This window comes from Rhinoraja longicauda, chromosome 9 (assembly GCF_053455715.1).
Source record: "Rhinoraja longicauda isolate Sanriku21f chromosome 9, sRhiLon1.1, whole genome shotgun sequence".
Taxonomy (NCBI): domain Eukaryota; kingdom Metazoa; phylum Chordata; class Chondrichthyes; order Rajiformes; family Arhynchobatidae; genus Rhinoraja; species Rhinoraja longicauda.
In genome coordinates, this window is record NC_135961.1 from 5,649,003 (window position 1) to 5,929,836 (window position 280,834).

The 280,834-nt window shown below is 45.9% G+C and overlaps 5 protein-coding genes and 2 long non-coding RNA genes across 7 annotated transcripts; 2 read left to right on the top strand and 5 right to left on the bottom strand.

Moving 5' to 3' along the window:
- Positions 1–16,772: 16,772 nt before the first annotated feature.
- Positions 16,773–19,216, bottom strand: LOC144596890 (uncharacterized). Its single transcript, XR_013547657.1, has 3 exons — positions 19,186–19,216; positions 17,714–17,766; positions 16,773–16,808 (listed from the first exon to the last, which is right to left on the bottom strand). It is a non-coding gene; the product is annotated as an uncharacterized LOC144596890 (long non-coding RNA).
- Positions 19,217–22,217: 3,001 nt separating this feature from the next.
- On the bottom strand, positions 22,218–34,626 carry LOC144596874 (chitin synthase chs-2-like). The gene is given in 10 exon segments (XM_078405737.1): positions 22,218–22,228; positions 22,291–22,470; positions 22,586–22,870; positions 24,912–25,112; positions 27,261–27,591; positions 28,517–28,697; positions 28,955–29,140; positions 29,891–30,921; positions 32,289–32,446; positions 34,548–34,626. Coding segments are annotated over 10 exon segments (2,643 nt in total).
- Positions 34,627–38,843: 4,217 nt separating this feature from the next.
- Positions 38,844–125,656, top strand: LOC144596875 (uncharacterized). The gene is given in 18 exon segments (XM_078405738.1): positions 38,844–38,943; positions 39,367–39,434; positions 41,601–41,826; positions 45,845–46,010; positions 47,344–47,402; positions 49,933–50,003; positions 50,558–50,569; positions 72,240–72,326; positions 73,427–74,460; positions 75,212–75,397; positions 75,655–75,835; positions 79,911–80,241; positions 82,329–82,529; positions 102,350–102,634; positions 112,425–112,604; positions 118,162–118,281; positions 118,506–118,561; positions 125,525–125,656. Coding segments are annotated over 18 exon segments (3,495 nt in total).
- A 5,932-nt stretch (positions 125,657–131,588) lies between these two features.
- Positions 131,589–134,169, bottom strand: LOC144596891 (uncharacterized). Its single transcript, XR_013547658.1, has 3 exons — positions 134,061–134,169; positions 132,589–132,641; positions 131,589–131,634 (listed from the first exon to the last, which is right to left on the bottom strand). It is a non-coding gene; the product is annotated as an uncharacterized LOC144596891 (long non-coding RNA).
- A 357-nt stretch (positions 134,170–134,526) lies between these two features.
- Positions 134,527–184,544, bottom strand: LOC144596876 (chitin synthase-like). The gene is given in 17 exon segments (XM_078405740.1): positions 134,527–134,561; positions 135,302–135,481; positions 135,597–135,881; positions 137,923–138,123; positions 140,272–140,602; positions 141,528–141,708; positions 141,966–142,151; positions 142,893–143,926; positions 145,027–145,113; positions 166,124–166,135; positions 166,690–166,760; positions 169,291–169,382; positions 175,045–175,256; positions 176,614–176,724; positions 181,695–181,793; positions 183,954–184,021; positions 184,445–184,544. Coding segments are annotated over 17 exon segments (3,285 nt in total).
- A 2,528-nt stretch (positions 184,545–187,072) lies between these two features.
- LOC144596877 (uncharacterized) lies at positions 187,073–207,409 on the top strand. Its single transcript, XM_078405741.1, is given in 14 exon segments — positions 187,073–187,151; positions 189,238–189,395; positions 190,763–191,793; positions 192,008–192,094; positions 192,532–192,717; positions 192,975–193,155; positions 194,081–194,411; positions 196,574–196,774; positions 198,263–198,547; positions 198,663–198,842; positions 204,360–204,415; positions 204,470–205,297; positions 206,253–206,363; positions 207,347–207,409. Coding segments are annotated over 14 exon segments (3,777 nt in total).
- A 14,638-nt stretch (positions 207,410–222,047) lies between these two features.
- Positions 222,048–273,777, bottom strand: LOC144596878 (chitin synthase chs-2-like). Its single transcript, XM_078405742.1, has 17 exons — positions 273,606–273,777; positions 267,873–268,024; positions 266,035–267,068; positions 265,378–265,464; positions 262,104–262,289; positions 259,634–259,814; positions 256,298–256,359; positions 256,029–256,219; positions 253,894–254,094; positions 248,395–248,679; positions 234,456–234,635; positions 230,151–230,270; positions 229,871–229,926; positions 228,557–228,667; positions 224,549–224,760; positions 222,781–222,872; positions 222,048–222,148 (listed from the first exon to the last, which is right to left on the bottom strand). Exons 1-17 carry the CDS (start codon positions 273,775–273,777, stop codon positions 222,048–222,050), a joined length of 3,423 nt encoding a protein of 1,140 aa, XP_078261868.1.
- Positions 273,778–280,834: the final 7,057 nt, after the last annotated feature.

Here is a 280,834-nt window from a genome sequence, read left to right on the forward strand (position 1 = left end):
GGCACAATTAACTTAATTAACATATGGTTACAAACCAATGTGAGCTTTACAATGTGTCAGGAGCTGATAATGTTTCATGTTGTACGTGAACTCTTTAATGCAAGCACTAATTCAAGACAGGAGTATTATTTTGTCTGGTTGATATCTTGCTCATTCATTATCATTAACAGTTATAAGACCTGAGATGAGCAAGGATATTCTTGCTATTGAGGGCGTGCATGGTAGGTTTACTAGGTTAATTCCCGGAGTGGCAGGACTGTCATATGTTGAAAGACTGGAGCGGCTAGACTTGTTACACTGGAATTTGGAAGGATGAGAGGGGATTTTATCGAAACATATAGGTTTATTAAGGGGTTGGACACGTTAGAGGCAGGAAACATGTTCCCAATGTTGGGGGAGTCCAGAACCAGGGGCCACAGTTTAAGAATAAGGGGTAGGCCATTTAGAACGGAGATGAGGAAAAAAAAATTTCAGTCAGAGAGTTGTAAATCTGTGGAATTCACTGCCTCAGAAGGCAGTGGAGGCCAATTCTCTGAATGCATTCAAGAGAGAGCTAGATAGAGCTGTTAAGAATAGCGGAGTCAGGGGGTATGGGGAGAAGGCAGGAACGGGGTACTGATTGAGAATGATCAGCCATGATCACATTGAATGGTGGTGCTGGCTCGACGGGCCGAATAGCCTACTCCTGCACCTATTGTCTATTGTTAAACGTCAAGCGAACATAGTTTGTAATTTAAGGAACATGTAAGGTCACTGAAGCAAACTCCCTCTGAACTGTAAAATGCTGCAGTTTAGCCAACCTAAAACGACATCCATTGATCAAAATCGAATGGTAGAGATTGTTGTGTCAACTCTTATCCCGACTATTGGCTTCCAGAAATACAGTGACCACATAAATCACTCCATTCTGTTCCCAGTTGTGGGAGTCTCTTTCGGGATCATTGTCACATTAAGGTCCAATTGTATAGTGACTTGAATCCTGAATGAATGTGAGATCCAGAATTGAGATGAGTAATAAAATAAAACATGAATTGATCACTGATGTTCTTATCTGAGGATGAGTTTCTTGCAAAACGCAAAGAAACGAAATAAATCATGTGAAACACTAGGTATATTCTTCCTCTCTGTTCCTATTCAAATCCCGAGTAGACTTAATATGAAAAACTCCATTTAAGATTTTTTTGAAGTAAATTATCCTGACTGGTGGAATTGTTTCAATTAATTTGATTAATTAAGATGATACATCTCATCCTGAAAACCTTCTAAACGTTCTGATAAAAGGTTGTGAGAAATTCTTGCCAGATGAAGACTTTGGGAAGAGAATGATCATGGGAGAAAGACGTATAAGTTGGACAAAATGCAGACAAATGAGTAAGATAAACGCTCTCGCTATGATTATGGTAGCCAGATGCCATTAGCATTATTAAGTTTGCTTTTTGGTCTCCCCATAGTTGACTAATCTCAGTCACGGTAGCAAATGGTGCAGTTAATGATGGGGAGAGAGAATGGAAATTGACCAGGATTCCTGACCTGGATCCTTATCCATTGGACTCTGTGGATATGGCTTGCATTTGCACTGGATATTATAAGCTCTGGAGGAGCCACATTGTCGATCAGTCTTTCTGCAAGAGATGCTGCCGACTTGTTCCAAGTGACTGGTCAGTTGGCAGCATTTGACCACAAATCATAATGTCATAAGTGATAGGATCAGAATTCGGCCCATCGAGTCTACTCCGCCATTCAATCATGGCTGATCTATCTCTCCCTCCTAACCCCATTCTCCTGCCTTCTCCCCATAGTCCCCTGACTCCCGAAATGCTTTCAGGACTGGAGAGGTTGAATTATAAAGAGAGGCTGGATAGGCTAGGACTTCCATACGTGGAGCACAGGAGGAGGATGAGGGATTACTTTTACCAAGGCCCACGAGAATCAGAGAGAAGATGAATGGCAACTGTTTTTTTTCTCCAGGGCCGGGCAGACTAGAACTAAAAAGCATCGGTTTAAGGAGAGAGGGGTAAGATTTAAAAGAGACGTGTAGGACAATTTCTTCACACATGTGGTGGGTATATGGAATGAGCTGCCAGAGGATGGTGTAGAGTGGGGTACAACGGTGCCATTTTAAAGACATTTGCTCAGGTGTATGGATAGGAAAGGTTTAGATGGATTTGGCCCAAATGCAGGCAAGTGGGTCTAGCTTAGTTGTAAAACCTTTTTCCTTCCCTTTGGACAAGTTGGGTCAAAAGGCTGAAGTCCATGCTCTGACTCTCAAAACTGCACAGTAAGAACATCGATTTGGCCTGTCATCCTGTAGTGCAATGGATTATTGTATATAATCCCTGATATGGGGGTCATAGAGCAGGGAAATGGACCTTCGGCCCATGTCATCCATGCCAAACAAGATGCCACATCTAAGCTCGTTCCATTTACCCGAGCTTGGCCCATATCACTCTAAACCTTTCCTATTCACGTGCCTGTCTGGATGTCTTTTAAATGTTGCTATTGTACCTGTCTCAACTGCTATGGTGATGGCATGTGACAGAAAATAGGTCACAGGATAAAAGGAATTGGCGAGATTGCACTGAGGGCAACTCAATTGAATGGTTCCTTTCTATGTCTTAAGAAAATATAATATGCCTTGAAATGTTGAGGCCAATCATGCTTCTTTGGGTAGTTTAGAAAACCCAACAAAGACCCAAGACTAATTTTGGGATGCTTGTGGTCAGGGTTGCACCACCTTACTACCTAGTAAACCTGCCAGTGTATAGTTATAAGCGCATGGGAAGACTTTGCGAGAGTTAAAGTAACCCAAATTAAGAGCAGGCATGTGGGTATTTTGGACTAAATAGAAAACAGCTCCAGGTGAAAATAGGAATTGCTAACACTTGCCAATACAGTATTATTTAAAGGAGATTAAAATAACAACATGTTTAGTGCAGATAATTATTTAATTTAATTTAATTATTTTACAGAGAGCAGAAAATGTGATATTGAAGTAAAATTGAGAGTTTGCTTATGTTGTTTTCCTTCCCATTGGCCACTTTAATCAGCTAGTTTAGGAATGTACACCTTCAGGTTTCTGTTAAACTGATAATAATATATTCCTTTATTCGTCCCACATCGGGGAAATTTACAATACCCTCTGATTTAAACGTCAAACAATTAGCTTGCAGCTACTCCTGATGGAAGTCAATGCTTTATAAGAATTGAGTAAATGGTGGCATTGCATACAATTGCCAGAATGGCCCAGAATGCAACACTAATCACAACGCACCAGCAAGTTGTTTTTAATTAAACGGTTTGTCCCACTTAGGTGATTTTAAGGCGACTGCCGGTGACTAGGCTGTTGTTGAACGTTTGCCGGGGTGGCGCGGGCATGATCGTGAGGAGTCTTCAATGAATCGTAGCGGATCTCGGCGCGTCACTGAAAAATATTCCAGATAGAAATTTCTCGGCGACAGCTGGCTTGTCGCCAGGTATCGTAGCTTATTTCGGGCGCTGTCTGTCGCATGCTGTCCCCAGGTTTGCTAGGTTGTCGCAGATGCGTTTAGAAGCACGTAATATTAAATTAAGAAAAAGCATTTGAAGATAACAGAAGATAGTTTTATTTAACCAATTTATTTACCGTCAGGACATTTGACAGGTAGATTGGAGGCGACAGTTTGACGGTCAGGTGAGCGTGGGAATTTCGCGATGTTTCCGAAGACGGTGTGATCTCTTAGCCAGGTGCTAGTTTCACAAAAAAAGTAACTTGTATCGACCTGACTCGGCATTGTCGTGGTCATTGTCGTGGTCATTGTCGCGGTCATTGTCGTGGTCATTGCCGTGGTCATTGTCGGTCATTGTCGTGGTCATTGTCGTAGGGTAAAAGAAAAATTTTGGCGATCTGCTACGACTTTGACAGTCGCCGGCAGTCGCCTTAAAAATCGCGTAACTGGGACAGACCCTTCAGTCTGGTGTATTGCTGAGATCTAGAGAGCTGAACCAATGAACGGTAAACCTGGATTAGAAACTGGGGAATGAAATGTAATGACTATCAAGAGCACAACTCCCCTGTGTTTTACTCTAGGGAAGTGTGATGTTGTCTAATTATTTATTTTTTTCAGTTTTACCAGCACTTTTAATTTGCACTTATGGCAAAAAATGTATAATAAAGCATACTTATAACTTGTAATGTATTGTGTATTATAGAAACTGCTGCTGATAGGCTTATGTTTGGTACATGGCACTTTGTGCCTTGTTTGTGGGTGGAAATAAATTCCTTAAATTCCTTATTTAACTTACTTGAAAAACATTTTGTAATGAAAATGGGTTTTATGAAGTGTAATATTTTTATAGCACCATGTAACTATAGGATTTTGTATATTAAAAGGAACAGCTCCAAAAGATGAACTTGTGTGCTGGTTTTCCTTGATCTCGATGGTACTTCCTTATCATTTGATAAGTTAAGGTTACAAATTGCTTCAGTCATTGCTTTAAGTTGTCAAGAATGCACCTCAAAGATGGTCAGCAAGGTCTACTGCCCATCTATTGATCTTAGCTAGTCGGCATGCGTAAGAAGGAACTGCAGATGCTGGTTTATACTGAAGATAGACACAAAATGCTGGAGTAACTCAGCGGGACAGGCAGCATCTCTGGTTAGAAGGGACGGTTGGCATTTCGGTCAAGACCCTCTTCAGACTGAGAGTCAGGGGAGGGGAAGACACAGAGATGTGGAAGGGTAAGGTGTGAAAACGAGACATCACAGGGGACGAATGATCATGGAAAATGTAGAATGGATCATTGTTCGCTAGGAGAAGGTGACAAAGTATTCAAAGATAAAATGTAATCAGGGGTACAGTCAGGCAGTCAGAGAACTAGGGTGGGGGAGAGATGGAGAGAGAGGGAAAGCAAGGGTTATTGACTTCTCTAACTCCAAGTAACCCTTGCTTTGCCTTGCTCTACTCTACATTTTCCTTGATCCACATCTTCTTTGATGTCTCATTTTGACATCATGCCGTTCCATATCTCTGTGTCTCCCTATTTGTAATAGTACAAAGCGAATTTACAGAAAACTCTGCTTTAAGTGTCGAATAGGTCAGGAGGACACATTATTGGCACCAATGCTGAATACAAGATTCAACTGTCAGCTCCTTATGCCAGTTTACCCAGTCTACTCTCAGTCTGAAGAAGGGTCTCGACCCGAAACGTCACCCATTCCTTCTCTCCATAGATGCTGCCTGTCCCGCTGAGTTACTCCAGCATTTTGTGTGTACAGCTAGTCTGCTGATACTTAGGCTGCTTTGTTGGGATCCTTAAAAAGGCTGAATGATTACTTTGTTCTGATGTACACTCAGTTGTTATGAGCTGAGTTTTCCCCGCAGTGTAACAAAAATAATTTCTGGAGGTAGCACAATCCCCTTTTTTCCCTCCGAGTGTGTTTCTGCAGGAAGGGGGAAACATTGCCTCAGCATAATATATAGGTTTTTATTTGTACACCATCATGGCCTTGGATGCAAATTCACATGATATGTTAGTACAGATGAAATAAAGAATTTCGGAAAATTTCGGGTTGAGACTCTTTCTGTTGGTGGAGCATCTCTTTGCAACTGAGGCCTTACCAGAAAGGTAAGTAAGAGATTTCTGTCAGAAGGAACTGCTAGTTTAAACTGAAGATAGACACAAATGCTGGAGTGACAGGCAGCATCGCTGAGGAGAAGGAATTGATAACCTTTCAGATCGAGACCTTTCTTCACTCTCAAGAAGGGTCTCGACCTGAAACGTCACCCATTCCCTCTCTTCAGTAAGAGATTTTGGTAGAATAAGATGTACGAAGATCTGTGACGGATCCAACTAAATGTGTGACGGAAAATGGCCCTCAGCAGCTGACACCTTGAGTGAAATAGCTGCAAGTGGTACCAAGAAAGATTCAAGATTCAATTTATTGTCACACGTACCAATTAAGGTACAGAGAAATTTGAGTTACCATACAGCCATACTAAGTGAAAAGCAACAAGACACACAGCCGGATAAAATAAAATTTAACATAAACATCCACCACTGCGGATTCCACATTCCTCACTGTGATGGAAGGTAATAAAGTTCAATCAACTTCCTCTTTGTTCACCCGCGGTCGGGGCTGTTGAACCGTCCACAGTCGCCGCTGCCGACTGTCCGAGGCCCTCGCGTCGGGATGATCGAAACTCCGGCATCGGGGCAGATGAAACTCTCCGCGGCATGGAGCTCCCGAGTCGGCCTCTTCTTACCAGAGACCGCGGGCTTCACGGTGTTTGAGTCTACAGGCCCCGCGGTTGGAGCACTCCGCAGTCGATCCTCGGCATAGGATCACAGCTCCACGATGTTAAAGTCCGCGCCGCACCCGCGGCTTGGAGCGCCGGGCCGGTCTCCAGGAAAGGCCACCAACTCCTCGATGTTAGGCCGCAGTGTGGATGGAGATACGATACGGAGAAAAATCACATCTTCGAGGTAAGAGATTGAAAAAAAGTTTCCCCCATTTCCCCCCACCCCACATAAAACAAATCAAGAAATATTGAAACATACTTTAACGCATACTTAAAATAATTAAAAACAGTAGAAAGGACAGACAGTCTGTTGATGAGGCAGCCAGTGCTGGTGGCGCCACCTGGTGTTTGGAAAGCAACAAAGTAATAGGACCACAACCGTCATAAGATAGACAATAGACAATAGGTGCAGGAGGAGGCCATTCGGCGCTTCGAGCCAGCACCATCATTCAATGTGATCATGGATGATCATTCTCAATCAGTACCCCGTTCCTGCCTTCTCCCCATACCCCCTGACTCCGCTGAAAGATCTGAAAGAAAATCAGGGTGGACAGTCAATTTAACAGAATGTGAACAAGAGCTTGCAAAACAAACAGTGGAGTATCAGTGGCATCCCCTGTGGCATAAGTAAGAGTATTCTTACATAAAGCAGGACATTACAGCAAAATCCATCGATTGTTCAATGATGCTGTTATCCTTTTTTGTGCCCTCAATCTGCCAGTTTGGAAAGTGGACCTTAACAGACCTGTTCAATTAATGCACTTTGATTTTAAATAGATGATTAGCTTTTAGCTACTTTGGAAGGAAGTAAATATTTCACAGACGATCTTTACATAAGAAAATGCGAAAGAAGAGATGATGGAAAAGAGAAACCTGAGAGATGGATTAGAAACATAGACAATAGATGCAGGAGTAGGCCATGCAGCCCTTCAAGCCAGCACTGCCATTCAATATGATCATGGCTGATCATCCAAAATCAGTACCCCGCTCCTGCTTTTTCCCTATATCCCTTGATTCCGTGAGCCCTAAGAGCTAAATCTAATGTTTGCTTTTATTCATCTCAGGGATAAGTTCTTTACAGGCTGGGCCATTGTTTAATTACCGATCACCAATTGCCCTTGAGAAGGTGTGGTGAGCTGCCTTCATAAACCACTCCAGTCATGTTGTGTGGTTTACCCACAATGTTGTTAGTGAGCGAATGGCAATATATGTTTCGAGGGTGGCACGGTGGTGCAGCGGTAGAGTTGCTGCTTTACACTGCCAGAGACCCGGGTTCAATCCTGACCACGGGTGTTGTCTGTGCAGTGTTTGTATATTCACGCCATTTCCCATGACCTGTGTTGGATTTCTCCAGGATCGCCGGTTTCATCCCACATTCCAAATACGTACAGTTTTGTGGGTTAATTGGCTTGGTATAAATGTAAAATTGTACCCAGTGTGTTTAGGATACTGTTAATGTGCGGGGATCGATGGTTGGTGCGGATTCGGCGGGCCGAAGGGCCTGTTTCCGCACTGTATTTCTAAACTAAACAAAACTAAGTGAGGACAGACACAAAAAGCTGGAGTAACTCAGCGGGACAGGCAGCATCTCTGGAGAGAAGGAATGGGTGACGCTTCGGGTCGGGACCCTTCTAAACTAAGTCAGGGTGGTGTGTGGTTTGGTGGGCAACCTCCAGATGGTGGTGTTCCTATGCTTTTGGTATCCTTTTCCTTCTAGTAAAGACACTTCCTGAAAATGCTGCACTTCAAGAGACGAGAGCGTTTTATTGTCATATGTCCCAGATAGAAACATAGAAAATAGGTGCAGGAGTAGGCCATTGGGCCCTTCGAGCCTGCACCACCATTCAATATGATCATGGCTGATCATCCAGCTCAGTAACCTGTACCTGCCTTCTCTCCATACCCCCTGATCCCTTTAGCCACAAGGGCCACATCTAACTCCCTCTTAAATATAGCCAATGAACTGGCCTCAACTACCTTCTGTGACAGAGAATTCCACAGACTCACCACTCTCTGTGTGAAGAAATGTTTTCTCATCTTGGTCCTAAAAGACTTCCCCCTTATCCTTAAGCTGTGACCCCTAGTTCTGGACTCCCCCAACAACGGGAACAATCTTCCCGCATCTAGCCTCTCCAACCCCTTAAGAATTTTATATGTTTCTATAAGATCCCCCCCTCAGTCTTCTAAATTCCAGCGAGTACAAGCCTAGTCTATCCAGTCTTTCTTCATATGAAAGTCCCGCCATCCCAGGGACCAATCTGGTGAACCTTCTCTGTACTCCCTCTAAGGCAAGAACGTCTTTCCTCAGATTAGGAGACCAAAACTGCACACAATACTCCAGGTGCGGTCTCACCAATGCCCTGTACAACTGCAGTAGAACCTCCCTGCTCCTAAACTCAAATCCTCTTGCTATGAATGCCAACATACCATTCGCTTTCTTCACTGCCTGCTGCACCTGCACGCTTGCTTTCAATGACTGGTGTACCACGACACCCAGGTCACGTTGCATCTCCCCTTCTCCTAATCGGTCACCATTCAGGTAATACTCTGCTTTCCTGTTCTTGCCGCCAAAGTGGATAACCTCACATTTATCCACATTATATTGCATCTGCCATGCATTTGCCCACTCGCCTATCTATCCAAGTCACTGCAGCCTCCTAGCATCCTCCTCGCAGCTAACACTGCCACCCAGCTTCGTGTCATCCGCTAACTTAGAGATGTTGCATTCAATTCCCTCGTCCAAATCATTAATATAGATAGAACAATGAAACTGTTACTTGCTGCAGCACAACAGAATATGTAAACATAGTACACTGTAAACAATATAATAAATGAGAGAAATAGTTCAGTGTGTGTGTATATATTGATTAGCATTTTCCAGAAGATCGCAGCAGGGAAAACTGAGTTGAAGTGGAGTGGGGAATTAAAGGTGTGAGCCATGGGGAACTATGATAGATACATGTCCAGAGAAGGCATTGGGCTTAGCAATCACTTTGATTGGATTTGTCTCGCAGAAGTAGTGGAGACCACATGGTGAATGCAAGGTTACAAGAGACGTGCCTACATTTCTCACTAAACCTGAGCAATGGCAGGGCAGGTGTGCATGGACGGACCTTAGACTTTGTAGACTTTAGACCTTAGAGATGCAGTGCAGCATCAGGCCCTTCGGCCCATCGAGTCCACGTCGCCCAGCGATCTCCATACAGTAGCATTATCCTACACACTAGGGACAATGTATATCAACGGTAATTAACCTACACATCTGTACATCTATGGAGTGTGGGAGGAAACCGGACACCCGGAGAAAACCCACACGGTCTCAGGGAGAAAGTATAAACTTTGTACAGACAGCACCCGTAGTCAGGATCAAACATAGTTCTCTGGCGCTGTAAGGCACCAACTCTACCGCTGCGCCACTGTGTCGACTCTGCATCTACTGGTGTGAAGGTACCAGGTTGGTAGCTGATGCTGGAGATAGAAACAGAAAATAGGTGCATGAAGAGGCCATTCGGCCCTTCAAGCCAGCACCGCCATTCAATATGATCATGGCTCATCATCCAAAATCAGTACCCCATTCCTGCTTTCACCCCATATTGCTTTATTCCATTAGTCCTATTCCGTTAGTCCTAAGAGCTATATCTAACTCTGTGGATGGCGGAAGTAATGGTCCTTGGTGAAGGCTTCAATTTCTCTCCAGAGATGCTGACCTTTGAGCTGTTTGCCCCAACATATCCTGATTTTTGTTCCCCCTTCAGCGGCCAATTTTACTGCTGTTAGATCATCGTGTATGAGTGCACTAATTGTTTCCCATTGTTTCCCAAAGGCTCGGATTGTGAATCTTATCCTGAGAGACTTCAACAAAACTGAATACCCAATGAAACGCTGAGTGCAACAAAAAATTGATGTGATTCTGATTTCAATTCTAATTTAAACCAACAGGGGCCAAATGTTAATAATATGTTATTTCCAAAGCATTTAACTGAGTAATACTTGGATATATGTTCTGGATCATTTGCAAATAGAACAAATGACAAACAATTATATATTCTGCAATCCGTACAGCTACATTTACCTATGAATTGTGTAGTATATTCCAGCTACTCTATGACATATCAGCGGTATGAATATTGATTTCTCTAACTCCCAAGTTACCCTTGCTTTCCCTCTCTCTCCATCCCTCTCCCACCTTAGTTCTCCGACAAGTTTCACTGTCCTCCTGATTAAATATTACTGATTTTCTATTGTGTTGTCACCTTCCCCTCAGCTAACAATGAACCATTCTACATTTCCTGTCCAGCATCTGCTTTGATCTGTTGTTTTCACACCCTACCCTTCCATATCTCTAGATTCCCTCTCCCCTGCCTCGGTCTGAGGAAGGGCCTCGACCTGACACGTCTCCCGTACCTTCTATCCAGAGATGCAGCCTGTCATTTTGTGTCTTTCGTCAGTGTAAACCAGCATCTGCAGTTCCTTCCTACACTCTATGACATAATTGCAGTGGTCAGTTGGTGAGATTCCAATCATGTATCAGATCACCATGGATTATTAGCAAAATATAACTTGCCACATACGTCTAACGATAACAAAATGTTCCCAGATGGAAAGTAGCAGAACAAATGCAAAATGCAGGAATCCTTTCAAAGTCATCTCATTTATTTAATCAGTGCAGTTATTTATAAAGACAACATAACAAATATAACTTCATCATACCTGTAATTTCTTTTGTCTAGCCTTTAGGTACTTTAGGTGCAGGAGTAGGCCATTCGGCCCCTCGAGCCAGCACCACCATTCAATGTGATCATGGCTGATCATTCTCAATCAGTACCCCGTTCCTGCCTTCTCCCCATACCCCCTGACTCCGCTATCCTTAAGAGCTCTATCTAGCTCTCTCTTGTTCCTTTGGATCGATCAGCAACGTGGAGAGGGGGGACGTGCTGCATGGGCAACAGCTTGTGCTTCATATGACATCGCCCAGGCATGCATCCGACCACACATCGACAGTGATCTAGCCGAGGTTTGGAGCAAGCAGCCAACAACCAGGATGCATCATCCATGGCCAGCCATGACTGAGAGGGGCCTTAGATTAGACTAAGCGATGGCAGGTAGTGTCACGGATCTGTGCATTTTAAAAGGCATGCACTTAATGACACTTAATTTACAAGACGATAATTATAAAATATTTTTCATTATTGTGCTGGATCTGGATACTCAGCCATTATCAGAGCACAATTACCGGTGTGTTTTGATGGTTTCAAATCCTTCGTAGCAAAGCTTCTCTGTACTGACGCTTTGGTTAGAACCTCAGTTGATCTCAATCTCAACTTGGTTCGAACTGATTGTAAATGCAGTCTGTTTCTTAATGGCGTGTACCTGTTGGAATCCAACATTATTCTTCGAGTTGGTGTATCTAATGATAAAAACTGTCTTTCTAGATGATGGTTAATTCTTGAGCCAGTCTGAATCATAGGAGTGGCTGATGCTCCAGTTGCCATTACGACTAAACTTGATCTGTTTGCTGTTTTTCTTGGAGTCCTCACTCATTTCAGTTACACCTGGACTTATGGGCACAATCAAGTGTTTCTTCCACGTCAGATTACCTGATAAAAGAAAATATTACTTTCAACAATTTGTATTGGTACCAAAAAATCCATGTGCAGAGAATGAACATCCAATTACAGTAATATTAACATCTAGATCCCTACTCCTGTAATTATAGACTGTAAGGAAAAAATACTAAACTGTGGGGATTTTCCCCCCCCAATTATTTAGTTTTACCCCAATTTATTTTAATTTGTTATTTTAATTAATTCAACATTGCAAGCACAATTGCAAATTGCAAAAGGTGGCCAACACACATTATTCTTTTGGAGTTTATTTACAGCTATTCTTCTTGATACAAACATTTGTAAAGAGGACTGTGAATCACTGTAAATGTGTAAATATCTTACCGTCTTCTGTAACCCGAGTCCGAATATATTTGTTGTGTGACTGAGATACATTTGTTGAACTGTGTGATAACAAGTGGATGAAGGTGTAGATTCTGGAATTAAATGCATATTGTTCTGTTACAATAATGAATGCTATTGTAGACTTTTAAACAGCAGTGTTCACTACATTTTGACCAAGTACAATATTTGTAAATTGTCAGCGTTCATTTGATTTCAGTTTGAGAATAGGTTGAGATTGTTAATTTAACCTGGGAATTTAATGCACAAAACACATTTTGAAAATAAGTCTGGTAAGAATGGTAATAATATGTAAAGCCTGATGACTTGTTCAGATTCGTAAGTGATCTGCATTTAAGAGTCTTTCCGATACCTGCGTTGACGTTTGGTTTTGTTTAGTTTAGAGATACAGTACGGAAGCAGGCCCTTCCACCCACTGAGTCTGTGCCGACCAGCGATCACCCCGTATAGTAAAACTATCCGACGCACACTGGGAACAATTTACAATTTTTACCAAAACCAATTAACCTACAAAGCTGTACGTCTTTGGGGTGTGGGAGGAAACCGGAGGACCCGGAGAAAACCCACCCAGTCACATGGAGAACATACAAACTTTGTGCAGACAAGAGCCATTGTCAGGATAGAACTCGGGTCTCTGGTGCTGTAAGGCAACAACTCTACCTTAGCGCCACTGAACTGCCACTAAGGATGACTCCAGGACTCAGCTAGCTACACGGGTGACAAATTGTTCCACGTCTCGACAGGCACACTTAACTCGCAATGTTGCAGGTAACTGCTTGTTTTTTGCATGCTCCCACCAACAGTGTTCTGTTATATTTTGCAACCATTTTTTCTGTCCATTCTTCACCTTGTCCCTTAATTCTGTCCTTCGTCATGAGTTCATCTGGTAGTAATTCATCAAAAGTACACACAAAATGCTGGAGCGGGACAGGCAGCATCTATGGAGAGAAGGAATGGGTGACGTTTCGGGTTGAGACCCTTCTTCAGACTGGCCAGGCATTCAGTCTCACTCTGAAGAAGGGTCTCGACCCGAAGCGTCACCTATTCCTTCTCTCCAGTGATGCCGCCTGTCCTGCTGAGTTACTCCAGCATTTTTTGTCCATCTTCGGTGTAAACCAGCATCTGCAGTTCCTTACTACACATATCAAAGGCCTAGTGAAAACAATTCAGTGCATACAAGAGGTAACCAAAGGATTTTTCTCACTTCTATCAAGCAATCAGTGCAATCGTCTCCAAGAGCACTCAAACCTTCTCTTCTGAGAATAAGTAAAAGCTGACAAAGAACAACATTCTGCTGGTAGCAGCATTACATACCTGTGGTAGAGCATCGCCAAAAACTGAATGAAGATTAAAATTGCAAAGGTGGCTAGATATCCAAATAACACTGGTTGTATCTGGAAGATTGGAATCTCCACAACTGTTCCATTGATTCTGATTTTGGTCCTGACGATTCCATCACTAATCAATTGTAGGAAAGATGTTCCTCCCAGCCAGAGCACATTAATCATCAAATACATGAAGACACCCTGGGTGGACATGGAATGGAATGAAACAATTAAAGCATCATCATCATCACCACCACCAGCATCATCATCATCATCATCATCATCATCATCATCACCACCACCACCACCACCACCAGCTTCATCATCATCATCATCATCATCATCATCATCGCTGCCGTCGTCGTCGTCATCATCATCATCATCATCATCATCAATGGAAAAATAAACAGTTTAAATCCAAGCAACAAAGAGAACGAAAAACAAATTCATATCTGGCAATCTGGGGGCATTTTTACATTTTAGTTATCCGAAGAAGTGTCATTTTCAGACCAAAGAATGTATCTGAGAAAGCCACAGCCACTGGTTTGGTAACAGCTCCATCCAAGACTGCAAGAAATTGTGGTGAATAGTGGACATAGCCCAGACCGTCACACAAAACAAACTCTTTTCCATTGACTCCATTTACACCTCACGCTGCCTCGGGAAGGCCAGCAGCATAATCAAGGACGAGTCACATCCTGGCCCCTCCTCCCTTCTCCCATCAGGCAAAAAGGTGTGAAAGTGTGAAAACGCATACCTTCAGATTCAGGGACAGTGTTTTCCCAGCTGTTATCAGGCAACTGAACCATCCTACTACAATCAGAAAGCAGTCCTGAACTCTTTGGTGACCCTCGAACTATCCTTGCTTGGACTTTGCTGGTTTTACCTTGTACTAAACATTATTCCCTTCCAGCTCACAGATACTTTGCAATAAGGGAAATCTTCATTCATTTCAATGTCAGTTTGCTTAATGTAGCTTGACCAAAATTGCTAGCACCAGTGAGACGCAATGCAATGTTTAGCCCTGTGATAGTAGATCCCACAAATGGTTTGTCAGCTGCCACTGTGTCATAAGGTGATAAGGTCATGTGAAAGGAGCAGATAGTCCCATCAAGTCTACTCCGCCGTTCAATCATGGCTGATCTATCTCTGCCTCCTAACCCCATTCTCCTGCCTTCTCCCCATAACCTGTGACACCCATACTAATTAAGAATCTACCTATCTCTGCCTTAAAAATATCAATTGACTTGGCCTTCATAGCCGTCTGTGGCAAAAAATCCACATTATCACCATCCTCTGACTAAAGAAATCTCAACATCTAGAACTAGATTGACCAGAATATCCCCCAGAATAATTGCTAGAAAAATATCAGAAATTTCACCTCACAGTTTTGTTGGTTTCAGGTACATTATTCAGAAGATGCGTTTATGAAGCTGAGTCAATCAGGATAATTATATTGTGTTACCACAGTAGGTTGAAAGAGACAGGTAAGTGTGAAGACAACAACTTCCAGCAACAAGGTTCTTCACCTCTGTGAGCATAAAGATAAATATTTGCTCTACCAACCTTGTTCCTGAGAGTCAGGAGTTCATTCTTTATTCTTTTCGAGTAATATTTATCTTGAACGGCCGGTTTCAAATATTGCTCTATCAGTTGACTCCAAAATAATGTTTCATCCTGAAATGAGTGGAAAATACTATATCTTCCTGAGAACACATTTAACATTCACCAGCAAATGATTCACCTCAGTGTATTTTTGCAGGAACACTGTTTATGCTTTCCAGGTTGACTCCATTAGTCCAAAAGTTCCAGGAACAGAATTAGGCCATTCGGCCCATCAAGTCTATTCCACATATGGCTGATCAATCTTTCCCGCTCAACCCCTTCATCCTGCCCATAACCCCTGACACCCTTACCAATCAAGAATCTTTCAACCTCCGCCTTAAAAATATCCATAGACTTGGCCTCCACAGCTGTCCGTGGCAATTAATTCCACAGATTCACCACCCTCTGACTAAAGAAATTCATCCTCATCTTCTTTCTAGAGGACCATCCTTTTATTCTGAGGCTATGGCCTCTGATCTTAGACTCTCCCACTAGTGGAAACGTCCTTTCCACATCCACTCTATCCAACCCTTTCACTATTCAGTAAGGTCCAATGAGGTCCCCCATCATCCTTCTAAACTCCAGCCAACTGCAGTTGTGAAACATGTCAAGTATTTTAGAGATATTCATTTATATCTGAATTCAGCTGTAAATTGAATTGCAAATACTCAAACTACTATCTACCTCATTGGTGACCCTTGGACTATTCTTGATCGAACTTTGATGCATTTACCTTGCACTAAACATTATTCCCTTATCACATATCTGTACACTGTGAATGGCTCGATTGTAATCATGTATTGTCTTTCCGCTGACTGGTTAGCACGCAACAAAAGCTTTTCACTGTACCTCGGTACACGTGACAACGAACTGAACTGAAATAAAGAAGGGTCTCGACCCGAAACGTCACCCATTCCTTCTCTCCCGAGATGCTGCCTGACCTGCTGAGTTACTTCAGCATTTTGTGAATAAATCAATTTGTACCAGCATCTGCAGTTATTTTCTTATATATGAACTGAAATAAAACCGTAGGAGTTTGTAGAGCGGCGACGGTGGGAGCCTCAGTGGCGGCAGCCGGTGCCTCGACGGCAACAGGAGCCTCGGCGGCAACGGGGACCCTCGGCGGCAACGGGGAGCCTCGGCGGGATCGGTGAGCCTCGGCGGCAACGGGTAGCCTCGGCGGCAACGGGGAGCCTCGGCAGCAACGGGGAGCCTCGGCGGCAACGGGGAGCCTCGGCGGGATCGGGGAGCCTCGGCGGCAACGGGGAGCCTCGGCGGCAACGGGAGCCTCGGCGGCAACGGGAGCCTCGGCGGCAGTGGGGGGGGGGGGCTCAGCGGGATCGGGAGCCTCGGCAGCGGTAGGGCCTCGCGAACGACCCGCGATCAATGGTCGATGAGCGTGAGGGGGGGAGGGCAAGACAATGGGGACACGCCGTGTTGGGGGGGGGGGGGGGGCTCCAGTTTAGAATCCTCTGCCCAGGGGATAACTTTGTGCCCAAGTATGAAAGAGGAATGTCTAGTTCAGGCGAGGGTACAATTCATTGCTTAATGCTAGGAATCGTGCAAGTGTTATCTTACTTCTTCCAGGGAATCTTCGGTAAAGAATGTTGTTTCGTTCAGCTTGGAGACCCAGCCTTGAAAACACAAACACCACAGTTCAGATAATATTTATACTCCACAACATCTCAGAGTTAGACCAACAGTTACACTCGTGGAACACTGAATATAAAAACCTAAGGAAGAGGAGCAGGAGGAAGCCCTTTGGCCCTTGTATTGTTCTGCTCATCAATAAGATGATGATTCGCCCTTTACCTCAACATCCCGACTCACCCCATATCCCTTCAATTCCTTAATATCCAATCATTTGCTGCTGGACTGACAATATGTTTTTTGTGAGCATCATTATTGATGTGTTATTCAGATTTTGGTGGGAAAGGGTCACCTCATGGGTCATTGAGTACATCTACTCGAATATTAGCTTCATACATTGACAACTCATCCTTACTCTCTCTGTGATAATACATTTACATTTCAATTAATCCGTTCACAGGGGGCTGGGTATTGTGTGTTGATTGAGTAACTATCAAGCAATGGCACATTTTAATTCCACATTGTTGCTTTATCTCTCAAAAACAGAGAGTCATAGAGTCATGGAGAAAAGCACAGAAATGGTCCCTTTGGCCCACTCTGCCCATTTCCATCTTATTGCCCATCTATATTAACCGCATTAGGTGTGTATACTTCTGCACCTTGCCTATTTAATGTGCATCTCTTAAATGCAGTAACTCAGACTAAGTAAAGATGATGGATTTTGTTCTGTAAGCATATCTGTGAACTGGTTGGGTTCTGATAATAATCCAAATATTTCATGGTCTTCCTCACATTTTAAAAAAAACTCTCTTAAAGTTTTCTGTGCACCATGAAGAGGCTTGACTCAACTTCTCGGAGTACAGGTGTTGCTTCACAGTAAACATAATGACGTGATCAAGAGTTGGGTGGAAAGTTAAGAACAATAAAACATTAAAAGCTGTACACTCACAGTTTTCCACTGGCAAGTCCGGATCCACTGTGACTCCATTTGCTTCAGTCGTACTTGAAAGATAAGAATAGCAAACGATCAGAGCAGGTTACTTCATCACAGTCAAGAGGTCTAATCAGGAAAAACGAAAAGCAACTCTCCCATTTTTAAATTTTGATTTATTATCTTAATCCTTCTGCTTCCACTTTGAAGTAGCTGTGAATCCATTTATTTTATTAATATCAATATGTTTGTTAAAATAGAGGAGAGGTGTTTGATGTTAATGCGATATAAAGTAGTTTAAAGAATGGATGGCATTGTATCGTAGAAAGTTTGTAGGAAGGAACTGCAGAGGCTGGTTTAAATCGAAGATAGACACAAAATGCTTGTGTAACTCAACGGGACATGCAGCATCTCTAGAGAGAAGAAATGGGTGACGATTTGAGTCGAAGAAAGGGTCTCATAGAAAGTTGGCAGCTATAAAAATTAAACTGATAAACCAATGGAATATTATCATTAGCTTTTATAGCAATTGGATGGATTACAATCTTTCTGTTGCCAAATCTCTGATGAGAATGCATCTGGAACATTACATTCAGTTCTGGCACTGAATTGGAAAGGATATATTAGTCTTGGAGTCACGATCTCACAGACTGACATTGGAGAAAGAGGCAGGATGCATTAACTAGGTTTGATTTCTCTGAACTACTGAAGAATAAAGGGTGATCAATCTGAAAGGATTTGGTAGGCAGGGTGGGAGGAAGTCTTTTATATGGTGCGGCAGTCAATTTAACATCAGCTGAAATCTGAAAGAGTAGGCAGTGGGAATCTCAAAACATTTCTAAGATGATATCATTTGATGGAAAAAGAAACAGAAGACTACGGAAACAAAGCAATTAATTGAGTATTTTGTGAGAAAGTAGATTAATCGACAAATATTTGGGCTGATTTCCACACCTTAAGGCCCTTGATAAGATTATTTTCATTCCCAATAAAGGTAATGCAGCATGTTACATAGCATCTCATATTTCACTTGGGCAGCTTACACCAAGCAGTATTAAATATTGATTTCTCTAACTTCAAGTAACTCTTCCATCTCTCCTCTCTCCATCCCTCCCCCACCCAAGTCGTACCAGCTTCAAAGTCGTCTTGTTGAGCCTCATTTTCGGTAACTCGTTTTCAATTAGCCGCGAGCCAACAATGGCCTTTCCTTTATCATCATTACTTTTTTTGCATGTCTTTCATTCATTTGTTCTATATCTTTCTACACAGTCTATATCTCGTTTCCCTTTTCCCTGACTCTCAGTCTGAAGAAGAGTCGCAACCAGAAATGTCACCCATTCCTTCTCTCCAGAGATGCTGTCTGACCCACTGAGTTACTCCAGCTTTTTGTGTCTGTCTTCTCTTAATTACCACACTGACTAAAAACACAGTTTTGTCACAATTTGGTGATATTAATCAATTTAGCACACCATTTACAATATGATAATTACATTTCAAGCATCTCTTCAGTTGGATTCTGACCACGAATCAGATATTTAAAGTACCAGCGACCCATTTGGTATTTCAGGTGGCGATCCTTGGGTGCGCTTGTGTTTTGCCCCTTTGCCCTGGTCTCTCTCGTTCCCCAACATGTGATGTGCAGGTTTGCCAGTGAGTACATTGGTTGCAGCAGGGAGGCAGCAGGAATGCAAAGGAGATAGAGCAGTCCATATCGAAGAAGGGGCAGTTCAGTTGGGTGCAACAGTGCAGTGGTGAAGTAAAGGAGTAAAAGTACAGTCATGAAAATACCAATTGGTGACATGATGGTTCCATCAATGATTATTATGCCTAAAAAATAAAATAGATGGTTTTAGCACAAATTATGTTGACAATACAACACCCTTTAATTTAGGTACCAGCCCTTTATGAGATGTAACCTTTACTCTAGCCCAACACAACACACTTATTTTACTTACGTTATTTACACTCTTTTAATAAAATACAATCGGCTTCTGCGAAAAGCAATAATTTTATTGAATGACTGAGAGTTTGAAATAATAATGGACAGTTTTCCAGTAATACTCTCTATAGATTCACCTATTGACTCGTTAGACAATTTTATCCTTGGGTGGGAAATATTGGTAAAATTCATTGCCACAGAAGGCAGTGGAGGCCAAGTCAATGGATATTTCTAAGGCAGAGATAGACAGATTCTTGATTAGTGCGGGTGTCAGGGGTTATGGGGAGAAGGCAGGAGAAAGGGGTTAGGAAAGAGAGATAGATCAGCCATCATTGAATAGCGGAGTAGACATGATGGGCCGAATGGCCTAATTCGTCTCCTATGACTTATGACCTTATGAACAAACTATCCTATACAATGTTATGAAACAACTCCTCCCACTACCTGTGTAGGAAAATAACTGCAGATGCTGGGACAAATCGAAGGTATCACAAATTGCTGGAGTAACTCAGCAGGTCAGGAGAGAGGGAATGGGTGACGTTACGGGTCGAGACCCTTCTTCAGACTGATGTCAGGGGGGCGGGACAAAGGAAGGATATAGGTGGAGACAGGAAGATAGAGGGAGAACTGGGAAGGGGGAGGGGAAGAGAGGGACAGAGGAATTATCTGAAGTTGGAGAAGTCAATGTTCATACCGCTGGGCCGTAAGCTGCCCAAGCGAAATATGAGGTGCTGTTCCGCCAATTTCCGGTGGGCCTCACTATGGCATTGGAGGAGGCCCATGACAGAAAGGTCAGACTGGGAGTGGGAGTTGAAGTGCTCAGCCACCGGGAGATCAGGTTGGTTAAGGCAGACTGAGCGAAGGTGTTGAGCGAAATGATCGCCGAGCCTGCCTTTGGTCTCACCGATGTAGAGAAGTTGACATCTGGAGCAGCGGATGCAATAGATGAGGTTGGAGGAGGTGCAGGTGAAGCTCTGTCTCACCTGGAAAGACTGTTTGGGTCCTAGGATGGAGTCGAGTGGGGAGGTAAAGGGACAGGTATTGCATTTTCTGCAGTTGCAGGGGAAAGTGCCCGGGGAGAGGGTGGTTTGGGTAGGAAGAGACGAGTGGACCTGGGAGTTACGGAGGGAACGGTCTCTGCGGAACGCAGAAATGGGAGGAGGTGAGAAGATGTGGCCATTAGTGGGATCCCGTTGGAGGTGACGGAAATGTTGGAGGATGATTTGTTGGATACGCTGGCTGATGGGGTGGAAGGTGAGAACGAGGGGGATTCTGTCCTTATTACGAATGGGGGGAGGGGGAGCAAGAGCGGAGCTGCGGGATATAGAGGAGGCCCTAGTGAGAGTCTCATCTGTAATGGAAGAGGGGAAGCCCCGTTTCCTGAAGAATGAGGACATCTCTGATTCCCGAAGTGTGAAACACCTCATCCTGGGTGCAGATGCGGCGTGGACGGAGGAATTGGGAGTAGGGGATAGACTTTTTGCAGGAGACAGGGTGGGAAGAAGTGTAGTCCAGATAGCTGTGGAAATTAGTGGGTTTGTAGTAGATGTCAGTCACTAGTCTGTCTCCTGTGATGGAGATGGTGAGATCCAGAAACGATAGTGAGATGTCGGAGATGGTCCAAGTATATTTAAGAGCAGGATGGAAATTAGTGATGAAATGTATGAAGTCAGTGAGTTCTGCATGGATACAAGAGGCAGCACCAATACAGTCGTCAATGTAGCGGAGGTAGAGTTCGGGGATGGGGCCGGTGTACGTCTGGAACAGGGATTGTTCGACGTACCCGACAAAGAGGCAGGCATAGCTAAGGCCCATGCGAGTGCCCATAGCTACGCCTCTGGTTTGGAGGAAGTGGGAGGAGTCAAAGGAGAAGTTGTTAAGGGTAAGAACCAGCTCTGCTAGGCGGAGGAGAGTGTTGGTAGAAGGGGATTGGCTGGTTCTAAGGTCGAGGAAGATACGGAGGGCTAGATGCTGCTGAGTTACTCCAGCATTTTGTGATACCTCCCACTACCTGTGCTTTGCTGGGGTTTAAGTGCCCAGTTCCATCGATGACCGATTCTGAATATCTTCAGCTCCGCACATGTAAATTGAGTTTAAATGTGTAGATATGTGTCATTACCAACATTGGTAAAGTATTCACCAACTCATTGCAATGAGATAAGCCACATCTTGGAATTCAGGTGAAGCTACTGACAAAAGGCGAAAGGTAAGGTTGGTGCAGCGGTACAGCTACTGCCTTACAGCGCCGATGATCCGGGTTAGATCCTGACTACAGGGGCGGTCTGTACGGAGTTTGTACGTTCTCCCCATGACCTGCGTGGGGTTTTCTCCGAGATCTTCGGTATCCTCCATCATTCCAAAGTCGTGCAGGTTTGCAGATTAATTGGCTTGGTTGTAAATGTAAAATTGTCCCTAGTGTGTGAAGGATAGTGTTAATGTGCAGGGATCGCTGGTAGGTGAGGACTCAGTGGGCCAAAGGGCCTGTTTCCGCACTGTGTCTTGAAACTAAACTATGTACAATTCTTCTGTATTAATTTCTCCCTCCATTTCCACCTCCCTTCTCTTCTATAAGTGTTGAGTTGCTTATCTGTTGTCTGATGAAGCAAACGAACATGATGAAAATGAAAATAATGTGCAGACCAAAAGAAATACTCACTGAAAGTGGTGCAAACTCCTTCAATCATCACCAGGATATAAATAACAGTGAAGACTACTGTAACTGTGATCTGAGTGTCGGGTGATACCGTATGACAGATAATGAAGTAAATTAATGGAGAGATTATTGAAACGGCCAGGCACCAGTTGTAATCCCAGCCAGTGAAGAACGACAGAGCAGCTGTAAATGAATAAATAACAATTTGTTTGGTTTATTCAGAGGTCCATTAAAACATGCGCTGTTGTACAGAACAAAACTAATTGCAATGATCCTGTTTTTGTGACTGGTGTTTTACCTGTCATCAGAAAGCAGACGGTAGTTGGCCCCACAAGAGTTGCCATCGTGTAGAAGATCTGGTAGAGGAGAAATGGTTTTGAAATGGATGGGTTTTTCCTTGAAGTTTCAAATCCATTACCCAACAACTCAATGGTATTTGCTATTTTTGATGGATACCAGCGTCGACGTTGATTGAAGAACTCCTTGAAGTCCACAGGGGCTTTGGTATAGGAGTCAGATCCTGCACAGTATTCGATTCTCCAGCCTTGCTGTATTAGCAGGAGGGTAAGCCAACAGTCTTCACCTGCAAAGTATATTCCGATGTCACTTTATACTTAGTGAGCTATAGGCATTGTCAGGTCGAAACACAGGCCAACAAGGCATTAAGAAGCTCCACACTGACCAGCAATGCAAACAAAACAGTTAATTCTATTCAATAAGTAAACAGGGTGCGCTGCAAATACTTAGCAGATCAGGCAATATATGTGGAGGGAAAGATGAGATTCTTGTTTTAATTCAATCACTAGCAAAAAAAGAGAAATGGAAACAATTATAAAATGGAGAGGATGGGGCGGAGAGATGGAAAGAACTAAAAGACAGATCTGTAATAGATTGGAAGGGCATCAAAATTTACGAGTCCTGTTGTGAATGATAGTGAAAAAATGCCAGATGACAATTTTTGGTGTAAATTAGAGAAGTGATGATGCTGTTCAGAGTTAATATTATTTTTCTGTAAAGAAAAACAAAGTGCTGGAGTAACTCAGTGGGTCAGACAGCATCTGTGAAGAGAATGGATAAGTGACGTTTGGGGTCGGGACCCTTACATTCTGGACAGCGAACAGTAACTACGCTTTCTGACGAGGAGTTATTCTTCATTGGAGGTTTAATTTAGTTTAGAGGGTCAGTGCGGAAACAGGCCCTTCGGCCCACCGGGTCCGTGCCGCCCAGCGATCCCCACTTATTGACACTATCCTACACCCACTAGGGACAATTTTTATATTTACCAAGCCAATTAACCTACAAACCTGTACGTCTTTGGAGTGTGGGAGGAAACCGAAGATCTCGGAGAAAACCCACGCAGGTCACGGGGAGAACGTACAAACTCCGTACAGACAGCACCTGTAGTTAGGATGGAACCCGGGTCTCCGGCGCTGCATTCGCTGTAAGGCAGCAACTCTACCGCTGCACCACCGTGACCGTAGGTGTAGAGTTGGTCTGAACATCATCAATAATAGTCTTAGTAAGTGAAGTCTGGCTTGTGCACCAATTTTCCAGCAAAGGGAATTTCAAGAAGGCATGGCCAACCTTTGCAACATTTCAATTTAACTATCTTTGTTTTTGCATGTTAAAGTCATCAATCTATAACATTGCAATGAACAGTGAAGACCCATCATACAGTTTAATTTCCACCGTCAGTGGAGGAATCGCCATTGAAAGATTCATCTCCGCTGTAATGGCAACTTCCAGACTTATTCAATAAATTCTTTTCTAATTGTCATTACTACACAGGGAGTCGGAGTGAACATATGCAAACCTAACAGAACAGCTCTTCCAGTCTTTTTTCCTGTTTAATTCGTTGTTTATTGAAGTAGTTGTACAAACAAGGAGATGAACATACCAGGCTGTACTTTGCATACAAGTCGTAGCTGGCTGCTGTGACCCTGGTCTGGTCCCAGGTCTCCAGGTCTGTTCTCCCATCTGCTCACATGTCTGGTAAGAAGTGTATACTCTCCCTCCCTGTATCTGGCCATTTCTAGTCACTATACCCATACATATACACCACCCTGTTTGTCTAATGACCGTCCCCAAGTATTCAAAATAATACGGCAAGATATATCTGGACAAAACAATATAATATACTAACAGTAGCTAGTTTAAACATAAATGGCTTCAACACCCAGTTTAGAACAATATTGTCAAAGTTTGGCAAGTATTTGTAATTATACACTGATAGTAAGTGTCCCTCAGTTATACACCTCCAGTACTTTGAAAGAACAAAGCGGAAGACTTTGCCTGACTAAAGTCTTCAAGTTCCAATATTTGAAGTCTTCTCCCTTGTGCCTTCAGGCCTAGGTGTAGGACTGAACTGCAGATGCCAGTTTACATCAAAGATAGACACAAAATGCTGGAGTAACTCAGTGGGACAGGCAGCATCTCTGGATTGAAGGAATGGGTAACATTTCGGGTCGAGACTCTTATTCAGACATGTCTCGACCTGAAACGTCACCCATTCCTTCTATCCAGATTGCTGCCTGTCCCGCTGAGTTACTCCAGCATTTAGTGTCTACCCTCAAACTGATAGTTGTACAGCGTACACTGACTGTGGGTGGCCGACACACATTTACCTTGATCATACTGTAGAAGCTCCATTGCGTTTGTGGGCTTCATTGCATACTTTTTGATAACATTGTTGTCCATTAAAGCCGCCGCTCTGAACAAGCTGAAACAACCAGGACTGCACAGCACAGAGCCCAACACGTGCTCAGCTGTCTTGTGGAGCCAGTGGCTGATGGCATATTCAAACTTCTGATACCACACTATCGGACCTATGACGCAGAAAAAAGTATTTTAAAATAGAAGTAACCATATATATAGGATGGAGTCTGTGTGTGGCTTCATTAACCTATTGCTCAAACGTCATTCATTTTAAAACTGTCCACACTAGATCTCAGATTCCTGTGCTCTGAGAATCTCCAGCCACATGTTGACAGCAACACCTGTTTTCTACATCTATTCTACATTATCCTTGATCCCCATCCCCTTTGATGCCTCATGCTCACACCTTACACTTCCTTATCTCTGCGTCTCCCTCTCACCTAACTCTCAGCCTGAAGAAAGGTCTTGACCCAAAACGTCACCCATTCCTTCTCTCCAGAGATGCTGCCTGTCCCGCTGAGTTACTCCAGCATTTTATGTCTGTTTTCGGTGTAAACCAGCATCTGCCGTTCCTTCCTGCACACCTGTCATTATAACGGGACTTCTATTGTTAAAAGAGCTTATGATCACTTTGTCTTGTTTATGGTATTCTCAAAGTGGTAATATACAGTAGTCCTGTCATGTTGAATACATAAGATGGAATTTGTTTTATCTTCCATCCTAAATCAGGGATAAAATTGCAAAATATGACAGGTCATTAAAACTGAAATGAGAACAGAGAATGTTGGAAATGCTCAAAGGTGCCATGAATGCTGACCCCAGTTTCTGCGTCCGAACAGTCGATGCCCAAATACCTGAAAGAGGGCAGCTTCTTCCCTCTTGTCTCCTGTTTTCTCCACCCATTCTGAGAAAGGTCTGAACTCTGCCCCCTCCTGGCCACTGACTGCTGTGCGGCTGCTTTAATCCTGCTCCTAACATAGATCCGATGGAGTCAACATCTACAAGCTCATTTTCCCAATCCGATGACCATGATCTGTGCGACTGAATGTCCGTGAGACCATTAAATCAATCGTGATCCAGATGTTTCTGACTGGACTAGCTTATCTACTGGTTTAGTTGAGTTTAGAGATACAGCACGGAAACAGGCCCTTCATCCCACCGGGTCCGTGCTGACCAGCGATCCCCGCACATTAACACGGTGCTACACCCACTAGGGATAATATTTACATTTACCAAGCCAATTAACCTACAAACCTGTACGTCTTTGGAATGTGGGATGAAACCGAAGATCTCGGAGAAAACCCAGGCGGTCATGGAGAGAACGTACAAACTCCATACAGGCCGAACCCGTAGTCGGGATTGAACCCGGGTCTCCGGCGCTGCATTCGCTATAAGACAGCAACTCTACCACTGGGTCACCTTCAGGCAACATTGGGAGTGAGGTGTAGTTTAGTTTTGTCACCTGGAAGGGCTGCTGTGGACTCTGGACAGGTGGGAGATGAGTTGTAGTGACAGGTGTTACTTCTCCTGGGGTTGCAGGGGCAGGTACCAGGGCAGAGGGTGGTTCAGGTAGACGGGATGAGTGAACCAAAATGTCTTCCCCTTGCAACAGCAGGAGAAGCAATACCTAGTGGCATGTCCCTGTGCAAGGGCACTCACACAGAAAGGCTGTGGAGGCCGTCCATGGATATTTCTAACACCATTTTCATCCAATTTCCATTCAATAATGGCTGATCTATCTCTCCCTCCGAACCCCATTCTCCTGCCTTCTCCCCATAACCCCGGACACCTGTACTAAAATTTAAATTGAAGGTAGACACAAAATGCTGGAGTAACTCAGCGGGTCAGGCAGCATCTCAGGAGAGAAGGAATGGGTGACGTTTTGGGTCAAGACCCTTCTTCAGACTGATGTCAGGGGAGGGGGCGGCTCAAAAAAAGGATGTAGTTGGAGACAGGAAGACAGTGGGAGAACTGGGAAGGGGGAGAGGAGAGGGACAGAGGAGCTATCTAAATTAGAGAAATCAATGTTCATATCGCTGGGGTGTAAGCTGCCCAAGCGAAATATGAGTTGTTTGCAGTGGGCCTCACTATGACACTGGAGGAGGCCCATGACAGAAAGGTCCATTGACGGCCTCCACAGCCTTCTGTGGCAAAGAACTCCACAGATTCACCACCCTCTGACTAAAGAAATTCCTCCTCATCTCCTTCCGAAAGGAACGTCCTTTAATTCTGAGGCTATGATCTCTTGTCCTAGACTCTCCCACTAGTAAGGTGTGAGGCCTCATGCAATCTGTGGTCGTGTTAATGACGCCTCCTACCGATTCCAGTTGGGTGTACCCGTCCACAAACTGCTCCAACTCCAGGGTATCTCCTCAGTCTGTCGATCAGTAGAGTTATGGCAGACGGCTGGAATTCTGTGTCTCCATCCAGAGTCAGAATGTAAGTGTTCTTTTTCTCAGTCTGTGAAGTGGAAGAGAGTTGAGTTTTGCTCCGTGCGGAGTTCAGTCTCCTGTGTTCACCCGCCAGCATTCACACCCTACTCACCTCCAGCCTTGAATGGATTTTAGTTCCATCCTCTGGATGCAGCTGTTGGCAGACTAAGTGCTTCCTGTGCAGTCTCCAGCCCAGCAGATAGTACATGCACATCACCTGCACACAAAACATGCCGGTTAAAGATTTGGGATAAGGACAGATTGAACCAGAAAGATGAATAAGCTGCCACTATGACCGCCGTTACATGAAAGGCTTGTGAGATAAGAGGTTGCATTTAACATGAACGAAAGGTGGTGGGGTGAGAGTGAATAGTTTTTAACTAATAAGGAGATAACAAAACTATCAACGACTACTTCAACAAAGAATATGGTTTTCGATTGCATTTCAAGTCAAATTTCACCAGATTGAGCATTAGAAGATAACATTTAGGCATATTGTTTAACACCTATCCCTCAGAATATGTTTCATAGGGGACACTCAAAGGTGTGACTCGGCTGTTCACAATCAACAGCCTCAATTTATTGCTGATGACACAGACTCTGCCCCTTAAATCTGGAGAGTTTTGGCTGCCAGGTAGAAACTCTCTACTGTTTAAATTCCCACAATTGTGGTCCTCATTGGGGTTTGGAGTTGACATGTTGGCTAATTCATTGGTACTTGTTGGGCCTACCTAATGCTCAGACTGGGTTTGAGGTCTGTTCCTTAAAGGGATGCAAGCACTTTTCAAAAATATTCCCGAGTTTCCCTTTGAGGGCACTATCCAGAAGTTTTCAAAGTAAGTGCTCAGATCCCAGGCCACGGAGATAAATGCTGAGGGGAGTATAGGATGGAACTGTAGATGCTGGTTTACACCGAAGATAGACACAAAATGCTGGAGTAACTCAGCGGGACAGGCATTGTCTCTGGAGACAAGGAATGGGTGACATTTCAGGTGTGAAGAAGAGTCACGACCTGAAACGTATCCCATTTCTTCTCTCTAGAGGTGCTGCCTGTCCCGCTGAGTTACTCCAGCATTTTGGCTCTATCTTTGAGATAAATGTCTGATTGTTTCATGACAGCAAAGCAAAGTTTTACATCGAACCTGTGACCATCTTTTCCGGTTTAGGACAATCTGTGTGTCTTTCAGGTGGACGTGTAGATCATTTCCACAAGGTAAGGTGTAGCAAAGTTTCCCTCCGTAGGGAGTGGTAATCACTTTCCTTCCTGAAGCACAACTTTCACCTTCACCCAAAGAGTCGCTGTAAGTATATGTCTGAAATATTCTAAAGCACAGAGATGCTGTTAATCACAAGGGTAAATGGTATCTCTCCCGCTCCCATTTAGCCCATCAAGTCTACTCCGCCATTCAATCATGGCTGATCTATCTCTCCCTCCTAACCCCATTCGCATGCCTTCTCCCCATCACCCCTGACACCCATTACATTGCATTCATTTGCAACTCATTGGATTCTGGTTCTAAAGTCAAGTTTTCCGCAAGCTCTTGCAAATCTGAAGCAGAAGAGAAGCATTGTTTCCATACCTGTACGTTTCATCCATGGCACTGATAAATGTCTGGACATATTCATTGACAACTCTCTTCTTGGTGCCTGCCTCCCTGTCTGCAACATTCCTGAAGGCATCATCAAACATGACGTGGACTTCAAAGTCAAAGCTGTCATCACTTTTATCCAAAGTCTTCCAGCGCTTTTCCCTGAACCTGTCCAACCTGTTGGTGGGGAAAGAAATGGAGTCACGAACTGTCAGGCCCCTGAGAGAAGCAACAAGTGTGAAATGGGAGGAGAGCAGCTGTCCAAAGCCTGACTATGGGCAGTGCTGTGTGAACTAAGTCTGCAGCGTTTAAATGTGGCAATTGCATTCAACAACATCATTTAATTCCCATTTATGTACTGTACAAAATATAAGGACCGAACAAAGGTGGACCCGGCGTGGGGGGGCTGCAGTGCGTGGGGGGGGGGGGGGGGTGAGGGGAGAACGAAGGGGTACCTGGTGAGGAAACTTTGTAACTTTGTCAGCGCCCTTTACGTGGTGACTATTTGCATACCTTGGGTATGCAAGCAAAACATTTCACTGTGACTTGCCACATGTGACAATAAAGCATTAATTCATTCATTAACATATTAGATAAACAGATACCTCATCACGTACCTGAACAATGAAGATATTAAATGTAGCATTTCTTCCTCTGTTTCATGCCACAAGGTAGCACAAATGTAAATTGTCAGATTTTCTCTTCTACTTTTCCTGCTAAATAAAATAATTTCCCAATGAAACAGATGCAGGGGATTTTGACTTTGACCCGTCATCGTGGTGGGTCAACAAATCCACAGACCAGTACTGTTAAAAATGGTTTGATTTATCCCAAATATGTTTTGGTTAAACTTTTGAATAAAAAAGAACAAAAATTATGGCAATTTAGGATCCCCAACATTCTTGATGCAGCCCATGGTATCAGTACCTTGGATCGCTTTCCTCTGTGCATTGTGGACTGATGTGAAGTCTTTTGTTCAGCAGCATGGATTGTTCCAAGAAGGCAGCTTCGTACATTCTACGCACAAACGTCTCTGATGTCCGCTGTATTCTGTTGACGTTCTGGGTCCACACGTAGATTGTTGTGAGAATGAGTCCAACCCACCAGCATGCCCCGGCAGCTCCCACTAAACTCACACTGAGCAGATTGACGATATCTCCCTGGTTGCAGATGTTGCCAATGATTTCTGAATAAAGGATCTCTACATTAGGTGCATTACTTCCAACACCAATGGAATTGGCACAGAAATCTTTGAGATTCAAATTGTTGTTTGTCTGCAGAAACTCATTGTAATGAACTCTAAACACTGCCAGGAAAGCAGCCAGCACCACGGGAGTATTGAGGATCAAAGGAAGACCAAAGCTTCGCTTCACTGCGTGGATCTTACACGCAACGCCCCCAAGCCAGGAACACAGCACCGATGCCCCAGCCTGCACCCCCAGAAGGCCCAGGATTATTCTGAGTTCATGGGATGCAACGTCAGTGATACTTGCCCACTCCAGCCCCCGAAGAGGAATCAAAGCTCCCACAACACAGGCAGTAACAAGAATCCTCACTACACTTATGCACAGGCTCGACATGTTCCTGCATTTAACCACATCAAATCTCAGACGTCTAAATACTGGATGCTTACAGTTGGAGATGAAGTTTTCCCACCAGGTTAGGGAAGTTAAAACTGAGAATAAAACGACAAGACCCAAGTTCATCCCATCATGTTTCTTAAGGTAAAACATCTGGACAAAGAGAAAGAGACCATAGCCACCCAAGAGAATGAGGAGCCCAGCCAGGGGCGAAGAGGTCAACCGATGGCTGACGTTCAGAGAGATCACTTGTAGAATGGATGGGATGAGACAGACACTGTTGGAAATGAACACGATTGTCAGCATGTCATATTGGGGAAGGCTGATGACAACCAGCGATGCCGTACCAAACGATGCAACTGCTTCCAACAGGCACACCTGGAAGAAAAGCAAGGGGCTGTTAGACCTCAAATATATTTGAAGTGATCTGGTGGCAACAAAGCAAACGAATATCCTCCAAACTGCATCCTCACCAACCATTCGTTTTTTCATTCATTAATTTATACCAATGGTTATGCTGGCAATATTGTTCCAGTCAAACCCACAAGTTTGTTTGTGACTGGCACTATCATTTGTTATCATACACCGATCACCACACAGGGACGTCAGCTTAGTTCAGTTCTTATATCCAAAGGCTGCCATCCGATTGTGCCACTGTCCTTAGTGTAGTTTAGAGATACAGCACGGAATCAGGCCCTTCGGCCCACAGAGTCCATGCCGTCCAGCGATACCCGCCCAGAATCGTAGAATCTCATTAGATTCCAAAGACAGGATCTCCCACCCACCACAACATGCTGACTATCTCTAATCATCCCCTGTCTAATCAAATGCATATATCTTATCCTGCAAAATGCTCTCCAGTTACTTGCCTACTACAGATGTTAAAATCACAGGCCTATAGTTCCCAGGCATTTCTTTGCAGCCCTTCTTAAACAGAGGCAAAACATTAGCCACCCTTCGGTCTTCTGGAAACTCCCCCATGTCTAATGATGAATCATATATCTCAGCCAGGGCAACTGAAATTCCCTCTCTAACTTCCCACAGTGTCCTCGGATATATCTGACCAGCCCTGGGAGATTTATCTACCTTCATTTGCCTTAAGACGTCCAGCACCTCCTTGACCATGACATCTGCTTCTCCTCTTACAAGCTGGGTCATCATGTCACCAGCAAGCATCTCGTCACCTAAAAGCTACCAGTGAGTGAAATCTTGTACTTTTCTGAAGAGTAACTATCTGAAGCTCTCCAGGAATGAGAGCAGGACCAATTGTCTGCCATTTACTCACCAACAGGCACTCACCGATACTCAGTCCACCAAATCACTTATCTGCTTCCCTCAGCTACACAAATACTTCCCTACAGCCTTGACATCTCCAAAAATGAGTCCACTATCTTTATCACATTCCCAGGTGCATTGTTTTCATACAAACGCTGAATTATGTCACTTCGAAGATATTTATTTCACAAAATGCTGGAGTAACTCAGCAGGTCAGGCAGCATCTCAGGAGAGAAGGAATGGGTGACGTTTCGGGTCGAGACCCGTCTGAGATGCTGCCTGATCTGCTGAGTTACTCCAGCATTTTGTGAAATAAATACCTTCGATTTGTACCAGCATCTGCAGTTATTTTCTTACATTAATTATGTCACTTGTTCACTGGAGGCAAGAAGCTGTATCTTCCCACTAATGAAGGCAGTATAGTTCCATGTACATTTCTCATTCATCTCAGAAGTTCCAATCCTGCTTACTATTATCAGGCTTCTTGCTGGGAGCATTGATTCCGATTGGAATGAAATCTTCCACAGGCACTTTGCGGCAGTCAGGATGCTGGGAATTATCAGGATGCAGCCGAGAATCAGGTAGTTGAAGGGCTTGTTGGTAAAATAGGCCGAAACATCACTTGCAGCTGAAATTAGCAGGAGAAGAGAAACCTGGAGACAACACAAGTGTTACAAAGATGTAACAAAGGCTATTTAGAATGGACACACCAAAACAGGCGGGAATTTGTGCCACACGGAAGACTCTTTATGCGTTCCTTCCCCAAACCTCATGTATTTATACAGCTACCCCTGCAATGCACCTGTGCATGTTGTCATGGTTATATTCACGCCACTATGCTTCTCTTGAATAGCTTATTGGGTGTGTAGGAAGGAACTGCAGATGCTGGTTTAAAACGGAGATAGGCACAGTAACTCAGCGGGACAGGCAGCATCTCTGGAGAAGAGAAATAGGTGACGTTTCGGGTCGAGATCCTTCCTCAGATTTATTGGGTGTATTGTTGAATTTATTATTAATATACTCGCCACTTTTGACCTTCCCACTTAAATAGTTCTGCATTTCTAATACTTGCCCTCCAAATAGCCCACCAGCTCTCCTCAAGGATGGTGCATGAAATATTGCTATTTATTGGTAAGGATTTGGAGCACAAAAACAATGTGGCCTTTGTTGAAACTGCATAAGCCTTTGTTGGGCCAGGGTGCAGTGTTGGTCTACAGATTTAAAAGGTGTATTTGTAGTCAATCTGTCATATAGACATTAAATAGATTTCTGGTATAAAGGCGGTATCAAACCTTTGCCTGGAGGACTGTGGAGACTTTGTCATGGAGTGCATTGAAAACAGAGATTGATAGATTTCTGGATATTAAAAATATGGAGGCTTTGCAGGAAAAGAGTGCTGATGTACTGAAGAGTGCTGGGCTCGGTAGGTGATGGTGCAGAGGTAGAGTTACTGCCCTGCAGCATCAAAGACCCAGGTTCGATCCTAACCAGAGTGCTTGTCTATAAGGAGTTTGTATGCACCGACCCTGCTCACTAACACTATCCTGCACACACTAGGGACAATTTTACACTTATACCAAGCCAATTAACCTGCAAACCTTTACATTTTTGGATTGTGGGAGGAAACCGAAGATCTCGGAGAAAACCCATGCAGGTCACAGGGAGAACGTACAAACTCCATGCAGACAAGCACCCATGATCAGGATCGAACCTGGGTCTCTGGCGCTGTAAAGCAGCAACTCTACTGCTGCGCCACCGTGCCACCCTAAACAACCCTATATTTGAAATATTCAAGCAGGCTCCTAAAGGTGCAGAATGTTTGCGTACTGCCTCAGTAGAAATCTATTAATATTACACTACAATCATTGCACTTCTGTACTTACGTATGATTGGGCTTACGTCTAAGATGGTTTTACTGCATTGTATGTAAAACAAAGAATTTTACTGTACATGTGACAATCAAGTACTATTGTGCTATTGAACTAATTCTGGTAATCCGGAATAAAAAGACTAACTACTGGAAATGTCCAGCAAGCAAAATGTACAATTCAGGAAGAGACGGGCTAGGGTCATGGGCACAGCACTTCATCAAAGCTAAAGTACCCAAAGTGCTGGATAACTCAGCAGGTCAGGCAGCAGCTCTGGAAAACATGGATGGGTGATGTTTTGGGTTGAGACCCTTCTTCAGCAGATTGGGGTGATGGTGGAGTGTCTGAAGCAGGGTCCCGACCCGAAACAATTCCTATTCATGTTCTGCAGAGATGCTGCCTGGCCCGCTGAGTTACTCCAGCATTTTGTCTTTTTTTGCAAACCAGCGTCTGCGGGTCCTTTCATCTGCCTCGTTGGAGCACTTGTGAAAATTTAGACACCGTTGGCAGTTGTTAAAAATAAAAAGTGCTGGAAATATCTTTACTTGTCAACAGTTGTTAATCACATAAACAAACAAACCTACCTTGCTTAAGAGTGCAAGTGCAAGCATCATGGTGGCAAGAGCAATGCAGCAGAGGAATTGGAGTACAGCCACACATCTTGAGCTGACCTCTTCTTCAGTTTTCACTGTATTCAATTCAAATCGATCCCAGAGTTTTCTATTTAACAATAATAATATAAAACATAATAACGTTTATCGGCTTCAAATAATGAGAGTAAAGTTCACAATTTTTACATCCCCAGTGAGATCTTTGAGTTAAAATACAACTCAAAACTCCAGTCGCAGGGCCAGGACTTACCATCTCCGAGCTGGCCGACTCTCAGAGGCTGCAGCTTTACCTCCGGAGGCTCGGTCACGAGCCCTGTGGACTGCAACATCGGGAGCTCGCAGGTCCCTGGCTGGCGACCGGCTCAAGCCGTGGCAGCTTCCACCACCCTGTCGGAGGACTTGATCGACCCGCTTGCAGGATCGTGGCCCGGCGCGGCCGCGGGGCCTTCCATCGCCCAGCGCGGCTCAGCCGCGGGGCCTTCCATTGCCTGGCGCGGCCCGGCACGGCTCTGCTGCGGGACTTTTCATCGCCCAGCGCGGCTCTGCTACGGGACTTTTCATCACCCGGCGCGGCTCTGCAGCGGGTCTTTTCATCGCCCAGTGTGGCTCGGCCGCGGGACCTTCCATCGCTCGGCATGGCTCGGCCACAGGACTTTTCATGGCGCGGCTTGGCTGCTGGACTTTTCATCGCCCGGCGCAGCTCAGCCGCGGGCCCTTCCATCGCCCGGTGAGGCTCGGCCGCGCGACTTTTCATGGCGAGGCTCGGCCGCGGGACTTTTCATCGCCCGGCGCGGCTCGGCCACGGGACCTTCCATCTCCTTGCGCGAGTCGGGAGCCTCGGTCGCCTCGGCAGAAGTTGAACTATCTGTCCGTTGGAGAAGCATGAGGGAAGAGAGAAGAAATGTTCTTGTCTTCCATCACAGTGAAGGAGTATCTGGAGGAGTCACTGTGATGGATGTCTGTGTTAAAATTGTGTGTCTTGTGTCTTTTACTCTGTACTGTTGTGGCTGCGTGGCAAATGATTTTCGTTCAATTCATTTTGAATGACAATAAAGGTAATTCAGATTCAGATTCAGACCAAAACAAAGGATGATTTAACCTGGTACAGCCTTAGGAAAAAAAGCTATAATCTCAAATGTCTTAATAATAATTTTTTCAATGAACATACAGTATTTGCATGCGGTGATTTGTGTCCCTAGATGGCAGTGTTTACTGCTTAAAATATATTGTGCGTGGCACTTCTGAATTGATGCAGAATTCATTCATGCAATTCCCTGTGAACAACTTACTCTTGAAAATGACTTGGGGCGGCACGGAGGAGCAGCGGTTGAGTTTCTGCATTACAGCACTGTCTCAATGGTTCACAATACACATGCTCACAATACCACCAAACTGCTGAGATGACAACTCTTACATCATGACTATCGATCAAATCCCATTGACCTGTGAGAGTCTACACACTCCCTGACATCAACTTAACAACTAGTAGCAAACACTTTTAATAATATTCCTATCCAGTTCTTCCAGCAATATGGTGTTTCAACTCCGCTAAGAAAATGCCTGACTTATTCCACTAACATAATCCTAATGTGACACTCTATGAAGCTGTTTAGGACGGACTTGCTGGTTTACACCGAAGATAGACACAAAATGCTGAAGTAACTCAGCGGGATAGGCAGCATCTCTGGGTAGAAGGAACGAGTGAGGTTTCAGGTCGAGACCCTTCTTCAGACTGAGAGTCAGGGGAGAGGGATGTGGAAGTGTTAGGTGTGAAAACAAGACATCAAAGGAGATGGCGATCAGGGAAAATGGAGAATAGGTCAATGTAAGCTAGGAGAAAGTGAGAACAAAGTACACAGAGATAAAAATGTAACCAGGGGGACAGTCAGACTCTATGAAGCTTTATGAAGCTCTCTATCTGGCCTCTTTACCCCGTTCCTGGGTCTTAACCTTCTACTAGGCTTTCCCCAATTGCATCAGACTAACTAATTCTCTAATCCTCCCCTGACATCAGTCTGAAGAAGGGTCTCGACCCGAAACATCACCCATTCCTTCTCTCCTGAGATGCTGCCTGGCCTGCTGAGTTACTCCAGCATTTTGTGATACCTTCGATTTGTACCAGCATCTGCAGTTATTTTCCTACATAATTCTGATGGAAAGTCATTAATTTTAAATGCAAAATTTCTCATGCATGGGTTTTGCCTGATCTGCAGGACAGGTGAGCCGGCATGCAGGCAGGCAGGAATGTTTATAGCACTTTCTTCTTAGCATTGCTTCAGATTCCAACTATCTGCAGGTGCCTTTGGTTTTCATTCGTTTGTCTTCTCCACCTTTCCCCTTAAAGCTTTGTGTCCGAAAACAGCAAAACCGGATTCTTAGAGGCAATGACACACCACTTCTGTATGATCTCAATGCCTGTTAAACAGGCTTTGAAACGAAGAAGAATAACATAGATCAAGGAACATTGGCCACAGAACAATACAGCACAGGAAAAGGCCCTTTAACTCACATTGTCTGTACCAAACATAATGCAAGTTAAACTAACCTCCATGATCCATATCCCTTCTTTTTCCTGCATATCAAATGTTTCAAAGGTTTCAAAGGTCTTTTATTGTCACGTGTACCAATTAAGGTACAGTGATATGCAAATTACCATACAGCCATACGGGGGAAAAATCAACAAGACACACAATTACATAAAGTTAACATAAACATCCACCACAGCGGATTCCCCACATTCCTTGCCATGATGGAAGGATAAAAAAGTCCAATCTTCTTTCTCTTTATTTAGTCCGCGGTCGGGGCAGTCGAACCATCCGTCGGGGCGATCGAAGCACCCGCAGCCGGCGATCAAGGCCCCCGCGTCGGGGCGATCGAAACTCCCGTGTCGGGGCGATTGAATCTTCTGCGTCGAGGCAATCGAAACTCCCGTGTCGGGGCGATCGAAGCTCCTGCATTGGGGCGATCGAAACTCCCGTGTCGGGGCGATCGAAACTCCTGTGTCGGGGCGATCAAGGCCCCCGTGTTGGGGCGATCGAAGCTCCCACGTTGGGGCGATCGAAGCTGCTGCGTCGGGGCGATCGATACTCCCGCGTCGGGGCGATCGATACTCCCGCGTCGGGGCGATCGAAACTCCCGTGTTAGGGCGATCGATACTCCCGCGTCGGGGCGATCGATAGTCCCGCGTCGGGGCGATCGATACTCCCGCGTCGGGGCGATCGATACTCCCGCGTCGGGGCGATCGAAACTCCCGTGTTAGGGCGATCGATACTCCTGCGTCGGGGCGATCGATACTCCCGCGTCAGGGCGATCGAAACTCCTGCGACGGGACGATCGATACTCCCGCGTCAGGGCGATCGAAACTCCTGCGTCGGTCTGGTCGAAATTCCTGCTGCTTGGAGTTCCCGATGTCGGTCTCTGATCAGATGGTAAGTCCTCAGTCTCCCGATCTATGCCTATGATCATTTTATATGCCTCAACCTCCGACGCTCCTGAGAAACCTATCCAAGTCTGTCTAACCTCTCGTTTACCCTAGGCAGCACTCTAGTGAACCTCTACCCACACCCCCTCCAAAGCCTCTGCACCCTTTCTGTAATGGGGCGACCAGAAATTAACCCAATACTCCGAATACAGCCCAAGCAAATTCTTATACAGCCGCTACATGACTTCATGACTCTTATATTCAATATCCCGACCGACGAAAACAAGCAGACGCACAACAAAGAATTTCACTGGACCAACTACACACGACAATAAAGTATCAAGCAATCAATCATATTCCTTTGTGTAGGAAAATAACTGCAGATGCTGGTACAAATCGAAGGTATCACAAAATGTTGGAGTAACTCAGCGAATTAGGAATTCAGGAATTCCTGATACCTATATATCTCAGGAATTCCTTCTCTCCAGAGATGCTACCTGTGCCGCTGAGTTGCTCCAGCATTTTGTGCCGACCTTCGATGTAAACCAGTTAAATCTGCAGTTCCTTTCTACACTTTGAGAGCGTTCCTCATTGACTGCAACCCCACCAATTTTGGTGTCATCTGCAAAAGTACTAACCAACTCAGGTCACCTGTAACACACCTGCACAAGCCCCGACAATTCCGGCCAACCCGACGCTCTTTGAAACATCATCAAAGTATCTTCGAGGGTGAAACCATGCGAAGCGTCCAGCCCAGACTACCTACCTGGCCGAGTGTCAAAGACCGGGGCGGCACGGTGGTGCAGCGGTAGAGTTGCTGCCTTAAGGCGCTTACAGCGATGGAGACCAGGGTTTGATCCCGGCTACGGGTGCTGTCTGTGCGGAGTTTGTACATTCTCCCCGTGACCTGCGTGGGTTTTTTTCTGAGATGTGCCGTTTCCTCCCACACTCTGACGATGTATAGGTTAGTACAGGTTGCAGGTTGTTAGCTTGAAATGAATGTACAATTATTCCAAGTGTGTGCAGGATAGTGTTAATGTCCGGGGATTGCTGGTTGGCATGGACTCGGTGGGCCGAAGGGCCTGTTTCCATGCTGTATCTCTAAACTAAACCCCATCTGGACCAATGTCTGGAGAATCCCAGGACATCTGCAACCTTTCACCTCTGCAGTATGAGGTTCTCACTACTTTCAAAAGGACATCCTTCGTACAGGTGCCCAAGAACAGCAAGTGGACCTGCCCGCGATTGATCCAAATCCTTCCTAACTTGTCCTATCCATGTACCTGTCTAACTGTTTCTTAAACGTTGGGTTAGTCCCAGCCTCGACTACGTCATCTGGCAGTTTGCTCAGTAACACTACCTTCCACACACTAGGGACAATTTACACTTAGACCAAGCCAATTAATCTACAAACCCGTATGTATTTGGAGTGTGGGAGGAAACCAAAGACCTCGGGGAAAACTCACGCAGGTCACGGGGAGAACGTACAAACTCTGTATAGACAGCACCCATAGTCAGGATCGAACCCAGGTCTCTGGCGCTGTAAGGCAGTAGCTCTACCACTGCGCCACCATGCTGCCCATGTTGAATGCGGGACCTTGTTGTTTGACCGGTTGAGTTCTTACCGCTTTCCATTCTTTTCTTCCAGGTTTCGTCATCTGCAATCTCTCTTCGCCTCTGCTGAATACTCAGAACAGATCAGGCAGCTCAGAACAGGTGCCGTGTCCATCAGTACCAGATAAATGCATACCACTACAATCTGGCACTTTTGTTTTCCTCCCATTATTGTTAAACCAGCTGATCAACCTTGAATGCCACTGTAAGGGATGTGAATGGTAGGTTTGCAAGTGACACGAAGATTGGTAATGTTTGTCATCTTCATCTTAATCTTCATCTACGCAACCATATTGATTAGTTTCTAGGATGGACAGAGAAACGGCAAATGGAATTTAATTCTAAAAATGTGAAATGATACATTTTAGGTGGAGGAGTGAGATTAGGATATTTATAATGAATGACGGGATCCAAGAAAGTCCTGGGCAATATGATACTATACGACAGGGTCCGATTTTATTTATCCTAGGAGGGAAATTGGTCTGCCAACAGTCGTGAAACACAAGAAGATCCATGAAACATGAAATTAAAGTGACGTGGAAAGTCCAAGATTGGGGATGTGCAAAGATTGGGGTGGGGGGGGGGGGGGGGGGGTGGAGGGAAGGGGAGTCAGTCTACCCCACGACTAAAGGGGGAGGAGTTGTATAGTTTGATAGCCACATCCCTCCAAAACGACACAAAGTGCTGGAGTAGGTCAGGCAGCATCTCTGGAGAACATGGGCAGGTGACGTTTCACAGAGTGCTGGAGTAACTCAGCAGGTCAGGCAGCATCTCTGGAGGACATGGACAGGTGACGTTTCACAGAGTGCTGGAGTAACTCAGCAGGTCAGGCAGCATCTCTGGAGAACATGGACAGGTGACGTTTCACAGAGTGCTGGAGTAACTCAGGACAGGCAGCATCTCTGGAGAACATGGACAGGTGACGTTTCACAGTGCTGGAGTAACTCAGCAGGTCAAGCAGCATCTCTGGAGAACATGGATAGGAGACGTTTCGGGTCAAGACCATTAACCCGTATTAACCAGCATTTGCCGTTCTTTATATCTACATCAGTATATATCCTATCCCTGCACATCCATGTGCCTAATCTAAAAGTCTCTTAAACACCACTATCTTATCTGCCTGCACCACCACCCCTGGCACAATACTCCAGCCACCCGCCATCCTCTTTGTAAAAACTTTGCTGCATATCGCTGTTAAACTTTGCCGCTCTCACCTTCAAGCTATGCCCTCTGGTAGTTGATTTTTCCATCCTGGGAAGAAAGGTTCGGATTGTCTACCCCATCTATGCCTCTCAAAATGTTACATCCTTATATCAGATCTACCCTCAACCTCTGGCATTCCGCAGAAAATAATCCAAGTGGGTCCAATCTCTGCTCACAGCTGATACTAATCCAGACAGCATTCTGGTAAACCTGCACTCTCTTACACTCTCTCCAAAGCCTCCATTTCCTTCCTAAAATGGGGCAATGAGAATTGCCACTCTACTCCAAATGTGGCGTAATCAAAGTCTTTCTAGAGCTGCATCATGACTTGACTCTTGCCCTATTGAATGAAAGTGTCTTTGATATGCTCACCTTTATTGGTCAGGGCATGGGGTACACCATGCACCTTCATTCCCACTCTATTTATGCGCGTTGCCACTTTCAGGGCGCTCCTACCACACTCCAAAGACTTACAGGTTTGTAAGTTAATTGGCTTGGTATAAATATAAATTGTTCCTAGTCTCATGTGTGTAGGATGGTGTTAGTGTGCGGGATCACTGGTCGGTGCAGACTCGGTGGGTCGAAGGGCCTGTTTCCACACTGTATCTCTAAACTAAACGAAACTAAACTAAACCAGTGTCCTTCACCTTCACTCAAACAGTGAGAACACTGACTTGTACCAACCACTCTGTTCGTCATTACCTGCATAACTCTGCAACGGAACACAAACCACACACACAAAAGACAAGATTTTCATGATTATTATCCTGTTAAAATTAACGACTCGTTCATAAGTTAGTGACTTGCTACTCACGTTGCTTCTTCCTTAGTTTCATTGCCCATGCTTTCACTATCCAGAGTCAGAGTAGCTGCTCACAAGAAATTCTGGAGGTATGTTCCCTTTCTCAGTCGTGGCTGAATTTATCATCTCTTGTCTGTGGCACACCCTTCCTGATTCATGCAAATTCTTGCATATTGATCTACACCTGTTGCAAAGTGCCGACAAGGAGAGCATGCTGAAAGAACTCTCATTATGAGTTGATACCGTTAGTGCCCGGCTTACAGACGGAGACAACAACGACAGTCAACAACGAAGAGAGTAATATGGCGATTGTCTGCAGAGGCCAAGGGTCTACTTCAGGACTGCCCTTCGTGATGAAACCGGTGATGACTGAGATGCACACATTGAGGCTGGATGGGGTGGTCTTGAATACACTCCAATCTACCGGAGGACTGAAACATGTTCAAGAACACTTCATCCAGCCTTACCCTGAAAAACTAACTGAAGACAGTGCCTTTTTTCCCCCTGTTTTTAGACATAGAGCCAAGGAGTCCACACTGACCAGTGATCCCCGCACATTAACACAATCCTACACACACTAGGGACAATTTGCACATACGCCAAGCCAATTAACCTGTATACCTGTACGTCCTTAGTGTGGGATGAAACCGAAGATCTCGGAGAAAACCCACGCCGTCATGGGGAGAACGTACAAACTCTGCACAGACGGCACCAGTAGTCGGGATCGAACCCGGGTCTCTGGTGCTGCAAGCGCTGTAAAGCAGCAACTCTCCCCCTGCGCCACCGTGGCCGCCAGATCTCATATCCCCGTGATAATATTAAGCTCTAATCCTCCATTGTCTCATCTTGTTTTTTTTCCTTTCTAACATACTGATTTTGACCTGATCATTTTCATTTCTGATTATTTTCTGCCTTTTAACCATTTAGAAGGTAGACTGAAATTTCATCCTCAGGACTAGAACAGACAGAAGAAGGACATAAAAAGCTGGAGTAGCTCAGCGGGTCAGGCAGCTTCTCTGGAGAGAAGGACTTGGTGACGTTTTGAGTCGTGCCCCTTCTTCAGACAGGTTCACCCTTGGTTATGTTGGTCCATTTCTTTAGGCATTTCAATTGTTTGCTTGGTCTGCCAGCAAATTTCTTTTTCCTCTAGGTTTTTTTCCTGAGGCCTATCTATTGTTTGTCAGGAAAGTTCCTTCCTAAAAATCAATGAAAAACCAGTACAGATCCTCGAGAGCCACAGTCATAACACATCCTGTCATCTGAACCTCATTTCAGTATTTCATACGTCCTAACCAATTTTACATCCTTGCCAATAGATTGGCAGAGAGTTCTATGTTTGTTAATAGCTTCTTGCATGGAATTGTATGCAAGTGTGTAGAAATAACTTACATCGACAATCCGTTAACTACTTCTTCAAACATTTAGCAAAGTTACTTGCACATCTTAAAACTTTATGCCAGCTTTCTCTGAGGATATTCCTAATTATTGCTTGAAACATCCCTGTGGTGGCATGTAGGTATTTTATTGCCACCCTTCCCCAATTTCAACAAAGATACTGTTATTTAAAAGATAAATTTAGTTTAGTTTAGAGATACAGTGTGGAAACAGGCCCTTCGGCCCACCGAGTCCGTGCTGACCAGCGATCCACACACACTAACAGTATCCTGCACGCACTAGAGACAATTTACAATGTTACCAAGCCAATTAGCCCACAAACCTGTACGTCTCCTGGAGTGTGGGAGGAAACCCGAGTACCCGAAAACCCATGTAGATCACGGGGAGAACGTGCTTATTCCATACAGACAACGCCTATAGTCAAGATCGCACCCAGCTCTCTGGCGCTGTAAGGCAGCAACTCTACCACTGCACCACCATGCCGCCCTGATGACATATTTTTCAAAAATGCAAGGAGAGAAATATTTTAATAATTTTTAAAAATGTACTTAAAAATGAGAACGTTTCCATTTTCTTGACTAGACGTGTTGACTATAGTCAAACAACTTGCTCTGATTGTTTTCCACTGTTATTTTCCAAGTACTGGACTTACCAGTAGAAAACTGTGAGTGAACCACATTTCCAAATATTTATCAATCTTAAATGGCCACCCATTGCTATTGCTCTTTTGCACAAAGTAACCTTGAAATATTTGGATCCTGGTAAAAAAATCCCCCAGGACAATAGACAATAGGTGCAGGAGTAGGCCATTCAGCCCTTCGAGCCAGCACCGCCATTCAATGCGATCATGGCTGATCACTCTCAATCAGTACCCCGTTCCTGCCTTCTCCCCATACCCCCTCACTCCGCTATCCTTAAGAGCTCTATCCAGCTCTCTCTTGAAAGCATCCAACGAACTGGCCTCCACTGCCTTCTGAGGCAGAGAATTCCACACCTTCACCACTCTCTGACTGAAAAAGTTCTTCCTCATCTCCGTTCTAAATGGCCTACCCCTTATTCTTAAACTGTGGCCCCTTGTTCTGGACTCCCCCAACATTGGGAACATGTTTCCTGCCTCTAATGTGTCCAATCCCCTAATTATCTTATATGTTTCAATAAGATCCCCCCTCATCCTTCTAAATTCCAGTGTATACAAGCCTAATTGCTCCAGCCTTTCAACATACGACAGTCCCGCCATTCCGGGAATCAACCTAGTGAACCTACGCTGCACGCCCTCAATAGCAAGAATATCCTTCCTCAAATTTGGAGACCAAAACTGTACACAGTACTCCAGGTGCGGTCTCACCAGGGCCCGGTACAACTGTAGAAGGACCTCTTTGCTCCTATACTCAACTCCTCTTGTTACGAAGACCAACATTCCATTGGCTTTCTTCACTGCCTGCTGTACCTGCATGCTTCCTTTCATTGACTGATGCACTAGGACACCCAGATCTCGTTGAACATCCCCTCTTCCTAACTTGACACCATTCAGATAATAATCTGCCTTTCTATTCTTACTTCCAAAGTGAATAACCTCACACTTATCTACATTAAACTGGATCTGCCATGTATCCGCCCACTCACACAACCTGTCCAAGTCACCCTGCAGCCTTATTGCATCTTCCTCACAATTCACACTACCCCCCAGCTTAGTATCATCTGCAAATTTACTAATGGTACTTTTAATCCCTTCATCTAAGTCATTAATGTATATCGTAAATAGCTGGGGTCCCAGCACCGAACCTTGCGGTACCCCACTGGTCACTGCCTGCCATTCCGAAAGGGACCCATTTATCCCCACTCTTTGCTTTCTGTCTGTCAACCAATTTTCTATCCATGTCAGTACCCTACCCCCAATACCATGTGCTCTAATTTTGCCCACTAATCTCCTATGTGGGACCTTGTCGAAGGCTTTCTGAAAGTCGAGGTACAGCACATCCACTGACTCTCCCCTGACAATTTTCCTAGTTACATCCTCAAAAAATTCCAGTAGATTTGTCAAGCATGATTTCCCCTTCGTAAATCCATGCTGACTCGGAATGATCCTGTTACTGCTTTCCAAATGCTCAGCAATTTCGTCTTTTATAATTGACTCCAGCATCTTCCCCACCACTGATGTCAGAGTAACTGGTCTATAATTTCCTGCAATGATGCCAAAACTGAAGTTTTACATCCATCAAGAAAGTTATTGCAGCCTTTCCTCCAAAAAAAGGACTGGACAAGCTAGATGCAGGAAATAAATTCCCAATGTTGGGGGAGTCCAGAACCAGGGGCCACAGTCTTAGAATAAAGGGGAGGCCATTTAAAACTAAGGTGAGAAGGAACTTTTTCACCCAGTTGTGAATTTGTGAAATTCTCTGCCACAGAGGGCAGTGGAGGTCAAATCACTGGATGAATTTAAGAGAGAGTTAGATAGAGCTCTTGGGGCTAGTGGAATCAAGGGATATGAGGAGAAGTTGGGCACAGGTTACTGATTGTGGATGATCAGCCATGATCACAATGAATGGTGGTGCTGGCTCGATGGGCCGAATGGCCTCCTCCTGCACCTATTTTCTATGTTTCTAAAAAGAATAGAGGACCAATTGAATATCCTGGTAGAGTTATTTATTTATCAACAAATTGATGGATAAACAAAAGATCTTTCCAACAGTGTTAGGAGACATGGATATAAGAAAGACACTAATTAATCTGGGAGAAACTAGAGGATAAACTGCAGTGCCCAGAGGTTATAATATGGAACTCATCACCACGTGATGCAGGTGAAGTTAAAGGGTAGCTAGATAAGCACATGAGGGGAAAAAGGGACAGGCTGGAGAGGTCAAATGATGAAAGATGGGGGGAAGATAAGCAGATCATTGTACATGAGACCAAATGGGTCCAATGACCAGCTCTGTGCGATTGACTCTGTTACTATATCATTATCTCAACCAGAACAGTAGATAAAGAGTAGCACTTAAGAGAGGAAAATAAATTGGACTGTGTTCATCCTGTTAATCAAGTATGCCCTAAGATGGCTGAGGAATAGATCTAACTATGCTGTGCTGTGCCTGGTTTAACAACGTTCTCCAAGCAGGTTATCAGTTGAAGAAAGTTGATTTCGATAAAAGGTGCCAAGATAAAAGAAATCTTCTGCAAGTGAAGCTGACAAAGCTCTGCTCTTGCATGTTCGATGTGTGCTTTAGCTTCAGTGGAAGTCAGAAAGTGACAAAAATGGCTGGATTCATCAACAATGTGCAAAGGCTTGAATAGAGTGGATATGGAGAGGATGTTTCCACTTGTAGGAGAGTCTAGGACCAGAGGTCATCGTCTCAGAATTAAAGGACGTTACTTTAGGAAGGGGATGAGGAGGAACTTCTTTAGTCGGAGGGTGGTGAATCTGTGGAATTCATTGCCACAGAGGGCCTGGGAGGCCATCAGCAGATATTTTTTAGGAGAATGGGGTTAGGAGGGAGAGATGGACCAGCCATGATTGAAGTGGTGACGAAGACCTGATGGGCCGAATGGCCTAATTCTGCACCTATCACTTACGACACCTTATAATTGCAATTGCGGGAAGATTACTGGATCATTTACAAAATTCCAATTAATAGATTAGAAAATACCCCCATCTCCTCACAAAAATCTATCTGCCAATGCTAAAACATTTAATGAAAACATCTGATTAGTAAACAGAGTTAGGTCCTCACCGTCTGGTTTGAGTCAGATGAAAAATCCTGTGGATGTTCCTTGTTTTTGATGCTCTTACACAATGGGCTGCTGGTTGGCATCAAAATGCTCTTACACAAAAGATCTTACACAATGGACTGCGATGTCTTGCACATGAAATAAAAACAAGCAGTTACCTGGCACATTGGTGGTTTAGTTTAGTTTAGAGATACAGCGCGGAAACAGGCCCTTTGGCCCACCGGGTCCAAGCTGACCAGCGATTCCCGCACATTAACACTGTTCTACACCCATGAAGAACAATTTTACATTTACCAAGCCAATTAACCTACAAACATGTACGTCTTTGGAGTGTGGGAGGAAACCGAAGATCTCGGAGAAAACCCATGCAGTTCATGGGAGAACGTACAAACTCCGTACAGACAGAGCCCGTAGTCGGGACCGAACCCGGGTCTCCGGCGCTGCATTCAGACAGCAACTCTACTACTGCGCCACCGTGCTGGTTACACTGGTTAAGTGTGGCTGTTGTGATGTGGAACAATTTGTGAGCCCTTGCAGCAGAGCCTCTGGAGATCCTGGAGATATCCTTGCAGGTCTCACAAAGCCTCTTAAATGCAGATCTGCTACGAATCTGAACCAGTCATCAGGCTTTGCATATTGTTACCATTCTTACCAGACTTATTTTCAAAATGTGTTTTGTGCATTAAATTCCCAGGTCCAGTGGCTTTAACAATCTCAACCTCTTCTCAAACTGAAATCAAATGAACGCTGATAACTTACAAATATAGTGTTTGGTCAAAATGTAGTGAACACTGCAGTTTAAAAGTCTACAATAGCATTCATTATTATAACAGAACAATATGTATATAATTCCAGAATCTATACCTTCATCCACTTGTTATCACACAGTTCAACAAATGTGTCTCAGTTGCACAACAAAGATGTTCGGACTCAGGCTACGGAAGATGGTAAGATATTTAAACATTTACATTGATTCACAGTCCTCTTTACAATTATTTGTTTGAAGACTAACTTTAAATAAACTCCAAAATATAATAAGTGGACACAATTTAGAGATTGGACTGTTTCACAAATGCCTTTTGATTTGAACATTGCAAGCACAATTAAAAAATAGGCCAAGACAGACACAAAGTGCAGGAGTAACTCAGCGGGTCAGGCAGCATCTCTGGAGAACATGGATAGGTGAGGTTTCACAGAGTGCTGGAGTAACTCAGCGGGACAGGCAGCATCTCTGGGGAACATGGATAGGTTGCATTTTAGGTCTGGATCGTTCTTCAGACTGATAAAAAAATAGGCCAAGTGTTATTACTCTGCAGTGACCTTTATAAGCTGTCAGGTAGACAGTAAGTTTTACAATCGTTAGACCAGTTCATAGCTATGAGAGTATCATGTTATTTTTACTGTGACTATGTTCATTTTCTTTGTACATACATTTATGTTGAAGCAGCAAATGTTTCCTTTTATCAGGTAATCTGAAGTGGAAGAAAGACTTGATTATGCCCCTGAGCCCTGATGTTACTGAAATGAGTGAGGACTCCGAGAAACACAGCAAACAGATCAAGGATTGAGTTCAGTGGTAATGGCAACTGGAGCATCAGCAATGACAATGACCCAGACTGGCTCAGGAATTAACCATCACATCATCTGAAGGACAGTTTCATTATTAAATACACTAACCGATGGAATCTTGTTGGATACCAACAGGTACACCAATAAGAAACAATTTACATTTTCAATCAGATCAAATTAAATCAATGAAGATAGCCACAAAATGCTGGAGTAACTCAGCGGGACAGGCAGCAACAGGTGACATTTCGGATCGAGACCCTTCTTCAGACTGAGAAGGGACTCAACCTGAAACGTCCCCGTTCCTTCTCTCCAGAGTTGTTGCCTGACCCGCTGAGTTACTCCAGCATTTTATGTCTATCTTCGGTGTAAAACAGCATCTACAGTTCCTTCTTACAAATGAAGTCAATGGTGGCATCGACTGGTAGACCAACTGTTACATCAATCCAGAGAAGCATTGCTACAAAGGATGTTCAATGAAACAATTAAAACACACTTAAAATTGGGAACCGATGATGGTGGAGAACCCAGGTCCAGTACGTTAACTGAAAAACAACAACATGCAGGCAGATCTCATAAGGTCATAGGTGATAGGAGCAGAATTAGGCCATTCGGCCCATCAGGTCAACTCCGCCATCCAATCATGGCTGATCTATCTCTCGCCCCTAACCCCATTCTCCTGTCTTCTCCCCATAACCCCTAACACCCGTACTAATCAAGATAGAATCTATCTATCTCCACCTTAAAAATATCCATTGGCTTGGTCCCCCCAGCCTTCTGTGACAAAGAATTCCACAGATTCACCATCCTCTGACTAAAGAAATTTCATCTCATCTGCAGATCTAACTTACAAACTTGTAAATGAAGTCTCCACAGTAGTGTTAGTCTCTTGTAATGGGCAGAACCATGGCACCTCTTGCCTAAGTTAAACCTACATCTGACGTGCAGGCTCAAAGGGCCAAATGGCCTCCTCCTGCACCTATTTTCTATCTGGTATAGCTCAGGAAGAACTGTCAAAAATTACTTCATAAAAGCAAATTGTAGCGTTGCGTTTCGTAGGTTAAATAAACTATTGTCAAGACAGAAGTCAGATTTATTCCAGGTAATTAACTTGTCCCTAGTTAATTTATTTGTTTAATAATAATGGATATGAGAGAGACAATTCACAAGTGAAGGTTTTTGTTGATGAGAATCAATGAAGGATTATTTTAATTTATTTGATTTTGAAAACTTATTTATGTACATTTGCAATAAGGAGACTATCCCAATAGGAACAGAAAATGTTAGCAAAATTAACATTATCTCTCAGTTTTCTGTTGAAATTAAACACATTTTTCCTTTCATTGAAGTGATATATCTCAGGATGTTGCACACATTTTGTCCTCTTAGTCATAGAGTCAGAGGATCATACATCATGGAGATCATCCCTCATCCTCCCATGCTCCAAGGAATAGAGTCCCAGCCTACTCAACCTCCCCCTATAGCTCAGACCTCGAGTCCTGGTAACATCCTCGTAAATCTTCTCTGCACCCTTTCCAGCTTGACATCTTTCCTATAACATGGTGTCCAGAACTGAACACAATACTCTAAATGCAGCCTCAACAACGTCTTATACAACTGCAACATGACCTCCTAATTTCTCTACTCAATACTCTGACTGGTGAAGGCCAATGTACCCAAAGACCTTTTGACCACCATGCCTACCTGTGACTCCACCTCCATGGAGGTGCAAACTCTACTCGTATCCATTACAAACCATTCTATCTCGCATCTAGACACCCACGTTTAGAATTCCGCCACCAAACTTCTCCCCTTTAAGGATAACTTTGAAACCTTTCTCAATGACTATAGTACTGAAAGATGTTGCAGATGCAACTTTTCTCTTCACCTCTTTGTATTTCTTTTCCAAAGTTTCTCAGGACTTTTCCTTCATTGAAGCTTCAGTTGTGAAGCATGTTGTGGTTGCATTATCTCCAGAAAGGGTATTGCATCAGGTCGCTCACTTCAGTCCAAGATGGGTCTTCCAGCCTATCTTTTCGGTCCCAAAATTGTATGTAGGTCAGAATCCTTTACAGTGATGCTGCTCTGATAGTGATAACACACTATTTTTAGATGTGTTCAAAATATAATTTAAATATCAGCTCTTGTTGCAAATTTATTGTAAATAAAGCCCCAAGGCTGAAACTGTCAACAAGAATCAGAGCTCCGAGCTGTTGGAATGTAATTTGTTGCTGAAACTCTATTATAACTATTATAAGTATTATGAAACAGATGTGTAACTGCTTGTTATCACAAGCTGCTCTGGGCTCATGCAAGTGCTGGTTTCTGTGATAATTGTTTGATTGTTCAAAATTTATTATTGGTAGGTTTACAGGTTCTATATACTGCTTATAAATGATTTTCAATATAATAATTTCTTCAAAAATTGGAATAAAGTGATCAATGTTTCAACAAATGTTTACCATACAAAAGCAAGTTTGTGATTATTCTGATTCCAGTTTACTTCTTTTCTCAATGCTTGTTTTCTCTGTTCTAGTTTGGAAAGGAAGTAAGAGTGAACTGGGGTTAATCACTTTCTATTATTATTATTATTATCATTATCATTATCATTATCATTATCATTATCATTATTATTATTATTATTATTATTATTATTATTATTATTATTATTGATTTGCAGCATTTGCAGTGATTTACATTTTTTAGTTTAGCTTTAGTTTAGTTTAGGTTAGAGATACAGCGCGGAAACAGGCCCTTCGGCCCACCAAGTCCGCACCGACCAGTACTCCCCACACACTAGTGCTATCCTCACATGTTAGGGACAATTTACATTTATACCAAGCCAATTAATCAATAAACCTGTACGTCTTTGGAGTGTGGGAGGAAACCCAAGATCTTGGAGAAAACCTACACAGGTCACGGGGAGAACGAAAAAACTCCATACAGACAGCACCCATGGTCGGGATCGAACACAGATCTCTGCCGCTGTAAGGCAGCAACTCTACCGCTGTGCCACCTGCCTGTGAAAGTCTCAACATCTAAGGATGTTTGGGCAACCAAAGATTCATATCTTTACTTGTCCTTATACTTCCTCCCTCAACTCCATTCATGGATCCCAGCAGCCCTTCTTGGGAAGCAGAGGTTCACAATCATCTCTTCAAACCTCATCTACTGCATTTGGTGCACCTGATGTGGCCTCCTAAACATCATTGAGTCCAAGCATAGACTAGGAAATCGTTTTGCCGACCATTGCGCTCGATTGCCAAGCCTGCTGAATCTCCCAGCTCCTAACCACTTAAACTCTCCTTCCCATACTGACTATTCTATTGTCAGTATGGTCTGAAGAAGGGTCTTGACCCAAAACGTCACCCAGTCCTTCTCTCCAGAGATGCTGCCTGTCACGCTGAGTTACTCCAGCTTTGTGTGTCTATCTTCTGACTATTCTATCCTGGGCCTCCTCCATTGCCAGAGTGAAGCCATATGCAAATTGAAGGAACATCACCTCATAATCTACTTGGGTACCTTGCAGCTATTGGTTTCATCATTGATTTCTCAGATTTTAAGTAACATCCTTCCTTCCCACTCTCTCCTTTCTGTGCCACCATAACCCCACCCCCTCCCTGACCTTGCTACATTTTTCCACTTTTAGAGCCCTCATCCACTTCCAGCTATATCCCTCTCTCTCATATTTCTCACTCCTCCTTTCTCGTTTAGTGTAGTTTATTGTCACGTGTACCGAGGTACAGTGAAAAGCTTTTGTTGCGCGATAGCCAATCAGCAGGAACACAATACATGATTTGAATCGAGCCAGATACATGATAAGGGAATAAAGTTTAGTGCAAAGCAAAGCCAGGAAAGTCTGATCAAGGATAGTCCAAGGGTCACCAATGAGGTAGATAGTAGTTCAGGACTGCTCTCTGGTTGTGGTAGGATGATTCATTTGCCTGATAACAGCTGGGAAGAAACAGTCCCTGAATCTGGAGGTGTGCGTTTTCACACTTCTATCCCTTTTGCCCGATGGGAGAGGGGATAGAGGGAGGGCCAGGGCCAGTCCTTGATTATGTTGAGGCAGCGTGAGGTATAAATGGAGTCAATAGAAGAAAGGTTGGTTTGTGTGTTACCTTATCTGACACCCTTTTATCTCCAGTTAATTTTTAGCTTTATGCACTTACTCAACCACCTGCCACTTACTCCACCCTTGCCTAAATCCACCTAAGACTTGCTCGGCTTTATCCCACCCCTACCTCTCTCTCCCAGCTTTCTCTCCCCCCACGACAATCAGTCTGAAGAAGGGTCTTCCACCGGGTGGCGCCACCAGCACTGGCTGCCTCGCCAACAGTCTGTCCTTTCCACTGTTTTTTATTATTTAAGTGTGTGTTAAAGTATGTTTCAGTGTTTCTTGGTTTGTTTTATGTGGGGGGGTGGGGGAATTGGGGGAATTGGGGGAAACTTTTTTTCAATCTCTTACCTCAACGGAGATGTGATTTTTCTCCGTATCGTAACTCCGTCCCCACTGCGGCCTAACATCGTGGACTGATGCGGCCTTTCCTGGAAACCGGCCTGGCGCTTCAAGCCACTGGCGTGGCGTGGCGCGGACTTTAACATCGTGGAGCTGCGATCCTTTGCCGAGAATCGACTGTGGAGTTCCAACCGCGGGGCCTGTGGACTTTAAGATCGTGAAGCCCACGGTCTCTGGTAAGAAGAGGCCGACTCGGGAACTCCAATGCTACGAAGAGTGTTTCATCTGTCCCGACGCCGGAGGTTCAATCATCCCGACGCGAGAGCTCGGACATCGGACCGTCGGGAGCGGCGACTGCGGATGGTTCAACAGCCCCGAACGCGGATGAACAAAGAGAAAGATGATTGAACTTTATTACCTTCCATCACAGTGAGGAATGTGGAATCCGCTGTGGTGGATGTTTATGTAAAATTTTATTTGATGTGGCTGTGTGTCTTGTACATTTTACTTAATATGGCTGTATGGTAACTGAAATATCACTGTACCTTAATTAGTACATGTGACAATAAATTGAATCGAATCTTGAATCATGGTCCCGACCCTAAATGTCACCTATCCATTTCCTCTTGAAATACTACCTGACCCACTGAGTTAATCTACCACTTTGTCTTTTGCTCAAGATTCCAGCATCTACAGTTCCTTCTGTACTCACGTGTGTACTCCTATATACTCACGTCTCTGTTGCACCCCTGCGTGAACTAGTGAAGGCATCTTCAATACCTGCAAGCACGCAGCACCTTTTCTTGGCCAATGATCAATGCTGTCAGAGGTTCTTCACAGTTGGAACCTTCGTGCCAGTAAAGGTGAGTGGGTTTGGCGATCTGATATTGAGGATATAGGTTTTCCATATCAAAACCTGGCTCAGTCAAGCATACAATGGCTCCACCTGGTGAGACTATTGGTCCTCTGCAACACTGAGCATCAGTGCCGTTTTTTGGGGAGATGACTAAAGTAATCGATAACCATTTCATAAAAGCAAAGGAAGAGGTTTCTGTGTTGCTGTGTTTCATTATAAGTAAGATAATTGTGAAGCCAGAGGCCAGATTTATTCCAGGTAATTAACTTGCTTCTTATTTATTTCTACTTCTTGTAAACACATGCCAGTTCAAACAAAGTGAAGGTTTCTTTGGAAAATGTAATCTCTGCAGATGTTGGAAATCTGGAAAAATAACAATGGAAAGTGAGTTACCTGGGGGTGAGCGGCAGCAAATCAGGACACGCCGGTGACCAATCAGAGCGGGGAGCGCCAGCGCTCCCCCCACATGGGATCCGGACCAATCGGCCGTCGAGCGTGTGGTCGGAGCTGAACACAAAATGGCAACCCTCCCCAACTGCGCATGCGCCGGAGCTGAAGACGACATGGCAACTCTCCCCCAACTGAGCACTTGCCAGAGCTAAACACAAAATGGCAACCCACCCCCAACCTCGCACACGCGGATCCGGCGGCCATCCGTTGGGCCCAAAGCTCTCCTGCATTGGTGTAGCATCGTCCCCCACTACACCCCTTCCCCCCCCTCTCCATCCCCTTCCCCCCCCCCCACTCCATCCCCCCTCAACCCCCTCCACTCTTAGAGGCTCTCCGGCACTCCCCCCACTCCACCCCCCTCCATCTGCCCTCCCTCCCCCCACTCACATACTCCATCCCTTCCCCCCCCACTCGATCCCCTCTCCCTCACCCACTCCATCCCCCCCTCCCTCACCCACTCCAACCCCTCCTCCCCCTCCCCCTCCCTCACCCACTCCATCCCCCTCCCCCTTCTCACCCACTCCATCCCCCTTCTCACCCACTCCATCCCTCCCACTCCAAGCCCCCCTCCCTTTCACCTCCCCACCCCTCACCCACTCCATCCACCCACTCAATCCGCCCTCCCTCCCCCCACTCCACGCCCCCACCCTTCCTCCCCCTCCCCCCAACCCATGCCCCCTCCTCCCCCACTCCATTCGCCCCCCCTCCTCCTCCCCCACTCACCCACTCCATTCACGCTTCCCCCTCACATACTCCATCATCACCCCCCACTTCATCCCTCACCCTCCCTCCCCCTCTACCTCCTCCTCTCTCCCCCTCCCCTTCCCCCTCCTCCTCCCCCCTCTCTCTCCCCTCCTCCTCCCATTCCCCCCTCCTCCTCCCCTTCCCCCTCCTCTCCCTCCCTCCCCCCTCCCTCCCTCCCCCCCTCCCTCCCTCTCCCCCTCCCTCCTCCCCCCCTCCCTCCTCCCCCCCCTCCCCCCCTCCCTCCTCCCCCCCTCCCTCCTCCCCCCCTCCCTCCCCCCCTCCCTCCCCCCCTCCCTCCTCCCCCCCTCCCTCCCCCCCTCCCTCCTTCCCCCCCCTCCCTCCTTCCCCCCCATCCCTCCTTCCCCCCCTCCCTCCTTCCCCCCCTCCCTCCTTCCCCCCCTCCCTCCCTCCCTCCTCCACCTCTCCCTCCCTCCTCCACCTCTCCTCCTCCCCCCCTCCCCTCCTCCCCTGAAGCTCTCTTCACCCCGCTCTCATTGCCCCCCTCACCCTTGCCCCCCCCTCCCCATTGCCCCCCCCTCCCCCATTGCCCCCCCCTCCCCCATTGCCCCCCCCTCCCCCATTGCCCCCCTTGCTCCCCCTCCCCCATTGCCCCCCCACGCCCTCATTGCCCCCCTCCCCCATTGCCCCCCATGCCCTCATTGCTCCCCCTCCTCTTGCTCCCCCTCCTCTTGCTCCCCCTCCCCCATTGCCCCCTAATCACAGTTGAACAGGCAGTTTAAAAAGAGCGCCAAAAGGAAGTAGTAGTCAATTTGAAAAGTCCGGGAGCAGAGCAAGGACGCCCGTTGGCTGAGCAGTAAAGTAAGTGCTAATCACAGTTGAACAGGCAGTTTAAAAAGAGCGCCAAAAGGAAGTAGTAGTCAATTTGAAAAGTCCGGGAGCAGAGCAAGGACGCCCGTTGGCTGAGCAGTAAAGTAAGTGCTAATCACAGTTGAACAGGCAGTTTAAGTGAGAAGTCAGGTAAATTGGACAATCAGGCAATTTAAATTGGTGATATAAGCAAGGCTTACAAAAGGGTGCAGCCCTGTTCAGGTGCAGCCCAGTGAGAAAAGTGCGAGTCTTTGGCTGCGAGTCTTCGGCGAGGAGGCTGAGGTGAGGAGGATACGATTGTTTTAAGCCAGAGCTGGTTATAGGCACAAGGTGATGGCGGAAAAGTTGGTGCGGTGTGTTTCCTGCAGGATGTGGGAAGACGGGGACGTCGCTGGAGCTTCTGGGAGCTACACCTGCAAGAACTGTGTCCAGGTGCAGCTCCTGAAGGGACGTGTGGTGGAGTTGGAGAGGCAGTTGGATGACCTCAGGGCCATCCGGGAATGCGAGAGTTTCCTGGACAGGACCTATTGTGAGGCTGTCACGCCAAGGGTCCAGGTCGAGCGAAGGTGGGAGACTGTTTCAGGGGGGCGTGGACGTGGACTACAGGAGACCCCAGTGGCTGTGCCTATTGCAAATAGGTATACCCTCTTGGGAACTGTCGGGGCAGAAGACGTTTCCAGTCCGAGTGGCGGAAGTCCGAGTGGCGGACCTGTTGGCAAGGATACTCGACAGGGGAGACCGAAGTCTGGAAGAGCCGTAGTGGTCGGTGACTCCATAGTCCGAGGGACGGACAGAAGATTCTGTGGCAGCAGGAGGGACTTGAGGATGGTCTGTTGCCTCCCTGGTGCCAGGGTTCAACACATCACAGACCGGCTTCAGAAAATCCTAGCGAGGGAAGGCGATCAACCTGAAGTCGTTGTGCACGTGGGCACGAATGACGTCGGGCGGAAGAGGAAGGAGGTGCTACAGCGGGAGTTTAGAGAGTTGGGAAAAACGCTGAGAAGTAGGACGTCGAAGGTAGTTATCTCTGGACTGCTACCGGTACCTCGTGCTGGTGAGGCCAGGAACAGAGAGATAGAGGGTATGAATTTATGGCTGAGGGACTGGTGCAGAGAGCAGGGATTTAGATTTCTGGACCACTGGGATCTCTTCTGGGCTAGGGGTGACTTGTACAAAAGGGACGGGTTGCATCTTAACAGCAGGGGGACAAACATTCTGGCAGGCAGGTTTGCTAGTGTGACACCTGTGGCTTTAAACTAAGTAGTGGGGGGGAGGGGTTAACAAATTGTGAATATGAAGATGAGGTAAAAGGGAATACAGGAGATATTGCAAAAGACTCTCGGAAGAATGGGAACAGAAGTTCTAGAGCGGAAAAGAAATTAAGGGCAGGGCCAATTGTGAACGATGTGAGAGGGGAGGTAAATACAGAAGTTAAAGTGTTGTACTTAAATGCGCGTAGTATAAAAAATAAAGTGGATGAGCTTGAGGCTCAGTTAGTCATGGGCAAGTATGATGTTGTAGGGATCACTGAGACATGGCTACAAGAGGACCAGGGCTGGGAACTGAATATTCAGGGGTACACAACGTATAGAAAAGACAGACAGGTGGGCAGAGGGGGTGAGGTTGCTCTGATGGTAAGGAATGATATTCATTCCCTTGCAAGGGGTGACATAGAATCAGGAGATGTTGAATCAGTATGGATAGAAATGTGAAATTGTAAGGGTAAAAAGACCCTAATGGGAGTTATCTATAGGCCCCCAAACAGTAGCCTCGACTTAGGGTGCAAGTTAAATCAGGAGATAAAATTGGCGTGTCAAAAATGTAATGCTACGGTGGTTATGGGAGATTTCAACATGCAGGTAGACTGGGAAAATCAGGTTGGAAATGGACCCCAGGAAAGAGAGTTTGTAGAGTGCCTTCGAGATGGATTCTTAGAACAGCTTGTACTGGAGCCTACCAGGGAGAAGGCAATTCTGGATTTAGTGTTGTGTAATGATCCTGATCTGATAAGGGGACTAGAGGTAAAAGAGCCATTAGGAGGCAGTGATCACAACATGATAAGTTTTACTCTGCAAATGGAAAGGCAGAAGGGAAAATCGGAAGTGTCGGTATTACAGTATAGCAAAGGGGATTACAGAGGCATGAGGCGGGAGCTGGCCAAAATTGATTGGAAGGAGGCCCTAGCAGGGAAGACGGTAGAACAGCAATGGCAGGTATTCCTGGGAATAATGCAGAGGTTGCAGGATCAATTTATTCCAAAGAGGTGGAAAGACTCTAAGGGGAGTAAGAGACACCTGTGGCTGACAAGGGAAGTCAGGGACAGCATAAAAATTAAGGAGAGGAAGTATAACATAGCAAAGAAGAGTGGGAAGACAGAGGATTGGGACTCTTTTAAAGAGCAACAAAAGTTAACTAAAAAGGCAATACGAGGAGAAAAGATGAGGTACGAGGGTAAACTAGCCAATAATATAAAGGAGGATAGCAAAAGTTTTTTTAGGTACGTGAAGAGGAAAAAAATAGTCAAGGCAAATGTGGGTCCCTTGAAGACAGAAGCAGGGGAATTTATTATGGGGAACAAAGAAATGGCAGACGAGTTAAACCGTTACTTTGGATCTGTCTTCACTGAGGAAGATACACACAATCTCCCAAATGTTCTAGGGGCTGGAGAACCTAGGGTGATGGAGGAACTGAAGGAAATCCACATTAGGCAGGAAATGGTTTTGGGTAGACTGATGGGACTGAAGGCTGATAAATCCCCAGGGCCTGATGGTCTGCATCCCAGAGTACTTAAGGAGGTGGCTCTAGAAATAGTGGAAGCATTGGAGATCATTTTTCAATGTTCTATAGATTCAGGATCAGTTCCTGTGGATTGGAGAATAGCAAATGTTATCCCACTTTTTAAGAAAGGAGGGAGAGAGAAAACGGGTAATTATAGACCAGTTAGTCTGACATCAGTGGTGGGGAAAATGCTGGAGTCAATTATAAAAGACGAAATTGCTGAGCATTTGGATAGCAGTAACGGGATCGTTCCGAGTCAGCATGGATTTACGAAGGGGAAATCATGCTTGACAAATCTACTGGAATTTTTTGAGGATGTAACTAGGAAAATTGACAAGGGAGAGTCAGTGGATGTGGTGTACCTCGACTTTCAGAAAGCCTTCGACAAGGTCCCACATAGGAGATTAGTGGGCAAAATTAGGGCACATGGTATTGGGGGTAGGGTACTGACATGGATAGAAAATTGGTTAACAGACAGAAAGCAAAGAGTGGGGATAAATGGGTCCCTTTCGGAATGGCAGGCAGTCACCAGTGGGGTACCGCAAGGTTCGGTGCTGGGACCCCAGCTATTTACGATATACATTAATGACTTAGACGAAGGGATTAAAAGTACCATTAGCAAATTTGCAGATGATACTAAGTTGGGGGGTAGTGTGAATTGTGAGGAAGATGCAATAAGGCTGCAGGGTGACCTGGACAGGTTGTGTGAGTGGGCGGATACATGGCAGATGCAGTTTAATGTAGATAAGTGTGAGGTTATTCACTTTGGAAGTAAGAATAGAAAGGCAGATTATTATCTGAATGGTGTCAAGTTAGGAGGAGGGGGAGTTCAACGAGATCTGGGTGTCCTAGTGCATCAGTCAATGAAAGGAAGCATGCAGGTTCAGCAGGCAGTGAAGAAAGCCAATGGAATGTTGGCCTTCGTAACAAGAGGAGTTGAGTATAGGAGCAAAGAGGTCCTTCTACAGTTGTACCGGGCCCTGGTGAGACCGCACCTGGAGTACTGTGTGCAGTTTTGGTCTCCAAATTTGAGGAATGATATTCTTGCTATGGAGGGCGTGCAGCGTAGGTTCACTAGATTAATTCCCGGAATAGCGGGACTGTCGTATGTTGAAAGGCTGGAGCGATTGGGCTTGTATACACTGGAATTTAGAAGGATGAGGGGGGATCTTATTGAAACATATAAGATAATTAGGGGATTGGACACATTAGAGGCAGATAACATGTTCCCAATGTTGGGGGAGTCCAGAACAAGGGGCCACAGTTTGAGAATAAGGGGTAGGCCATTTAGAACGGAGATGAGGAAGAACTTTTTCAGTCAGAGGGTGGTGAAGGTGTGGAATTCTCTGCCTCAGAAGGCAGTGGAGGCCAGTTCGTTGGATGCTTTCAAGAGAGAGCTGGATAGAGCTCTTAAGGATAGCGGAGTGAGGGGGTATGGGGAGAAGGCAGGAACGGGGTACTGATTGATAGTGATCAGCCATGATCGCATTGAATGGCGGTGCTGGCTCGAAGGGCTGAATGGCCTACTCCTGCACCTATTGTCTATTGTCTATTGTCTATTGCCCCCCCCCCCATTCCAGGCGCGTCCCTCGTCCAACTGCGCACGGGACTTTTTAACGGTTTAAAAAAAATGGAAATGCCTTTTTTTACGGGTTTGTTAACTTTTTTAACGATTTTTTTTAAAAATCTACTCCGTGAAGCAAACGGGTGGAATTTTTTTCGGTTTTTTTTTAACGGTTTAAATTTTTTATTTCTTTTTCAAATCAAATAAATCTCAACTGTAAAATAACGCGACCGCTCTTTGAAACGGGCGGGATTTTTAAACGTTTTTTTTAAATGAAAGAGTTATTTTTTAGCGTTTTTTTTTATTTTTAAAGAAAATTAAAATCGAACAAAACTAATTCGTGAAAGAATTAGTTCTTTCTTTAAATCAGAACGCGTGTTTTCTTTTCGTTCGAAAGAAATGAGAAGCTGCTTATCTGTCGAGAGTTCTTCAGCAGCGACAGCACAAGTTGAGCGGGAGCAGGACGGTGAAGTGGACACAAAGATGCCGGAGCAACTCTCAGCGGGTCGGGCAGTATCTCTGGAGAGAAGGAATGGATGACGCCTCGGGTCCAGACCGAAGGTCCTAGAGGAGCGAGATGGACCACTCAGCCGCCATTTTAGTAAGCAAAAGGGCCGCCATTTTAGTAAGCAAAATGGTCGCCATTTTAGTAAGCAAAACCCGCCGCCCGCTCTGGGGGGAACCATGAACCATTGTGATGATAACCATTAAAATGCAGAATATATCTCACCCATCAACTCACACTTTTTGTTGTTGTTATTTTTACTTTTAAATGTTTCCCCCCCTGCTTAATTTCTCTGATTTTATTATTTCTTACTGTTTCTGCCCATTTCCCTCCCATCCTTCCTCCCCAGCCACCTCATAGATTATATAGATTATATATGTGTGTGTTTGTGTGTGAGAGGCAATATAGAGATAAATAGATCTCAAAGTTCCTTGTCATGGATCAGAAGCAACTTTGAAGGGAACAGTATGTGTGATGATAATTTAACTTATATATATATTCATATATATTTATATATATAGATCATGTGTGTGTGTGTGTGTGTGTATTTGTGTGTGAGAGGCAAGATAGAAATAAATAGATCTCAAAGTTCCTTGTCATGGATCAGAAGCAACTTTGAAGGGAACAGTATGTGTGATGATACCAGTAAAATGCAGAATATATCTCACCTATCAACTCACATTTTATTTTTGTTATTTTTACTTTTAAATGTTTTACCCCTGCTTAATTTCTCTCTGGTTTTATTATTTCTTACTAGATAGAGCTCTTAAGGATAGCGGAGTCAGGGGGTATGGGGAGAAGGCAGGGACGGGGTACTGATTGAGAATGATCAGCCATGATCACATTGAATGGTGGTGCTGGCTCGAAGGGCCGAATGGCCTCCTCCTGCACCTATTGTATATTACTGTTTCTGCCCATTCCTTGTCATGGATCAGAAGCAACTTTGAAGGGAACAGTATGTGTGATGATACCAGTAAAATGTAGAATATATCTCATCTACCAACTCACATTTTGTTGTTATTTTTACTTTTAAATGTTTTTTTCCCTCTACTTAATTTCTCTGATTTTATTATTTCTTACTGTTTCTGCCAATTTCCCTCCCATCCTTCCTCCCCAGCCCCCTCTTTTGTGCAGTTTTCCTGCCTTGTATTGCTCAAACACACACCCTGCACAAATTTAACTATATTCATAAATATTCATATATATTTATATATATATAGATTATGTGTGTATGTGTGTGTGTGTATTTGTGTGTGAGAGGCAAGATAGAGATAAATAGATCTCAAAGTTCCTTGTCATGGATCAGAAGCAACTTTGAAGGGAACAGTACGTGTGATGATACTGTAGCGACCATAGGGATTGGTCCTGAGAGTCGAACCCTCGGATTGGCCAGCTAGGTCAGGTGGTGGTTTTGGCGCCCAAAACCAGTCAGTGGGAAGAGAACTTCGAAGCGAACAGTTTGATTTAATGGTTGTCTGTAATTTCGTTTGTTATACTTTGTAATCGAATATTGTTGCCGCAATAAACTTCTTTAACAAAGAACAAGCATCCAGACTCGCCATATTGGTGACCCCGACGTGATCTAGCCGATCATCTACCATGGAGGGACAAGACGCCCCCTCTTCGGTTCCAACGCCCGGCGTACCGCAGCTAAACGCGATCAGCGTTCATCTTCCTCCGGTTTGGGCACATCAACCCCACCTTTGGTTTGCCCATACGGAAGCTCAGTTCCACCTAAGAAACATCTTGGTGGACAAGACAAAGTTTTATTACCTGGTCAGCATCCTACCCCCTGAGACGTCCGCGCGGGTGATGCAGTTCATCACCTCCCCTCCTGCAGACGGCAAGTACGAGGCGCTGAAGGTACTCATGCTTCGAACCTTCAGATTCAGTAGGCATGATCGAGCTGAGAGGCTTATACACCTACCGGATCTCGGAGATCGGCTGCCGTCCGCACTCATGGCTGAAATGTTGGCGCTGGCAGGTGAGCACAAGGATTGCCTCATGTTCGAGCAGGCATTCCGAGAGCAACTTCCAGAAGATGTTATGCTTATGCTCACGGATTGTTCTTTTAAGGACCCCGTGGCATACGCGGAGAAAGCCGATGCGCTCATGGCGTCCAAATCGAAAAAACATAGTTCGATCAACAGGGTCTCGGCTCCATCGGGCAGCCCGCAACGGCACCAAGATGGCGCCGCGACTCCCGCCATTTCTCCAAAACCCCGCCAAAAAGATCCGCACAAGCGCGGCTGGTGTTATTATCATCTGAGATGGGATGTAGAAGCCCGCAACTGCCGCTCACCTTGCACCTTCTCGGGAAATGCCTCGGCCGATCGTACATAGAGGCGGTTGCGATTGGCCAGAACCGACGCCTCTACGTCCGAGATCGATTCACGGACACAGAATTCTTGGTCGACACGGGAGCCATAGTCAGCATCGTACCACCGACCGACCTCGAAGCCCGATCGGGTAAGAGAGGGCCTACCCTCATCGCGGTTAACGGTAGCCCCATCCGCACGTATGGTACGCGGGCAATGTCTCTGTCTTTAGGCACCCGCACGTACGAATGGTCGTTTATCGTCGCGGAAGTCGGTCAAGCGATCCTGGGCGCAGATTTCCTCTGGGCCTTTTCGCTAGTTCCTGATTTCAGAGGTAAAGGCCTTCGACCCTCCGCTAGCAGCGATGAGCCCGCTGCTCCACCGCCGGCCACCCCGCCCAGACCGACTGTCCAGGCCGTTGTCGCGGCCTCCGACCCATATGCTGCGGTCCTGGCTGAGTTTCCGGAGCTGCTTGTTCAGCGTTTCGACGCCACTTCTACAAGGCACGGCATTGTCCATCACATTCCCACCGAGGGGCCCCCCGTTTTCGCTCGGGCCCGGAGGTTGCCGCCGGACAAACTCAAGGTAGCACGTGAAGAATTTCAGAAGATGGAACAAATGGGCATTGTCCGTCGGTCCGACAGCCCGTGGCCTCTCCGTTGCATATGGTCTCCAAAGCATCTGGGGGGTGGAGGCCATGTGGAGATTACCGGCGCCTTAACGCCGTCACCACGGCGGACTGCTATCCCATACCGCACATCCAGTATTTCTCGTCTGGGCTGGAAGGTGCCGTAGTATTCTCCAAAATTGATTTGGTGCGGGGCTACCACCAGAGTCCTGTGCATCCGGGAGACATACCAAAGACTGCCACGATCACTCCGTTCGGGTTGTTCGAATGGTTGCGTATGCCTTTCGGTTTGAAAAACGCGGCACAGGCGTTCCAGCGGCTTATGGACCGTGTAGGTCGGGATTTGTCTTTTGTTTTCATTTATTTGGATGATATCCTGGTCGCCAGTCGCTCGGAGCGAGAACACCTGGTCCATTTGCGGACCGTGTTCAAGCGTCTTCAAGACCATGGGCTCATCATACACCCCTCCAAGTGTCAATTTGGCCTTCCCTCTATTGATTTCTTAGGACACCGGATCACCTCAGCCGGCGCCACTCCTTTGCCTGACAAAGTGGAGGCGGTTCGTGCCTTCCCGCGACCCACCACAGTAAAGGGGTTGCAGGAGTTCGTGGGCATGGTGAATTTCTATCACAGGTTCGTGCCGGCAGCGGCACGGGTCATGCGTCCACTCTTCCAGTGCCTCGCAGGCAAACCTGTCGAGTTGGAGTGGTCCGTGGCCGCTGAGATGGCCTTTGAGGCAGCTAAAGTGGCTCTGGCAGACGTCACCATGCTTGTCCACCCAAGCACCTCCGCCCCCACGGCCCTGACAGTCGATGCGTCGGACGTGGCGGTGGGAGGGGTTTTGGAACAGCATGTAGATGGCAGTTGGCAGCCCTTGCCGTTTTTCAGCCGACAGCTCAACACGGCTGAACTGAAATATAGCGCCTTTGACCGAGAGCTTCTGGCTCTCTATTTAGCTGTCCGCCACTTTAGGTATTTTTTAGAAGGCCGCCCATTTGTGGCCTTTACGGACCACAAACCGTTGACTTTTGCTTTTTCGAAAGTGTCCGACCCATGGTCGGCCCGCCAGCAGCGGCACCTGACTGCCATCTCAGAGTTTACTACAGATGTTCGCCACGTCGCGGGTAAGCTGAATGCCATTGCTGATGCCCTGTCCCGGCCAGCCATTTCCCCAATTTCAGCGGTGGAATGCGAGGTGGATTTCCAAGAGCTTGCGGAGGCACAGCGCCTGGCAGACACTGCCTCAGCATACCAGTCCACCACTTCGGGGTTGAAGTTGGCCCAAGTGGCTTGCGGGCCTGCGGGTACAAAAGTCTGGTGTGATGTTTCCCTTCCCCGCCCTAGGCCGGTGGTGCCGGCCACCCTTCAGCGTCGGGTGTTTGATGCCATTCATGGGCTGGCACACCCGTCCATTCGCTCCACCTCTGCATTAGTAGCCGCTAGGTTTGTGTGGCATGGCCTGCGGAAGCAAGTAGCCGCTTGGGCCCGTTCCTGTGTTCCCTGCCAGACCGCTAAAGTTCACCGGCATGTCCAACCTCCAGTGCAGGAGTTTGCGGTCCCTGCGGTCCGTTTTTTCCATATTCACGTTAATTTAGTTGGGCCCTTGCCTTCCTCCAGGGGCTACACTCACCTACTCAAGGTGGTTGACCGATTTACCCGTTTGCCGGAGGCTTTCCCGTTGTCCGACACCTTCGCCGCCTCTTGTGCCCGGGTCCTGGCCCTCCATTGGGTGGCCCGCTTCGGTGTTCCGTCCATTATTACCACCGACCGGGGGCCCCAGTTCACCTCTACCCTTTGGGCTACGCTAGCGGAGCTGTACGGTTCCCGGTTGCAGCAGACCACGGCGTACCACCCACAGGCTAATGGGCTCGTGGAAAGGTTTCACCGGCAACTGAAGGCGGCCCTCAGTGCGCGGCTGGGCGGCCCTGACTGGGTAGACCAGCTCCCCTGGGTCCTTTTGGGCATCCGTACTGCTCCTAAGCAGGACCTCGGAACTTTGTCCGCGGAACTGGTATATGGCTCGCCACTCAGAGTGCCCGGGGACTTCCTTCCGGAGTCCTCTGGTCAGCAGCCCTCAGTTCCGTCGGTTTTAGCATCCCTCCGGGCGCGAGTGGGTTCCCTGGCTCCGGTCCCTACTTCACGTCACGGGTGTCCCATGGTGCATAAACCGCCTGCCTTGAAGGACTGTGAATTTGTGTTTCTGCGTAGAGATGCCCATCGTTCCCCGTTACAGAGGGTCTATGAAGGACCGTTCCGAGTATTGCGTAAAGGGACGGTCACCTTCACCTTAGATGTTGGGGGCAGGAGTGAGCTCGTCGCCGTGTCCAGGCTCAAACCTGCACACTTGGATCAGGACCGCCCTGTCCTGGTCGGTCAGCCGCCTCAGCGGGACCGCCCTCCTGCAATACCACCTGACTCGGGACCCCCTGATCCTGTGATTCCTGCAGCCCCTCTCCTTACTCGTTCTGGTCGCGAAATCCGGCTCCCTGCTAGATTCTGTACCTCGGGTTCTGGGGGGAGTCATGTAGCGACCATAGGGATTGGTCCTGAGAGTCGAACCCTCGGATTGGCCAGCAAGGTCACATGGTGGTGCGACCATAGGGATTGGTCCTGAGAGTCGAACCCTCGGATTGGCCAGCTAGGTCAGGTGGTGGTTTTGGCACCCAAAACCAGTCAGTGGGAAGAGAACTTCGAAGCGAACAGTTTGATTTAATGGTCGTCTGTAATTTCGTTTGTTATACTTTGTAATCGAATATTGCTGCCGCAATAAACTTCTTTAACAAAGAACAAGCCTCCAGACTCGCCATAATACCATTAAAATGCAGAATATATCTCATCCATCAACTCACATTTTTTTTGTTATTTTTACTTTTAAATGATTTCCCCCTGCTTAATTTCTCTGATTTTATTATTTCTTACTAGATAGAGCTCTTAAGGATAGTGGAGTCTGGGGATATGGGGAGAAGGCAGGAACGGGGTACTGATTGTGGATGATCAGCCATGATCACATTGAATGGTGGTGCTGGCTTGAAGGGCCGAATGGCCTCCTCCTGCACCTATTGTCTATTACTGTTTCTGCCCATTTCCCTCCCATCCTTCCTCCCCAGCCCCCTCTTTTGTGCAGTTTTCCTGCCTTGTATTGCTCAAACACACACCCTGCACAAATTTAACTATATTCATAAATATTCATATATATTTATATATATATAGATTATGTGTGTGTGTGTGTGTGTGTGTGTGTGTGTGTATTTGTGTGTGAGAGCCAAGATAGAGATAAATAGATCTCAAAGTTCCTTGTCATGGATCAGAAGCAACTTTGAAGGGAACAGTATGTGTGATGATACCGTTAAAATGCAGAATATATCTCATCTGCCAACTCACATTTTTGTTGTTATTTTTACTTTTAAATGTTTTCCCCCCCTGCTTAATTTCTCTGATTTTATTATTTCTTACTGTTTCTGCCCATTTCCCTCCCATCCTTCCTCCCCAGCCCCGTTTGTGCAGTTACCCTTGTATTGCTCAAACACACACCCTTCACAAATTTAACTTATTATATATATATATATTCATATATATTTATATATATAGATTATATGTGTGTGTGTGTATTTATGTGTGAGAGGCGAGATAGAGATAAATAAATCTCAAAGTTCCTTGTCATGGATCAGAAGCAACTTTGATTGAAAGCAACGCTCTCTCTCCATCTTATTTTTCACATGATATACATAAACCATAAAGGTGATTTGATTTTTATGGTTTACGAGACCAAGCGGACTCTAGTTTCTTTCTTGTGATTTCCGCTAATTATTTGTTTAGTAACCTTTTTCTTTCAATCTCTCTCTCTCTCTCTCTCTCTCTCTCTCTCTCTCTCTCTCTCTCTCTATATATATATATATATATATATATATATGTAATATGTCATGCACACACTTCTCAGCACATGGTTCTCCCTAACATGATCACTGTTCTCTCACATACATTTCATTAGGGATTATCCATACACGTGCGCAATCAGTGACATCAAACTTATTTCCAGAAATCTTAATATTGTGAATAAAATAACTATGAACACATGTCAAGATATTTTATCATTCTTTTCATTCTATATTAGTGTAATAAAATGTAATGCATACATAACTACACTGATACAGAAGTGCTAGCTTTAGACATGAATAATGTACATTACTACCATAGTTTAGTTTGGAATTTAACAAATAATTGATGCAATATAGTGCTAACCCTCACTTTTGTGAAAAATGAGTTACATGCATTAACACGATTCTTACCCACTACCCTGCAACCTGGAAACATTTCATATTTAAATTCAACCGATAAGTTGGTCAAATAACAGAAACACCTTATTTTTTTTGTGATTTATGGATTTTTCAAATGTGAATATCTCATAACGACACATTTGTGGGTTAGCAGTATATTGCACCAACCTCCTTCAATTTGACATAATTCAGAAATGAACTTCATAAACAAGGATAACACTTTTTATTTCTATCATTCACGGTAAGATTTACATCATTTTGTGTGCATGATAGACAGGGTTGCATTGTTTCGCATATCAGCTAAACAATGAAAAGATCACTGAGATTAAACTCTGCAGAATTTGAGAACGTAAGGGAATGGTGTGTGTCAAAATGTTGAGGAGAACTGGTAAAAACTATTTCAGCTGGGTGCTCACACTAGGGCTGGGGACATGGTCTACAAATTGGAGCCACCCTCGCTCGTCACGAGAGAAGTTAGGTTGTAGGACAGAAACAAGGAACTGCAGGTACTAGTTTAGAACAGAGGACACGTGCCTACAAGTGCTGCAGCAACTTAGTGGGTCAGGCAGCATCTCTGGAGAACATGGATAGATCACATTTAGGGCTGGACCCTTCTGATGATGGGTGGGTGGGGAATGGAAAGGAAGCTGGAAGAGAGGAGGTGGCACGATAAAGCCTGGTCGATACAGGTGGGGAGGGCATTTTAACAGGCAGGTGGTTGAACAAAGGCCAGGGCTGGAAAGACAGAGGGTGTGAGACAAAAGAGTTAAGAGTTGCACATTCCAGATGGGTGTATGTGGCAGCATTATGAGGCCTTACCGGAATAACAAATGTCACTGCTGTTCAAAACAACCACCTCTCTCCTGGATGTCTTCCAAGATTCCATCAGCTGCAACAATTATGTTGCAGACAAACTGCCAGAAAACCAGACATTTATTATTAGAAATGTCTGATCAGATGGGCAAATGGCTGGGTGATCAGAACAACAGCTGATGTGCTGAAACTGAAGGGTGTTGCAGGCAGTTTCGAAATAACTCGAGGAAACCCATGCAGAGAAAACAATTCCCGGGATAGTCACAGAACTGCAACGCCCTACAAAATGCACGTGACTTTATAATACATCTCAAACATGGTTCTGTTGATTATAGGGGCTTTGAGCGACACCAGATATACAGGCACATGAATATGGAGGGCAATTTAGGATCACATGCAGTGAAAGGAACTTGGCATCATAGAAACATAGAAATATAGAAAATAGGTGCAGGAGTAGACCATTCGGCTCGTCGAGCCATTACCGCCATTCAATATAATCATGGCCGATCATCCAAAATCAGTACCCTGTTCCTGCTTTCTCTCATATCCCATGATTCTGTTAGCCCTAAGACCTCTATCTAACTCCCAATATTTAACCATCATGTTCGCCACAGACATTGTGGACCAAAGGGCCTGCTTGCTCCTGTGCTGTATTGGTCTACGTTCTATGTTTAGACGCAAATAAAATAATTATTCTTTCGATAATATGGAATATATATGGACAATGACTCATTGTATTAATGAAGACTTCATCCCTGTAAATCCATTAGGACCTCTGTAAGCAAACGAAAAGTTTCCAAAACACAAACTCATACCCTGATCTTGCAACGCAACTAAGTTCCATTCGATTTGCAATATTGACCGAAAGGACGTTCCTTTAGGAAAGAGATGGGGGGGGGGATTTCTTTAATCAAAGGGTGGTGAATCTGTGGAATTCTATGCAACAGAAGGCTGTGGAGACTGTCATTGGATATTTTTAAGGCAGAGAAACTGTAGATGGATTCTTGATTAGTAAGGGGGTCAGAGGTTACGGGGAGAAGGCAGGAAATCGAGTTAGGAGGGAGAGATAGATCAGCCATAATCGAATGACGGGGTAGACCTGATGGGCCGAATGGCCTAATTCTGCACCAAGCACATGACCTTATATCACCACAGAATAGATGGACATGTGGTGCTTCCTCCATCATCCACTGAGCCCGGTCACCATCGAGAACGATCAGATTAGACTTTGTACTTCAGGCCTCAACATCAGCACCCGAGTCCTCCTGACTCCTGCATCCCCCGCCCACACAATAATCTGAATCCTCAGTAGCTACTTGTATTAGATGTATTGAAATACAACCATTAAAAGGAGAACTTTGTTTTTAAACAGGCCTACTTGGGACTCGTTTAAGCTGCATAAAGTCTGGGATGAAGAGGAAAGTCAAACGGCGTTGATGGGAGTAGTGAAGTTCCTTTGCTGGTTCAGCCTTGGACTCCTCGTTCTGGGTCTCGCCTTCCTTAGCAGGGCAAGTTGGCTGCTCTTTGAAATATTTCTCTTGTGATATTTTTCAAATAGAGTCTACTATCTACAAAGAAAAGGTAAATTTATTTTAGTTTAGTTTAGAGACACAGCACGGAAATAGGCCCTTTGGCCCACGGAGTCCGCACCGCCCAGCGATCCCCGGACATTAACACTACCCTACACATACCGGGGACAATTGTTTACACCCCAAGCCAAAGGATTTGGTGTAGAATGAGTGCGAATGTGCATTTGATGGTTGGCATGGACTTGTGGGCTGAAGGACATGTTTCTATGCTGAATCACCGAAATGGGTGATTCAGATCTCAAACGATGACAAGATGCAGTACAGGAAAGGATAGGGACTTAGTAGCACAGAGTCAGGATGACAAACATCCCCGCAATGTTAGGAAAACAAATTTGGGGCAAGCAGAGATGCACCCAGGCCTGTATCAATGATACTGAAGTGGAGATGGTTAAAGGGGCTGCTCCTTGCCTTCGAGCTGCTTTTCTCACCCACCATCCTCATCTTTGGACACCCTGTGGATAGAGGAGAGGGTAGGGCCGAAGATGTCCTGGTTGGGTTGCTCCTAGGCCTGGCCAAGCTGGCCAACCGCGAGATAGGGCGCCAGGCGGAAGAGAGCTCTGCCCGAGTCGGCTGCCTGCCCCTTTTCCGGGGCTACGTCCGCACCCGGGTGGTGTTGGAGAGGGACTACGCGCTGTCCAGGGGCACCCTGGGGGATTTCCAGGACCGGTGGACACCGCAGGGGGGGTTGAATGCATCCTTGACAAGGAGTGTAAGATAGTTGTATAATAGTTCATTTAGTATATTTGTTTGTCTTGTATTATGGCGGTGGGTTCTGTTTTGATTTGTTGTATTGTAAATATTATTTTTAATAATTGAATACATTTTTCGATGTAAAAAATGAGATGGTCGATAGCGTTGAGTTCCTACATGTAACTCGATGGCCCAACCACATTGATGCCTCTACTCTCTCAAAAGGCTACGGAAATTTGACATGCATCACCAATTTCTTACTTCGCTCACTCTGCCTTAACCAACCTGATCTCCCGGTGGCTGAGCACTTCAACTCCCCCTCCCACTCCCAGTCTGACCTTTCTGTCATGGGCCTCCTCCAGTGCCATAGCGAGGCCCACCGGAAATTGAAGGAACAGCACCTCATATATCGCTTGGGCAGCTTGCAGCCCAGCGGTATGAACATTGACTTCTCCAACTTTAGATAGTTCCGCTGTCTCTCTCTTTTCCCCCCCTCCCCCCCCCTCCCCATCCCAGTTCTCCCACTCTCTTCCAGTCTCCACCTATATCCTTTATTTGTCCTGCCCCCCCTGACATCAGTCTGAGGAAGGGTGTCGACCCGAAATGTCACCCATTCCCTCTCTCCTAGATGCTGCCTGACCTGCTGAGTTACTTCAGCATTTTGTGATACCACCAATTTCTTACATGTCTTACCAATTTCTACTGATGCACAGAGGAAAGCATTCTATTTGGGTGCATCACTCCACTGTATGGCATCTGCTCTGCCTAAGATTGCAAGAAATGACAGAGAACACAACCCAGTCCATCACACAAATGAACCATTGACTCAATCTATTTCACATTGCCTCATGAAACCAGCCAACATAATTAAGAACCGCTCACACTCCTATCATTCCCTCTTTTCTACCGTCTCTTGTCGGGCAGAAAGTTTGAAACCAGGTAGTACCTACTTCTTCCCTCCTGTTATCAGAGCAATGAACCGACCCCAAACAAACTGAGGATGAATTCCTGATCTTCCAATCTATCTCATTGCACTTTTCTTTACAAGCACTTTCTCTGGAGCTCTTTTTGCACTATCTGTTATACTCAAGTATGGTACGATTTGCCTGGACAGCGAAACCCATAGTTTTCAACCACATCTTGATGCATACGGCAATAATAAACCAATACAAATATTCAATATACATAAAATATGCCAATACTAATTCCAATATTTAGTTTAGATTTAGAGGTACAGCGCGTAAACAGGCCCTTCGGCCCACCGGGTCCGCGCCGACCAGCGATCCCCGCACATTAGCACTATCCTACACACTCTAGGGACATTTTTTACATTTACCCAGTCAATTAACCTACGAACCGGCACGTCTTTGGAGTGTGGGAGGAAACCGAAGATCTCGGAGAAAACCCACGCAGCTCACGGGGAGAATGTGCAAACTCCGTACAGACAGCACCCGTAGTCGGGATCGAACCCGGGTCTCTGGCGCTGCATTCGCTGTAAGGCAGCAACTCTACCGCTGCGCCACCGTGCCGCCCCTTCAATGGCTTCAATTCAATGTTTTTTTTGTGCTGCAGATGAAGAAGGTTGGGCCCAGACAGCGGCCATGGATTTCCTGCAGTGATGAGGTTTATATATATTCCTAGTGATAAGGGGTCTGATTAATATTGCTATAACTCCCATTTAATGCGGGTCTGCTGACGAATGCACTGTTGTGTTCTCTCCAGGCTTCTCTTTTGCTGCTGATTTCGGCCGCAGGTGACGGTTCTGTCCAGTTTTCCAACAAGCCCTTCAGTCACCTGATCCTTGGCTGCGTATTGATCATTCCCAGCATCTTGACAGCCGCAAAATGCCTGTGGAAACACTCACTCCGCCCAGAAGCGATGCTCTCTGCAAGCAGCCTGATCACGGATGCATTGGGCAACCTGTGGCAAGTTTTAGAAAAGAGGGGAAGGTGAGAGGAGCTGGTGAAGGCACGGCAAAGCGTGAGACTGGAGGCAGATGTTGGGACCAGGGGGAAATGAAGGGGATAGGGAGGGTGGAGGGCTGTTGAGGTCCAGCGCTTGTTGAATATTGCAAGCCTCAACACTTTAAAGGCAGAGAAGAAGTTGTTATTCTATGAAGTGAAATATAAATGGACACTTCTGCAGAGATATTTGTGCTCATAATCACACTTTATTAGCCAAGATTCACACAGAGAGTGGTGAATCTGTGGAATTCTCTGCCACAGAAGGTAGTTGAGGCCAGTTCATTGGCTATATTTAAGAGGGAGTTAGATGTGGCCCTTGTGGCTAAAGGGATCAGGGGGTATGGAGAGAAGGCAGGTACGGGATACTGAGTTGGATGATCAGCCTTGGTCATATTGAATGGCGGTGCAGGCTCGAAGGGCCGAATGGCCTACTCCTGCACATACTTTCTATGTTTCTATGTTTTGCAACATACGAGGAATTTCATTTGCCATACAGTCATACCAATAAAAAGCAACAGAACACACAAAATACATTTTAACACGAACATCCACCACAGTGACTCCTCCACATTCCTCACTGTGATGGAAGACGAAAAAAAGTTCAAACTTTGTCCCTTCTATGCTGTGGGAAGTTTGGGTAGAATTAGTTAGCTCAAAACACCAGGGAGGATTTCACTAACCGTTAGATAGTTGAGAGGACCGGGGTTTAATGATTCTGCACAACCGTGAAGTATTGGTCAGAATCACACATACACACAGATCTCTGGAGTGGGGCTCGACATGAAGATCTTCACATTCAGTGCACAAGCTCCCCCCCACCACCAAGCCAAGCCAAGCAAATGACAAGGCTGCAAACACATGTGCTTATCTGGACAGTCCAAGCGAGCTACTGATCATTATGATTCTCTTCATCGGACGTCTAACAGCCCCTTGCTTTTCTTCCAGGTGTGCCTGTTGGAAGCAGTTGCATCGTTTGGTACGGCATCACTGGTTGTCATCAGCCTTCCCCAATATGACATGCTGACAATCGTGTTCATTTCCAACAGTGTTTGTCTCATCCCATCCATTCTACAAGTGATCTCTCTGAACGTCAGCCATCGGTTCCAAGTTGCAGCACCTCTGGTCGGGCTCCTCATTCTCTTGGGTGGCTATGGTCTCTTTCTCTTTGTCCAGATGTTTTACCTTAAGAAACATGATGGGATGTACTTGGGTCTTGTCATTTTATTCTCAGTTTTAACTTCCCTAACCTGGTGGGAAAACTTCATCTCCAACTGGAAGCATCCAGTATTTAGACGTCTGAGATTTGATGTGGATAAATGCAGGAACGTGTCCAGCCTGTGCATGAGTGTAGTGAGGATTCTTGTTACTGCCTGTGTTGTGGGAGCTTTGATTCCTCTTCGGGGGCTGGAGTGGGCAAGTATCACTGATGTTGCATCTCATGAACTCAGAATAATCCTGGGCCTTCTGGGGGTGCAGGCTGGGGCATCGGTGCTGTGTTCCTGGCTTGGGGGCGTTGCGTGTAAGATCCATGCAGTGAAGCGAAGCTTTGGTCTTCCTTTGATCCTCAATACTCCCGTGGTGCTGGCTGCTTTCCTGGCAGTGTTTAGAGTTCATTACAATGAGTTTCTGCAGACAAACAACAATTTGAATCTCACAGCTTTCTGTGCCAATTCCATTGGTGTTGCAAGTAATGCACCTAATGTAGAGATCCTTTATTCAGAAATCATTGGCAACATCTGCAACCAGGGAGATATCGTCAATCTGCTCAGTGTGAGTTTAGTGGGAGCTGCCGGGGCATGCTGGTGGGTTGGACTCATTCTCACAACAATCTACGTGTGGACCCAGAACGTCAACAGAATACAGCGGACATCAGAGACGTTTGTGCGTAGAATGTACGAAGCTGCCTTCTTGGAACAATCCATGCTGCTGAACAAAAGACTTCACATCAGTCCACAATGCACAGAGGAAAGCGATCCAAGGTACTGATACCATGGGCTGCATCAAGAATGTTGGGGATCCTAAATTGCCATAATTTTTGTTCTTTTTTATTCAAAAGTTTAACCAAAACATATTTGGGATAAATCAAACCATTTTTAACAGTACTGGTCTGTGGATTTGTTGACCCACCACGATGACGGGGAAAAGTCAAAATCCCCTGCATCTGTTTCATTGGGAAATTATTTTATTTAGCAGGAAAAGTAGAAGAGAAAATCTGACAATTTACATTTGTGCTACCTTGTGGCATGAAACAGAGGAAGAAATGCTACATTTAATATCTTCATTGTTCAGGTACGTGATGAGGTATCTGTTTATCTAATATGTTAATGAATGAATGCTTTATTGTCACATGTTACAAGTCACAGTGAAATGTTTTGCTTGCATACCCAAGGTATGCAAATAGTCACCACGTAAAGGGCGCTGACAAAGTTACAAAGTTTCCTCACCAGGTACCCCTTCGTTCTCCCCTCACCCACCCCCCCCCCCCCCCCCACGCACTGCAGCCCCCCCACGCCGGGTCCACCTTTGTTCGGTCCTTATATTTTGTACAGTACATAAATGGGAATTAAATGATGTTGTTGAATGCAATTGCCACATTTAAACGCTGCAGACTTAGTTCACACAGCACTGCCCATAGTCAGGCTTTGGACAGCTGCTCTCCTCCCATTTCACACTTGTTGCTTCTCTCAGGGGCCTGACAGTTCGTGACTCCATTTCTTTCCCCACCAACAGGTTGGACAGATTCAGGGAAAAGCGCTGGAAGACTTTGGATAAAAGTGATGACAGCTTTGACTTTGAAGTCCACGTCATGTTTGATGATGCCTTCAGGAATGTTGCAGACAGGGAGGCGGGCACCAAGAAGAGAGTTGTCAATGATTATGTCCAGACATTTATCAGTGCCATGGATGAAACGTACAGGTATGGAAACAATGCTTCTCTTCTGCTTCAGATTTGCAAGAGCTTGCGGAAAACTTGACTTTAGAAACAGAATCCAATGAGTTGCAAATGAATGCAATGTAATGGGTGTCAGGGGTGATGGGGAGAAGGCATGAGAGTGGGGTTAGGAGGGAGAGATAGATCAGCCATGATTGAATGGCGGAGTAGACTTGATGGGCTAAATGGGAGCGGGAGAGATACCATTTACCCTTGTGATTAACAGCGTCTCTGTGCTTTAGAATATTTCAGACATATACTTACAGCGACTCTTTGGGTGAAGGTGAAAGTTGTGCTTCAGGAAGGAAAGTGATTACCACTCCCTATGGAGGGAAACTTTGCTACACCTTACCTTGTGGAAATGATCTACACGTCCACCTGAAAGACACACAGATTGTCCTAAACTGGAAAAGATGGTCACAGGTTCGATGTAAAACTTTACTTTGCTATCATGAAACAAAATGCTGGAGTAACTCAGCGGGACAGGCAGCATCTCTGGAGAGAAGAAATGGGTTATGTTTCAGGTCGAGACTCTTCTTCAGACCTGAAACGTCACCCATTCCTTGTCTCCAGAGACAATGCCTGTCCCGCTGAGTTACTCCAGCATTTTGTGTCTATCTTCGGTGTAAACCAGCATCTACAGTTCCATCCTACACTCCCCTCAGCATTTATCTCCGTGGCCTGGGATCTGAGCACTTACTTTGAAAACTTCTGGATAGTGCCCTCAAAGGGAAACTCGGGAATATTTTTGAAAAGTGCTTGCATCCCTTTAAGGAACAGACCTCAAACCCAGTCTGAGCATTAGGTAGGCCCAACAAGTACCAATGAATTAGCCAACATGTCAACTCCAAACCCCACTGAGGACCACGATTGTGGGAATTTAAACAGTAGAGAGTTTCTACCTGGCAGCCAAAACTCTCCAGATTTGAGGGGCAGAGTCTGTGTCATCAGCAATAAATTGAGGCTGTTGATTGTGAACAGCCGAGTCACACCTTTGAGTGTCCCCTATGAAACATATTCTGAGGGATAGGTGTTAAACAATATGCCTAAATGTTATCTTCTAATGCTCAATCTGGTGGAATTTGACTTGAAATGCAATCGAAAACCATATTCTTTGTTGAAGTAGTCGTTGAGTATGATGGCGCGGTCCAGTCCAGTCGCCGTCGTGGTAGCTCTGCGGGAACTGTGCGTTTTAAACTGGTATGTTTACTTTAAAATTATCCCTAAGTGCTCTAGCGTATGCTAGCACTTAGCATTAACCAATGTACGACCGGGAAACGCTCGTAAAATTAAACTCGAGCGCTACAGGAGCACTATTAAACAGAAGTCTACTCACCGATATATCGATAGAGATCATCAAAGGAGAGCACCGCGGCAGCAGCAATGGGAGCGCAGGTCAGTGGGAAAGTCGGAAAAAACACCGAGGGAAGCGAGGGGGGATTCGGAACAGGCTGAGAACCCAAGCCTTACGTCCACCTCTGCCCAGCATACTTCTGGCCAACGTCCAGTCCCTGGAGAACAAGCTGGATGACCTGAGGGCAAGGATCAGATTCCAGAGGGACATAAAGAACTGTAACATCCTTTGTCTGACCGAAACATGGCTGACCCCGCTGGTGCCTGACCAGGTGATCTGCCCATCCGAGTCCTTCAATGTTTTCCGGGCGGACAGAACGGAAGAATCCGGGAAATCCAAGGGCGGAGGAGTCTGCTTCTTGACCAATAATAACTGGTGTAATCCTGGGAATATTAAGACGCTTTCTCGTTCCTGCTCGCCGGACCTGGAACATCTAACTATCTCATGCCGACCATTCTACCTACCCCGGGAGTTCAGCTCGGTGATCATCACAGCCGCACCGCATGCGGACACCGACGTGGCACTGTCCACCCTTCACGATGTGTTGTGTCAACACCAAAACAAGAACCCTGATGCGGCTGTGCTGGTGGCTGGAGACTTTAATAGGGGAAATCTCAAAAAGGTCATGCCCAACTTCTACCAACACATCACGTGTGTCACCAGGGGGGAAAGAACTTTGGACCACTGCTACACGCCGTTCAGGAAAGGCTACAAGGCCGTTTCCCTCCTTTTGGGAAATCTGACCACGCTGCCATTTTCCTGCTGCCGGAGTACAAACAACGGATAGTACGGGAAGCGACAGTGACGAGGAACGTAAAGCGGTGGGCTGACCATTCAGAGGCCATGCTGCAAGATGCACTGAGCGAAGTCGACTGGAACATGTTCCAAGCAAGTTCCAGAGACGTAAATGAGTTTGCGGAAGCGGTTACGGACTTCATTGCCACAATAGCCGATACCATCATCCCCACGGTAAGGGTCAGTATCTTCCCTAACCAAAAACCCTGGGTGGACAGGTCTACTTGCGTGGCCTTGAATGCTCTCACCGCTGCTTACAACTCCGGCCTGGCATCCGGCAACATGGACGACTACAAGGGAGAGTGCTACCGACTGCGAAGGGCAGTGAAGGATGCAAAAAAGAGGTACCGGGACAAGATGGAGTCACAGATGGAGCAGCAGGACACCAGGCGCCTTTGGCAGGGGCTACGGACTATAACTAGCTACAGGTCCAGCACCCCCTCAACCGGAAGTGCCGGCTCCTCCTTAGCTGATGACCTGAACTCTTTTTACGCACGGTTTGAGACGGGTAACACCACCAGCTCGCCGTCTCAAAACAGCACCGAAGGGGCGCTGGCTTGCGAGGCTGGAGGGGGATCCACCGCCGGGGATGTGCATACATTCTCGGTGTCCGAGCATGAGGTGAGGTGGGCTCTGACGCGTGTGAACACGAGGAAAGCTGGAGGCCCAGATGGTATATCTGGGCGAGTACTAAAGTCTTGTGCTACTCCAAGCTTGCTCCAGTGCTCACCACAATATTCAACCTCTCCTTGGCAAAGTCCGTGGTCCCTGCATGCTTCAAAAGATCCATCATTGTACCGGTGCCAAAGAATGCCTCTCCAGCGTGTTTAAATGACTACCGACCGGTGGCCCTCACCTCGGTTGTCATGAAATGCTTTGAGCGGCTAGTCAAGAAGCACATCTGCGCCCTCCTTCCTCGCAACATGGACCCACTACAGTTCGCATACCGTCCGAACAGGTCCACGGATGATGCGGTCTCCCAGGTTCTACACACCGCTCTCTCTCATCTGGACAGCCAGGGGGGCTATGTGAGGATGCTGTTCATTGACTTTAGTTCAGCATTCAACACAATAGTCCCCAGCAGACTGGTTGAGAAGTTGCTGGAACTGGGGCTTAGCACCCCTCTGTGTGCCTGGGTCCTGGACTTTCTCACCGCCAGGCCCCATGGTCAGGATGGGAGAACACACATCTAGCTCCCTCACCCTGAACATAGGATCCCCCCAGGGCTGCGTCCTTAGCCCCTTACTGTACTCCCTGTACACACATGACTGTGGGGCCAGGATCAGCTCAAACTCCATCATCAAGTTTGCTGATGACACTGTGGTGGTGGGCCGGATCTCCAACAACGATGAGAAGGCCTACCGGGAGGAGGTGGCTGATCTGGCACTCTGGTGTCAGGACAATAGCCTCCTCTTGAATGTCACTAAAACAAAGGAGCTGATTGTGGACTTCAGAAGGGCTAAACATCCAAGGACGTACACGCCACTCGAGATAAATGGGTCTATTGTGGATAGGGTGAGCAGTTTCAAATACTTGGGAGTCCGCATCACAGAGGATCTGACGTGGGCAACGCACATTGCCGCACTGGTGGGTAAGGCTAAGCAGCGCCTTTACCACCTTAGACAACTGAGGAAATTCAGAGTGTCGCTGAGGATCCTTCATTGCTTCTACTCTGGGGCTGTAGAGAGCATCCTGTCCGGCAACATTACAATCTGGTTTGGGAACAGCTCTGCCCAGGACAGGATGGCCCTGCAGAGAGTAGTGCGTTCGGCAGAACGCACCATGGGAACTACACTCGTCCCCCTGCAGGACCTATACATCAGGAGGTGCAGATCCAGAGCAAGCAAGATCATGAGGGACCCCTGCCACCCCAGTAACGGACTGTTCCAGATGCTACGATCAGGCAAACGCCTCCGCTGTCACGCTGTGAAAACGGAGAGGATGAGACGGAGCTTCTTCCCACAGGCCATCAGGACTGTCAACTTTTATAACCCCAGATACTAAATTTTTGTCGACACTTTTTGTGCTATGTTTAGTAACTTATTAACTTTATTTATATGCTGTAACTGTAATTCTTTTTGTGCACAACCCGCAGGCATTGCCACTTTCATTTCACTGCACATCGAGTATGTGTATGTGACAAATAAATTTGACTTGACTTGATAGTTTTGAAATCTCCTTATTAGTTAAAAACTATTCACTCTCACCCCACCACCTTTCGTTCATGTTAAATGCAACCTCTTATCTCACAAGCCTTTCATGTAACGGCGGTCATAGTGGCAGCTTATTCATCTTTCTGGTTCAATCTGTCCTTATCCCAAATCTTTAACCGGCATGTTTTGTGTGCAGGTGATGTGCATGTACTATCTGCTGGGCTGGAGACTGCACAGGAAGCACTTTGGCTGCCAACAGCTGCATCCAGAGGATGGAACTAAAATCCATTCAAGGCTGGAGGTGAGTAGGGTGTGAATGCTGGCGGGTGAACACAGGAGACTGAACTCCGCACGGAGCAAAACTCAACTCTCTTCCACTTCACAGACTGAGAAAAAGAACACGTACATTCTGACTCTGGATGGAGACACAGAATTCCAGCCGTCTGCCATAACTCTACTGATCGACAGACTGAGGAGATACCCTGGAGTTGGAGCAGTTTGTGGACGGGTACACCCAACTGGAACCGGTAGGCCTTACCCCTGCTGATATGTGTTAGGCCTTACCCCTGATTGTATGTGTCATTGCATTTTTATTGATTATTCTTATTGGTCTTATTGTTGAACTGTGGGTAATTTTTCATTTCACTGCACATTTATGTGTATGTGACAAATATATTGACTATTGACTATTGACTATTGATTGACTAAAGAGTCGACTTGTTCACCAAAAGGGTTTTCTCCAAATCAAACCCCGCTCCCATTATCATTGCCATCATTATATAAAGGGCGGGCGGCACAGTGGCACAGCGGTAGAGTTGCTGCCTTGCAGCGCTTGCTGCACTGGAGACCCGGGTTCGATCCTGACTACGGGTACTGTCTGTATGGAGTTTGCACGTTCTCCCCGTGACTGCGTGGGTTTTCTCTACCTTCGGTTTCCTCCCACATTCCAAAGACGTACAGGTTTGTGGGTTAATTGGCTTGGTATAATTGTAAATTGTCCCTGGTGTGTGTAGGATAGTGTTAATGTGCGGGGATCGCTGGGCGGCGTGGACTTGGTGGGCCGAAGGGCCTGTTTCCGCGCTGTATCTCTAAACTAAACTAAACTAAACTAAAGTAAATGTTCGATCTGTAGTTAGGTGGATGGCAGGGAATTTAAAGTACAGATTCACAAAGATCTAATTGAATGGCACAAGAAACTGGAAGAGGATTGGGCTCCCTCCTGCCTCCATCTTGCTCACACCCTGTCTTTCCTGCAACAATTGTAGATTGATTGCACAGAAACATCTGATGAGAAGCGTTAACTTCATGATGTGGGATATTCCACTGGTCATTTGATAGGGTTGAAGATAGGGTCATCAGAACTATGTACGGGAACAGGATTTAACAAAGGACGGGTTAAAATTCAGGCCAGTCTCAGAAAGTGTGGAGAAGACAGCCTGCATTCACATTCTACTCACCTCGAACTTTGCAAACATTTTAGTTCCATCCTTTGGATGTAGCTGTTGCCATGGTAATGCGGCACAGAGGTAGAGTTGCAGCTTTATAGCGCCAGAGACTCGGGTTCGATCCTGACCACAGGTGCTGTCTGCACGGAGTTTGTACGTTCTTCCTGTGACCGCGTGGGTTTTCTCCGGGTGCTCCAGTTTTCTCCCACACGTCAAAGATGTACAGGTTTGCAGGTTGATTGGCTTCGGTAGAAATTGTGAATTGTCCCTTGTGTGTAGGATAGTGCTAGTGTATGGTGTGGTTATTGATCGGCGTGGACTTGTTGGGCCGAAGGGCCTGTTTCCACACTGTACCTCTGCAAGTACCTTCAAGTCTAAAGTCTAACAGTAGGACAGGAGGTTGCAGGGAATAACCTGAGCTAATCAACATGCTTTGGTGTCACCTGTTTAGACACAGGAACCTGTATATACTTTGCACCTTTATCATTGATTTAAGGTGGCGGCTAAAACATTTAGCATTCAATATTCCAGGACTATCTTATCACTTTGTGAAAACCATTAAAACGGCAAAATAAACATAAGCTCTTTTAAAAATGCAACGAGAAGTCCCGTTATAATTGCAGGTGTGTAGGGAGGAACTGCAGATGCTGGTTTACACCGAAGATAGACACCAAATGCTGGAGTAACTCAGCAGGACAGGAAGCATCTCTGTAGAGAAGGAATGGGTGATGTTGTGGGTCAAGAGCCTTCTTCAGACTGAGAGTCAGGAGACAAGGAGATACAGAGATAAGGAAGTGTAAGGTGTGAGCATGAGGCATCAAAGGGGATGGGATCAAGGATAATGTAGAATAGATGTAGAAAACAGGTGTTGCTGTCAACATGTGGCTGGTGATTCTCAGAGCAAAGGAATCTGAGATCCAGTGTGGACAGTTTTAAAATGAATGACGTTTGAGGGGGTATGGGGAGAAGGCAGGAACGGGGTACTGATTGAGAGTGATCAGCCATGATCGCATTGAATGGCTCGAAGGGCTGAATGGCCTACTCCTGCACCTATTGTCTATTGTCTATTGTCTATTGTCTATTGTGCAATAGGTTAATGAATCGACACACAGACTCCATCCTATCGATATGGTTACTGCTATTTTAAAATACTTTTTTCTGCATCCTAGGTCCAATGGTGTGGTATCAGAAGTTTGAATATGCCGTCAGCCACTGGCTCCAAAAGACGTCTGAGCACGTGTTGGGCTGTGTGCTGTGCAGTCCTGGTTGTTTCAGCTTGTTCAGAGCGGCAGCCTTAATGGATGAAAATGTTGTGAAAAAGTTTGCAATGAAGCCCACGACAGCAGTGGAGCATCTGCAGTATGATCAAGGTAAATGTGTGTCGGCCGCCCACAGTCACTGTACGCTGTACAACTATCAGTTTGAGGGTGCAGAGAAGATGACTTCAAATATTGGCAACAAGACTCAAACTTCGTGCAACTCCATCAAAAACTTTGGTGGTAGGAATAGGAAGGCAGATTATTATCTGAATGGTGTCAAGTTAGGAAAAGGGGATGTACAACGAGATCTAGTGCATCAATCACTGAAAGGAAGCATGCAGGTACAGCAGGCAGCGAAGAAAGCGAATAACAAGGGGAGTTGAGTATAGGAGCAAAGAGGTCCTTCTGCAGTTGTACAGGGCCCTAGTGAGACCGCACCTGGAGTACTGTGTGCAGTTTTGGTCTCCAAATTTGAGGAAGGATATTCTTGCTATTGAGGGCGTGCAGCGTAGGTTTACTAGGTTAATTCCCGGAATGGCGGGACTGTCATATGTTGAAAGACTGGAGCGACTAGGCTTGTATACGCTGGAATTTAGAAGGATGAGGGGATCATATCGAAACATATAACATTATTAAGGGGTTGGACACGTTAGAGGCAGGAAACATGTTCCCAATGTTGAGGGAGTCCAGAACCAGGGGCCACAGTTTAAGAATAAGGGGTAGGCCTGGAGATGAGGATAAACTTTCACGATTAGAACGGAGATGAGGAAAAACTTTTTCAGTCAGAAAGTTGTAACTCTGTGGAATTCTCTGCCTCAGAAGGCAGTGGAGGCCAGTTCTCTGAATGCATTCAAGAGAGAGCTAGATAGAGCTCTTAAGGATAGTGGAGTCAGGGGGTAAGGGGAGAAGGCAGGAGCGGGGTACTGATTAAGAATAACCAGCCATGATCACATTGAATGGTGGTGCTGGCTCGAAGGGAAGGTACTCCTGCACCTATTGTCTATTGTCTACTGTCCTGGAATTCCCTTGGCAGCAGCTCCCTTTTTCCTTTCATAGATATAAGGGAATCCTACAATTGGATGTTCACAAGTTTCCGAGGATGTTGCCAGGACTAGAGGGTTTGAGCTACAGGGAGAGGTTGAGTAGGCTGGGTCTCTATTCCTTGGAGCGCAGGAGGATGAGGGGTGATCTTATAGAGGTGTATAAAATCATGAGAGGAATAGATCGGGTAGATGCACAGAGTCTCTTGTCCAGAGTAGGTGAATCGAGGACCAGAGGACATAGCTTTAAGGTGATGGAGAAAAGATTTCAAAGGAATCTGAGGGGTAACTTTTTCACACAAAGGGCGGTGGGTGTATGGAACAAGCTGCCATAGGAGGTAGTTGAGGCAGGGACTACCCCAACGTTTAAGAAGCAGTTAGACAGGTAAATGGATAAGACAGGGTTGGAGGGAGTTGGACCAAACGCAGGCAGATGGGACTAGTGTAGCTGGAACATGAGGGCCGGTGTGGGCAAGTTGGCCCTGTTTCCACACTGTAACACTCTAAGTGGACTTGGGTGGATCTTGGGTGGGTGAATCGTGTATTGTCTTTCTGCTCACTGGTTAGCACGCTACAAAAGTATTTCTCTGTACCCCGCTCGGTACACGTGACAATAAACAATGCTGAAATTGAAACTGGGTGAATGTGTGATGTGATGCACTAAGTCCAGGGACCTCTATGATAAATCTGCATGGTGCTTCTTTAAAGAAAGGATGTCGTTTCCAAGACTGCTCATGCTTGTCCTCGTGTTGTTTAACCAGAGCTTTGTACAGATGTAGCACACCCTCTACCCTCTTATAGTCCCAACCTCCAGATATAGTAGCCATATACACCGATCAGCCAAAACATTATGATCACTGACAGGCGATGTGAATTACATTGATTATCTTGTTACAATGGCACCTGTCAAGGGGTGGGATATATTAGGCAGCAAGTGAACAGTCCGTTCTTGAAGTTGATGTGTTGGATGCAGGAGAAATGGGCAGGAGTAAAGTCCTGAGTGACTTTGACAAGGGCCAAATTGTTATGGCCAGATGACTGGGTCAGAGCATCTCTGAAATGGCAAGGCTTGTGGGGTTCTCCCGGGCAGCAGTGGTGAGTACCGACCGACAGTGGTCCGAGGAGGGACAAACCACAAACCGGCGACAGGCAGGGTGTTGGGCGTCCAAGGCTCATCGATGTGCGAGGGCAACGAAGGCTATCCCGTCTGGTCCGAATCGACAGAAGGTCGACTGTGGCACAAGTCACAGAAAACTTTAATGGTGGTCACGGGAGGAATGTGTCACAATACACAGTGCATCGCACCCTGCTGCGTATGGGGCTGCACACGGAGGACCAACAGCATATTAGGCAGGTGGTCATAATGTTTTGGCTTATCAGGTCATAATGTTTTGGCTGATCAGTGTATATCCACCTTTTCTGTTTTATTTCTGACAAATTAGCTTATAATTTAAATAAACTAATGACTAAAATTAAACATATTATTAAAATAATATACCTCCAAAAATGTATCAAACAATATGGGTCACGTTGCCAGTAAGTAATGACATTGATACTCACCGAAGGTATTTATTCACAAAATGCTGGAGTAACTCAGCAGGTCAGGCAGCATCTCGGGAGAGAAGGAATGGGTGACGTTTCGGGTCTGAAGAAGGGTCTCGACCCGAAACGTCGCCCATTCCTTCTCTCCTGAGATGCTGCCTGACCTGCTGAGTTACCCCAGTATTTTGTGAATAAATACCTTCGATTTGTACCAGCACCTGCAGTTATTTTCTTACACATTGATACTCACAGTCTTTGATATAACAGTTCATGTGACATTATAGGCTGCTGTACATTAAATAGTGATGTCCTAGTTGCTGTTAAGATGACCTATAAGCTGCTTAAGGGGCTGTAAGGGGCTGCTTAAGGCCCCTGTAAGGGGCTGATTGCCTAATATTTTGAGTTGAATTGAAAGATACAGCATAAAAACAGGCCCTTTGACCCACCTAGTCCACGCCGAACTGTTCACACTAGTTCCAAGTTTCACATCCACTCCCTATACACGACGAGCAATTTACCGAGGCCAATTAACTTACAAGCCCACACATCTTTGGAATGTGGGAGCCACCTGTAGGAAACCCAAGCAGTCACAGGGAGAATGGGGACATTCCACACAGACAGTACCTAGGGGTCAGGATTGAACCCAGGCCTCTAGCGCTGTGAGGCAACAGCCCTACCAGCCGTGTCACTGTGTTGCCCACTGTTTCATGTGCCTTAAGGCGTTCAGCACCACCTCAACCGTAATGTAGACTGTCCTCAAAATATCTCCACGATCTGTCCCAAGGTCTCGTAGTGTAAGAAAATAATTGCAGATGCTGGTACAAATCGAAGGTATTTATTCACAAAATGCTGGAGTAACTCAGCAGGTCAGGCAGCATCTCAGGAGAGAAGGAATGGGCGACGTTTCGGGTCGAGACGCTTCTTCAGACTGAAGAAGGGTCTCGACCTGAAACGTCGCCCATTCCTTCTCCCCTGAGATGCTGCCTGACCTGCTGAGTTACTCCAGCATTTTGTGAATATGTCCCAAGGTCTCGAATCTTCATGTCTTTCTCCACAGTAAAAACAGAGGGGAAATACTCATTGAGGGCCTTGCTTATCTCCTGCAGCTCCAGACAGAGATGACCGTTTGGTAAGCGGGAGGCCCTACTCTCTCTAGTTTAGTTTAGAGATACAGCGCAGAAACAAGCCCCTCAGCCCACGAGTCGGCACCGACCAGCGATCCCCGCACACTAACACTATCCCGCACACACTAGGGACAATTTACACTTACACCAAGCCAATTAACCTACATAGAAACACCAAGGGACATGAAGTATTAACACCAAGGGACATGAAGTTCACCACCATCTTGGTTTCAGCACCTTTGATGGTGTGTGGGGCACGTACTCCACCATGCTTCCTGAAGTCAATAACTAGCTCCTTTGGCTTGCTGACATTGATACTGAAATGTCTGCACGTTTTTACAAAAGCAGAAGACATAACATTTTGATTGATGGAAATAAAAAACAACCCATTTGGTGCCAAAGAGTTTTTAAACATCTTAATCATGATTGTGTAAGACTATTAATAGCTCACCTACCCCTCAGGCAACAAAGTATAAAATGCTCATGTTTTCTTTGCAGTGTTGATGTTTTGTTACCACCTGAAATTCCTGTCAGGCCACTGTTGTTGTGATGAAGGCAGGCGTGAAGGAATAGAAAAATCTGGCAGCAACTTCAGGATTTCCATGTTTCACCGCACGCACACACATCATTCCACTGCGGTCACGGTGGCGCAGCAGTAGAGTTGCTGCCTTACAGCGAATGCAGCGCCGGAGACTCAGGTTCCATCCTGACTACGGGCGCTGTCTGTACGGAGTTTGTACGGAGTTTGTACGTTCTCCCTGTGAGATGCAAATGTGAGTGCTCACAATCACGATGCTCGAGACAATCTAGAGAAACAAGTATAGTTTATTTGCAAGTCTGCAGAGTTGGGTGCCTCCCCTCTCGAGACACACCGAGGTCGGGAAAATCCCTTCTTTTTATTCACTTCACTTTACAATTGTCACACCTTAAATTCCTCCCCTCTGGACTCCTTCCAATCGGAGCACTGAGGTGCACAATCTAACGACACCGCCCCTGTTGCCTCCCACATCATACATCGCATGTGCATTTAAATGAGGCATCTTGTCATGCGGGGCGTTTTTGCAATATTCATTGATCTCATTAGGCAGGCGCAGTACAGAGTAGTTCATGCCCTCTCCCCTAGTGCTCTGGATATCTTGCCCTCTCTCCTAGTGCTCTGGTTATCTTGTGCTCTCTCTGCTAGTTCTTTGGATATCTTGCCCTTATCCTTGGAATGTCACCATTTGTTATTGCGGTTCTTATCTAGCCGAGCACAGTCGGGTCAGCTATTTCTCATGGTCCTTAGTTTAAATCAATTATCCCTTTTTACCTCTCTCTCACATCCCCGTGACCTGCGTGGGTTTTCTCCGAGATCTTCGGTTTCCCCCCACACTCTAAAGACGTACAGGTATGTAGGTTAATTGGCTGGGCAAATGTAAAAAAAATTGTCCCTAGTGGGTGTAGGATAGTGTTAGTGTGCGGGGATCGCTGGGCGGCACGGACCCGGTAGGGCCGAAGGGCCTGTTTCTGCGCTGTATCTCTAAAAAAAAAATAATAATTTTAGAAAATATCACAAGTTTCACTTTAGTTTAGAGATACAGCGTTGAAACAAGCCCTTTGGCCCACCAACCAGTGATACATAGAAACATAGACATAGAAAATAGGTGCAGGAGTAGGCCATTCGGCCCTTCGAGCCTGCACCGCCATTCAATATGATCATGGCTGATCATCCAACTCAGTAACCTGTACCTGCCTTCTCTCCATACCCCCTGATCCCTTTAGCCACAAGGGCCACATCTAACTCCCTCTTAAATATAGCCAATGAACTGGCCTCAACTACCTTCTGTGGCAGAGAATTCCACAGACTCACCACTCTCTGTGTGAAGAAATGTTTTCTCATCTCGGTCCTAAAAGACTTCCCCCTTATCCTTAAGCTGTGAACAATCTTCCCGCATCTAGCCTCTCCAACCCCTTAAGAATTTTATATGTTTCTATAAGATCCCCCCTCAGTCTTCTAAATTCCAGCGAGTACAAGTCCAGTCTATCCAGTCTTTCCTCATATGAAAGTCCCGCCATCCCAGGGATCAATCTGGTGAACCTTCTCTGTAATCCCTCTAAGGCAAGAACGTCTTTCCTCAGGTTAGGAGACCAAAACTGCACACAATACTCCAGGTGCGGTCTCACCAAGGCCCTGTACAACTGCAGCAGAACCTCCCTGCTCCTAAACTCAAATCCTCTTGCTATGAATGCCAACATACCATTCGCTTTCTTCACTGCCTGCTGCACCTGCATGCTTGCTTTCAATGACTGGTGCACCATGACACCCAGGTCACGTTGCATCTCCCCTTCTCCCAATCGGTCACCATTCAGGTAATACTCTGCTTTCCTGTTCTTGCCGCCAAAGTGGATAACCTCACATTTATCCACATTATATTGCATCTGCCATGCATTTGCCCACTCGCCTAATCTATCCAAGTCACTCTGCAGCCTCCTAGCATCCTCCTCGCAGCTAACACTGCCACCCAGCTTCGTGTCATCTGCAAACTTAGAGATGTTGCATTCAATTCCCTCGTCCAAATCATTAATATACACTGTAAATAACTGGGGTCCCAGCACTGAGCCTTGCAGTACCCCACTAGTCACTGCCTGCCATTCCGAAAATGACCCGTTTATTCCTACTCTTTGCTTCCTGTCTGCAACCAATTTTCTATCCACCTCAACACTGAACCCTCAATACCGTGTGCTTTAAGTTTGTACACCAATCTCCTATGTGGGACCTTGTCCAAACTTGTACTTGTCTTTGGAGTGTGGGAGGAAACTGAAGATCTTGGAAAAAGCCCACGCAGGTCACGGGGAGAACGTACAAACCCCTTACAGACAGCACCCGTAGTCAGGATTGAACCTGGGTCTCTGGCGCTGCAAGCGCTGTAAGGCAGCAACTCTTGATTGATCCCTGGGATGGAGGGACTGACATATGAGGAAAGGATTGAAAAGACTAGGCTTGTATTCACTGGAGTTCAGAAGGATGAGAGGGGGTCTTATAGAGACATATAAAATTATAACTGGACAAGCTAGATGCAGGAAAAATGTTCCCAGTGTTGGGCGAGTCCAGATTAGAATAAAGGGGAGGCCATTTAATACTGAGGTGAGAAAAAACTTTTTCACCCAGAGAGTTGTGAATTTGTGGAATTCTCTGCCACAGAGGGCAGTGGAAGCCAAATCACTGGATGGATTTAAGAGAGAGTTAGATAGAGCTTTAGGGGCTAGTGGAACCACGGGATATGGGGAGAAGGCGGGCACGGGGTATTGATTGGGGACGATCAGCCATGATCACAATGAATGGCGGTGCTGGCTCGATGGGCCGAATGGCCTCCTCCTGCACCTATGTTTCTATGTTTCTATGTTTCTACCACCGCCCACAGTTACCCTCTGTTCCCTAATGTGTATCACATCATTAATAATTGTTATTTTTTAAACTTTAGTTGTCTTTTTGTATTGAAACTGATCAATTAAAATTAAAGAGCATAAAAACGAAAATTCTAAAAATTGGAAAAACTAGTTTTTAACTTCTCAAAGGTACCAATACTACGCTGGCACATAGCATCATAGAAAAAACACTACATGTACCTGTAAATTACATTTTAATAATCCATGCATTTGAACCGTCAAGTCCCTTTGTTTCTAACTCTTTCTAACTTTAGAGGGTTTTCCTTCTTCCTAAGTAGTCGTTTGGGTCGAGAATGGCTTGAATCCACTCTATTCTTGTTGGTTTCGGTTTCGGTTTATTATTGCCATGTGCATCAAGGTTTAGGGGAAAAGCTTTGTTTTTATACTATTCAATCAAATCTGATAATTTTAGCTTTTTAGTTTAGAGATACAGCGTGGAAACAGGCCCTTCGGCCCACCGAGACCGCGCCGCCCAGCGCTCCCCGCACACTAACACTACCCGACACACACACACACCAGGGACAATTTACAATGATACCAAACCAATTAACCTGCAAACCTGTATGTCTTTGGAGTATGGGAAGAAACTCAAGATCTCGGGGAAAAGCACATGTGGTCACGGGGAGAACGTCCAAACTCCATACAGACAGCACGCGAAGTCAGGATCGATCCCAGGTCTCTGGCGCTGTAAGCGCTGTAAGGCAGCAACTCTACCGCTGTGCCACCGTGCCACCCTACACTATAGAATACTCTTGATTTTCCCCTTTGCTTTCACCGTCATCCTTTTTTCATTTAACCCTACCTGCCTTGCATTAAAAGATTGTCCTCTTTTCCTTTCATTTTCTTTTCTCCATATTCTGCAGTTTAAAATTGTCAGTGCAGAGCTTCTTAATGCCCCATTGGCTTTAGTTTAGTCCTGACAATGCCAATAGCTCGCTGTATAAACTGACATGGAATATACTTTGCAGGTGAAGACCGCTGGCTTTCCCTCCTGCTAATACAGCAAGGCTGGAGAATCGAATACTGTGCAGGATCTGACTCCTATACCAACGCCCCTCGGGACTTCAAGGAGTTCTTCAACCAACGGCGACGCTGGGATCCATCAAAAATAGCAAATGCCATTGAGTTGTTGGGTAATGGATTCGAAGCTTCAAGAAAAAACCCATCCATTTCAAAACCATTTCTCCTCTACCAGATCTTATACTTGATGGCTACTCTTGTGGGGCCATCTACCATTTGTTTTCTGATGGCAGGTAAAACACCAGTCACAAAAGCAGTATCATTGCACTAGTTTTGTTCTGTACAACACATGGGCTACTGGCTTACAACGCCAGAGACCCGGGTTCCATCCCGACTCCGGGTGCTGTCTGTACGGAGTTTGTACGTTCTCCCCGTGACCTGCGTGGGTTTTCTCCGAGATCTTCGGTTTCCTCCCATACTTCAAAGACGTACAGGTTTGTAGGTTAATTGGCTTGGTGTAAATGTAACAAAATTGTCCCTAGTGTGTGTAGGGTAGTATTAGTGTGCGGGGATCACTGGTCGGTGCGGAATCGGTGGGCCGAAGGGCCTGTTTCTGCGCTGTATCTCTAAACTAAACTAAACACATGTTTTAATGGACATCTGAATGAACAAACTGAGTTTTTAGAGAGTCCTGTGTGTCCGGGCACAGTACAGGAGTACGGGTGTCAGAGGTTATGGAGATAAGGCAGGAGAATGGGGTTAGGAGGGAGAGATCGATCAGCCGTGATTGAATGGTGGAGTAGACTTGATGGGCCGAATGACCTAATTCCGCTCATCTCACTTATGAGACACAGAAACTATGACTTGGGAGGAACCATTGCTCACCTATATTGCTCTTGACTACTACTTAATATTATGCCCGTTTTAGTTTAGTTTAGTTTAGAGATACAGCGCGGAAACAGGCCCTTTAGGCCCACCGGGTCCGCATCGACCAGCGATCCCCGCACATTAACACTGTCCTACACCCTCTTGGGACAATTGTTACATTTACCGAGCCAATTAACCAACAACCACGCACGTCTTTGGAGCGTGGGAGGAAACCGAAGATCTTGGAGAAAAACCCACGCAGGTCACGGGGAGAACAAACAAACTCCGTACAGACAGCACCCGTAGTCGGGATCGAACCTGGGTCTCCGGTGCTGCATTCGCTGTAAGGCAGCAACTCTACCGCTGCGCCACCATGCCACCCATTAATATGGGTGACATTTTATTTTTCCAACCGACTCCCACTCCCTACTCTGACCTCCATGTCCAGTCTGGATATGGTAGAGTTCTCCCTCTATCTTCCTGTCTCCACCTATATCCTTCCTTTGTCCCGGCCCCCCTGACATCAGTCTGAAGAAGGGTCTCGACCCGAAACGTCACCCATTCCTTCTCTCCCGAGATGCTGCCTGACCTGCTGAGTTACTCCAGCGTTTTGTGAATAAATTGATTTGTACCAGCATCTGCAGTTATTTTCTTATACTCCCCGTTCCTGCCTTCTCCCCATAACCCCTGACTCCGCTATCCTTAAGAGCTCTATCTTGCTCTCTCTTGAATGCATTCAGAGAATTGGCCTCCACTGCCTTCTGAGGCAGTGAATTCCACAGATTTACAACTCTCTGACTGAAAAAGTTTTTCCTCCTCTCAGTTCTAAATGGCCTACCCCTTATTCTTAAACTGTGGCCGCTGGTTCTGGACTCCCCCAACGTTGGGAGCATGTTTCCTGCCTCTAATGTGTCCAACCCCTTAATAATCTTATATGTTTCAATATGTTTCAATGCTGGTTTAAACTGAAGATAGACACAAAAAGCTGGAGTAACTCAGTGGGACAGGCAGCATCTCTGGAAAGAAGGAATGGGTGACGTTTCAGGTCGAGACCCTTCTCGAACGTCACCCATTCCTTATCTCCGGAGATGCTGTCTGTCCCGCTGAGTTACTCCAGCTTTTTGTGTCGTTGATGAATAAAATTATTCCCCCTACTAAGTTGCACCAAAGTGTGAATATCAAAAACTGCAGGAGCAGGAAGACTGAAATAAATACTTAATACAGCAATGCTGAAAGATTAAGCAGGTCAGGTAATATCTGCGGAAAGAGAAGCTTGAAGATCCTGGTTCCGAACTGTAAAGGACGGGAAATAAGTTATCTTTTAAGTTGCAGAGAAGGTGAGGGAGGAATGGGGGATTTACAAGGAACACTTCTAACAGGGTAAAGCCAGAGTTGCTCTGTGGGTAGGTGGTCGTGATCATCCAAGCTACAGTTTCATGGAGTCAGTTTGAGAGAGACAATTGGAACAAAAGCTACGAGATAAGGGACCCGAAACGTCACCCATTCCTTCTCTCCTGAGATGCTGCCTGACCTGCTGAGTTACTCCAGCATTTTGGGAATAAATATCCATGTCCAGTCTGGCTTCTTGTACGATAATAACAAGGTTTAAGGCTCAGACTCTTATCTGTCATCTGGACATATTGCAACCCTCTGGACTCTATATGGAACTCCACAATTTCAGGTAGATTGCTTTCTATGTCCGCATCAAAACTGGCCATTCCTGCTGAAACAGCTCACGTTTTCTCTCACTCTCAGTTGTCCCTTATCTCGTAGCTTTTGTTCCAATTGTCTGTCTCAAACTGACTCCATGAAACTGTAGCTTAGAAGTGTTCCTTGTAAACCCCCCATTCCTCCCTCACCTTCTCTGCAACTTAATAGATAACTTATTTCCCGTCCTTTACAGTTCGGAACCAGGATCTTCAAGCTTCTCTTTCCGCAGATATTACCTGACCTGCTTAATCTTTCAGCATTGCTGTATTAAGTATTTATTTCAGTCTTCCTGCTCCTGCAGTTTTTGATATTCACACTTTGGTGCAACTTAGTAGGGGGAATAATTTTATTCATCAACGCAACTAATAAGTCTAAAGCACTCCATGCATGAGAGATGAGGAAACAACCTTCGTAATTCGAGCAACTGATGCGAGGGAAGATAGACACAAAAAGCTGGAGTAACTCAGCGGGACAGGCAGCATCTCTGGAGAGAAGGAATGGGTAAAGTTCGAGAAGGGTCTCGACCTGAAACGTCACCCGTTCCTTCTTTCCAGAGATGCTGCCTGTCCCGCTGAGTTACTCCAGCTTTTTGTGTCTATCTTCAGTTTAAACCAGCATTGAAACATATTGAAACATATAAGATTATTAAGGGGTTGGACACATTAGAGGCAGAAAACATGCTCCCAATGTTGGGGGAGTCCAGAACCAGCGGCCACAGTTTAAGAATAAGGGGTAGGCCATTTAGAACTGAGAGGAGGAAAAACTTTTTCAGTCAGAGAGTTGTAAATCTGTGGAATTCACTGCCTCAGAAGGCAGTGGAGGCCAATTCTCTGAATGCATTCAAGAGAGAGCAAGATAGAGCTCTTAAGGATAGCGGAGTCAGGGGTTATGGGGAGAAGGTAGGAATGGGGAGTATAAGAAAATAACTGTAGATGCTGGTACAAATCGATTTATTCACAAAATGCTGGAGTAACTCAGCAGGTCAGGCAGCATCTCGGGAGAGAAGGAATGGGTGACGTTTCGGGTCGAGACCCTTCTTCAGACTGATGTCAGGGGGGCGGGACAAAGGAAGGATATAGGTGGAGACAGGAACATAGAGGGAGATCTGGGAAGGAGGAGGGGGAGGGAGGGACAGAGGAGCTATCTAAAGTTGGAGAAGTCGACGTTCATACCACCGGGCTGCAAACTGCCCAAGCGAAATATGAGGTGCTGTTCCTCCAATTTCCGGTGGGCCTCACTATGGCACTGGAGGAGGCCCATGACAGAAAGGTCAGACTGGGACTGGGAGGGGGAGTTAAAGTGCTGGGCCACCGGGAGATCAGTTTTGTTAATGCGGACCGAGCGCAGGTGTTCAGCGAAGCGATCGCCGAGCCTGCGCTTGGTTTCGCCGATGTAAATGAGTTGACATCTAGAGCAGCGGATGCAATAGATGAGGTTGGAGGAGGTGCAGGTGAACCTTTGTCTCACCTGGAAAGACTGTTTGGGTCCTTGGATGGAGTTGAGGGGGGAGGTAAAGGGACAGGTGTTGCATCTCGTGCGGTTGCAGGGGAAAGTGTCCAGGGTTGGGGTGGTTTGGGTAGGAAGGGACGAGTGGACCAGGGAGTTACGGAGGGAACGGTCTCTGCGGAATGCAGAGAGGGGAGGGGATGGGACGGGGTATTGATTGAGAATGATCAGCCATGATCACATTGAATGGCGGTGCTGGCTCGAAGGGCCGAATGGCCTACTCCTGCACCTATTGTCTATTGTCTATTGTCTACTCGATGCGTTGGAAGGTTTACAATGCAATCTGAATTCTGCAGTCAGCAGATTACATGGACAATCACCACTAACTGAAATTTCAGCTGAAACGGAATCATTTTTGAGAATCTTATTTTCTTTTCGTGAGGTCTTGTTTGTGAGGCTTGTTCTTTAAGCAAGCATAGCAGTTTAGATGGAAGATTGGGATAAAATAGCCCAGGGCAAGCCCTTCTCTGAACAGCACAGCAACTGTGACACAGCAAACAATCTTGGTCATGAAACGGATTTATCTTTAATAACCACAATTCCTCCAGACATTTCCATACAGGCAGAGGTGGACATATGAGCCCAGAGCATTTTTCTAATGCTAACACATCAGATAATGGATTCAGGCTGAGCCATCAGATAATGGATCTTAAAGAAACGTATGAAATTATAAAAGGACTGGACGAGCTAGATGCAGGAAAAATGTTCCCAATGTCGGGGAAGGTCAGAACCAGGGGCCACAGTCTAAGAATAAAGAGGAGACCATTTAAAACTGAGATGAGAAAAAACTTTTTCACCCAGAGAGTTATGAATTTGTGGAATTTGTGGAATTCTCTGCCACAGAGGACAATTCACCGGATGAATTTAAAAGAGAGTTAGATAGAGCTCTAGAGATATGGGGAGATGGCAGGCACGGGTTACTGATTGTGGATGATCAGCCATGATCACAATGAATGGCGGTGCTGGCTCGAAAGGCCGAATGGCCTCCTCCTGCACCTATTTTCTATGTTTCTATGTTTCCACTGAGACTGAAAATGACTGGTGGCAGTCCCTTCAGTGAATCGTAGAAGCTTCTTATTCAATAACTGTAGTTGAAGACATTACCCCTCATTGATTCCCCTCATTCTTCAACCAACAGCGACGCTGGGATCCATCAAAAATGGCAAATGCCATTGAGTTGTTGGGTGATGGATTTCAAGCTTGAAGCACCCATTTCTCCACTACCAGATTTTATCCAGATCATCAACTCTGGGTGCCATTACCTTAGAATACAACAGAGCTGCCCGTAATGTCCATGCACTCTTTGTGGAGTGGTTTTCAATATCTGATGCCCATTGCTCTTGGGTTCCAGAAGGTCTCGTGAGCCCAGAAACAGTGACAGCAGCAAACGGCCGAGTGAACAATCACTGGAAGAATTCTTGCCGATTTGGGGCTACTGACTATCCCGCAGTCTAGGCTTAAGCTCAGGGGTGACCGCGCTTTTGCGGTTGCAGCTCCTAGACTGTGGAACAGCATCCCTCTCCCCATCAGAACTGCCCCCTCCATCGACTCCTTTAAGTCCAGGCTCAAAACCTATTTCTACTCCCTAGCGTTTGAGGCCCTCTGAGGGGGCGCTGTGAACTGTTTATGTATGTGCTGTTATGTTTGTGTGCCATTGTATGTACGTTCTTAGTACCTGAACTGATGTACAGCACATTGTTTTTAAATGTGCTATACACACAAAATTGACTTGACTTAACTGGACTGCACTTGACTGGACTTGACTGGACTGGACTGGACTGGACTGGACTGGACTGGACTGGACTGGACTGGACTTGACTGGACTGGACTGGACTGGACTTGACTTGACAGTGCATCAGGGGTAAAAAAGCATCGACTTTAATTTAGTTAAACAGTGCAGAAACAGGCCCCTTGGCCCACCGAGTCCACACCGGCATGCAATCCCCACACATTAACACCATCCTGCACACACTGGGAACAATTTACACGTATACCAGGCCAATTAACCTACAAACCCGCACGTCTTTGGGGTGTGGGAGGAAACCGAAGATCTCGGGGAAAACCCACGCAGGTCACGGGGAGAACGTACAAACTCCGTACAGACAGCGCCCGTAGTCAGGATCGAACCTGGGTCACTGGTGCTGTAAGGCAGCAACTCTACCACTAAGCCAACTTGTATTTTAACATTTTACAGGGATTAAAATAAACAGTGAAGAACACAAAACAGATTAAAGTATATTTAGGTTTAGGTTCAGGTTTATTATTGTCACGTGTACTGTGGTACAGTGAAAAGCTTTGCTTTGCATGATATACAATAAGGTCAAATAATATTATACGTTAATACAATCAAGTCAAATTCAAATACAATGGGTAGAGCAAAAGGGAGGATACAGAGCACATAATATAATTCTCAGCATTGTAGCACATCAGATCCAGAGACAAAGTCCAACACCTGCAATGGGGTGAAGGTGAATCAGACAATATCGTAGCCTATAGAAGAACTGTTTAGGCTGATAACAGAGGGGAAGAAGCTGTTGCAGAGTCTGGTGGTGCGCGCTTTCAAGCTTCTGTACCTTCTGCCTGACAGGAACAGAGAGAAGAAGGAATGACCCGGGAGAGACAAGTCTTTGATTATGTTGGCTGCTTTCCTGAGGCAGCATGAAGTGTAGATGGCGCCAATGGCGATGGGTGAGGCTCCATCCACAACTCTTTGCAAATTCTTGCATTCTTGGGCAGGGCTGTCCCGAGTGAAGCGGTGATGCAAACCAATGGTATGCTTTCTATTGAGCATCTGTAGAAGTTTGTAAGAGTCATCTGTAGAAGTTTGTAAGAGTCACGGTGGCACAGCATGGCACAGGTTGACTATTAAGGGCGGCTCGGTGGCGCAGCGGTAGAGTTGTTACCTTGCAGCGAATGCAGCGCCGAAGACCCGGGTTCGATCCCGGCTACAGGTGCTGTCTGTACGGAGTTTGTACGTTCTCCCCGTGTCCTGCGTGGGTTTTCTCCGAGATCTTCGATTTCCTCCCACACTCCAAAGATGTACAGGTTTGAAGGTTAATTGGCTTGGTAAATGTTTAAAAAATGGTCCCCAGTGTGTGTAGGATAGTGTTAGTGTGCGGGGATCGCTGGTCGGCACGGACCCGGTGGGCCGAAAGGGCCTGTTTCCGCACTGTATCTCTAAACATGGCAGATTTCCTCAGTACCCTCTGGAAGTAGAGGTGTTGATGTGTTTTCCTGGCTGTTGCAACAATGTGGTCTGTCCACGACAGATCGTTGGTAATATTAACACCAAGGGACATGAAGTTCACCACCATCTTGGTTTCAGCACCTTTGATGGTGTGTGGGGCACGTACTCCACCATGCTTCCTGAAGTCAATAACTAGCTCCTTTGGCTTGCTGACATTGATACTGAAATGTCTGCACGTTTTTACAAAAGCAGAAGACATAACATTTTGATTGATGGAAATAAAAAACAACCCATTTGGTGCCAAAGAGTTTTTAAACATCTTAATCATGATTGTGTAAGACTATTAATAGCTCACCTACCCCTCAGGCAACAAAGTATAAAATGCTCATGTTTTCTTTGCAGTGTTGATGTTTTGTTACCACCTGAAATTCCTGTCAGGCCACTGTTGTTGTGATGAAGGCAGGCGTGAAGGAATAGAAAAATCTGGCAGCAACTTCAGGATTTCCATGTTTCACCGCACGCACACACATCATTCCACTGCGGTCACGGTGGCGCAGCAGTAGAGTTGCTGCCTTACAGCGAATGCAGCGCCGGAGACTCAGGTTCCATCCTGACTACGGGCGCTGTCTGTACGGAGTTTGTACGGAGTTTGTACGTTCTCCCTGTGAGATGCAAATGTGAGTGCTCACAATCACGATGCTCGAGACAATCTAGAGAAACAAGTATAGTTTATTTGCAAGTCTGCAGAGTTGGGTGCCTCCCCTCTCGAGACACACCGAGGTCGGGAAAATCCCTTCTTTTTATTCACTTCACTTTACAATTGTCACACCTTAAATTCCTCCCCTCTGGACTCCTTCCAATCGGAGCACTGAGGTGCACAATCTAACGACACCGCCCCTGTTGCCTCCCACATCATACATCGCATGTGCATTTAAATGAGGCATCTTGTCATGCGGGGCGTTTTTGCAATATTCATTGATCTCATTAGGCAGGCACAGTACAGAGTAGTTCATGCCCTCTCCCCTAGTGCTCTGGATATCTTGCCCTCTCTCCTAGTGCTCTGGTTATCTTGTGCTCTCTCTGCTAGTTCTTTGGATATCTTGCCCTTATCCTTGGAATGTCACCATTTGTTATTGCGGTTCTTATCTAGCCGAGCACAGTCGGGTCAGCTATTTCTCATGGTCCTTAGTTTAAATCAATTATCCCTTTTTACCTCTCTCTCACATCCCCGTGACCTGCGTGGGTTTTCTCCGAGATCTTCGGTTTCCCCCCACACTCTAAAGACGTACAGGTATGTAGGTTAATTGGCTGGGCAAATGTAAAAAAAATTGTCCCTAGTGGGTGTAGGATAGTGTTAGTGTGCGGGGATCGCTGGGCGGCACGGACCCGGTGGGGCCGAAGGGCCTGTTTCTGCGCTGTATCTCTAAAAAAATAATAATAATTTTAGAAAATATCACAAGTTTCACTTTAGTTTAGAGATACAGCGTTGAAACAAGCCCTTTGGCCCACCAACCAGTGATACATAGAAACATAGACATAGAAAATAGGTGCAGGAGTAGGCCATTCGGCCCTTCGAGCCTGCACCGCCATTCAATATGATCATGGCTGATCATCCAACTCAGTAACCTGTACCTGCCTTCTCTCCATACCCCCTGATCCCTTTAGCCGCAAGGGCCACATCTAACTCCCTCTTAAATATAGCCAATGAACTGGCCTCAACTACCTTCTGTGGCAGAGAATTCCACAGACTCACCACTCTCTGTGTGAAGAAATGTTTTCTCATCTCGGTCCTAAAAGACTTCCCCCTTATCCTTAAGCTGTGAACAATCTTCCCGCATCTAGCCTCTCCAACCCCTTAAGAATTTTATATGTTTCTATAAGATCCCCCCTCAGTCTTCTAAATTCCAGCGAGTACAAGTCCAGTCTATCCAGTCTTTCCTCATATGAAAGTCCCGCCATCCCAGGGATCAATCTGGTGAACCTTCTCTGTAATCCCTCTAAGGCAAGAACGTCTTTCCTCAGGTTAGGAGACCAAAACTGCACACAATACTCCAGGTGCGGTCTCACCAAGGCCCTGTACAACTGCAGCAGAACCTCCCTGCTCCTAAACTCAAATCCTCTTGCTATGAATGCCAACATACCATTCGCTTTCTTCACTGCCTGCTGCACCTGCATGCTTGCTTTCAATGACTGGTGCACCATGACACCCAGGTCACGTTGCATCTCCCCTTCTCCCAATCGGTCACCATTCAGGTAATACTCTGCTTTCCTGTTCTTGCCGCCAAAGTGGATAACCTCACATTTATCCACATTATATTGCATCTGCCATGCATTTGCCCACTCGCCTAATCTATCCAAGTCACTCTGCAGCCTCCTAGCATCCTCCTCGCAGCTAACACTGCCACCCAGCTTCGTGTCATCTGCAAACTTAGAGATGTTGCATTCAATTCCCTCGTCCAAATCATTAATATACACTGTAAATAACTGGGGTCCCAGCACTGAGCCTTGCAGTACCCCACTAGTCACTGCCTGCCATTCCGAAAAGGACCCGTTTATTCCTACTCTTTGCTTCCTGTCTGCAACCAATTTTCTATCCACCTCAACACTGAACCCTCAATACCGTGTGCTTTAAGTTTGTACACCAATCTCCTATGTGGGACCTTGTCCAAACTTGTATTTGTCTTTGGAGTGTGGGAGGAAACTGAAGATCTCGGAAAAAGCCCACGCAGGTCACGGGGAGAACGTACAAACCCCTTACAGACAGCACCCGTAGTCAGGATTGAACCTGGGTCTCTGGCGCTGCAAGCGCTGTAAGGCAGCAACTCTTGATTGATCCCTGGGATGGAGGGACTGACATATGAGGAAAGGATTGAAAAGACTAGGCTTGTATTCACTGGAGTTCAGAAGGATGAGAGGGGGTCTTATAGAGACATATAAAATTATAACTGGACAAGCTAGATGCAGGAAAAATGTTCCCAGTGTTGGGCGAGTCCAGATTAGAATAAAGGGGAGGCCATTTAATACTGAGGTGAGAAAAAACTTTTTCACCCAGAGAGTTGTGAATTTGTGGAATTCTCTGCCACAGAGGGCAGTGGAAGCCAAATCACTGGATGGATTTAAGAGAGAGTTAGATAGAGCTTTAGGGGCTAGTGGAACCACGGGATATGGAGAGAAGGCGGGCACGGGGTATTGATTGGGGACGATCAGCCATGATCACAATTAATGGCGGTGCTGGCTCGATGGGCCGAATGGCCTCCTCCTGCACCTATGTTTCTATGTTTCTATGTTTCTACCACCGCCCACAGTTACCCTCTGTTCCCTAATGTGTATCACATCATTAATAATTGTTATTTTTTAAACTTTAGTTGTCTTTTTGTATTGAAACTGATCAATTAAAATTAAAGAGCATAAAAACGAAAATTCTAAAAATTGGAAAAACTAGTTTTTAACTTCTCAAAGGTACCAATACTACGCTGGCACATAGCATCATAGAAAAAACACTACATGTACCTGTAAATTACATTTTAATAATCCATGCATTTGAACCGTCAAGTCCCTTTGTTTCTAACTCTTTCTAACTTTAGAGGGTTTTCCTTCTTCCTAAGTAGTCGTTTGGGTCGAGAATGGCTTGAATCCACTCTATTCTTGTTGGTTTCGGTTTCGGTTTATTATTGCCATGTGCATCAAGGTTTAGGGGAAAAGCTTTGTTTTTATACTATTCAATCAAATCTGATAATTTTAGCTTTTTAGTTTAGAGATACAGCGTGGAAACAGGCCCTTCGGCCCACCGAGACCGCACCGCCCAGCGCTCCCCGCACACTAACACTACCCGACACACACACACACCAGGGACAATTTACAATGATACCAAACCAATTAACCTGCAAACCTGTATGTCTTTGGAGTATGGGAAGAAACTCAAGATCTCATTTAGAACGGAGATGAGGAAGAACTTTTTCAGTCAGAGGGTGGTGAAGGTGTGGAATTCTCTGCCTCAGAAGGCAGTGGAGGCCAGTTCGTTGGATGCTTTCAAGAGAGAGCTGGATAGAGCTCTTAAGGATAGCGGAGTGAGGGGGTATGGGGAGAAGGCAGGAACGGGGTACTGATTGATAGTGATCAGCCATGATCGCATTGAATGGCGGTGCTGGCTCGAAGGGCTGAATGGCCTACTCCTGCACCTATTGTCTATTGTCTATTGTCTATAAAAGCACATGTGGTCACGGGGAGAACGTCCAAACTCCATACAGACAGCACGCGAAGTCAGGATCGATCCCAGGTCTCTGGCGCTGTAAGCGCTGTAAGGCAGCAACTCTACCGCTGTGCCACCGTGCCACCCTACACTATAGAATACTCTTGATTTTCCCCTTTGCTTTCACCGTCATCCTTTTTTCATTTAACCCTACCTGCCTTGCATTAAAAGATTGTCCTCTTTTCCTTTCATTTTCTTTTCTCCATATTCTGCAGTTTAAAATTGTCAGTGCAGAGCTTCTTAATGCCCCATTGGCTTTAGTTTAGTCCTGACAATGCCAATAGCTCGCTGTATAAACTGACATGGAATATACTTTGCAGGTGAAGACCGCTGGCTTTCCCTCCTGCTAATACAGCAAGGCTGGAGAATCGAATACTGTGCAGGATCTGACTCCTATACCAACGCCCCTCGGGACTTCAAGGAGTTCTTCAACCAACGGCGACGCTGGGATCCATCAAAAATAGCAAATGCCATTGAGTTGTTGGGTAATGGATTCGAAGCTTCAAGAAAAAACCCATCCATTTCAAAACCATTTCTCCTCTACCAGATCTTATACTTGATGGCTACTCTTGTGGGGCCATCTACCGTTTGTTTTCTGATGGCAGGTAAAACACCAGTCACAAAAGCAGTATCATTGCACTAGTTTTGTTCTGTACAACACATGGGCTACTGGCTTACAGCGCCAGAGACCCGGGTTCCATCCCGACTCCGGGTGCTGTCTGTACGGAGTTTGTACGTTCTCCCCGTGACCTGCGTGGGTTTTCTCCGAGATCTTCGGTTTCCTCCCATACTCCAAAGACGTACAGGTTTGTAGGTTAATTGGCTTGGTGTAAATGTAACAAAATTGTCCCTAGTGGGTGTAGGGTAGTATTAGTGTGCAGGGATCACTGGTCGGTGCGGAATCGGTGGGCCGAAGGGCCTGTTTCTGCGCTGTATCTCTAAACTAAACTAAACACATGTTTTAATGGACATCTGAATGAACAAACTGAGTTTTTAGAGAGTCCTGTGTGTCCGGGCACAGTACAGGAGTACGGGTGTCAGAGGTTAATGAGATAAGGCAGGAGAATGGGGTTAGGAGGGAGAGATCGATCAGCCGTGATTGAATGGTGGAGTAGACTTGATGGGCCGAATGACCTAATTCCGCTCATCTCACTTATGAGACACAGAAACTATGACTTAGGAGGAACCATTGCTCACCTATATTGCTCTTGACTACTACTTAATATTATGCCCGTTTTAGTTTAGTTTAGTTTAGAGATACAGCGCGGAAACAGGCCCTTTAGGCCCACCGGGTCCGCATCGACCAGCGATCCCCGCACATTAACACTGTCCTACACCCACTTGGGACAATTGTTACATTTACCGAGCCAATTAACCAACAACCACGCACGTCTTTGGAGCGTGGGAGGAAACCGAAGATCTTGGAGAAAAACCCACGCAGGTCACGGAGAGAACAAACAAACTCCGTACAGACGGCACCCGTAGTCGGGATCGAACCTGGGTCTCCGGTGCTGCATTCGCTGTAAGGCAGCAACTCTACCGCTGCGCCACCATGCCACCCATTAATATGGGTGACATTTTATTTTTCCAACCGACTCCCACTCCCTACTCTGACCTCCATGTCCAGTCTGGATATGGTAGAGTTCTCCCTCTATCTTCCTGTCTCCACCTATATCCTTCCTTTGTCCCGGCCCCCCTGACATCAGTCTGAAGAAGGGTCTCGACCCGAAACGTCACCCATTCCTTCTCTCCCGAGATGCTGCCTGACCTGCTGAGTTACTCCAGCGTTTTGTGAATAAATCGATTTGTACCAGCATCTGCAGTTATTTTCTTATACTCCCCGTTCCTGCCTTCTCCCCATACCCCCTGACTCCGCTATCCTTAAGAGCTCTATCTAGCTCTCTCTTGAATGCATTCAGAGAATTGGCCTCCACTGCCTTCTGAGGCAGTGAATTACACAGATTTACAACTCTCTGACTGAAAAAGTTTTTCCTCCTCTCAGTTCTAAATGGCCTACCCCTTATTCTTAAACTGTGGCTGCTGGTTCTGGACTCCCCCAACGTTGGGAGCATGTTTCCTGCCTCTAATGTGTCCAACCCCTTAATAATCTTATATGTTTCAATATGTTTCAATGCTGGTTTAAACTGAAGATAGACACAAAAAGCTGGAGTAACTCAGTGGGACAGGCAGCATCTCTGGAAAGAAGGAATGGGTGACGTTTCAGGTCGAGACCCTTCTCGAACGTCACCCATTCCTTATCTCCGGAGATGCTGTCTGTCCCGCTGAGTTACTCCAGCTTTTTGTGTCGTTGATGAATAAAATTATTCCCCCTACTAAGTTGCACCAAAGTGTGAATATCAAAAACTGCAGGAGCAGGAAGACTGAAATAAATACTTAATACAGCAATGCTGAAAGATTAAGCAGGTCAGGTAATATCTGCGGAAAGAGAAGCTTGAAGATCCTGGTTCCGAACTGTAAAGGACGGGAAATAAGTTATCTTTTAAGTTGCAGAGAAGGTGAGGGAGGAATGGGGGGTTTACAAGGAACACTTCTAACAGGGTAAAGCCAGAGTTGCTCTGTGGGTAGGTGGTCGTGATCATCCAAGCTACAGTTTCATGGAGTCAGTTTGAGAGAGACAATTGGAACAAAAGCTACGAGATAAGGGACAACTGAGAATGAGACTCAGCAGGCATGGCCAGTTTTGATGTGGACATAGAAAGCAATCTACCCGAAATTGTGGAGTTCCATATAGAGTCCAGAGGGTAGCAATATGTCCAGATGACAGATAAGAGTCTGAGCCTTAAACCTTGTTATTATCGTACAAGAAGCCAGACTGGACATGGATATAATAATAATAATAATAATTCATTTATTTTATATAGCGCCTTATCGGGTGCTCAAAGCGCTTTACAAAAACAATCAACATAAAAACAAACAGACAAACTATCCTAACGGAAAAGCGGCGAATAAACAACGCCAGCGTCCTCTCACGTCAGGGTCCGGCAGACAACAAAAAGCACAGGACACACAGATACAATTTTTACACAAACAGCCATCACAGTGATTGCTCTAGGCATACCCTCACTGTGATGGAAGGCAAAGTCTTATCTCCTCCTCATTCTTCTCCCGTGGTGCCACGAGGTGATCGAGGCTCCCAACTTTTTGAAGCCCCCACCGGGCGATGGAAAGTCCCAGGGCCGAGCCGAGCAGGCCGATGAAAGTCCTGAGCCCCCACCGGGCGATGGAAAGTGCTGCGGCCGGGCCACGCAGGGCGATGAAGGGCCTGCGGGCGGGTCGATCATACCTCGCACTTCGGGGCGGTTGAAGCTGCTACGGCTGGAGCTCCCAAAAACCGGTCGCCAGCCAGGGACCTGCGAACTCCCGATGTTGCGGTCTGCAGGGCCCACGGCCGAAGCCTCCGAGATGGTAAGTCCAGGCCCTGCAACGGGAGTCTTCAAGGTCGATCCCAGCTGGAGGCCGCCGACTCCACGATGTTAGGCCGTAGCGCGAACGGAGATACGACACGGTAAAGGTCGCATCTCCGTTGAGGAGGAGATTTGAAAAAAGGTTTCCCCCAACCCCCCCACCACCCCCCCACATACACAGAGTTAAAAATAAAACAAAACGTACATTAAACGATGACAGACAAAAAAAACAAAAAAAAGACAGAGAGACTGCCGGTGAGCCGCAGCTGCAGAACGCAGCCACGCCCACAGATATATAGGACAAAGGAAGGATATAGGTGGAGACAGGAAGATAGAGGGAGATCTGGGAAGGAGGAGGGGAAGGGAGGGACAGAGGAACTATCTAAAGTTGGAGAAGTCGACGTTCATACCACTGGGCTGCAAACTGCCCAGACGAAATATGATGTGCTGCTCCTCCAATTTCCGGCGGGCCTCACTATGGCACTGGAGGAGGCCCATGACAGAAAGGTCAGACTGGGAATGGGAGGGGGAGTTAAAGTGCTGGGCCACCGGGAGATCAGTTTTGTTAATGCGGACCGAGCGCAGGTGTTCAGCGAAACGATCGCCGAGCCTGCGCTTGGTTTCGCCGATGTAAATGAGTTGACATCTAGAGCAGCGGATGCAATAGATGAGGTTGGAGAAGGTGCAGGTGAACCTTTGTCTCACCTGGAAAGACTGTTTGGGTCCTTGGATGGAGTTGAGGGCGGAGGTAAAGGGACAGGTGTTGCATCTCGTGCGGTTGCAGGGGAAAGTGCCCGGGGTTGGGGTGGTTTGGGTAGAAAGGGATGAGTGGACCAGGGAGTTACGGAGGGAACGGTCTCTGCGGAATGCAGAGAGGGGAGGAGATGGGACGGGGTACTGATTGAGAATGATCAGCCATGATCACATTGAATGGCGGTGCTGGCTCGAAGGGCCGAATGGCCTACTCCTGCACCTATTGTCTATTGTCTACTCAATGCGTTGGAAGGTTTACAATGCAATCTGAATTCTGCAGTCAGCAGATTACATGGACAATCACCACTAACTGAAATTTCAGCTGAAACGGAATCATTTTTGAGAATCTTATTTTCTTTTCGTGAGGTCTTGTTTGTGAGGCTTGTTCTTTAAGCAAGCATAGCAGTTTAGATGGAAGTTTGGGATAAAATAGCCCAGGGCAAGCCCTTTTCTGAACTGCACAGCAACTGTGACACAGCAAACAATCTTGGTCATGAAACGGATTTATCTTTAATAACCACAATTCCTCCAGACATTTCCATACAGGCAGAGGTGGACATATGAGCCCAGAGCATTTTTCTAATGTTAACACTTCAGATAATGGATTCAGGCTGAGTCATCAGATAATGGATCTTAAAGAAACGTATGAAATTATAAAAGGACTGGACGAGCTAGATGCAGGAAAAATGTTCCCAATGTCGGGGAAGGTCAGAACCAGGGGCCACAGTCTAAGAATAAAGAGGAGACCATTTAAAACTGAGATGAGAAAAAACTTTTTCACCCAGAGAGTTATGAATTTGTGGAATTTGTGGAATTCTCTGCCACAGAGGACAATTCACCGGATGAATTTAAAAGAGAGTTAGATAGAGCTCTAGAGATTATGGGGAGATGGCAGGCATGGGTTACTGATTGTGGATGATCAGCCATGATCACAATGAATGGCGGTGCTGGCTCGAAAGGCCGAATGGCCTCCTCCTGCACCTATTTTCTATGTTTCCACTGAGACTGAAAATGACTGGTGGCAGTCCCTTCAGTGTAATCGTAGAAGCTTCTTATTCAATAACTGTAGTTGAAGACATTCCCCCTCATTGATTCCCCTCATTCTTCAACCAACAGCGACGCTGGGATCCATCAAAAATGGCAAATGCCATTGAGTTGTTGGGTGATGGATTTCAATCTTGAAGCACCCATTTCTCCACTACCAGATTTTATCCAGATCATCAACTCTGGGTGCCATTACCTTAGAATACAACAGAGCTGCCCGTAATGTCCATGCACTCTTTGTGAAGTGGTTTTCTGATGCCCATTGCTCTTGGGTTCCAGAAGGTCTCGTGAGCCCAGAAACAGTGACAGCAGCAAACGGCCGAGTGAACAATCATTGGAAGAATTCTTGCCGACTTCGGGCTACTGACTATCCCGCAGTCTAGGCTTAAGCTCAGGGGTGACCGCGCTTTTGCGGTTGCAGCTCCTAGACTGTGGAACAGCATCCCTCTCCCCATCAGAACTGCCCCCTCCATCGACTCCTTTAAGTCCAGGCTCAAAACCTATTTCTACTCCCTAGCGTTTGAGGCCCTCTGAGGGGGCGCTGTGAACTGTTTATGTATGTGCTGTTATGTTTGTGTGCCATTGTATGTTCGTTCTTAGTACCTGAACTGATGTACAGCACATTGTTTTTAAATGTGCTATACACACAAAATTGACTTGACTTAACTGGACTGCACTTGACTGGACTTGACTAGACTTGACTGGACAGGACTGGACTGGACTGGACTGGACTGGACTGGACTTGACTTGACAGTGCATCAGGGGTAAAAAAGCATCGACTTTAATTTAGTTAAACAGTGCAGAAACAGGCCCCTTGGCCCACCGAGTCCACACCGGCCTGCAATCCCCGCACATTAACACCATCCTGCACACACTGGGAACAATTTACACGTATACCAGGCCAATTAACCTACAAACCCGCACGTCTTTGGGGTGTGGGAGGAAACCGAAGATCTCGGGGAAAACCCACGCAGGTCACGGGGAGAACGTACAAACTCCGTACAGACAGCGCCCGTAGTCAGGATCGAACCTGGGTCACTGGTGCTGTAAGGCAGCAACTCTACCACTAAGCCAACTTGTATTTTAACATTTTACAGGGATTAAAATAAACAGTGAAGAACACAAAACAGATTAAAGTATATTTAGGTTTAGGTTCAGGTTTATTATTGTCACGTGTACTGTGGTACAGTGAAAAGCTTTGCTTTGCATGATATACGATAAGGTCAAATAATATTATACGTTAATACAATCAAGTCAAATTCAAATACAATGGGTAGAGCAAAGGGGAGGATACAGAGCACATAATATAATTCTCAGCATTGTAGCACATCAGATCCAGAGACAAAGTCCAACACCTGCAATGGGGTGAAGGTGAATCAGACAATATCGTAGCCTATAGAAGAACCATTTAGGCTGATAACAGAGGGGAAGAAGCTGTTGCAGAGTCTGGTGGTGCGCGCTTTCAAGCTTCTGTACCTTCTGCCTGACAGGAACAGAGAGAAGAAGGAATGACCCGGGAGAGACAAGTCTTTGATTATGTTGGCTGCTTTCCTGAGGCAGCATGAAGTGTAGATGGCGCCAATGGCGATGGGTGAGGCTCCATCCACAACTCTTTGCAAATTCTTGCATTCTTGGGCAGGGCTGTCCCGAGTGAAGCGGTGATGCAAACCAATGGTATGCTTTCTATTGAGCATCTGTAGAAGTTTGTAAGAGTCATCTGTAGAAGTTTGTAAGAGTCACGGTGGCACAGCATGGCACAGGTTGACTATTAAGGGCGGCTCGGTGGCGCAGCGGTAGAGTTGTTACCTTGCAGCGAATGCAGCGCCGAAGACCCGGGTTCGATCCCGGCTACAGGTGCTGTCTGTACGGAGTTTGTACGTTCTCCCCGTGTCCTGCGTGGGTTTTCTCCGAGATCTTCGATTTCCTCCCACACTCCAAAGATGTACAGGTTTGAAGGTTAATTGGCTTGGTAAATGTTAAAAAAATGGTCCCCAGTGTGTGTAGGATAGTGTTAGTGTGCGGGGATCGCTGGTCGGCACGGACCCGGTGGGCCGAAAGGGCCTGTTTCCGCACTGTATCTCTAAACATGGCAGATTTCCTCAGTACCCTCTGGAAGTAGAGGTGTTGATGTGTTTTCCTGGCTGTTGCAACAATGTGGTCTGTCCACGACAGATCGTTGGTAATATTAACACCAAGGGACATGAAGTTCACCACCATCTTGGTTTCAGCACCTTTGATGGTGTGTGGGGCACGTACTCCACCATGCTTCATGAAGTCAATAACTAGCTCCTTTGGCTTGCTGACATTGATACTGAAATGTCTGCACGTTTTTACAAAAGCAGAAGACATAACATTTTGATTGATGGAAATAAAAAACAACCCATTTGGTGCCAAAGAGTTTTTAAACATCTTAATCATGATTGTGTAAGACTATTAATAGCTCACCTACCCCTCAGGCAACAAAGTATAAAATGCTCATGTTTTCTTTGCAGTGTTGATGTTTTGTTACCACCTGAAATTCCTGTCAGGCCACTGTTGTTGTGATGAAGGCAGGCGTGAAGGAATAGAAAAATCTGGCAGCAACTTCAGGATTTCCATGTTTCACCGCACGCACACACATCATTCCACTGCGGTCACGGTGGCGCAGCAGTAGAGTTGCTGCCTTACAGCGAATGCAGCGCCGGAGACTCAGGTTCCATCCTGACTACGGGCGCTGTCTGTACGGAGTTTGTACGGAGTTTGTACGTTCTCCCTGTGAGATGCAAATGTGAGTGCTCACAATCACGATGCTCGAGACAATCTAGAGAAACAAGTATAGTTTATTTGCAAGTCTGCAGAGTTGGGTGCCTCCCCTCTCGAGACACACCGAGGTCGGGAAAATCCCTTCTTTTTATTCACTTCACTTTACAATTGTCACACCTTAAATTCCTCCCCTCTGGACTCCTTCCAATCGGAGCACTGAGGTGCACAATCTAACGACACTGCCCCTGTTGCCTCCCACATCATACATCGCATGTGCATTTAAATGAGGCATCTTGTCATGCGGGGCGTTTTTGCAATATTCATTGATCTCATTAGGCAGGCGCAGTACAGAGTAGTTCATGCCCTCTCCCCTAGTGCTCTGGATATCTTGCCCTCTCTCCTAGTGCTCTGGTTATCTTGTGCTCTCTCTGCTAGTTCTTTGGATATCTTGCCCTTATCCTTGGAATGTCACCATTTGTTATTGCGGTTCTTATCTAGCCGAGCACAGTCGGGTCAGCTATTTCTCATGGTCCTTAGTTTAAATCAATTATCCCTTTTTACCTCTCTCTCACATCCCCGTGACCTGCGTGGGTTTTCTCCGAGATCTTCGGTTTCCCCCCACACTCTAAAGACGTACAGGTATGTAGGTTAATTGGCTGGGCAAATGTAAAAAAAATTGTCCCTAGTGGGTGTAGGATAGTGTTAGTGTGCGGGGATCGCTGGGCGGCGCGGACCCGGTAGGGCCGAAGGGCCTGTTTCTGCGCTGTATCTCTAAAAAAAAAATGATAATTTTAGAAAATATCACAAGTTTCACTTTAGTTTAGAGATACAGCGTTGAAACAAGCCCTTTGGCCCACCAACCAGTGATACATAGAAACATAGACATAGAAAATAGGTGCAGGAGTAGGCCATTCGGCCCTTCGAGCCTGCACCACCATTCAATATGATCATGGCTGATCATCCAGCTCAGTAACCTGTACCTGCCTTCTCTCCATACCCCCTGATCCCTTTAGCCACAACGGCCACATCTACCTCCCTCTTAAATATAGCCAATGAACTGGCCTCAACTACCTTCTGTGGCAGAGAATTCCACAGACTCACCACTCTCTGTGTGAAGAAATGTTTTCTCATCGCGGTCCTAAAAGACTTCCCCCTTATCCCTAAGCTGTGACCCCTGGTTCTGGACTTCCCCAACATCGGGAACAATCTTCCCGCATCTAGCCTCTCCAACCCCTTAAGAATTTTATATGTTTCAATAAGATCCCCCCTCAGTCTTCTAAATTCCAGCGAGTATAAGCCTAGTCTATCCAGTCTTTCTTCATATGAAAGTCCTGCCAGCCCAGGGATCAATCTGGTGAACCTTTTCTGTACTCTAAGGCTAGAATGTCTTTCCTCAGATTAGGAGACCAAAACTGTACACAATACTCCAGGCGTGGTCTCACCAAGGCCCTGTACAACTGCAGCAGAACCTCCCTGCTCCTATACCGCATACAGTGTGCTGACCACTGGATACCCTATACACTTGCACTATCTTATACACTAGGGATGATTTGCAATTTTTACCTAAGCCATTTAAGCTAAAACCCACACGTCTTTGGAAAGTGGGAGGAAACTGGTGCTTATTTTCCTTTAGTTTAGAAATACAGCACGGAAACAGGCCCTTCGGCACACCAAGTCCTCACTACCCAGCGATCCCCGCGCATTAACACTATCCTACACACACTAGGGACAATGAACACTGTTGTTGTTGGTCCTTCGGGTTGGAAGATGACCATGACTTCACTTTCAGTTGGAGGATTGGTGACTGTGGGTCCGGAAGTGACTGGTGAGGCCGATCCAGGTCTGGAAGGCACGCCCACACGTTGGACACAAGTGGATGGGTGCTGCAGTGGGAGTGGAGGTAGCCCGGGCCTTGCGCGCGGTGCGTTTCCTCTGGGCCTCTGCAGTGCGTCTGTTCTCTGCTGCACGGGCTCCTGTGGTGAGGACACTAACTCCGATGTACACTAACACCAAGCCAATTAACCTACAAAACTGCACATCCTTGGAATGTGGGAGGAAACCGAAGATCTCGGTGAAAACGCACGAGGTCACGGTGAGAACGTACAAACTCTTTACAGACAGCACCCGTGGTCAGAATTGAACCTGGGTCTCTAGTGCTGTAAGCGCTGTAAGGCAGCAACTCTACTGCTGCTCCACTGTGCCACCTGGTAGAAAACCCATGTGGTCACAGGAAGAACGTACAAACACAGTTCAGACAGCGCCCATAGTCAGGATCCAACCTGGGTCTCTGGTGCTGCAGGGCAGCAACTCTACCGCAATGCCACCACACCGCACAAGTTGTGGAGAGATTTCCAGGCCATTGTGTGAAAATGCACCAGAAAAGGTTTCACTGGGGTCATTGGTAATAGTTGTGTTTTATTTTAATTTACAGCTGCTCTGTCATTCTTCACTGGCTGGAATTACAACTGGTGCCTGATAGTTTCAATGATCCCTCCAATAATTTACCTCATTATCTGTTACACGGTATCACCCGACACTCAGATCGCAGTGACAGCAGCCTTCACTGTCGTTTATACCCTGGCGATGATTGGTGGAGTTTGCACCGCTTTCAGTGAGTATTTCTTTTGGACTATATGTCTGCACATTATTTTCATTTTCATGATGTCCGTTTCCTTCATCAAAAGCAGATAAGCAACTCAAAGGATTTTATTCACAAAATGCTGGAGTAACTCAGCAGGTCAGGCAGCATCTCGGGAGAGAAGGAATGGGTGACGTTTCGGGTCGAGACCCTTCTTCAGACCCTTCTTCGACCCGAAACGTCTCCCATTCCTTCTCTCCCGAGATGCTGCCGGACCTGCTGAGTTACTCCAGCATTTTGTGAATAAAAATCTTCGATTTGTACCAGCATCTGCAGTTATCTTCTTATACAGATAAGCAACTCAATACATAGGAGAGAGGGGAGGTGGAAATGGAGGGAGAAATTGATACAGATGAATTTTACAATCCATTCGCCTTTTGTCAGTGGCTCCACCTAAATTCCAAGATGTGGCTTGTCTCATTGCAATGAGTTAGTGAATAATTTGCCGATGATGGTGATCTCATTTTACCGATTTAAACTCAATTGGTATTTGTGGTGGTGAAGATACTCAAAAAAGGTCACCGATGGAATTGGAGGCATGAGGTTTGGCAAATGGACATTCTTTCAGAAAGAAAACTTTTTTTGTCTTTTAAGTCCACAGATTCCAAAACAAACAGCGGGAGGGGCAGTTTCACAGCAACATATAAGTTACTTTGCCGATGGGTTTATCCCCAAGGTGAAACTGTTCAATATGTCATTGAGTGAGTCTATTATTAAAGGCTTGTACAACATGTTGAGCAGCTTTTTGGTTTCCAGACAGAAGTACTGTAAAATAAATATATCTTCTTTTTGGATATGTGAGTGACATTGAAATAGGTTTGCTCTTTTCGTTTATCAATGTTGCTAAGGTCAAAAAGTGATTCTAGTTGAAGGAATGAAACTTCTTTTTGAAAAACAATTTTTGATCAGTGTGGATCTCATAAGTTCATAAATTCATAAGTCATAGGAGCAGAATTAGGACATTCAGCCCATCAGGTCTACTCAAGCCATTCAATCGTGGCTGATCTATCTCTCCCCCTCAGCCCCGTTCTCCTGTCTTCTCCACATAATCCCTGATACCTGTACTAGTTAAGAACCTATCACACCTAACAAATATCTACTCACTTGGCCTCCACAGCCTTCTGTGGCAATGAATTCCACAGATTCATCACCCTCTGACTAAAGATATTCCTATTCATCTCTTTCTAAAGGCCCTTCCTTTTATTCTGAGACTGTGGCCTCTGGTCCCAGACTCTCTCACTAGTGGAAGCATCCTCTCCACATCCACTCTATCCAAGCCTTTCCTTATTCGGTAAGTTTCAATGAGGTCCCCCCTCATCCTTCTGAAATCCAGTGAGTACAGGCCCAGTGAGTACAGGCCCAGTGAGTACAGGCCCAGTGAGTACAGGCCCAGTGAGTACAGGCCCAGTGAGTACAGGCCCAGTGAGTACAGGCCCAGTGAGTACAGGCCCAGTGAGTACAGGCCCAGTGCCGACAAACACTCATCATATGTTAATGCATCATATCTCAGCAGATAACAGAGGGAGACATGGGTGTTCTGCGTGCTACACTGTAATTGTAAACTTTCAATCATAGCCATACATCTATTTCATAGGTATAGGTTTTGCAACTGATGGGGCAAGAGTAACGTTTATTCAATTCACAAAAGGGCTAATCCCTAATTAACAGGATGTTGCCATTGTGAACTGACTTAATTAGCTAAAACCATCTATTTTATTTTTTAGGCATAATAATCAGCGATGGAACCATCGTGTCACCAATTGGTATTTACATTACTGCACTTGTACTCCTTTACTTCATCACTGCACTGTTGCACCCAACTGAACTTCCTCTTGTTCTGTATGGACTGCTCTATCTCCTTTGAATTCCTGCTGCCTCCATGCTACAGCCAATGTACTGTAAGGGGTTTCTGCGCCGAGCTTTCGCCCGACCTAAGGTCCCCGTGCCTTGCTCTGATCCCTTGACCAGGCCGTGCACACTGGTTCCCCGTGAGTGGTTCGACCCACTCACCCCTTACGGTTCTAGACACTGGACTTAGGTGCAGGAGCTCTTATAGTGCAGAAAAAATTCAACCAGACCAGATTTTAAAACCAGGGTTTAAATGAAAAAGGCTTTTATTCAGCACTTGGGACTATTGTCCATGAATACTTATACAGTTCTATAATACATGTCTATGAAACACATACCGAATCACACGAATACTTATAACTATGAATCATAAAACACAGTTCTATAAGACATATACACGAATACCTTTTACTTATGAATTCTTAAACACAGTTCTGCAAGACACGACTGTAAGATGGGGAACGTACGACGCATCGCAACCTTGACCAACACATATTTTAGTACACACCCAACGTTTATTCACAACCACCCTCCCCTCTACACTAAACTATGTCCAGGATATGTAGGATTTGGAATGCATGCTCACCATGGGGCTATTACTGGGGTTACTGGCTGTTCGTTTGGCAGTATTTCTCCTCGAGTTGCGTGCCTGTTCCTCTCTCTTGCATCCGTTTTTCTTGCCTGTCTTTTCTTCCTCCTGCATTCGTTTTCTTGCCTGCTTGCGTTTCCTGCAGGTTTTCTTCTCGAGTTGACTTAACTTCTTCTTCCAGTATTTCTTCTTGAGTTTCAGTTGACTTCGAACCCGGTTTTCTCTGCGCTTCTTGCCTCCTGTCCGTCTTAACTTTTTCACCCAAAGTAGTGGCCAGTTATACTGTTTCTGACCCGTCATATCTCCCGCCAGATCTTGGAATCTCTTTGTTCAAAAGATATGTATGAGGTTTATCTTCTGATCTGCCTTATGTTCCGGGATACCGGGGATGGCCAGACGGTGTAAATTGGGATTTCATTGTGAGGTGATGGGTGTTAACTGGTTTCCCATCACCTACCAGGTAGTTTTCTATGGGCTATTGTGCCCCCTCACTGAGATGAACTGTTTAGGTCGGCTTGGGGCATTGTGAGTATGCTGATGTCAGTGCCCCAGTGTCTGGACTCCGACCTGGTTTCGTAGGTTTCTGCATGGCCAATACCCATCCTTTGTTCTGGCCATGGCTTTGCAGAAAACCTAGAGACTGGGATGTAAGGTTTTTTTACCTTTTGTGGCTGGTCACGAGGTCCTGCGGCCATTTTAGGACCCACGGATTGTGACATTCTTTGTTAATCTGACCGCAGCTTTTCTCCGCTATCAGCCCCAGTCTCCCGTTTAAAATGTCCAAACTGCAGCTCTTTGGTTTGCGTTGCTTTTCAAATGAGGGAAAACTTCTCAAATCTTACAGTACTCACTGGCAAACCTGCACATCACATCTTGGGGAACGAGAGAGACCAGGGCAAAGGGGCAAAATGGAAGCGCACCCAAGGATCGACTCCTGAAATACCAAATAGGTCGATGGTACTTTGAATGGGTCATTCATGGTCGGAAAACACAGCATCCCACTAAAAAGACGCTTGAAAGGTAAATATCATTTGTGTCCTTTGAAATCTGTCACAAGCGTGTGACAAAACTGTTTGGGTCACTGTGGTAATTGAGAGTCCGATTGCATCCTGCCCTTGGTGGGGAATGACAACAAACTTTTCACTGGTCTTATTGAGATCGTTTAAAGCTTCGTTTAGTTTAGAGATACAGCGCGGAAACAGGCCCTTCGGCCCACCGAGTCTGCACCGACCAGCGATCCCCGCACATTAACACCATCCTGCACACACGAGGGGCAATTTTACATTTAGACCAAGCCAGTTAACCAACAAACCTGTACGTCTTTGGAGTGTGGGAGGAAACCGAAGATCTCAGAGAAAACACACGCAGGTCATGGGGAGAACGTACAAACTCCGTACAGACAGCGCCCATAGTCAGGATCGAACCGGGGTCTCAGGCACTGTAAGGCAGCAACTCTACCGCTGCGCTACCGTAACCATGACGATTAAAACACTTAATCAAATACTATAAAAATCCTAGATAGGCACAAAATGCTGGATAGACACAAAACGAGCCTTTCAGATGAAGTTATATATTTGTTAACCAGGTTTAGTGATTTCTGTCCTACAACCTAGGCTGAAGAAGGGTCTCGACCCGAAACGTCACCCATTCCCTCTCTCCTAGATGCTGCCTGACCCGCTGAGTTACTCCAGCATTTTGTGATCCCTCTGTCCTTGGACCTGATCATGTTCATTTCTGATTATTTTCTGCCTTTTTACCGTTTAGAAAGTAGACTGAAATTTCATCCTCAGGACTAGAACAGACAGAAGAAGGACATAAAAAGCTGGAGAAGCTCAGCGGGTCAGGCAGCATCTCTGGAGAGAAGGAATGGGTGATGTTTTGCGTCAAGACCCTTCTTCAGACTGAGAGTCAGGAGAAAGGGGAACAAGAGATCTAGACAGTGATATGGAGAGATATAGAACAAATGAATGAAATATGCAAAAAAGAAACAATGATAAAAGGAACAGGCCATTGTGAGCTGTGGGCTAGGTGAAAATGAGTTACAGACAATGAAATTCACCAGGACAACATTGACAATAGATAAACACAAAAGGTTAGAGTGACTCAATAGCTTCTTGCATGGAATTGTATGCAAGTCTGTAGAAGTAACTTACATCGACAATCCCTTAACTACTTCTTCAAATATTTAGCAAAGTTACTTGCGCGTCTTAAAACTTTAAGCCAGCTTTCTCTGAGGATATTCCTAATTATTGCTTTAAACATCCCTGTGGTGGCATGTAGATTGATTAGTAGGACTGGATGTTACAATCTCTAAGGTTTGCACTACAATTAACTGGTGTTGTTCTTGGGGGTGACCACTAGGTGATGTTGCTACCATTCAGACACATCTTCAGTTGTGTACCTCAACGTCACTGGGTGTTTCGGCCTTTTATCACAAGACACCCTCAGTCGAGGCAGGCCCCCCATTGTAGGGTGATCAGACCTGGGTGTGTGTCTTATGGTTAGCCTCTAGATGGTCACGTGGCAGCCCAGACAGTATCTTTTCTTTTCAGCCACAGCCAGTGACTGTTCCGTTCGGCGGTATTTGCAAGTTCTTTGATTGCCCTCCTTTGGGCCTGCCCTCTGACTCCAACTTCCCTCAGGAGCCTTGCCACCAAATTTCAATAAAGGTACTGTTATTTAAAAGATGAATTTAGATTAGTTTAGAGAAACAATGTGGAAACAGGCCCTTCGGCCCACCGAGTCCGTGCTGACCAGCGATCCACACACATTAACAGTATCCTGCACGCACTAGAGACAATTTACAATGTTACCAAGCCAATTAGCCCACAAACCTGTACGTCTCTGGACTGTGGGAGGAAACCCGAGTACCCGAAAACCCATGTAGATCACGGGGAGAACGTGCTTATTCCATACAGACAACACCCACAGATAGGATCGCACCCGGCTCTCTGGCGCTGTAAGGCAGCAACTCTACCGCTGCACCACCATACCGCCCTGATGACATATTTTTCAAAAATGCAAGGAGAGAAATATTTTAATAATTTTTAAAAATGTACTTAAAAATGAGAATGTTTCCATTTTCTTGACTAGACCTGTTGACTATAGTGACTATAGTGAAACAACTTGCTCTGATTGTTTTCCACTGTTATTTTCCAAGTACAAATGAAACAGACAAAATCACGAAGGAACTGGACTTACCAGTAGAAAACTGTGAGTGAACCACATTTCCAAATATTTATCAATCTTAATTAGCCACCCATTGCATTTGCTCTTTTGCACAAAGTAACCTTGAAATATTTGGATCCCGGTAAAAATCCACCAAGACCATTGATGTTTTACAGGAAAGCAGATTTACCATCTATGCAAAGGACTTTGTCAATTTAGACGTTGTGGAGTATAAATATTATCTGAACTATGGTGTTTGTGTTTTCAAGGCTGGGTCTCCAAGCTGAACGAAACAACATTCTTTACCGAAGATTTCCTGGAAGAAGTAAGATAACACTTGGAGATTCCTTGCATTAAGCAATGAATTGTACCCTCGCCTGAACTAGACTGTCCTCTTTCACACTTGGGCACAGAGTCTTCCTGACAAGTGCACAGAGGAAACTTAGAGGCAGGAAACACACATCTGTAACGTCTGTTCTAAAGAGAGTTAACATAAGTTCAGGCCAGAATGTTCCAGTAAAGGTGAACAGCAAAGATGGCAAGATGAGGAAATCTTGGATGTTGAAGGATATGTAAGGAATCTATGGGCTTTATCTTACCTCCAGTTCCCTCCCCTCCACTTTCAGTCTGAAGAAGGGTCCCGACACGAAAGGTCACCCATACCTTTTCTCCAGAGATGCTGCCTGACCCGTTGAGTTACTCCAGCACTTTATGTGTATCTGAAGATCTGTAAGGTTTGATAAGGAAAACAAAGGAAGCAAATGGCATGTAGAGGTAACCACAATCAAGCGGGTCACTTGAGCAATGTACAAGTGTACTCAAGAAAGAAATTTGGGGAACAGAATGGGGACATGAAATACCCTTGACAGATTTTATTCAGTGGAAATCTAAGTCATTCTTTGTATATTAGGAGCATAATATCCCTGGCCACCGAAAGTGGTCAGGGAAAGTGTGGGATATTCCCCAGGTTGTGGACAAGATGCTAAACGAATATTGAAATGAAGATGAATTGGAGGGACCTTTTGGTTCATATCCATAGTTTTCTGAAAGTAGCAACACAGGATGATGGGAGGTGATGATGACCACTTTGCTGGCTTTCAAGGGGCAAGACACGAGTGTTTAATTTAAAACTTATTAAAAATGAATATTAATAGAGTGTTTACAGCAGCACATATTTCGCTGGTAGAAGTTCGGTGGTAGACTTTCGAACAGACTGTTGCAGGGGTGTGAAGAGTCTTTGTGGATGCTGGTGGCTTTTCTGAGGCATCGTGTGTTGTAGATGCTGGTAGCTGTGTTTCGATAGTCCTCTGAGCTCTATGGACTACCCACTGAAGAGCTTTCCTCTCTGCCTCCATGCAGGTTTGTAGGTTAATTGGCTTGGTATAAATGTAAATGATGTATAGTGTGTATAGGATAGTGTTAATGTGCAGGAATCACTGGTCGGTGTGGACTCGGTGGGCCGAAGGGCCTGTTTCTCCACGGTGTCTCTGAACTAAATACGTTCTCCTCTCATTTTAGGATGAGACCTTATTCTGGAGTCAGTTGATTGAGACGTATCTACAACCTGTCCATGGAGATACATGGCATTCGAAAAGAATACAGAGAGAACTCCGATCCCTCAAGGACAAGGTTGGAAAATAGAACTTTCTCAACAATGGCGCGAAGATGACATGGATAGATATTATAGAGTCATAGAGTGATACAGTGTGGAAATAGGCCCTTTGGCCCAACTTGCCCACACCGGCCAACAATGTCCCAGCTATACTCGTCCATATCCCTCCAAACATGTACCTGTCTAACTGCTTCTTAAATGTTGGGATAGTCCCAGCCTCTACTACCTCCTCTGGCAGCTCGTTTCATACACCCACCATGCTTTGTGTGAAAAAGTTACCCCTCAGATTCCTATTAAATCTTTTCCCCTTCATCTTAAACCGAGGTCCTCTGGTCCTCGATTCCCGTACTCTCGGCAAGAGACTGTGTGTGTCTATCAAATCTATTCCTCTCATAATTTTATACACATGATTTTATAGCTTTTGCATTTAGACCTCTGGACCAACTTGCTGTGGTGATACAGGATAATTTTCTTCTGTAGGCACATTTATGGTTGTGCATATGTTTGAATAAAATCTGACACACATGGACCTTAAAGTTCGACCATAAAAGCAGATGGTGTGTGAACAATCTGCAGTTTCCCAATATATTTGTTGGGAAATCTATCTCCTCAACGTACAATCGCTTGGTGTTTGAGCTTTTCATGAGTGTGAGAGTTTTGCTGAACTGATTGAGTTAATTAAGAAGAATTCTGAAGAAGGGTCTCGACCCGAAACGTCACCCATTCCTTCTATCCATGATGCTGCCTGACCTGCTGAGTTACTCCGGCATTTTGTGATACCTTCGATTTGTATCAGCGTCTGCAGTTATTTTCCTACACGAGTTAATTAAGATATATTTAATTATTTTAAGTCATTGCTACTGTTTTTAATATTTGAAAATATCTTACTTGTATCCTTGAATTCAATTTTTTTTACATGTTTGTAACTCTTGAATGTTGCAAACACCTATTGAAAATGTGAGCGAAACACATGCTAACATCTTTGCATGCTGTTTAATCTTCGTGCACACTGACATGAATAGTGATTTCCTTTATTGCAAAGTATCCAAATATTTTAATGTTTGAGGGTGCAGGATTACGAGTTGTAAGAAAACATCTCACTGTCTGTGAAGCAGCAGGCCCTTAAGCCTTTCACTAAGGTCATGACTAAACTCCATTCTTTTTCAAAGGTGTATCTTTTAGTTTAGTTTAGTTTAAGGTTAGAGGCCCTTTCAGCCCACCAGGTCCGCGCCGACCAGCGATCCCCACACATTAACACTATCCTACACACACTAGGGACAATTTTTAAATTTACACCAGCCAATTAACTTATATGTCTTTGAAGTGTGGGAGGAATGAAGATCTCGGAGAAAACCCGAGATGCAGGTCAAAGATGTATCCTTTGTTAGAAATTACACAACAAATTGGACAACATGAAATCAATTAATGCACCCAAATTGCCTGATCGAAACTGGTTTTCCATTCCCTTTGGTGGTTTGAATTAATCTGTTTTTCTATGAATTAATTTTAATACTCACAAATATTCAAGTGCTTTGACAACTTTCATCATCAGTACAGCCTAAGGAAAGGGCTCAACCAGTCATTAAAGCATTTATAGGATTCATAATCAGCAGGTCATTCACTGCACGGGGCCTCTATGATCAGGCTTTAATAGCTTCAGGGACCCGGCGTGAGGGGAATGTGTGGGCAAGCGGGCAAACAAAGCAGGGCCCAGCCTGGGGGGGCGCTGTGAAAGGGGGGGGGGAGGAGGACAAGGGTGGACCAGCCACGGAATTCAAGCTAAGGTTCAAGCAAAGAATCTCACTGTGACTTATTACATGTGACAATAACGTATTCAATTAATTCAGTTCACTTCAATTCAAGAGGCCAGTGGAAGGTTCAAAGTTAGAGCAGATTGGGCAGGAGGTCAGAATCACACCAAAGGTGAGCTCTGGGCTTCAATTCACCTGGGACGCCAGGTGTCGCTGTTGAGCCCTCTGGAGGTGTCGTGGGCCTATCAACGAAACGCCAAGGAAGGAGTGTGCCCACCTGATGACCCCAATTAAGTATTTACCCCTACCCCCACTCAAGATATTAAGAAGGTGCCAATTATAGTAGGGATTGTAATATCAAGTCCTATAAGCTCAACATACAATTGGTGAGTCACAGTAGGCTGAGAGAACCTGATGGTCACACTCACGGACTAAACACAACCCACTCCTTGAATATCTGTAGGAAAATAACTGCAGATGCTGGTACAAATCGAAGGTATTTACTTCACAAAATGCTGGAGTAACTCAGCAGGTCAGGCAGCATCTCAGGAGAGAAGGAATGGGTGACATTTCGGGTCGAGACCCTTCTTCAGACTGGTGTCGGGGGGGCGGGACCTTGAATATCTGAACAAGTTGAACATTGGGGTGTAAATTTGTGTGGAAGCTGTGTTTCTCTCACATTTTTAATAGGCGTTTGCAACAGAAGGCAGTGGAGGCCAATTCTCTGAATGCATTCAAGAGAGAACTAGATAGAGCTCTTAAGGATAGCGGAGTCAGGGGGTATGGGGAGAAGGCAGGAACGGGGTACAGATTGAGAATGATCAGCCATGATCACATTGAATGGCAGTGCTGGTTTGAAGGGCCGAATGGCCTCCTCCTGCACCTATTGTCTATTGTTTGCCTTTGCTCAAAATTCCTCCATTTACAGTTCCTTCTGTACTCACGTGTGTACTCCTACTAGGGGTTGCCAACTATCTCACTCCCAAATAAGGGACAAGGTGATGTCACCGCCCCGCGCGCCGTTACCTCACCCAGCCAGCGGCCACATGCTCCCGCTCCACCAATGGCGGCTGCCCGGGCCGGCAGGCGGGTTGCTACGCAATCTCCATTAGGCGGTGCCCGGGCCTCGTGGCCTACGCTGTCTGGCCCTACAGCGTCTGGACCTACAAAGTCCGGGCCTACAGCGTCCCCCCGGGCCTAATACGGGACAGTTGGCAACCCTAACTCCGACATACTCACATCTTTGTTTCACCCCCTGCATGAACTAGTGAAGGCATCTTCAACACGGCCTCTTGTGCAAACTCCGCTCTCATCGTTGGAAACCATTAAAAGACCCCAAAGATTAAAATTTCCAAACTTCTCGTCTCCTTTAAGAGTACCTATAAAACCTTTCTAAATTGCAATCTCTTTTAAAAATTTTACTCGTATCTGATTTCCAAAGTATCTGGCAACATTTCTTCCATTGAAGACATAAAGTGAGACACACTGTGGTTGAATGATCTCCAGAATGGAATATTGCATCAGCTCGACTTGTCCAGTCTGAAGTTCAGTCCCTTCAATTCCAGCTTCCATATGCTGCTCATGTTTGATTTCATCAGAAAATGAACTAAAATCATCAATGTTTCAACAAATACTTTGCATACCAAATGTGTAGGAAATATGATAAGTTTTACTCTACAAATTGAGAGGGAGAAGGGAAAATCGGAAGTGTCAGTATTACAGTATAGCAAAGGGGATTACAGAGGCATGAGGCAGGAGCTGGCCAGAATTGACTGGGAGGAGGCCCTAGCAGGGAAGATGGTGGAACAGCAATGGCAGGTATTCCTGGGAATAATGCAGAAGTTGCAGGATCAATTTATCCCAAAGAGGAGGAAAGATTCCAAGGGGAGTAAGAGGCACCCGTGGCTGACAAGGGAAGTCAAGGACAGCATAAAAATAAAAGAGAAGAAGTACAACAAAGCAAAGAAGAGTGGGAAACCAGAGGATTGGGACTCTTTTAAAGAGCAACAGAAGATGACTAAGAAGGCAATATGGGGAGAAAAGATGAGGTACGAGGGTAAACTAGCCAATAATATAAAGGAGTATAGTAAAAGCTTTTTTAGGTATGTAAAGAGGAAAAAAATAATCAAGGCAAATGTGGGTCCCTTGAAGACAGAAGTGGGGGAATTTATTATGGGAAACAAGGAAATGGCAGACGAGTTGAACCGGTACTTTGGATCTGTCTTCACTAAGGAAGATACAAACAATCTCCCAGATGTTCTAGTGGCCAGAGATCCTAAGGTGACGAAGGAACTGAAGGAAATTCACATTAGGCAGGAAATGGTGTTGGGTAGACTGATGGGACTGAAGGCTGATAAATCCCCAGGGCCTGATGGTCTGCATCCCAGAGTACTTAAGGAGGTGGCGCTAGAAATTGTGGACGCATTGGTGATCATTTTCCAATGTTCTATAGATTCAGGATCAGTTCCTGTGGATTGGAGGGTAGCTAATGTTGTCCCACTTTTTAAGAAAGGAGGGAGAAAACGGGAAATTATAGACAAGTTAGTCTGACATCAGTGGTGGGGAAGATGCTGGAGTCAATTATAAAAGACGAAATTGCGGAGCATTTGGATAGTAGTAACAGGATTGTTCCAAGTCAGCATGGATTTACGAAGGGGAAATCATGCTTGACTAATCTTCTGGAATTCTTTGAGGATGTAACTAGGAAAATTGACAGGGGAGAGCCGGTGGATGTGGTGTACCTTGACTTTCAGAATGCCTTTGACAAGGTTCCACATAGGAGATTAGTGGGCAAAATTAGAGCACATGGTATTGGAGGTAGGGTACTGACATGGATAGAAAATTGGTTGACAGACAGAAAGCAAAGAGTGGGGATAAATGGGTCCCTTTCAGAATGGCAGGCAGTAACTAGTGGGGTACCGCAAAGCTCGGTGCTTGGACCGCAGCTATTTACAATATACATTAATGACTTGGATGAAGGGATTAAAAGTACCATTAGCAAATTTGCAGATGATACAAAGCTGGGTGGTAGTGTGAACTGCGAGGAAGATGCTATGAGGTTGCAGGGTGACTTGGACAGGTTGTGTGAGTGGGCGGATGCATGGCAGATGCAGTTTAATGTGGATAAGTGTGAGAAGGCATTGGAGGCCAATTCTCTGAATGTATTCAAGAGAGAGCTAGATAGAGCTCTTAAGGATAGCGGAGTCAGGGGGTATGGGGAGAAGGCAGGAACGGGGTACTGATTGAGAATGATCAGCCATGATCACATTGAATGGCTCGAAGGGCCGAATGGCCCCCTCCTGCACCTATTGTCTATTGATTCATTCATTGATGTCTCGTTTTCACACCTTACCCTTCCATATCTCTGTGTCTTCCTCTCCCCTGACTCTCGGGTCTGAAGAAGGGTCTGAACACGAAATGTCACCCATTCCTTCCTTCGAGAGATACTGCTTGTCTCGCTGAGTTACTCCAGCATTTTGTGCCTATCTTTGGTGTAAACCAGCATCTGCAGTTCCTTCCTACACATCCTTCACCAACACATTCCTGGTGATTGAGATGGATTTAAAGGTGTCCTTAAAGGAGAAGAGAGGTTGGTGATGGAATGGTGGAGGTTCCACTAGAAGTCAGAATTTTGTTTTAAAGGTTGAGTGAGAAAGAAAGCAATTTACAGAGAAAGGAAGGTGGTTTTACTTCAATGGAAAGAAAATATGGCTGCAGTGGAAAAGTAAAACAATCACTAATTTTAGTTTTGCCAACATTTACTATTAACCTACCCACTGCCCCTCCTGCCCTCACCCCGGCTGGGATAGTTGTTACACAAGGTGTGACAAGTTTAGAGCTCGTAAAAAAATAAATCTTGACTAGTTAACAGGTCTGATTTTGCTCCTTGTTTGGGAAGATGTAACTGATGCTTTTTATCAAACAGAATGCTCATGCAAGTCAGAGCAGAGGATATGGAGTCTCCTTATTGCAAATGTACAGAAATAAGTTTCCAAAATTAAATAAGTTGAAAAAATCCGTCGTGGCTTCTGGTCAACAAGGCCCTCACGTTGTTTGAACTATTACTTGTATATTTTAGTAAAAATAAATAAATAAACAAGAAATAACGACCTGGAATACATCTTTTCGCTATCTTGACAATGGTTTATTTTTTAATCAATAGGAAAACCCTGTGCCAACACATCTTAGCCAGACACATAGGTCTTCCTTTGCTTTCATGAAATGGTTATTGATGGAGTTATTGAGCGATGGCAGGTAGTGTCACGAATCTGTGCATTTTAAAAGCATGCACTTAATGACACTCAATTTACAAGACGATAATTATAACATATTTTTCATTATTGTGCTGGATCTGGATACTCAGCCATTATCAGAGCACAATTACCGGTGTGTTTTGATGGTTTCAAATCCTTCGTAGCAAAGCTTCTCTGTACTGACGCTTTGGTTAGAACCTCAGTTGATCTCAATCTCAACTTGGTTCGAACTGATTGTAAATGCAGTCTGTTTCTTAATGGCGTGTACCTGTTGGAATCCAACATTATTCTTCGAGTTGGTGTATCTAATGATAAAAACTGTCTTTCTAGATGATGGTTAATTCTTGAGCCAGTCTGAATCATAGGAGTGGCTGATGCTCCAGTTGCCATTACGACTAAACTTGATCTGTTTGCTGTTTTTCTTGGAGTCCTCACTCATTTCAGTTACACCTGGACTTATGGGCACAATCAAGTGTTTCTTCCACGTCAGATTACCTGATAAAAGAAAATATTACTTTCAACAATTTGTATTGATACCAAAAAATCCATGTGCAGAGAATGAACATCCAATTACAGTAATATTAACATCTAGATCCCTACTCCTGTAATTATAGACTGTAAGGAAAAAATACTCAACTGTGGGGATTTTTCCCCCCCAATTATTTAGTTTTACCCCAATTTATTTTAATTTGTTATTTTAATTAATTCAACATTGCAAGCACAATTGCAAATTGCAATAGGTGGCCAACACACATTATTCTTTTGGAGTTTATTTACAGCTATTCTTCTTGATACAAACATTTGTAAAGAGGACTGTGAATCACTGTAAATGTGTAAATATCTTACCGTCTTCTGTAACCCGAGTCCGAATATCTTTGTTGTGTGACTGAGATACATTTGTTGAACTGTGTGATAACAAGTGGATGAAGGTGTAGATTCTGGAATTAAATGCATATTGTTCTGTTACAATAATGAATGCTATTGTAGACTTTTAAACAGCAGTGTTCACTACATTTTAACCAAGTACAATATTTGTAAGTTGTCAGCGTTCATTTGATTTCAGTTTGAGAATAGGTTGAGATTGTTAATTTAACCTGGGAATTTAATGCACAAAACACATTTTGAAAATAAGTCTGGTAAGAATGGTAATAATATGTAAAGCCTGATGACTTGTTCAGATTCGTAAGTGATCTGCATTTAAGAGTCTTTCCGATACCTGCGTTGACGTTTGGTTTTGTTTAGTTTAGAGATACAGTACGGAAGCAGGCCCTTCGACCCACTGAGTCTGTGCCGACCAGCGATCACCCCGTACACTAAAACTATCCGACGCACACTGGGAACAATTTACAATTTTTACCAAAACCAATTAACCTACAAAGCTGTACGTCATTGGGGTGTGGGAGGAAACCGGAGGACCTGGAGAAAACCCACGCAGTCACATGGAGAACATACAAACTTTGTGCAGACAAGAGCCATTGTCAGGATAGAACTCGGGTCTCTAGTGCTGTAAGGCAACAACTCTACCTTAGCGCCACTGAACTGCCACTAAGGATGACTCCAGGACTCAGCTAGCTACACGGGTGACAAATTGTTCCACGTCTCGACAGGCACACTTAACTCGCAATGTTGCAGGTAACTGCTTGTTTTTTGCATGCTCCCACCAACAGTGTTCTGTTATATTTTGCAACCATTTTTTCTGTCCATTCTTCACCTTGTCCCTTAATTCTGTCCTTCGTCATGAGTTAATCTGGTAGTACTTCATCAAAAGTACACACAAAATGCTGGAGCGGGACAGGCAGCATCTATGGAGAGAAGGAATGGGTGACGTTTCGGGTTGAGACCCTTCTTCAGACTGGCCAGGCATTCAGTCTCACTCTGAAGAAGGGTCTCAACCCGAAGCGTCACCCATTCCTTCTCTCCAGTGATGCCGCCTGCCCCGCTGAGTTACTCCAGCATTTTTTGTCCATCTTCGGTGTAAACCAGCATCTGCAGTTCCTTACTACACATATCAAAGGCCTAGTGAAAACAATTCAGTGCATACAAGAGGTAACCAAAGGATTTTTCTCACTTCTATCAAGCAATCAGTGCAATCGTCTTCAAGAGCACTCAAACCTTCTCTTCTGAGAATAAGTAAAAGCTGACAAAGAACAACATTCTGCTGGTAGCAGCATTACATACCTGTGGTAGAGCATCGCCAAAAACTGAATGAAGATTAAAATTGCAAAGGTGGCTAGAATCCGCAATGACAGCAGATGTATCTGGACGATTGAAATGTTAGTTCCAGTGATTATGATGTTGGTCTTGATGATTGCATCACTAATTAATTGAAGGAAAGATGTTCCTCCCAGCCAGAGCACATTAATCATCAAATACATGAAGACACCCTGGGTGGACATGGAATGGAATGAAACAATTAAAGCATCATCATCATCATCATCATCATCATCTTCATCATCATCACCACCACCACCACCACCACCACCACCAGCTTCATCATCATCATCATCATCATCATCGCTGCCGTCGTCGTCGTCATCATCATCATCATCATCATCATCATCAATGGAAAAATAAACAGTTTAAATCCAAGCAACAAAGAGAATGAAAAACAAATTCATATCTGGCAATCTGGGGGCATTTTTACATTTTAGTTATCTGAAGAAGTGTAATTTTCAGACCAAAGAATGTATCTGAGAAAGCCACAGCCACTGGTTTGGTAACAGCTCCATCCAAGACTGCAAGAAATTGTGGTGAATAGTGGACATAGCCCAGACCGTCACACAAAACAAACTCTTTTCCATTGACTCCATTTACACCTCACGCTGCCTCGGGAAGGCCAGCAGCATAATCAAGGACGAGTCACATCCTGGCCCTTCCTCCCTTCTCCCATCAGGCAAAAAGGTGTGAAAGTGTGAAAACGCATACCTTCAGATTCAGGGACAGTGTTTTCCCAGCTGTTATCAGGCAACTGAACCATCCTACTACAATCAGAGAGCAGTCCTGAACTCTTTGGTGACCCTCGAACTATCCTTGCTTGGACTTTGCTGGCTTTACCTTGTACTAAACATTATTCCCTTCCAGCTTACAGATACTTTGCAATAAGGGAAATCTTCATTCATTTCAATGTCAGTTTGCTTAATGTAGCTTGACCAAAATTGCTAGCACCAGTGAGACTCAATGCAATGTTTAGCCCTGTGATAGTAGATCCCACAAATGGTTTGTCAGCTGCCACTGTGTCATAAGGTGATAAGGTCATGTGAAAGGAGCAGATAGTCCCATCAAGTCTACTCCGCCGTTCAATCATGGCTGATCTATCTCTGCCTCCTAACCCCATTCTCCTGCCTTCTCCCCATAACCTGTGACACCCATACTATTAAAGAATCTACCTATCTCTGCCTTAAAAATATCAATTGACTTGGCCTTCATAGCCGTCTGTGGCAAAAAATCCACATTATCACCATCCTCTGACTAAAGAAATCTCAACATCTAGAACTAGACTGACCAGAATATCCCCCAGAATAATTGCTAGAAAAATGTCAGAAATTTCACCTCACAGTTTTGTTGGTTTCAGGTACATTATTCAGAAGATGCATTTATGAAGCTGAGTCAATCAGGATAATTATATTGTGTTACCACAGTAGGTTGAAAGAGACAGGTAAGTGTGAAGACAACAACTTCCAGCAACAAGGTTCTTCACCTCTGTGAGCATAAAGATAAATATTTGCTCTACCAACCTTGTTCCTGAGAGTCAGGAGTTCGTTCTTTATTCTTTTCGAGTAATATTTATCTTCAACGGCCGGTTTCAAATATTGCTCTATCAGTTGACTCCAAAATAAAGTTTCATCCTGAAATGAGTAGAAAATACTATAAGATTATCTTCCTGAGAACACATTTGACTTCAACAGCAAATGATTCACCTCAGTGTATTTTTGCAGGAACACTGTTTATGCTTTCCAGGTTGACTCCATTAGTCCAAAAGTTCCAGGAACAGAATTAGGCCATTCGGCCCATCAAGTCTATTCCACATATGGCTGATCAATCTTTCCCGCTCAACCCTTTCATCCTGCCCATAACCCCTGACACCCTTACCAATCAAGAATCTTTCAACCTCCGCCTTAAAAATATCCATAGACTTGGCCTCCACAGCTGTCCGTGGCAATGAATTCCACAGATTCACCACCCTCTGACTAAAGAAGTTCATCCTCATCGTCTTTCTAGAGGACCATCCTTTTATTCTGAGGCTATGGCCTCTGATCTTAGACTCTCCCACTAGTGGAAACGTCCTTTCCACATCCACTCTATCCAACCCTTTCACTATTCAGTAAGGTCCAATGAGGCCCCCCATCATCCTTCTAAACTTCAGCCAACTGCAGTTGTGAAACATGTCAAGTATTTTAGAGATATTCATTTATATCTGAATTCAGCTGTAAATTGAATTGCAAATACTCAAACTACTATCTACCTCATTGGTGACCCTTGGACTATTCTTGATCGAACTTTGATGCATTTACCTTGCACTAAACATTATTCCCTTATCACATATCTGTACACTGTGAATGGCTCGATTGTAATCATGTATTGTCTTTCCGCTGACTGGATAGCTCGCAACAAAAGCTTTTCACTGTACCTCGGTGCACGTGACAACGAACTGAACTGAAATAAAACTGTAGGAGTTTGTAGAGCGGCGACGGTGGGAGCCTCAGTGGCGGCAGCCGGTGCCTCGGCGGCAACAGGAGCCTCGGCGGCAACAGGGAGCCTCGGCGGGAGTGGGGGGCTGGGCGGGAGTGGGGGGGCTGGGCGGGAGTGGGGGGGCTGGGCGGGGTCGGGAGCCTCAGCGGCTGTGTGAGCGTCGCCGGCTGTGGAGGCCTCAGCGGCAGTGTAGGCGCCGGCGGCAGTGGGGGGCTCGGTGGGATCAGGAGTCTCGGCGGGAGTGGGGAGCCTCGGCGGCAGTGGGGGAGCTCGGTGAGATCGTGAGCCTCGGCGGCAGTGGCGGGGGGCTCGGCGGCAGTGTGAGCCTCGGCGGCAGTGGGGGGGGGGGGCTCAGCGGGATCGGGAGCCTCGGCGGCAGTGGGGGGGGGGGGGGGCTCGGCGGGATCGGGAGTCTCGGCGGCAGTGGGGGGGGGGGCTCGGCGGGATCGGGAGTCTCAGCGGCAGTGGGGGAGCTCGGCGGCAGTGGGGGGGGGGCTCGGCGGCAGTGGGGGGGGGCTCAGCGGGATCGGGAGCCTCGGCGGCGGTGGGGGGGGGGCTCGGCGGCAGTGGGGGGGGGCTCGGCGGGATCGGGAGTCTCGGCGGCAGTGGGGGGGGGGGCTCAGCGGGATCGGGAGCCTCGGCGGCGGTGGGGGGGGGCTCGGCGGCAGTGGGGGGGGGGGGCTCGGCGGCAGTGGGGGGGGGCTCGGCGGCAGTGGGGGGGGGGCTCGGCGGCAGTGGGGGGGGGGGGGGCTCGGCGGGATCGGGAGCCTCGGCGGCAGTTGGGGGGGGGGGCTCAGCGGGATCGGGAGCCTCGGCGGCGGTAGGGCCTCGCGAACGACCCGCGATCAATGGTCGATGAGCGTGAGGGGGGGAGGGCAAGACAATGGGGACACGCCGTGTTGGGGGGGTGGGGGCTCCAGTTTAGAATCCTCTGCCCAGGGGATAACTTTGTGCCCAAGTATGAAAGAGGAAAGTCTAGTTCAGGCGAGGGTACAATTCATTGCTTAAAGCTAGGAATCGTGCAAGTGTTATCTTACTTCTTCCAGGGAATCTTCGATAAAGAATGTTGTTTCGTTCAGCTTGGAGACCCAGCCTTGAAAACACAAACACCACAGTTCAGATAATATTTATACTCCACAACATCCAAATTGACAAAGTCCTTTGCAGTCAATTGTCTCTGCTGTCGGTACAGCTCAGAGTTAGACCAACAGTTACACTCGTGGAACACTGAATATAAAAACCTAAGGAAGAGGAGCAGGAGGAAGCCCTTTGGCCCTTGTATTGTTCTGCTCATCAATAAGATGATGATTCGCCCTTTACCTCAACATCCCGACTCACCCCATATCCCTTCAATTCCTTAATATCCAATCATTTGTTGCTGGACTGACAATATGTTTTTTGTGAGCATCATTATTGATGTGTTATTCAGATTTTGGTGGGAAAGGGTCACCTCATGGGTCATTGAGTACATCTACTCGAATATTAGCTTCATACATTGACAACTCATCCTTACTCTCTCTGTGATAATACATTTACATTTCAATTAATCCGTTCACAGGGGGCTGGGTATTGTGTGTTGATTGAGTAACTATCAAGCAATGGCACATTTTAATTCCACATTGTTGCTTTATCTCTCAAAAACAGAGAGTCATAGAGTCATGGAGAAAAGCACAGAAATGGTCCCTTTGGCCCACTCTGCCCATTTCCATCTTATTGCCCATCTATATTAACCGCATTAGGTGTGTATACTTCTGCACCTTGCCTATTTAATGTGCATCTCTTAAATGCAGTAACTCAGACTAAGTAAAGATGATGGATTTTGTTCTGTAAGCATATCTGTGAACTGGTTGGGTTCTGATAATAATCCAAATATTTCATGGTCTTCCTCACATTTAAAAAAAAACTCTCTTAAAGTTTTCTGTGCACCATGAAGAGGCTTGACTCAACTTCTCGGAGTACAGGTGTTGCTTCACAGTAAACATAATGACGTGATCAAGAGTTGGGTGGAAAGTTAAGAACAATAAAACATTAAAAGCTGTACACTCACAGTTTTCCACTGGCAAGTCCGGATCCACTGTGACTCCATTTGCTTCAGTCGTACTTGAAAGATAAGAATAGCAAACGATCAGAGCAGGTTACTTCATCACAGTCAAGAGGTCTAATCAGGAAAAACGAAAAGCAACTCTCCCATTTTTAAATTTTGATTTATTATCTTAATCCTTCTGCTTCCACTTTGAAGTAGCTGTGAATCCATTTATTTTATTAATATCAATATGTTTGTTAAAATAGAGGAGAGGTGTTTGATGTTAATGCGATATAAAGTAGTTTAAAGAATGGATGGCAATGTATCGTAGAAAGTTTGTAGGAAGGAACTGCAGAGGCTGGTTTAAATCGAAGATAGACACAAAATGCTTGTGTAACTCAACGGGACATGCAGCATCTCTAGAGAGAAGAAATGGGTGACGATTTGAGTCGAAGAAAGGGTCTCATAGAAAGTTGGCAGCTATAAAAATTAAACTGATAAACCAATGGAATATTATCATTAGCTTTTATAGCAATTGGATGGATTACAATCTTTCTGTTGCCAAATCTCTGATGAGAATGCATCTGGAACATTACATTCAGTTCTGGCACTGAATTGGAAAGGATATATTAGTCTTGGAGTCACGATCTCACAGACTGACATTGGAGAAAGAGGCAGGATGCATTAACTAGGTTTGATTTCTCTGAACTACTGAAGAATAAAGGGTGATCAATCTGAAAGGATTTGGTAGGCAGGGTGGGAGGAAGTCTTTTATATGGTGCGGCAGTCAATTTAACATCAGCTGAAATCTGAAAGAGTAGGCAGTGGGAATCTCAAAACATTTCTAAGATGATATCATTTGATGGAAAAAGAAACAGAAGACTACGGAAACAAAGCAATTAATTGAGTATTTTGTGAGAAAGTAGATTAATCGACAAATATTTGGGCTGATTTCCACACCTTAAGGCCCTTGATAAGATTATTTTCATTCCCAATAAAGGTAATGCAGCATGTTACATAGCATCTCATATTTCACTTGGGCAGCTTACACCAAGCAGTATTAAATATTGATTTCTCTAACTTCAAGTAACTCTTCCATCTCTCCTCTCTCCATCCCTCCCCCACCCAAGTCGTACCAACTTCAAAGTCGTCTTGTTGAGCCTCATTTTCGGTAACTCGTTTTCAATTAGCCGCGAGCCAACAATGGCCTTTCCTTTATCATCATTACTTTTTTTGCATGTCTTTCATTCATTTGTTCTATATCTTTCTACACAGTCTATATCTCGTTTCCCTTTTCCCTGACTCTCAGTCTGAAGAAGAGTCGCAACCAGAAATGTCACCCATTCCTTCTCTCCAGAGATGCTGTCTGACCCACTGAGTTACTCCAGCTTTTTGTGTCTGTCTTCTCTTAATTACCACACTGACTAAAAACACAGTTTTGTCACAATTTGGTGATATTAATCAATTTAGCACACCATTTACAATATGATAATTACATTTCAAGCATCTCTTCAGTTGGATTCTGACCACGAATCAGATATTTAAAGTACCAGCGGCCCATTTGGTATTTCAGGTGGCGATCCTTGGGTGCGCTTGTGTTTTGCCCCTTTGCCCTGGTCTCTCTCGTTCCCCAACATGTGATGTGCAGGTTTGCCAGTGAGTACATTGGTTGCAGCAGGGAGGCAGCAGGAATGCAAAGGAGATAGAGCAGTCCATATCGAAGAAGGGGCAGTTCAGTTGGGTGCAACAGTGCAGTGGTGAAGTAAAGGAGTAAAAGTACAGTCATGAAAATACCAATTGGTGACATGATGGTTCCATCAATGATTATTATGCCTAAAAAATAAAATAGATGGTTTTAGCACAAATTATGTTGACAATACAACACCCTTTAATTTAGGTACCAGCCCTTTATGAGATGTAACCTTTACTCTAGCCCAACACAACACACTTATTTTACTTACGTTATTTACACTCTTTTAATAAAATACAATCGGCTTCTGCGAAAAGCAATAATTTTATTGAATGACTGAGAGTTTGAAATAATAATGGACAGTTTTCCAGTAATACTCTCTATAGATTCACCTATTGACTCGTTAGACAATTTTATCCTTGGGTGGGAAATATTGGTAAAATTCATTGCCACAGAAGGCAGTGGAGGCCAAGTCAATGGATATTTCTAAGGCAGAGATAGACAGATTCTTGATTATCATATCATATCATATACATACAGCCGGAAACAGGCCTTTTCGGCCCTCCAAGTCCGTGCCGCCCAGTGATCCCCGTACATTAACACTATCCTACACCCACTAGGGACAATTTTTACATTTACCCAGCCAATTAACCTACATACCTGTACGTCTTTGGAGTGTGGGAGGAAACCGAAGATCTCGGAGTAAACCCACGCAGGTCACGGGGAGAACGTACAAACTCCTTACAGTGCAGCACCCGTAGTCAGGATCGAACCTGAGTCTCCGGCGCTGCATTCGCTGTAAAGCAGCAACTCTACCGCTGCGCTACCGTGCCGGGATCGCTGGTAGGTGAGGACTCAGTGGGCCAAAGGGCCTGTTTCCGCACTGTGTCTTGAAACTAAACTATGTACAATTCTTCTGTATTAATTTCTCCCTCCATTTCCACCTCCCTTCTCTTCTATAAGTGTTGAGTTGCTTATCTGTTGTCTGATGAAGCAAACGAACATGATGAAAATGAAAATAATGTGCAGACCAAAAGAAATACTCACTGAAAGTGGTGCAAACTCCTTCAATCATCACCAGGATATAAATAACAGTGAAGACTACTGTAACTGTGATCTGAGTGTCGGGTGATACCGTATGACAGATAATGAAGTAAATTAATGGAGAGATTATTGAAACGACCAGGCACCAGTTGTAATCCCAGCCAGTGAAGAACGACAGAGCAGCTGTAAATGAATAAATAACAATTTGTTTGGTTTATTCAGAGGTCCATTAAAACATGCGCTGTTGTACAGAACAAAACTAATTGCAATGATCCTGTTTTTGTGACTGGTGTTTTACCTGTCATCAGAAAGCAGACGGTAGTTGGCCCCACAAGAGTTGCCATCGTGTAGAAGATCTGGTAGAGGAGAAATGGTTTTGAAATGGATGGGTTTTTCCTTGAAGTTTCAAATCCATTACCCAACAACTCAATGGTATTTGCTATTTTTGATGGGTACCAGCGTCGACGTTGATTGAAGAACTCCTTGAAGTCCACAGGGGCTTTGGTGTAGGAGTCAGATCCTGCACAGTATTCGATTCTCCAGCCTTGCTGTATTAGCAGGAGGGTAAGCCAACAGTCTTCACCTGCAAAGTATATTCCGATGTCACTTTATACTTAGTGAGCTATAGGCATTGTCAGGTCGAAACACAGGCCAACAAGGCATTAAGAAGCTCCACACTGACCAGCACTGCAAACAAAACAGTTAATTCTATTCAATAAGTAAACAGGGTGCGCTGCAAATACTTAGCAGATCAGGCAATATATGTGGAGGGAAAGATGAGATTCTTGTTTTAATTCAATCACTAGCAAAAAAATAGAAATGGAAACAATTATAAAATGGAGAGGATGGGGCGGAGAGATGGAAAGAACTAAAAGACAGATCTGTAATAGATTGGAAGGGCATCAAAATTTACGAGTCCTGTTGTGAATGATAGTGAAAAAATGCCAGATGACAATTTTTGGTGTAAATTAGAGAAGTGATGATGCTGTTCAGAGTTAATATTATTTTTCTGTAAAGAAAAACAAAGTGCTGGAGTAACTCAGTGGGTCAGACAGCATCTGTGAAGGGAATGTATAAGTGACGTTTGGGGTCGGGACCCTTACATTCTGGACAGCGAACAGTAACTACGCTTTCTGACGAGGAGTTATTCTTCATTGGAGGTTTAATTTAGTTTAGAGGGTCAGTGCGGAAACAGGCCCTTCGGCCCACCGGGTCCGTGCCGCCCAGCGATCCCCACTTATTGACACTATCCTACACCCACTAGGGACAATTTTTATATTTACCAAGCCAATTAACCTACAAACCTGTACGTCTTTGGAGTGTGGGAGGAAACCGAAGATCTCGGAGAAAACCCACGCAGGTCACGGGGAGAACGTACAAACTCCGTACAGACAGCACCTGTAGTTAGGATGGAACCCGGGTCTCCGGCGCTGCATTCGCTGTAAGGCAGCAACTCTACCGCTGCACCACCGTGACCATAGGTGTAGAGTTGGTCTGAACATCATCAATAATAGTCTTAGTAAGTGAAGTCTGGCTTGTGCACCAATTTTCCAGCAAAGGGAATTTCAAGAAGGCATGGCCAACCTTTGCAACATTTCAATTTAACTATCGTTGTTTTTGCATGTTAAAGTCATCAATCTATAACATTGCAATGAACAGTGAAGACCCATCATACAGTTTAATTTCCACCGTCAGTGGAGGAATGGCCATTGAAAGATTCATCTCCGCTGTAATGGCAACTTCCAGACTTATTCAATAAATTCTTTTCTAATTGTCATTACTACACAGGGAGTCGGAGTGAACATATGCAAACCTAACAGAACAGCTCTTCCAGTCGTTTTTCCTGTTTAATTCGTTGTTTATTGAAGTAGTTGTACAAACAAGGAGATGAACATACCAGGCTGTACTTTGCATACAAGTCGTAGCTGGCTGCTGTGACCCTGGTCTGGTCCCAGGTCTCCAGGTCTGTTCTCCCATCTGCTCACATGTCTGGTAAGAAGTGTATACTCTCCCTCCCTGTATCTGGCCATTTCTAGTCACTATACCCATACATATACACCACCCTGTTTGTCTAATGACCGTCCCCAAGTATTCAAAATAATACGGCAAGATATATCTGGACAAAACAATATAATATGCTAACAGTAGCTAGTTTAAACATAAATGGCTTCAACACCCAGTTTAGAACAATATTGTCAGAGTTTGGCAAGTATTTGTAATTATACACTGATAGTAAGTGTCCCTCAGTTATACACCTCCAGTACTTTGAAAGAACAAAGCGGAAGACTTTGCCTGACTAAAGTCTTCAAGTTCCAATATTTGAAGTCTTCTCCCTTGTGCCTTCAGGCCTAGGTGTAGGACTGAACTGCAGATGCCAGTTTACATCAAAGATAGACACAAAATGCTGGAGTAACTCAGTGGGACAGGCAGCATCTCTGGATTGAAGGAATGGGTAACATTTCGGGTCGAGACTCTTATTCAGACATGTCTCGACCTGAAACGTCACCCATTCCTTCTATCCAGATTGCTGCCTGTCCCGCTGAGTTACTCCAGCATTTAGTGTCTACCCTCAAACTGATAGTTGTACAGCGTACACTGACTGTGGGTGGCCGACACACATTTACCTTGATCATACTGTAGAAGCTCCATTGCGTTTGTGGGCTTCATTGCATACTTTTTGATAACATTGTTGTCCATTAAAGCCGCCGCTCTGAACAAGCTGAAACAACCAGGACTGCACAGCACAGAGCCCAACACGTGCTCAGCTGTCTTGTGGAGCCAGTGGCTGATGGCATATTCAAACTTCTGATACCACACTATCGGACCTATGACGCAGAAAAAAGTATTTTAAAATAGAAGTAACCATATATATAGGATGGAGTCTGTGTGTGGCTTCATTAACCTATTGCTCAAACGTCATTCATTTTAAAACTGTCCACACTGGATCTCAGATTCCTGTGCTCTGAGAATCTCCAGCCACATGTTGACAGCAACACCTGTTTTTACATCTATTCTACATTATCCTTGATCCCCATCCCCTTTGATGCCTCATGCTCACACCTTACACTTCCTTATCTCTGCGTCTCCCTCTCACCTAACTCTCAGCCTGAAGAAAGGTCTTGACCCAAAACGTCACCCATTCCTTCTCTCCAGAGATGCTGCCTGTCTCGCTGAGTTACTCCAGCATTTTATGTCTGTTTTCGGTGTAAACCAGCATCTGCCGTTCCTTCCTGCACACCTGTCATTATAACGGGACTTCTATTGTTAAAAGAGCTTATGATCACTTTGTCTTGTTTATGGTATTCTCAAAGTGGTAATATACAGTAGTCCTGTCATGTTGAATACATAAGATGGAATTTGTTTTATCTTCCATCCTAAATCAGGGATAAAATTGCAAAATATGACAGGTCATTAAAACTGAAATGAGAACAGAGAATGTTGGAAATGCTCAAAGGTGCCATGAATGCTGACCCCAGTTTCTGCGTCCGAACAGTCGATGCCCAAATACCTGAAAGAGGGCAGCTTCTTCCCTCTTGTCTCCTGTTTTCTCCACCCATTCTGAGAAAGGTCTGAACTCTGCCCCCTCCTGGCCACTGACTGCTGTGCGGCTGCTTTAATCCTGCTCCTAACATAGATCCGATGGAGTCAACATCTACAAGCTCATTTTCCCAATCCGATGACCATGATCTGTGCGACTGAATGTCCGTGAGACCATTAAATCAATCGTGATCCAGATGTTTCTGACTGGACTAGCTTATCTACTGGTTTAGTTGAGTTTAGAGATACAGCACGGAAACAGGCCCTTCATCCCACCGGGTCCGTGCTGACCAGCGATCCCCGCACATTAACACGGTGCTACACCCACTAGGGATAATCTTTACATTTACCAAGCCAATTAACCTACAAACCTGTACGTCTTTGGAATGTGGGATGAAACCGAAGATCTCGGAGAAAACCCAGGCGGTCATGGAGAGAACGTACAAACTCCATACAGGCCGAACCCGTAGTCGGGATCGAACCCGGGTCTCCGGCGCTGCATTCGCTATAAGGCAGCAACTCTACCACTGGGTCACCTTCAGGCAACATTGGGAGTGAGGTGTAGTTTAGTTTTGTCACCTGGAAGGGCTGCTGTGGACTCTGGACAGGTGGGAGATGAGTTGTAGTGACAGGTGTTACTTCTCCTAGGGGTTGCAGGGGCAGGTACCAGGGCAGAGGGTGGTTCAGGTGGACGGGATGAGTGAACCAAAATGTCTTCCCCTTGCAACAGCAGGAGAAGCAATACCTAGTGGCATGTCCCTGTGCAAGGGCACTCACACAGAAAGGCTGTGGAGGCCGTCCATGGATATTTCTAACACCATTTTCATCCAATTTCCATTCAATCATGGCTGATCTATCTCTCCCTCCGAACCCCATTCTCCTGCCTTCTCCCCATTACCCCGGACACCTGTACTAAAATTTAAATTGAAGGTAGACACAAAATGCTGGAGTAACTCAGAGGGTCAGGCAGCATCTCAGGAGAGAAGGAATGGGTGACGTTTCGGGTCAAGACCCTTCTTCAGACTGATGTCAGGGGAGGGGACGGCTCAAAAAAAGGATGTAGTTGGAGACAGGAAGACAGTGGGAGAACTGGGAAGGGGGAGAGGAGAGGGACAGAGGAGCTATCTAAATTAGAGAAATCAATGTTCATATCGCTGGGGTGTAAGCTGCCCAAGCGAAATATGAGTTGTTTGCAGTGGGCCTCACTATGACACTGGAGGAGGCCCATGACAGAAAGGTCCATTGACGGCCTCCACAGCCTTCTGTGGCAAAGAACTCCACAGATTCACCACCCTCTGACTAAAGAAATTCCTCCTCATCTCCTTCCGAAAGGAACGTCCTATAATTCTGAGGCTATGATCTCTGGTCCTAGACTCTCCCACTAGTAAGGTGTGAGGCCTCATGCAATCTGTGGTCGTGTTAATGACGCCTCCTACCGATTCCAGTTGGGTGTACCCGTCCACAAACTGCTCCAACTCCAGGGTATCTCCTCAGTCTGTCGATCAGTAGAGTTATGGCAGACGGCTGGAATTCTGTGTCTCCATCCAGAGTCAGAATGTACGTGTTCTTTTTCTCAGTCTGTGAAGTGGAAGAGAGTTGAGTTTTGCTCCGTGCGGAGTTCAGTCTCCTGTGTTCACCCGCCAGCATTCACACCCTACTCACCTCCAGCCTTGAATGGATTTTGGTTCCATCTTCTGGATGCAGCTGTGGGCAGACTAAGTGCTTCCTGTGCAGTCTCCAGCCCAGCAGATAGTACATGCACATCACCTGCACACAAAACATGCCGGTTAAAGATTTGGGATAAGGACAGATTGAACCAGAAAGATGAATAAGCTGCCACTATGACCGCCGTTACATGAAAGGCTTGTGAGGTAAGAGGTTGCATTTAACATGAACGAAAGGTGGTGGGGTGAGAGTGAATAGTTTTTAACTAATAAGGAGATTTCAAAACTATCAACGACTACTTCAACAAAGAATATGGTTTTCGATTGCATTTCAAGTCAAATTTCACCAGATTGAGCATTAGAAGATAACATTTAGGCATATTGTTTAACACCTATCCCTCAAAATATGTTTCATAGGGGACACTCAAAGGTGTGACTCGGCTGTTCACAATCAACAGCCTCAATTTATTGCTGATGACACAGACTCTGCCCCTCAAATCTGGAGAGATTTGGCTGCCAGGTAGAAACTCTCTACTGTTTAAATTCCCACAATTGTGGTCCTCATTGGGGTTTGGAGTTGACATGTTGGCTAATTCATTGGTACTTGTTGGGCCTACCTAATGCTCAGACTGGGTTTGAGGTCTGTTCCTTAAAGGGATGCAAGCACTTTGCAAAAATATTCCCGAGTTTCCCTTTGAGGGCACTATCCAGAAATTTTCAAAGTAAGTGCTCAGATCCCAGGCCACGGAGATAAATGCTGAGGGGAGTGTAGGATGGAACTGTAGATGCTGGTTTACACCGAAGATAGACACAAAATGCTGGAGTAACTCAGCGGGACAGGCATTGTCTCTGGAGACAAGGAATGGGTGACGTTTCAGGTGTGAAGAAGAGTCTCGACCTGAAACGTAACCCATTTCTTCTCTCTAGAGGTGCTGCCTGTGCCGCTGAGTTACTCCAGCATTTTGGCTCTATCTTTGAGATAAATGTCTGATTGTTTCATGACAGCAAAGCAAAGTTTTACATCGAACCTGTGACCATCTTTTCCGGGTTAGGACAATCTGTGTGTCTTTCAGGTGGACGTGTAGATCATTTCCACAAGGTAAGGTGTAGCAAAGTTTCCCTCCGTAGGGAGTGGTAATCACTTTCCTTCCTGAAGCACAACTTTCACCTTCACCCAAAGAGTCGCTGTAAGTATATGTCTGAAATATTCTAAAGCACAGAGATGCTGTTAATCACAAGGGTAAATGGTATCTCTCCCGCTCCCATTTAGCCCATCAAGTCTACTCCGCCATTCAATCATGGCTGATCTATCTCTCCCTCCTATCCCCATTCTCCTGCCTTCTCCCCATCACCCCTGACACCCATTACATTGCATTCATTTGCAACTCATTGGATTCTGGTTCTAAAGTCAAGTTTTCCGCAAGCTCTTGCAAATCTGAAGCAGAAGAGAAGCATTGTTTCCATACCTGTACGTTTCATCCATGGCACTGATAAATGTCTGGACATAATCATTGACAACTCTCTTCTTGGTGCCTGCCTCCCTGTCTGCAACATTCCAGAAGGCATCATCAAACATGACGTGGACTTCAAAGTCAAAGCTGTCATCACTTTTATCCAAAGTCTTCCAGCGCTTTTCCCTGAACCTGTCCAACCTGTTGGTGGGGAAAGAAATGGAGTCACGAACTGTCAGGCCCCTGAGAGAAGCAACAAGTGTGAAATGGGAGGAGAGCAGCTGTCCAAAGCCTGACTATGGCTGTGCTGTGTGAACTAAGTCTGCAGCGTTTAAATGTGGCAATTGTATTCAACAACATCATTTAATTCCCATTTATGTACTGTACAAAATATAAGGACCGAACAAAGGTGGACCCGGCGTGGGGGGGCTGCAGTGCGTGGGGGGGGGGGGTGAGGGGAGAACGAAGGGGTACCTGGTGAGGAAACTTTGTAACTTTGTCAGCGCCCTTTACGTGGTGACTATTTGCATACCTTGGGTATGCAAGCAAAACATTTCACTGTGACTTGTAACATGTGACAATAAAGCATTCATTCATTAACATATTAGATAAACAGATACCTCATCACGTACCTGAACAATGAAGATATTAAATGTAGCATTTCTTCCTCTGTTTCATGCCACAAGGTAGCACAAATGTAAATTGTCAGATTTTCTCTTCTACTTTTCCTGCTAAATAAAATAATTTCCCAATGAAACAGATGCAGGGGATTTTGACTTTTCCCCGTCATCGTGGTGGGTCAACAAATCCACAGACCAGTACTGTTAAAAATGGTTTGATTTATCCCAAATATGTTTTGGTTAAACTTTTGAATAAAAAAGAACAAAAATTATGGCAATTTAGGATCCCCAACATTCTTGATGCAGCCCATGGTATCAGTACCTTGGATCGCTTTCCTCTGTGCATTGTGGACTGATGTGAAGTCTTTTGTTCAGCGGCATGGATTGTTCCAAGAAGGCAGCTTCGTACATTCTACGCACAAACGTCTCTGATGTCCGCTGTATTCTGTTGACGTTCTGGGTCCACACGTAGATTGTTGTGAGAATGAGTCCAACCCACCAGCATGCCCCGGCAGCTCCCACTAAACTCACACTGAGCAGATTGACGATATCTCCCTGGTTGCAGATGTTGCCAATGATTTCTGAATAAAGGATCTCTACATTAGGTGCATTACTTGCAACACCAATGGAATTGGCACAGAAAGCTGTGAGATTCAAATTGTTGTTTGTCTGCAGAAACTCATTGTAATGAACTCTAAACACTGCCAGGAAAGCAGCCAGCACCACGGGAGTATTGAGGATCAAAGGAAGACCAAAGCTTCGCTTCACTGCATGGATCTTACACGCAACGCCCCCAAGCCAGGAACACAGCACCGATGCCCCAGCCTGCACCCCCAGAAGGCCCAGGATTATTCTGAGTTCATGAGATGCAACATCAGTGATACTTGCCCACTCCAGCCCCCGAAGAGGAATCAAAGCTCCCACAACACAGGCAGTAACAAGAATCCTCACTACACTCATGCACAGGCTGGACACGTTCCTGCATTTATCCACATCAAATCTCAGACGTCTAAATACTGGATGCTTCCAGTTGGAGATGAAGTTTTCCCACCAGGTTAGGGAAGTTAAAACTGAGAATAAAATGACAAGACCCAAGTACATCCCATCATGTTTCTTAAGGTAAAACATCTGGACAAAGAGAAAGAGACCATAGCCACCCAAGAGAATGAGGAGCCCGACCAGAGGTGCTGCAACTTGGAACCGATGGCTGACGTTCAGAGAGATCACTTGTAGAATGGATGGGATGAGACAAACACTGTTGGAAATGAACACGATTGTCAGCATGTCATATTGGGGAAGGCTGATGACAACCAGTGATGCCGTACCAAACGATGCAACTGCTTCCAACAGGCACACCTGGAAGAAAAGCAAGGGGCTGTTAGACGTCCGATGAAGAGAATCATAATGATCAGTAGCTCGCTTGGACTGTCCAGATAAGCACATGTGTTTGCAGCCTTGTCATTTGCTTGGCTTGGCTTGGTGGTGGGGGGGAGCTTGTGCACTGAATGTGAAGATCTTCATGTCAAGCCCCACTCCAGAGATCTGTGTGTATGTGTGATTCTGACCAATACTTCACGGTTGTGCAGAATCATTAAACCCCGGTCCTCTCAACTATCTAACGGTTAGTGAAATCCTCCCTGGTGTTTTGAGCTAATTAATTCTACCCAAACTTCCCACAGCATAGAAGGGACAAAGTTTGAACTTTTTTTCGTCTTCCATCACAGTGAGGAATGTGGAGGAGTCACTGTGGTGGATGTTCGTGTTAAAATGTATTTTGTGTGTTCTGTTGCTTTTTATTGGTATGACTGTATGGCAAATGAAATTCCTCGTATGTTGCAAAACATAGAAACATAGAAAGTAGGTGCAGGAGTAGGCCATTCGGCCCTTCGAGCCTGCACCGCCATTCAATATGACCAAGGCTGATCATCCAACTCAGTATCCCGTACCTGCCTTCTCTCCATACCCCCTGATCCCTTTAGCCACAAGGGCCACATCTAACTCCCTCTTAAATATAGCCAATGAACTGGCCTCAACTACCTTCTGTGGCAGAGAATTCCACAGATTCACCACTCTCTGTGTGAATCTTGGCTAATAAAGTGTGATTATGAGCACAAATATCTCTGCAGAAGTGTCCATTTATATTTCACTTCATAGAATAACAACTTCTTCTCTGCCTTTAAAGTGTTGAGGCTTGCAATATTCAACAAGCGCTGGACCTCAACAGCCCTCCACCCTCCCTATCCCCTTCATTTCCCCCTGGTCCCAACATCTGCCTCCAGTCTCACGCTTTGCCGTGCCTTCACCAGCTCCTCTCACCTTCCCCTCTTTTCTAAAACTTGCCACAGGTTGCCCAATGCATCCGTGATCAGGCTGCTTGCAGAGAGCATCGCTTCTGGGCGGAGTGAGTGTTTCCACAGGCATTTTGCGGCTGTCAAGATGCTGGGAATGATCAATACGCAGCCAAGGATCAGGTGACTGAAGGGCTTGTTGGAAAACTGGACAGAACCGTCACCTGCGGCCGAAATCAGCAGCAAAAGAGAAGCCTGGAGAGAACACAACAGTGCATTCGTCAGCAGACCCGCATTAAATGGGAGTTATAGCAATATTAATCAGACCCCTTATCACTAGGAATATATATAAACCTCATCACTGCAGGAAATCCATGGCCGCTGTCTGGGCCCAACCTTCTTCATCTGCAGCACAAAAAAAACATTGAATTGAAGCCATTGAAGGGGCGGCACGGTGGCGCAGCGGTAGAGTTGCTGCCTTACAGCGAATGCAGCGCCAGAGACCCGGGTTCGATCCCGACTACGGGTGCTGTCTGTACGGAGTTTGCACATTCTCCCCGTGAGCTGCGTGGGTTTTCTCCGAGATCTTCGGTTTCCTCCCACACTCCAAAGACGTGCCGGTTCGTAGGTTAATTGACTGGGTAAATGTAAAAAATGTCCCTAGAGTGTGTAGGATAGTGCTAATGTGCGGGGATCGCTGGTCGGCGCGGACCCGGTGGGCCGAAGGGCCTGTTTACGCGCTGTACCTCTAAATCTAAACTAAATATTGGAATTAGTATTGGCATATTTTATGTATATTGAATATTTGTATTGGTTTATTATTGCCGTATGCATCAAGATGTGGTTGAAAACTATGGGTTTCGCTGTCCAGGCAAATCGTACCATACTTGAGTATAACAGATAGTGCAAAAAGAGCTCCAGAGAAAGTGCTTGTAAAGAAAAGTGCAATGAGATAGATTGGAAGATCAGGAATTCATCCTCAGTTTGTTTGGGGTCGGTTCATTGCTCTGATAACAGGAGGGAAGAAGTAGGTACTACCTGGTTTCAAACTTTCTGCCCGACAAGAGACGGTAGAAAAGAGGGAATGATAGGAGTGTGAGCGGTTCTTAATTATGTTGGCTGGTTTCATGAGGCAATGTGAAATAGATTGAGTCAATGGTTCATTTGTGTGATGGACTGGGTTGTGTTCTCTGTCATTTCTTGCAATCTTAGGCAGAGCAGATGCCATACAGTGGAGTGATGCACCCAAATAGAATGCTTTCCTCTGTGCATCAGTAGAAATTGGTAAGACATGTAAGAAATTGGTGGTATCACAAAATGCTGAAGTAACTCAGCAGGTCAGGCAGCATCTAGGAGAGAGGGAATGGGTGACATTTCGGGTCGAGACCCTTCCTCAGACTGATGTCAGGGGGGGCAGGACAAAGAAAGGATATAGGTGGAGACAGGAAGAGAGTGGGAGAACTGGGATGGGGAGGGGGGGGAGGGGGGGAAAAGAGAGAGACAGCGGAACTATCTAAAGTTGGAGAAGTCAATGTTCATACCGCTGGGCTGCAAGCTGCCCAAGCGATATATGAGGTGCTGTTCCTTCAATTTCCGGTGGGCCTCGCTATGGCACTGGAGGAGGCCCATGACAGAAAGGTCAGACTGGGAGTGGGAGGGGGAGTTGAAGTGCTCAGCCACCGGGAGATCAGGTTGGTTAAGGCAGAGTGAGCGAAGTAAGAAATTGGTGATGCATGTCAAATTTCCGTAGCCTTTTGAGAGAGTAGAGGCATCAATGTGGTTGGGCCATCGAGTTACATGTAGGAACTCAACGCTATCGACCATCTCATTTTTTACATCGAAAAATGTATTCAATTATTAAAAATAATATTTACAATACAACAAATCAAAACAGAACCCACCGCCATAATACAAGACAAACAAATATACTAAATGAACTACTATACAACTATCTTACACTCCTTGTCAAGGATGCATTCAACCCCCCCTGCGGTGTCCACCGGTCCTGGAAATCCCCCAGGGTGCCCCTGGACAGCGCGTAGTCCCTCTCCAACACCACCCGGGTGCGGACGTAGCCCCGGAAAAGGGGCAGGCAGCCGACTCGGGCAGAGCTCTCTTCCGCCTGGCGCCCTATCTCGCGGTTGGCCAGCTTGGCCAGGCCTAGGAGCAACCCAACCAGGACATCTTCGGCCCTACCCTCTCCTCTATCCACAGGGTGTCCAAAGATGAGGATGGTGGGTGAGAAAAGCAGCTCGAAGGCAAGGAGCAGCCCCTTTAACCATCTCCACTTCAGTATCATTGATACAGGCCTGGGTGCATCTCTGCTTGCCCCAAATTTGTTTTCCTAACATTGCGGGGATGTTTGTCATCCTGACTCTGTGCTACTAAGTCCCTATCCTTTCCTGTACTGCATCTTGTCATCGTTTGAGATCTGAATCACCCATTTCGGTGATTCAGCATAGAAACATGTCCTTCAGCCCACAAGTCCATGCCAACCATCAAATGCACATTCGCACTCATTCTACACCAAATCCTTTGGCTTGGGGTGTAAACAATTGTCCCCGGTATGTGTAGGGTAGTGTTAATGTCCGGGGATCGCTGGGCGGTGCGGACTCCGTGGGCCAAAGGGCCTATTTCCGTGCTGTGTCTCTAAACTAAACTAAAATAAATTTACCTTTTCTTTGTAGATAGTAGACTCTATTTGAAAAATATCACAAGAGAAATATTTCAAAGAGCAGCCAACTTGCCCTGCTAAGGAAGGCGAGACCCAGAACGAGGAGTCCAAGGCTGAACCAGCAAAGGAACTTCACTACTCCCATCAACGCCGTTTGACTTTCCTCTTCATCCCAGACTTTATGCAGCTTAAACGAGTCCCAAGTAGGCCTGTTTAAAAACAAAGTTCTCCTTTTAATGGTTGTATTTCAATACATCTAATACAAGTAGCTACTGAGGATTCAGATTATTGTGTGGGCGGGGGATGCAGGAGTCAGGAGGACTCGGGTGCTGATGTTGAGGCCTGAAGTACAAAGTCTAATCTGATCGTTCTCGATGGTGACCGGGCTCAGTGGACGATGGAGGAAGCACCACATGTCCATCTATTCTGTGGTGATATAAGGTCATGTGCTTGGTGCAGAATTAGGCCATTCGGCCCATCAGGTCTACCCCGTCATTCGATTATGGCTGATCTATCTCTCCCTCCTAACTCGATTTCCTGCCTTCTCCCCGTAACCTCTGACCCCCTTACTAATCAAGAATCCATCTACAGTTTCTCTGCCTTAAAAATATCCAATGACAGTCTCCACAGCCTTCTGTTGCATAGAATTCCACAGATTCACCACCCTTTGATTAAAGAAATCCCCCCCCCCATCTCTTTCCTAAAGGAACGTCCTTTCGGTCAATATTGCAAATCGAATGGAACTTAGTTGCGTTGCAAGATCAGGGTATGAGTTTGTGTTTTGGAAACTTTTCGTTTGCTTACAGAGGTCCTAATGGATTTACAGGGATGAAGTCTTCATTAATACAATGAGTCATTGTCCATATATATTCCATATTATCGAAAGAATAATTATTTTATTTGCGTCTAAACATAGAACGTAGACCAATACAGCACAGGAGCAAGCAGGCCCTTTGGTCCACAATGTCTGTGGCGAACATGATGGTTAAATATTGGGAGTTAGATAGAGGTCTTAGGGCTAACAGAATCATGGGATATGAGAGAAAGCAGGAACAGGGTACTGATTTTGGATGATCGGCCATGATTATATTGAATGGCGGTAATGGCTCGACGAGCCGAATGGTCTACTCCTGCACCTATTTTCTATATTTCTATGTTTCTATGATGCCAAGTTCCTTTCACTGCATGTGATCCTAAATTGCCCTCCATATTCATGTGCCTGTATATCTGGTGTCGCTCAAAGCCCCTATAATCAACAGAACCATGTTTGAGATGTATTATAAAGTCACGTGCATTTTGTAGGGCGTTGCAGTTCTGTGACTATCCCGGGAATTGTTTTCTCTGCGTGGGTTTCCTCGAGTTATTTCGAAACTGCCTGCAACACCCTTCAGTTTCAGCACATCAGCTGTTGTTCTGATCACCCAGCCATTTGCCCATCTGATCAGACATTTCTAATAATAAATGTCTGGTTTTCTGGCAGTTTGTCTGCAACATAATTGTTGCAGCTGATGGAATCTTGGAAGACATCCAGGAGAGAGGTGGTTGTTTTGAACAGCAGTGACATTTGTTATTCCGGTAAGGCCTCATAATGCTGCCACATACACCCATCTGGAATGTGCAACTCTTAACTCTTTTGTCTCACACCCTCTGTCTTTCCAGCCCTGGCCTTTGTTCAACCACCTGCCTGTTAAAATGCCCTCCCCACCTGTATCGACCAGGCTTTATCGTGCCACCTCCTCTCTTCCAGCTTCCTTTCCATTCCCCACCCACCCATCATCAGAAGGGTCCAGCCCTAAATGTGATCTATCCATGTTCTCCAGAGATGCTGCCTGACCCACTAAGTTGCTGCAGCACTTGTAGGCACGTGTCCTCTGTTCTAAACTAGTACCTGCAGTTCCTTGTTTCTGTCCTACAACCTAACTTCTCTCGTGACGAGCGAGGGTGGCTCCAATTTGTAGACCATGTCCCCAGCCCTAGTGTGAGCACCCAGCTGAAATAGTTTTTACCAGTTCTCCTCAACATTTTGACACACACCATTCCCTTACGTTCTCAAATTCTGCAGAGTTTAATCTCAGTGATCTTTTCATTGTTTAGCTGATATGCGAAACAATGCAACCCTGTCTATCATGCACACAAAATGATGTAAATCTTACCGTGAATGATAGAAATAAAAAGTGTTATCCTTGTTTATGAAGTTCATTTCTGAATTATGTCAAATTGAAGGAGGTTGGTGCAATATACTGCTAACCCACAAATGTGTCGTTATGAGATATTCACATTTGAAAAATCCATAAATCACAAAAAAAATAAGGTGTTTCTGTTATTTGACCAACTTATCGGTTGAATTTAAATATGAAATGTTTCCAGGTTGCAGGGTAGTGGGTAAGAATCGTGTTAATGCATGTAACTCATTTTTCACAAAAGTGAGGGTTAGCACTATATTGCATCAATTATTTGTTAAATTCCAAACTAAACTATGGTAGTAATGTACATTATTCATGTCTAAAGCTAGCACTTCTGTATCAGTGTAGTTATGTATGCATTACATTTTATTACACTAATATAGAATGAAAAGAATGATAAAATATCTTGACATGTGTTCATAGTTATTTTATTCACAATATTAAGATTTCTGGAAATAAGTTTGATGTCACTGATTGCGCACGTGTATGGATAATCCCTAATGAAATGTATGTGAGAGAACAGTGATCATGTTAGGGAGAACCATGTGCTGAGAAGTGTGTGCATGACATATTACATATATATATATATATATATATATATATATATATATAGAGAGAGAGAGAGAGAGAGAGAGAGAGAGAGAGAGAGAGAGAGAGAGAGAGAGAGAGAGAGAGAGAGAGAGAGATTGAAAGAAAAAGGTTACTAAACAAATAATTAGCGGAAATCACAAGAAAGAAACTAGAGTCCGCTTGGTCTCGTAAACCATAAAAATCAAATCACCTTTATGGTTTATGTACATCATGTGAAAAATAAGATGGAGAGAGAGCGTTGCTTTCAATCAAAGTTGCTTCTGATCCATGACAAGGAACTTTGAGATTTATTTATCTCTATCTCGCCTCTCACACATAAATACACACACACACATATAATCTTATATATATAAATATATATGAATATATATATATATAATAAGTTAAATTTGTGAAGGGTGTGTGTTTGAGCAATACAAGGAAAACTGCACAAACGGGGCTGGGGAGGAAGGATGGGAGGGAAATGGGCAGAAACAGTAAGAAATAATAAAATCAGAGAAATTAAGCAGGGGGAAAACATTTAAAAGTAAAAATAACAACAAAAATGTGAGTTGGCAGATGAGATATATTCTGCATTTTAACGGTATCATCACACATACTGTTCCCTTCAAAGTTGCTTCTGATCCATGACAAGGAACTTTGAGATCTATTTATCTCTATCTTGGCTCTCACACACAAATACACACACACACACACACACACACACACACATAATCTATATATATATAAATATATATGAATATTTATGAATATAGTTAAATTTGTGCAGGGTGTGTGTTTGAGCAATACAAGGCAGGAAAACTGCACAAAAGAGGGGGCTGGGGAGGAAGGATGGGAGGGAAATGGGCAGAAACAGTAATAGACAATAGGTGCAGGAGGAGGCCATTCGGCCCTTCAAGCCAGCACCACCATTCAATGTGATCATGGCTGATCATCCACAATCAGTACCCCGTTCCTGCCTTCTCCCCATATCCCCAGACTCCACTATCCTTAAGAGCTCTATCTAGTAAGAAATAATAAAATCAGAGAAATTAAGTAGGGGGAAATCATTTAAAAGTAAAAATAACAAAAAAAATGTGAGTTGATGGATGAGATATATTCTGCATTTTAATGGTATTATGGCGAGTCTGGAGGCTTGTTCTTTGTTAAAGAAGTTTATTGCGGCAGCAATATTCGATTACAAAGTATAACAAACGAAATTACAGACGACCATTAAATCAAACTGTTCGCTTCGAAGTTCTCTTCCCACTGACTGGTTTTGGGTGCCAAAACCACCACCTGACCTAGCTGGCCAATCCGAGGGTTCGACTCTCAGGACCAATCCCTATGGTCGCACCACCATGTGACCTTGCTGGCCAATCCGAGGGTTCGACTCTCAGGACCAATCCCTATGGTCGCTACATGACTCCCCCCAGAACCCGAGGTACAGAATCTAGCAGGGAGCCGGATTTCGCGACCAGAACGAGTAAGGAGAGGGGCTGCAGGAATCACAGGATCAGGGGGTCCCGAGTCAGGTGGTATTGCAGGAGGGCGGTCCCGCTGAGGCGGCTGACCGACCAGGACAGGGCGGTCCTGATCCAAGTGTGCAGGTTTGAGCCTGGACATGGCGACGAGCTCACTCCTGCCCCCAACATCTAAGGTGAAGGTGACCGTCCCTTTACGCAATACTCGGAACGGTCCTTCATAGACCCTCTGTAACGGGGAACGATGGGCATCTCTACGCAGAAACACAAATTCACAGTCCTTCAAGGCAGGCGGTTTATGCACCATGGGACACCCGTGACGTGAAGTAGGGACCGGAGCCAGGGAACCCACTCGCGCCCGGAGGGATGCTAAAACCGACGGAACTGAGGGCTGCTGACCAGAGGACTCCGGAAGGAAGTCCCCGGGCACTCTGAGTGGCGAGCCATATACCAGTTCCGCGGACAAAGTTCCGAGGTCCTGCTTAGGAGCAGTACGGATGCCCAAAAGGACCCAGGGGAGCTGGTCTACCCAGTCAGGGCCGCCCAGCCGCGCACTGAGGGCCGCCTTCAGTTGCCGGTGAAACCTTTCCACGAGCCCATTAGCCTGTGGGTGGTACGCCGTGGTCTGCTGCAACCGGGAACCGTACAGCTCCGCTAGCGTAGCCCAAAGGGTAGAGGTGAACTGGGGCCCCCGGTCGGTGGTAATAATGGACGGAACACCGAAGCGGGCCACCCAATGGAGGGCCAGGACCCGGGCACAAGAGGCGGCGAAGGTGTCGGACAACGGGAAAGCCTCCGGCAAACGGGTAAATCGGTCAACCACCTTGAGTAGGTGAGTGTAGCCCCTGGAGGAAGGCAAGGGCCCAACTAAATTAACGTGAATATGGAAAAAACGGACCGCAGGGACCGCAAACTCCTGCACTGGAGGTTGGACATGCCGGTGAACTTTAGCGGTCTGGCAGGGAACACAGGAACGGGCCCAAGCGGCTACTTGCTTCCGCAGGCCATGCCACACAAACCTAGCGGCTACTAATGCAGAGGTGGAGCGAATGGACGGGTGTGCCAGCCCATGAATGGCATCAAACACCCGACGCTGAAGGGCAGCCGGCACCACCGGCCTAGGGCGGGGAAGGGAAACATCACACCAGACTTTTGTACCCGAAGGCCCGCAAGCCACTTGGGCCAACTTCAACCCCGAAGTGGTGGACTGGTATGCTGAGGCAGTGTCTGCCAGGCGCTGTGCCTCCGCAAGCTCTTGGAAATCCACCTCGCATTCCACCGCTGAAATTGGGGAAATGGCTGGCCGGGACAGGGCATCAGCAATGGCATTCAGCTTACCCGCGACGTGGCGAACATCTGTAGTAAACTCTGAGATGGCAGTCAGGTGCCGCTGCTGGCGGGCCGACCATGGGTCGGACACTTTCGAAAAAGCAAAAGTCAACGGTTTGTGGTCCGTAAAGGCCACAAATGGGCGGCCTTCTAAAAAATACCTAAAGTGGCGGACAGCTAAATAGAGAGCCAGAAGCTCTCGGTCAAAGGCGCTATATTTCAGTTCAGCCGTGTTGAGCTGTCGGCTGAAAAACGGCAAGGGCTGCCAACTGCCATCTACATGCTGTTCCAAAACCCCTCCCACCGCCACGTCCGACGCATCGACTGTCAGGGCCGTGGGGGCGGAGGCGCTTGGGTGGACAAGCATGGTGACGTCTGCCAGAGCCACTTTAGCTGCCTCAAAGGCCATCTCAGCGGCCACGGACCACTCCAACTCGACAGGTTTGCCTGCGAGGCACTGGAAGAGTGGACGCATGACCCGTGCCGCTGCCGGCACGAACCTGTGATAGAAATTCACCATGCCCACGAACTCCTGCAACCCCTTTACTGTGGTGGGTCGCGGGAAGGCACGAACCGCCTCCACTTTGTCAGGCAAAGGAGTGGCGCCGGCTGAGGTGATCCGGTGTCCTAAGAAATCAATAGAGGGAAGGCCAAATTGACACTTGGAGGGGTGTATGATGAGCCCATGGTCTTGAAGACGCTTGAACACGGTCCGCAAATGGACCAGGTGTTCTCGCTCCGAGCGACTGGCGACCAGGATATCATCCAAATAAATGAAAACAAAAGACAAATCCCGACCTACACGGTCCATAAGCCGCTGGAACGCCTGTGCCGCGTTTTTCAAACCGAAAGGCATACGCAACCATTCGAACAACCCGAACGGAGTGATCGTGGCAGTCTTTGGTATGTCTCCCGGATGCACAGGACTCTGGTGGTAGCCCCGCACCAAATCAATTTTGGAGAATACTACGGCACCTTCCAGCCCAGACGAGAAATACTGGATGTGCGGTATGGGATAGCAGTCCGCCGTGGTGACGGCGTTAAGGCGCCGGTAATCTCCACATGGCCTCCACCCCCCAGATGCTTTGGAGACCATATGCAACGGAGAGGCCACGGGCTGTCGGACCGACGGACAATGCCCATTTGTTCCATCTTCTGAAATTCTTCACGTGCTACCTTGAGTTTGTCCGGCGGCAACCTCCGGGCCCGAGCGAAAACGGGGGGCCCCTCGGTGGGAATGTGATGGACAATGCCGTGCCTTGTAGAAGTGGCGTCGAAACGCTGAACAAGCAGCTCCGGAAACTCAGCCAGGACCGCAGCATATGGGTCGGAGGCCGCGACAACGGCCTGGACAGTCGGTCTGGGCGGGGTGGCCGGCGGTGGAGCAGCGGGCTCATCGCTGCTAGCGGAGGGTCGAAGGCCTTTACCTCTGAAATCAGGAACTAGCGAAAAGGCCCAGAGGAAATCTGCGCCCAGGATCGCTTGACCGACTTCCGCGACGATAAACGACCATTCGTACGTGCGGGTGCCTAAAGACAGAGACATTGCCCGCGTACCATACGTGCGGATGGGGCTACCGTTAACCGCGATGAGGGTAGGCCCTCTCTTACCCGATCGGGCTTCGAGGTCGGTCGGCGGTACGATGCTGACTATGGCTCCCGTGTCGACCAAGAATTCTGTGTCCGTGAATCGATCTCGGACGTAGAGGCGTCGGTTCTGGCCAATCGCAACCGCCTCTATGTACGATCGGCCGAGGCATTTCCCGAGAAGGTGCAAGGTGAGCGGCAGTTGCGGGCTTCTACATCCCATCTCAGATGATAATAACACCAGCCGCGCTTGTGCGGATCTTTTTGGCGGGGTTTTGGAGAAATGGCGGGAGTCGCGGCGCCATCTTGGTGCCGTTGCGGGCGGCCCGATGGAGCCGAGACCCTGTTGATCGAACTATGTTTTTTCGATTTGGACGCCATGAGCGCATCGGCTTTCTCCGCGTATGCCACGGGGTCCTTAAAAGAACAATCCGTGAGCATAAGCATAACATCTTCTGGAAGTTGCTCTCGGAATGCCTGCTCGAACATGAGGCAATCCTTGTGCTCACCTGCCAGCGCCAACATTTCAGCCATGAGGGCGGACGGCAGCCGATCTCCGAGATCCGGTAGGTGTATAAGCCTCTCAGCTCGATCATGCCTACTGAATCCGAAGGTTCGAAGCATGAGTACCTTCAGCGCCTCGTACTTGCCGTCTGCAGGAGGGGAGGTGATGAACTGCATCACCCGCGCGGACGTCTCAGGCGGTAGGACGCTGACCAGGTAATAAAACTTTGTCTTGTCCACCGAGATGTTTCTTAGGTGGAACTGAGCTTCCGTATGGGCAAACCAAAGGTGGGGTTGATGTGCCCAAACCGGAGGAAGATGAACGCTGACCGCGTTTAGCTGCGGTACGCCGGGCGTTGGAACCGAAGAGGGGGCGTCTTGTCCCTCCATGGTAGATGATCGACTAGATCACGTCGGGGTCACCAATATGGCGAGTCTGGAGGCTTGTTCTTTGTTAAAGAAGTTTATTGCGGCAACAATATTCGATTACAAAGTATAACAAACGAAATTACAGACAACCATTAAATCAAACTGTTCGCTTCGAAGTTCTCTTCCCACTGACTGGTTTTGGGCGCCAAAACCACCACCTGACCTAGCTGGCCAATCCGAGGGTTCGACTCTCAGGACCAATCCCTATGGTCGCTACAGTATCATCACACGTACTGTTCCCTTCAAAGTTGCTTCTGATCCATGACAAGGAACTTTGAGATCTATTTATCTCTATCTTGCCTCTCACACACAAATACACACACACACGCACATAATCTATATATATAAATATATATGAATATTTATGAATATAGTTAAATTTGTGCAGGGTGTGTGTTTGAGCAATACAAGGCAGGAAAACTGCACAAAAGAGGGGGCTGGGGAGGAAGGATGGGAGGGAAATTGGCAGAAACAGTAAGAAATAATAAAATCAGAGAAATTAAGTAGAGGGAAAAAAACATTTAAAAGTAAAAATAACAACAAAATGTGAGTTGGTAGATGAGATATATTCTACATTTTACTGGTATCATCACACATACTGTTCCCTTCAAAGTTGCTTCTGATCCATGACAAGGAATGGGCAGAAACAGTAATATACAATAGGTGCAGGAGGAGGCCATTCGGCCCTTCGAGCCAGCACCACCATTCAATGTGATCATGGCTGATCATTCTCAATCAGTACCCCGTCCCTGCCTTCTCCCCATACCCCCTGACTCCGCTATCCTTAAGAGCTCTATCTAGTAAGAAATAATAAAACCAGAGAGAAATTAAGCAGGGGTAAAACATTTAAAAGTAAAAATAACAAAAATAAAATGTGAGTTGATAGGTGAGATATATTCTGCATTTTACTGGTATCACACATACTGTTCCCTTCAAAGTTGCTTCTGATCCATGACAAGGAACTTTGAGATCTATTTATTTCTATCTTGCCTCTCACACACAAATACACACACACACACACACACACACACACACACACACACACACATGATCTATATATATAAATATATATGAATATATATACAAGTTAAATTATCATCACACATACTGTTCCCTTCAAAGTTGCTTCTGATCCATGACAAGGAACTTTGAGATCTATTTATCTCTATATTGCCTCTCACACACAAACACACACATATATAATCTATATAATCTATGAGGTGGCTGGGGAGGAAGGATGGGAGGGAAATGGGCAGAAACAGTAAGAAATAATAAAATCAGAGAAATTAAGCAGGGGGGGAAACATTTAAAAGTAAAAATAACAACAACAAAAAGTGTGAGTTGATGGGTGAGATATATTCTGCATTTTAATGGTTATCATCACAATGGTTCATGGTTCCCCCCAGAGCGGGCGGCGGGTTTTGCTTACTAAAATGGCGACCATTTTGCTTACTAAAATGGCAGCCCTTTTGCTTACTAAAATGGCGGCTGAGTGGTCCATCTCGCTCCTCTAGGACCTTCGGTCTGGACCCGAGGCGTCATCCATTCCTTCTCTCCAGAGATACTGCCCGACCCGCTGAGAGTTGCTCCGGCATCTTTGTGTCCACTTCACCGTCCTGCTCCCGCTCAACTTGTGCTGTCGCTGCTGAAGAACTCTCGACAGATAAGCAGCTTCTCATTTCTTTCGAACGAAAAGAAAACACGCGTTCTGATTTAAAGAAAGAACTAATTCTTTCACGAATTAGTTTTGTTCGATTTTAATTTTCTTTAAAAATAAAAAAAAACGCTAAAAAATAACTCTTTCATTTAAAAAAAACGTTTAAAAATCCCGCCCGTTTCAAAGAGCGGTCGCGTTATTTTACAGTTGAGATTTATTTGATTTGAAAAAGAAATAAAAAATTTAAACCGTTAAAAAAAAACCGAAAAAAATTCCACCCGTTTGCTTCACGGAGTAGATTTTTTTTAAAAATCGTTAAAAAAGTTAACAAACCCGTAAAAAAAGGCATTTCCATTTTTTTTAAACCGTTAAAAAGTCCCGTGCGCAGTTGGACGAGGGACGCGCCTGGAATGGGGGGGGGGCAATAGACAATAGACAATAGACAATAGGTGCAGGAGTAGGCCATTCAGCCCTTCGAGCCAGCACCGCCATTCAATGCGATCATGGCTGATCACTATCAATCAGTACCCCGTTCCTGCCTTCTCCCCATACCCCCTCACTCCGCTATCCTTAAGAGCTCTATCCAGCTCTCTCTTGAAAGCATCCAACGAACTGGCCTCCACTGCCTTCTGAGGCAGAGAATTCCACACCTTCACCACCCACTGACTGAAAAAGTTCTTCCTCATCTCCGTTCTAAATGGCCTACCCCTTATTCTCAAACTGTGGCCCCTTGTTCTGGACTCCCCCAACATTGGGAACATGTTATCTGCCTCTAATGTGTCCAATCCCCTAATTATCTTATATGTTTCAATAAGATCCCCCCTCATCCTTCTAAATTCCAGTGTATACAAGCCCAATCGCTCCAGCCTTTCAACATACGACAGTCCCGCCATTCCGGGAATTAATCTAGTGAACCTACGCTGCACGCCCTCCATAGCAAGAATATCATTCCTCAAATTTGGAGACCAAAACTGCACACAGTACTCCAGGTGCGGTCTCACCAGGGCCCGGTACAACTGTAGAAGGACCTCTTTGCTCCTATACTCAACTCCTCTTGTTACGAAGGCCAACATTCCATTGGCTTTCTTCACTGCCTGCTGAACCTGCATGCTTCCTTTCATTGACTGATGCACTAGGACACCCAGATCTCGTTGAACTCCCCCTCCTCCTAACTTGACACCATTCAGATAATAATCTGCCTTTCTATTCTTACTTCCAAAGTGAATAACCTCACACTTATCTACATTAAACTGCATCTGCCATGTATCCGCCCACTCACACAACCTGTCCAGGTCACCCTGCAGCCTTATTGCATCTTCCTCACAATTCACACTACCCCCCAACTTAGTATCATCTGCAAATTTGCTAATGGTACTTTTAATCCCTTCGTCTAAGTCATTAATGTATATCGTAAATAGCTGGGGTCCCAGCACCGAACCTTGCGGTACCCCACTGGTCACTGCCTGCCATTCCGAAAGGGACCCATTTATCCCTACTCTTTGCTTTCTGTCTGTTAACCAATTTTCTATCCATGTCAGTACCCTACCCCCAATACCATGTGCCCTAATTTTGCCCACTAATCTCCTATGTGGGACCTTGTCGAAGGCTTTCTGAAAGTCGAGGTACACCACATCCACTGACTCTCCCTTGTCAATTTTCCTAGTTACATCCTCAAAAAATTCCAGTAGATTTGTCAAGCATGATTTCCCCTTCGTAAATCCATGCTGACTCGGAACGATCCCGTTACTGCTATCCAAATGCTCAGCAATTTCGTCTTTTATAATTGACTCCAGCATTTTCCCCACCACTGATGTCAGACTAACTGGTCTATAATTACCCGTTTTCTCTCTCCCTCCTTTCTTAAAAAGTGGGATAACATTTGCTATTCTCCAATCCACAGGAACTGATCCTGAATCTATAGAACATTGAAAAATGATCTCCAATGCTTCCACTATTTCTAGAGCCACCTCCTTAAGTACTCTGGGATGCAGACCATCAGGCCCTGGGGATTTATCAGCCTTCAGTCCCATCAGTCTACCCAAAACCATTTCCTGCCTAACGTGGATTTCCTTCAGTTCCTCCATCACCCTAGGTTCTCCAGCCCCTAGAACATTTGGGAGATTGTGTGTATCTTCCTCAGTGAAGACAGATCCAAAGTAACGGTTTAACTCGTCTGCCATTTCTTTGTTCCCCATAATAAATTCCCCTGCTTCTGTCTTCAAGGGACCCACATTTGCCTTGACTATTTTTTTCCTCTTCACGTACCTAAAAAAACTTTTGCTATCCTCCTTTATATTATTGGCTAGTTTACCCTCGTACCTCATCTTTTCTCCTCGTATTGCCTTTTTAGTTAACTTTTGTTGCTCTTTAAAAGAGTCCCAATCCTCTGTCTTCCCACTCTTCTTTGCTATGTTATACTTCCTCTCCTTAATTTTTATGCTGTCCCTGACTTCCCTTGTCAGCCACAGGTGTCTCTTACTCCCCTTAGAGTCTTTCCACCTCTTTGGAATAAATTGATCCTGCAACCTCTGCATTATTCCCAGGAATACCTGCCATTGCTGTTCTACCGTCTTCCCTGCTAGGGCCTCCTTCCAATCAATTTTGGCCAGCTCCCGCCTCATGCCTCTGTAATCCCCTTTGCTATACTGTAATCCCCTTTGCTATACTGTAATACCGACACTTCCGATTTTCCCTTCTGCCTTTCCATTTGCAGAGTAAAACTTATCATGTTGTGATCACTGCCTCCTAATGGCTCTTTTACCTCTAGTCCCCTTATCAGATCAGGATCATTACACAACACTAAATCCAGAATTGCCTTCTCCCTGGTAGGCTCCAGTACAAGCTGTTCTAAGAATCCATCTCGAAGGCACTCTACAAACTCTCTTTCCTGGGGTCCATTTCCAACCTGATTTTCCCAGTCTACCTGCATGTTGAAATCTCCCATAACCACCGTAGCATTACATTTTTGACACGCCAATTTTATCTCCTGATTTAACTTGCACCCTAAGTCGAGGCTACTGTTTGGGGGCCTATAGATAACTCCCATTAGGGTCTTTTTACCCTTACAATTTCTCATTTCTATCCATACTGATTCAACATCTCCTGATTCTATGTCACCCCTTGCAAGGGAATGAATATCATTCCTTACCATCAGAGCAACCCCACCCCCTCTGCCCACCTGTCTGTCTTTTCTATACGTTGTGTACCCCTGAATATTCAGTTCCCAGCCCTGGTCCTCTTGTAGCCATGTCTCAGTGATCCCTACAACATCATACTTGCCCATGACTAACTGAGCCTCAAGCTCATCCACTTTATTTTTTATACTACGCGCATTTAAGTACAACACTTTAACTTCTGTATTTACCTCCCCTCTCACATCGTTCACAATTGGCCCTGCCCTTAATTTCTTTTCCGCTCTAGAACTTCTGTTCCCATTCTTCCGAGAGTCTTTTGCAATATCTCCTGTATTCCCTTTTACCTCATCTTCATATTCACAATTTGTTAACCCCTCCCCCCCACTACTTAGTTTAAAGCCACAGGTGTCACACTAGCAAACCTGCCTGCCAGAATGTTTGTCCCCCTGCTGTTAAGATGCAACCCGTCCCTTTTGTACAAGTCACCCCTAGCCCAGAAGAGATCCCAGTGGTCCAGAAATCTAAATCCCTGCTCTCTGCACCAGTCCCTCAGCCATAAATTCATACCCTCTATCTCTCTGTTCCTGGCCTCACCAGCACGAGGTACCGGTAGCAGTCCAGAGATAACTACCTTCGACGTCCTACTTCTCAGCGTTTTTCCCAACTCTCTAAACTCCCGCTGTAGCACCTCCTTCCTCTTCCGCCCGACGTCATTCGTGCCCACGTGCACAACGACTTCAGGTTGATCGCCTTCCCTCGCTAGGATTTTCTGAAGCCGGTCTGTGATGTGTTGAACCCTGGCACCAGGGAGGCAACAGACCATCCTCAAGTCCCTCCTGCTGCCACAGAATCTTCTGTCCGTCCCTCGGACTATGGAGTCACCGACCACTACGGCTCTTCCAGACTTCGGTCTCCCCTGTCGAGTATCCTTGCCAACAGGTCCGCCACTCGGACTTCCGCCACTCGGACTGGAAACGTCTTCTGCCCCGACAGTTCCCAAGAGGGTATACCTATTTGCAATAGGCACAGCCACTGGGGTCTCCTGTAGTCCACGTCCACGCCCCCCCTGAAACAGTCTCCCACCTTCGCTCGACCTGGACCCTTGGCGTGACAGCCTCACAATAGGTCCTGTCCAGGAAACTCTCGCATTCCCGGATGGCCCTGAGGTCATCCAACTGCCTCTCCAACTCCACCACACGTCCCTTCAGGAGCTGCACCTGGACACAGTTCTTGCAGGTGTAGCTCCCAGAAGCTCCAGCGACGTCCCCGTCTTCCCACATCCTGCAGGAAACACACCGCACCAACTTTTCCGCCATCACCTTGTGCCTATAACCAGCTCTGGCTTAAAACAATCGTATCCTCCTCACCTCAGCCGAAGACTCGCAGCCAAAGACTCGCACTTTTCTCACTGGGCTGCACCTGAACAGGGCTGCACCCTTTTGTAAGCCTTGCTTATATCACCAATTTAAATTGCCTGATTGTCCAATTTACCTGACTTCTCACTTAAACTGCCTGTTCAACTGTGATTAGCACTTACTTTACTGCTCAGCCAACGGGCGTCCTTGCTCTGCTCCCGGACTTTTCAAATTGACTACTACTTCCTTTTGGCGCTCTTTTTAAACTGCCTGTTCAACTGTGATTAGGGGGCAATGGGGGAGGGGGAGCAAGAGGAGGGGGAGCAAGAGGAGGGGGAGCAAGAGGAGGGGGAGCAATGAGGGCATGGGGGGCAATGGGGGAGGGGGGCAATGAGGGCGTGGGGGGGCAATGGGGGAGGGGGAGCAAGGGGGGCAATGGGGGAGGGGGGGGCAATGGGGAGGGGGGGGCAAGGGTGAGGGGGGGCAATGAGAGCGGGGTGAAGAGAGCTTCAGGGGAGGAGGGGAGGGGGGGAGGAGGAGAGGTGGAGGAGGGAGGGAGGGAGGGGGGGAAGGAGGGAGGGAGGGGGGGAAGGAGGGAGGGGGGGAAGGAGGGAGGGGGGGAAGGAGGGAGGGGGGGAGGGAGGGAGGGGGGGAGGGAGGGGGGGAGGAGGGAGGGGGGGAGGGAGGGGGGGGAGGGGGGGAGGAGGGAGGGGGGGAGGGGGGGGAGGAGGGAGGGGGAGAGGGGGGGAGAGGGAGGGAGGGGGGGAGGGAGGGAGGGGGGAGGGAGGGAGAGGAGGGGGAAGGGGAGGAGGAGGGGGGAATGGGAGGAGGAGGGGAGAGAGAGGGGGGGAGGAGGAGGGGGAAGGGGAGGGGGAGAGAGGAGGAGGTAGAGGGGGAGGGAGGGTGAGGGATGAAGTGGGGGGTGATGATGGAGTATGTGAGGGGGAAGCGTGAATGGAGTGGGTGAGTGGGGGAGGAGGAGGGGGGCGAATGGAGTGGGGGAGGAGGGGGCATGGGTTGGGGGGAGGGAAGGGGGAGGGGGAGGAAGGGTGGGGGCGTGGAGTGGGGGGAGGGAGGGCGGATTGAGTGGGTGGATGGAGTGGGTGAGGGGTGGGGAGGTGAAAGGGAGGGGGGCTTGGAGTGGGAGGGATGGAGTGGGTGAGAAGGGGGATGGAGTGGGTGAGAAGGGGGAGGGGGATGGAGTGGGTGAGGGAGGGGGAGGGGGAGGAGGGGTTGGAGTGGGTGAGGGAGGGGGGGATGGAGTGGGTGAGGGAGAGGGGATCGAGTGGGGGGGGAAGGGATGGAGTATGTGAGTGGGGGGAGGGAGGGCAGATGGAGGGGGGTGGAGTGGGGGGAGTGCCGGAGAGCCTCTAAGAGTGGAGGGGGTTGAGGGGGGATGGAGTGGGGGGGGGGGAAGGGGATGGAGAGGGGGGGGAAGGGGTGTAGTGGGGGACGATGCTACACCAATGCAGGAGAGCTTTGGGCCCAACGGATGGCCGCCGGATCCGCGTGTGCGAGGTTGGGGGTGGGTTGCCATTTTGTGTTTAGCTCTGGCAAGTGCTCAGTTGGGGGAGAGTTGCCATGTCGTCTTCAGCTCCGGCGCATGCGCAGTTGGGGAGGGTTGCCATTTTGTGTTCAGCTCCGACCACACGCTCGACGGCCGATTGGTCCGGATCCCATGTGGGGGGAGCGCTGGCGCTCCCCGCTCTGATTGGTCGCCGGCGTGTCCTGATTTGCTGCCGCTCACCCCCAGGTAACTCACTTTCCATTGTTATTTTTCCAGATTTCCAACATCTGCAGAGATTAAATTTTCCAAAGAAACCTTCACTTTGTTTGAACTGGCATGTGTTTACAAGAAGTAGAAATAAATAAGAAGCAAGTTAATTACCTGGAATAAATCTGGCCTCTGGCTTCACAATTATCTTACTTATAATGAAACACAGCAACACAGAAACCTCTTCCTTTGCTTTTATGAAATGGTTATCGATTACTTTAGTCATCTCCCCAAAAAACGGCACTGATGCTCAGTGTTGCAGAGGACCAATAGTCTCACCAGGTGGAGCCATTGTATGCTTGACTGAGCCAGGTTTTGATATGGAAAACCTATATCCTCAATATCAGATCGCCAAACCCACTCACCTTTACTGGCACGAAGGTTCCAACTGTGAAGAACCTCTGACAGCATTGATCATTGGCCAAGAAAAGGTGCTGCGTGCTTGCAGGTATTGAAGATGCCTTCACTAGTTCACGCAGGGGTGCAACAGAGACGTGAGTATATAGGAGTACACACGTGAGTACAGAAGGAACTGTAGATGCTGGAATCTTGAGCAAAAGACAAAGTGGTAGATTAACTCAGTGGGTCAGGTAGTATTTCAAGAGGAAATGGATAGGTGACATTTAGGGTCGGGACCATGATTCAAGATTCGATTCAATTTATTGTCACATGTACTAATTAAGGTACAGTGATATTTCAGTTACCATACAGCCATATTAAGTAAAATGTACAAGACACACAGCCACATCAAATAAAATTTTACATAAACATGCACCACAGCGGTTTCCACATTCCTCACTGTGATGGAAGGTAATAAAGTTCAATCATCTTTCTCTTGGTTCATCCGCGTTCGGGGCTGTTGAACCATCCGCAGTCGCCGCTCCCGACGGTCCGATGTCCGAGCTCTCGCGTCGGGATGATTGAACCTCCGGCGTCGGGACAGATGAAACACTCTTCGTAGCATTGGAGTTCCCGAGTCGGCCTCTTCTTACCAGAGACCGTGGGCTTCACGATCTTAAAGTGTCAGATAAGGTAACACACAAACCAACCTTTCTTCTATTGACTCCATTTATACCTCACGCTGCCTCAACATAATCAAGGACTGGCCCTGGCCCTCCCTCTATCCCCTCTCCCATCGGGCAAAAGGGATAGAAGTGTGAAAACGCACACCTCCAGATTCAGGGACTGTTTCTTCCCAGCTGTTATCAGGCAAATGAATCATCCTACCACAACCAGAGAGCAGTCCTGAACTACTATCTACCTCATTGGTGACCCTTGGACTATCCTTGATCAGACTTTCCTGGCTTTGCTTTGCACTAAACTTTATTCCCTTATCATGTATCTGGCTCGATTCAAATCATGTATTGTGTTCCTGCTGATTGGTTAGCGCGCAACAAAAGCTTTTCACTGTACCTCGGTACACGTGACAATAAACTACACTAAACGAGAAAGGAGGAGTGAGAAATATGAGAGAGAGGGATATAGCTGGAAGTGGATGAGGGCTCTAAAAGTGGAAAAATGTAGCAAGGTCAGGGAGGGGGTGGGGTTATGGTGGCACAGAAAGGAGAGAGTGGGAAGGAAGGATGTTACTTAAAATCTGAGAAATTAATGATGAAACCAATAGCTGCAAGGTACCCAAGTAGATTATGAGGTGATGTTCCTTCAATTTGCATATGGCTTCACTCTGGCAATGGAGGAGGCCCAGGATAGAATAGTCAGAAGATAGACACACAAAGCTGGAGTAACTCAGCGTGACAGGCAGCATCTCTGGAGAGAAGGACTGGGTGACGTTTTGGGTCAAGACCCTTCTTCAGACCATACTGACAATAGAATAGTCAGTATGGGAAGGAGAGTTTAAGTGGTAAGGAGCTGGGAGATTCAGTAGGCTTGGCAATCCGAGCGCAATGGTCGGCAAAACGATTTCCTAGTCTATGCTTGGACTCAATGATGTTTAGGAGGCCACATCAGGTGCACCAAATGCAGTAGATGAGGTTTGAAGAGATGATTGTGAACCTCTGCTTCCGAAGAAGGGCTGCTGGGATCCACGAATGGAGTTGAGGGAGGAAGTATAAGGACAAGTAAAGATATGAATCTTTGGTTGCCCAAACATCCTTAGATGTTGAGACTTTCACAGGCAGGTGGTACAGCGGTAGAGTTGCTGCCTTACAGCGGCAGAGATCTGTGTTCGATCCCGACCAAGGGTGCTGTCTATGGATTTTTTTCGTTCTCCCCGTGACCTGTGTAGGTTTTCTCCAAGATCTTGGGTTTCCTCCCACACTCCAAAGACATACAGGTTTATTGGTTAATTGGCTTGGTATAAATGTAAATTGTCCCTAACATGTGAGGATAGCACTAGTGTGTGGGGAGTACTGGTCGGTGCGGACTTGGTGGGCCGAAGGGCCTGTTTCCGCGCTGTATCTCTAACCTAAACTAAACTAAAGCTAAACTAAAAAAAGTAAATCACTGCAAATGCTGCAAATCAATAATAATAATAATAATAATAATAATAATAATGATAATGATAATGATAATGATAATGATAATAATAATAATAATAGAAAGTGATTAACCCCAGTTCACTCTTACTTCCTTTCCAAACTAGAACAGAGAAAACAAGCATTGAGAAAAGAAGTAAACTGGAATCAGAATAATCACAAACTTGCTTTTGTATGGTAAACATTTGTTGAAACATTGATCACTTTATTCCAATTTTTGAAGAAATTATTATATTGAAAATCATTTATAAGCAGTATATAGAACCTGTAAACCTACCAATAATAAATTTTGAACAATCAAACAATTATCACAGAAACCAGCACTTGCATGAGCCCAGAGCAGCTTGTGATAACAAGCAGTTACACATCTGTTTCATAATACTTATAATAGTTGTAATAGAGTTTCAGCAACAAATTACATTCCAACAGCTCGGAGCTCTGATTCTTGTTGACAGTTTCAGCCTTGGGGCTTTATTTACAATAAATTTGCAACAAGAGCTGATATTTAAATTATATTTTGAACACATCTAAAAATAGTGTGTTATCACTATCAGAGCAGCATCACTGTAAAGGATTCTGACCTACATACAATTTTGGGACTGAAAAGATAGGCTGGAAGACACATCTTGGACTGAAGTGAGCGACCTGATGCAATACCCTTTCTGGAGATAATGCAACCACAACATGCTTCACAACTGAAGCTTCAATGAAGGAAAAGTCCTGAGAAACTTTGGAAAAGAAATACAAAGAGGTGAAGAGAAAAGTTGCATCTGCAACATCTTTCAGTACTATAGTCATTGAGAAAGGTTTCAAAGTTATCCTTAAAGGGGAGAAGTTTGGTGGCGGAATTCTAAACGTGGGTGTCTAGATGCGAGATAGAATGGTTTGTAATGGATACGAGTAGAGTTTGCACCTCCATGAAGGTGGAGTCACAGGTAGGCATGGTGGTCAAAAGGTCTTTGGGTACATTGGCCTTCGCCAGTCAGAGTATTGAGTAGAGAAATTAGGAGGTCATGTTGCAGTTGTATAAGACGTTGTTGAGGCTGCATTTAGAGTATTGTGTTCAGTTCTGGACACCATGTTATAGGAAAGATGTCAAGCTGGAAAGGGTGCAGAGAAGATTTACGAGGATGTTACCAGGACTCGAGGTCTGAGCTATAGGGGGAGGTTGAGTAGGCTGGGACTCTATTCCTTGGAGCATGGGAGGATGAGGGATGATCTCCATGATGTATGATCCTCTGACTCTATGACTAAGAGGACAAAATGTGTGCAACATCCTGAGATATATCACTTCAATGAAAGGAAAAATGTGTTTAATTTCAACAGAAAACTGAGAGATAATGTTAATTTTGCTAACATTTTCTGTTCCTATTGGGATAGTCTCCTTATTGCAAATGTACATAAATAAATTTTCAAAATCAAATAAATTAAAATAATCCTTCATTGATTCTCATCAACAAAAACCTTCACTTGTGAATTGTCTCTCTCATATCCATTATTATTAAACAAATAAATTAACGAGGGACAAGTTAATTACCTGGAATAAATCTGACTTCTGTCTTGACAATAGTTTATTTAACCTACGAAACCAACGCTACAATTTGCTTTTATGAAGTAATTTTTGACAGTTCTTCCTGAGCTATACCAGATAGAAAATAGGTGCAGGAGGAGGCCATTTGGCCCTTTGAGCCTGCACGTCAGATGTAGGTTTAACTTAGGCAAGAGGTGCCATGGTTCTGCCCATTACAAGAGACTAACACTACTGTGGAGACTTCATTTACAAGTTTGTAAGTTAGATCTGCAGATGAGATGAAATTTCTTTAGTCAGAGGATGGTGAATCTGTGGAATTCTTTGTCACAGAAGGCTGGGGGGACCAAGCCAATGGATATTTTTAAGGTGGAGATAGATAGATTCTTTCTTGATTAGTACGGGTGTTAGGGGTTATGGGGAGAAGACAGGAGAATGGGGTTAGGGGCGAGAGATAGATCAGCCATGATTGGATGGCGGAGTTGACCTGATGGGCCGAATGGCCTAATTCTGCTCCTATCACCTATGACCTTATGAGATCTGCCTGCATGTTGTTGTTTTTCAGTTAACGTACTGGACCTGGGTATTCCACCATCATCGGTTCCCAATTTTAAGTGTGTTTTAATTGTTTCATTGAACATCCTTTGTAGCAATGCTTCTCTGGATTGATGTAACAGTTGGTCTACCAGTTGATGCCACCATTGACTTCATTTGTAAGAAGGAACTGTAGATGCTGTTTTACACCGAAGTTAGACATAAAATGCTGGAGTAACTCAGCGGGTCAGGCAACAACTCTGGAGAGAAAGAACGGGGGACGTTTCAGGTTGAGTCCGTTCTCAGTCTGAAGAAGGGTCTCGATCCGAAATGTCACCTATTGCTGCATGTCCCGCTGAGTTACTCCAGCATTTTGTGGCTATCTTCGTTGATTTAATTTGATCTGATTGAAAATGTAAATTGTTTCTTATTGGTGTACCTGTTGGTATCCAACAAGATTCCATCGGTTAGTGTATCTAATAATGAAACTGTCCTTCAGATGATGTGATGGTTAATTCCTGAGCCAGTCTGGGTCATTGTCATTGCTGATGCTCCAGTTGCCATTACCACTGAACTCAATCCTTGATCTGTTTGCTGTGTTTCTCGGAGTCCTCACTCATTTCAGTAACATCAGGGCTCAGGGGCATAATCAAGTCTTTCTTCCACTTCAGATTACCTGATAAAAGGAAACATTTGCTGCTTCAACATAAATGTATGTACAAAGAAAATGAACATAGTCACAGTAACAATAACATGATACTCTCATAGCTATGAACTGGTCTAACGATTGTAAAACTTACTGTCTACCTGACAGCTTATAAAGGTCACTGCAGAGTAATAACACTTGGCCTATTTTTTTATCAGTCTGAAGAACGATCCAGACCTAAAACGCAACCTATCCATGTTCTCCAGAGATGCTGCCTGTCCCGCTGAGTTACTCCAGCACTCTGTGAAACATCACCTATCCATGTTCTCCAGAGATGCTGCCTGACCCGCTGAGTTACTCCTGCACTTTGTGTCTGTCTTGGCCTATTTTTTAATTGTGCTTGCAATGTTCAAATCAAAAGGCATTTGTGAAACAGTCCAATCTCTAAATTGTGTCCACTTATTATATTTTGGAGTTTATTTAAAGTTAGTCTTCAAACAAATAATTGTAAAGAGGACTGTGAATCAATGTAAATGTTTAAATATCTTACCATCTTCCGTAGCCTGAGTCCGAACATCTTTGTTGTGCAACTGAGACACATTTGTTGAACTGTGTGATAACAAGTGGATGAAGGTATAGATTCTGGAATTAAATACATATTGTTCTGTTATAATAATGAATGCTATTGTAGACTTTTAAACTGCAGTGTTCACTACATTTTGACCAAACACTATATTTGTAAGTTATCAGCGTTCATTTGATTTCAGTTTGAGAAGAGGTTGAGATTGTTAAAGCCACTGGACCTGGGAATTTAATGCACAAAACACATTTTGAAAATAAGTCTGGTAAGAATGGTAACAATATGCAAAGCCTGATGACTGGTTCAGATTCGTAGGAGATCTGCATTTAAGAGGCTTTGTGAGACCTGCAGGGATATCTCCAGGATCTCCAGAGGCTCTGCTGCAAGGGCTGACAAATTGTTCCACATCACAACAGCCACACTTAACCAGTGTAACCAGCACGGTGGCGCAGTAGTAGAGTTGCTGTCTGAATGCAGCGCCGGAGACCCGGGTTCGGTCCCGACTACGGGCTCTGTCTGTACGGAGTTTGTACGTTCTCCCATGAACTGCATGGGTTTTCTCCGAGATCTTCGGTTTCCTCCCACACTGCAAAGACGTACAGGTTTGTAGGTTAATTGGCTTGGTAAATGTAAAATTGTTCCTGATGGGTGTAAAACAGTGTTAATGTGCGGGAATCGCTGGTCAGCTTGGACCCGGTGGGCCAAAGGGCCTGTTTCCGCGCTGTATCTCTAAACTAAACTAAACCACCAATGTGCCAGGTAACTGCTTGTTTTTATTTCATGTGCAAGACATCGCAGTCCATTGTGTAAGATCTTTTGTGTAAGAGCATTTTGATGCCAACCAGCAGCCCATTGTGTAAGAGCATCAAAAACAAGGAACATCCACAGGATTTTTCATCTGACTCAAACCAGACGGTGAGGACCTAACTCTGTTTACTAATCAGATGTTTTCATTAAATGTTTTAGCATTGGCAGATAGATTTTTGTGAGGAGATGGGGGTATCTTCTAATCTATTAATTGGAATTTTGTAAATGATCCAGTAATCTTCCCGCAATTGCAATTATAAGGTGTCGTAAGTGATAGGTGCAGAATTAGGCCATTCGGCCCATCAGGCCTTCGTCACCACTTCAATCATGGCTGATCCATCTCTCCCTCCTAACCCCATTCTCCTAAAAAATATCTGCTGATGGCCTCCCAGGCCCTCTGTGGCAATGAATTCCACAGATTCACCACCCTCCGACTAAAGAAGTTCCTCCTCATCCCCTTCCTAAAGTAACGTCCTTTAATTCTGAGACGATGACCTCTGGTCCTAGACTCTCCTACAAGTGGAAACATCCTCTCCATATCCACTCTATTCAAGCCTTTGCACATTGTTGATGAATCCAGCCATTTTTGTCACTTTCTGACTTCCACTGAAGCTAAAGCACACATCGAACATGCAAGAGCAGAGCTTTGTCAGCTTCACTTGCAGAAGATTTCTTTTATCTTGGCACCTTTTATCTAAATCAACTTTCTTCAACTGATAACCTGCTTGGAGAACGTTGTTAAACCAGGCACAGCATAGTTAGATCTATTCCTCAGCCATCTTAGGGCACACTTGATTAACAGGATGAACACAGTCCAATTTATTTTCCTCTCTTAAGTGCTACTCTTTATCTACTGTTCTGGTTGAGATAATGATATAGTAACAGTCAATCGCACAGAGCTGGTCATTGGACCCATTTGGTCTCATGTACAATGATCTGCTTATCTTCCCCCCATCTTTCATCATTTGACCTCTCCAGCCTGTCCCTTTTTCCCCTCATGTGCTTATCTAGCTACCCTTTAACTTCACCTGCATCACGTGGTGATGAGTTCCATATTATAACCTCTGGGCACTGCAGTTTATCCTCTAGTCTCTCCCAGATTAATTAGTGTCTTTCTTATATCCATGTCTCCTAACACTGTTGGAAAGATCTTTTGTTTATCCATCAATTTGTTGATAAATAAATAACTCTACCAGGATATTCAATTGGTCTTCTATTCTTTTTAGAAACATAGAAAATAGGTGCAGGAGGAGGCCATTCGGCCCATCGAGCCAGCACCACCATTCATTGTGATCATGGCTGATCATCCACAATCAGTAACCTGTGCCCAACTTCTCCTCATATCCCGTGATTCCACTAGCCCCAAGAGCTCTATCTAACACTCTCTTAAATTCATCCAGTGATTTGACCTCCACTGCCCTCTGTGGCAGAGAATTTGACAAATTCACAACTGGGTGAAAAAGTTCCTTCTCACCTCAGTTTTAAATGGCCTCCCCTTTATTCTAAGATTGTGGCCCCTGGTTCTGGACTTCCCCAACATTGGGAAAAAATTCCTGCATCTAGCTTGTCCAGTCCTTTTATTGGAGGAAAGGCTGCAATAACTTTCTTGATGGATGTAAAACTTCAGTTTTGGCATCATTTCAGTCAACCTTTCTACAGTTTAAGCTGACTTTGAATCTTATTTAGTTTGCTTTAGTTTCTTATTGTCATGTGTACCGAAGTACAGTGAAAAGCTTTTGTTGTGTGTTATCCAGTCAGTGGAAAGACAATACATGATTACAATCAAACCATTTATAGTGTACAGATACATAGGAAGTAACGTTTAGTGCAAAGGTAAAGCCAGCAAAGACCGATCAAGGATAGTCCGAGGGTCACCAAAGAGGTAGATAGGCGGCGCTGCCCTTGCAGTTGCGGCTTACCTGCGGTCCGTTTGTCTTTGTGTTTTTGTTTTTCTTGTCTTAATTGTAGATGTGATGTCGTGTTTTTTTGTGGTTGTGTACTATGTGTGTGGGGGGGGGGTACTGTAAAATTGTAAATTTGTCCCTTCCGAACGGAGACCCGACCTTTGTTTTCTGGGTGGTGTCTCCGTTCCCGCTGCGGCCTACCATCGGCCAAACCCCTGGAGCTGGCGGCCTACAGGGCTCTGGTTCACAGAGCCCGCGGACCAGACTTACCATCTGCGGAGCCGGCTGTCTTTGGAGGCTCGGGCTGCGTGGATGCCGACATCGGGAGCTCCAGCAGCGGCAGCGTGTTCGCCCGCCCCGGATCGCGGGGCTTGGGTCGGCCCGCCGCGGACATTTCACCGTCCGGCGTGGCCTGAAATAGGCCGCGGGATTTTTTCTGCTCGGCGGGGGCTTCAATGTCGGGAGCCACGACCGCCCCGACGTGCAGTGGCAGCGGCAGTGTCTTTGCCCGCACCGGATCGCGGGGCTTGGGTCGGCCCGCTGCGGACCTTTCACCGTCCGGCGCGGCCTGGAACGTGGCGACCTCAACAGCCTGACCGCGGGAGAAGACGGCAGGGGAAGAGAAAAAACATTTTGGCCTTCCATCACAGTGAGGAGGGGACTGGAGGAGACTCACTGTGATGGATGTTTCTTTTTTTTGTGCTTTGTGTTGGTTAGGGTTGTGTAATTTGCTTATTTTATTACTCTATTGTTGGACTGTGGGTGACAAAATCTCGTCCAAAAGACTTGTTTTTTGGATGACAAATAAAGATATCCTGAATTCTAGCACTGCTCTCTGGTTGTAGTAGGATGGCTCAGTTGCCTGAGAACAGCTGGGATGAATCTGTCCCTGAATTTGGAGGTGTACATTTTCACACTTTTATACCTTTTGCCTGATGAGAGAGGGGAGAAGAGGGCGTGGCCAGGGTGCGACTCGTCCTTGATTATGCTGCTGGCCTTGCCGAGGCAGCGTGAGGTATTAATGGCAATACAATCTGGTATTAAGTGGTCTCCCTTAGTTCCTACAGCCTCCCAGATACAAAGTCTTTGTGCAGTGTACCAACTCCTTGGTGGTCGTGGTCCAAGTGCTGCATAGCTTGTTCGAGATCGGTTCAGGACCTGAATAACATTGCACAGTTTCCTTTGCCTGCTGACAGAGGAGAGGGGAGGGGGTGGAGTTGCTGACTCAGGATCAAGCGTCTAGTCAGCAATGAGGAGCAAGATTAGCGGTGACTGCCTGGAGATGAGTGCCGTAAGGTGAAAGGGTGAGGGGCAAGGGGGAAGAGGGCACTCGATTCAGGAGATGGTTGATTCAGGATCAGTACCAATCTGGGAGGAACAATTGGATGGAGTTTAGGGAGAGCAGTGCTGAACTACTATCTACCTCATTGGTGAGCCTTGGACTATCCTTGATCGGACTTTGCTGGCTTTACCTTGCATTAAACACTATTCCTTTACCATGTAACTATACACTGTGAATGGCTCGATTGCAATCATGTATTGTCTTTCCGCTGACTGGATAGCAGGCAACATAAGCTTTTCACCCTTTTCACCGCACCTCGGTACAGGTGACAGTAAACTGAACTAAAGGGAGGGACTTAAAGAGATAAGTGACGGGAATTGTGTGAATAGAAACCTAGTCTGAATTACTTTTTGAAAACATGATTGTTCCCAGGTTGACAGCATGAATTTATTTCCTTGGCAAGGATCCAAGGCAGACTTTACGTAACGACTTCAACTGACGCACACCCAGTGCAGAAAGTGTGTTTGATCCACACGACCAAAATTCCTGCCACTTATCTCATTCTGTAATAATCTATCTTCCATATCCCTCAAGGGTAGAGCATTCTATTGATTCAACACACTGTGAGAACAAGGTGGTACAGCGGTAGAGTTGCTGCCTAAAGGGCCTGTCCCAGTTACGTGATTTTTAAGGCGACTGCCGGCGACTGTCAAAGTCGTAGCAGATCGCCAAAATTTTATTTTACCCTACGACAATGACCACGACAATGCCGAGTCAGGTCGATACAAGTAACTTTTTTTGTGAAACTAGCACATGAGTAAGAGATTACACCGTCTTCGGAAACATCGCGAAATTCCCACACTTTCCTGACAGTCAAACTGTCGCCTCCAGTCTACCTGTCAAATGTCCTGACGGTAAATAAATTGGTTAAACAAAACTATCTTCTGGTATCTTCAAATGCCTTTTCTTAATTTAATATTACGTGCTTCTTAATGCATCTGCGACAACCTAGCAAACCTGGGGACAGCGCCCGCAATAAGCTACGATAACTGGCGACAAGCCAGCTGTCACCGAGAAATTTCAAACCGTTTTGATTTCTCGGCGACGCTACGATTCATTGAAGACTCCTCACGATCATGCCCGCGACACCCCGGCTAACAGCCTAGTCACCGGCAGTCGCCTTAAAATCACCTAAGTGGGACAGACCCTTTACAGTGAATGCAGCGCCGGAGACCCGGGTTCGATCCTGACTACGGGCGCCGTCTGTACGGAGTTTGTACGTTCTACCCGTGACCTGCGTGGGTTTTCTCGGAGATCTTCGGTTTCCTCCCACACTCCAAAGACACAGATATGTAGGTTAATTGGCTTGGTAAATGTAACAATTGTCTCTAGTGGGTAAAGGATAGTGTTAATGTGCAGGGATCGCAGGTCGGCACGGACCCGGTGGGCTGTATCTCTAAAACTAAAAACGAAACAAAATTCTCAATTTTTAATTATCGTATTGTTCTCGTTTCCCTCACTTCTCACTTGCACGACACAGTTTATGCAACGGGGCATCGAGTAAACCTATTTACCAGAACGTTTTAAAACAAAATTCACATGTAATAATTTAAAAATCCCACCCATGTATCTCATGAATTTCATCAGGCCACAACATTCAAGAGTGTGCAAGCCTTCTTTTCTGGGAATATACAAACAGTGACAAAGAATGGTGGAAGCTGCATCACTTACCTGTGGTAGAGCATCGCCACAAACTGAATGAAGATTAAAACTGCAAAGGTCGCCAGAAAGGCAAATGACACCGGTTGTATCTTGAGAAATTCATCCTCCACAACTGTCCCATTGGTTATGATTTTGGGGCTGACGATTCCATCACTAATTAATTGTAGGAGAAATGTTCCTCCCAGCCAGAGCACATTAATCATCAAATACAAGAAGATAGCCTGGGAGGAATTGGAATAGAAAAAAAATCATTTGTTAATAAATAGAATTTATTAGTAGAAATTAATTGAAATGTATTAAAATTAATTAATGGCGTCCCAGGTGAATTGAAGCCCAGAGCTCACCTTTGGTGTGATTCTGGCCTCCTGCCCAATCTGCTCTAACTTTGAGCCTTCCACTGGCCTCTTGAATTGAAGTGAACTGAATTAATTGAATACGTTATTGTCACATGTAATAAGTCACTGTGAAATTCTTTGCTTGAACCTTAGCTTGAATTCCGTGCCAGGTCCACCCTTGTCCTCCTTCCGCCCATCCCCCCCCCCCCCCTTTCACAGCGGCCCCCCAGGTTGGGCCCTGCTTTGTTTGCCCGCTTGCCCACACATTCCCCTCACGCCGGGATTAAAGCCTGCCCCGTGCAGTGTTGGACCTGCTGATTATGAATCCTATAAATGCTTTAATGACTGGTTGAGCCCTTTCCTTAGGCTGTACTGATGATGAAAATTGTGAAACCACTTGAATATTTGTGAGTATCTCTGTCGTTCACAAACATGTTAAAAAAAATTGAATTCAAGGATACAAGTAAGAAATATTAAAAACAGGAGCAATGACTTAAATTAATTAAATATATCTTAATTAACTTGTGTAGGACAATAACTGCAGACGCTGATACAAATCGAAGGTATTTATTCACAAAATGCCGGAGTAACTCAGCAGGTCAGGCAGCATCATGGAGAGAAGGAATGGGTGACGTTTCGGGTCGAGACCCTTCTTCAGAATTCTTTTTAATTAACTCAATCAGTTCAGCAAAACTCTCACACTCATGAAAAGCTCAAACACCAAGCGACTGTACGTTGAGGAGATAGATTTCCCAACAAATATATTGGGGAAACTGCAGATTGTTCACACACCATCTGCTTTTATGGTCGAACTTTAAGGTCCATGTGTGTCAGATTTTATTCAAACATATGCACAACCATAAATGTGCCTACAGAAGAGAATTATCCTGTATCACCACAGCAAGTTGGTCCAGAGGTCTAAATGTAAAAGCCATAAAATTACGTGTATAAAATTATGAGAGGAATAGATTTGGTAGACACACAGTCTCTTGCCCAGAGTACGGGAATCGAGGACCAGAGGACCTCGGTTTAAGATGAAGGGGAAAAGATTTAATAGGAATCTGAGGGGTAAATTTTTCACACAAAGCATGGTGGGTGTATGAAACGAGCTGCCAGAGGAGGTAGTAGAGGCTGGGACTATCCCAACATTTAAGAAGCAGTTAGACAGGTACATGTTTGGAGGGATATGGACATCTATCCATGTCATCTTCGCGCCATTGTTGAGAAAGTCCTATTTTCCAACCTTGTCCTTGAGGGATCGGAGTTCTCTCTGTATTCTTTTCGAATGCCATGTATCTTCATGGACAGGTTGTAGATACGTCTCAATCAGCTGACTCCAGAATAAGGTCTCATCCTAAAATGAGAGGAGAACGTATTTAGTTCAGAGACACCGCGGAGAAACAGGCCCTTCGGCCCACCGAGTCCACACCGACCAGTGATTCCTGCACATTAACATTATCCTATACACACTATACATCATTTACATTTATACCAAGCCAATTAACCTACAAACCTGAACGTCTTTGGAGTGTGGGAGGAAACACTCGTGCAAACTCCGTACAGACAGCACCCGTAGTCAGGATTGAACCTAGGTCCTTGGCGCTGTAAGGCAGTAGCTCGACCACTACACCATGCTGATAGTAGCTATATGTGAGAGCCTTATGATAATTACTTGGGTGAATCTGGATTTAATTGCCACAAGGCTGTGGAGGCAAAGTCAGTGGATATATTTAAGTCAGTGATAGATAGATTCTTGATTAGTACAGGTGCCGGAGGCTATGGGGAGAATGCAGGAGAATGGGGTTAGGAGGGAGAGATAGATCAGCCATGATTGAATGGCGGGGTAGACATGATGGGCCGAATGGCCGAATTTATTCCTATCACTTATGATCTTATGGTATTTATTGCTTACCTCTCGATTATGTACGTGAGATTTATTTACTGTAATTTGGATCATGCTAATGTTGGGAACCTTTACTTACTAAATCTGGAATAAAATTAACTTGCATTTCCACTGGTCAGTGAACCGCAGCCACACAATAATTAACACTTAATCGATAGCTAACTACAAATGCTAGTTGTATAAGAAAATAACTGCAGATGCTGGTACAAATCGAAGGTATTTATTCACAAAATGCTGGAGTAACTCAGCAGGTCAGGCAGCATCTCAGGAGAGAAGGAATGGGTGACGTTTCGGGTCGAGATCCTTCTTCAGACTGATGTCAGGGGGGCGGGACAAAGGAAGGATATAGGTGGAGACAGGAAGATAGAGGGAGATCTGGAAAGGAGGAGGGGAAGAGAGGGACAGAGGAACTATCTAAAGTTGGAGAAGTCGATGTTCATACCACTGAGCTGCAAGCTGCCCAGGCGAAATATGAGGTGCTGTTTCTCCAATTTCCGGTGGGCCTCACTAGTTAACAGCTAACTAACGTTCAGATTTAACATTTAATCAACACTTAATCAATAGCTAAATACAAATGCTAGTTAACAGCTAACTAACGTTCAGATTTAACATTTTGAAAATGAAGTTAAATATCGGTTTGATTATCTGTGTAGCTCCACATTCACCAATAATTTAATTACTCCATTGTCGGTACATATGGCAATTAAACACCGAAGATAGACGCAAAATGCTGGAGTAACTCAGCGGGACAGGCAGCATCTCTAGAGAGAAGGAATAGATGATGTTTCGGGTCGAGACCCTTCTCCAGACAGAGTTAGGGGAGAGGGAGTCTAGAGAAATGGAAGGGTAAGGTGTGAAAACGACAGATCAAAACAGATGGTGTTAAGGAGATGTAGAATGGTTCATTGTTGGCTGAGGAGAAGGTGACAATGAGGCATACAGACAATAATATTTAATCAGGAGGACAGTAGAACCAGTCGGAGATGGGTTACTTGAAGTTGGAGAAATCAGTGTTCATACCGCTGGGTTGTAAGCTGCCCAAGCAAAATATGTGCTGCTGTAAACACTCTTTTAATATTAATTTTTAATACATTTTAAATTAAACACTCGTGTCTTGCCCCTTGAAAGTAAGCAAAGTGGTCATCTTCACCTCCCATCATCCTGTGTTGCTACTTTCAGAAAACTATGGACTTGAACCAAAAGGTCCCTCCAATTCATCTTCATTTCAGTATTCATTTAGCATCTTGTCCACAACCTGTGGAATATCCCACACTTTCCCTGACCACCATCCTGCTCCTAATATATAAAGAATGACTTAGATTTCCACTGAATAAAATCTGTCAAGGATATTTCATGTCCCTATTCTGTTCTCCTAATTTCTTTCTTGAGTACACTTGTACATTGCTCAAGTGACCGCTTGATTGTGGTTACCTCTACATGCCATTTGCTTCCTTTGTTTTCCTTATCAAACCTTACAGATCTTCAGATACACATAAAGTGCTGGAGTAACTCAACGGGTCAGGCAGCATCTCTGGAGAAAAGGTATGGGTGACTTTTCGTGTCGGGACCCTTCTTCAGACTGAAAGTGGAGGGGAGGGAACTGGAGGTAAGATAAAGCCCATAGATTCCTTACATATCCTTCAACATCCAAGATTTCCTCATCTTGCCATCTTTGCTGTTCACCTTTACTGGAACATGCTGGCCTGAACTTATGTTAACTCTCTTTAGAACAGACGTTACAGATGTGTGTTTCCTGCCTATAAGGTTTCCTCTGTGCGCTTGTCCGAAAGACTTTGTGTCCAAGTGTGAAAGGGGAAAGTCTAGTTCAGGCGAGGGTACAATTCATTGCTTAAGTGTTATCTTATTTCTTCCAGGAAATCTTCGGTAAAGAATGTTGTTTCGTTCAGCTTGGAGACCCAGCCTTGAAAACACAAACACCATAGTTCAGATAATATTTATACTCCACAACATCTAAATTGACAAAGTCCTTTGCAGTCAATTGTCTTTGCTGTCGGTACAGCTCAGAGTTATACCAACAGTTACACTCGTGGAACACTGAATATAAAAACCTAAGGAAGAGGAGCAGGAGGAAGCCCTTTGGTCCTTGTATTGTTCTGCTCATCAATAAGATGATGATTCGCCCTTTACCTCAACATCCCGACTCACCCCATATCCCTTCATTTCCTTAATATCCAATCATTTGCTGCTGAACTAATATGAACATCGTTACTGATGTGTAAATCATGCATCAGGTTTCAGCAGGAAAGGGACACTTCGTTGGATTATGAATCACTTCATCCAGTGATTATGAAGCTAATATTAGCTTCAGAAAATGTCAACTCATCCTGCCCCTCCCCAGTAATTGCACGATAATACGTTTGCATTTGAAATGCCAATTAATCCTTCCACGGTAGGTGACGTCTGGTACTTGATAGTGTCGGCAATTATCGATGAGAACATTGTGCTTTGACAATATTTATTCACAAAATGCTGGAGTAACTCAGCAGGTCAGGCGGCACCTCAGGAGAGAAGGAGATATTGTGTTTCAACAATATCACTCAATCTGTCCATGCATAGATGGTAAATCTGCTTTCCTGTAAAACATCAATGGTCCTGGGGGATTTTTACCAGGATCCAAATATTTGCAAAAGAGCAAATGCAATGGGTGGCCAATTAGGATTGATAAATATTTGGAAATGTGGTTCACTCACAGTTTTCTACTGGTAAGTCCAGTACTTGGAAAATAACAGTGGAAAACAATCAGAGCAAGTTGTTTCACTATAGTCACTATAGTCAACACGTCTAGTCAAGAAAATGGAAACGTTCTCATTTTTAAGTACATTTTTAAAAATTATTAAAATATTTCTCTCCTTGCATTTTTGAAAAATATGTCATCAGGGCGGCATGGTGGTGCAGTGGTAGAGTTGCTGCCTTACAGCGCCAGAGAGCTGGGTGCGATCTTGACCATAGGCGTTGTCTGTATGGAATAAGCACGTTCTCCCCGTGATCTACATGGGTTTTCGGGTACTCGGATTTCCTCCCACACTCCAGGAGACGTACAGGTTTGTGGGCTAATTGGCTTGGTAACATTGTAAATTGTCTCTAGTGCGTGCAGGATACTGTTAGTGTGTGTGGATCGCTGGTCAGCATGGACTCGGTGGGCCGAAGGGCCTGTTTCCACACTGTATCTCTAAACTAAACTAAATTTATCTTTTAAATAACAGTATCTTTGTTGAAATTGGGGAAGGGTGGCAATAAAATACCTACATGCCACCACAGGGATGTTTCAAGCAATAATTAGGAATATCCTCAGAGAAAGCTGGCATAAAGTTTTAAGATGTGCAAGTAACTTTGCTAAATGTTTGAAGAAGTAGTTAACGGATTGTCGATGTAAGTTATTTCTACACACTTGCATACAATTCCATGCAAGAAGCTATTAACAAACATAGAACTCTCTGCCAATCTATTGGCAAGGATGTAAAATTGGTTAGGACGTATGAAATACTGAAATGAGGTTCAGATAACAGGATGTGTTATGACTGTGGCTCTCGAGGATCTGTACTGGTTTTTCATTGATTTTTAGGAAGGAACTTTCCTGACAAACAATAGATAGGCCTCAGGAAAAAAACCTAGAGGAAAAAGAAATTTGCTGGCAGACCAAGCAAACAATTGAAATGCCTAAAGAAATGGACCAACATAACCAAGGGTGAACCTGTCTGAAGAAGGGGCACGACTCAAAACGTCACCAAGTCCTTCTCTCCAGAGAAGCTGCCTGACCCGCTGAGCTACTCCAGCTTTTTATGTCCTTCTTCTGTCTGTTCTAGTCCTGAGGATGAAATTTCAGTCTACCTTCTAAATGGTTAAAAGGCAGAAAATAATCAGAAATGAAAATGATCAGGTCAAAATCAGTATGTTAGAAAGGAAAAAAAGCAAGATGAGACAATGGAGGATTAGAGCTTAATATTATCACGGGGATATGAGATCTGGCGGCCACGGTGGCGCAGCGGGAGAGTTGCTGCTTTACAGCGCTTGCAGCACCAGAGACCCGGGTTCGATCCCGACTACTGGTGCCGTCTGTGCAGAGTTTGTACGTTCTCCCCATGACGGCGTGGGTTTTCTCCAAGATCTTCGGTTTCATCCCACACTGTAAGGACGTACAGGTATACAGGTTAATTGGCTTGGCGTATGTGCAAATTGTCCCTAGTGTGTGTAGGATTGTGTTAATGTGCGGGGATCACTGGTCAGTGTGGACTCCTTGGCTCTATGTCTAAAAACAGGGAAAAAAAAGGCACTGTGTCTTCAGTTAGTTTTTCAGGGTAAGGCTGGATGAAGTGTTCTTGAACATGTTCCAGTCCTCCGGTAGATTGGAGTGTATTCAAGACCACCCCATCCAGCCTCAATGTGTGCATCTCAGTCATCACCGGTTTCATCACGAAGGGCAGTCCTGAAGTAGACCCTTGGCCTCTGCAGACAATCGCCATATTACTCTCTTCGTTGTTGACTGTCGTTGTTGTCTCCGTCTGTAAGCCGGGCACTAACGGTATCAACTCATAATGAGAGTTCTTTCAGCATGCTCTCCTTGTCGGCACTTTGCAACAGGTGTAGATCAATATGCAAGAATTTGCATGAATCAGGAAGGGTGTGCCACAGACAAGAGATGATAAATTTAGCCACGACTGAGAAAGGGAACATACCTCCAGAATTTCTTGTGAGCAGCTTCTCTGACTCTGGATAGTGAAAGCATGGGCAATGAAACTAAGGAAGAAGCAACGTGAGTAGCAAGTCACTAACTTATGAACGAGTCGTTAATTTTAACAGGATAATCATGAAAATCTTGTCTTTTGTGTGTGTGGTTTGTGTTCCGTTGCAGAGTTATGCAGGTAATGACGAACAGAGTGGTTGGTACAAGTCAGTGTTCTCACTGTTTGAGTGAAGGTGAAGGACACTGGTTTAGTTTAGTTTCGTTTAGTTTAGAGATACAGTGTGGAAACAGGCCCTTCGACCCACCGAGTCTGCACCGACCAGTGATCCCGCACACTAACACCATCCTACACACATGAGACTAGGGACAATTTATATTTATACCAAGCCAATTAACTTACAAACCTGTCAGTCTTTGGAGTGTGGTAGGAGCGCCTTGAAAGTGGCAACGCGCATAAATAGAGTGGGAAAGAAGGTGCATGGTGTACCCCATGCCCTGACCAATAAAGGTGAGCATATCAAAGACACTTTCATTCAATAGGGCAAGAGTTAAGTCATGATGCAGCTCTAGAAAGACTTTGATTACGCCACATTTGGAGTAGAGTGGCAATTCTCATTGCCCCATTTTAGGAAGGAAATGGAGGCTTTGGAGAGAGTGTAAGAGAGTGCAGGTTTACCAGAATGCTGTCTGGATTAGTATCAGCTGTGAGCAGAGATTGGACCCACTTGGATTATTTTCTGCGGAATGCCAGAGGTTGAGGGTAGATCTGATATAAGGATGTAACATTTTGAGAGGCATAGATGGGGTAGACAATCCGAACCTTTCTTCCCAGGATGGAAAAATCAACTACCAGAGGGCATAGCTTGAAGGTGAGAGCGGCAAAGTTTAACAGCGATATGCAGCAAAGTTTTTACAAAGAGGATGGCGGGTGGCTGGAGTATTGTGCCAGGGGTGGTGGTGCAGGCAGATAAGATAGTGGTGTTTAAGAGACTTTTAGATTAGGCACATGGATGTGCAGGGATAGGATATATACCGATGTAGATATAAAGAACGGCAAATGCTGGTTAATACGGGTTAATGGTCTTGACCCGAAACGTCTCCTATCCATGTTCTCCAGAGATGCTGCTTGACCTGCTGAGTTACTCCAGCACTGTGAAACGTCACCTGTCCATGTTCTCCAGAGATGCTGCCTGTCCTGCTGAGTTACTCCAGCACTCTGTGAAATGTCACCTGCCCATGTTCTCCAGAGATGCTGCCTGACCCGCTGAGTTACTCCAGCACTCTGTGAAACGTCACCTGCCCATGTTCTCCAGAGATGCTGCCTGACCCGCTGAGTTACTCCAGCACTCTGTGAAACGTCACCTGCCCATGTTCTCCAGAGATGCTGCCTGACCTACTCCAGCACTTTGTGTCGTTTTGGAGGGATGTGGCTATCAAACTATACAACTCCTCCCCCTTTAGTCGTGGGGTAGACTGACTCCCCTTCCCTCCACCCCCCCCCCCCCCCCCCAATCTTTGCACATCCCCAATCTTGGACTTTCCACGTCACTTTAATTTCATGTTTCATGGATCTTCTTGTGTTTCACGACTGTTGGCAGACCAATTTCCCTCCTAGGATAAATAAAATCGGACCCTGTCGTATAGTATCATATTGCCCAGGACTTTCTTGGATCCCGTCATTCATTATAAATATCCTAGTCTCACTCCTCCACCTAAAATGTATCACTTCATATTTTTAGAATTAAATTCCATCTGCCGTTTCTCTGTCCATCCTAGAAACTAATCAATATGGTTGCGTAGATGAAGATTAAGATGAAGATCACAAACATTACCAATCTTCGTGTCACTTGCAAACCTACCATTCACATCCCTTACAGTGGCATTCAAGGTTGATCAGCTGGTTTAACAATAATGGGAGGAAAACAAAAGTGCCAGATTGTAGTGGTATGCATTTATCTGGTACTGATGGACACGGCACCTGTTCTGAGCTGCCTGATCTGTTCTGAGTATTCAGCAGAGGCGAAGAGAGATTGCAGATGACGAAACCTGGAAGAAAAGAATGGAAAGCGGTAAGAACTCAACCGGTCAAACAACAAGGTCCCACATTCAACATGGGCAGCATGGTGGCGCAGTGGTAGAGCTACTGCCTTACAGCGCCAGAGACCTGGGTTCGATCCTGACTATGGGTGCTGTCTATACAGAGTTTGTACGTTCTCCCCGTGACCTGCGTGAGTTTTCCCCGAGGTCTTTGGTTTCCTCCCACACTCCAAATACATACGGGTTTGTAGATTAATTGGCTTGGTCTAAGTGTAAATTGTCCCTAGTGTGTGGAAGGTAGTGTTACTGAGCAAACTGCCAGATGACGTAGTCGAGGCTGGGACTAACCCAACGTTTAAGAAACAGTTAGACAGGTACATGGATAGGACAAGTTAGGAAGGATTTGGATCAATCGCGGGCAGGTCCACTTGCTGTTCTTGGGCACCTGTACGAAGGATGTCCTTTTGAAAGTAGTGAGAACCTCATACTGCAGAGGTGAAAGGTTGCAGATGTCCTGGGATTCTCCAGACATTGGTCCAGATGGGGTTTAGTTTAGAGATACAGCATGGAAACAGGCCCTTCGGCCCACCGAGTCCATGCCAACCAGCAATCCCCGGACATTAACACTATCCTGCACACACTTGGAATAATTGTACATTCATTTCAAGCTAACAACCTGCAACCTGTACTAACCTATACATCGTCAGAGTGTGGGAGGAAATGGCACATCTCAGAAAAAAACCCACGCAGGTCACGGGGAGAATGTACAAACTCCGCACAGACAGCACCCGTAGCCGGGATCAAACCCTGGTCTCCATCGCTGTAAGCGCCTTAAGGCAGCAACTCTACCGCTGCACCACCGTGCCGCCTCGGTCTTTGACACTCAGCCAGGTAGGTAGTCTGGGCTGGACGCTTCGCATGGTTTCACCCTCGAAGAAACTTTGATGATGTTTCAAAGAGCGTCGGGTTGGCCGGAATTGTCGGGGCTTTTGCAGGTGTGTTACAGGTGACCTGAGTTGGTTAGTACATTTGCAGATGACACCAAAATTGGTGGGGTTGCAGTCAATGAGGAACGCTCTCAAAGTGTGTAGGAAGGAACTGCAGATTTAACTGGTTTACATCGAAGGTCGGCACAAAATGCTGGAGCAACAGGGGCACAGGTAGCATCTCTGGAGAGAAGGAATTCCTGAGATATATAGGTATCAGGAATTCCTGAATTCCTAATTCGCTGAGTTACTCCAGCATTTTGTGATACCTTCGATTTGTACCAGCATCTGCAGTTATTTTCCTACACAAAGGAATATGATTGATTGCTTGATACTTTATTGTCGTGTGTAGTTGGTCCAGTGAAATTCTTTGTTGTGCGTCTGCTTGTTTTCGTCGGTCGGGATATTGAATATAAGAGTCATGAAGTCATGTAGCGGCTGTATAAGACTTTGCTTGGGCTGTATTCGGAGTATTGGGTTAATTTCTGGTCGCCCCATTACAGAAAGGGTGCGGAGGCTTTGGAGGGGGTGGCTGTATGATAATTTGCATATCACTGTACCTTAATTGGTACACGTGACAATAAAAGACCTTTGAAACCTTTGAAACATTTGATATGCAGGAAAAAGAAGGGATATGGATCATGGAGGTTAGTTTAACTTGCATTATGTTTGGTACAGACAATGTGAGGTAAAGGGCCTTTTCCTGTGCTGTATTGTTCTGTGGCCAATGTTCCTTGATCTATGTTATTCTTCTTCGTTTCAAAGCCCGTTTAACAGGCATTGAGATCATACAGAAGTGGTGTGTCATTGCCTCTAAGAATCCGGTTTTGCTGTTTTCGGACACAAAGCTTTAAGGGGAAAGGTGGAGAAGACAAAGGAATGAAAACCAAAGGCACCTGCAGATAGTTGGAATCTGAAACAATATATTTTAAGCAGTAAACACTGCCATCTAGGGACACAAATCACCGCATGCAAATACTGTATGTTCATTGAAAAAATTATTATTAAGACATTTGAGATTATAGCTTTTTTTCCTAAGGCTGTACCAGGTTAAATCATCCTTTGTTTTGGTCTGAATCTGAATCTGAATTACCTTTATTGTCATTCAAAATGAATTGAACGAAAATCATTTGCCACGCAGCCACAACAGTACAGAGTAAAAGACACAAGACACTCAATTTTAACACAGGGACTCCTCCAGACACTCCTTCACTGTGATGGAAGACAAGAACATTTCGTCTCTCTTCCCTCATGCTTCTCCCACAGACAGATAGTTCAACTTCTACCGAGGCGACCGAGGCTCCCGACTCGCGCAGCCCCCGCAAGGAGATGGAAGGTCCCGCAGACGAGCCGCGCCGGGCGATGAAAAGTCCCGCGGCCGAGCCTCGCCATGAAAAGTCGCGCGGCCGAGCCTCACCGGGCGACGGAAGGGCCCGCGGCCGAGCTGCGCCGGGCGATGAAAAGTCCAGCAGCCAAGCCGCGCCATGAAAAGTCCCGTGGCCGAGCCACGCCGGGCGAAGGAAGGTCCCGCGGCCAAGCCGTGCCGGGTGATGAAAAGTCCCGCGGCCGAGCTGTGCCGGGCGATGAAAAGTCCCGCGGCAGAGCCGTGGCGGATGATGGAAAGTCCCGCGGTCGAGCCACGCCATGAAAAGTCCCGCGGTCAAGCCACGCCGGGTGATGAAAAGACCCGCGGCCGAGCTGTGCCGGGCGATGAAAAGTCCCGCAGCAGAGCCGCGCCGGGCAATGGAAGGTCCCGCGGCCGAGCCACACTGTGCGATGAAAAGTACCGTAGCAGAGCCGCGCCGGGTGATGAAAAGTCCCGTAGCAGAGCCGCGCTGGGCGATGAAAAGTCCCGTAGCAGAGCCGCGCTGGGCGATGAAAAGTCCCGCAGCAGAGCCCTGCCGGGCCGCGCCAGGCAATGGAAGGCCCCGCGGCCGAGCCGCGCTGGGCGATGGAAGGCCCCGCGGCCGCGCCGGGCCACGATCCTGCAAGCAGGTCGATCAAGTCCTCCGACAGGGTGGTGGAAGCTGCCACGGCTGGAGCCGGTCGCCAGCCAGGGACCTGCGAGCTCCCGATGTTGCAGTCCACAGGGCTCGTGACCGAGCCTCCGGAGGTAAAGCTGCAGCCTCTGAGAGTCGGCCAGCTCGGAGATGGTAAGTCCTGGCCCTGCGACTGGAGTTTTGAGTTGTATTTTAACTCAAAGATCTCACTGGAGATGTAAAAGTTCTGAACTTTACTCTCATTATTTGAAGCCGATAAACGTTATTATGTTTTATATTATTATTGTTAAATAGAAAACTCTGGGATCGATTTGAATTGAATACAGTGAAAACTAAAGAAGAGGTCAGCTCAAGATGTGTGGCTGTACTCCAATTCCTCTGCTGCATTGCTCTTGCCACCTTGATGCTTGCACTTGCACTCTTAAGCAAGGTAGGTTTGTTTGTTTATGTGATTAACAACTGTTGACAAGTAAAGATATTTCCAGCACTTTTTATTTTTAACAACTGCCAACGGTGTCTAAATTTTCACAAGTGCTCCAACGAGGCAGATGAAAGGACTCGCAGACGCTGGTTTGCAAAAAAAGACAAAGTGCTGGAGTAACTCAGCGGGCCAGGCAGCATCTCTGCAGAACATGGATAGGAATTGTTTCGGGTCGGGACCCTGCTTCAGACACTCCACCATCACCCCAATCTGCTGAAGAAGGGTCTCAACCCAAAACATCACCCATCCATGTTTTCCAGAGCTGCTGCCTGACCTGCTGAGTTATCCAGCACTTTGGGTACTTTAGCTTTGATGAAGTGCTGTGCCCATGACCCTAGCCCGTCTCTTCCTGAATTGTACATTTTGCTTGCTGGACATTTCCAGTAGTTAGTCTTTTTATTCCGGATTACCAGAATTAGTTCAATAGCACAATAGTACTTGATTGTCACATGTACAGTAAAATTCTTTGTTTTACATACAATGCAGTAAAACCATCTTAGACGTAAGCCCAATCATACGTAAGTACAGAAGTGCAATGATTGTAGTGTAATATTAATAGATTTCTACTGAGGCAGTACGCAAACATTCTGCACCTTTAGGAGCCTGCTTGAATATTTCAAATATAGGGTTGTTTAGGGTGGCACGGTGGCGCAGCAGTAGAGTTGCTGCTTTACAGCGCCAGAGACCCAGGTTCGATCCTGATCATGGGTGCTTGTCTGCATGGAGTTTGTACGTTCTCCCTGTGACCTGCATGGGTTTTCTCCGAGATCTTCGGTTTCCTCCCACAATCCAAAAATGTAAAGGTTTGCAGGTTAATTGGCTTGGTATAAGTGTAAAATTGTCCCTAGTGTGTGCAGGATAATGTTAGTGAGCAGGGTCGGTGCATACAAACTCCTTATAGACAAGCACTCTGGTTAGGATCGAACCTGGGTCTTTGATGCTGCAGGGCAGTAACTCTACCTCTGCACCATCACCTACTGAGCCCAGCACTCTTCAGTACATCAGCACTCTTTTCCTGCAAAGCCTCCATATTTTTAATATCCAGAAATCTATCAATCTCTGTTTTCAATGCACTCCGTGACAAAGTCTCCCCAGTCCTCCACCTCCTTTATACCAGAAATCTATTTAATGTCTATATGACAGATTGACTACAAATACACCTTTTAAATCTGTAGACCAACACTGCACCCTGGCCCAACAAAGGCTTATGCAGTTTCAACAAAGGCCACATTGTTTTTGTGCTCCAAATCCTTACCAATAAATAGCAATATTTCATGCACCATCCTTGAGGATAGCTGGTGGGCTATTTGGAGGGCAAGTATTAGAAATGCAGAACTATTTAAGTGGGAAGGTCAAAAGTGGCGAGTATATTAATAATAAATTCAACAATACACCCAATAAATCTGAGGAAGGATCTCGACCCGAAACGTCACCTATTTCTCTTCTCCAGAGATGCTGCCTGTCCCGCTGAGTTACTGTGCCTATCTCCGTTTTAAACCAGCATCTGCAGTTCCTTCCTACACACCCAATAAGCTATTCAGGAGAAGCATAGTGGCGTGAATATAACCATGACAACATGCACAGGTGCATTGCAGGGGTAGCTGTATAAATACATGAGGTTTGGGGAAGGAACGCATAAAGAGTCTTCCGTGTGGCACAAATTCCCGCCTGTTTTGGTGTGTCCATTCTAAATAGCCTTTGTTACATCTTTGTAACACTTGTGTTGTCTCCAGGTTTCTCTTCTCCTGCTAATTTCAGCTGCAAGTGATGTTTCGGCCTATTTTACCAACAAGCCCTTCAACTACCTGATTCTCGGCTGCATCCTGATAATTCCCAGCATCCTGACTGCCGCAAAGTGCCTGTGGAAGATTTCATTCCAATCGGAATCAATGCTCCCAGCAAGAAGCCTGATAATAGTAAGCAGGATTGGAACTTCTGAGATGAATGAGAAATGTACATGGAACTATACTGCCTTCATTAGTGGGAAGATACAGCTTCTTGCCTCCAGTGAACAAGTGACATAATTAATGTAAGAAAATAACTGCAGATGCTGGTACAAATCGAAGGTATTTATTTCACAAAATGCTGGAGTAACTCAGCAGATCAGGCAGCATCTCAGACGGGTCTCGACCCGAAACGTCACCCATTCCTTCTCTCCTGAGATGCTGCCTGACCTGCTGAGTTACTCCAGCATTTTGTGAAATAAATATCTTCGAAGTGACATAATTCAGCGTTTGTATGAAAACAATGCACCTGGGAATGTGATAAAGATAGTGGACTCATTTTTGGAGATGTCAAGGCTGTAGGGAAGTATTTGTGTAGCTGAGGGAAGCAGATAAGTGATTTGGTGGACTGAGTATCGGTGAGTGCCTGTTGGTGAGTAAATGGCAGACAATTGGTCCTGCTCTCATTCCTGGAGAGCTTCAGATAGTTACTCTTCAGAAAAGTACAAGATTTCACTCACTGGTAGCTTTTAGGTGACGAGATGCTTGCTGGTGACATGATGACCCAGCTTGTAAGAGGAGAAGCAGATGTCATGGTCAAGGAGGTGCTGGGCGTCTTAAGGCAAATGAAGGTAGATAAATCTCCCAGGGCTGGTCAGATATATCCGAGGACACTGTGGGAAGTTAGAAAGGGAATCTCAGTTGCCCTGGCTGAGATATATGATTCATCATTAGACATGGGGGAGTTTCCAGAAGACCGAAGGGTGGCTAATGTTTTGCCTCTGTTTAAGAAGGGCTGCAAAGAAATGCCTGGGAACTATAGGCCTGTGATTTTAACATCTGTAGTAGGCAAGTAACTGGAGAGCATTTTGCAGGATAAGATATATGCATTTGATTAGACAGGGGATGATTAGAGATAGTCAGCATGTTGTGGTGGGTGGGAGATCCTGTCTTTGGAATCTAATGAGATTCTACGATTCTGGGCGGGTATCGCTGGACGGCATGGACTCTGTGGGCCGAAGGGCCTGATTCCGTGCTGTATCTCTAAACTACACTAAGGACAGTGGCACAATCTGATGGCAGCCTTTGGATATAAGAACTGAACTAAGCTGACGTCCCTGTGTGGTGATCGGTGTATGATAACAAATGATAGTGCCAGCCACAAACAAACTTGTGGGTTTGACTGGAACAATATTGCCAGCATAACCATTGGTATAAATTAATGAATGAAAAAACGAATGGTTGGTGAGGATGCAGTTTGGAGGATATTCGTTTGCTTTGTTGCCACCAGATCACTTCAAATATATTTGAGGTCTAACAGCCCCTTGCTTTTCTTCCAGGTGTGCCTGTTGGAAGCAGTTGCATCGTTTGGTACGGCATCGCTGGTTGTCATCAGCCTTCCCCAATATGACATGCTGACAATCGTGTTCATTTCCAACAGTGTCTGTCTTATCCCATCCATTCTACAAGTGATCTCTCTGAACGTCAGCCATCGGTTGACCTCTTCGCCCCTGGCTGGGCTCCTCCTTCTCTTGGGTGGCTATGGTCTCTTTCTCTTTGTCCAGATGTTTTACCTTAAGAAACATGATGGGATGAACTTGGGTCTTGTCGTTTTATTCTCAGTTTTAACTTCCCTAACCTGGTGGGAAAACTTCATCTCCAACTGGAAGCATCCAGTATTTAGACGTCTGAGATTTGATGTGGTTAAATGCAGGAACATGTCGAGCCTGTGCATAAGTGTAGTGAGGATTCTTGTTACTGCCTGTGTTGTGGGAGCTTTGATTCCTCTTCGGGGGCTGGAGTGGGCAAGTATCACTGACGTTGCATCCCATGAACTCAGAATAATCCTGGGCCTTCTGGGGGTGCAGGCTGGGGCATCGGTGCTGTGTTCCTGGCTTGGGGGCGTTGCGTGTAAGATCCACGCAGTGAAGCGAAGCTTTGGTCTTCCTTTGATCCTCAATACTCCCGTGGTGCTGGCTGCTTTCCTGGCAGTGTTTAGAGTTCATTACAATGAGTTTCTGCAGACAAACAACAATTTGAATCTCAAAGATTTCTGTGCCAATTCCATTGGTGTTGCAAGTAATGCACCTAATGTAGAGATCCTTTATTCAGAAATCATTGGCAGCATCTGCAACCAGGGAGATATCGTCAATCTGCTCAGTGTGAGTTTAGTGGGAGCTGCCGGGGCGTGCTGGTGGGTTGGACTCATTCTCACAACAATCTACGTGTGGACCCAGAACGTCAACAGAATACAGCGGACATCAGAGACGTTTGTGCGTAGAATGTACGAAGCTGCCTTCTTGGAACAATCCATGCTGCTGAACAAAAGACTTCACATCAGTCCACAACGCACAGAGGAAAGCGATCCAAGGTACTGATACCATGGGCTGCATCAAGAATGTTGGGGATCCTAAATTGCCATAATTTTTGTTCTTTTTTATTCAAAAGTTTAACCAAAACATATTTGGGATAAATCAAACCATTTTTAACAGTACTGGTCTGTGGATTTGTTGACCCACCACGATGACGGGGAAAAGTCAAAATCCCCTGCATCTGTTTCATTGGGAAATTATTTTATTTAGCAGAAGAGAAAATCTGACAATTTACATTTGTGCTACGTTGTGGCATGAAACAGAGGAAGAAATGCTACATTTAATATCTTCATTGTTCAGGTACGTGATGAGGTATCTGTTTATCTAATATGTTAATGAATGAATGCTTTATTGTCACATGTTACAAGTCACAGTGAAATGTTTTGCTTGCATACCCAAGGTATGCAAATAGTCACCACGTAAAGGGCGCTGACAAAGTTACAAAGTTTCCTCACCAGGTACCCCTTCGTTCTCCCCTCACCCCCCCCCCCCCCCCCCACGCACTGCACCCCCCCACGCCGGGTCCACCTTTGTTCGGTCCTTATATTTTGTACAGTACATAAATGGGAATTAAATGATGTTGTTGAATACAATTGCCACATTTAAACGCTGCAGACTTCGTTCACACAGCACTGCCCATAGTCAGGCTTTGGACAGCTGCTCTCCTCCCATTTCACACTTGTTGCTTCTCTCAGGGGCCTGACAGTTCGTGACTCCATTTCTTTCCCCACCAACAGGTTGGACAGGTTCAGGGAAAAGCGCTGGAAGACTTTGGATAAAAGTGATGACAGCTTTGACTTTGAAGTCCACGTCATGTTTGATGATGCCTTCAGGAATGTTGCAGACAGGGAGGCAGGCACCAAGAAGAGAGTTGTCAATGATTATGTCCAGACATTTATCAGTGCCATGGATGAAACGTACAGGTATGGAAACAATGCTTCTCTTCTGCTTCAGATTTGCAAGAGCTTGCGGAAAACTTGACTTTAGAAACAGAATCCAATGAGTTGCAAATGAATGCAATGTAATGGGTGTCAGGGGTGATGGGGAGAAGGCAGGAGAATGGGGATAGGAGGGAGAGATAGATCAGCCATGATTGAATGGCGGAGTAGACTTGATGGGCTAAATGGGAGCGGGAGAGATACCATTTACCCTTGTGATTAACAGCATCTCTGTGCTTTAGAATATTTCAGACATATACTTACAGCGACTCTTTGGGTGAAGGTGAAAGTTGTGCTTCAGGAAGGAAAGTGATTACCACTCCCTACGGAGGGAAACTTTGCTACACCTTACCTTGTGGAAATGATCTACACGTCCACCTGAAAGACACACAGATTGTCCTAAACCGGAAAAGATGGTCACAGGTTCGATGTAAAACTTTGCTTTGCTGTCATGAAACAATCAGACATTTATCTCAAAGATAGAGCCAAAATGCTGGAGTAACTCAGCGGGACATGCAGCATCTCTAGAGAGAAGAAATGGGATACGTTTCAGGTCGAGACTCTTCTTCACACCTGAAACGTCACCCATTCCTTGTCTCCAGAGACAATGCCTGTCCCGCTGAGTTACTCCAGCATTTTGTGTCTATCTTCGGTGTAAACCAGCATCTACAGTTCCATCCTATACTCCCCTCAGCATTTATCTCCGTGGCCTGGGATCTGAGCACTTACTTTGAAAACGTCTGGATAGTGCCCTCAAAGGGAAACTCGGGAATATTTTTGAAAAGTGCTTGCATCCCTTTAAGGAACAGACCTCAAACCCAGTCTGAGCATTAGGTAGGCCCAACAAGTACCAATGAATTAGCCAACATGTCAACTCCAAACCCCAATGAGGACTACAATTGTGGGAATTTAAACAGTAGATAGTTTCTACCTGGCAGCCAAAACTCTCCAGATTTGAGGGGCAGAGTCTGTGTCATCAGCAATAAATTGAGGCTGTTGATTGTGAACAGCCGAGTCATACCTTTGAGTGTCCCCTATGAAACATATTCTGAGGGATAGGTGTTAAACAATATGCCTAAATGTTATCTTCTAATGCTCAATCTGGTGAAATTTGACTTGAAATGCAATCGAAAACCATATTCTTTGTTGAAGTAGTCGTTGATAGTTTTGAAATCTCCTTATTAGTTAAAAACTATTCACTCTCACCCCACCACCTTTCGTTCATGTTAAATGCAACCTCTTATCTCACAAGCCTTTCATGTAACGGCGGTCATAGTGGCAGCTTATTCATCTTTCTGGTTCAATCTGTCCTTATCACAAATCTTTAACCGGCATGTTTTGTGTGCAGGTGATGTGCATGTACTATCTGCTGGGCTGGAGACTGCACAGGAAGCACTTTGTCTGCCCACAGCTGCATCCAGAGGATGGAACTAAAATCCATTCAAGGCTGGAGGTGAGTAGGGTGTGAATGCTGGCGGGTGAACACAGGAGACTGAACTCCGCACGGAGCAAAACTCAACTCTCTTCCACTTCACAGACTGAGAAAAAGAACACGTACATTCTGACTCTCGATGGAGACACAGAATTCCAGCCGTCTGCCATAACTCTACTGATCGACAGACTGAGGAGATACCCTGGAGTTGGAGCAGTTTGTGGACGGGTACATCCAACTGGAATCGGTAGGAGGCGTCATTAACACGACCACAGATTGCATGAGGCCTCACACCTTACTAGTGGGAGAGTCTAGGACCAGAGGTCATAGCCTCAGAATTAAAGGACGTTCCTTTCGGAAGGAGATGAGGAGGAATTTCTTTAGTCAGAGGGTGGTGAATCTGTGGAGTTCTTTGCCGCAGAAGGCTGTGGAGGCCGTCAATGGACCTTTCGGTCATGGGCCTCCTCCAGTGTTATAGTGAGGCACACCGCAAATTGGAGCAACATCTCATATTTCGCTTGGGCAGCTTACACCCCAGCGGTATGAACATTGATTTCTCTAATTTAGATAGCTCCTCTGTCCCTCTCTTTCCTCTCCCCTTCCCAGTTCTCCCACTGTCTTCCTGTCTCCAACTACGTCCTTTCTTTGAGCCGCCCCCTCCCCTGACATCAGTCGGAAGAAGGGTCTCGACCCGAAACGTCACCCATTCCTTCTCTCCTGAGATGCTGCCTGACCCGCTGAGTTACTCCAGCATTTTGTGTCTACCTTCAATTTAAATTTTAGTACAGGTGTCCGGGGTTATGGGGAGAAGGCAGGAGAATGGGGTTCGGAGGGAGAGATAGATCAGCCATGATTGAATGGAAATTGGATGAAAATGTTGTTAAAAATATCCATGGACTTGGCCTCCACAGCCTTTCTGTGTGAGTGCCCTTGCACAGGGACATGCCACTAGGTATTGCTTCTCCTGCTGTTACAAGGGGAAGACACTTTGGTTCACTCATCCTGTCCACCCGAACCATGCTCTGCCCCGGTACCTGCCCCTGCAACCCCAGGAGAAGCAACGCCTGTCACTACAACTCATTTCCCACCTGTCCAGAGTCCACAACAGCCCTTCCAGGTGACAAAACTAAACTACACCTCACTCCCAATGTTGCCTGAAGGTGACCCAGTGGTAGAGTTGCTGCCTTATAGCAAATGCAGCGACGGAGACCCGGGTTCGATCCCGACTACGGGTTCGGCCTGTATGGAGTTTGTATGTTCTCTCCATGACCGCTTGGGTTTTCTCCGAGATCTTCGGTTTCATCCTACATTCCAAAGACGTACAGGTTTGTAGGTTAATTGGCTTGGTAAATGTAAATATTATCCCTAGTGGGTGTAGCACCGTGTTAATGTGCGGGGATCGCTGGTCAGCACGGACCCGGTGGGATGAAGGGCCTGTTTCCGTGCTGTATCTCTAAACTCAACTAAACCAGTAGATAAGCTAGTCCAGTCAGAAACATCTGGATCACGATTGATTTAATGGTCTCACGGACATTCAGTCGCACAGATCATGGTCATCGGATTGGGAAAATGAGCTTGTAGATGTTGACTCCATCGGATCTATGTTAGGAGCAGGATTAAAGCAGCCGCACAGCAGTCAGTGGCCAGGAGGGGGCAGAGTTCAGACCTTTCTCAGAATGGGTGGAGAAAACAGGAGACAAGAGGGAAGAAGCTGCCCTCTTTCAGGTATTTGGGCATCGACTGTTCGGACGCAGAAACTGGGGTCAGCATTCATGGCACCTTTGAGCATTTCCAACATTCTCTGTTCTCATTTCAGTTTTAATGACCTGTCATATTTTGCAATTTTATCCCTGATTTAGGATGGAAGATAAAACAAATTCCATCTTATGTATTCAACATGACAGGACTACTGTATATTACCACTTTGAGAATACCATAAACAAGACAAAGTGATCATAAGCTCTTTTAACAATAGAAGTCCCGTTATAATTACAGGTGTGCAGGAAGGAACGGCAGATGCTGGTTTACACCGAAAACAGACATAAAATGCTGGAGTAACTCAGCGGGACAGGCAGCATCTCTGGAGAGAAGGAATGGGTGACGTTTTGGGTCAAGACCTTTCTTCAGGCTGAGAGTTAGGTGAGAGGGAGACTCAGAGATAAGGAAGTGTAAGGTGTGAGCACGAGGCATCAAAGGGGATGGGGATCAAGGATAATGTAGAATAGATGTAGAAAACAGGTGTTGCTGTCAACATGTGGCTGGAGATTCTCAGAGCACAGGAATCTGAGATCTAGTGTGGACAGTTTTAAAATGAATGACGTTTGAGCAATAGGTTAATGAAGCCACACACAGACTCCATCCTATATATATGGTTACTTCTATTTTAAAATACTTTTTTCTGCGTCGTAGGTCCGATAGTGTGGTATCAGAAGTTTGAATATGCCATCAGCCACTGGCTCCACAAGACAGCTGAGCACGTGTTGGGCTCTGTGCTGTGCAGTCCTGGTTGTTTCAGCTTGTTCAGAGCGGCGGCTTTAATGGACAACAATGTTATCAAAAAGTATGCAATGAAGCCCACAAACGCAATGGAGCTTCTACAGTATGATCAAGGTAAATGTGTGTCGGCCACCCACAGTCAGTGTACGCTGTACAACTATCAGTTTGAGGGTAGACACTAAATGCTGGAGTAACTCAGCGGGACAGGCAGCAATCTGGATAGAAGGAATGGGTGACGTTTCAGGTCGAGACATGTCTGAATAAGAGTCTCGACCCGAAATGTTACCCATTCCTTCAATCCAGAGATGCTGCCTGTCCCACTGAGTTACTCCAGCATTTTGTGTCTATCTTTGATGTAAACTGGCATCTGCAGTTCAGTCCTACACCTAGGCCTGAAGGCACAAGGGAGAAGACTTCAAATATTGGAACTTGAAGACTTTAGTCAGGCAAAGTCTTCCGCTTTGTTCTTTCAAAGTACTGGAGGTGTATAACTGAGGGACACTTACTATCAGTGTATAATTACAAATACTTGCCAAACTCTGACAATATTGTTCTAAACTGGGTGTTGAAGCCATTTATGTTTAAACTAGCTACTGTTAGCATATTATATTGTTTTGTCCAGATATATCTTGCCGTACTATTTTGAATACTTGGGGACGGTCATTAGACAAACAGGGTGGTGTATATGTATAAGAAAATAACTGCAGATGCTGGTACAAATTGATTTATTAACAAAATGCTGGAGTAACTCAGCAGGTCAGGCAGCATCTCGGGAGAGGAGGATTGGGTGACGTTTCGGGTCGAGACCCTTCTTCAGACTGATGTCGGGGGTGGGACAAAGGAAGGATATTGGTGGAGACAGGAAGATAGAGGGAGACCTGGGAAGGAGGAGGGGAAGGGAGGGACAGAGGAGCTATCTGAAGTTGGAGAAGTCGACGTTCATACCACCGGGTATATATGTATGGGTATAGTGACTAGAAATGGCCAGATACAGGGAGGGAGAGTATACACTTCTTACCAGACATGTGAGCAGATGGGAGAACAGACCTGGAGGCCTGGGACCAGACCAGGGTCACAGCAGCCAGCTACGACTTGTATGCAAAGTAAGTACAGCCTGGTATGTTCATCTCCTTGTTTGTACAACTACTTCAATAAACAACGAATTAAACAGGAAAAACGACTGGAAGAGCTGTTCTGTTAGGTTTGCATTTGTTCACTCCGACTCCCTGTGTAGTAATGACAATTAGAAAAGAATTTATTGAATAAGTCTGGAAGTTGCCATTACAGCGGAGATGAATCTTTCAATGGCCATTCCTCCACTTTCCATCTCTCCGCCCCATTCTCTCCATTTTATAATTGTTTCCATTTCTATTTTTTTGCTAGTGATTGAATTAAAACAAGAATCTCATCTTTCCCTCCACATATATTGCCTGATCTGCTAAGTATTTGCAGCGCACCCTGTTTACTTATTGAATAGAATTAACTGTTTTGTTTGCAGTGCTGGTCAGTGTGGAGCTTCTTAATGCCTTGTTGGCCTGTGTTTCGACCTGACAATGCCTATAGCTCACTAAGTATAAAGTGACATCGGAATATACTTTGCAGGTGAAGACTGTTGGCTTACCCTCCTGCTAATACAGCAAGGCTGGAGAATCGAATACTGTGCAGGATCTGACTCCTACACCAAAGCCCCTGTGGACTTCAAGGAGTTCTTCAATCAACGTCGACGCTGGTACCCATCAAAAATAGCAAATACCATTGAGTTGTTGGGTAATGGATTTGAAACTTCAAGGAAAAACCCATCCATTTCAAAACAATTTCTCCTCTACCAGATCTTCTACACGATGGCAACTCTTGTGGGGCCAACTACCGTCTGCTTTCTGATGGCAGGTAAAACACCAGTCACAAAAACAGGATCATTGCAATTAGTTTTGTTCTGTACAACAGCGCATGATTTAATGGACCTCTGAATAAACCAAACAAATTGTTATTTATTCATTTACAGCTGCTCTGTCGTTCTTCACTGGCTGGGATTACAACTGGTGCCTGGTCGTTTCAATAATCTCTCCATTAATTTACTTCATTATCTGTCATACGGTATCACCCGACACTCAGATCACAGTTACAGTAGTCTTCACTGTTATTTATATCCTGGTGATGATTGAAGGAGTTTGCACCACTTTCAGTGAGTATTTCTTTTGGTCTGCACATTATTTTCATTTTCATCATGTTCGTTTGCTTCAGATAAGCAACTCAACACTTATAGAAGAGAAGGGAGGTGGAAATGGAGGGAGAAATTAATACAGAAGAATTGTACATAGTTTAGTTTCAAGACACAGTGCGGAAACAGGCCCTTTGGCCCACTGAGTCCTCACCTACCAGCGATCCCTGCACATTAACACTATCCTTCACACACTAGGGACAATTTTACATTTACAACCAAGCCAATTAATCTGCAAACCTGCACGACTTTGGAATGTTGGAGGATACCGAAGATCTCGGAGAAAACCCCACGCAGGTCATGGGGAGAACGTACAAACTCCGTACAGACCGCACCTGTAGTCAGGATCTAACCCGGATCATTGGCGCTGTAAGGCAGTAGCTGTACCGCTGCACCAACCTTACCTTTCGCCTTTTGTCAGTAGCTTCACCTGAATTCCAAGATGTGGCTTATCTCATTGCAATGAGTTGGTGAATACTTTACCCATGTTGGTAATGACACATATCTACACATTTAAACTCAATTTACATGTGCGGAGCTGAAGATATTCAGAATCGGTCATCGATGGAACTGGGCACTTAAACCCCAGCAAAGCACAGGTAGTGGGAGGTATCACAAAATGCTGGAGTAACTCAGCAGCATCTAGCCCTCCGTATCTTCCTCGACCTTAGAACCAGCAAATCTCCTTCTACCAACACTCTCCTCCGCCTAGCAGAGCTGGTTCTTACCCTTAACAACTTCTCCTTTGACTCCTCCCACTTACTCAATACCAGAGGTGTAGCTATGGGCACTCGCATGGGCCTTAGCTATGCCTGCCTCTTTGTCGGGTACGTCGAACAATCCCTGTTCCAGACGTACACCGGCCCCATCCCCGAACTCTACCTCCGCTACATTGACGACTGTATTGGTGCTGCCTCTTGTATCCATGCAGAACTCACTGACTTCATACATTTCATCACTAATTTCCATCCTGCTCTTAAATATACTTGGACCATCTCCGACATCTCACTATCGTTTCTGGATCTCACCATCTCCATCACAGGAGACAGACTAGTGACTGACATCTACTACAAATCCACTTATTTCCACAGCTATCTGGACTACACTTCTTCCCGCCCTGTCTCCTGCAAAAAGTCTATCCCCTACTCCCAATTCCTCCGTCCACGCCGCATCTGCGCCCAGGATGAGGTGTTTCACACTTCGGGAATCAGAGATGTCCTCATTCTTCAGGAAACGGGGCTTCCCCTCTTCCATTACAGATGAGGCTATCACTAGGGCCTCCTCTATATCCCACAGCTCCGCTCTTGCTCCCCCTCCCCCCATTCGTAACAAGGACAGAATCCCCCTCGTTCTCACCTTCCACCCCATCAGCCAGCGTATCCAACAAATCATCCTCCAACATTTCCGTCACCTCCAACGGGATCCCACTAATGGCCACATCTTCTCATCTCCTCCCCTTTCTGCGTTCCGCAGAGACCGTTCCCTCCGTAACTCCCAGGTCCACTCGTCTCTTCCTACCCAAACCACCCTCTCCCCGGGCACTTTCCCCTGCAACTGCAGAAGATGCAATACCTGTCCCTTTACCTCCCCACTCGACTCCATCCTAGGACCCAAACAGTCTTTCCAGGTGAGACAGAGCTTCACCTGCACCTCCTCCAACCTCATCTATTGCATCCGCTGCTCCAGATGTCAACTTCTCTACATCGGTGAGACCAAACGCAGGCTCGGCGATCATTTCGCTCAACACCTTCGCTCAGTCTGCCTTAACCAACCTGATCTCCCGGTGGCTGAGCACTTCAACTCCCACTCCCAGTCTGACCTTTCTGTCATGGGCCTCCTCCAATGCCATAGTGAGGCCCACCGGAAATTGGAGGAACAGCACCTCATATTTCGCTTGGGCAGCTTACGGCCCAGCGGTATGAACATTGACTTCTCCAACTTCAGATAATTCCTCTGTCCCTCTCTTCCCCTCCCCCTTCCCAGTTCTCCCTCTATCTTCCTGTCTCCGCCTATATCCTTCCTTTGTCCCGCCCCCCTGACATCAGTCTGAAGAAGGGTCTCGACCCGTAACGTCACCCATTCCCTCTCTCCTGACCTGCTGAGTTACTCCAGCAATTTGTGATACCTTCGATTTGTCCCAGCATCTGCAGTTATTTTCCTACACAGGTAGTGGGAGGAGTTGTTTCATAACATTGTATAGGATAGTTTGTTCATAAGGTCATAAGTCATAGGAGACGAATTAGGCCATTCGGCCCATCATGTCTACTCCGCTATTCAATTATGGCTGATCTATCTCTCTTTCCTAACCCCATTCCCCTGCCTTCTCCCCATAACCCCTGACACCCACACTAATCAAGAATCTGTCTATCTCTGCCTTAGAAATATCCATTGACTTGGCCTCCACTGCCTTCTGTGGCAATGAATTTTACCAATATTTCCCACCCAAGGATAAAATTGTCTAACGAGTCAATAGGTGAATCTTTAGAGAGTATTACTGGAAAACTGTCCATTATTATTTCAAACTCTTAGTCACTCAATAAAATTATTGCTTTTCGCAGAAGCCGATTGTATTTTATTAAAAGAGTGTAAATAACGTAAGTAAAATAAGTGTGTTGTGTTGGGCTAGAGTAAAGGTTACATCTCATAAAGGGCTGGTACCTAAATTAAAGGGTGTTGTATTGTCAACATAATTTGTGCTAAAACCATCTATTTTATTTTTTAGGCATAATAATCATTGATGGAACCATCATGTCACCAATTGGTATTTTCATGACTGTACTTTTACTCCTTTACTTCACCACTGCACTGTTGCACCCAACTGAACTGCCCCTTCTTCGATATGGACTGCTCTATCTCCTTTGCATTCCTGCTGCCTCCCTGCTGCAACCAATGTACTCACTGGCAAACCTGCACATCACATGTTGGGGAACGAGAGAGACCAGGGCAAAGGGGCAAAACACAAGCGCACCCAAGGATCGCCACCTGAAATACCAAATGGGTCGCTGGTACTTTAAATATCTGATTCGTGGTCAGAATCCAACTGAAGAGATGCTTGAAATGTAATTATCATATTGTAAATGGTGTGCTAAATTGATTAATATCACCAAATTGTGACAAAACTGTGTTTTTAGTCAGTGTGGTAATTAAGAGAAGACAGACACAAAAAGCTGGAGTAACTCAGTGGGTCAGACAGCATCTCTGGAGAGAAGGAATGGGTGACATTTCTGGTTGCGACTCTTCTTCAGACTGAGAGTCAGGGAAAAGGGAAACGAGATATAGACTGTGTAAAGATATAGAACAAATGAATGAAAGACATGCAAAAAAAGTAATGATGATAAAGGAAAGGCCATTGTTGGCTCGCGGCTAATTGAAAACGAGTTACCGAAAATGAGGCTCAACAAGACGACTTTGAAGCTGGTACGACTTGGGTGGGGGAGGGATGGAGAGAGGAGAGATGGAAGAGTTACTTGAAGTTAGAGAAATCAATATTTAATACTGCTTGGTGTAAGCTGCCCAAGTGAAATATGAGATGCTATGTAACATGCTGCATTACCTTTATTGGGAATGAAAATAATCTTATCAAGGGCCTTAAGGTGTGGAAATCAGCCCAAATATTTGTCGATTAATCTACTTTCTCACAAAATACTCAATTAATTGCTTTGTTTCCGTAGTCTTCTGTTTCTTTTTCCATCAAATGATATCATCTTAGAAATGTTTTGAGATTCCCACTGCCTACTCTTTCAGATTTCAGCTGATGTTAAATTGACTGCCGCACCATATAAAAGACTTCCTCCCACCCTGCCTACCAAATCCTTTCAGATTGATCACCCTTTATTCTTCAGTAGTTCAGATAAATCAAACCTAGTTAATGCATCCTGCCTCTTTCTCCAATGTCAGTCTGTGAGATCGTGACTCCAAGACTAATATATCCTTTCCAATTCAGTGCCAGAACCGAATGTAATGTTCCAGATGCATTCTCATCAGAGATTTGGCAACAGAAAGATTGTAATCCATCCAATTGCTATAAAAGCTAATGATAATATTCCATTGGTTTATCAGTTTAATTGTTATAGCTGCCAACTTTCTATGAGACCCTTTCTTCGACTCAAATCGACACCCATTTCTTCTCTCTAGAGATGCTGCATGTCCCGTTGAGTTACACAAGTATTTTGTGTCTATCTTCGATTTAAACCAGCCTCTGCAGTTCCTTCCTACAAACTTTCTACGATACATTGCCATCCATTCTTTAAACTACTTTATATCGCATTAACATCAAACACCTCTCCTCTATTTTAACAAACATATTGATATTAATAAAATAAATGGATTCACAGCTACTTCAAAGTGGAAGCAGAAGAATTAAGATAATAAATCAAAATTTAAAAATGGGAGAGTTGCTTTTCGTTTTTCCTGATTAGACCTCTTGACTGTGATGAAGTAACCTGCTCTGATCGTTTACTATTCTTATCTTTCAAGTAGGACTGAAGCAAATGGAGTCACAGTGGATCCGGACTTGCCAGTGGAAAACTGTGAGTGTACAGCTTTTAATGTTTTATTGTTCTTAACTTTCCACCCAACTCTCGATCACGTCATTATGTTTACTGTGAAGCAACACCTGTACTCCGAGAAGTTGAGTCAAGCCTCTTCATGGTGCACAGAAAACTTTAAGAGAGTTTTTTTTTAAATGTGAGGAAGACCATGAAATATTTGGATTATTATCAGAACCCAACCAGTTCACAGATATGCTTACAGAACAAAATCCATCATCTTTACTTAGTCTGAGTTACTGCATTTAAGAGATGCACATTAAATAGGCAAGGTGCAGAAGTATACACACCTAATGCGGTTAATATAGATGGGCAATAAGATGGAAATGGGCAGAGTGGGCCAAAGGGACCATTTCTGTGCTTTTCTCCATGACTCTATGACTCTCTGTTTTTGAGAGATAAAGCAACAATGTGGAATTAAAATGTGCCATTGCTTGATAGTTACTCAATCAACACACAATACCCAGCCCCCTGTGAACGGATTAATTGAAATGTAAATGTATTATCACAGAGAGTAAGGATGAGTTGTCAATGTATGAAGCTAATATTCGAGTAGATGTACTCAATGACCCATGAGGTGACCCTTTCCCACCAAAATCTGAATAACACATCAATAATGATGCTCACAAAAAACATATTGTCAGTCCAGCAGCAAATGATTGGATATTAAGGAATTGAAGGGATATGGGGTGAGTCGGGATGTTGAGGTAAAGGGCGAATCATCATCTTATTGATGAGCAGAACAATACAAGGGCCAAAGGGCTTCCTCCTGCTCCTCTTCCTTAGGTTTTTATATTCAGTGTTCCACGAGTGTAACTGTTGGTCTAACTCTGAGCTGTACCGACAGCAGAGACAATTGACTGCAAAGGACTTTGTCAATTTGGATGTTGTGGAGTATAAATATTATCTGAACTGTGGTGTTTGTGTTTTCAAGGCTGGGTCTCCAAGCTGAACGAAACAACATTCTTTACCGAAGATTCCCTGGAAGAAGTAAGATAACACTTGCACGAACTAGACATTCCTCTTTCATACTTGGGCACAAAGTTATCCCCTGGGCAGAGGATTCTAAACTGGAGCCCCCACCCACCAACACGGCGTGTCCCCATTGTCTTGCCCTCCCCCCCTCACGCTCATCGACCATTGATCGCGGGTCGTTCGCGAGGCCCTACCGCCGCCGAGGCTCCCGATCCCGCCGAGCCCCCCCCCACTGCCGCCGAGCCCCCCCCCACTCCCGCCGAGGCTCACGATCCCACCGAGCCCCCCACTGCCGCCGAGGCTCACGATCCCACCGAGCCCCCCACTGCCGCCGAGACTCCTGATCCCACCGAGCCCCCCACTGCCGCCGAGGCTCACGATCCCGCTGAGGCCCCCCACTGCCGCCGAGGCTCACACTGCCACCGAGCCCCCCACTGCCGCCGAGGCTCACGATCCCACCGAGCCCCCCACTGCCGCCGAGGCTCCCGATCCCACCGAGCTCCCGCCGGGGCTCCCCACTGCCGCCGAGGCTCCCGATCCCGCCGAGGCTCCCCTACTGCCGCCGAGGCTCACGATCCCACCGAGCCTCCCATTGCCGCCGGTGCCTACACTGCCGCCGAGCCCCCCACTGCCACCGATGCTCACATTGCCGCTGAGGCTCCCGACCCCGCCCAACCCCCCACTGCCGCCGAGCCCCCCACTGCCGCCGATGCTCACATTGCCGCTGAGGCCCCACAGCCGGCGACGCTCACACTGCTGCTGAGGCTCCCGACCCCTCCCAGCCCCCCACTGCCGCCGAGGCTCCCCACTCCCGCCGAGGCTCCCGATCCCACCGAGCCCCCCACTGCCGCCGAGGCTTCTGTTGCCGCCAAGGCTCCTGTTGCCGCCGAGGCTCCTGTTGCCGCCGAGGCTTACACTGCCGCCGAGGCTCCCGATCCCGCCGAGGCTCCCCACTGCCGCCGAGGCTCCTGTTGCCGCCGAGGCACCGGCTGCCGCCACTGAGGCTCCCACCGTCGCCGCTCTACAAACTCCTACAGTTTTATTTCAGTTCAGTTCGTTGTCACGTGCACCGAGGTACAGTGAAAAGCTTTTGTTGCGAGCTATCCAGTCAGCGGAAAGACAATACATGATTACAATCGAGCCATTCACAGTGTACAGATATGTGATAAGGGAATAATGTTTAGTGCAAGGTAAATGCATCAAAGTTCGATCAAGAATAGTCCAAGGGTCACCAATGAGGTAGATAGTAGTTTGAGTATTTGCAATTCAATTTACAGCTGAATTCAGATATAAATGAATATCTCTAAAATACTTGACATGTTTCACAACTGCAGTTGGCTGAAGTTTAGAAGGATGATGGGGGACCTCATTGGACCTTACTGAATAGTGAAAGGGTTGGATAGAGTGGATGTGGAAAGGACGTTTCCACTAGTGGGAGAGTCTAAGATCAGAGGCCATAGCCTCAGAATAAAAGGATGGTCCTCTAGAAAGAAGATGAGGATGAATTTCTTTAGTCAGAGGGTGGTGAATCTGTGGAATTAATTGCCACGGACAGCTGTGGAGGCCAAGTCTATGGATATTTTGTAAGGCGGAGGTTGAAAGATTCTTGATTGGTAAGGGTGTCAGGGGTTATGGGCAGGATGAAGGGGTTGAGCGGGAAAGATTGATCAGCCATATGTGGAATAGACTTGATGGGCCGAATGGCCTAATTCTGTTCCTGGAACTTTTGGACTAATGGAGTCAACCTGGAAAGCATAAACAGTGTTCCTGCAAAAATACACTGAGGTGAATCATTTGCTGGTGAATGTCAAATGTGTTCTCAGGAAGATATAGTATTTTCCACTCATTTCAGGATGAAACTTTATTTTGGAGTCAACTGATAGAGCAATATTTGAAACCGGCCGTTGAAGATAAATATTACTCGAAAAGAATAAAGAACGAACTCCTGACTCTCAGGAACAAGGTTGGTAGAGCAAATATTTCTCTTTATGCTCACAGAGGTGAAGAACCTTGTTGCTGGAAGTTGTTGTCTTCACACTTACCTGTCTCAACCTACTGTGGTAACACAATATAATTATCCTGATTGACTCAGCTTCATAAACGCATCTTCTGAATAATGTACCTGAAACCAACAAAACTGAGGTGACATTTCTGACATTTTTCTAGCAATTATTCTGGGGGATATTCTGGTCAGTCTAGTTCTAGATGTTGAGATTTCTTTAGTCAGAGGATGGTGATAATGTGGATTTTTTTGCCACAGACGGCTATGAAGGCCAAGTCAATTGATATTTTTAAGGCAGAGATAGGTAGATTCTTTAATAGTATGGGTGTCACAGGTTATGGGGAGAAGGCAGGAGAATGGGGTTAGGAGGCAGAGATTGATCAGCCATGATTGAACGGCGGAGTAGACTTGATGGGACTATCTGCTCCTTTCACATGACCTTATCACCTTATGACACAGTGGCAGCTGACAAACCATTTGTGGGATCTACTATCACAGGGCTAAACATTGCATTGAGTCTCACTGGTGCTAGCAATTTTGGTCAAGCTACATTAAGCAAACTGACATTGAAATGAATAAAGATTTCCCTTATTGCAAAGTATCTGTAAGCTGGAAGGGAATAATGTTTAGTACAAGGTTAAACCAGCAAAGTCCAAGCAAGGATAGTTCGAGGGTCACCAAAGAGTTCAGGACTGCTCTCTGATTGTAGTAGGATGGTTCAGTTGCCTGATAACAGCTGGGAAAACACTGTCCCTGAATCGGAAGGTATGCGTCTTCACACTTTCACACCTTTTTGCCTGATGGAGGGGCCAGGATGTGACTCGTCCTTGATTATGCTGCTGGCCTTCCCGAGGCAGCGTGAGGTGTAAATGGAGTCAATGGAAAAGAGTTTGTTTTGTGTGACGGTCTGGGCTATGTCCACTATTCACCACAATTTCTTGCAGTCTTGGATGGAGCTGTTACCAAACCAGTGGCTGTGGCTTTCTCAGATACATTCTTTGGTCTGAAAATTACACTTCTTCGGATAACTAAAATGTAAAAATGCCCCCAGATTGCCAGATATGAATTTGTTTTTCATTCTCTTTGTTGCTTGGATTTAAACTGTTTATTTTTCCATTGATGATGATGATGATGATGACGACGACGACGGCAGCGATGATGATGATGATGATGCTGGTGGTGATGATGATGATGCTGGTGGTGGTGGTGGTGGTGGTGATGATGATGATGATGCTGGTGGTGGTGGTGGTGGTGATGATGATGATGATGATGCTGCTTTAATTGTTTCATTCCATTCCATGTCCACCCAGGGTGTCTTCATGTATTTGATGATTAATGTGCTCTGGCTGGGAGGAACATCTTTCCTACAATTGATTAGTGATGGAATCGTCAGGACCAAAATCAGAATCAATGGAACAGTTGTGGAGATTCCAATCTTCCAGATACATCTGCTGTCATTTGGATATCTAGCCACCTTTGCAATTTTAATCTTCATTCAGTTTTTGGCGATGCTCTACCACAGGTATGTAATGCTGCTACCAGCAGAAAGTTGTTCTTTGTCAGCTTTTACTTATTCTCAGAAGAGAAGGTTTGAGTGCTCTTGAAGACGATTGCACTGATTGCTTGATAGAAGTGAGAAAAATCCTTTGGTTACCTCTTGTATGCACTGAATTGTTTTCACTAGGCCTTTGATATATGTAGTAAGGAACTGCAGATGCTGGTTTACACCGAAGATGGACAAAAAATGCTGGAGTAACTCAGCGGGACAGGCGGCATCACTGGAGAGAAGGAATAGGTGACGCTTCGGGTCGAGACCCTTCTTCAGAGTGAGACTGAATGCCTGGCCAGTCTGAAGAACGGTCTCAACCCGAAACGTCACCCATTCCTTCTCTCCATAGATGCTGCCTGTCCCGCTCCAGCATTTTGTGTACTTTTGATGAATTACTACCAGATTAACTCATGACGAAGGACAGAATTAAGGGACAAGGTGAAGAATGGACAGAAAAAATGGTTGCAAAATATAACAGAACACTGTTGGAGGGAGCATGCAAAAAACAAGCAGTTACCTGCAACATTGCGAGTTAAGTGTGCCTGTCGAGACGTGGAACAATTTGTCACCCGTGTAGGTAGCTGAGTCCTGGAGTCATCCTTAGTGGCAGTTCAGTGGCGCTAAGGTAGAGTTGTTGCCTTACAGCACCAGAGACCCGAGTTCTATCCTGACAATGGCTCTTGTCTGCACAAAGTTTGTATGTTCTCCATGTGACTGCGTGGGTTTTCTCCGGGTCCTCCGGTTTCCTCCCACACCCCAAAGACGTACAGCTTTGTAGGTTAATTGGTTTTGGTAAAAATTGTAAATTGTTCCCAATGTGCGTCGGATAGTTTTAGTGTACGGGGTGATCGCTGGTCGGCACAGACTCAGTGGGTCGAAGGGCCTGCTTCCGTACTGTATCTCTAAACTAAACAAAACCAAACGTCAACGCAGGTATCGGAAAGACTCTTAAATGCAGATCACTTACGAATCTGAACAAGTCATCAGGCTTTACATATTATTACCATTCTTACCAGACTTATTTTCAAAATGTGTTTTGTGCATTAAATTCCCAGGTTAAATTAACAATCTCAACCTATTCTCAAACTGAAATCAAATGAACGCTGACAACTTACAAATATTGTACTTGGTCAAAATGTAGTGAACACTGCTGTTTAAAAGTCCACAATAGCATTCATTATTGTAACAGAACAATATGCATTTAATTCCAGAATCTACACCTTCATCCACTTGTTATCACACAGTTCAACAAATGTATCTCAGTCACACAACAAAGATATTCGGACTCGGGTTACAGAAGACGGTAAGATATTTACACATTTACAGTGATTCACAGTCCTCTTTACAAATGTTTGTATCAAGAAGAATAGCTGTAAATAAACTCCAAAAGAATAATGTGTGTTGGCCACCTATTGCAATTTGCAATTGTGCTTGCAATGTTGAATTAATTAAAATAACAAATTAAAATAAATTGGGGTAAAACTAAATAATTGGGGGGGGGGGGGAAATCCCCACAGTTGAGAATTTTTTCCTTACAGTCTATAATTACAGGAGTAGGGATCTAGATGTTAATATTACTGTAATTGGATGTTCATTCTCTGCACATGGATTTTTTGGTACCAATACAAATTGTTGAAAGTAATATTTTCTTTTATCAGGTAATCTGACGTGGAAGAAACACTTGATTGTGCCCATAAGTCCAGGTGTAACTGAAATGAGTGAGGACTCCAAGAAAAACAGCAAACAGATCAAGTTTAGTCGTAATGGCAACTGGAGCATCAGCCACTCCTATGATTCAGACTGGCTCAAGAATTAACCATCATCTAGAAAGACAGTTTTTATCATTAGATACACCAACTCGAAGAATAATGTTGGATTCCAACAGGTACACGCCATTAAGAAACAGACTGCATTTACAATCAGTTCGAACCAAGTTGAGATTGAGATCAACTGAGGTTCTAACCAAAGCGTCAGTACAGAGAAGCTTTGCTACGAAGGATTTGAAACCATCAAAACACACCGGTAATTGTGCTCTGATAATGGCTGAGTATCCAGATCCAGCACAATAATGAAAAATATGTTATAATTATCGTCTTGTAAATTGAGTCTCATTAAGTGCATGCCTTTTATAATGCACAGATTCGTGACACTACCTGCCATCGCTCAGTAACTCCATCAATAACCATTTCATGAAAGCAAAGGAAGAGCTATGTGTCTGGCTAAGATGTGTTGGCACAGGGTTTTCCTATTGATTAAAAAATAAACCATTGTCAAGATAGCGAAAAGATGTATTCCAGGTCGTTATTTCTTGTTTATTTATTTATTTTTACTAAAATATACAAGTAATAGTTCAAACAACGTGAGGGCCTTGTTGACCAGAAGCCACGACGGATTTTTTCAACTTATTTAATTTTGGAAACTTATTTCTGTACATTTGCAATAAGGAGACTCCATATCCTCTGCTCTGACTTGCATGAGCATTCTGCTTGATAAAAAGCATCAGTTACATCTTCCCAAACTTTTTTTTTTTTTTTTTTTTATCAAAAAATACTTTATTCAAGTAATAAATATCATTTACAAAACATCTTTTTTAAACAAACCCATCCGACATTTCCGGAGGTTACATATTCAATACAGGCATTTACTTAGACATTTACATACATTTACATACATATCCCTTATTTGGAGGGGCGTCTCTCTCCACCACACCCTGCCCCCCATGTCCAGCAGCGGAAGGACCCTAGACTGTGGTCCTCCCCCACAGGGCCTTGGCGTTGGCTGCACCGAGCTTCAGAGCGTCCCTCAGCACGTACTCCTGCAGTCTGCAGTGGGCCAGTCGGCAACATTCCTTGACGGACAGCTCGCTCCGCTGGGAGGTCAACAAGGATCGGGCAGACCAAAGAGCGTCTTTCACCGAGTTGATGACCTTCCAGCAGCACTCGATGTCAGTCTCGGAATGCGTCCCTGGGAACAGTCCGTAGAGCACAGAGTCCTCTGTGACGGAGCTGCTCGGAATGAATCGTGACAGGGACCCCTGCAGACCTCTCCAGACTCTCCTGGCAAATCCACACTCTTTGAAGAGGTGGGCCACCGTTTCCTCTCCGTAGCAGCCGTCCCGAGGGCAGCGTGCGCTGGTAGTGAGGTTCGGGCGGTGCAGGAAGGATCTGACTGGGAGGGCTCCCCTCACCGCCAGCCAAACTAGGTCTTGGTGCTTGTTGGTGAGTACTGGCGATGAGGCATTTTGCCAGACAAGCTGGGCTGTCTGTTCTGGGAACCACGCCACAGGATCCATGGAGTCATTCCCCTGCAGTGCCTGCAGGACGTTCCGTGCTGACCACTGCCCGATGGACTTGTGGTCAAAGGTGTTGGTCCGGAAGAACCTGTCCACAAACGACAGATGGTTCGGCAATGTCCAGCTGACTGGCACATTGCGTGGCATCTGCGCCAGGCCCATCTTTCGCAACACCGGGGACAGGTAGAACCTCAGCAGGTAGTGGCATTTGGTGCCCACGTGCCTTGGCTCTATGCTCCGCCTGATGCAGCCACACACGAAAGTGGCCATCAGAATGAGGGCGACGTTGGGCACGTCTTTACCCCCGTTGTCTGCCGACTTGTGCATTGTGGCTCGTCGCACCCGGTCCATCACCGACCCCCAGATGAAGCGGAAGACGGCCCGGGTGATCCCCGTGGCGTGGGAGAGAGGGACGGGCCACACTTGCGCCAAGTACAGCAGCCCCGAGAGCACCTCACACCTGATGACCAGGTTTTTCCCCGTGATGGAGAGGGAGCGCTGCTTCCACAGCTCCAGCTTCTTCCCCACCTTGGCTATCCACTCCAGCCAATTTTTGTTACACGCCTCAGCCTTCCCGAACCAGATCCCCAGCACCTTCAGGAAGTCAGGCTTGATGGTGAAGGGGATGGAAGATCGGTCGGGCCAGTTGCCAAAGAGCATGGCCTCGCTCTTCCTGCGGTTTACCCTGGCCCCCGTGGCCAACTCAAACTGGTCGCAGACGCTGATCAGTCTGCGGACCGACCCTATGTCCGAGCAGAAGACGGCGACATCGTCCATGTACAGGGAGGCCTTGACCTGAGTGCCCCCACTGCCTGGCAGTGTCACTCCTCTTATGCTCGCATCCTTCCTGATGGATTCGGCAAAGGGTTCAATGCAACAGACGAACAAGACAGGGGAAAGAGGGCAACCCTGCCTGACTCCAGACCTGACGGGGAAGCTGTCTGATTCCCACCCATTAATTTGGACTGCACTACAGATATCGGAGTAGAGCAGTTGTATCCACTTCCTGATTCCCTCCCCAAAGCCCATTTTGGAGAGCACGTCCCTCATGTACGTGTGCGATATCCTGTCGAAGGCCTTCTCCTGGTCCAAGCTGACCAGGCAGGCATCCACCCGTCTGTCCTGCACGTAGGCAATGGTATCTCTCAGCAGCACCAGGCTGTCTGAGATTTTCCTGCCAGGTACAGCACAGGTTTGGTCCGGGTGGATCACCTGTCCCAGAGCAGACTTGACCCGGTTGGCGATGGCCTTAGACAGGATCTTGTAGTCTACATTCAACAATGTGATGGGTCTCCAATTCCTTAAGTCATTCATCTCCCCCTTCTGCTTGTAGATCAGGGTGATGTTGCCCTTCCTCATAGAGTCTGACATGCTGCCGGCTAGAAGTATATCGTTGTACACTTCCAGCAGGTCCGGGCCCACCCAGTCCCACAGAGCCGAGTACAACTCTGCCGGTAAGCCATCGCCTCCGGGAGTTTTACTCGAGTCAAAGGAACGGATGGAGCCAGTCAGCTCCTCCAGGGTCAGTGGTTGGTCCAGACTCTCCCGCTTGCTGTCGTCCAAGACTTCCGTGATGGAGGACAGGAAGTTCTGGGAGGCGGTGCTGTCTGTGGTCTTTACATCGTACAGATCCTTATAAAAGGATCTGCAGATCTTGAGCATGTCTGTCTGCGAGGATGTTACCGAGCCGTCCTCCTCCCTAAGGCTTTTGATCACAGAGCTCCCCCTGTGAACCTTATGGAAGAAGTAACGTGAGCACGTCTCATCCTGCTCAACATGGCGGACCCTGGACCGGAAGATGATCTTGGAGGATTCAGAGGTAAAGAGCCGAGCTTGCCGGCCCTTCAACTCTCTCAGTTCCTCCCTCACATCCACCCCTCTCCTCTGCAGAAGGAGTAGCTGCTGCAAATCTGTCTGGAGTTGACACAGTTCCCTCTTACCCTGTCTTGCTCTCTGAACACCTTTGGAGACGAAGAACTTCTTGATGTTCTCCTTTGTTGCCTCCCACCAGAGTGTCTGGGAGTCAAAGAGGGGCCTCACAGTTCTCCAACATGCGTAGTCCCTCTTTAGCTCCTCAACGTTCTCCGGGGTCAACAGCTCCACATTTAGCTTCCACGTCCCTCTGCCCGCCTTCCGGTCCTCCTGTAGGTGACAGGTGGCCTGAAGGAGGCAGTGGTCAGAGAAGAACACCGGCGCGAGGTCGGTGTGTCTGACCGTGACGGCCCTCGATGTGAAGAGGAAGTCTATCCGGGACTGGGCTGAACCGTTTGGTCCTGACCAGGTGAACCGTGGCTGGACTCCGCCTGCAGGGTCACTGAAGGCGTCGCGCAGCTTTGCATCTTTGACCGTTTCCACCAGGAGTTTGGAGGTGCCGTCCAGTCTGTGGTTGGCACTGCCGGATCGTCCAGCCGCATCGATGATGCAGTTGAAGTCACCGGCCAGAACGAGCGGTCTAGACGTGGCCAGCAGCGGTGGGAGCTGCTGGAGGACGGCCACCCGCTCGCTCCACCTGGGTGAGGCATACACATTAATCAGCCGGAGCGGAGAACCACGGTACATTACATCCACCACCAAGAGACGACCCCCCACCACCTCCCTTACCTCAGTGATGGTGAAGCCCCCTCCCCGCAGCAAGATCCCCAGACCGGACGCACGACAATCATTTCCCCCCGACCATACCGACAGTCCGTGGGGCCACCATCGCGACCACCTCCGATAACAGCGAAGGTGTGGCAGCCCGCACTCCTGTAAAAAAGTCACATCCGCCTTTACCTTGGCCAGGTACTGCAAGGCGGTTACACATCGCGCAGTGCTCTTCACACTGCGCACGTTTAAGGATGCCAGTTTCAGCTCCATTGTCCTTTAGTGTCCCAGGCGATCCTCCCGCATGCCAATCATCTGGCTGAGTTCCTGCACATTTTTGTCGCACAGGTAGTGGTACAGGTTGGTGGCTTCCTCAGCACAGGGTGTATTTTCTGGCGAGGCCACTGCGCTGCTCCCAGTGTCCTGGAGCTGGGGCCCATTGGCCACTGCACTGCTCCCGGTCTACCGGAGCTGGGGCCCATTGGCCACTGCACTGCTCCCGGTCTCCCGGAGCTGGGGCCCATTGGCCATTGTGCCGCTCCCGGTCTCCCGGAGCAGGGGCCCATTGGCCGTTGTGCCGCTCACGGTCTCCTGGGGCTGTGGCCCATTGGTACTGCTCCCAGTCTCCTGGGGCTGGGGGGCAACAGACACGTTCTTTCTCTTACCTTCCTCCTCCCCCGTTTTCTTCCTCTGCCTCTGCCTCCGTTGTTGGCTCTTCCTGGTCGTCTCATCCTCCGAGCAAAATCAGACCTGTTAACTAGTCAAGATTTATTTTTTTACGAGCTCTAAACTTGTCACACCTTGTGTAACAACTATCCCAGCCGGGGTGAGGGCAGGAGGGGCAGTGGGTAGGTTAATAGTAAATGTTGGCAAAACTAAAATTAGTGATTGTTTTACTTTTCCACTGCAGCCATATTTTCTTTCCATTGAAGTAAAACCACCTTCCTTTCTCTGTAAATTGCTTTCTTTCTCACTCAACCTTTAAAACAAAATTCTGACTTCTAGTGGAACCTCCACCATTCCATCACCAACCTCTCTTCTCCTTTAAGGACACCTTTAAATCCATCTCAATCACCAGGAATGTGTTGGTGAAGGATGTGTAGGAAGGAACTGCAGATGCTGGTTTACACCAAAGATAGGCACAAAATGCTGGAGTAACTCAGCGAGACAAGCAGTATCTCTCGAAGGAAGGAATGGGTGACATTTCGTGTTCAGACCCGAGAGTCAGGGGAGAGAAAGACACAGAGATATGGAAGGGTAAGGTGTGAAAACGAGACATCAATGAATGAATCAATAGACAATAGGTGCAGGAGGGGGCCATTCGGCCCTTCGAGCCATTCAATGTGATCATGGCTGATCATTCTCAATCAGTACCCCGTTCCTGCCTTCTCCCCATACCCCCTGACTCCGCTATCCTTAAGAGCTCTATCTAGCTCTCTCTTGAATACATTCAGAGAATTGGCCTCCAAAGCCTTCTGAGGCAGTGAATTCCATAGATTTACAGCTCTCTGACTGAAAAAGTTTTTCCTCGTCTCCGTTCTAAATGGCCTACCCCTTATTCTTAAACTGTGGCCCCTTGTTCTGGACTCCCCCAACATTGGGAACATGTTTCCTGCCTCTAACGTGTCCAACCCCTTAATAATCTTATATGTTTCGATAAGATCTCCTCTCATCCTTCTAAATTCCAGTGTATACAAGCCTAGTCGCTCCAGTCTTTCAACATATGACAGTCCCGCCATTCCGGGAATTAACCTAGTAAACATACGCTGCACACTATCAATAGCAAGAATATCCTTCCACAAATTTGGAGACCAAAACTGCACACAGTACTCCAGGTGCGGTCTCACTAGGGCCCTGTACAACTGCAGAAGGACCTCTTTGCTCTTATACTCAACTGCTCTTGTTATGAAGGCCAACATTCTATTGGCTTTCTTCACTGCCTGCTGTACCTGCATGCTTCCTTTCAGTGACTGATGCACTAGGACACCCAGATATCGTTGTACGTCCCCTGTTCCTAACTTGACACCATTCAGATAATACTCTGCCTTCCTATTCTTACCACCAAAGTGGATAACCTCACACTTATCCACATTAAACTGCATCTGCCATGCATCCGCCCACTCACACAACCTGTCCAAGTCACCCTGCAACCTCATAGCATCTTCCTCGCAGTTCACACTACCACCCAGCTTTGTATCATCTGCAAATTTGCTAATGGTACTTTTAATCCCTTCATCCAAGTCATTAATGTATATTGTAAATAGCTGCGGTCCCAGCACCGAGCTTTGCGGTACCCCACTAGTTACTGCCTGCCATTCTGAAAGGGACCCATTTATCCCCACTCTTTGCTTTCTGTCTGTCAACCAATTTTCTATCCATGTCAGTACCCTACCTCCAATACCATGTGCTCTAATTTTGCCCACTAATCTCCTATGTGGAACCTTGTCAAAGGCTTTCTGAAAGTCAAGGTACACCACATCCACCGGCTCTCCCCTGTCAATTTTCCTAGTTACATCCTCAAAGAATTCCAGAAGATTAGTCAAGCATGATTTCCCCTTCGTAAATCCATGCTGACTTGGAACAATCCTGTTACTACTATCCAAATGCTCCACAATTTCGTCTTTTATAATTGACTCCAGCATCTTCCCCACCACTGATGTCAGACTAACTGGTCTATAATTTCCCGTTTTCTCTCTCCCTCCTTTCTTAAAAAGTGGGACAACATTAGCTACCCTCCAATCCACAGGAACTGATCCTGAATCTATAGAACATTGGAAAATGATCACCAATGCATCCACAATTTCTAGCGCCACCTCCTTAAGTACTCTGGGATGCAGACCATCAGGCCCTGGGGATTTATCAGCCTTCAGTCCCATCAGTCTACCCAACACCATTTCCTGCCTAATGTGAATTTCCTTCAGTTCCTCCGTCACCCTAGGATCTCTGCCCACTAGAACATCTGGGAGATTGTTTGTATCTTCCTTAGTGAAGACAGATCCAAAGTACCGGTTCAACTCGTCTGCCATTTCCTTGTTCCCCATAATAAATTCCCCCACTTCTGTCTTCAATGGACCCACATTTGCCTTGACTATTTTTTTCCTCTTTACATACCTAAAAAAGCTTTTACTATACTCCTTTATATTATTGGCTAGTTTACCCTCGTACCTCATCTTTTCTCCCCATATTGCCTTCTTAGTCATCTTCTGTTGCTCTTTAAAAGAGTCCCAATCCTCTGGTTTCCCACTCTTCTTTGCTTTGTTGTACTTCTTCTCTTTTATTTTTATGCTGTCCTTGACTTCCCTTGTCAGCCACGGGTGCCTCTTACTCCCCTTGGAATCTTTCCTCCTCTTTGGGATAAATTGATCCTGCAACTTCTGCATTATTCCTAGGAATACCTGCCATTGCTGTTCCATCGTCTTCCCTGCTAGGGCCTCCCAGTCAATTCTGGCCAGCTCCTGCCTCATGCCTCTGTAATCCCCTTTGCTATACTGTAATACTGACACTTCCGAATTTCCCTTCTCCCTCTCAATTTGTAGAGTAAAACTTATCATATTTCCTACACATTTGGTATGCAAAGTATTTGTTGAAACATTGATGATTTTAGTTCATTTTCTGATGAAATCAAACATGAGCAGCATATGGAAGCTGGAATTGAAGGGACTGAACTTCAGACTGGACAAGTCGAGCTGATGCAATATTCCATTCTGGAGATCATTCAACCACAGTGTGTCTCACTTTATTTCTTCAATGGAAGAAATGTTGCCAGACACTTTGGAAATCAGATACGAGTAAAATTTTTAAAAGAGATTGCAATTTAGAAAGGTTTTATAGGTACTCTTAAAGGAGACGAGAAGTTTGGAAATTATAATCTTTGGGGTCTTTTAATGGTTTCCAACGATGAGACCGGAGTTTGCACAAGAGGCCGTGTTGAAGATGCCTTCACTAGTTCATGCAGGGGGTGAAACAAAGATGTGAGTATGTCGGAGTTAGGGTTGCCAACTGTCCCGTATTAGCGGATATCTCATCATTTGGGCTAAATTGGTTTGTCCCACACGGGACCGCCCTTGTCCCGTATTAGGCCCGGGGGGGGGACGCTGTAGGCCCGGACTTTGTAGGTCCAGACGCTGTAGGGCCAGACAGCGTAGGCCACGAGGCCCGGGCACCGCCTAATGGAGATTGCGTAGCAACCCGCCTGCCGGCCCGGGCAGCTGCCATTGGTGGAGTGGGAGCATGTGGCCGCTGGCTGGGTGAGGTAACGGCGCGCGGGGCGGTGACATCACCTTGTCCCTTATTTGGGAGTGAGATAGTTGGCAACCCCTAGTAGGAGTACACACGTGAGTACAGAAGGAACTGTAAATGGAGGAATTTTGAGCAAAGGCAAACAATAGACAATAGGTGCAGGAGGAGGCCGTTCGGCCCTTCAAACCAGCACTGCCATTCAATGTGATCATGGCTGATCATTCTCAATCTGTACCCCGTTCCTGCCTTCTCCCCATACCCCCTGACTCCGCTATCCTTAAGAGCTCTATCTAGTTCTCTCTTGAATGCATTCAGAGAATTGGCCTCCACTGCCTTCTGAGGCAGAGAATTCCACAGATTCACAACTCTGTGACTGAACAAGTTTTTCCTCATCTCAGTTCTAAATGGCCTTCCCCTTATTCTTAAACTGTGGCCCCTTGTTCTGGACTCCCCCAACATTGGGAACATGTTTCCTGCCTCTAACGTGTCCAACCCCTTAATAATCTTATACGTTTCGATAAGATCTCCTCTCATCCTCAAAGATTTCCAGAAGATTAGTCAAGCATGATTTCCCCTTCGTAAATCCATGCTGACTCGGAACGATCCTGTTACTACTATCCAAATGCTCCACAATTTTGTCTTTTATAATTGACTCTAGATTAACTCAGTGGGTCAGGCAGTATCTCAAGAGGAAATGGATAGGTGATGTTGTGGGTCAGGTGCCTTCTTCAGACTGATTGTCATGGGGGGAGAGAAAGCTGGGAGAGAGAGGTAGGGGTGGGATAAAGCCGAGCAAGCCTTCGATGGATTTAGGCAAGGGTGGAGTAAGTGGCAGGTGGTTGAGTAAGTGCCTAAAGCTAAAAATTAACTGAAGATAAAAGGGTGTCAGATAAGATAACACACTTCCTTCTATTGACTCCATTTCTACCTCACGCTGCCTCAGCATAATCAAGGACCAGTTGCACCCTGGCCCTCTCTCTTCTCCCCTCTGCCATCGGGCAAAATGTGTAGAAGTGTGAAAACGCACACCCCCAGACTCAGGGACAGTTTCTTCCCAGCTGTTATCAGGCAACTGAATCATCCTCCCACAACCAGAGAGCAGTGCTGAACAACTATCTACCTCATTGGTGACCTTCGGACTATCCTTGATCGTACTTTGCTGGCTTTGCCTTGCACTAAACGTTATTCCCTTATGTATCTATACTGCAAATGGCTCAATTCAAATCATGTTTTGTCTTCCTGCTGACTGGTAATATCTGGGTTCGATCCCGACTACGGGTGCTGTCTGTATGGAATTGAGTTTTTTCGTTCTCCCCGTGACCTGCGTGGTTTTCTCCAAGGTCTTGGTTTCCTCCCACACTTCAAAGACGTACAGGTTTTTAGATTAATTGGCTTGGTATAAATGTAAATTGTCCCCAATATGTGCAATACAGCGCTGGTGTGCGGGGATTCCTGGTCGGTGCGGACTCGGTGGGCCGAAGGGCCTGTTTCCGCGCTGTATCTCTAACCTAAACTAAACTAAAACATCAAAAAAGCAAGTCACTGCAAATGCCGCAAATCTGAAATAATAATAAATAATAATAATAAATAATAATAAATAATAATAATAAATAATAATAATAATAATAATAATAATAATAATAACAATAACAATAACAATAACAACAACAACAACAACAACAACAACAACAACAACAACAACAACAACAACAACAACAACAACAACAACAACAACAACAACAACAACAACAACAACAACAACAACAACAACAACAACAACAACAACAACAATAATAATAATAATAATAATAATAATAATAATAATAATAATAATAATAATAATAATAATAATAATAATAATAATAATAATAATAATAATAATAATAATAATAATAATAATAATAATAATAATAATAATAATAATAATAATAATAATAATAGTAGTAGTGAAAAGTGATTAACCCCAGTTCACTCTTACCTCCTTTCCAAAATTGAACAGAGAAAACAAGTATTGGGAAAAGAAGTAAACTGGCATCAGAATAATCACAAACTTAGTAAACATTTGTTGAAACATTGATCTTTATTCCAATATTTGAAGAAATTATTACATTGAAAATCATTTATAAGCAGTATATAGAACCTGAAACTTACCAATAATAAAATTTGAACAATCAAACAATTATTACAGAAACCAGCGCTTGCATGAGGCCAGGAAGTGAGCGGGCAAGATCATCTCTGACCCCTCTCATCCTGGCCACAAACTCTTTGAAGCACTTCCTTCTGGAAGGCGACTCCGGACTGTCAAAGCAGCCACAGCCAGACATAAAAACAGCTTTTTCTACGAGTGATAGTTCTACTCAATAACCAAAGTGCGTAGTCTCTTTTTTGCTCTGGTTTATATTGACCCATATGTTTAGACCGTAATGTTGTATCCTTATTGTTTTGATGTGGTTATGCTTTATTCTTAATTGTTAACTGTATGTTTGTGTTGTCATTTGTGAGCGGAGCACCAAGGCACATTCCTTGTATATGCACATACTTGGCCAATAAACGTATTCATTCATTCATTCATTCATGAGCCGAGAGCAGCTTCTGATAACAAGCAGTTACACATAATGCTTCACAATAATTATAATAGAGCTTCAGCAACAAATTACATTTCAACAGTTCGGAGCTCTGATTCTTGTTGACAGTTTCAGCCTTGGGGTTTTATTTACAATAAATTTGCAACAAGAGCTGATATTTAAATGGTATTTTTAACACATCTCAAATACATCACAGCACATTTAAGCAGCATCACTGTAAAGGATTCTGACCTACATACAATTTTGGGACTGAAAAGATAGGCTGGAAGACCCATCTTGGACTGAAGTGAGCGAGCTGATACAATACCCTTTCTGGAGATAATGCAACCACAACATGCTTCACAACTGAAGCTTCAATGAAGGAAAAGTCCTGAGAAACTTTGGAAAAGAAATACAAAGAGGTGAAGAGAAAAGTTGCATCTGCAACATCTTTCAGTACTATAGTCATTTAGAAAGGTTTCAAAGTGAATCTGTGGAATTCTTTGTCACAGAAGGCTGGGGGGACCAAGCCAATGGATATTTTTAAGGTGGAGATAGATAGATTTTTTCTTGATTAGTACGGGTGTTAGGGGTTATGGGGGGAAGACAGGAGAATGGGGTTAGGGGCGAGAGATAGATCAGCCATGATTGGATGGCGGAGTTGGCCTGATGGGCCGAATGGCCTAATTCTGCTCCTATCACCTATGACCTTATGAGATCTGCCTGCATGTTGTTGTTTTTCAGTTAACGTACTGGACCTGGGTACTCCACCATTATCGGTTCCCAATTTTAAGTGTGTTTTAATTGTTTCATTGAACATCCTTTGTAGCAATGCTTCTCTGGATTGATGTAACAGTTGGTCTACCAGTCGATGCCACCATTGACTTCATTTGTTCAGTACTGCCTTCAACCACTGAAGGTCACCTCACCTTCTGTCTCCTTTCTCTGTTCGTTTATTTATTTACTTATTTATCTATTTATTAATTTCCCTATGTTCTCTAAATCTCTGTAAAGCATCTTTGAGTATATGAAAAGCGCTATATAAATAAAATACATTATTATTATTATTATTATTTGTGGGAAGCAACTGCAGATGCTGTTTTACAGCGAAGATAGACATAAAATTCTAGAGTAACTCAGCGAAAGGCCTCAGAAGAAGGGTCTCGATCCGAAATGTCACCTGTTGCTGCCTGTCCCGCTGAGTTACTCCAGCATTTTGTGTCTATCTTCGTTGATTTAATTTGATCTGATTGAAAGTGTAAATTGTTTCTTATTGGTGTACCTGTTGGTATCCAACAAGATTCCATCGGTTAGTGTATCTAATAATGAAACTGTCCTTCAGATGATGTGATGGTTAATTCCTGAGCCAGTCTGGGTCATTGTCATTGCTGTTGCTCCAGTTGCCATTACCACTGAACTCAATCCTTGATCTGTTTGCTGTGTTTCTCGGAGTCCTCACTCATTTCAGTAACATCAGGGCTCAGGGGCATAATCAAGTCTTTCTTCCACTTCAGATTACCTGATAAAAGGAAACATTTGCTGCTTCAACATAAATGTATGTACAAAGAAAATGAACATAGTCACAGTAACAATAACATGATACTCTCATAGCTATGAACTGGTCTAACGATTGTAAAACTTACTGTCTACCTGACAGCTTATAAAGGTCACTGCAGAGTAATAACACTTGGCCTATTTTTTTTATCAGTCAGAAATATCAGCCTGAAGAAGGATCCTGACCTAAAACGCCACCTATCGATGTTCCAGCACTCTGTGAAACATCGCCTACCCATGTTCTCCAGAGATGCTGCCTGTCCCGCTGAGTTACTCCAGCACTCTGTGAAACATCACCTATCCATGTTCTCCAGAGATGCTGCCTGTCCCGCTGAGTAACTCCAGCACTCTGTGAAACATCACCTATCCATGTTCTCCAGAGATGCTGCCTGTCCCGCTGAGTTACTCCAGCACTTTGTGTCTGTCTTGGCCTATTTTTTAATTGTGCTTGCAATGTTCGATCAAAAGGCATTTGTGAAACAGTCCAATCTCTAAATTGTGTCCGTTTATTATAGTTTGAAGTTTATTTAAAGTTTGTCTTCAAACAAATAATTGTAAAGAGGACTGTGAATCAATGTAAATGTTTAAATATCTTACCATCTTCCTTAGCCTGAGTCCGAACATCTTTGTTGTGTGACTGAGACACATTTGTTGAACTGTGTGATAACAAGTGGATGAAGGTGTAGATTCTGGAATTAAATACATATTGTTCTGTTATAATAATGAATGCTATTGTAGACTTTTAAACAGCAGTGTTCACTACATTTTGACCAAGCACTATATTTGTAAGTTATCAGTGGTCTTTTGATTTCAGTTTGAGAACAGGTTGAGATTGTTAAAGTCACTGGACCTGGGAATTTAATGCACAAAACACATTTTGGAAATAGGTCTGGTAAGAATGGTAACAATATGCAAAGCCTGATGACTGGTTCAGATTCGTAGGTGATCTGCATTTAAGAGGCTTCGTGAGACCAGCAAGGATGTCTCCAGGACCTCCAGAGGCTCTGCTGCAAGGGCTGACAAATTGTTCCACATCACAACAGCCACACTGAACCAGCAATGTGCCAGGCAACTGCTTGTTTTTATTTGCAACAGTGTTCTGTTATACCAGTCCCAAAGCCTCAGACATTTGAACGTGAACAAAGGTTGTTCTGCCATTGGCCTGGTAATAAATGTGAGGCTGGAGGGTAGGTGGATGAATGTTAAGGAGAGGTGGCAGTAAAGATGTGGGAGATGCTTGCACCTCATGTTTCGCTTGGGCAGCTTACAAGCCAGTGGTATCAATATTGATTTCTCTAACTTCAAGTAACCCTTGCATTCCCTCTCTCTCCGTCCCTCCCCCACCCAAGTCATACCAGCTTCAAAGTCGTCTCATTGTCTGTAACTCGTTTTAACCTAGCACACAGCTCACAATGGCCTGTTTCCTTTATCATCGTTACTTTTTTTTGCATATCTTTCATTAATCTGTTCTATATCTCTCTACATCACCGTCTTTCTCTCTTGTTTCCCTCTCCCCTGACTCTCAGTCTGAAGAAGGGTCCCAACCCGAAACGTCACCTATCCCTTCTCGCCATTCGGCCCATCAAGTCTACTCTGCCATTCAATCATGGATGATCTATCTCTCCCTCCTAACCCCGTGGTTCTGCCTTCTCCCCGTAACCCCTGACACCCGTACTAAACAAAAATCTATCTCTGCCTTCAAAATATCTATTGACCTGGACTCCACAGTCTTCTGTGGCAAAGAATTCCACAGATTCACCACCCTCTGACTAAAGAAATTCTTCCTCATCTCCTTCCTGACGGGCGGCACGGTGGCGCTGCGGTTTAGTTGCTGCCTTACAGCGAATTCAGCGCCCGAGACCCGGGTTCGATCCCGACTACGGGTGCTGTCTGTATGGAGTTTATACGTTCTCCCAGTGACCCATGTGGGTTTTTTCCGAGATCTTCAGTTTCCTCCCACACTCCCAAAAACGTACAGGTATGGAGGTTAATTGACTTGGTAAATGTAAAAATTGTCCCCAGTATGTATAGGAGATTGTTAATGTGTGGGGATCGCTGGTCAGCCGAAAGGGCCTGTTTCCACACTGTATCTCTAAAACTAAAAACTAAACAAAATTCCCCATTTTAAATGATGGGATTGGTCGTTTCCCTCACTTCTCACTTGCACGACACAGTTTATGCAACGGGGCATCGAGTAAACCTATTTACCAGAACGTTTTAAAACAAAATTCACATGTAGTAATTTGAAAATCCCACCCCTGTATCTCATGAATTTCATTAGGCCACAACATTCAAGAGCGTGCAAGCCTTCTTTTCTGGGAATATACAAACAATGACAAAGAATGGTGGAAGCTGCATCACTTACCTGTGGTAGAGCATCGCCACAAACTGAATGAAGATTAAAACTGCAAAGGACGCCAGAAAGGCAAATGACACCGGTTGTATCTTGAGAAATTCATCCTCCACAACTGTCCCATTGGTTATGATTTTGGGGCTGATGATTCCATCACTAATTAATTGTAGGAGAAATGTTCCTCCCAGCCAGAGCACATTAATCATCAAATACAAGAAGATAGCCTGGGAGGAATTGGAATAGAAAAAAAATCATTTGTTAATAAATAGAATTTATTAGTAGAATTTAATTGAAATGTATTAAAATTAATTAATAGAAAAACAGATTAATTCAAAGTCCAAAGGGAATGGAAAACCAGTGTCGATCAGGCAATTTGGGTGCATTAATTGATATCTTGTCGTCCAATTTGTTGTGCGATTTCTAACAAAGGATACATCTTTGACCTGCGTGGGTTTTCTCCGAGATCTTCAGTTTCCTCCCACACTCCAAAGACGTACAAGTTTGTAGGTTAATTGGCTGGGTAAATGTAAAAATTGTCCCTAGTGTGTGTAGGGTGGTGTTAATGTGTGGGGATCGCTGGTCGGCGCGGACCTGGTGGGCTGAAAGGACCTGTTTCCACACTGTATCTCTAAACTAAACTAAACTAAACTGAAAGATACACCATTGAAAAAGAATGGAGTTTAGTCATGACCTCAGTGAAAGGCTTAAGGGTCTGCTGCTTCACAGACAGTGAGATGTTTTCTTACAACTCGTCCTCTTGCACTGCCAAACATTAAAATATTTGGATACTTTGCAATAACGGAAATCAGTATTCATGTCAGTGTGCACGAAGATTAAACAGCATGCAAAGATGTTAGCAATATTTAGCAACACATTTAAAAATGTATGCCAAATTTCCTCAGTGCAAACTCTTGAATATTGCAAACGCCTATTAAAAATGTGAGAGAAACACAGCTTCCACACAAATTTACACCCCAATGTTCAACTTGTTCAGATATTCAAGGTCCCGCCCCCCCGACACCAGTCTGAAGAAGGGTCTCGACCCGAAATGTCACCCATTCCTTCTCTCCTGAGATGCTGCCTGACCTGCTGAGTTACTCCAGCATTTTGTGAAGTAAATACCTTCGATTTGTACCAGCATCTGCAGTTATTTTCCTACAGATAATCAAGGAGTGGGTTGTGTTTAGTCCGTGAGTGTGAGCATCAGGTTCTCTCAGCCTACTGTGACTCACCAATTGTATGTTGAGCTTGAGTGGGGGTAGGGGTAAATACTTAATTGGGGTCATCAGGTGGGCACCCTCCTTCCTTGGCGTTTCGTTGATAGGCCCACGACACCTCCAGAGGGCTCAACAGCGACACCTGGCGTCCCAGGTGAATTGAAGCCCAGAGCTCACCTTTGGTGTGATTCTGACCTCCTGCCCAATCTGCTCTAACTTTGAACCTTCCACTGGCCTCTTGAATTGAAGTGAACTGAATTAATTGAATTAATTGAATACGTTAATGTAATAAGTCACAGTGACATTCTTTGCTTGAACCTTAGCTTGAATTCCGTGGCTGGTCCACCCTTGTCCTCCTCCACCCCCCCCCTTTCACAGCGCCCCCCCAGGCTGGGCCCTGCTTTGTTTGCCCGCTTGCCCACACATTCCCCTCACGCCGGGTCCCTGAAGCTATTAAAGCCTGATCATAGAGGCCCCGTGCAGTGAATGACCTGCTGATTATAACATATAACATATAACATAACAACTACAGCATGGAAACAGGCCTGTCCGGCCCTACCAGTCCACGCCGACCATTCTCCCTGACCTAGTCTCATCTACCTGCACTCAGACCATAACCCTCCAATCCCCTCCTATCCATATACCTATCCAATTTACTCTTAAATAATAAAATCGAGCCAGCCTCCACCACTTCCACCGGAAGCCCATTCCATACAGCCACAACCCTCTGAGTAAAGAAGTTCCCCCTCATGTTACCCCTAAACCTTTGTCCCTCAATTCTGAAGCTATGTCCCCTTGTTGGAATCTTCCCCACTCTCAAAGGGAAAAGCCTACCCACGTCAACTCTGTCCGTCCCTCTCAAAATTTTAAAAACCTCTATCAAGTCGCCCCTCAACCTTCTACGCTCCAAAGAATAAAGACCCAACCTGTTCAACCTCACTCTGTAGCCTAAGTGCTGAAACCCAGGCAACATTCTAGTAAATCTCCTCTGTACCCTCTCCATTTTGTCGACATCCTTCCTATAATTTGGCGACCAGAACTGCACACCATACTCCAGATTTGGCCTCACCAATGCCCTGTACAATTTCAACATTACATCCCAACTTCTATACTCGATGCTCTGATTTATAAAGGCAAGCATACCAAACGCCTTTTTCACCACCCTATCCACATGAGATTCCACCTTCAGGGAACAATGCACAGTTGTTCACCCTCAATGAATCCTATAAATGCTTTAATGACTGGTTGAGCCCTTTCCTTAGGCTGTACTGATGATGAAAGTTGTCAAAGCACTTGAATATTTGTGAGTATTAAAATTAATTCATAGAAAAACAGATTAATTCAAAGCACCAAAGCGAATGGAAAACCAGTTTCGATCAGGCAATTTGGGTGCATTAATTGATTTCATGTTGTCCAATTTGTTGTGTAATTTCTAACAAAGGATACATCTTTGACCTGCATTTCGGGTTTTCTCCGAGATCTTCAGTTTCCTCCCACACTTCAAAGACATATAAGTTAATTGGCTGGTGTAAATTTAAAAATTGTCCCTAGTGTGTGTAGGATAGTGTTAATGTGTGGGGATCGCTGGTCGGCGCGGACCTGGTGGGCTGAAAGGGCCTCTAACCTTAAACTAAACTAAACTAAAAGATACACCTTTGAAAAAGAATGGAGTTTAGTCATGACCTTAGTGAAAGGCTTAAGGGCCTGCTGCTTCACAGACAGTGAGATGTTTTCTTACAACTCGTAATCCTGCACCCTCAAACATTAAAATATTTGGATACTTTGCAATAAAGGAAATCACTATTCATGTCAGTGTGCACGAAGATTAAACAGCATGCAAAGATGTTAGCATGTGTTTCGCTCACATTTTCAATAGGTGTTTGCAACATTCAAGAGTTACAAACATGTACAAAAAAATTGAATTCAAGGATACAAGTAAGATATTTTCAAATATTAAAAACAGTAGCAATGATTTAAAATAATTAAATATATCTTAATTAACTCGTGTAGGAAAATAACTGCAGACGCTGATACAAATCGAAGGTATCACAAAATGCCGGAGTAACTCAGCAGGTCAGGCAGCATCATGGATAGAAGGAATGGTGATGTTTTGGGTCGAGACCCTTCTTCAGAATTCTTCTTAATTAACTCAATCAGTTCAGCAAAACTCTCACACTCATGAAAAGCTCAAACACCAAGCGATTGTACGTTGAGGAGATAGATTTCCCAACAAATATATTGGGGAAACTGCAGATTGTTCACATTCCATCTGCTTTTATGTAGAACTTTAAGGTCCATGTGTGTCAGATTTTATTCAAACATATGCACATCCATTAATGTGCCTGCAGAAGAAAATTATCCTGTATCACCACAGCAAGTTGGCCCAGAGGTCTAAATGCAAAAGCTATAAAATCATGTGTATAAAATTATGAGAGGAATAGATTTGGTAGACACACAGTCTCTTGCCCAGAGTATGGGAATCGAGGACCAAAGGACCTCGGTTTAAGATGAAGGGGAAAAGATTTAATAGGAATCTGAGGGGTAACTTTTTCACACAAAGCATGGTGGGTGTATGAAACGAGCTGCCAGAGGAGGTAGTAGAGGCTGGGACTATCCCAACATTTAAGAAGCAGTTAGACAGGTACATGTTTGGAGGGATATGGACGAGTATAGCTGGGACATTGTTGGCCGGTGTGGGCAAGTTGGGCCAAAGGGCCTGTTTCCACACTGTATCACTCTATGACTCTATAACATCTATCCATGTCAACTTCGCGCCATTGTTGAGAAAGTTCTATTTTCCAACCTTGTCCTTGAGGGATCGGAGTTCTCTCTGTATTCTTTTCGAATGCCATGTATCTCCATGGACAGGTTGTAGATACGTCTCAATCAGCTGACTCCAGAATAAGGTCTCATCCTAAAATGAGAGGAGAACGTATTTAGTTCAGAGACACCGTGGATAAACAGGCCCTTCGGCCCACCGAGTCCACACCGACCAGTGATTCCTGCACATTAACACTATCCTATACACACTATACATCATTTACATTTATACCAAGCCAATTAACCTACAAACCTGCATGGAGGCAGAGAGGAAAGCTCTTCGGCGGGTAGTCCATAGAGCTCAGAGGACTATCGAAACACAGCTACCAGCCTTGGAGGGCATCTACAACACACGATGCCTCAGAAAAGCCACCAGCATCCACAAAGACTCTTCACACCCATGCAACAGTCTGTTCGAACTTCTACCACCGAACTTCTACCAGCGAAATATGTGCTGCTGTAAACACTCTATTAATATTCATTTTTAATAAGTTTTAAATTAAACACTCGTGTCTTGCCCCTTGAAAGCCAGCAAAGTGGTCATCATCACCTCCCATCATCCTGTGTTGCTACTTTCAGAAAACTATGGATATGAACCAAAAGGTCCCTCCAATTCATCTTCATTTCAATATTCGTTTAGGATCTTGTCCACAACCTGGGGAATATCCCACACTTTCCCTGACCACTTTCGGTGGCCAGGGATATTATGCTCCTAATATACAAAGAATGACTTAGATTTCCACTGAATAAAATCTGTCAAGGGTATTTCATGTCACTATTCTGTTCTCCTAATTTCTTTCTTGAGTACACTTGTACATTGCTCAAGTGACCCGCTTGATTGTGGTTACCTCTACATGCCATTTGCTTCCTTTGTTTTCCTTATCAAACCTTACAGATCTTCAGATACACATAAAGTGCTGGAGTAACTCAACGGGTCAGGCAGCATCTCTGGAGAAAAGGTATGGGTGACCTTTCGTGTCGGGACCCTTCTTCAGACTGAAAGTGGAGTGGAGGGAACTGGAGGTAAGATAAAGCCAACATATTCCTTACATATCCTTCGTCATCCAAGATTTCCTCATCTTGCCATCTTTGCTGTTCACCTTTACTGGAACATTCTGGCCTGAACTTATGTTAACTCTCTTTAGAACAGACGTTACAGATGTGTGTTTCCTGCCTCTAAGTTTCCTCTGTGCACTTGTCAGGAAGACTCTGTGCCCAAGTGTAAAAGAGGACAGTCTAGTTCAGGCGAGGGTACAATTCATTGCTTAATGCAAGGAATCTCCAAGTGTTATCTTACTTCTTCCAGGAAATCTTCGGTAAAGAATGTTGTTTCGTTCAGCTTGGAGACCCAGCCTTGAAAACACAAACACCATAGTTCAGATAATATTTATACTCCACAACGTCTAAATTGACAAAGTCCTTTGCATAGATGGTAAATCTGCTTTCCTGTAAAACATCAATGGTCTTGGTGGATTTTTACCGGGATCCAAATATTTCAAGGTTACTTTGTGCAAAAGAGCAAATGCAATGGGTGGCTAATTAAGATTGATAAATATTTGGAAATGCGGTTCACTCACAGTTTTCTACTGGTAAGTCCAGTTCCTTCGTGATTTTGTCTGTTTCATTTGTACTTGGAAAATAACAGTGGAAAACAATCAGAGCAAGTTGTTTCACTATAGTCACTATAGTCAACACGTCTAGTCAAGAAAATGGAAACGTTCTCATTTTTAAGTACATTTAAAAAAATTATTAAAATATTTCTCTCCTTGCATTTTTGAAAAATATGTCATCAGGGCGGTATGGTGGTGCAGCGGTAGAGTTGCTGCCTTACAGCGCCAGAGAGCCGGGTGCGATCCTATCTATGGGCGTTGTCTGTATGGAATAAGCACGTTCTCCCCGTGATTTACATGGGTTTTCGGGTACTCGGGTTTCCTCCCACAGTCCAGAGACGTACAGGTTTGTGGGCTAATTGGCTTGGTAACATTGTAAATTGTCTCTAGTGCGTGCAAGGATACTGTTAGTGTGTGTGGATCGCTGGTCAGCACGGACTCGGTGGGCCGAAGGGCCTGTTTCCACATTGTTTCTCTAAACTAATCTAAATTCATCTTTTAAATAACAGTACCTTTATTGAAATTGGGTGGCAAGGCTCCTGAGGGAAGTTGGAGTCAGAGGGCAGGCCCAAAGGAGGGCAATCAAAGAACTTGCAAATGCCGCCGAACGGAGCAGTCACTGGCTGTGGCTGAAAAGAAAAGATACTGTCTGGGCTGCCACGTGACCATCTAGAGGCTAACCATAAGACACACACCCAGGTCTGATCACCCTGCAATGGTGGGCATGCCTCGACTGAGGGTGTCTTGTGATAAAAGGCCGAAACACCCAGTGACGTTGAGGTACACAACTGGAGATGTGTCTGAATGGTGGCAACATCACCTAGTGGTCACCCCCAAGAACAACACCAGTTAATTGTAGTGCAAACCTTAGGGATTGTAACATCCAGTCCTACTAATCAATCTACATGCCACCACAGGGATGTTTAAAGCAATAATTAGGAATATCCTCAGAGAAAGCTGGCTTAAAGTTTTAAGACGCGCAAGTAACTTTGCTAAATATTTGAAGAAGTAGTTAAGGGATTGTCGATGTAAGTTACTTCTACAGACTTGCATACAATTCCATGCAAGAAGCTATTTCGTTGAGTCACTCTAACCTTTTGTGTTTATCTATTGTCAATGTTGTCCTGGTGAATTTCATTGTCTGTAACTCATTTTCACCTAGCCCACAGCTCACAATGGCCTGTTCCTTTTATCATTGTTTCTTTTTTGCATATTTCATTCATTTGTTCTATATCTCTCCATATCACTGTCTAGATCTCTTGTTCCCCTTTCTCCTGACTCTCAGTCTGAAGAAGGGTCTTGACGCAAAACGTCACCCATTCCTTCTCTCCAGAGATGCTGCCTGACCCGCTGAGCTACTCCAGCTTTTTATGTTCTTCTTCTGTCTGTTCTAGTCCTGAGGATGAAATTTCAGTCTACCTTCTAAACGGTAAAAAGGCAGAAAATAATCAGAAATGAACATGATCAGGTCCAAGGACAGAGGGATCACAAAATGCTGGAGTAACTCAGCAGGTCAGGCAGCATCTAGGAGAGAGGGAATGGGTGACGTTTCGGGTCGAGACCCTTCTTCAGCCTAGGTTGTAGGACAGAAATCACTAAACCTGGTTAACAAATATATAACTTCATCTGAAAGGCTCGTTTTGTGTCTATCCAGCATTTTGTGCCTATCTAGGATTTTTATAGTATTTGATTAAGTGTTTTAATCGTCATGGTTACGGTAGCGCAGCGGTAGAGTTGCTGCCTTACAGTGCCTGAGACCCCGGTTCGATCCTGACTATGGGCGCTGTCTGTACAGAGTTTGTACGTTCTCCCCATGACCTGCGTGGGTTTTCTCTGAGATCTTCGGTTTCCTCCCACACTCCAAAGACGTACAGGTTTGTTGGTTAATTGGCTTGGTCTAAATGTAAAATTGCCCCTCGTGTGTGCAGGATGGTGTTAATCTGCGGGGATCGCTGGTCGGTGCAGACTCGGTGGGCCGAAGGGCCTGTTTCCGCGCTGTATCTCTAAACTAAACGAAGCTTTAAACGATCTCAATAAGACCAGTGAAAAGTTTGTTGTCATTCCCCACCAAGGGCAGGATGCAATCGGACTCTCAATTACCACAGTGACCCAAACAGTTTTGTCACACGCTTGTGACAGATTTCAAAGGACACAAATGATATTTACCTTTCAAGCGTCTTTTTAGTGGGATGCTGTGTTTTCCGACCATGAATGACCCATTCAAAGTACCATCGACCTATTTGGTATTTCAGGAGTCGATCCTTGGGTGCGCTTCCATTTTGCCCCTTTGCCCTGGTCTCTCTCGTTCCCCAAGATGTGATGTGCAGGTTTGCCAGTGAGTACATTGGCTGTAGCATGGAGGCAGCAGGAATGCAAAGGAGATAGAGCAGTCCATACAGAACAAGAGGAAGTTCAGTTGGGTGCAACAGTGCAGTGATGAAGTAAAGGAGTACAAGTGCAGTAATGTAAATACCAATTGGTGACACGATGGTTCCATCGCTGATTATTATGCCTAAAAAATAAAATAGATGGTTTTAGCTAATTAAGTTAGTTCACAATGGCAACATCCTGTTAATTAGGGATTAGCCCTTTTGTGAATTGAATAAACGTTACTCTTGCCCCATCAGTTGCAAAACCTATACCTATGAAATAAAATGCAATCAGCTCCCTCAAAAGAGGTAGATGTATGGCTATGATTGAAAGTTTACAATTACAGTGTAGCACGCAGAACACCCATGTCTCCCTCTGTTATCTGCTGAGATATGATGCATTAACATGAGCGTTTGTCGGCACTGGGCCTGTACTCACTGGGCCTGTACTCACTGGGCCTGTACTCACTGGGCCTGTACTCACTGGGCCTGTACTCACTGGGCCTGTACTCACTGGGCCTGTACTCACTGGGCCTGTACTCACTGGATTTCAGAAGGATGAGGGGGGACCTCATTGAAACTTACCGAATAAGGAAAGGCTTGGATAGAGTGGATGTGGAGAGGATGCTTCCACTAGTGAGAGAGTCTGGGACCAGAGGACACAGTCTCAGAATAAAAGGAAGGGCCTTTAGAAAGAGATGAATAGGAATATCTTTAGTCAGAGGGTGATGAATCTGTGGAATTCATTGCCACAGAAGGCTGTGGAGGCCAAGTGAGTAGATATTTGTTAGGTGTGATAGGTTCTTAACTAGTACAGGTATCAGGGATTATGTGGAGAAGACTGGAGAACGGGGCTGAGGGGGAGAGATAGATCAGCCACGATTGAATGGCTTGAGTAGACCTGATTGGCCGAATGTCCTAATTCTGCTCCTATGACTTATGAATTTATGAACTTATGAGATCCACACTGATCAAAAATTGTTTTTCAAAAAGAAGTTTCATTCCTTCAACTAGAATCACTTTTTGACCTTAGCAACATTGATAAACGAAAAGAGCAAACCTATTTCAATGTCACTCACATATCCAAAAAGAAGATATATTTATTTTACAGTACTTCTGTCTGGAAACCAAAAAGCTGCTCAACACGTTGTACAAGCCTTTAATAATAGACTCACTCAATGACATATTGAACAGTTTCACCTTGGGGATAAACCCATCGGCAAAGTAACTTATATGTTGCTATGAAACTGCCCCTCCCGCTGTTTGTTTTGGAATCTGTGGACTTAAAAGACAAAAAAAGTTTTCTTTCTGAAAGAATGTCCATTTGCCAAACCTCATGCCTCCAATTCCATCGGTGACCTTTTTTGAGTATCTTCACCACCACAAATACCAATTGAGTTTAAATCGGTAAAATGAGATCACCATCATCGGCAAATTATTCACTAACTCATTGCAATGAGACAAGCCACATCTTGAAATTTAGGTGGAGCCACTGACAAAAGGCGAATGGATTGTAAAATTCATCTGTATCAATTTCTCCCTCCATTTCCACCTCCCCTCTCTCCTATGTATTGAGTTGCTTATCTGTATAAGAAGATAACTGCAGATGCTGGTACAAATCGAAGGATTTTATTCACAAAATGCTGGAGTAACTCAGCAGGTCAGGCAGCATCTCGGGAGAGAAGGAATGGGCGACGTTTCGGGTCGAAGAAGGGTCTGAAGAAGGGTCTCGACCCGAAACGTCACCCATTCCTTCTCTCCCGAGATGCTGCCTGACCTGCTGAGTTACTCCAGCATTTTGTGAATAAAAACCTTCGAGTTGCTTATCTGCTTTTGATGAAGGAAACGGACATCATGAAAATGAAAATAATGTGCAGACATATAGTCCAAAAGAAATACTCACTGAAAGCGGTGCAAACTCCACCAATCATCGCCAGGGTATAAACGACAGTGAAGGCTGCTGTCACTGCGATCTGAGTGTCGGGTGATACCGTGTAACAGATAATGAGGTAAATTATTGGAGGGATCATTGAAACTATCAGGCACCAGTTGTAATTCCAGCCAGTGAAGAATGACAGAGCGGCTGTAAATTAAAATAAAACACAACTATTACCAATGACCCCAGTGAAACCTTTTCTGGTGCATTTTCACACAATGGCCTGGAAATCTCTCCACAACTTGTGCGGTGTGGTGGCATTGCGGTAGAGTTGCTGCCCTGCAGCACCAGAGACCCAGGTTGGATCCTGACTATGGGCGCTGTCTGAACTGTGTTTGTACGTTCTTCCTGTGACCACATGGGTTTTCTACCAGGTGGCACAGTGGAGCAGCAGTAGAGTTGCTGCCTTACAGCGCTTACAGCACTAGAGACCCAGGTTCAATTCTGACCACGGGTGCTGTCTGTAAAGAGTTTGTACGTTCTCACCGTGACCTCGTGCGTTTTCACCGAGATCTTCGGTTTCCTCCCACATTCCAAGGATGTGCAGTATTGTAGGTTAATTGGCTTGGTGTTAGTGTACATCGGAGTTAGTGTCCTCACCACAGGAGCCCGTGCAGCAGAGAACAGACGCACTGCAGAGGCCCAGAGGAAATGCACCGCGCGCAAGGCCCGGGCTATCTCCACTCCCACTGCAGCACCCATCCACTTGTGTCCAACGTGTGGGCGTGCCTTCCAGACCTGGATCGGCCTCACCAGTCACTTCCGGACCCACAGTCACCAATCCTCCAACTGAAAGTGAAGTCATGGTCATCTTCCAACCCGAAGGACCAACAACAACAGTGTTCATTGTCCCTAGTGTGTGTAGGATAGTGTTAATGCGCGGGGATCGCTGGGTAGTGAGGACTTGGTGTGCCGAAGGGCCTGTTTCCGTGCTGTATTTCTAAACTAAAGGAAAATAAGCACCAGTTTCCTCCCACTTTCCAAAGACGTGTGGGTTTTAGCTTAAATGGCTTAGGTAAAAATTGCAAATCATCCCTAGTGTGTAAGATAGTGCAGGTGTATAGGGTATCCAGTGGTCAGCACACTGTATGCGGTATAGGAGCAGGGAGGTTCTGCTGCAGTTGTACAGGGCCTTGGTGAGACCACACCTGGAGTATTGTGTACAGTTTTGGTCTCCTAACCTGAGGAAAGACATTCTAGCCTTAGAGTACAGAGAAGGTTCACCAGATTGATCCCTGGGATGGCAGGACTTTCATATGAAGAAAGACTGGATAGACTAGGCTTATACTCGCTGGAATTTAGAAGACTGAGCGGGGATCTTATTGAAACATATAAAATTCTTAAGGGGTTGGAGAGGCTAGATGCGGGAAGATTGTTCCCGATGTTGGGGAAGTCCAGAACCAGGGGTCACAGCTTAGGGATAAGGGGGAAGTCTTTTAGGACCGAGATGAGAAAACATTTCTTCACACAGAGAGTGGTGAGTCTGTGGAATTCTCTGCCACAGAAGGTAGTTGAGGCCAGTTCATTGGCTATATTTAAGAGGGAGGTAGATGTGGCCGTTGTGGCTAAAGGGATCAGGGGGTATGGAGAGAAGGCAGGTACAGGTTACTGAGCTGGATGATCAGCCATGATCATATTGAATGGTGGTGCAGGCTCGAAGGGCCGAATGGCCTACTCCTGCACCTATTTTCTATGTCTATGTTTCTATGTATCACTGGTTGGTGGGCCAAAGGGCTTGTTTCAACGCTGTATCTCTAAACTAAAGTGAAACTTGTGATATTTTCTAAAATTATTATTTTTTTTTTAGAGATACAGCGCAGAAACAGGCCCTTCGGCCCTACCGGGTCCGTGCCGCCCAGCGATCCCCGCACACTAACACTATCCTACACCCACTAGGGACAATTTTTTTTACATTTGCCCAGCCAATTAACCTACATACCTCTACGTCTTTAGAGTGTGGGGGGAAACCTGAAGATCTCGGAGAAAACCCACGCAGGTCACGGGGATGTGAGAGAGAGGTAAAAAGGGATAATTGATTTAAACTAAGGACCATGAGAAATAGCTGACCCGACTGTGCTCGGCTAGATAAGAACCGCAATAACAAATGGTGACATTCCAAGGATAAGGGCAAGATATCCAAAGAACTAGCAGAGAGAGCACAAGATAACCAGAGCACTAGGAGAGAGGGCAAGATATCCAGAGCACTAGGGGAGAGGGCATGAACTACTCTGTACTGCGCCTGCCTAATGAGATCAATGAATATTGCAAAAACGCCCCGCATGACAAGATGCCTCATTTAAATGCACATGCGATGTATGATGTGGGAGGCAACAGGGGCGGTGTCGTTAGATTGTGCACCTCAGTGCTCCGATTGGAAGGAGTCCAGAGGGGAGGAATTTAAGGTGTGACAATTGTAAAGTGAAGTGAATAAAAAGAAGGGATTTTCCCGACCTCGGTGTGTCTCAAGAGGGGAGGCACCCAACTCTGCAGACTTGCAAATAAACTATACTTGTTTCTCTGGATTGTCTCGAGCATCGTGATTGTGAGCACTCACATTTGCATCTCACAGGGAGAACGTACAAACTCCGTACAGACAGCGCCCGTAGTCAGGATGGAACCTGAGTCTCCGGCGCTGCATTCGCTGTAAGGCAGCAACTCTACTGCTGCGCCACCGTGACCGCAGTGGAATGATGTGTGTGCGTGCGGTGAAACATGGAAATCCTGAAGTTGCTGCCAGATTTTTCTATTCCTTCACGCCTGCCTTCATCACAACAACAGTGGCCTGACAGGAATTTCAGGTGGTAACAAAACATCAACACTGCAAAGAAAACATGAGCATTTTATACTTTGTTGCCTGAGGGGTAGGTGAGCTATTAATAGTCTTACACAATCATGATTAAGATGTTTAAAAACTCTTTGGCACCAAATGGGTTGTTTTTTATTTCCATCAATCAAAATGTTATGTCTTCTGCTTTTGTAAAAACGTGCAGACATTTCAGTATCAATGTCAGCAAGCCAAAGGAGCTAGTTATTGACTTCAGGAAGCATGGTGGAGTACGTGCCCCACACACCATCAAAGGTGCTGAAACCAAGATGGTGGTGAACTTCATGTCCCTTGGTGTTAATATTACCAACGATCTGTCGTGGACAGACCACATTGTTGCAACAGCCAGGAAAACACATCAACACCTCTACTTCCAGAGGGTACTGAGGAAATCTGCCATGTTTAGAGATACAGTGCGGAAACAGGCCCTTTCGGCCCACCGGGTCCGCGCCGACCAGCGATCCCCGCACACTAACACTATCCTACACACACTGGGGACCATTTTTTTAACATTTACCAAGCCAATTAACCTTCAAACCTGTACGTCTTTGGAGTGTGGGAGGAAATCGAAGATCTCGGAGAAAACCCACGCAGGACACGGGGAGAACGTACAAACTCCGTACAGACAGCACCTGTAGCCGGGATCGAACCCGGGTCTTCGGCGCTGCATTCGCTGCAAGGTAACAACTCTACCGCTGCGCCACCGAGCCGCCCTTAATAGTCAACCTGTGCCATGCTGTGCCACCGTGACTCTTACAAACTTCTACAGATGACTCTTACAAACTTCTACAGATGCTCAATAGAAAGCATACCATTGGTTTGCATCACCGCTTCACTCGGGACAGCCCTGCCCAAGAATGCAAGAATTTGCAAAGAGTTGTGGATGGAGCCTCACCCATCGCCATTGGCGCCATCTACACTTCATGCTGCCTCAGGAAAGCAGCCAACATAATCAAAGACTTGTCTCTCCCGGGTCATTCCTTCTTCTCTCTGTTCCTGTCAGGCAGAAGGTACAGAAGCTTGAAAGCGCGCACCACCAGACTCTGGAACAGCTTCTTCCCCTCTGTTATCAGCCTAAACGGTTCTTCTATAGGCTACGATATTGTCTGATTCACCTTCACCCCATTGCAGGTGTTGGACTTTGTCTCTGGATCTGATGTGCTGCAATGCTGAGAATTATATTATGTGCTCTGTATCCTCCCCTTTGCTCTACCCATTGTATTTGAATTTGACTTGATTGTATTAACGTATAATATTATTTGACCTTATCGTATATCATGCAAAGCAAAGCTTTTCACTGTACCACAGTACACGTGACAATAATAAACCTGAACCTAAACCTAAATATACTTTAATCTGTTTTGTGTTCTTCACTGTTTATTTTAATCCCTGTAAAATGTTAAAATACAAGTTGGCTTAGTGGTAGAGTTGCTGCCTTACAGCACCAGTGACCCAGGTTCGATCCTGACTACGGGCGCTGTCTGTACGGAGTTTGTACGTTCTCCCCGTGACCTGCGTGGGTTTTCCCCGAGATCTTCGGTTTCCTCCCACACCCCAAAGACGTGCGGGTTTGTAGGTTAATTGGCCTGGTATACGTGTAAATTGTTCCCAGTGTGTGCAGGATGGTGTTAATGTGTGGGGATTGCATGCCGGTGTGGACTCGGTGGGCCAAGGGGCCTGTTTCTGCACTGTTTAACTAAATTAAAGTCGATGCTTTTTTACCCCTGATGCACAGTCAAGTCAAGTCCAGTCCAGTCCAGTCAAGTCCAGTCCAGTCCAGTCCAGTCCAGTCCAGTCCTGTCCAGTCCTGTCCAGTCTAGTCAAGTCCAGTCAAGTGCAGTCCAGTTAAGTCAAGTCAATTTTGTGTGTATAGCACATTTAAAAACAATGTGCTGTACATCAGTTCAGGTACTAAGAACGAACATACAATGGCACACAAACATAACAGCACATACATAAACAGTTCACAGCGCCCCCTCAGAGGGCCTCAAACGCTAGGGAGTAGAAATAGGTTTTGAGCCTGGACTTAAAGGAGTCGATGGAGGGGGCAGTTCTGATGGGGAGAGGGATGCTGTTCCACAGTCTAGGAGCTGCAACCGCAAAAGCGCGGTCACCCCTGAGCTTAAGCCTAGACTGCGGGATAGTCAGTAGCCCCAAGTCGGCAAGAATTCTTCCAGTGATTGTTCACTCGGCCGTTTGCTGCTGTCACAGTTTCTGGGCTCACGAGACCTTCTGGAACCCAAGAGCAATGGGCATCAGATATTGAAAACCACTCCACAAAGAGTGCATGGACATTACGGGCAGCTCTGTTGTATTCTAAGGTAATGGCACCCAGAGTTGATGATCTGGATAAAATCTGGTAGTGGAGAAATGGGTGCTTCAAGCTTGAAATCCATCACCCAACAACTCAATGGCATTTGCCATTTTTGAGGGATCCCAGCGTCGCTGTTGGTTGAAGAATGAGGGGAATCAATAAGGGGGAATGTCTTCAACTACAGTTATTGAATAAGAAGCTTCTATGATTACACTGAAGGGACTGCCACCAGTCATTTTCAGTCTCAGTGGAAACATAGAAACATAGAAAATAGGTGCAGGAGGAGGCCATTCGGCCTTTCGAGCCAACACCGCCATTCATTGTGATCATGGCTGGTCATCCACAATCAGTAACCCGTGCCTGCCATCTCCCCATATCTCTAGAGCTCTATCTAACTCTCTTTTAAATTCATCCGGTGAATTGTCCTCTGTGGCAGAGAATTCCACAAATTCCACAAATTCATAACTCTCTGGGTGAAAAAGTTTTTTCTCATCTCAGTTTTAAATGGTCTTATGGCGAGTCCGAGACTTGTAGTTGTAGATGAAGTTTATTGCAACCGCAATACACGAATACAGAATCAAAACAACAAGTCGCAGGACAACCAATATAAACTTACTGTCTTCCTTGAAGACTCAGACGAACTAACTAAATCGGGCGCCAAACGCACCCATGACATCGCTGACCAATCAGCGATGTCCTTCCCTGGACCAATCCCCATGGTCGCGTTCCCACGTGACCTCGCTGGCCAATCCGAGGGTTCGACGACCTAGACCATTCTCCATGGTCGCTACATGACCCCCCCCAGAACCCGAGGTGCGGAACCTAGCTGGGAGCCTGATTTCGCGACCACAACGAGTACGGAGAGGGACAGCCTGAACCACAGGAGCCGGAGGTTCCGGACTTGGTGGAACAGCCGGAACGAGAGGTTCTGGAGGAACTACCGGCACGGGGGGCTCTGGAGGAACTGCCGAAACGGGAGGTCCTGAAGGAACTGTCAGAACGGGGGTTTCTGGACTGGGCGGAACTAACGGAGGTCGGCCTCTCCGAGGGGTTTGACCGACCAAAACTGGTTGATCCGGGTCCAAATGGGCAGGTTTGAGCCGGGACACCGAGACGAGTTCGCTCTTGCCGCCCATGTCTAAGGTGAAAGTAGCCGTTCCCTTACGTAACACCCGGAACGGCCCTTGATAGACCCTCTGCAACGGGGCGCGATGGGCATCCTTACGCAGAAAAACAAAATCACAGTCTTTCAGGGCAGCCGGTTCATGCACCATGGAACACCCATGGCGTGAAGTCGGCACTGGAGCCAGGGAGCCCACCCGTTCCCGGAGAGATGCTAACGCTGATGGGACCGAAGGGAGCAGGGCTGAAGGGTCCGAAAAAAGGTCTCCGGGTACTCGAAGTGTCGAGCCATATACTAGCTCTGCAGACGACGCACCGAGATCTGGCTTAGGAGCAGTCCGGATGCCCAAAAGAACCCAAGGGAGTTGGTCCACCCAGTCCGGGCCTTCAAGCCTTGCACTGAGGGACGCCTTAAGTTGGCGGTGGAACCTTTCTACGAGTCCATTTGCCTGGGGGTGATATGCAGTTGTGGGTTGTAACTTGGACCCGTACAGTTCCGCCAGCGCGGCCCAGAGGGACGAAGTGAACTGTGGCCCTCTGTCAGTGGTAATAACTGCCGGGACCCCAAAACGAGCTACCCAATGGAGGGCCAAAGTCCTAGCACAAGACGCTGACGAGATATCAAACAATGGGAAAGCCTCTGGCCACCGGGTGAACCGATCCACCACCGTGAGGAGGTGGGTGTAGCCCCGGGAGGAAGGCAAAGGTCCGACCAAATCCACGTGGATGTGAAAAAAACGAAAGGGCGGGACCTCGAAATCCTGTACGGGGGGCTGGACGTGGCGCTGGACTTTAGCGGTCTGACAGGGCACGCAGGAACGTGCCCACCCCGCTACCTGTTTTCTCAGGCCATGCCAGACAAACCTCGCTGCTACCAAGGCAGAGGTGGAGCGGATGGACGGGTGCGCCAACCCATGAATGGCATCGAAAACTCGGCGCTGAAGGGAAGGCGGCACTACCGGCCTTGGACGAGGAAGAGAAATATCGCACCAGACTTTCGTGCCCTCCGACCCACAAGCCACCTGGGCCAACTTTAATCCCGAAGTGGTGGACCGGTAAGCCGAAACGGTATCCGCCAGAAGCTGCGCCTCCGCGAGCTCCTGGGGATCCACCTCGCAGTCCACCGCCGAAATAGGGGGAAAAGCAGGTCTAGACAGGGCGTCAGCAACGGCATTAAGCTTACCCGCGATATGACGGACATCTGTTGTAAATTCGGAGATAGCAGTCAGGTGCCGCTGCTGGCGGGCCGACCATGGGTCAGACAATTTCAAAAACGCAAATGTTAATGGCTTGTGGTCCGTAAATGCCACAAATGGGCGGCCCTCGAGGAAATACCTAAAATGACGGACAGCTAAATAGAGAGCTAGAAGCTCTCGGTCAAATGCACTATATTTCAGCTCGGCCGAATTTAGTTGCCGGCTGAAAAAGGCTAAAGGCTGCCAATGGCCACCAACCTGCTGCTCCAGAACCCCACCCACCGCCACGTCAGAGGCGTCAACCGTCAGGGCCGTGGGGGCGGAGGGGCTCGGATGGACCAACATGGTGGCGTCTGCCAGGGCTGCCTTAGCTGCCGTAAAAGCCGACTCTGCGGCCGGGGACCACAACAACTCTACCGGGTTCCCTGCAAGGCATTGGAAAAGCGGGCGCAGGACTCGCGCCGCTGCCGGAACGAATCTATGGTAGAAATTAACCATACCGACAAACTCCTGCAGCCCTTTTACAGTGGTGGGCCTGGGAAAAGCCCGGATAGCTTCCACCTTCTCGGGTAAAGGGGCGGCACCGGCAGGAGTAATTCTGTGCCCTAGAAAATCAAGGGCAGGCAGGCCGAATTGACATTTGGAGGGTTGGATAATGAGCCCGTGGTCTTGGAGCCGCTGGAACACGGTCCGCAAATGGGCCTGGTGTTCCTGCACTGAGGGGCTGGCTACTAGGATGTCGTCTAGATAGATAAACAAAAAGGGTAAACCCCGGCCCACGCGGTCCATCAGTCGCTGGAAAGCCTGTGCCGCGTTCTTTAAACCGAAAGGCATACGCAACCATTCAAACAACCCGAACGGAGTTATAGTTGCAGTTTTTTGTATGTCCTCCGGTCGCACCGGAATCTGATGATATCCTCGCACCAAATCGATTTTGGAAAACACTACCGCACCTTCCAGCCCAGATGAAAAGTCCTGTAGGTGCGGTATGGGGTAGCGATCAGCCGTGGTGACAGCATTGAGACGCCGATAATCGCCACATGGCCTCCACCCCCCAGATGCCTTGGAGACCATGTGTAACGGCGAGGCCCACGGGCTGTCAGACTGACGGACAATTCCCATTTCCTCCATCTTCCTGAACTCCTCCTTTGCCACCACCAGTTTGTCTGGCGGCAGTCTCCTGGCCCGAGCGAAAACGGGAGGGCCTTCGGTGCGGATGTGATGGACCACACCGTGTTTAGCCGAAGGTGCGTCGAAACGTTGAACGAGCAGCTCTGGGAACTCGGCCAGAATCGCAGCATACGAGTCGGGGGCCGCGACGACGGCCTGGACAGTAGGGCTGAGCGAGGAGGCGATTGTCGGAGCGACGTGCTCGTCTTCGGCTGAAGGTCGGAGGTCGTTACCGCGGACATCAGGAACCAGTGAAAAAGCCCAGAGAAAATCTGCGCCCAGGATCGCTTGTTTGACGTCGGCTATGATGAATGGCCATTCGTACGTGCGGAGGCCTAAACCCAGGGACATTTTCCGTGTACCGAAAGTGCGAATTGGGCTGCCGTTCACCGCGATGAGGGTGGGACCTGTCTTACCCGATCTGGTTTCGAGGTCGGTCGGCGGCACTATGCTGACGATGGCTCCCGTGTCTACCAAAAATTCTGTGTCCGTGAATCGATCATGGACATAGAGGCGCCGGTTCTGGCCAATCGTAACTGCCCCTATGTACGATCGGCCGAGGCATTTCCCGCGAAGGTACAAGGCAAGCGGCAGTTGCGGGATTCGTTACCCCATCGTAGGTGATAATAGCACCAGCCGCGCTTGTGCGGATCTTTTTGGCGGGCTTTCGGAGAATTGGCGGGAGACGTGGCGCCATCTTGCCGTCGCTGTGGCGTGGTCACCGATGTCGAGACTTTGTTGATGGAATCCCCTGCCTTGTTTTTTCCCGCTATGAGCGCGTCCGCTTTCGCTGCATATGCTTCGGGGTCCTTAAAAGAACAATCCGTAAGCAGCAATCGGACATCCTCGGGGAGTTTTTCGCGGAATGCCTGCTCAAACATCGGGCAATCCGTATGCTCACCGGCTAGCACCATCATTTCGGCCATGAGGACGGAAGGCAGTTTGTCTCCAAGCTCCGGTAGGTGCAGAAGTTTTGCCGCACCACCATGCTTTTTTAACCCGAAGGTCCGCAGTAATACCTTCTTCATGGTTTCATACTTGTCTTCCGCAGGTGAATTTATTATGAACCGCATCACGCGCTTGGTTGTGTCCGGCGATAGCGCGCTGACGAGGTAGAAGTACTTCGTGGAATCATCCGACACCTTCTTTATATGGAATTGGGCCTCGGCGTGGATAAACCAAGCTTGCGGTGCGTACGTCCAAAATAACGGAAGATGAACGTCCGCCGCGCTTGACTCCGGTGTGCCCTGCTCAGTCATCGTCAACGAGGCGTCGGGTTTTTCTCAGTCGGTGATCGTCCAGATCACGTTCGGGGTCACCAATATGGCGAGTCCGAGACTTGTAGTTGTAGATGAAGTTTATTGCAACCGCAATACACGAATACAGAATCAAAACAACAAGTCGCAGGACAACCAATATAAACTTACTGTCTTCCTTGAAGACTCAGACGAACTAACTAAATCGGGCGCCAAACGCACCCATGACATCGCTGACCAATCAGCGATGTCCTTCCCTGGACCAATCCCCATGGTCGCGTTCCCACGTGACCTCGCTGGCCAATCCGAGGGTTCGACGACCTAGACCATTCTCCATGGTCGCTACAGTCTCCTCTTTATTCTTAGACTGTGGCCCCTGGTTCTGACCTTCCCCAACATTGGGAAAAAATTTCCTGCATCTAGCTCGTCCAGTCCTTTTATAATTTCATACGTTTCTTTAAGATCCATTATCTGATGGCTCAGCCTGAATCCATTATCTGATGTGTTAGCATTAGAAAAATGCTCTGGGCTCATATGTCCACCTCTGCCTGTATGGAAATGTCTGGAGGAATTGTGGTTATTAAAGATAAATCCGTTTCATGACCAAGATTGTTTGCTGTGTCACAGTTGCTGTGCTGTTCAGAAAAGGGCTTGCCCTGGGCTGTTTTATCCCAATCTTCCATCTAAACTGCTATGCTTGCTTAAAGAACAAGCCTCACAAACAAGACCTCACGAAAAGAAAATAAGATTCTCAAAAATGATTCCGTTTCAGCTGAAATTTCAGTTAGTGGTGATTGTCCATGTAATCTGCTGACTGCAGAATTCAGATTGCATTGTAAACCTTCCAACGCATCGAGTAGACAATAGACAATAGACAATAGACAATAGGTGGAGGAGTAGGCCATTCGGCCCTTCGAGCCAGCACCGCCATTCAATGTGATCATGGCTGATCATTCTCAATCAGTACCCCGTCCCATCCCCTCCCCTCTCTGCATTCCGCAGAGACCGTTCCCTCCGTAACTCCCTGGTCCACTCGTCCCTTCCTACCCAAACCACCCCAACCCCGGGCACTTTCCCCTGCAACCGCACGAGATGCAACACCTGTCCCTTTACCTCCCCCCTCAACTCCATCCAAGGACCCAAACAGTCTTTCCAGGTGAGACAAAGGTTCACCTGCACCTTCTCCAACCTCATCTATTGCATCCGCTGCTCTAGATGTCAACTCATTTACATCGGCGAAACCAAGCGCAGGCTCGGCGATCGCTTCGCTGAACACCTGCGCTCGGTCCGCATTAACAAAACTGATCTCCCGGTGGCCGAGCACTTTAACTCCCCCTCCCAGTCCCAGTCTGACCTTTCTGTCATAGGCCTCCTCCAGTGCCATAGTGAGGCCCACCGGAAATTGGAGGAACAGCACCTCATATTTCGCCTGGGCAGTTTGCAGCCCAGTGGTATGAACGTCGACTTCTCCAACTTTAGATAGTTCCTCTGTCCCTCCCTTCCCCTCCTCCTTCCCAGACCTCCCTCTATCTTCCTGTCTCCACCTATATCCTTCCTTTGTCCCGCCCCCCTGACATCAGTCTGAAGAAGGGTCTCGACCCGAAACGTCACCCATTCCTTCTCTCCCGAGATGCTGCCTGACTTGCTGAGTTACTCCAGCATTTTGTGAATAAATCGATTTGTACCAGCATCTGCAGTTATTTTCTTATACTCCCCGTTCCTGCCTTCTCCCCATAACCCCTGACTCCGCTATCCTTAAGAGCTCTATCTTGCTCTCTCTTGAATGCATTCAGAGAATTGGCCTCCACTGCCTTCTGAGGCAGTGAATTCCACAGATTTACAACTCTCTGACTGAAAAAGTTTTTCCTCCTCTCAGTTCTAAATGGCCTACCCCTTATTCTTAAACTGTGGCCGCTGGTTCTGGACTCCCCCAACGTTGGGAACATGTTTCCTGCCTCTAATGTGTCCAACCCCTTAATAATCTTATATGTTTCAATATGTTTCAATGCTGGTTTATACTGAAGATAGACACAAAAAGCTGGAGTAACTCAGTGGGACAGGCAGCATCTCTGGAGAGAAGGAATGGGTGACGTTTCTGGTCGAGACCCTTCTCGAACTTTACCCATTCCTTATCTCCAGAGATGCTGCCTGTCCCGCTGAGTTACTCCAGCTTTTTGTGTCTATCTTCCCTCGCATCAGTTGCTCGAATTACGAAGGTTGTTTCCTCATCTCTCAGGCATGGAGTGCTTTAGACTTATTAGTTGCGTTGATGAATAAAATTATTCCCCCTACTAAGTTGCACCAAAGTGTGAATATCAAAAACTGCAGGAGCAGGAAGACTGAAACAAATACTTAATACAGCAATGCTGAAAGATTAAGCACATCAGGTAATATCTGCGGAAAGAGAAACGGTTTCAGCTTGAAGATCCTGGTTCCGAACTGTAAAGGACGGGAAATAAGTTATCTTTTAAGTTGCAGAGAAGGTGAGGGAGGAATGGGGGGTTTACAAGGAACACTTCTAACAGGGTGAAGCCAGAGTTGCTCTGTGGGTAGGTGGTCGTGATCATCCAAGCTACAGTTTCATGGAGTCAGTTTGAGAGAGACAATTGGAACAAAAGTTACGAGATAAGGGACAACTGAGAGTGAGAGAAAATGTGAGCTGTTTCAGCAGGCATGGCCAGTTTTGATGCGGACATAGAAAGCAATCTACCTGAAATTGTGGAGTTCCATATAGAGCCCAGAGGGTTGCAATATGTCCAGATGACAGATAAGAGTCTGAGCCTTAAACCTTGTTATTATCATACAAGAAGGCAGACTGGACATGGATATTTATTCCCAAAATGCTGGAGTAACTCAGCAGGTCAGGCAGCAGCTCAGGAGAGAAGGAATGGGTGACGTTTCGGGTGGAGACCCTTCTTCAGACTGATGTCAGGGGGGCCGGGACAAAGGAAGGATATAGGTGGAGACAGGAAGATGGAGGGAGAACTCTACCATATCCAGACTGGACATGGAGGTCAGAGTAGGGAGTGGGAGTCGGTTGGAAAAATAAAATGTCACCCATATTTAATGGGTGGCATGGTGGCGCAGCGGTAGAGTTGCTGCCTTACAGCGAATGCAGCACCGGAGACCCAGGTTCGATCCCGACTACGGGTGCTGTCTGTACGGAGTTTGTTTGTTCTCCCCGTGACCTGCGTGGGTCTTTCTCCAAGATCTTCGGTTTCCTCCAACACTCCAAAGACGTGCGTGGTTGTAGGTTAATTGGCTCGGTAAATGTAACAATTGTCCCAAGTGGGTGTAGGACAGTGTTAATGTGCGGGGATCGCTGGTCGATGCGGACCCGGTGGGCCGAAAGGGCCTGTTTCCGCGCTGTATCTCTAAACTAAACTAAACTAAAATGGGCATAACATTAAGTAGTAGTCAAGAGCAATATAGGTGAGCAATGTTTCCTCCTAAGTCATAGTTTCTGTGTCTCATAAGTGAGATGAGCGGAATTAGGTCATTCGGCCCATCAAGTCTACTCCACCATTCAATCACGGCTGATCGATCTCTCCCTCCTAACCCCATTCTCCTGCCTTATCTCCATAACCTCTGACACCCGTACTCCTGTACTGTGCCCGGACACACAGGACTCTCTAAAAACTCAGTTTGTTCATTCAGATGTCCATTAAAACATGTGTTTAGTTTAGTTTAGAGATACAGCGCAGAAACAGGCCCTTCGGCCCACCGATTCCGCACCGACCAGTGATCCCCGCACACTAATACTACCCTACACCCACTAGGGACAATTTTGTTACATTTACACCAAGCCAATTAACCTACAAACCTGTACGTCTTTGGAGTATGGGAGGAAACCGAAGATCTCGGAGAAAACCCACGCAGGTCACGGGGAGAACGTACAAACTCCGAACAGACAGCACCCGGAGTCGGGATGGAACCCGGGTCTCTGGCGTTGTAAGCCAGTAGCCCATGTGTTGTACAGAACAAAACTAGTGCAATGATACTGCTTTTGTGACTGATGTTTTACCTGCCATCAGAAAACAAACGGTAGATGGCCCCACAAGAGTAGCCATCAAGTATAAGATCTGGTAGAGGAGAAATGGTTTTGAAATGGATGGGTTTTTTCTTGAAGCTTCGAATCCATTACCCAACAACTCAATGGCATTTGCTATTTTTGATGGATCCCAGCGTCGCCGTTGGTTGAAGAACTCCTTGAAGTCCCGAGGGGCGTTGGTATAGGAGTCAGATCCTGCACAGTATTCGATTCTCCAGCCTTGCTGTATTAGCAGGAGGGAAAGCCAGCGGTCTTCACCTGCAAAGTATATTCCATGTCAGTTTATACAGCGAGCTATTGGCATTGTCAGGACTAAACTAAAGCCAATGGGGCATTAAGAAGCTCTGCACTGACAATTTTAAACTGCAGAATATGGAGAAAAGAAAATGAAAGGAAAAGAGGACAATCTTTTAATGCAAGGCAGGTAGGGTTAAATGGAAAAAAGGATGACGGTGAAAGCAAAGGGGAAAATCAAGAGTATTCTATAGTGTAGGGTGGCACGGTGGCACAGCGGTAGAGTTGCTGCCTTACAGCGCTTACAGCGCCAGAGACCTGGGATCGATTCCGACTTCGGGTGCTGCCTGTTTGGAGTTTGGACGTTCTCCCCCGTGACCACATGTGCTTTCCCCGAGATCTTGAGTTTCTTCCCATACTCCAAAGACATACAGGTTTGCAGGTTAATTGGTTTGGTATCATTGTAAATTGTCCCTGGTGTGTGTGTGTGTGTGTCGGGTAGTGTTAGTGTGCGGGGAGCGCTGGGCGGCGCGGTCTCGGTGGGCCGAAGGGCCTGTTTCCACGCTGTATCTCTAAACTAAAAAGCTAAAATTATCAGATTTGATTGAATAGTATAAAAACAAAGCTTTTCCCCTGAACCTTGATGCACATGGCAATAATAAACCGATACCTAAACCAACAAGAATAGAGTGGATTCAAGCCATTCTCGACCCAAACGACTACTTAGGAAGAAGGAAAACTCTCTAAAGTTAGAAAGAGTTAGAAACAAAGGGACTTGAGGATTCAAATGCATGGATTATTAAAATGTAATTTACAGGTACATGTAGTGTTTTTTCTATGATGCTATGTGCCAGCGTAGTATTGGTACTTTTGAGAAGTTAAAAACTAGTTTTTCCAATTTTTAGAATTTTCGTTTTTATGCTCTTTAATTTTAATTGATCAGTTTCAATACAAAAAGACAACTAAAGTTTAAAAAATAACAATGATTAATTATGTGATACACATTAGGGAACAGAGGGTAACTGTGGGCGGTGGTAGAAACATAGAAACATAGAAACATAGGTGCAGGAGGAGGCCATTCGGCCCATCGAGCCAGCACCGCCATTCATTGTGATCATGGCTGATCGTCCCCAATCAATACCCCGTGCCCTACTTCTCCCCATATCCCGTGATTCCACTAGCCCCTAGAGCTCTATCTAACTCTCCCTTAAATCCATCCAGTGATTTGGCTTCCACTGCCCTCTGTGGCAGAGAATTCCACAAATTCACAACTCTCTGGGTGAAAAAGTTTTTTCTCACCTCAGTATTAAATGGCCTCCCCTTTATTCTAATCTGGACTCGCCCAACACTCGGAACATTTTTCCTGCATCTAGCTTGTCCAGTCCTTTTATAATTTTATATGTCTCTATAAGACCCCCTCTCATCCTTCTGAACTCCAGTGAATACAATAGACAATAGACAATAGACAATAGGTGCAGGAGTAGGCCATTCAGCCCTTCGAGCTAGCACCGCCATTCAATGCGATCATGGCTGATCACTCTCAATCAGTACCCCGTTCCTGCCTTCTCCCCATACCCCCTCACTCCGCTATCCTTAAGAGCTCTATCCAGCTCTCTCTTGAAAGCATCCAACGAACTGGCCTCCACTGCCTTCTGAGGCAGAGAATTCCACACCTTCACCACTCTCTGACCGAAAAAGTTCTTCCTCATCTCCGTTCTAAATGGCCTACCCCTTATTCTTAAACTGTGGCCCCTTGTTCTGGACTCCCCCAACATTGGGAACATGTTTCCTGCCTCTAATGTGTCCAATCCCCTAATTATCTTATATGTTTCAATAAGATCCCCCTTCATCCTTCTAAATTCCAGTCTAGTCTTTTCAATCCTTTCCTCATATGTCAGTCCCTCCATCCCAGGGATCAATCAAGAGTTGCTGCCTTACAGCGCTTGCAGCGCCAGAGACCCAGGTTCAATCCTGTCTACGGGTGCTGTCTGTAAGGGGTTTGTACGTTCTCCCCGTGACCTGCGTGGGCTTTTTCTGAGATCTTCAGTTTCCTCCCACACTCCAAAGACAAGTACAAGTTTGGACAAGGTCCCACATAGGACATTGGTGTACAAACTTAAAGCACACGGTATTGAGGGTTCAGTGTTGAGGTGGATAGAAAATTGGTTGGCGGACAGGAAGCAAAGAGTAGGAATAAACGGGTCCTTTTCGGAATGGCAGGCAGTGACTAGTGGGGTACCGCAAGGCTCAGTGCTGGGACCCCAGTTATTTACAGTGTATATTAATGATTTGGACGAGGAAATTGAATGCAACATCTCTAAGTTTGCGGATGACACGAAGCTGGGTGGCAGTGTTAGCCGCGAGGAGGATGCTAGGAGGCTGCAGATTGACTTGGATAGATTAGGCGAGTGGGCAAATGCATGGCAGATGCAATATAATGTGGATAAATGTGAGGTTATCCACTTTGGCGGCAAGAACAGGAAAGCAGAGTATTACCTGAATGGTGACCGATTGGGAGAAGGGGAGATGCAACATGACCTGGGTGTCATGGTGCACCAGTCATTGAAAGCAAGCATGCAGGTGCAGCAGGCAGTGAAGAAAGCGAATGGTATGTTGGCATTCATAGCAAGAGGATTTGAGTTTAGGAGCAGGGAGGTTCTGCTGCAGTTGTACAGGGCCTTGGTGAGACCGCACCTGGAGTATTGTGTGCAGTTTTGGTCTCCTAACCTGAGGAAAGACGTTCTTGCCTTAGAGGGAGTACAGAGAAGGTTCACCAGATTGATCCTTGGGATGGCAGGACTTACATATGAGGAAAGACTGGATAGACTGGGCTTGTACTCGCTGGAATTTAGAAGACTGAGGGGGGATCTTATAGAAACATATAAAATTCTTAAGGGGTTGGAGAGGCTAGATGCGGGAAGATTGTTCCCGATGTTGGGGGAGTACAGAACCAGGGGTCACTGCTTAAGGATAAGGGGGAAGTCTTTTAGGACCGAGATGAGAAAACATTTCTTCACACAGAGAGTGGTGAGTCTGTGGAATTCTCTGCCACAGAAGGTAGTTGAGGCCAGTTCATTGGCTATATTTAAGAGGGAGTTAGATGTGGCCCTTTTTGCTAAAGGGATCAGGGGGTATGGAGAGAAGGCAGGTACAGGCTACTGAGCTGGATGATCAGCCATGATCATATTGAATGGCGGTGCAGGCTCGAAGGGCCGAATGGCCTACTCCTGCACCTATTTTCTATATTTCTATGTTTCTATGTTTCCTATTTACTCCACCTAAGGGCCTCATCATTTTACAGATCGCAATTAAATCTCTTCTCCGTCATTTCTGCTTCGAGGAGAACAACCCCATTTGTTTCTCATACCTATGTAACGAAAGCACTTGCTGCCTAATATATCCCACCCCTTGACAGGTGCCATTGTAACATGATAATCAATGTAATTCACATCGCCTGTCAGTGATCATAATGTTTTGGCTGATCGGTGTATATGGCTACTATATCTGGAGGTTGGGACTATAAGAGGGTAGAGGGTGTGCTACATCTGTACAAAGCTCTGGTTAAACAACACGAGGACAAGCATGAGCAGTCTTGGAAACGACATCCTTTCTTTAAAGAAGCACCATGCAGATTTATCATAGAGGTCCCTGGACTTAGTGCATCACATCACACATTCACCCAGTTTCAATTTCAGCATTGTTTATTGTCACGTGTACCGAGCGGGGTACAGAGAAATACTTTTGTAGCGTGCTAACCAGTGAGCAGAAAGACAATACACGATTCACCCAAGATCCACCCAAGTCCACTTAGAGTGTTACAGTGTGGAAACAGGGCCAACTTGCCCACACCGGCCCTCATGTCCCAGTTACACTAGTCCCATCTGCCTGCGTTTGGTCCAACTCCCTCCAACCCTGTCTTATCCATTTACCTGTCTAACTGCTTCTTAAACGTTGGGATAGTCCCTGCCTCAACTACCTCCTATGGCAGCTTGTTCCATACACCCACCGCCCTTTGTGTGAAAAAGTTACCCCTCAGATTCCTTTGAAATCTTTTCTCCATCACCTTAAAGCTATGTCCTCTGGTCCTCGATTCACCTACTCTGGACAAGAGACTCTGTGCATCTACCCGATCTATTCCTCTCATGATTTTATACACCTCTATAAGATCACCCCTCATCCTCCTGCGCTCCAAGGAATAGAGTCCCAGCCTACTCAACCTCTCCCTATAGCTCACACCCTCTAGTCCTGGCAACATCCTCGGAAACTTGTGAACATCCAATTGTAGGATTCCCTTATATCTATGAAAGGAAAAAGGGAGCTGCTGCCAAGGGAATTCCAGGACAGTAGACAATAGACAATAGGTGCAGGAGTACCTTCCCTACGAGCCAGCACCACCATTCAATGTGATCATGGCTGGTTATTCTTAATCAGTACCCCGCTCCTGCCTTCTCCCCATACCCCCTGACTCCACTATCCTTAAGAGCTCTATCTAGCTCTCTCTTGAATGCATTCAGAGAACTGGCCTCCACTGCCTTCTGAGGCAGAGAATTCCACAGATTTACAACTTTCTGACTGAAAAAGTTTTTCCTCATCTCCGTTCTAATCGTGAAAAGTTTTTCCTCATCTCCAGGCCTACCCCTTATTCTTAAACTGTGGCCCCTAGTTCTGGACTCCCTCAACATTGGGAACATGTTTCCTGCCTCTAACGTGTCCAACCCCTTAATAATCTTATATGTTTCGATATGATCCCCTCATCCTTCTAAATTCCAGCGTATACAAGCCTAGTCGCTCCAGTCTTTCAACATATGACAGTCCCGCCATTCCGGGAATTAACCTAGTAAACCTACGCTGCACGCCCTCAATAGCAAGAATATCCTTCCTCAAATTTGGAGACCAAAACTGCACACAGTACTCTCTCCAACTGCAGAAGGACCTCTTTGCTCCTATACTCAACTCCCCTTGTTATGAAGGCCAACATTCCATTGGCTTTCTTCGCTGCCTGCTGTACCTGCATGCTTCCTTTCAGTGACTGATGCACTAGATCTCGTTGTACGTCCCCTTTTCCTAACTTGACACCATTCAGATAATAATCTGCCTTCCTATTCCTACCACCAAAGTTTTTGATGGAGTTGCACGAAGTTTGAGTCTTGTTGCCAATATTTGAAGTCATCTTCTCTGCACCCTCAAACTGATAGTTGTACAGCGTACAGTGACTGTGGGCGGCCGACACACATTTACCTTGATCATACTGCAGATGCTCCACTGCTGTCGTGGGCTTCATTGCAAACTTTTTCACAACATTTTCATCCATTAAGGCTGCCGCTCTGAACAAGCTGAAACAACCAGGACTGCACAGCACACAGCCCAACACGTGCTCAGATGTCTTTTGGAGCCAGTGGCTGACGGCATATTCAAACTTCTGATACCACACCATCGGACCTAGGATGCAGAAAAAAGTATTTTAAAATAGCAGTAACCATATCGATAGGATGGAGTCTGTGTGTCGATTCATTAACCTATTGCTCAAACGTCATTCATTTTAAAACTGTCCACACTGGATCTCAGATTCCTGTGCTCTGAGAATCTCCAGCCACATGTTGACAGCAACTCCTGTTTTCTACATCTATTCTACATTATCCTTGATCCCCATCCCCTTTGATGCCTCATGCTCACACCTTACACTTCCTTATCTCTGTATCTCCTTGTCTCCCGACTCTCAGTCTGAAGAAGGCTCTTGACCCACAACATCACCCATTCCTTCTCTACAGAGATGCTGCCTGTCCCGCTGAGTTACTCCAACATTTGGTGTCTATCTTCGGTGTAAACCAGCATCTGCAGTTCCTCCCTACACACCTGCAATTATAACGGGACTTCTCGTTGCATTTTTAAAAGAGCTTATGTTTATTTTGCCGTTTTAATGGTTTTCGCAAAGTGATAAGATAGTCCTGGAATATTGAATGCTAAATGTTTTAGCCGCCACCTTAAATCAATGATAAAGGTGCAAAGTATGTACAGGTTCCTGTGTCTAAACAGGTGACACCAAAGCATGTTGATTAGCTCAGGTTATTCCCTGCAACCTCCTGTCCTACTGTTAGACTTTAGACTTGAAGACACTTGCAGAGGTACAGTGTGGAAACAGGCCCTTCGGCCCAACAAGTCCGCGCCGATCAATAACCACACCATACACTAGCACTATCCTACACACAAGGGACAATTCACAATTTCTACCGTAGCCAATCAACCTGCAAACCTGTACATCTTTGACGTGTGGGAGAAAACTGGAGCACCCGGAGAAAACCCACGCGGTCACAGGAAGAACGTACAAACTCCGTGCAGACAGCACCTGTGGTCAGGATCGAACCCGAGTCTCTGGCGCTATAAAGCAGCAACTCTACCTCTGTGCCGCATTACCATGGCAACAGCTACATCCAAAGGATGGACTAAAATGTTTGCAAAGTTCGAGGTGAGTAGAATGTGAATGCAGGCTGTCTTCTCCACACTTTCTGAGACAGGCCGGAATTTTAACCCGTCCTTTGTTAAATCCTGTTCCCGTACATAGTTCTGATGACCCTATCTTCAACCCTATCAAATGACCAGTGGAATATCCCACATCATGAAGTTAACGCTTCTCATCAGATGTTTCTGTGCAATCAATCTACAATTGTTGCAGGAAAGACAGGGTGTGAGCAAGATGGAGGCAGGAGGGAGCCCAATCCTCTTCCAGTTTCTTGTGCCATTCAATTAGATCTTTGTGAAACTGTACTTTAAATTCCCTGCCATCCACCTAACTACAGATCGAACATTTACTTAAGTTTAGTTTAGTTTAGAGATACAGCGTGGAAACAGGCCCTTCGGCCCACCAAGTCCACGCCGCCCAGCGATCCCCGCACATTAACACTATCCTACACACACCAGGGACAATTTACAATTATACCAAGCCAATTAACCCACAAACCTGTACGTCTTTGGAGTGTGGGAGGAAACCGAAGGTAGAGAAAACCCACGCAGTCACGGGGAGAACGTGCAAACTGCATACAGACAGCACCTGTAGTCAGGATCGAACCCGGGTCCCCAGCCAACAAGCAACTCTACCGCTGCGCCACTGTGCCGCCCGCCCTTTATATAATGATGGCAATGATAATGGGAGCAGGGTTTGATTTGGAGAAAACCCTTTTGGTGAACAAGTCGACTCTTTAGTCAATCAATAGTCAATAGTCAATAGTCAATTTATTTGTCACATACACATAAATGTGCAGTGAAATAAAAATTACCCACAGTTCAACAATAAGACCAATAAGAATAATCAATAAAAATGCAATAACACATACAATCAGGGGTAAGGCCTAACACATATCAGCAGGGGTAAGGCCTACCGGTTCCAGTTGGATGTACCCGTCCACAAACTGCTCCAACTCCAGGGTATCTCCTCAGTCTGTCGATCAGTAGAGTTATGGCAGACGGCTGGAATTCTGTGTCTCCATCCAGAGTCAGAATGTACGTGTTCTTTTTCTCAGTCTGTGAAGTGGAAGAGAGTTGAGTTTTGCTCCGTGCGGAGTTCAGTCTCCTGTGTTCACCCGCCAGCATTCACACCCTACTCACCTCCAGCCTTGAATAGATTTTAGTTCCATCCTCTGGATGCAGCTGTTGGCAGACAAAGTGCTTCCTGTGCAGTCTCCAGCCCAGCAGATAGTACATGCACATCACCTGCACACAAAACATGCCGGTTAAAGATTTGGGATAAGGACAGATTGAACCAGAAAGATGAATAAGCTGCCACTATGACCGCCGTTACATGAAAGGCTTGTGAGATAAGAGGTTGCATTTAACATGAACGAAAGGTGGTGGGGTGAGAGTGAATAGTTTTTAACTAATAAGGAGATTTCAAAACTATCAACGATTACTTCAACAAAGAATATGGTTTTCGATTGCACTTCAAGTCAAATTTCACCAGATTGAGCATTAGAAGATAACATTTAGGCATATTGTTTAACACCTATCCCTCAGAATATGTTTCATAGGGGACACTCAAAGGTGTGACTCGGCTGTTCACAATCAACAGCCTCAATTTATTGCTGATGACACAGACTCTGCCCCTCAAATCTGGAGAGTTTTGGCTGCCAGGTAGAAACTCTCTACTGTTTAAATTCCCACAATTGTGGTCCTCATTGGGGTTTGGAGTTGACATGTTGGCTAATTCATTGGTACTTGTTGGGCCTACCTAATGCTCAGACTGGGTTTGAGATCTGTTCCTTAAAGGGAGGCAAGTACTTTTCAAAAAGGGTGCAAATACTCTTGACCTTCCTCAGCAGAAGACAGCTCCATTTCTTAAACATGTCCATGTAGACTTCAGCCACTGGCCCTACCACCACTAAACATGGTGACAATGTCGAGAAATTCAGTCATGTAGTGCTGTTGATATGAGGACTATGCCATAGATCATTTATTGACAATGGACAAAATGGATGAATGACCATTTCCAGTTAATTCGCCAAGCTCATTGCCAGTGAAAGTTGCATTTGTGGCCATCAAATTACATCAATCCATTAATGTGCACCTTATGGCAGAGCGAACCTTTGTTAAATTACATGCTCGGATTTTGTCTGTAAACCTCACCCCAACACTCCCTCAGTATCTAATGCCCCCTTCCTCCAACATGGCTCCTACCCTCGACCTCAGTCAGGCTCATGTCCCAAGACCCACAACCACCAAGCCAATTAACCTACAACCTTTACGACCTGAGTGTGGGAGGAAACTGAAGATCTCGGAGAAAACCCATGCAGGTGATGGGAAGAACGTACAAACTCCGTACAGGCAGGCACCTGTGGTCAGGATCGAACCCAGGTCTCTGGCGCTGTAAAGCAGCAACTCTACCGCTGCGCCACCATGCCACACAAATTGCCAGTCTTTCATCACCTGTTTGTCTAAATTCCGGGACAGCAATCCCCAAGTTGGTCCCTATCAGGGCGGTCATGGTGGCACAGCGGTAGAGTTGCTGCCTTACAGCGAATGCAGCGCCAGAGACCCGGGTTCGATCCTGACTACGGGCGCCGTCTGTACGGAGTTTGTACGTTCTCCCCGTGACCTGCATGGGTTTTCTCCGAGATCTTCGTTTTCCTCCCACACTCCAAAGACGTAAATGATTGTGGGTTAATTGGCTCGGTAAATGTAAAAATTGTCCCTAGTGGGTGGAGGATAGTGTTAATGTGCGGGGATCGCTGGGCGGCGCGGACCCGGTGGGCCGAAAGGGCCTGTTTCCGCGCTGTATCTCTAAACTAAACTAAAAAAAACTAAACTGTGTGTGCGGTTCTGAGGAGTGCAGTGGTTCAAGAAGATGGCTCCTTCTCAGGGACAATTGGGGTTAGACGATAAATACTGGCCTTGTCATTGATTCATAAATCCCTAACATTAATTTGATCATAATGTGGTCATAATGTTTTGGCTCGTCGATTTATTTGAATGAATGAATGAATGAATGAATGAATAAGTTTATTGACCAAGTATGTGCATATACAAGGAATATGTGTGTATGTGTGTACATACATACATATATGCACACACGCACACGCGCACACACACACACACACACACACACACACACACACACACACACACACACACACACACACACACACACACACACACACACACACACACACACACACACACACACACACACACACACACACACACACACACACACACACACACAATAATAAGTACAAAGTACAATGATAAGTAACAATAGTAAAAAGACAAAACCAATGGCCCAAGTCTATGTGGTTCGGAGCTTATTCGAGGATGTAGTGTTTAATATCCTGATGGCTGCAGGGAAGAAGCTGTTCCTGAACCTGGACGTGACAGATTTCAGGCTTGCCCACCTGGAGGGGAAAGAGTCGGACCGGCTCTAACCCTAACCGGCTGTGGGCAGCAGTGCACGGCCACAAGGGGGCGGGAGTGGGCCGCTGGAGGCCCTGCAACAGCTTGGGGTTTGGCTGGACCGGGCGCCGCTCCAAGAGGCCGGGCACGTGGACCGGATGCTGCCTCCGGTGGTGGAGCAGCGGTGGAGGACACCACGCCTATGCTTGGCCAGGCCGACCTCACAATGCCATCAGGACAATGGGCCTTCGCGGTCAGCTCAAGATCCCTGCACTTACAACAACTGGGACTTGAAAATGGTGCCAAACTGGCAACTGTGTGCACTGTCTCAGTGAACCACCGCTGTACACTTGCACTGTATCTGAGATGGTTGGCCAAGATGGCGCCCGGTCCAGCCAATTGTTACTTATTATTGTACTTTGTACTTATTATTGTTGTTTGTTTGTGTGTGTGTGTGTGTGTGTGTGTGTGTGTGTGTGTGTGTGTGTGTGTGTGTGTGTGTGTGTGTGTGTGTGTGTGTGTGTGTGTGTGTGTGTGTGTGTGTGTGTGTGTGTGTGTGTGTGTGTGTGTGTGTGTGTGTGTGTGTGTACACACATACACACATATTCCTTGTATATGCACATACTTGGCCAATAAACGTATTCATTCATTCATATAAATCGACGAGCCAAAGCATTATGACCACTGACAGGTGAAGTGAATAACATTGATCATCTTGTTACAATGGAACCTGTCAAGGGGTGGGATATATTAGGCAGCAAGTGAACAGTCAGTTCTTGAAGTTGATGTGATGGATGCAGGAGAAATGGGCAGGAGTAAAGAGCTGAGCGACTTTGACAAGGGCCAAATTGTTATGGCCAGACGACTGGGTCAGAGCATCTCTGAAACGGCAAGGCTTGTGGGGTGCTGCTAAAGGATTTGCTGCTAATGTTTTGGTGCCAGATACCACAGGACACCTTCAGGGATCTAAGTGCTTATGCATCATGATACTTGCACAGAACTGTATACAAAAATGAATTTCACTGTACCTCGGCACATGTGACAAATAAAGTGGCAAAAGCCTAATTGTTTCATGACAGCAAAGCAAAGTTTTACATCGAACCTGTGACCATCTTTTCCGGTTTAGGACAATCTGTGTGTCTTTCAGGTGGACGTGTAGATCATTTCCACAAGGTAAGGTGTAGCAAAGTTTCCCTCCGTAGGGAGTGGTAATCACTTTCCTTCCTGAAGCACAACTCTCACCTTCACCCAAAGAGTTTGTCGAGATATTTTTCTGAAATATTCTAAAACACAGCGATGTTAACCATCAGAAGGATATCATGACCAAATCCCTTTCTTAGAATTTTAGATCTAGTTTTATTATTGTCACTGAGATGCAGTAAAAAGATTTGTTTTGCGTGCTATCCAAACAAGTCACATAATACTACATATAAACAAAATCAGGCTTAAGGAGAGAGGAGTCAGGGGGTATGGGGAGAAGGCAGGAACGGGGTACTGATTGAGAATGATCAGCCATGATCACATTGAATGGCGGTGCTGGCTCGAAGGGCCGAATGGCCTCCTCCTGCACCTATTGTCTATTGTCTATTGCCTATTGAACTCAATTACAATAGGTAGAACAAAGGGAAAGATGGAGGAATAGATCGGGTAGGTGCACACAGTCTCTTGCCCAGAGTAAGTGAATCGAGGACCAGAGGACAAAGGTTTAAGGTGAAGGGGAAAAGATTTAATAGGAATCTGAGGCGTAACCTTTTTCACACAGAGGGTGGTGGGTGTATGGAACAAGCTGCCAGAGGAGGTAGTTGAGGCTGAGACTATCTCAACATTTAAGAAACAGTTAGACAGGTACATGGATAGGACAGGTTTGGAGGGATATGGACCAAGCGCAGGCAGATGGGCCTCGTATAGCTGGGACATGTTGGCCGGTGTGGGCGAGTTGGGCCGAAAGGCCTGTTTCCAACCTGTATCACACTACGACCTCTTGACTCTAAAGAGAGTGCCAAATATTGTTCTCAGCATGTAGCACACATGTTCCAGAGATGAAATTCAATATCGGCAATGGAGTAGAAATGAATCCAACGGTAATCTAGCTAATGGAAGGACCGTTCAGAAGCATGAGAACAGAGGCGAATAAGCTATTTCTGAGTCTGGTGGGACGTACTTTCACACTTTTGTATCTCCTGCCCAATTGTAGCAGTGAAAAGAAGGAATGAGAAGGGAGGAATAAGTCTTATTATATACCGGCTACTTTTCCAAGGCAAGTATTGATGGAATCAATGATTGGGGGAATCTGGTCTGTGTGTGATGGACTGGGCTACATCCACAACTCCCTGCAGTTTCTTGTGGTCTTAAGCAGAGCTGAGGTGCAACCCAACAGTGTCCTTTCAATGGTACATTGGTAGAAGTTTTATGTTATTGGAGATATGCGGAATTTCAGGTGGGTCAGGAAATTGGGTCTCCAAATCAGCTGGGGATGGTCAATTGCAAAGCCCAGACCCCAGACATGAATAAAGTAATTAGCAGAGGGATTTGGGCATACAAGTGCAGAGTTCCCCGAGAGTGCAGTTGCAGGTAGATTTGGGGTGAAGAAGGCTTTTGTCACGTTTGGCCTTCACCAGTCAGAGAATCGAGTATAGATGTTGCAACATGATGTTACAGCTATACAAGAACTGGATGAGGCTGCACCTGGAGAATCAAGTTCAGATTTGGACATCGTACTGTAGAAATCACATCAAGCTAGAAAGTGTGCAAATAAATTTACAACAATATTGCCAGGATTTAAGGGCCAGGGCCATGGGAAGATATTGGGCTGGCTAGGATACTGAAGTGTGATTCTAAGGTGCATTAAATCATGAGGGGAATAAACGCAAGCAGTCCAAGGGTGGGAGAGTCAAGAACGGGAATAGAAAGATTTAACAGGAACTTGAGGGGCAACTATTTCGTACAGAAAGTGGTGGAGATACGCCAGAGAATGTAGTTGAGGCAAATACAATGAATATTTTAACAGGCACTCGGACAAGAAAATGGGTAGGAAAGGTTAGGACTTGGGCCTAATGCAGGGAAATGGGACGAGCTTAGATGGGATATCTTTGTTGGCATTGATGAGTTGGGCCAAAGATCCTGTTTCTGTGCAGCCGACTCTGACTCCTTGACTCTATAATTAAAAATGAAAATTAAACCTAGTGCAATCTATATACTAAAACTCTCATTTGTTTGTTCCGAGCTACAGCCAAAACGGTACACGATAGCGTGACAATTTTAGGCCCACCTTACTCACCGTCGTCCCTTTGGTGCTAATGGAAGAAGTTTCATCGAAATCGGTGTTATATTTTCAGGGGGGAGGGGGTGAGGGGGTGAGGGGGTGAGAGGGTGGGGGAGGGGGAGGGGGAGGGGGAGGGGGGAGAGGGGGGGAGGGGGAGAGGGGGAGGGGGGAGGGGAATGGGGGGGAAATGCTGCACCAATGCGGGAGAGGTTTGGGCCCAATGGGTCCACTTGGTCTAGTCTGTTTCTAAAGTCAAGTTTTCCGCAAGCTCTTGCAAATCTGAAGAAGAAGAGAAGCATTGTTTCCATACCTGTACGTTTCATCCATGGCACTGATAAATGTCTCCACATAATCATTGACAACTCTCTTCTTGGTGCCTGCCTCCCTGTCTGCAACATTCCTGAAGGCATCATCAAACATGACGTGGACTTCGAAGTCAAAGCTGTCATCACTTTTATCCAAAGTCTTCCAGCGCTTTTCCCAGAATCTGTCCAGCCTGTTGGTGGGGAAAGAAATGGAGTCACGAACTGTCAGGCCCCTGAGAGAAGCAACAAGTGTGAAATGGGAGGAGAGCAGCTGTCCAAAGCCTGACTATGGGCAGTGCTGTGTGAACTAAGTCTGCAGCGTTTAAATGTGGCAAGCTGTATCCCACCCAGGAACCGCTGAAATAACGCAGGTTGGTTTCCATTGCTCTGCTCAGTCTGACACTATAATACACACACAGTGGTAAATCGCACAATGTACATGGCTGCAGGTGGCCAGAACACTGTTCCCACAAACCATACCACATAAAATGAAATCAAATGGAGTGCAGCTCACAGCACGATGCGAGTAAGTTCAAGTTCTAGGAGTAGAATTAGGCCATTCGGCCCATCGAGTCCACTCCGCCGTTCAATCGTGGCTGATCTCTGCCTCCTAATCCCATTTTCCTGCCTTCTCCCCATAACCCTTGACACCCGTTCTAATCAAGAATTTGTCTATCTCTGCCTTAAAAATATCAACTGACTTGGCCTCCACAGCCCTCTGGCAATCAGTTCCACAGAATAACTACCCTCTGACTAAAGATAGACACAAGATGCTGGAGTAACTCAGCGGGACAGGCAGCATCTCCGGAGAGAAGGACCCGTCTCGACCCATTCCTTCTCTCCGGAGATGCTGCCTGTCCCGCTGAGTTACTCCAGCTTTTTGTGGCTATCCTCGGTTTAAACCAGAGTCCGCAGTCCCTTCCTACACACACACCCTCTGACTAAAGACGTTCCTCCTCACCTCCTGTCTAAAAGAGCGCCCTTTAATTCTGAGGCTGTGACCTCTGGTCCTAGACTCTCCCACCAGTGGAAACATCCTTTCCACATCCACTCTATCTATGCCTTTCATTATTCTGCAAGTGTGACAATAGACAATAGACAATAGACAATAGGTGCACAGGGAGGCCATTTGGCCCTTCGAGCCAGCACCATTCATTGTGATCGTCGCTGATCATCCACAATCAGTAACCCATGCCTGCCTTCTCTCCAAATCCCTTTATTCCGCTAGCCCCTAGAGCATTATCTAACTATCTTTTAAATCCATCCAGTGAATTGGCCTCCACTGCCCTCTGTGGCAGAGAATTCCACAAATTCACATGGCTCTGGGTGAAAAAGGTCTTTCTCACCTCAGTTTTAAATGGCCTCCCCTTTATTCTTAGACTGTGGCCCCTGGTTCTGGACTCCCCGATATTGGGAACATTTTTCTTGCATCTAGCTTGACCAGTCCTTTCATAATTGTATAGGTCTCTATAAGATCCCCTCTCATTCTTCTAAATTCCAGTGAATACAAGCCCAGTCTTTCCAATCTTTCCTCATATGACAGTCCTGCCATCCCGGAGATTAACCTCCTGAACCCATGCTGCACTGCCTCAATAGCAAGGATGTCCTTCCTCAAATTTGGAGACCAAAACTGAACACAATATTCCAGATGTGGTCTCACCAGGGCCCTGTACAACTGCAGAAGGACCTCTTTACTCCTACAACTGTTTTGTCGTCAGCTTATTATCCCGTGCTGACTGGGTGAAAGATAGGTCAGTCCCATCATGCTGGGTCTTTACATTTTTAATAACATTATGTGAGCCGCTGCTGAACATTCTCAAGGAGGAGGGTGAGCTAACAGGACAAGGTTTCAGATTCTTGGACCATCGGGATCTCTTCTGGGGCAGAGGTGACCTGTACAAGAGGGGTGAGATGCCCTTGAACTGGACGGGGGAGGGGCAAGATCCTTACAGGACGGTTCACTAGTGCTACATAGAAACATAGAAAATAGGTGCAGGAGTAGGCCATTCGGACCTTCGAGCCTGCACTGCCATTCAATATGATCATGGCTGATCATCCAACTCAGTATCCCGTACCTGCCTTCTCTCCATACCCCCTGATCCCTTTAGCCACAAGGGCCACATCTAACTCCCTCTTAAATATAGCCAATGAACTGGCCTCGACTACCTTCTGTGGCAGAGAATTCCACAGATTCACCACTCTCTGTGTGAAAAAAAACTTTCTCATCTCGGTCCTAAAAGACTTCCTCCTTATCCTTAAACTGTGACCCCTTGTTCTGGACTTCCCCCAACATCGGGAACAATCTTCCTGCATCTAGCCTGTCCAACCCCTTAAGAATTTTGTAAGTTTCTATAAGATCCCCCCTCAATCTTCTAAATTCCAGTGAGTACAAGCCGAGTCTATCCAGTCTTTCTTCAAATGAAAGTCCTGCCATCCCAGGAATCAATCTGGTGAACCTTCTCTGTACTCCCTCTATGGCAAGAATGTCTTTCCTCAGATTAGGAGACCAAAACTGTACGCAATACTCCAGGTGCGGTCTCACCAATGCCCTGTACAACTGCAGCAGAACCTCTCTGCTCCTATACTGAAATCCCCTCGCTATGAATGCCAACATACCATTCGCTTTCTTCACTGCCTGCTGCACCTGCATGCCTACTTTCAATGACTGGTGTACCTGGGAGGGTTTAAACTAGAGTGGCAAGGGATGACCAGAGTCAAAGGTCAGCAAATGGAAGCACTGATGGAAAGTAGAGGTTAGGACAGGCAGGAAGAGTTTAAGGAATATGTTGAAGCTGATGGGCTGAAGTAAGTTTATTTCAACACATGGAGAATCATCTGTAAAGTAGATGAGGCTGGATCAGTACTTTGAACTATGATGTTGTGGCCATTTTGGAAGCTTGGATTGCAAGAGAGATGGAACTGGCAGCTCAACGTTCCAAAGTTTCAGATGCAATCGAGAGGTTTCAGGTGTAAATGCCAAGGCTTTTTAATTGGTATATTAAAAACCAGGGAGAAGGTAGAACCAGTCAAGGATAAAGAAGGGAATTCATGCTTGGAGTCAGAGATTGTAGGCGAGGTACTAAATTAGTACTTTGCATCTGCATTCACCATGGAGAAGGACTTGGTACACTGTGAGATCATTGTGGGGTAATATTCAAGGGCAGTTTGAGATCAAGAAGGTGGCGGTGTTTGGGCTCTTGAAGATTCAGTAATGTGCTAATCAATTCCTATTTAACTCTGAAATGTAATTGCACAAAACAGACACCTCATCCCGAGTACCTGAACAGTGAAGATATTAAACGGAGCATTTCCTCAGCAGTTTCATGCCACAAGGTGACACATATATAAATCATCAGAGTTTCTCGTCTAGTTTTCCTGCGGAATAAAAAAATAAATAATTGTAGCAGACAGAATTTTAACTTCAATTTATTATTTGAATGAACCAGAGGTAGAAAGGTTGTACTTGTGTGTAAAAAAAAAAATGGTAATACTAGAAAATATCGGTCAGGCTAACACAACCACATGAACCTAAAGATGAAAATGTATCTTGGTTGGTCCGATTTTAAAGTTCTGTGAATATTACTTTGAAGAAGAATTGACGTGAAATTCCCCTTCAGCAAATATCAAGAGCATGGAACTCACAACCACAAAAGGGGCGGCGCGGTGGCGCAGCGGTAGAGTTGCCGCCTTACTAAGCGCCGACCGCGCCAGAGACCCGGGTTCAATCCCGACTACGGGAGCTCCCACTCTCCAAAGACGTACAGGTTTGAAGGTTAATTGGCTTGGTATAAATGTGAAATTGTCCCTAGTGCGTGCAGGTTAGTGTTAATGTGCGGGGGGACCGCAGAAGGAGGTATAATTTAAAATTTGATCAAGACATAGGAATAGAATGGTGAAGGGGCCAATTAGCCAGCCAACACACCATGGTATCAGTACCTTGGATCGCTTTCCTCTGTGCGTTGTGGACTGATGTGAAGTCTTTTGTTCAGCAGCATGGATTGTTCCAAGAAGGCAGCTTCGTACATTCTACGCACAAACGTCTCTGATGTCCGCTGTATTCTGTTGACGTTCTGGGTCCACACGTAGATTGTTGTGAGAATGAGTCCAACCCACCAGCATGCCCCAGCAGCTCCCACTAAACTCACACTGAGCAGATTGGCGATATCTCCCTGGTTGCAGATGTTGCCAATGATTTCTGAATAAAGGATCTCTACATTAGGTGCATTACTTCCAACACCAATGGAATTGGCACAGAAATCTTTGAGATTCAAATTGTTGTTTGTCTGCAGAAACTCATTGTAATGAACTCTAAACACTGCCAAGAAAGCAGCCAGCACCACGGGAGTATTGAGGATCAAAGGAAGACCAAAGCTTCGCTTCACTGCGTGGATCTTACACGCAACGCCCCCAAGCCAGGAACACAGCACCGATGCCCCAGCCTGCACCCCCAGAAGGCCCAGGATTATTCTGAGTTCATGGGATGCAACGTCAGTGATACTTGCCCACTCCAGCCCCCAAAGAGGAATCAAAGCTCCCACAACACAGGCAGTAACAAGAATCCTCACTACACTCATGCACAGGCTCGACATGTTCCTGCATTTATCCACATCAAATCTCAGACGTCTAAATACTGGATGCTTCCAGTTGGAGATGAAGTTTTCCCACCAGGTTAGGGAAGTTAAAACTGAGAATAAAACGACAAGACCCAAGTACATCCCATCATGTTTCTTAAGGTAAAACATCTGGACAAAGAGAAAGAGACCATAGCCACCCAAGAGAAGGAGGAGCCCGACCAGAGGTGCTGCAACTTGGAACCGATGGCTGACGTTCAGAGAGATCACTTGTAGAATGGATGGGATGAGACAAACACTGTTGGAAATGAACACGATTGTCAGCATGTCATATTGGGGAAGGCTGATGACAACCAGCGATGCCGTACCAAACGATGCAACTGCTTCCAACAGGCACACCTGGAAGAAAAGCAAGAGAATTGTAATGATCAGTGCAGCTTCTGAATAGTTTGGACTATACAGATAAACACATGTGTTTGTAGCCTGTTCATGTCCTTGCCTTGGCTTGGCTTGGGGGTGTGGGGGAGCTTGTGCCTTGAATCTGACGATCTTCATGTCAAGTCCCACTCCAAAGATCTGTGGGTGTGATTCTGACCAATACTTTAGGGCGGTCACGGTGGCGCAGCGGTAGAGTTGCTGCCTTACAGCGAATGCAGCGCCGGAGACCCGGGTTCAATCCCGACTACGGGCGCCGTCTGTACGGAGTTTGTACGTTCTTCCCGTGACCTGCGTGGGTTCTCTCCGAGATCTTCGGTTTCCTCCCACACTCCATAGACGTACAGATTTGTAGGTTAATTGGCTTGGTAAATGTAAAAAATTCTCCCTATTGGGTGTAGGATAGTGTTAGTGTGCGGGGATCGCTGGTGGGCGCGGACCCGGTGGGCCAAAGGGCCTGTTTCCGCGCTGTATCTCTAAACTAAACTAAACTAAACTAAACTTCAGGGTGGTGTTGAAGCATTAAACCCAGGTCCTCTCGCATCGATAACATTAAGCCCACGTCACTATTTGATAAAGGTTAGGGAAATCCTGCTTGGAGTTTTTCACAAAAGTGTTCATTCATATTCTCTACCCTGGCGTTGTTGAGGAATGCAAATGTCAACGAACCTTAGGCAATGGGGCGGTGGGGGGAAGAAACATTGTTGTGTTGGACATGTGATGATCGAGGAGTTGCGAGGAGGATCCGAGGACTGCTCAATGACTTACCATTCCCAGGCTGCTTGCAGAGAGCATCGACTCAGGATGGAATGAGAGCTTCCACAGACATTTAGCAGCGGTCAAGATGCTGGGAATTACCAGGATGCAGCCAAGGATTAAGTGACTGAAGGGCTTGTTGGTGAAGTGGACTGAACCATCGCCTGTGGCCGAAATTAGCAGCAGAAGTGAAACCTGGATAAAGCACAATCGTGCCTTTGTTAGCAAAAAATAAAAACTTATCTCACATCTATACACAATATTTATTAATCAAACCCCTGAGGTGACACAATGAACAGCAGATGCTGGTTTACAAAAAAATGACACAACAAAGCTGGAGTAACTCAGCGGGTCATGCAGCATCTCCGGAGAATATGGATCGGCGATGTTTTGGGGCCTGAACCCTTCTTCGGACTGATTGTAGACAATAGACAATAGGTGCAGGAGGAGGCCATTCGGCCCATCGAGCCAGCACCACCATTCAATGTGATCATGGCTGATCATTCTCAATCAGTACCCCGTTCCTGCCTTCTCCCCATACCCCCTGACTCCGCTATGCTTAAGAGCTCTATCTAGCTCTCTCTTGAATGCATTCAGAGAATTGGCCTCAACTGCCTTCTGAGGCAGAGAATTCCACAGATTCACAACTCTCTGACTGAAAAAGTTTTTCCTCATCTCAGTTCTAAATGGCCTACCCCTTATTCTTAAACTGTGGCTCCTTGTTCTGGACTCCCCCAACATTGTCGTGTCCAACCCCTTAATAATCTTATACGTTTCGATAAGATCCCCTCTCATCCTTCTAAATTCCAGCGTTTACAAGCCTAGCCGCTCCAGTCTTTCAACATATGACAGTCCCGCCATTCCGGGAATTAACCTAGTAAACCTACGCTGCATGCCCTCAATAGCAAGAATATCTTTCCTCAAATTTGGAGACCAAAACTGCACACAGTACTCCAGGTGCGGTCTCACTAGGGCCCTGTACAACTGCAGAAAGACCTCTTTGCTCCTATACTCAACTCCTCTTGTTATGAAGGCCAACATTCCATTGGCTTTCTTCACTGCCTGCTGTACCTGCATGCTTCCTTTCAGTGACTGACGCACTAGGACACCCAGATCTCGTTGTACGTCCCCTTTTCCTAACTTGACACCATTCAGATAATACTCTGCCTTCCTATTCTGATTGTGGTGCGGGGGAGGGAGAAAGCTGGAGGAGAGATGGGGGGAGGATGAAGTCTGGCTTGTGATAGGTGAGTGTGAAGAAGGGCCACCAATTCCTTCTCTCCAGAGATGCTGCCTGTCCCGCTGAGTTACTCCAGCGTTTTGCGTCTATGTGATAGGTGGATACGGGTGAGGTGAGGGGGGGGGGGAGGGTTTGATATAGTATTGATCACTTAGTTTGATATGGTATTGGTATTGATCACTTAGAACACTATTAGATGGACACAAAAAGTTGGAGTAACTCAGCGGGTCAGGCAGCATCTCTGGAGAGAAGGAATGCGTGACGTTTCGAGTGAAGACCCTTCTTCTAACCGACCCGAAACGTCACCCATTCCTCCTCTTCAGAGATGCTGCCTGTCCCGCTGAGTTACTCCAGCATTTTGTGTCTATCGTCAGTTTAAACCAGCATCTGCAGTTCCTTATTACACATATGTAAACTATTGTTTCACTACAAGAGGCCGTGAGGACACGGACTCAACTGTCTTCAGCTGCATCTTAGAAGTCATTGAATAGGGTCAGGAAATATAGAAATGGGGGTGGTTGGTGGAATAGACAGGTGACTGATTAAGAAAAGCAGAGAGTTGGCCAGAATGCCAGAAGGAAGAAAAAAACCCTTCCACAAGAATTATCACAGTGATCGCAGGTTCATAATCTTCAACAAAAGCTTATAAACAATGCAAAGGTTCCCATACGCCAAATAGGGAGGATTATTCAGTAATGGCAAGATCATTATGATACGAAACGATATGATAGAATTTTATTATAAGAAAATAACTGCAGATGCTGGTACAAATCGAAGGTATTTATTCACAAAATGCTGGAGTAACTCAGCAGGTCAGGCAGCATCTCTGAAGAAGGGTCTCGACCCGAAACGTCACCCATTCCTTCTCTCCCGAGATGCTGCATGACCTGCTGAGTTACTCCAGCATTTTGTGAAATAAATACCTTTGATAGAATTTTATTTATCCCAGGAGGGAAATTGATCTGCCAACAGTCATAAAAACACCAAATACATGAAACATGAAATTAAAGTGATGAGTGGAAAGGATTGGGGATGTGCAGAGATTGGAGAGGGGGAGGGGGAGTCAGTCTCAGTCTACCCCACGACAGAAGGGGGAGGGGTTGTACAGTTTGATAGCCACAGGGAAGAAGGATCTCCTGTGGCGTTCTGTGCTGCATCTTGGTGGAACCAGTCTGTTGCTGAAGGTACTCCTCAGGTTGACCAGTGTGTCATGGAGGGGGTGAACTGTATTGCCGGGATGCTCCGCAGTTTGAGGAGAATCCTCCCCTCCAAGACCCACCTCCCATGAATCCAACTCCGCCCCCCAGGACGGAGCCAGCCTTCCCGATGAGTTTGTCAATCCAAACTCATCGGACATGGGGACAAATTTGAAAAATATGCACGTAATTGGCAACTGATTTCCTCCATCGGTTTTGTGATATAGAAAGAAAGAAAATAGTGCTTGCGGACTGGAAAGTGTGGATCGTTTGAGATAGTGGAGCAAGCACAAACACTCAAACCAATATAAGTGGTGACCCTTGTATACTTGTACTGTAGGCAAACAGAAAATCCCACTGTACCAAGTACACATGACAACTACTCGGCTTGTACTCGCTGGAATTTAGAAGATTGAGGGGGGATCTTATAGAAACTTACAAAATTCTTAAGGGGTTGGACAGGCTAGATGCAGGAAGATTGTTCCCGATGTTGGGGAAGTCCAGAACAAGGGGTCACAGTTTAAGGATAAGGGGGAAGTCTTTTAGGACCGAGATGAGAACGTTTTTTTTCACACAGAGAGTGGTGAATCTGTGGAATTCTCTGCCACAGAAGGTAGTCGAGGCCAGTTCATTGGCTATATTTAAGAGGGAGTTAGATGTGGCCCTTGTGGCTAAAGGGATCAGGGGGTATGGAGAGAAGGCAGGTACGGGATACTGAGTTGGATGATCAGCCATGATCATATTGAATGGCGGTGCAGGCTCGAAGGGCCGAATGGCCTACTCCTGCACCTATTTTCTATGTTTCTATGTTTCTAAATTATCAATTCAACCAATAAACTATGGATGCAGTTAGTGTTTGGGATGGTTAGGTTTGGGGATGGTAGAAACCCAAGCTGTGAGGTTTCTTTCCCAGAGGAGAGCGATGGAAAGCAGAGAATGTATGTTTCAAACCACGTGTGTGGGATCCAGACTGGCCTATTGTTAAAAGGGAATCAGTACTGGAGAGGATCCAAAAGACGCTTGTGTGGATAGCCTGGTAGCTGTTAGTTTGCATTTTATGGAAAGGATGAATAGGACCCAAGACCTATGGATGAAAGTGGTCGATCACCCGTGGGGCACCTCATTGAAACATACGGAATGGTGAAAGGCTTGGAAAGAAGTGGATGTGGAGAGGATGTTTCCACTAGTGGGAGAGTCTAGGTCCAGAGGCCATAGCCTCAAAATTAAAGGATATTCCTTCAGGAAGGAGGAGGAATTTATTTAGTCAGAGGGTGGTGAATCTGTGGAATTCATTGCCAAAGAAGGCCGTGGAAGCCAAGTCAGTGCCTTATTTTTGAGGCAGAGATAGAGATTCTTGATTAGTACGGGTGTCAGGGGTTACAGGGAGAAGGCAGGAGAATGGGGTTGGGAGGGAGGGATAGATCAGCCATGACTGAATGGTGGAGTAGACTTGATGGGCCGAATGGCCTAATTCTGTCCCTATCACGTATGACCTTATGAACGTCACCACAACTGTCAGTGGTTCCGAGAGGGAAATGAGAGAGAGAGAGAGAGAGAGAGCATTTCTGCTCGGCGTGGTGAACAAAATCCAGAGGCCATAAATATAAAATGGAGTACAGTATAACATTACTGGGAGTACATGTGTGAAACTGGGAGAGTGGTGAGGGTGTTGAGCTCACTAGCAAACAGTGTGCTTGCGGCGAATCATATCAACGTATTTATGAGGAAGATGGATAAGCATGAAGGGAAGACAATAGACAATAGGTGCAGGAGGAGGCCATTCAGCCCTTCGAACCAGCACCGCCATTCAATGCGATCATGGCTGATCACTCTCAATCAGTACCCCGTTCCTGCCTTCTCCCCATAACCCCTCACTCCGCTATCCTTAAGAGCTCTATCCAGCTCTCTCTTGAAAGCATCCAACGAACTGGCCTCCACTGCCTTCTGAGGCAGAGAATTCCACACCTTCACCACTCTCTGACTGAAAAAGTTCTTCCTCATCTCCGTTCTAAATGGCCTACCCCTTATTCTTAAACTGTGGCCCCTTGTTCTGGACTCCCCCAACATTGGGAACATGTTTCCTGCCTCTAATGTGTCCAATCCCCTAATTATCTTATATGTTTCAATAAGATCCCCCCTCATCCTTCTAAATTCCAGTGTATACAAGCCTAATTGCTCCAGCCTTTCAGAGGATAGGCTTTCGCTAATGGAGTCAGATGAGACTGAATGGTCAAAGACTCGAATGAACCATAGACACCAGCATAGATTGTTTGTATTCATGGGTTTGTTTCCGTGTTGGCCATTCTACGTACCTCGTTGTCAGGAAATGAGCTGGACCAAACTGTACATGTATCTCAGAGGGGTAGTCCAATAAAACGACTTCCACATGAGATTGCTGTTGTAAAAATTCTCACGGGTCTCTGGCAATGTTGGCAAAAATGACGAACAGGGGTATGTTATAGTGTAAGAAAATAACTGCAGATGCTGGTACAAATCAAAGGTATTTATTCACAAAATGCTGGAGTAACTCAGCAGGTCAGGCAGCATCTGACAATTGTACTTGATATTATTAGAGGGTTTAAAAAGTAAATCTCCACCACATCTGCTGGATGTGGTGGAGATAATACAAAACATCCCAAAGTATTTGGGTGACGTATCGGGTCGAGACCCTTCTTCAGCGGGTGTTGACCTGAAACGTCACCCATCCCTTCTCCCCAGAGATGCTGCCTGGCCCGCAGAGTTACTCCAGCTTTTTGTGCCTGTCTTCGGTTGAAACCATCATCTGCAGTTCCTTCTTACACATACCAAAGTATTTAATCGCACCATCATTGTCAGTATGGTTTAGGGGTAGAAAGTAGAATTTACCACACCGCAAATATGCAAACCAAGCAGTTTTGGAACTAATTTAATGATCCTTCCTTCTCCCCCTACATCCACCCAGTGCTACATCCTTTTCCAATACAATAGACAATAGACAATAGGTGCAGGTGGAGGCCATTCGGCCCTTCGAGCCAGCACCGCCATTCAATGTGATCATGGCTGATCATTCTCAATCAGTACCCCGTTCCTGCCTTCTCCCCATACCCCCTGACTCCGCTATCCTTAAGAGCTCTATCCAGCTCTCTCTTGAATGCATTCAGAGAATTGGCCTCCACTGCCTTCTGAGGCTGAGAATCTCACAGATTCACAACTCTCTGACTGAATTTTCATTTCCTCATCTCAGTTCTAAATGGCCTACCCCTTATTCTTAAACTGTGGCCCCTTGTTCTGGACTCCCCCAACATTGGGAACATCCCCATTGGTGGATACCCCATCGTTCACTATCGGGCAGTGCCGACTCTTGCCAATTCCAATCTTCCATCAAAAGAAACGAATGCTTGAGAGCAATGATCAGCTTAGTGCGTCCTCCAGATGGGATTTCTTGCCACCGGTCAATAACTTCCACCTGCCTAACTTTGGCCTCGATATATCGGCTCATCATCCTGTGGAAAGGATACTAGATACCTCTCCAGACTGCAGCACGCAGTGCATCACCACACTAATGAATACTTTTAAACTAACTCAAACAATTGGAAATTCATTCCAGTGCACTGTGGCTTACCACCACCGTCTCCAAGCAAGACAATCCACCTGGGATACTTGTAGACTGAAGAGAATTGATGTACCGTAACTTCAGTCAGCTCATCGAGGACAATAACATATTAACTTTAATCATCACTGAATAAAACGTCACTGAAGCAATGTTTCAGCTTACCCTGCTCAGGAAGGCGAGACCCAGAACGAGGAGTCCAAGACTGAAGCAGCAAATGAACTTCACTACTCCCATCAACGTCGTTTGACTTTCCTCTTCATCCCGAACTTTATGGAGATTAAATAAATCCCAAGTAGGCCTGTTTAAAAGACAAAGTTCTCCTTTTAATAACAGTACAACATAACAGTATAACAGTATAACAGAACTTTAAGGAAAGATGGCGGCGCGCACGGACGCAGCGGCTCACAGCTCTCCCTTTCGGTGCGTTTTATGTGTGTTATCTGTGTTATGTCTGTTAGTCAATTTTAGTCATGCAAACCAGGAAAATCAGGCAAATCCTACCTACAACCGAAAGGACCTTCTGATCATCGGATTCCAGTGCAATCGGGACCTTGTGCGCGAATTTCCACACCCGCGAAATATACCGGAAGAGATAGCCAGGACACCGGGCGCTCCGTGGATAGTTGTCGGCGCGAACAGGCGTCGCAGGCGGAGGAGAAACAGGAAGCAAAAGCGAGGATGCCGGTCCGGTATACTTGCCAAGCTAAAGAGACAGCCACACAAACCACCGCTACCCAGCATGTTCCTCACCAACGCCAGATCCATCATCAACAAAATGGACGAACTAAAACTGCTGATATCAGCAAACAAACTCGTGGAGGACTGTTGCATTCTCTTAGTAACAGAGACATGGCTTCATCCACTTATCCCAGACGGAGCCATTGAGCTAGCCGGGCGGACAGCGTTTCGTTGGGACAGAAACATCGACTCCGGTAAGAGCAAGGGGGGGGGGTTATGCATTTATGTGCACAACAACTGGTGCACTAACATCCAAATCATAGATAGCCACTGTTCTCCTGATCTGGAGTCCCTAACAGTTAAATGCAGGCCTTTTTACCTTCCTCGCGAATTTACAGGGGTTATAGTAACAGCAGTCTACATCCCACCGAATGCTAACGCTAGCACAGCTTTAGGCTACCTGCTCGGTGCAATAAACTCACAACAGAGCACATATCCAGAAGCAGCCCACATCATAGCCGGGGACTTCAACCATGCAGACCTAAAGTCAGTTCTCCCGAAACTTGAACAACACATAAGATGTGCTACCAGGGGGAAAAACACACTAGACAAGGTTTACTCAAATATTAAGAAGGGGTTCAGGTCAGCACCACTACCACACCTGGGGCAGTCAGATCACCTGTCCATATTCCTAACCCCAGCATACACCCCACTCAGGAGGAAAGCTCCAGTCACCATAAAGACTGTTAAGACATGGCCTGAAGGAGCTTCCTCGCAGCTGCAGGATTGCTTCGAAAGGACCAACTGGGATATTTTTGAGGATCAGGACTTGGAGGAGTACACATCAACTGTACTTTGCTACATCCAAAACTGTGTTGACAATGTCACCGTCGACAAACGCATCCGGTTGTACCCAAATCAAAAACCCTGGATGACAAAGGATGTCAGGTCTCTCCTCAAGGACCGTAACACCGCCTTCAGGTCTAGTGATAGAGCTCTATACAGTGCTGCTAGAACCAACCTGAAGAGAGGCATCAAGGATGCCAAAGCGTCCTACAAGAGGAAGATTGAAGACCACTTCTCCAACAATGACCCACGGCGGGTATGGCAAGGCATCCAGCACATCACCAACTACAAGACCAGCAACCGCACGACTGCCGACGGCGACGCCTCGCTGGCTGAGGAACTTAACTGTTTCTTTGCTCGTTTCGAGGTGAAAGCTACAGTGGCAGACATTACACCCTCTCCAGCACCTGACAGCAACACCTTCACTGTGCAGGAGTATGATGTTAAGCGCGTGCTCAGAGCAGTGAATCCCAGGAAAGCTGCAGGCCCCGATGGTGTGACGGGCAGAGTGCTGAGGGAATGTGCAGACCAATTATCTGAGGTCTTCACAAAAATCTTCAACCTGTCCCTTTTAAAATCCACCATCCCTCCCTGCCTGAAGTCCGCCATAATCATCCCACTGCCGAAAAAGTCTGTCATCAGCAGTCTTAACGACTACCGTCCGGTAGCACTCACACCGGTCATCACAAAGTGCTTCGAGAGACTGGTCCTGCAGCACATCAAAGCCAGCCTCCCACCCACCTTCGACCCACACCAGTTTGCCTACAGAGCAAATAGGTCTACAGGGGATGCCATCGACACTGCTCTTCACACTGCACTGACCCACCTTGAACACCAGGGGAGCTATGTGAGGATGCTCTTCCTCGACTTCAGCTCTGCCTTTAACACGGTCATCCCGAGCAGACTGGTCACCAAACTTTCCGACCTTGGATTTTCCCAAACCATCTGCAAATGGATCAAGGACTTTCTGACCAACCGCCCCCAGACAGTCAAAATAGGCCCTCACCTCTCCTCCACCATTACACTGAGCACCGGCTCACCACAGGGCTGTGTGTTGAGCCCCATCCTTTACTCCCTCTACACTCACGACTGCGCCCCCACCCATCCCACCAACACCATCATCAAGTTCGCGGATGACACGACTGTGGTTGGACTCATCTCAGAAGGAGATGAGACAGCCTATAGGGATGAAATCCAAAGGCTGGCAGCATGGTGTTCAGTGAACAATCTGGTCCTGAACTCCTCCAAAACAAAGGAACTTATAATTGACTTTAGGAAAACCAGTGGAGATTACGACCCACTCTACATCAATGGGGTCTGTGTGGAAAGGGTACCAGCTTTCAGGTTCCTGGGTACGCACATCGCAGAGGATCTCACCTGGTCTACCAACACCATCACCACAGTAAAGAAGGCACAGCAGAGACTCCACTTCCTGAGGATCCTCAGGAAAACCAACCTGCAGGAGAAGCTCATGTTGTCCTTCTATCGCTGCTCCATCGAGAGTGTGCTGGCATACTGTATAACCACATGGTATGCCAGCTGCTCAGAAAAGGACAGGAAGGCCCTTCAGAGGGTCATCACGACGGCCCAGAAAATCATCGGCTGCTCACTGCCCTCCCTGGAGCACCTGTTCAGCCTACGCTGCCTCAGTAGAGCAGGCAAAATAATAAAAGATCCATCCCACCCCGGCCACCGTCTGTTTGTTCATCTGCCCTCTGGTCGACGTTTCAGGTCGATAAAATCCCGAACAAACAGACTTAAGAACAGTTTTTACCCCAGGGCCATACGAGAACTGAACACTACCTTTGCACTAGGCAACACTAAAAAATCTTTGTACTTAACATAATTGTATTTAATTGTATTTATGTATTTATTTGTTTTTGCATTTATTGCATATATGTTTGTACGCACCGTCAGGATTGGCTATTTTTTAATTTCGTTGTACTCGTTGCAATGACAATAAATGAATATTATTATTATTATTATTATTATTATTATTATTATTATTATTTATTGTCATTGGGTATAAATACCGAACGAAATTTCAGCAGTCACAAGACACAGCAAAAAAGAAAAGAACACAGGACACCCGACCCCAACACCAACATCCATCACAGTGACTCCAAACACCCCCTCACTGTGATGGAAGGCAACAAAACTTCCACTCTCTTGCCCCCCCGCGCCCACGGACAGGCAGCTCGACCCCTACCGAGGCAACCGACACGCACAGCCCCCGCAAGGGGATGGAAGGCCCCGCGGCCGAGCCACACCGGGCACTGAAACGTCCCGCGGCCGAGTCGCGCCGGCGATGTTAAGTCCAGCGGCCGAGCCGCACCGGGCACTGAAACGTCCCGCAGCCGAGCCGCGTCGGCGATGTTAAGTCCTGCAGCCGAGCCGCACCGGGCACTGAAACGTCCCGCAGCCGAGCCGCGCCGGCAATGTTAAGTCCAGCGGCCGAGCCGCACCGGGCACTGAAACGTCCCGCAGCCGAGCCGCGCCGGTGATGTTAAGTCCAGCGGCCGAGCCGCACCGGGCACTGAAACTGGAAGGCCCCGCGGGCGATGGAAGGCCCCACGGCCGAGCTGCGCCCCGGGGAAGAGATCCAATAAAAGAAAGGTTTCCCCCACCCCACCCCCCACACATACACAGCCAAAAACAGAAACAAAAACCATCCCAACACCGACACACACAAAAAAAAGACAAACAGACTGCCAGAGAGCCGCAGCCGTTAGGCGCAGCCACACGTGACCGGAGCCACGATTGTATTTCAATACATCTAAATACAAGTAGCTACTGAGGATTCAGATTATTGTGTGGGCGGGGGATGCAGGAGTCAGAAGGACTCGGGTGTTAAGGTGGAGGCCTGAACTCCCCTACAACTCTCACCAACTTCTACAGATGCACCACAGAGATAATTTTATCGGGACGCATCACAGCTTGGTTTGGGAACAGCTCCATCCAAGACCGCAAGAAATTGCAGCCAATTGTGAACGCAGCTCAGACCATCACACAAACCAACCTCCCTTCCATTGACTCCATTTGTACCTCACGCTGCCTCGGCAAGGCCAGCAGCATAATCAAGGATGAGTCACACCCTGGCCATTCCCTCTTCTCCCCTCTCCCATCAGACAAAAGGTATAGAAGTGTGAAAACGCACACCTCCAGATTCAGGGACAGTTTCTTCCCAGCTGTTATCAGGCAACTGAATCATCCTACCGCAACCAGAGAGCAGTGCGGAACTACTATCCGCCTTATTGATGACCCTCGGACTATCCTTGATCAGACTTGATCAGCTGGCTTTACCTTGCACTGAACGTTATTCCCTTATCATGTATCTATACGCTGTAAATGGCTCGATTGTAATCATGTATTGTCTTTCTGCTGACTGGTTAGCACGCAACAAAAGCTTTTCACTGTGCCTCGGTACATGTGATGATAAATTATAACTGAGTCCAAGTACAAAGTCTAATCTGGTTGTTCTGCATGGTGACCGGGCTCAGTGGATGATGGAGGAAGCACTACATGTCCATCCATCCTGAGGAACAAGAACAGACATCTGTGGTGATCTAAATGGGATGAGTCAAAGGTTATACATCTACCTTGATGAAGGTCAAGTCTTAGGATATTACAAATTAAATGGAACTTACTGTATTGCAAGATCATGGTATGAGTTTGTGTTTTGGAACGTTTTGGATTTGCTTTCAGTGGCCCTAATTGTTTTACGGAGATGAAGTCTTGATTAATTAAATGAATTATTGTGCACATATCCCATTTAGGTAAGGCAAGTCAAATTTATTGTCATGGAAACAAATACAGCAAGGTACAGATACAATAAAAATCTTGCTCGCAGCAACATCACAGGCAGGGCCGTCTTAACGCATGGGCCTGATGGGCACTTGCCTGGGCCCCCACGAGCATAGGGGCCCCATGCTGATCTGTGTATGTTAAGTGACTTGCAATAAATAAATACTACTTTAAAAATGTAGGTTCAATAAGTGCTTTTTTCGCAACATTTTCGGTCCCTAAGTGTTTTTTTCGCAACATTTTCCATCCCTAAGTGCTTCTCACAGCGATCTGTTTCGCAACAATTAGCTCCCTAAGTGCTTTGCTTTTCTATCCCTAAGTGCTTCTCACAGCGATCTGTAAGTGCTTTTCGCAACAATGTAGCACCCTAAGTCCATCGCTAAGTGCTTTTGTTGGAAGTGCCAATAAAATAAATATATGTTTAATTTTATCGACCATTTACATTTTTATTCCTGTGAGTAGTTGTCGTAGGGGCCCCAGTACACTGCTTTGCCCGGGGCCCATAATGCTGTAAAGACGCCCCTGATCACAGGCACATAGTCTCAGACAACACACAAAAACTTCAATTAAGTTTGAGTTTAGTTTATCGTCACGTGTACCGAGGTACAGTGAAAAGCTTTTGTTGTGTGCTAACCAGTCAGCAGAAAGACAATACATGATTACATATAAGAAAATAACTGCAGATGCTGGTACAAATCGAAGGTATTTATTCACAAAATGCTGGAGTAACTCAGCAGGTCAGGCAGCATCTCAGGAGAGATTAGACAATAGACAATAGGTGCAGGAGTAGGCCATTCAGCCCTTCGAGCCAGCACCGCCATTCAATGCGATCATGGCTGATCACTCTCAATCAGTACCCCGTTCCTGCCTTCTCCCCATACCCCCTCACTCCGCTATCCTTAAGAGCTCTATCCAGCTCTCTCTTGAAAGCATCCAACGAACTGGCCTCCACTGCCTTCTGAGGCAGAGAATTCCACACCTTCACCACTCTCTGACTGAAAAAGTTCTTCCTCATCTCCGTTCTAAATGGCCTACCCCTTATTCTTAAACTGTGGCCCCTTGTTCTGGACTCCCCCAACATTGGGAACATGTTTCCTGCCTCTAATGTGTCCAATCCCCTAATTATCTTATACGTTTCAATAAGATGGGTGACGTTTCAGGTCGAGACCCTTCTTCCTACATGATTACAGTCAAGTCATCCAGAGTTTACAGATACACGATAAAGGGAATTATGTGAATAATGTTTAGTGCAAGATAAAGCCAGTAAAGATGGAGCTAGATGGAGCTCTTAAGGGATAGCGGAGTGAGGGGGGTATGGGGAGAAGGCAGGAATGGGGTACTGATTGAGAATGATCAGCCATGATCATATTGAATGGCGGTGCTGGCTCGAAGGGCCGAATGGCCTACTCTTGCACCTATTGTCTATTGTCTATTGTCTAAAGTGCAATCAAAGATAGCCCGAGGGTCTCCAATGAGGTAGATAATAGTTCAGAACTGCTCACTAGTTGTTGATGGGATGATTCAGTTGCCCGGTAACAGCTGGGAAAAAACTGTCCCTGAATCTGGAGGTGTGTGTTTTCACACTTCTGTACCTTTTGCTCGATAGGGAGAAGAGGGA

Coding starts and splice junctions, on each gene's coding strand:
- LOC144596878 (XM_078405742.1), bottom strand. CDS start 273,777: ATGATGAGCCGATATATCGAGGCCAAAGTTAGGCAGGTGGAAGTTATT. Junction 268,025..273,605: donor GCCCGATAGTGAACGATGGG/GTATCCACCAAT, acceptor TTTCGGCCACAG/GCGATGGTTCAGTCCACTTC. Junction 248,680..253,893: donor GCATCTGCAGTATGATCAAG/GTAAATGTGTGT, acceptor TATACTTTGCAG/GTGAAGACCGCTGGCTTTCC.